The 288,358-nt window shown below is 42.6% G+C and overlaps 1 protein-coding gene and 1 pseudogene across 1 annotated transcript; one reads left to right on the top strand and one right to left on the bottom strand.

Annotated features, from left to right (window-relative positions):
• Positions 1-145,841: 145,841 nt before the first annotated feature.
• Positions 145,842-255,744, bottom strand: snx19b (sorting nexin 19b). Its single transcript, XM_034169070.1, has 14 exons — positions 255,554-255,744; positions 239,112-239,393; positions 235,756-235,950; positions 234,447-235,673; positions 234,110-234,308; positions 231,251-231,351; positions 230,895-231,014; positions 230,464-230,588; positions 227,869-227,962; positions 227,468-227,627; positions 221,780-221,909; positions 159,435-159,619; positions 152,096-152,183; positions 145,842-148,777 (listed from the first exon to the last, which is right to left on the bottom strand). The coding sequence occupies exons 2-14, from the start codon at positions 239,313-239,315 to the stop codon at positions 148,654-148,656; spliced, it is 2,952 nt and encodes a 983-aa protein (XP_034024961.1). The 5' UTR covers positions 239,316-239,393; positions 255,554-255,744; the 3' UTR covers positions 145,842-148,653.
• Positions 255,745-267,310: 11,566 nt separating this feature from the next.
• On the top strand, positions 267,311-287,200 carry LOC117509317 (annotated as a pseudogene).
• Positions 287,201-288,358: the final 1,158 nt, after the last annotated feature.

Raw genomic sequence — 288,358 nt, 5'->3', positions numbered from 1 at the left:
CTTGGATTTGAAGGTGTTGATTTTCATCCCGGACGCTTCATACTCGGCTGCAAACCTCCCCAGAGCATACTGAAGGTCCTGATTTGACGAAGCCAACAGAACCACATCGTCCGCAAACAGCAGAGATGAGATTCTGTGGTTCTACACCCTGGCTGCGCCTAGAAATTCTGTCCATAAAGGTAATGAACAGAACAAGTGACAAAGGGCAGCCCTGGCGGAGGCCAACGTGCACTGGAAACAGGCTTGAGTTACTACTGGAATTCGAACCAAGCTCCTGCTGCGGTCGTACAGGGATCGGATATCCATCCATCCATCCATGCACTTTCTTCTGCTTTATCCAGAGTCGGGTCACGGGGCCAGCAGCTCAAGCAAAGCCGCCCAGACCTCCCGATCCACACACACCTCCCCCAGCTCCCCTGGGAGAACCCCAAGGTGTTCAAAAGCCAGCCGAGAGATGTAGTCCCTCCAATGTGTTCTGGGTCTTCCCCGGGGCCTCCTCCCAATGGGAAAGGCCCGGAACACCTCTCCAGCGAGGCGTCCAGGGGGCGAAAAGATGCCTGAGCCACCTCAACTGACTCCTTTCAACGTGGAGGAGCAGTGGCTCGACTCCGAGCTCCTCCCGAGTGACTGAGCTCCTCACCCTATCTCTAAGGGAGCGCCCAGGCAACCTGCGGACGAAACTCATCTTGGCCGCTTGTACTCGCGATCTCATTCTTTCGGTCATGAGCCAAATCTCACGACCATAGGTGAGGATCGGAACGTAGATTGATCGGTAAATTGAGAGCTTGCCCCCCTACTCAGCTCTCTCTTCACCACGACGGTCTGATACAGCGACCGCATCACTGCAGACACTGCACCAATCCGTCTATCGATCTCACGCTCCATCTGTCCCTCACTCATGAACAAGACCCCGAGATACTTAAACTCCTCCACTTGAGGCAAGGACACTCCACCGACCTGAAGAGGGCAAAGCACCTTTTTCCGGTCGAGAACCATGGCCTCGGATTTGGAGGTGCTGATCTTCATCCCGGACGCTTCATACTCAGCTGCAAACCGCCCCAGTGCACACTGAAGGTCCTGATTTGACGAAGCCAACAGAACCACATCGTCCACAAACAGCAGAGACGAGATTCTGTGGTTCCCAAACCAGACCCCCTCTACACCCAGGCTGCGCCTAGAAATTCTGTCCATAAAAATAATGAACACAACCGGTGACAAAGGGCAGCCCTAGCGGAGGCCAATGTGCACTGGAAACAGGTTTGACTTACTACCGGCAATGCGAACCAAGCTCCTGCTGTGGTCATACAGGGACAGGATAGCCCTTAGCAAAGGACCCCGGACCCCATACTCACGAAGCACCCCCCACAGGGTGCCCCGAGGGACACAGCCGAACGCCTTCTCCAGATCAACAAAACACATGTGGACTGGTTTGGGTGAACGCCCATGAACCCTCGAGCACCCGATGGAGCGTGTAGAGCTGGTCCAGTTTGCTGCGACCAGGACAAAAACCACACTGCTCCTCCTGAATCCGAGGTTCGACTATTGGTCAAATTCTCCTCTCTAGTACTCTGGAATAGACCTTACCGGCGAGGCTGAGGAGTGTGATCCCCCTGTAATTGAAGCACACCCTCCAGTCCCCCTTCTTAAACAGAGGGACCACCACCCCGGTCTGCCAATCCAGAGGCACTGTCCGTGATTGCCACACGATGTTGCAGAGGCGTGTCAATCTAGACAATCCCACAACATCCAGAGACTTAAGGTACTGAGGATGGATTTCATCCACCCCAGGAGCCTTGCCACTGAGGAGCTTTCTGACCACCTTGGAGGAGATCCGTGAAGTATTCCTTCCACCGCCCGACAACATTCCCAGTCAGGGTCAACAGCTCCCCACCCGCACTGAAGACAGTGCCTGTGGAGAACTGCTTCCGCCCACTGAGACGTCAGACGATTTGCCAGAATTTGTTCGAGGCCAACCGATAGTCCTCCTCCATGGCCTCCCTGAACTACTCCCAGACCCATTTTTTTGCCTCTGCGACCGCACAGGCTGTAGCATGCTTGGCCTGCCAGTACCTGTCAGCTGCCTTCAGGGTCCCACTTACCAACAAAGACAAGTAGAACTCCTTCTTCAGCTTGACGGCATCCCTTACTTCCGGCGTCCACCACCGGGTTCGGGGATTGCCGCCGCGACAGGCACCAGAGACCGTGCGACCACAGCTGCATCGACAATGGAGGTAGAGAACATGGTCCACTCGGACTCCATGTCTCCAACCTCCCCCGGGATCTGGGAGAAGCTCTCCTGGAGGTGGGAGTTGAAGACCTCGCTGACAGAGGGTTCCGCCAGTCATTCCCAGCAGACACTCACGATGTGTTTGGGCCTGCCAGGTCTGACCGGCTTCCTCCCCTCACAGCAGATCCAACTCACCACTAGGTGGTGATTGGTCGACAGCTCAGCCCCTCTCTTCACCCGAGTGTCCGAGACACATGGCCAAAGGTCAGATGATACGACTACAAAGTCGACTTTGAGATTTATTTAAATGTAAAGTGAATTCTAAATAAAATGTATTATTATTATTGCTATTTTTAGCAGATCTCAGAAGTGTGTCCTGGTTAGTACTTGGATGGGAGACCACTTCGGAACACTGGGGGCTGTTTGTTTCTCCAGGGAAACCTGGAGTTACATCAGGAAGGGCATCCGCTGTAAAACCTGTGCCAAATGCCAATGCAGATCTGACTGTATCCACTGTGATGACCCCAAACACATGGGAGCAACCGAACGAACGACAACAACTATTGTTGTTTTTCCATCTGCCAAGGACGTAATAAAATCATCAGTGTTTATTTGTCTCTCTGTCTGTCTGTTAGCAGGATTACATTTCAGCACAGATACATATTAGGCCAATGCTACTATCTCACTGGGCTGCAAGTGTTAGGGTTAGAGTTTTCTTTCACCAAAACATCAAATGTAGGCGTGCATCTCAGATATACCTTCTCCAAATTGTAGCTGAACTTTCAGGTCTTCTTTTTAGGAAAATCCTCCTCTGTACCACTTCATCATGAAGCTGTATAACTGATGATACAAAATGCAAAACATGCACTGTGCACAATTTCTCCAATCACAGCCACAGAAGCCTATAACTTCTTCTGCATTGTCTGGGTGTCTTGGTGGCTTTCCTCGCTCTTCTGCTTCTTGCACAGTCACTGAGTTTTTGAGAACTGTCTACTCCTCACAGATTTACCATAGAGTGCCATACTGTTTGTATTTCTTTGTAACTGATGTAAATAAAGTCCAAGACTTGAAAATGTTCATGTATCCATCCCCTGATGTGTCTGAAGAAAACTGGCAGTAATTCTGATTATTTACAGGTATTATACCAAAGTGGCCCATTACCTATGCACCGCATCATCTATGTTTTTATATTGTTAATTTATATTAATATATTACAAGTTGTAGAGATTTGCATTGAGTTTGAGTTTAAGGATGATAATTTTAGAAATTTTTATTTTTTTGTAATTGTTGTATTTCTTGTATTTGAAATGGCAGAAACAAATTAAAATACATGAAAAGTACAGGAAATTTGTTGTGTCAACTGTGTCTGTAGCATGGCCTAAGCAGAGGCTCGCCCCTTTGAGTCTGGTCTGCTTGAGGTTTCTTCCTCAAATCATCAGATGGAGTTTTTCCTTACCACTGTCGCCTGTGTGCTTGCTCTAGGGGTTGGTAAGATTAGACCTTAGTTCTGTGACGTGCCTTGATGCAATTTTGTTATGATTTGGCGCTATGTAAATGAAATGAAATACCAAGGAGCCAAATACTTTTGGGCTGAACTGTACATCTGCGTATCATCAGCATAACAGTCCAACAGTGAAATTACTTAATTTGGTCCTCCGTTCCGCACTTTTAAACAACCTTGAAGTGAGCACCCTCACATTTGAACAACCTAATGATCTTAAACTGGGAATATACAGCAGGTGAACATTAGAATGGGCACAGATGACCTCAGGGTCAAAAGAATCCACCTTGTTGCTTGGGAGGAAAGCCAGACCTGATGCGTTATTTGTTCTGTGTGAAGTAAAGCTGCAGAAATGCCTGTGCTGATGCCATGCTAAACATCTGCTGCAGCCTGCTTTCATGATATCATCCCGTAGTCATCCATATATTAACTTTTTATGGAGAACAGCTTCATGTCACAAAAGGTGGGCAACCATATTTGGTCATGTGGAGCAGTTAAAGTGCAGAAAGGACACTGTATTATCATGGCGGAGATTCTGACTGAGGTCACTGTGCATGTGAGGCTTTTTCCCCTCAGAGAGAAGAAGCATGTGCACGCTACTTTTGAGTTCCTATTATGGTCCATTTGGATGTAGAACAGAGTTTTTTTTTTTACCTTTTCTAAAAGGTCTGGATTGTTGCAGTTTGTACTTTCAGGATAAAAACAAAAACATTTATACTGCTTGTAGTTCTGCAGTTACATGCACATCCACATGACAGTTCTCAAAGTTATTAGCGTGCACTAGCAACCAGTAGGCAGTGTGATGCAAAGTGCTAAAGGTGCAGTAAATATGTCCCTGTTGGGCTACTACTTGAGGTGACCCACAGTAGGTCTCATTCTAAGAGAAAAACAAACAAAACACATTGATTGATCTTGGCCTGGTTAAGGGTTAGTGTTGCAGTTATGGTTAGAGGTAGAGTAGGGTTATGGTTAGGGGTGGGGCGGGGTAGCCTTGGACCTAGTTCACACCAGGGGCTGCCTTCTCCTGTGTCCTACAGACTTGGACCTTCATTTTTTTTTTTTTTTTTGCACAGGTGCCGGTATCGCCGCACGTCTGTTTATCGACCTCATGACTCCATTGAGGCTTTTCAGGTTTCAAATCCCGCAAAACTTCAGAGAGGTCGCTGCGCTGCGAGATCTCAGTAACATTGAGAACTGCATTGAGATGCTCTGATCACGCTGCACTTTAACAGCGGCACACGGACAACACCATTAACATCGCAACATAAAACTATTTTTATATTGTGCCTAAAACTCTTGTGAATATATTCTCTGGGTTTTTAGATGTTGTTATTGCGTTCATTTTATGTAAACATGCGAGAATCACAGGCTGTCTCTCCGTTATTTTCAATGGGAGCTGCTGTGAGCTACTCTCGCTTCCTGATCATGTCGTTCTGGGGGAAAGTGAAGTTTGCTCTTTAATGTCTTGATTATTGTTCTTTACAACACTGTTTGTCCTCTTTGTTCCAGACCAATATATATAATATGTCTGATATTCGGTTTTCGTTTATTAAATTCCACGCAGATTAAATGTAACAGACACAGATTATTTGTTGTAATTGTTTTAGCAAGTTTTCAGGGTATCATGCAGCAGTCTCTTATTAATGTGATGAAAAGCATAAAAAAATACATTTTTGTAGTATAATATTCATTTACAATTGTCATCATGTGGATTCTCTATGTTGTTTTGACTGCAGCAACTCTCTGGCGCGCAAGGGATTATGGGATACGTGAAAACCCTGAATGTCTTTCCAAGATATCTGTGAACCTCAAAGGCCGAGGTTACAGAGACCTGAACGTCACTGCAGAGATACATGAAGACTACAGCATCAACTTAATGCAAGATCTCATCATGATTAGCTCCAGAGTTACTTAAAGGATTATTTTCCCAGATGGCAGGTGTGAAAACCACCTGTTTATCTTTTAAGAATCAGTATTATAATGGGTAACGACTTGTGGTAAATGGGTTTTGACGCTTCACCAGTCATTACTGATTACAGGTCAATGCTGTAGAGGCTAATCCATCGCGCTCATTGGCTGCATGTGGAAAAAGCTCCATGAAGGCCACTTGGGTCCAGTTCATCAGACTCGTCTTCGACAGTGGAGACATGAACAATGACTTAATCCTGCAGAAGGACATCCTGGATAATGCTAACTTTAATACCAATATAGTATGAGCTGTCAAAAAGCAGTATGGGATAACATGAATGAACATACAACCCCAATTCCAGTGAAGTTGGGATGTTGTGTGAAATGTAAATAAAAACAGAATACAATGATTTGCAAATCCTCTTCGACCTATATTCAACTGAATACACCACAAAGACAAGATATTTAATGTTCAAACTGATAAACTTTGTTTTTGTGCAAATATTTGCTCATTTTGAAATGGATGCCTCCAACACATTTCAAAAAAGCTGGGACAGTGGTATGTTTACCACTGTGTTACATCACCTTTCCTTCTAACAACACTCAGTAAGTGTTTGAGAACTGAGGACACTAAATGTTGAAGCTTTGTAGGTGGAATTTTTCCCCATTCTTGCTTGATGTACGACTTCAGTTGTTGAACAGTCCGGGGTCTCCGTTGTCGTATTTTGTGCTTTATAATGCGCCACACATTTTTAATAGGTGACAGGTCTGGACTGCAGGCAGGTCAGTCTAGTACCTGCACTCTTTTACTACGAAGCCACGCTGTTGTAACACGTGCAGAATGTGGTTTGGCATCGTCTTGCTGAAATAAGCAGGGACGTCTATGATTGATTCATCAGACCACAGCACACTTTTCCACTTTGCGTCTGTCCATTTCAAATGAGCAGAGAAGGCGGCGGCATTTCTGGATGTTGTTGATGTTTGGCTTTCATTTTGCATGGTAGAGTTTTAACTTGCACTTGTAGATGTAGCGAAGAACTATGTTAACTGACAATGGTTTTCTGAAGTGTTCCTGAGCCCACGCGGTAAGATCCTTTACACAATGATGTCGGTTTTTAATGCAGTGCTGCCTGAGGGATCGAAGGTCACGGGTATTCAATGTTGGTTTTCGGCCTTGTTTATATGCATAAAGTTCTCCAGATTCTCTGAATCTTCTGATTATATTGTGGACTGTAGATGATGGAATTCCTGAATTCCTTGCAATTGAACATTGAGAAACATTGTTCTTAAACTGTTGGGCTATTTTTTCATGCAGTTGTTCACAAAGTGGTGATCCTCACCCCATCTTTGCTTGTGAATGGCTGAGTTTTTGCAGATGCTCCTTTTATACCCAATCATGACACTCACAATCAGTGTCCTCAGTTCCCAAATGCTTATTGAGTGTTGTTAGAAGGAAAGGTGATGTAACACAATGGTAAACATACCACTGTCCCAGCTTTTTTGAAACGTGTTGCAGGCATCCATTTCAAAATGAGCAAATATTTGCACAAAAACAATAAAGTTTATCAGTTTGAACTTTAAATATCTTGCCTTTGTGGTGTATTCAATTGAATATAGGTTGAAGAGGATTTGCAAATCATTGTATTCTGTTTTTATTTACATTTCACAAAAACTCCTAACTTTACTGGAATTGGGGTTGTAATACAATGTACTAGCCACAATATTTATTTTTCTTTAATGGGTGAATGTTGTGATTTAGTGGAAACATTGTGGATGCTATTTAAGGTGATGACTTACAATAGAAGAGAATCTTCGTCTTTCTTGAAATCTTTTTCCCTCCATTCATGTGCTGTTCTTTTGTGAATGACTGCTATGGATTTTTTACTGACTGATGGCGATGGCACTTTTTAGAGAACAGCGATGGTGACATATAATGCAGATATGGGTGTGTGTCTGTGTGTGAAACACAATGAAACAAAGTAATACATGAAACACAAAATAGACATACGAAAATTAACATTGTTTCTGTTTGTATGTTTTCTGTTACTTTTCCCACTGTTTCAAAACACCCATTTCAGATAAATTACAAATTGACACAAGGGGGAGTCGTAGCTACTTTCGACGGAAGCTACTGTGGCAAGTCCATTTGTCAAATGTGAAAGAAGAGTCATTCATTCAATGATTTATCTGGACCTGGGTCGCAATGGCAGGAGATCAAGCAGCTCATCCCACACTTCCCTATCCTCAGCCAAGTCCTCTAACTCTTCAGGCGTTGCCAAGCCAGCTGGGAAATATAATCCCTCCAGAGTGTACTGGGTTTTTCCCAGGGCCTCCTCTCAGTTGGATGTGGCTGGAAGACCTCCCTAGAGAGACAACCAGGAGAGTTCCTCACCAGATCCCTGAACCATCAGCTAGCTCCTTTCGATGCAACGAAACAGCGGCTCTACTCTGAATCCCTCCCAGATAGTCGAGCTTCTCGCCCTGTCCAGGAGTGTAAGCCCAGAAATCAAACCTGGAGGAATCTCAATTCCACCATTTGTGTTTGAGATGTTATTTGATCAGTCATTACCCAAAATCAGGATATGAAAGAAGATGTTTGTTAAAAAGCAGTGCCACGAGCGCAAACATTAGCCAAAGCTAATCATCTCAAATACATTAAATCTGTGAAATTGCTGCCTGAGTATTAAACCAGTCTGCCATTAAGGTTGATGTCTGTGTGGGAAATGTGGCCTAATTTTGGGTGTTTTAATGATAAAAAGGAGCACATTCAGTGTACAGCACATGAAATATGTACTGTACACTGATATATATATATATATATATATATATATATATATATACACACACACACACACACACACACACACACACACACACACACACGGGGGAGGTGATGGTCTAGTGGTTAAGCGTTGGGCTTGAGACCAGAGGATCCTCAGTTCAAATTCCAGCCTGACTGGAAAATCAGTAAGGGCCCTTGGTCCTTAATTCCCTAGTTTTTTGCATAGTACCTTGCATGGCAGCAGCCTGACATCGGAGTGAATGAGAGGCATTATTGTAAAGTGCTTTGAGTGTCTGATGCACATGGAAAAAAGCGTGATATAAATGCAGTCCATTTACCATTCCTGCATCGGAAAACGGCGGCTCCCTGGTTCCACCGCTGTGTGGGTCGCGTCTTTGCTCTTCAGGCCTCCTTACCAATATTTATTCTGTTGCACATTCTCCAGCTGTTTGTACAATAAATCCTGTCCTTTTGGACATTTTCTGTTCAACTCCTGTCTCCTGCATTTGAGTCCAGCCATCCATTCGGGTTCAGACCGTAACAGGAGTTTCTGACCATAATGACCTGGATCCAGTGGGAGCAGACTGTATTCAGCAAGCCCTCTGGATTCAGGGAGAGTTCCTCAGCCAACTCCGACAAGTCGTGGACACTTTTGTGGACAGAGTCGACTCTCTCACCACTCATGACACATGCCTCTCAAACATTCAGACACAAGACTCTCAGATCTCTCCGCTCAGCTTCACCAGCTCTCTGTCACTCCCATGCCGGCTCCGTTTATCTGTAATCCTGAACCCTATTCAGGTTGTGTCGATACCTGTGCATCATTTATCATGCAATGTTCATTGTTTTGGCAGGGATGGCATAAAAGGTACCAGAAGAACAGAGGTCAGGGCTGAAGAACCAAACCCAAATTACTGAGTGGTGAATCAGTGTCATTTAGACATTTTTACCTACTCACACATAGCTTTCCAAGGCTTTATCTTTCTTAGTGTTAAAGACTTTTTTGTTTTCCTATTACAGGCAATGAGTTCACAAAAAATGTAATGTTGCAGCTGTGATATTGAAATTTTGTGTGTGACCTCAAAATGGGTGAGACAGAATCCACCAACAAATGTAGAAGAAGTAATTCACTCATGCGCCTGCTGAACGTTATCGACGGTGTAATGGAGCAAACCTTTGCAGATGTTGTGGGCTGCCTGCTCTGTTTCCAAGCTGCTGCTGGTTTCTCCCTCTTCTCTGCACAGGTGGCACGCCTCAAACTGATTGACACACCTGTTCCACATTCCATCAGCATCTGTATATGAACCCTGGCTTTACACTCCATCCTCGCCAGAAACTCGATTGTATATCTTTGTCTCTCGGTGTTTCCACACACCAGCCTGAAGAAGTGCAGCTTATCACTGAAGCAACCTGATTGCTATCAAGACTCTTCTGCAGCCTGTTGTGGAGCTCCCAGGCTCACATCAGCCAAGCTAAGTGTTCGCTCTCCTTTTTGCTCATATGAGCTGCTGCTCACTGAACACTGCCTGGAATAATCATATGAACTGAACTGTGAACTTTTCCTGATAAGAACCACTAGAAGAAACTGAACTGAACCGTTCTAATTACCTGCATATCTGGACCAGCTGTGAAAACCACTTCAGTGACTGGCTCAGCACTCACCTGTCTGTGTATCTTCCTCAGCCTCGTCGACAGCTTGCAGGCGGCCACCTGGCTCCGGATTCAACCACTGGGACTGAAGTCATCTGGATTGCGGACTCCTTGGTTCCACCGTTCAGCGGGCCAGTCTCCACTCGGCTTGGCAGCCTTGTTTATTTTGCACCTTCTGTACTGTCATATTCCGAGCAATAAATCCGTGTTAACTGTTAAAAGCAGAAGGTGTTTGCTGTAGGGAGCAGGAGATCACTTTACATACTTCACAAGATTGCAAATTAAATCTGATCAAGCAGATAAAGTAGAGCTTTACCTACTTTTCAAAGCAGCTTGACACGTTGTAGTCTGGATCTGTGTGTTTGTGCGTGGGTGGGTGGGGGGGGGATTGTGCTCCCAGACTTACATAAACAAATAAATTGCTGAATAAATAAATGCAGTTGTGATGGTTACCTCCGCCAAGGAGGTTATGTTTTCAGTCGCGTTTGTCAGCAGGATAACTCAAAAAGTTTAGAACAGATTTTGATGACATTTTGTGGAGTGGTTGGAAATGACAAGAGGAACAAGTGATTAAATTTGTGGTGATCTGGATCCAGGAATTTTTTAAAGGATTCTTCACCATTGTGGGATAGGGGGAATTTTGACATTCTAGTTTCTAACTCCACAAAAACAAGGCAGAAAGGCTTGGAAAAAAATTAGGGTGTAACATAGTCAAATGTTCTATCAAACAACAGAGTTTGGAGATGATCGGATTCTGGATCTGGTGATCCAGAGTATGCAAAAATATAGGGAAAATAGAAAATGTGTCAGTGTGAGGTGACAAATGAAGCTATAGATGCACAACTAACACCAAATTGTAGCTGAATCTGTACTGTTTCAGTAAGGTGTCATCAGATTTGATGTAGATTCAAATGTTATGGAGCTAGATCCAGAAGAAAACCGCCATTACCGAAAAATCGTTTTTATACAATACCTTTTGAACTAATAGACATAAAAGTGATTCCAAGTTTTAGTGGTATGTTTTCATGGTCAAGGATGTCAAATATAACGGAAAGAAAAGTGTATGTATCATAGTTTTGGTTGTAACACTGAATTGTTGAATAGATCACTGTGCCAAGGAGGGAATCTCTTTAGGGTCAGTGACCCTATGGCCTTGTTTAGAAAAGTGTTTCGTAAATGTTAAATTCATATATTTATTTATGCTGCTATAGACGTAGACTGCTGGGGGGTTCCCATGATGCACTGTTTCTTTCTCTTTTTGCTCTGTATGCACCACTCTGCATTTAATCATTAGTGATCGATCTCTGCTCCCCTCCACAGCATGTCTTTTTCCTGGTTCTCTCCCTCAGCCCCAACCAGTCCCAGCAGAAGACTGCCCCTCCCTGAGCCTGGTTCTGCTGGAGGTTTCTTCCTGTTAAAAGGGAGTTTTTCCTTCCCACTGTAGCCAAGTGCTTGCTCACAGGGGGTCGTTTTGACCGTTGGGGTTTTACAAAATTATTGTATGGCCTTGCCTTACAATATAAAGCGCCTTGGGGCAACTGTTTGTTGTGATTTGGCGCTATATAAAAAAAATTGATTGATTGATATATTTGCAGTTTAGTCGAACAATAAATTGAATTTTGTCTCTTATTTGTTTTTGTCTATAAGCACATGCAATATCAATATCAGTGCTCAGATGACAGTAGCTTCTGGGAAAGGTTCAAGTTGCAATAAACTGTGATGCCAAGCACTAAGGATACATGCTATCCAGTCACAGCAGATGAAACTTTTTTTTACTACTGAGCAAACATCGTTGTTAGACTTTTTTTAGGTTCAATGATTCCACGGCGTGTAGATGTTATGGCGTCAGTGACCCCATGGCCTTGGTGGAGGTTTGCACTCTCCGAGTGCTACTAGTTTTATTTATGTATTTATTTGCAAACAGCACTTTCTCAAAAAGCCTTAAATTTTTTGTAAAGGATTCCTTAGAAGATTGCCTTGCATCAGTGAGAAGCTGGATGTCTAGCAACTTCCTAATTTTAATCTCTGATAAGACTGAAATGATGGTTCTTGGTCCAGTGAGACATCGGCATCAATTTGACCAGGTAACCCTTACCCTAGGCTTGTGTATCATACATCACACTGACAAAGTGAGGAACCTTGGGGTAATTTTTGATCCTACGTTGTCCTTTGACCTCCACATTAGAGATATTACGAGGACTGCTTTCATACACCTGCGAAATACAGCGAAGATTCATCCCATCCTGTCTATGGCTGATGCTGAGACCCTGATCCATGCATTTGTTTCTTCTAGATTGGACTACTGCAATGTTCTATTTTCTGGTTTACCACTGTCCAGCATTAGGGCTCTCCAACTGGTTCAAAATGCTGCAGCCAGACATTTGACACGAAGCAGAAAGTCTGACCACATTACACCCATTTTGGCGTCTCTTCACTGGCTTCCTGTCCCAGTGAGATCAGATTTTAAGGTTCTGCTACTAACCTATAAAAATGTTCATGGACTGGCACCTGCCTACTTCGATGAACTAATTAAACCCTATGTACCGGCCCAGGCTTTGCGTTCTCAGGGTGCAGGACTACTTTGTGTTTCTAGGGTGAATAAGAAGTCTGCAGGTCACAGACCTTCCTCTTATTGTGCCCCTGTTCTATGGAATGATCTCCCTGCATCAATAAAACAGTCAGATTCTGTGGAGACTTTCAAGTCCAGAGAGACGCACTTATTTTCCGTTTCATATGGCTAGCATACTGGCATAGTATGTTACTATGCTTTTTACTATTTTAAATTAATTTTAGTGGAAACAGAGCGTGCCACGGCCTCAACTTTATCTAAATTCTGGGTTTTTTAGTGAAGTTTAGGGCTAGTGGCCGGCGACCTTAGTATTGTGATTATTGTATGTTCTTGCTTAATGCTCACAAATTATGTGGTATTTGTTGTCTTTCTGCTGCCTGATTCTGTTTTGTTTGAGGTGCAGCTCCATCCAGAGATGGGAGTGGGTGTCTTCTTCTGCAAGCCTCCTGTCCTGTGCACCAGCATGGACTCCCAAAATTTCCTGTATATTTGTATTGTCAAGTGTGTCTGTAGCATGGCCCAAGCAGAGAGTCACCCCTTTGAGTCTGGTCTGCTTGAGGTTTCTTCCTCAAATCATCAGAGGGTTTTTTTCCTTATCACTGTCACCTGTGTTCTTGCTCTAGGGGTTAGTAAGGTTAGACCTTACTTGTGTGAAGCGCTTTGAGGCAACTTTGTTGTGATTTGGCACTATATAAATGAAAATGAATTGAATTGAATTTTAGGAGTATGCCTGCAAACATCCCATTTTGGGATAACAGGCGACACCTCTTTTTTGCAGAGCCACCTCATAATGTAACGGTGCTCATTACAGGTTCAATTAAACCTTTTCACAGTGTTTTGTAAAAATGGGTTGTAATAATGTGCCCAATTAGGCAATTTAAAAAAAAAAAATTGTGGCTCCACCCCTTTTAGTGATTGAAACAGTTATGGACTCAGCCCAAGGTCTACTTCACAGGTTTATCTACAAGCAGTGGAGGTTGTGGTAGCTACCCTCAGTTGGTTTTGCCAGCCTGTCAAAGCTGTTGCCCGGGGTATTTATGTTGCTACATGCAAACAACTTCTGGGAGCCAACACGTTGGATGCCAGTGGGGACCAGTAGAGGATTACCCACCCCTGGGAGTGTGACAGGTCCTCCATCTAGAAGTACTACCCCTCCCGTAGAACCCCATGCACCCCATCCTTTTAAAGAGGAGAGTTACAAAATTATAGCATTTGTTGTTTATGTTGACTAATGGAGGGGATAGACTCAACTCTCCTTTTGGACTTTTCAGCTTGTCTTTTATACAGGTGACAAGTTCAAACAGGTGCAATTAATACAGGTAAAGAGTGCAGAATAAGAGGGCTTCTTAAAGAAAAAAAACTAACAGGTCTGTGAGAGCCAGAATTCTTGCTGGTTAGTAGGGGATCAAATACTTATTTCATGCAATAAAATGCAAAATAATTATTCCAAAATCATACAATGTGATTTTCTGATTTTTTTTTTTTTTTTTTTTTTTTTTTTATTCTGTCTCTCACAGATGACGTCTACCTATGATAAAAATTACAGACCTCTCCATTCTTTGTAAGTGGGGAAAACTTTCAAAACAGACGGTATGGAGCATTTTGAAACTGAAAATTCAATGTTTGTTCTTGAATTTTATAATAATTTAAAAAGTATTATCAAAATAAAAATAAGTGTAAGATATATTTTTCAGTTTAAATATATTTTTGATTCAGCTCTGTAATTATTTTGATCAAATAATTTATTTTCATTCATATTTCTTTTTTTCACCTTCAGATCTTTTTTCACTTTCAGATCTTATTTTTTCAGTTTCAAACTTATGGCCCCGTTTTGGCGTGGGGGGGGGGGGCGTGGCTTTGATTGAGAGGGGCGTGGAATTGTGAGTGACAGCAGAGCAATCAGTCCTCATATGATGTTGCTTTCAGGAAACGTGGGTACTTTGATAGATAATGACTCTGCTCCCGTCTCTATCATTTATTTACTACACCGCTGGCACGTGAAAGAAAATAGAGAGAATGGAAACTTATTACAAGGCTTTAAACCCTCAAGATAAAGCTGTTTATTGTGAGCGATCTGAAGGTGAAAAAAAGAAATATGAATGAAAATAAATTATTTGATCAAAATAATTACAGAGCTGAATCAAAAATGTATTTAAACTGAAAAATATATATCTTACACTTATTTTGATTTTGATAATACTTTTTAAATGATTATAAAATTCAAGAACAATCATTGAATTTTCAGTTTCAAAATTAATTTTTTCAATCTTTTTTTATTTTCAGCTCCATAAGACAGTGGACCAAATACTTATTTGCCTCACTGTACACTGACAATTTAAAGTTTTCAGTTTACCTAACCAGCATGTCTTTAGGAGCGGGAGGAAACCAGAGCACCCAGAGGGAACCCACGCAAACACGGGGAGAACATGCAAACTTCACACAGAAAGGCCACAGGCGGGAAGTGATCCCATGACCTTCTTGCTGTGAGGCAGTGTTGGGCACAGCTAACCAAAAGGTTAGCTTCGATAACCATTAATCCGATAACTGAAGAATTATCTTTTATGACGCTAAACTGATAAACTGCTAAAAATTTTACAGATAACCAGTAACTTTTCGTATTAATTCGGACACGGCCACATCAGATTACACTGTCGGCTTCTGATAAAACAGTTTCACTTTAGGCGCTGCAGGGGCTGCTGGGTAAATTCAAGGATCACAAACACATTAAGAATGACTGAATAACAGAACAGCCTCAGAATTGACGTTCAATATAGTAGGAAATTATGAACTACTGAGTATGCATGAACAAGAGTTGTCATACTCAACACAACTTTCTTTTTTTAATTTTATGATCAAACTGTGATTTTTTTTTTTCAATTACTTATTTTTACTACCTAACGTTCTTGGCATTTTTTTCCACACAAAGTTAAACAATATTGATTAAGGTGTGTGTGTGTGTGTGTGTGTGTGTGTGTGTGTGTGTGTGTGTGTGTGTGTGTGTGTGTGTGTGTGTGTGTGTGTGTGTGTGAGAGAGAGAGAAGCTGCAGACTAGAGAGACATGTCTGTGTAGGGAGGGGCGGGCGCTGTGTGTGACTGGCCAATCACAGAGCTTGAAGACAGTCAGTTAGCCAATGAGAATTTTCCTTCAGCACAAGCACAGATGTTAATGAGTTTTATTCGGATCATGCTCATGCTCGTCAAAAATGCTTTACCCGTACCAGATACTCATCTGAAACAAGTATCCGGCTCAACCCTATTTTAAAACTTATCTGAAAAGCTAATCCGCTAGGAAAAACATTACCTTCGATAATTATCTGTTATTGGATTTGCTGAACTGTGCCCACCACTGCTGTGAGGTAACAGTGCTAACCACTAATCCACTGTGCCGCCTGGCAATAATATTTGCCTCATAAATTGACATTACGTCTATAAAATATCTCCAACATGTCACCTCACCTTCATGATGACTCTGTATTTATTTTAACCTTCTGAAATTCCTGAGCAGCTCAGAAGAATACACACATGCAGAGAAGAATAAGTGGGAAAACACAATCCTGTGTTGATGTGCTCAGAGCCCGATCCAAACATCTCCATCTGGAGCATGGTGGAGGGTTATGAAGAACTTTGACAAACATGCTGACAAACTACAGTTAACACCACTTCCAGTGTCAATAAAAGCATCAGAGATGTTACGAGTGTGAAGATGTGCTGTAAATTTGACCACTTTACACTCCTGCCCGCTCCCGCTGAATTTCAGACCATTACCGCCTGCAACTACAACGTGTGTGTTACATTCCCACCCGCACCCGCGATGTGTATTTCCACTCATGCCCACACCTTCAAAACTCTGAGAATTTATGCCTACACAACAATAGAGATGCACTGATTTGTGTCTTCTCCTGTCTTGCAGGAGAAAACACTACTACTAATAAAGAGATTCATAGGGTTGTTTGTTTCATTTTTACCTGGCCTGTATATCTTTTGAAGCACTGGTGAGGAATAGCGCTCCTATTTTGTTGTTTTCATTTAGTTTCAAGACGGTTTTATATTCTGTTTGTCATATATGGGTATGCAGTAAAGTAGGACTGTCAGGTAGCTGTGGTAACGCCCGCTGCGTCTGTCTCTGTATGTGTACCTGTTGCTGTCCGCTCTTGTTGTCTGTTGCACCTGTTAAATTAAAGACATTCTATTTAAGCTGAAAGTAGCGTGTGGACACTGCATACTTTTACACTATTCTCTTTTGTTGACTGAGTCATCCTGTCACTCCTGATCCAGAATTTTTTAGCCACCCGCTCCTGCCTGCACCAAAGTTCTAACCGCCTGCTCCTGCGAGATTTGCGCCGGCGTGACCCAATCCCAATGCAGCCCTCTAAATCCTACATGCTGTAGCTTTAAAGAGGAACTATGCAGCATTTTTACCTTCATTTTACAGTTTGGGAGTAACTGTAATCACAAAATGGCTTGTTTTGGGGAGAACAGAGTCTCTCTGACCAGAGCTGCACAGTTCCTCTTTAACAATGACTTTGGTGAGATATTAAAACTAATTTCTCAAAAGCAGAGAAAGTTGACACTTTGGGTTTCTGTCAGAATCGGCATTTGAGTTGGTATGTGTTCTGTTTTATTTATTTTTATTGTATTCTGTTTGTTGTGTGGTCAATCTGTTTGCTTGTTTTATTATTCTGCTTGAGTTTCTCTGTCCTGCTCTTTCTTGTTTCTCACTCTCTTGGCTCTTGGTGATGGGCGTTCCTCTCTGTCTGGCCACGCCCTGATTCTGGGAGCTTCTCCACACACCTGTTCTTGATTTGTAGTTAATCACCTGGGTGCTTTATAAACCTCACAGTTTTCCTTGCTGCCCTGAACTCTGGTATTACTGAACTTGCTAAGCGGCAGGAGTCCTTCATGGCCTCTGTGATCTCTCAGATGGAGCAACTTCTGTCTACCATGAAGCATCAGGCTACGATTAATACGGTTCCCACCGCCTCACCACTTCCGGAACCGTCATCTGCCCTGCCGGCTCCCGTACCTGTCTCTGACGTCTGTAATCAACTCTCCTGGCATGAGCAGTTATCCGGAGAATCGGGGGATGTTAAATCAAATCAAATCAATTTTATTTATATAGCGCCAGTTAGTTGCCCCAAGGCACTTTATATTGCAAGGCAAAAGCCATACAATAATTACAGAAAAACCCCAACGGTCAAAACGACCCCCTATGAGCAAGCACTTGGCGACAGTGGGAAGGAAAAACTCCCTTTTAACAGGAAGAAACCTCCAGCAGAACCAGGCTCAGGGAGGGGCAGTCTTCTGCTGGGACTGGTTGGGGCTGAGGGGAGACAATCAGGAAAAAGACATGCTGTGGAAGACAGCAGAGATCAATCACTAATGATTAAATGCAGAGTGGTGCATACAGAGCAAAAAGAGAAAGAAACACTCAGTGCATCATGGGAACCCCCCAGCAGTCTAAGTCTATAGCAGCATAACTAAGGGATGGTTCAGGGTCACCTGATCCAGCCCTAACTATAAGCTTTAGCAAAAAGGAAAGTTTTAAGCCTAATCTTAAAAGTAGAGAGGGTGTCTGTCTCCCTGATCCGAATCGCCCCAGTCACCCCCCAGGAGCCCCAGGAGCCCGGAGCTGACAGCTGTCATCAATCATCCATCATCACCATCTTCCATAAAAGCCTGGGAGTGACATCACATCCCTGCCGAGAAATCAGCTTACCCTACAGGTAACCTTCTCAGCCTTTCTCTGTGCCATAAGCACGTATTGGATGCTAAACTGTTTGCAGTCGTAACCTGCTGTAACTGACAGATTGGAGCTGGTGTGTTGGAAATTTGGAGGAGTCGGAGATTCCGCTCCTAAATTTCTTAGTGTTTCAGTAGGCACTGCACAAACTTGGTTTTCCTGCTACCTGAGAGTGAAGGACGTGTCACTCCATAAAGAACTGTGAGTTGCTGACTGTTGCTGGGTGTTTCACACACCCACATAATCTGTTTGTGCTTCCTGCCAGCAGTACCCGATCCGACAGCTGGAGGCAGTGGCCACCTGGGGACTCAGGACATGGTGGCTCCCGTGTGTTGTAGGTCTCCGCTGGCAGTGGAAATCGTGTGGGGCCGACTCTTCTCTGGACAGGCGTCTCCTATCCTCGAGCCTGCCCACACGTCACCTATTGTTTAATTGACTGTCACCTAAAGTTGTATCTGTATTCCGTTGTGCACATTTTCACAACATTAAATTGTTATCTTTTGGCATTTTCATTGTCCGTTCATTCACGCCCCCTGTTGTAGGTCCGTGTCACTACACTTTCCCAACAGGATTTCTCGGCCAATCATCATGGATTCCGAGGGGCGTCAACCATCGAGTGAACCCCCAATGGAAACACAAGGTGCACAGGCGCCAGCAGGAGGCGTATTAGGTGAGCTGCAGCAAATCCTAACTGCCTTCACTGCTCGGTTAGATTTGGTAACCGAGCAGAACGTTATACTCAATCGGAGGATGGAGGCTCTCACCGCCCAGGTGGAAGCGCACGCGCAGGGCACTGCTGCAGCACCTCCTCCTGCTGACCGAGTGCCGAATATAGACATTCCAGTGGTCGTTCAACGACCCCCCCCCCCCCCATCCCCTGAAGCATACATAAGCCCTCTGGAGCCGTACGGAGGTTGTGTCGAGACGTGCGCTGACTTCCTGATGCAGTGTTCGCTCGTCTTTACACAGCGTCCCGTCATGTACGCGTCAGACGCCAGCCGGGTGGCTTATGTAATAAACTTGCTTCGAGGAGAGGCACGCGCCTGGGCTACGGCGCTCTGGGAGCAGAATTCACGGCTCCTAACAACATATGCTGGGTTTGTGCGGGAGTTCAAACAAGTGTTTGATCACCCCAATAGAGGCGAGACCGCTTCGAACGTGCTGCTGTCAATGAGACAGGGGCATCGGAGTGCAGCCGAGTATGCAGTCGACTTCCGCATTGCAGCAGCGAGGTCCGGCTGGAATACTGTTGCACTCCGCGCCGCCTTCATAAACGGAGTGTTTCCGGTCCTGAAGGAGCATCTGCTGGCTAAGGACGAGCCGCGGGATTTTGACGGGCTTATCGACCTGGTCATACGGTTAGACAACAGATTGCAAGAACATCGTCGTGAGCGGGGCGAAGGGTGTGGCCGGACATGAGCCATCCCTCTTCCTTCCGGGTCCGAAAGGGTGCCGCCGTCCCCACGCTCCACAGCCAGAGAGCTCCGTGTGGCAACAGCTCCCCCTGCTGATGAAGCTATGGACATGAGCAGGGCCAAAGTAAAATCAAATAACAGACAACGGAGGCTGGCCCGCGGGGAGTGTTTTTTCTGTGGCTCAAGTGAGCACATACAAAAGAACTGCCCCAAGCGGTTAAACTACAACGCCCGCCCTTAGAGACTGGGCTAAGGGTGGGCCATAACACTCACGCAGGGAAACCCCATAAATCCGCACGTATCCCAGTCACGATCCTGAGTGGGGCTCTAACCCTTCACGCCCCAGCACTGGTGGACACGGGGTCAGAAGTGAATCTGCTGGACAGCAGATGGGCAAGGGAGGTTGGGCTCCCTCTAGTGGCCCTACCTTCACCAGTGAAGGTAGGGGCACTAGATGGCACCCTTCTCCCACTAATCACACACCAGACACAGCCCGTGACATTGGTTGCGTCTGGGAATCACAGGGAGGAGATTGTGTTTTATGTAACACCTTCTACCTCCCGAGTGATTTTGGGTTTTCCATGGATGGTAAAGCACAACCCCAGGATAGATTGGCCATCTGGGGTTGTGGCTCAGTGGAGCGAAACCTGCCACCGGGAGTGCTTAGGATCCTAGGTTCCACCCGGTGTGACAGCTAAGGAGGAGGTTCTAGTCCCCCCCAATCTGGCGGCGGTGCCGTCCAAGTACCACGACCTTGCTGACGTCTTCAGCAAGGATCTGGCACTCACGCTGCCCCCGCACTGTCTGTACAATTGTGCCATTGGTTTGATCCCGGGCGCTGAGTACCCGTCCAGCAGGTTGTACAACCTCTCACATCTGGAGCGCGAATCAATGGAGACCTACATCCGGGACTCTTTAGCTGCCGGGTTGATCCGGAACTCCACCTCCCCGATGGGTGCTGGTTTCTTTTTTGTGGGAAAAAAAGACGGCGGACTCCGTCCATGCATTCACTACAGAGAGCTGAACGAAATCACGGTTCGCAACCGATACTAGTGAAGCTGAGGCTGCCAGCTTCACTGCGGATACATCCTGTTTTTCATGTCTCCCAGATCAAGCCTCACCACACCTCATCCCTCTGCACCCCCGGACCGGCGCCGCCTCCTGCCCGGATCATCGACGGGGAGCCCACGTGGACAGTACGCTGGCTCCTGGATGTCCGTTGAAAGGGCCAGGGGTTCCGGTATCTGGTGGACTGGGAGGGTTACGGACACGAAGAGCGCTCCTGGGTGAAGAGGAGCTTCATCCTGGACCTGGCCCTCCTGGCCGATTTCTACAACCGTCATCCCGACAAGCCTGGTCGGGCGCCAGGAGGCACCCGTTGAGGGGGGGGTCCTGTTGTGTGGGCCACCAGAAGAGGAGGTACTGCTGGCCCACCACCAGAGGGCACCCTGCCTGAAGGTGGGCTTCAGGCACCAGAGGGCGCAGTCGTCCCCCAGGAGCCCCAGGGGCCCGGAGCTGACAGCTGTCATCAATCATCCATCATCACCATCTTCCATAAAAGCCTGGCAGTGACATCACATCCCTGCTGAGAAATCAGCTTACCCTACAGGTAACCTTCTCAGCCTTTCTCTGTGCCGTACGCACATATTGAATGCTAAACTGTTTGCAGTCATAACCTGTTGTAACTGACAGCTTGGAGCTGGTGTGTTGGAAATTTGGAAAAGGCGGCGATTCCGCTCCTAAATTTCTTAGTGTTTCAGTAGGCACTGCACAAACTTGGTTTTCCTGCTACCTGAGAGTGAAGGACGTGTCACTCCAGAAAGAACTGTGAGTTGCTGACTGTTGCTGGGTGTTTCACACACCCACATAATCTGTTTGTGCTTCCTGCCAGCAGTACCCGATCCGACAGCTGGAGGCAGTGGCCACCTGGGGACTCAGGACTTGGCGGCTCTGGTGTGTTGCAGGTCTCCGCTGGCAGTGGAAATCGTGTGGGGCCGACTCTTCTCTGGACAGGCGTCTCCTATCCTCGAGCCTGCCACACGTCACCTATTGTTTAATTGACTGTCACCTAAAGTTGTATCTGTATTCCATTGTGCACATTTTCACAACATTAAATTGTTATTATTTGGCATTTTCATTGTCCGTTCATTCACGCTCCCTGTTGTGGGTCCGTGTCACTACACTTTCCCAACAGATATCAGTTTCCATATTTTTCATAAGATGACTCACTCCGTGATCCTGGGGTGCCCCTGGTTACAACACCACAAACCCAGTCTAGATTGGTCCCAGGGAAAAGGAGAGTCATGGGGACCTGCTTGTAACAATTCCTGTCTGTCCAAGCCTGTTGTCTCATCTACTGTGAACTAGTCAGATCTAGAAGGGGTCCCAGTCTGCTACCATGATGTTGCTGACGTCTTCAGCAAAGCTAAGGCTTAGGCGTTACCTCCATACCACGAGTACGATTGTACTGTTGTCTGCACCTGAACGAGTGGCAATGAACACCTACATTCAGGAATCTCTTGCGGCTGGCCTTATTCGTCCCTTGTCTTCGCCCACAGGGGTGGGGTTTTTTGTTGAGAAAAAGGACAAATCCCTTTGCCCTTGCATAGATTACTGAGGTCTCAGTGATGTCACAGTTAAAAATAGGTACCCTCTGCCACTAATCTCCTCCGCCTTTGAGCTCTTAGAGGGGGCCAAGATTTTTATGAAGCTGAATCTACGCAATGCATATCATTTGGTGGGGATTCACTCCGGTGATGAGTGGAAGACTGCTTTGAATACCCCGACCGGCCACTATGAGTACCTAGTAATGCCGTTTGGTCTCACAAATGCACCGGCCGTTTTCCAGAACAATGTTTTTAGGGAGTATCTCAATAAGTGTGTTTCTGTTTATCTGGATGACATACTCATCTTTTCGCCAGATATGGAGACTCACACCCAGCAGGTCCGTGCTGTGCTGGAGATGTTGCTACATAATGACCTTTATGTGAAAGCAGAGAAATGTGAATTTCACCAATCCATGGTGTCCTTTTTGGGTTTTGTAATTTCGGAGAGAGAGATCCACATGGATCCAGCAAAGATTGCTGCAGTCCGAGACTGGGTGGATCCCAGTTGTCGGTGGGATGTTCAGAGGTTCCTCGGTTTTGCTAACGTTTACCATACGTTTATTCGCAACTTTAGTTCCATTGTGGTGCCCTTACATGACATCACCTCCTCACTCCAGTCTTTTGTTTGGACCTCTGAGTGGGAGGACACTTTTCGGAACCTAAAGCATCGTTTCACTACAGCTCCTGTGCTGCTCCTTCTTGACCCAACCGGCAGGTCGTCGTCGAAGTAGATGCTTCTGACATTGGTGTCGGGCCGTAATCTCTCAGATCAAGGCCAGTGACAACAAATTACATTCATGTGCTTTCCTGTCCAAAAAAACTGTCAGCTGCTGAACGTAATTGTAGCATCGGAGACCACGAGCTGCTAGCGGTAAAAGTGGCAATGGATGAGTGGCGCCATTGGTTGGAGGGGGCACAGGTGCCATTCTTTGTCTGGACTGATCATAAGCATGTCCACATGGCTAATCGGCTTAATGTGCAGCAGGTCCAGTGGGCGATATTCTTTAGCCGGTTTAATTTTGTACTCTCATATTATCCCGGGTAGAAGAATGGGAAACCCGATGCACTGTCCCACCAAGGGGACTCTACGGACATTGTCTCCTGCCCTGAAACCATCCTTCTGGAAACCTGTTTTGTGTCAGCTCTAACTTAGGACATTGAATCTAAGATAAAGGCGGTAGTGGGTGATACCCCTAATCCTCTAGAATGCCCGAGGGGCAAATTATTCGTTCTTGCTTCATTGAGGGGAGAAGTTATTTTAAAACTACAGAGCTGTGTTTCTGCGTCCTGCATTTGTGTCCACCCTGCTTTGCCAGTCATACCTGATAGTTTCCTGTTGTCTTACATTTACATTTTTTGCAGCTCTTGTCCACTTTGACGTCTCTTACTGTCTGCTCCACCCAGATGTTTGTCTTTCTTCATCTGCTCTTTCCCTCCTTTCTTTTGTCCCTCCCTCCTGCTGTCATTTCTTTGTTATTTTCTGGTTTATAGCAGTTGAGTCACCCCCATAACATGAAGCAGCATGTTAATGAGAAGGTCAAAACACAGCTGGTGGCAACCTTCTTGTTTTCAGAAAGAAAATAACAAAACGTATTTCTTCAAGTCAAAGAACAACAATAACTTCATCACCAGAATGTTTTCTCTAATCTCTCCTTTTGTTATTTCACTCAACACCTGGGCTCTCAGTTGTTCAGACTGCCATTTAATTTCTTTCCTGTAACTTTGGTTTTATTTCAAAAGCTAACTGAGAGATTTTGACTAATTCTGTGGAGAACTTGTGGTATTGGAGTACTTGATTTTGTTGCAGACCCAAACTGAAATGCGATCGCTGGATCCTTTTCAGTTTCTTGCATGTTCGTTATAATTAAAGAGTCTGTTAGTGGGCAAGTCTCCATTAGCCTCCAAACTGAGCAATTTGATGTTACAAACTGAAAATACTCTTAACAGAAGTGCCTATTTTGGAAAGAAATAGTTTTAATGCTCGCATAATGTTTGGTCATGAACTCTGGGTAATGATCGAATGAATAAGGTTCCATATACAACAGGCGGAAATTAGTTTCCTCCATTGAGTATCTGGTCTTACCCTCCAGGACAGGTTGAGAAGCTGGACTATCTGGGAGGGATTCAGAGTAGAGCCGCTGCTTCTTTGCACTCAAAGGAGCCAGCTGAGGTGGTTTAGGCATCTGGTGATGATGCCACCTGGTCGTCTCCCAAGCAAGGTCTTCCAGGCCTGTCCAATTGGGAGGAGACCTTGGGGAAGACCTAGGACACATTGGAGGTATTATATTTCCCACCTGGTTTGAAAGGTGATGGTCTAGTGCTTAAGCACTGGGTTTGAGACAAGAGGATCCTCAGTTCAAACCCTCATCAGGCCAGAAAATTGTTAAGGGCCCATGGGCAAGGCCCTTAATCGCCAAGATGCTCCCGGTGTGTAGTGAGCACCTTGCATGGCAGTACCCTGACAATGGTGTGTGACTGCATGTGAATGGGTGAATGTGAGGCATCACTGTAAAGCACTTTGAGCTTCTGATTCAGATGGAAATACACTATATAAATGCAGCCAGAACATATTGGAATCCACCAGGAAGAGTTAGAGTACTTGGCTGAGGACAGGGAAGTGTGGGATGAGCTGCTTAGTCAAGCGTCACTGCGACCCAGAAAAGTGGTCGCTAATGAATGAATGATGTAGTTCTTCAGGAGATTTGAAAAAGCCTTACTTCAAAAAAAAAAAATAAATAAATTGCAAAGGAAACATTTTCACTATTATAGGTCACATGACATGCAGAAAGCGTAACATGACATTCTACAATACACAAGACGTATGTGTAGACAGAGGAAGAGACACAGCGCTTGTTCAATGTTATACATGATGAAGTCACAGCAATGCTGGGCAGAAAAACAATGAAATGGAAATATTTAGTGGAACTTAATGATCTGTTGCCATCCATCCATTTTCTTCCGCTTTATCCGGAGTCGGGTCGCGGGGGCAGCAGCTCAAGCAAATCCGCCCAGACCTCCCGATCCACACACACCTCCCCCAGCTCCTCCGGGGGAACCCCAAGGCGTTCCCAAGCCAGCCGAGAGATGTAATCCCTCCAGCGTGTCCTGGGTCTTCCCCGGGGCCTCCTCCCAGTGGGACGTGCCCGGAACACCTCTCCAGCGAGGTGTCCAGGGGGCATCCGGAAAAGATGCCTGAGCCACCTCAACTGACTCCTTTCAACGTGGAGGAGCAGCGGCTAGACTCCGAGCTCCTCCCGAGTGACCGAGCTCCTCACCCTATCTCTAAGGGAGCGCCCAGCCACCCTGCGGAGGAAACTCATCTCGGCCGCTTGTACTCACGATCTCGTTCTTTCGGTCATGAGCCAAATCTCATGACCATAGGTGAGGATTGGAACGTAGATCGATCGGTAAATCGAGAACTTTGCCCCCCTACTCAGCTTTCTCTTCACCATGACGGTCCGATACAGCGACCGTATCACTGCAGATGCTGCACCAATCCATCTATCGATCTCATGCTCCATCCGTCCCTCACTCGTGAACAAGACCCCGAGATACTTAAACTCCTCCACTTGAGGCAAGGACACTCCACTGACCTGAAGAGGGCAAAGCACCTTTTTCCGGTCGAGAACCATGGCCTCGGATTTGGAGGTGCTGATTTTCATCCCGGACGCTTCACACTCGGCTGCAAACTGCCCCAGTGCACGCTGAAGGTCCTGATTTGATGAAGCCAACAGAACCACATCATCCGCAAACAGCAGAGACGAGATTCTGTGGTTCCCAAACCAGACCCCCTCTACACCCGGGCTGCGCCTAGAAATTCTGTCCATAAAAATAATGAACAGAACCGGTGACAAAGGGCAGCCCTGGCAGAGGCCAACGTGCACTGGAAACAGGTTTGACTTACTACCGGCAATGCGAACCAAGCTCCTGCTGCGGTCGTACAGGGACCGGATAGCCCTTAGCAAAGGACCCCAGACCCCGTACTCCCGGAGCACTCCCCACAGGGCGCCCCGAGGGACATGGTCGAACGCCTTCTCCAGATCCACAAAACACATGTGGACTGGTTGGGCGAACTCCCATGAACCCTCGAGCACCCGATGGATCGTGTAGAGCAGGTCCAGTGTAGCGCGACCTGGGCAAAAACCACACTGCTCCTCCTGAATCCGAGGTTCGCCCATCGGTCGAATTCTCCTCTCCAGTACTCTGGAATAGACCTTACCGGGGAGGCTGAGGAGTGTGATCCCGCTATAGTTGGAACACACCCTCCAGTCCCCCTTCTTAAACAGAGGGACCACCACCCCGGTCTGCCAATCCAGAGGCACTGTCCCTAATCGCCACGTGATGTTGCAGAGGCATGTCAGCCAAGACAGCCCCATAACATCCAGAGACTTAAGGTACTCAGGACAGATTTCATCCACCCCAGGGGCCTTGCCACCGAGGAGCTTTCTAACCACCTCGGTGACTTCGGCATGGGTAATGGATGAGGCCGCCTCTGAGCCCCCAGTCTCTGCTTCCTCTTCGGAAGACGTGACGATGGGATTGAGTCTGTTGCCATGACTACTGGAATTCCAGTCCAGCCAAATCCTGGATACAATCACAGTTATCACAAGAGAACAAAACTCAAGTTGAGTAGGTCCATCATTCTTTGGAGACTCTGGCATTTTGCAATTGTTTTTGATGATATTTTGAAAAAAAAAAGCTTAACATTTGCACAAATCTGTAATGGAAGCCCTGTTTGTGTAATTTGTCATTCTGAAATCTACTGTTTATTCAGCTGTAAAATTTAGAATTTCTGATAGATACAGGCGAGGACCAGTGAACCTCTTATTTTGGACCTTGGCGGCATAATTTACAATTACACCTCTGAAGGCTGAGACCAGGATGAAATTGAAAGCCTGGACGTTAGTCTTAATCCAAGACAAACGGAAAACTCAGACACTCAGATTCTTCACTCAGCATCTCAAGTGCCATACATGTCAACCCCTTTGAGGGTCCACCTGTATAACCAAGTGAGAAAATCCATAAAATCAACACAAAATCCTTATAACCTCCAAATCACACCAAAATCAGTTTTATTACAGTACACACAACCACATAGTGGCATCACAAAACTGGGGTTTTGTGCACATACTAATAACTAACACCAGGGATCTCCATGGGCTCTTTATGCTGGAAGTCCTCCACAGTTAAATCCTCTTGCTCCTCAGTAAAATTGCTTACTCTCAGTAAAATCATTGTCTACAAGTACATTGTAGGTATTTTGTACAAACTCAATATATTTCCCGTGAATAGTGTCACACAGCTGTTCTATTTTTACAGAAACAAGAACTCACAGAGTAACAGATTACTGCTCCTAACAATCTTTGGCCCTACCATGTCAGACTGCTCTGCCCTACGATTGGATATTGGAAAACCATGTGACGGTGAACCAATTCCGATTGGACACTCACATTGTATGTCATCACACAGGTTCTATGAGGAGTACAAAGATGGTGGATGGCTGGTCAAAGGTCAGGAGATAGAAGCTTACTTTTTTCAGCAAAAAAAAAGTAAGCTTCTATCTCATATCTTTAAAAATTTATTTATAATATAGTATCAATCAATCAATCAATCAACTTTTTTCTTGTATAGCGCCAAATCACAACAAACAGTTGCCCCAAGGCGCTCCACATTGCAAGGCAAGGCCATACAATAATTATGAAACACAGTCTACGTCTAAAGCAACATAACCAAGGGATGGTCCAGGGTCACCTGATCCAGCCCTAACTATAAGCCTTAGCGAAAAGGAAAGTTTTAAGCCTAATCTTAAAAGTAGAGAGGGTATCTGTCTCCCTGATCTGAATTGGGAGCTGGTTCCACAGGAGAGGAGCCTGAAAGCTGAAGGCTCTGCCTCCCATTCTACTCTTACAAACCCTAGGAACTACAAGTAAGCCCGCAGTCTGAGAGCGAAGCGCTCTAATGGGGTAATATGGTGCTATGAGGTCCCTAAGATAAGATGGGACCTGATTATTCAAAACCTTATAAGTAAGAAGAAGAATTTTAAATTCTATTCTAGCATTAACAGGAAGCCAATGAAGGGAGGCCAACACGGGTGAGATATGCTCTCTCCTGCTAGTCCCCGTCAGTACTCTAGCTGCAGCATTCTGAACCAACTGAAGGCTTTTTAGGGAACTTTTAGGACAACCTGATAATAATGAATTACAATAGTCCAGCCTAGAGGAAACAAATGCATGAATTAGTTTTTCAGCATCACTCTGAGACAAGACCTTTCTGATTTTAGAGATATTGCGTAAATGCAAAAAGGCAGTCCTACATATTTGTTTAATATGCGCTTTGAATGACATATCCTGATCAAAATAACTCCAAGATTTCTCACAGTATTACTAGAGATCAGGGAAATGCCATCCAGAGTAACGATCTGGTTAGACACCATGCTTCTAAGATTTGTGGGGCCAAGTACAATAACTTCAGTTTTATCTGAGTTAAAAGCAGGAAATTAGAGGTCATCCATGTCTTTATGTCTGTAAGACAATCCTGCAGTTTAGCTAATTGGTGCGTATCCTCTGGCTTCATGGATAGATAAAGCTGGGTATCATCTGCGTAACAATGAAAATTTAAGCAATACCGTCTAATAATACTGCCCAAGGGAAGCATGTATAAAGTGAATAAAATTGGTCCTAGCACAGAACCTTGTGGAACTCCATAATTAACTTTAGTCTGTGAAGAAGATTCCCCATTTACATGAACAAACTGTAATCTATTAGACAAATATGATTCAAACCACCGCAGCGCAGTGCCTTTAATACCTATGGCATGCTCTAATCTCTGTAATAAAATTTTATGGTCAACAGTATCAAAAGCAGCACTGAGGTCCAACAGAACAAGCACAGAGATAAGTCCACTGTCCAAAGCCATAAGAAGATCATTTGTAACCTTCACTAATGCTGTTTCTGTACTATGATGAATTCTAAAACCTGACTGAAACTCTTCAAATAGACCATTCCTCTGCAGGTGATCAGTTAGCTGTTTTACAACTACCCTCTCAAGAATCTTTGAGAGAAAAGGAAGGTTGGAGATTGGCCTATAATTAGCTAAGATAGCTGGGTCAAGTGATGGCTTTTTAAGTAATGGTTTAATTACTGCCACCTTAAAGGCCTGTGGTACATAACCAACTAACAAAGATAGATTGATCATATTTAAGATTGAAGCATTAAATAATGGTAGGACTTCCTTGAGCAGCCTGGCAGGAATGGGGTCTAATAAGCATGTTGATGGTTTGGATGAAGTAACTAATGAAAATAACTCAGACAGAACAATCGGAGAGAAAGAGTCTAACCAAATACCGGCATCACTGAAAGCAGCCAAAGATAACGATACATCTTTGGGATGGTTAGTAGTCATAGTACTACTAACTACTTTGGGATAGTAGTAGTCTTCTTACTTATAAGGTTTTGAATAATCAGGTCCCATCTTATCTTAGGTACCTCATAGTACCATATCACCCCAATAGAGCGCTTCGCTCTGACTGCAGGCTTACTTGTACTTCCTAGGGTTTGTAAGAGTAGAATGGGAGGCAGAGCCTTCAGCTTTCAGGCTCCTCTCCTGTGGAACCAGCTCCCAATTCAGATCAGGGAGACAGACACCCTCTCTACTTTTAAGATTAGGCTTAAAACTTTCCTTTTTGAAAAGCTTATAGTTAGGGCTGGATCAGGTGACCCTGAACCATCCCTTAGTTATGCTGCTATAGACTTAGACTGCTGGGGGGTTCCCATGATGCACTGAGTGTTTCTTTCTCTTTTTGCTCTGTATGCACCACTCTGCATTTAATCATTAGTGATTGATCTCTGCTCTCTTCCACAGCATGTCTTTTTCCTGACTCTCTCCCCTCAGCCCCAACCAGTCCCAGCAGAAGACTGCCCCTCCCTGAGCCTGGTTCTGCTGGAGGTTTCTTCCTGCTAAAAGGGACTTTTTCCTTCCCACTGTCGCCAAGTGCTTGCTCACAGGGGGTCGTTTTGACTGTTGGGGTTTTTCTGTAATTATTGTATGGCCTTGCCTTACAATATAAAGCGCCTTGGGGCAACTGTTTGTTGTGATTTGGCGCTATATAAATAAAACTGATTTGATTTAGTAAAACTTGTCCTCAGCCGTCGTATACGGCTGAGGTTTAAGAAAAACAACAGTAAAATAAATTTACTAAAGAAAACCCTGAATATCCGTAAGACTTTATTTGTACATCTGTATGACTCTGAACCTTGGAAAAATCTGTATAATTTATGGGCAATCCGTATAGGTTGACATGTATGAAGTGCTGGAATCAGGTTGTCCATTGATTCCACAAAGATCACAGCATTATCCGTAAAGTCAAAGTCAGTAAGATAAGATAAGATAAGAAAAGCCTTTATTCATCCCTCAGTGGGGAAATTTCAGTGTCACATCACAGCATAGAACAGTAGGAATAGACAGAAGGGCATGCAATAAAACAAGCAAGTATCTCTTTACAAAAAAAAATTAAACCCTTGTCACCAACAGACATCAAAGTTGTGTCACGTACACAACACCCAGTCTGTGCAATTACAGAATGCAGCAGGATCTAGAACACTACCCTGATGAACACCAGAATACACTGGAGAAAAGTCAGACACTCTGATTCCACTTCACTCAGCTATGATGTGCATGGACTTGGATATCATCATATCGTGAAGTTGTTCAGTGCTTCATAGTATTTTTCAGGAGCAGTGATGTAACCTTGACAATGCAACATATTTCTTAACATGGTCAGTTTTACAACATGCAAAGCTGCCGTTCCCCGTTCTTTGTGTTGTGCTCACATGCAGGCGTGCTGCTGTAAAATCCATGTCAGCAGTCCTCCTGCTGAGCTATGTTAAAATAAAAACAGAACCAACATTGGCATTTTACTGAGTGTGTCTCCACAGGTTTTAACTACACTGTGACCCCAGAGACCACCTGATCCGTCTGGCGCTACTTTTTACAGAGCAAGCAAGAAATGTATTTTCACACTGTGTCAAATTAAATCAATTAATTATATTGCTGCTTGTAAATCTGGAACAATTACTGCCTTAGTGTCACTTCCTCGAAACACCGTCCAGACTAGAAGGAGGTCTTTGTGCTTGAATTTCGTCACAGCAGCGTGTGTGTGAGTTTTGTGTCGGCAGTTGTGTGGGCACAGCAGTGGTTCTAAACCATTTCAGATTGAGGCCCGGAGTACCATGCAGCTATCCTGCCCCACAGTCCACAGAGGCAAAATTTAAGTCCCCATGTTCATATAGCATTTTATTTTTCCAGAGCGCATGTAGATGCATGTGACACCTCGGGATGGGGGGGATGACGGCACACCACACCCAGCAGCTTTTTTTTCCAGATCCCTCCGCATATGTGGCTGCTCTGAGGACTTTAAGATGAAAATCTCAAAAATGTCCTTAAAGGTGATGTGATGTCACTGCAGCACCATTTCAGGCAACCAATCAGATGGCCCATCCTCACGCAACAAAGTAAAAGTTGCAGAGTAAAATTTGAATTTTTTTTACTTATTGGAGTAGAAACGTAGATGGTAGAGCTGATTTCACTCTATAATAGTGTACTAGATTTAGACTAGGACCAAATGTCAATCAATCAAACAATCAATCAGCAACTTTATTAATCCCACAAGGGGCAATTTCATTTGAGCAGTCCATAAAAAAAACAATAACATAACAATATATAACAATAAAACTAATAAAAACAAATAAAACAGACTTAAGTTAAAATGAATAGCAAGAATAAATAAATAAATAAAAATATGGCAGACCTACGGAGCATTTAAAAGTCCATTTACAGCATACAAAAGGAAGCAGAGAAAACTCTCCTAAAAGAACATGACCTGACATGGACAAGATGATTTCAACCTTTCTGGAGGATCTGTTGATTACAAAAAGAGTGTGTCTCTTTGTTTCACGCCAATAATCTTTGAACAGATCTTAACAATGTTGATCAGGCTGTTTCTGTCTTTCACTGAGAGACTGCGAAACCAGTAGATAGATGAAAAACACAAAAGACTCTCAATAAAAGACTGACAAAAGCAACAAAGGATTGCAGGCCTGTGACACAAAAGGAATTCAATTTACGGAGAAGATAAATTCTCTGCTGTCCTCGCTTCACAACGGCGTCTGTGTTCACATCAAACTTGTGTTCACATGTTATCCCGGCAGAGTATATTTTACTCAGCAAAATTTACTGTGAAGGAGAGCACTGTTTATTTTTGGCGTTTATGTTAACAGTTACCTGATTTGTCACACAAAATTGATCACAATGATAACAAAAATTTCTGTGATAGCAGACTGGACAGAGATAATGTTCCTACTGAGGGTGAGTACTTTTTATCACCTTCACCAGGACATGGAGTGAAGTGGGAGTGACCACAGAGTGGAGGGGAAGGATTTTAGCTGGAGCGTGGATCACCTTATCTTTAGATTTTTACCACTCGCATTGAAGGCAACACGGGTGCCGTTATACCGAGATAAACTTTGACTATTAATACTATACATACATATAATTTACTGTTATATATATATATATATATATATATATATATATATATATATATATATATACTCGTATAAGCGGTCTTTAACATACAAATATATATAGACATAGATTAAAAAAACAAGATTACAAAATAAAACCTTCACTGTGCTCTGCACATTCTCTGACTAGCTGTTGCTGGCCGATGACGTCAACATTAAGCGCAAGATTGCAGCGCGCTCAGTCACGAGTCTTGTAGCGTGTGTGTCGGACGTGACGAGTGAGCGAGCGTTTTTATTGTTAGGTTATGACGTCTTTTTTTGGACAATGAGTGAAGACATCGTTGTTGTTCTGCAGCCTGAGGATGACGTTGAGGAGGAGCCTGGAGCGAGTGTGGATGTAGTGGACACTGCTCAGGCTGAGGGCCAGGCCTGCCACGAGGTCCAGGAGAACCCATGGCCTCACCTGGAGGACTTCTTTGTCTTCCAGTTAGTGGACAAGAGGAACGCTAATGTCCTTTTTTTTAATGTCCCAGTGTTTCTTATGTCAGCTGAAGGAGACAACAATTAAGGGACACACAGCCAGCCTGTTTAATTTAAAGTCCCATGTGAAGAGGAACCACCCACGCCATGCCATCCAATTTGAGGAAAGGATCAAGACTGGCTCTTCACGTGGGAAACAAAGGCAATCATCTTCTGCTACCAGCAGCAGCAGCCAGTCTTCTTCATTGCAGGCTCAGCCACCTGCCAAAAAAAAAAAAAAAATAGCCAGCTGTCCCAGCCAATACTGTGATTTACCGCTTTTGATAAAGACAATGACAGTGTTTGGGGTCTTATTTATTTATTTTTTGTGCGTTTGTTTTTCTGTATGTGACTTGACCTTTGAATGTACCAGCAGCAGCACCTGCAGCACTGAGATTCAAAACTTTTAAGCCAACAGCGTAATCCAATGTGGTTGTGTGCCCGTGCCACCGAGTCAATACTAAACATTATTGGTAATCGGTTAGTTGTAGCTTCCGATAATTGTTTTTTGTTTGTTTGTTTTTTTTTAGCTGTTTATCAGTTTAGCGTCATAAAAGATAACTTTTCATTTAGCTGATTATCAAAGCTAACTTTTCGGTTAGCTGTGCCCACCGCTGAGCATGTCCAGTGTAGACCCAAAAGACAACATTGATGTTGATTTACACTGTAAGCATCATCACATAGTGTTGTCCAACAAAGGCAGAAGAAATTTTAAAAATTCCAGAAAAAATGTGAATATATGAGCATGTTGAATAAAAATCAGATAGATACTCGTTTAAAAAAAATTGAGGACTCAAATAATCCTGCATTGTTATGTTCACATTATTTCACAGTATGACTACACAGTGTATTTTTACCTCTTTATACATACATGAACAACATTGTTGGTACTGTTATATTTTATGCACACTTTTTAATAACTGTCAGAAATGAATGAAAACAAAGCAGTTTGGTTCAATCAAAATATTTGTTAAAAATGTCCAAAATTATTTTGCAACAAGAGCAAAACAAAATACTTTGATTGAGTGAAACAAGAAATCCTGACATGTATGGTGGACACACCTTTGGATCATACTTTGGATGATTTTTGATTTCACTTGTACAGCCAGTTTTCTTTAGACTAGTTAGGGGATGGATACATGAACATTTTCAAATCACTGAATATGTCTTGGAATTTATTTACAGCAATTATGAACATATATATCAGGTTCCTTTATTCGTACCCGTAGGTAAATTAGCTTTGCAGTTCAGAAGAGAGGGGCATCCCCAAACCATGCACTCATACATACAATACAACATGAATAAATAAACAGTAAAAACAAACCAGGACTTAAAGTGTTCAGAGTCAACTGGTCTTAGTGGCGCTGATTTTTGTTTAGCAAAGATACTGCTGCAGGAACAAAACTATACAAGGTCTATTAGAAAAGTATCCGACCTTATTATTTTTTCAAAAACCATATGGATTTGAATCACGTGTGATTACATCAGACATGCTTGAACCCTCGTGGGCATGCGAGAGTTTTTTCACGCCTGTCGGTTACGTCATTCGCCTGTGGGCAGTCTTTGAGTGAGGAGTCGTCCACCCGCTCGTCGATTTTTTTCATTGTTTAGGAATGGCTCAGAGACTGTTGCTTTGTTTGATAAAAATTTTTTCAAAACTGTAAGGCACAACTGAGTGGACACCATTCAATAAATTCAGCTGGTTTTCGGTAAACTTTTAACGGCTGATGAGAGATTTTGGTCTGGTAGTGTCGCTTTAAGGACGGTCCACGGCGCCTGACGGCGATCTGCGCTTCGAGGCGGCAGCGTCTCGCCGTTTCAAGTTGAAAACTTCCACATTTCAGGCTCTGTTGGCCCAGTAAGTCATCAGAGAACAGAGAACTTTCAGAAGAAGTCGGCATGAGGAGTTTATTCGGACATTCCATTGTTAACGGTCATTTTGTAATGAAAGAACGTGCGGGCAGAGTCGCATGTCGGGCCGGACCCGACCGCGGGGGGGTCGCGGCAGGAAAAACACCTCCGTTGGAAATCTTAACGGGCAAGTTGGAACATGCCCAAGCTGTTAAACAATTTCTCAGTTACTCACTTGTTGAAAGCCATTAAAAGCCGCCTGAATTCTACAAATGGTTTTCAACACGGAGGTGTTTTTCCTGTCGCGGCGCACACAGATTTGCCGAGTCGTCACGGAAACGACTCGGCGAATTTGCGCGTACGTCTTTCATTAAAAAAATGTCCTTAAACAGTGGAATGTCCGCATAAAGTCCTCATGCCGGCCTCTTCTGAATCTTCTCTGTTCTCTCACGATGTCCTGGGTGAATTAAGCCTTAAATTAGGATGTTTTAAGCTCGAAACAGGCCGACGACAGCGCCTGGAAGCGCTGCAGGACGTCCCGCTCCGTGGGAAGTCCTTACACCGACAGAAATACCCCATAATCTCTCATCAGCCGTTAAACTTTTCACAGAAAACCAGCTTAATTTCTCGAATAGTGTCCACTCGGATATTCCTCACAGGTCCAGAAAAAATTTTGATAAAGCAACGCGCGCCGTCTCGAGCAGCGTGTGAAACAAAGGAATTCAGCCGAGAGGGCGGGACCACATCTCACTCAAGGCCTGCCCACAGGGAAATGACGTCACTGACACGTGCACAAGGGTTCAAGCATGATTGGTGTAATCGCATGTCATTCAAATCCATATAGTTAAAAAAAAAATAAAAGGGTCGGTTTATTATCTAAGAGACCTCGTATATATATATATATATATAGAGAGAGAGAGAGAGAGAGAGAGAGTTTGATTCAAGAAAATTACTTTGTTTGCATTTATTTCTGACCATATATTAAAATGTGTACATAAAGTATAGGGGGTACCAACAATTTTGTCCACATGTGTAAAGGTGCCCTGACACTTGCACAACTTTGATCTGCGCACTTGCACGCATATCGTTGTGACAATCCCTGCTGTGTTCCCAGCTGGACGCCGTGCTCTGTTCCACTGGCTGCCACGTGCTGCGCGCTGGATACTGTGTACATAAAATAATTATTTCTTAGGGGATTAATCATTTTGTTTGTGACTTGGCTGTTGAAAACAGCTCTAATCACTTCTGGAATCACAGAGCAGATTCTGGAATTCCAACAGCAGCTTTTTTCTCTCTCGCATGCGCGCACTAAATGAGGTGGACGAAGCATTTGGAGCCATCTAAAAAGGTAATTATTTGTCATGTTTATATTGTAATGTCTTGGTAAAACAGCTGCATGTTCATTCCTTCTTGTGAGCAGCTGTAAAAGTGAGAGATTTAACATCTCGTTCTAGTTGTTCAGACGAGTTGCGCTGTGATGCAGTGCGCTGACGCAATCACTCGCTCTCACACGAAGTGTTTTTGACTTGTTGACAAAGCTGCGCACAGTTTACAACGGTTTACAATGAGTTTGAGACGAGTTTACTCTCCTGCACGGATCAAAGTCGTGCAAGTGTCAAGGGGCCTTAAGAGTTTGGTTTTTCCAGTAATGAAAAATGGATCACAATGATGACAAAACAAGAAAACCTGTCTCCCAGTATCTTCTTGTGACAAGATGCTTCCTGTGAAGGGAGTGTGTGTTTAGGTCCAAGCTAAAGTGTTTCAGTGTGGTCAGAATGTACTCGATAACCTCACTTCGATAAGACGTGCCACAGAAACACTGACTGTCAATTCAGTTTGCCACATTAACTAAATAACATCATTTTTTTATATATATTTTAGGAGATAGTTGATGTGCTTGGGTGCCGACCTCACCAGCTTCCCTCCAGCAACACCGCTGTGTACTGTGCCCGATGGCTCTACTGCGCACTGTACGTATATATGCACAATGACGGCACCTGGTAGATATTACCTGTAGTACTGCTGAGCACTAATGCATACTTAACGCAGGACCCAGTCCTCCTCCTCCTGCTGGGCTAGTAAACAGCAGGGGGGAGTGTAGCTGGTGTTTTTATAACTAACACCTGCCTCTTACTACAACCACACCATTAACCCAAAGAAAGAGAGCTCAGTTGTGGTGCTGCTTTGCCTCCTGGACTCTTTATACGTCTTGTCGGAGTGGTTCATAATCACAGTGACAATCATTTCTACCTTGAGAGATGATGTCATATTCAAGTCAACCATTGTATCCGGGTTTATGTGCCTGGGTAAGGTGTGTTCCGTTGAGTCACACATTTGTGTTCCATTTGGGGGTTATGAATTTCTTATTCATCCAATTGTTTATTCAGGAATTTTACCTACATATTTCTCTGGTGTAGATCAACTGGATATGTTTGGCTGAGAGGTTTTGAGGCCAATCTGTATTTGTGTAGCCGTTACAAAACTGATCAAAATATTAAATAACTAGATAACAGGGTTGAACTGTCTGGGACAAGTACCAAAGTTGTTTAGACAACAATACAGCTCAAATCGGAGAAGCACAAATGTGTACTTTAAAGTGGTTCAATTCTTTATTGTTTTGTATCACTGACACAGAATTCATCTGTATGTGCAACATTATTGTACCCCTCACAACATTACTTCATGTTTAACTTTCTTCAGGAATCTTCACGACACTCATCTAGAAGACAAAGGAGAAAACAAGTAGGAAGGTGGAATTTCTCACAAATATGCAAAGCTGTGCAATGATGAACACAATGATTCAACGCTTCAGTGAGTCTCCCAGCCAATTGCATCACCAAATGCTTCATGACTTGAAGCTTCACTTCACATCACATTAGTGATTCCTGATATCTGCTACTTAAATCATGTAAAGCACCATTACAATGATATTACAAGTTGAAGGCCACATAGCACAATTTCTGGGGACATACTTACTGGTCACAGGAACACAAGGCCTCTCTGACCAGAGCCACCAGAATTTATGGAGTGTTGTAGTACATTCTGTGTAGCGGCTCGCATATTTCTATCATGTCACCTCGGAGTCTGCAGAAGCAAAGAGATGGCAGACTTAACTTTATTGGCTTTGATGACATGGGTGGCTATTAATTCTCTGAATTTCAGGTTTTGATCAAAAATGATGCAGAGATCTTTTTCACTCTGTACTGAGTGAAGGATTCTGTGTGTACTATTAGGCAGGACCAAGAAGTCAAGAAGTCGTGGACCTGACCACTTCAGAAAAGCTCAGAATATTTTTCCCTCTAGATCTCTGATGTCACTGTACGTTTTGGCGTCCACATGAAACATTATCACTATTTCATTCTCCTTGTCTCCAGTGGGTACTTTCCCTTCACCTGACAGTTTTAGCCGACTCCCTATTCTCATTACAGATCACGATGTCATCAGTAAACATCATTGTCCATGGAGAGTACATTGCCTGATATCATCTGATAATCTGTCCATCACCATTATAAAAACAGAAGGGCTCAGACCTGATACTCAGGACGGGTGGCCAGAGCAAGACTGACAGGACAGGTATCTTCAGAGAGAAGGAAGCCACACCACATTCATAAGATCTCAGTATTCAAATTAAAGTGAATAACGAGGACCAAAAGCAGGCAGTGGGGGTGACCGCTCTTTTGTTGTGGCTGGGTCTAGACTGGGTCAGATTCCCCTGGGTCTAGGGGAATTCTTTACCCCTTGAGTTGCGCTCGATCAGTACCTCCTCTCTGTTCAAAGCTAAATTAAAAACTTATTTGTTCAGAATTGCTTTTAGTACCTAGAGTCTTATTATTCTTTAAATTCTTCTTATTCTTTAAGTTTTTTAAATTCAGATAAAACTGAAGTTATTGTACTTGGCCCCACAAATCTTAGAAACATGGTGTCTAACCAGATCCTTACTCTGGATGGCATTACCCTGACCTCCAGTAATATTTTGAGAAATCTTGGAGTCATTTTTGATCAGGATATGTCATTCAATGCGCATATTAAGCAAATATGTAGGACTGCTTTTTTGCATTTGCGCAATATCTCTAAAATTAGAAAGGTCTTGTCTCAGAGTGATGCTGAAAAGCTAATTGATGCATTTATTTCCTCTAGGCTGGACTATTGTAATTCATTATTATCAGGTTGTCCTAAAAGTTCCCTGAAAAGCCTTCAGTTAATTCAAAATGCTGCAGCTAGAGTACTGACAGGGACTAGAAGGAGAGAGCATATCTCACCCATATTGGCCTCTCTTCATTGGCTTCCTGTTAATTCCAGAATAGAATTTAAAATTCTTCTTCTTACTTATAAGGTTTTGAATAATCAGGTCCCATCTTATCTTAGGGACCTCATAGTACCATATCACCCCAATAGAGCGCTTCGCTCTCAGACTGCAGGCTTACTTGTAGTTCCTAGGGTTTGTAAGAGTAGAATGGGAGGCAGAGCCTTCAGCTTTCAGGCTCCTCTCCTCTGGAACCAGCTCCCAATTCAGATCAGGGAGACAGACACCCTCTCTACTTTTAAGATTAAGCTTAAAACTTTCCTTTTTGCTAAAGCTTATAGTTAGGGCTGGATCAGGTGACCCTGAACCATCCCTTAGTTATGCTGCTACAGACTTAGACTGCTGGGGGGTTCCCATGATGTACTGGGTGTTTCTTTCTCTTTTTGCTCTGTATGCACCACTCTGCATTTAATCATTAGTGATTGATCTCTGCTCTCTTCCACTGCATGTCTTTTTCTTGATTCTCTCCCCTCAGCCCCAACCAGTCCCAGCAGAAGACTGCCCCTCCCTGAGCCTGGTTCTGCTGGAGGTTTCTTCCTGTTAAAAGGGAGTTTTTCCTTCCCACTGTCGCCAAGTGCTTGCTCATAGGGGGTCGTTTTGACCGTTGGGGTTTTTCCGTAATTATTGTATGGCCTTGCCTTACAATATAAAGCACCTTGGGGCAACTGTTTGTTGTGATTTGGCGCTATATAAATAAAATTGATTTGATTTGATTTATTATGATGGTTGTTTTGTTGTTTTATTGTTGTTGATTTTATGCATTCATGTAAAGCACTTTGGTTCAGTGGTTACTGTTGTAAAGTGCTATACAAATAAAGTTTGATTGATTGATTGATTGAACTAATCTAGAAACAGCATCTGAATTGAGGTCAACACTAAATTTAAGGAGATTTTTGTTACTGGTCATCAATCAACCAAGACTTGCAATTATCAACATAAAGGATTTTGGAAAATTGGTCAAAAATATGATCAAAAATATGATAGTATTAGTATTAGCAGAGAACTGTTTGAAAAGTTTGAATAATTCTGTGCAAGATCCAAATCTGTGCAGTAAAACGACAAAGCTCTAATCCTGAAAGAGCAAATTAAATAAAACTGATAAAATTTCCTCTGAACTGAAAGAAATGCATTCATCGGTGCAATGTCATATATTCCGCAACAACAACAGTATATTTTGACATTTAAGCAGAGTCACAGTGAATAAAGATTCTTTGTGTATCTGCTTACATGCTATAGTCATTCCACTGTTCTCAGTGGGCGGGGACAGAACTGGGAATAAGTCATAGCTTAAGGCAAAGCAATTATTAAAGTTCACAGAACCGAAAATTAGACAGAAGTGGGAGTGAGATGGATTGATCCCATTGACAGCCCTCGGCATTCCCGTTTTAGTCAACAGTCAGGATTTCATCACTGTCAGCCAAGGACTAAATAGTTTTGAGAAGAATGCAAGCACAGTGTAGACATGATTTTCTCGACAGTCACGAAAGGACAAGTCAGGGTCAGTCAGAGTCACCGTATCTGATATGTAGATCCCTATTGTGATCATGAATCCACATCTGGAACTTCATCTCTAGTATTTTGGATCATTTGACAAGCTTTCAGAGGTGATAGTCCTAAAAAGTCAAAAGTGATATATTGATTTGAATATATATATATAGGATAGTGGTGTTTTATCTTTCTCTCTCTCTCTCTTGTAAATATATGTCAGAAAAATTTGGGTTGTCTTATATTCAGCTTTTTGCCTTTTGCATATCATACATCGGCAACAGTAGGTGTTGCCAAATATACATCGACCAATCTGCTTCACAGGCATGAAGTGACCTGTCCCCTTAGCTTCAGTACTGCATGAGAGACAGACAGAGTGATCATCCTGAAAAGAAGCACGTCAAAAGTCAGTTAACCACAAACCTGAGAAGTTGTGATTCAGACTTTAAAGGGATACTCCAAACTACTTACAGATAAGGTCATTCAGCCATCCTCCAAAAATACTGATCAGGTCACTGGAGCTAGCTGCTACCTTCCTGCATCTAAAAGTCCACCATAAGTCCCATCCCCAATAGACTAACCATCATAGGTGTAAAAAATGAAGACCTTTGAGAGGGTAGTAGTGGTCCACCTAAAAGAATCACAGGGCACCTCCGTGAACTCTTTCAGTTTTGCTGTTGGGCAAGCAGGTCCACTGATTCAGACAACTCAGTTTATCCCAATACAGGCAACGGTGCATGTTGGTGCATGTGGCAATGCTACACATAATTGTTTCTGCTGCAGTCAGGTGAAATGTGGGCGTGTTCTTGGCTTTGCCCACCTGCATCCGGCGTCATGCAGAGAAATGTACCACATGTTCAAAATACTGTTAGCATTCCCTCACTACACAGTGTCATTCCAGTTGTAGCCAAGGATTCACAAAACAGATCTACTGTATTTGCCAGCATATAAAATTGAATTTATTTATTTTTATTTTTTTTACAAGTATGGAGGGTCCAGCAACTTATACTCCAGTGGGACTTATATACCCAAAAAAAATCATGTATTTATCATGACATATATTGTCCTATATACGTATATATAATTTAAGTATCAAATGATCAACTGTCTCACATTTTTGCTGAAAGTGTTTATCCAACACTGTGGGCCAACAATATTTGTTCATCTGCATCAAACAACATGCAATATGTTGTCCATCACGTTTGTTTGTCCATTTGGCTTTTGTTTTCAATTTAACAGTCCTTATTTTATGCACCACCACCAAGTTAAGGGATTGCTGCATAAATCATGTCTCCACCCGTGTGCATCTGATAATTTATTTTGTCAATATTGCTGTTGTGAAAGTGTAGTGACACGGACCCACAACAGGGGGCGCAAATGAACGGCCAATAGATGAGCCAAAAAGTAACAATTTAATGTTGTGAAATGTGCACAACGAATATACAGACAATCTCAGAATATAATTACAGTCAATCCACAAAGGTGACGTGTGGGCAGGCACGAGGATAGAAGACGTCTGTCCTGAGAAGAGCCGGAACCACACGATTTCCGCCGCCACAGAACCTGGTGAATACTGGAGCCGCCAAGTCCCGAATTCCCAGGTGATCACCGTCCCCGACTGTCGGATCTGGTACTGCTGGCGAGAACAAAGACAGTCAAGTGTGGGTGTGTGTACACCCAGTAACAACAACGGTGGGAATGCCACCTCCACCTCTCACTCAGAATGCTGACATATTTACAGTAGTCCCTCAGAGGAAAAGAGTGCCGTCCTGCACTCACTCAGCCTCCACAGGAAGAGGGACCGGTACTCCTGCAAACACTCACAATATACAGCTTAAGATAAACACAAATGGCTGCGGATATTACCTCCAATGAAGTATGATATCTCGGCGATGAGGTGGAGATGACATCTGGGTTTTATGGAGTGAGATGATGAAGAATGAGTGACAGCTGTCAGGAAGTAATGAGTAACAGCTGTCACTCCCGGCTGTGTCCGTGGCGGCAGCGCCCTCTCGTGCCTGAAGCCCGCACTTCAGGCAGGGCGCCCTCTGGTGGTGGGCCAGCAGTACCTCCTCTTCTGGCGGCCCACACAACAATTGCATCAAATAACATCCAGTATTTTGTTCAGTGCACATTTATATGTCCATCTTGCTTAATTTTTATCATTTAAATGTCTTTTTGTTAAGTAACAGTGCATGTTGTGGTATTCACAAGCGCTACAATGAGTTCCTGTCCATTGTTAAACTCACCCCCAGGGAAACACTGTATAAAAAGTGAGTTCTACTGACAGAGAAAAGGTGTGACACTCAGGTGTCACATATATGATATTTTCCCATCTTCAAAAGATATTTTTTACAGGTGTGGCTTACACCCCGGAAATATGCACCAAAGACAGTCATGTTCATGCAGCTTTATTTATTTTATTTCATTTATATAGCGCCAAATCACAACAAAGTTGCCTCAAGGTGCTTCACACAAGTAAGGTCTAACCTTACCAACCCCTAGAGCAAACACGCAGGCGACAGTGGTAAGGAAAAACACCCTCTGATGATTTGAGGAAGAAACCTCAAGCAGACCAGACTCAAAGGGGTGACCCTCTGCTTGGGCCATGCTACAGACACAAATGACAATACAATTTACAAAACAAATATACAGGAAATTTTGCCAGCGCACAGGACGGGAGGGCAGCAGAAACAGACACCACACCCATCTCTGGATGGAGCTGCACCTCAAACAGAGAGAAAAAACAGAATCAGGCATCAGTAAGACAACAAATATAGTATAATTATTAAGCAAACAAGAAGAACAAAAGAAATACTAAGGTGATCGCTAGCCACTAGCCCTAAGCTTCACTAAAAGACCCAGACTTTACATAAAGTTGAGGCCATGGCCTGCTCTCTTTACTAATAAAATTAATTTAAAAGGGTAAAAAGCATAGTAACATACTATGCCAGTATGCTAGCCATACGAAAGGGAAAATAAGTGCGTCTTAAGTCTGGACTTGAAAGTCTCCACAGAATCTGACTGTTTATTGAGAGCAGCGAGATCATTCCACAGAACAGGGGCACGATAAGAGAAAGCTCTGTGACCCGCAGACTTGGACACAAAGTAGTCCTGGATCCTGAGAACACAAAGCCCGGGCTGGTACGTAGGGTTTAATTAGGTCAGCTAGGTAGGGAGGTAACAGTCTGTGAACAATTTTATAGACTAGTAGCAGAACCTTAAAATCTGATGTCACTGGGACAGGAAGCCAGTGAAGCGACGCCAAAATGGGTGTAATGTGGTCGAACTTTCTGCGTCCTGTCAAAACTCTGGCAGCAGCTTACAGAGCTGAAATACAAATCAAACCTACGATGAATCAGACTAGCAAATCTCAGACCCTCTTGTGGCCAAGTGAACCTTAACAACTCTTAACATTATCACAGACTCCATTGTTGACTTTAATAGTTCTAATTATCACTTATTATTAAGTCACTCTCGCCCTCAGGGTAGAATTGTACCGGTGTACTTCGGACTGAAGGACTTGGCTTCAGTGCTGAAACCCTCTGAAGTGATATGAAAATATTTATTTGTGGCAAATAAAAAAAGTGCCTAATCTGAACAGACGTCGTCTATATTATGTCTGTATGAACCATCCCTATGAAGTTACATATTAAAAAGATTCCAGCCTGGAGAGGGTGAAGAGAGGTCATGATGGTCTGTCACTCACAGGAGACACTGAAGTCTTTGTCAAAGAGGAAAAGATAAATTTGCGGCAATAAATGCCCCACACATGAATGTGCTGGCAAACGTCTGCTTGGTCTCTAACGACTCCAAACCACAATACTTAATTTTGTCATTTTTGAAAACCTGCAACTATCTTATCTCTAAATGATAGGTGAGGGTGAGGAATGATGTACCGGAGGGATATGTGGGAGGCGCACTGCGGGTAAGGCAGGTGAAATCTTTCTGCACCTTCAACTATTATGCACTTTGTGGTGTTGAAATTGAGGTGAGATCAGTGCAAACGTGCAGAAAACACTGACGTCAGGTGACCTGGCAGGATCGGCACGTCCAAGAGACGAGCTGAACACTAAGCTTCGTTTCCTTCCTGAACCCGAGGCAACAGTTTAAATCCAAGTGATGTCTTTTCCCTTGAGTGCTGCAGAAGAACTCCACAGGTCTATCAAGATGTCTTCAGCAACACATCAGCAGTTATAAGAGCTGCACGTGTGTGAGTGTTAGTAACACTGTAAACACTCTCATGTGGCGCACAGACGTTATTTGGTGTGCCGCACAGCGAGCGTGTCATCAGTCAGGATATTTGTTCTTTTATATTTCCTACGTGCTTAACAAGCTCAAGAAGACCAAAAAAAAAAAAAAACAACAAACAAACAAAAAAGAAAAATCTCTCTGCTACTGAATCGACATAATGAAAATCACTTGTACTTGCACAAAGTATTTTTGATTTCTATCTAAAAATAAAATGAGTGCAAACATGACTGTAAACTAACATCACTAACGCTTTCTTCAAGTCAGAAAAAAATCTGATTTATGTTCATATCCAGTTTGAATCTGAGCTCATGTTGCAAGTCAGAACAGTCAACAATGGAATGAACATTCTTCCAACTCCAAATAGAATGTGAGTCTTTTGTTACAATAAAATTGTGCAGAGACAACAGGAGTTGATGTGTGCTTGTCAAAATTGCCAAATAATAGCCCTGAGGCGGGCGGGCACGCACGTACACATGCACAGTGATGATTTTGTGGTTAAAGTTGTGAGCTTGTGACAAGAGGATCCTTGGTTCTGTTATTTCTACCCGGTTCTTTTGTGTAAGATTCTGCCCCTTACCAAAAACCAAACCACTCTATTCCTCATTTTGAGTTTATTAAAGGTCACGTTAGAAACCAGGCCTGGGACCCTCACAGACAGTCTCCATCTTGCGAAAAGGCCCCTAAAATAAGTCATACAACACTTTTTATACCTTGTGGGTGTTAACAATGGGTGTGGTTTAGTCTCACATTTCTAATGTTACTGGCTCTCACCAACAGGGGGAGCTCTCCCTGTGTCTGAAACTTGGACACATGATGAAATAAAACTTAACTTATATTTCTTATAACCCCCCCCCCCCCCCCCAAAAAAAAACACAAATACTTGATAGCTAACGTAAAATAAAGAATTAGCACCGATATTATCTAACAGTTCAAAACCCCAATGTCAGACCAGAAAATTACTCAGGGCCTTTGAGCAAAGTCCTTAATGCCCACGTTGCTCCTGGTATGTAGTGAGCACCTTGCATGGCAACACCTTGTGAGGCATCACTGTAAAGTGCTTTGATCATAAACACAACTGTTGCAGATGAATATGACATGTTACAGTGCAAATATGACTAGACCCTGAATATAAGACGACCCTATTTTTCAAATGAATTTCCCCCCATAAAAAGACCACCATCTTCAAAATACTTAGAGACAGCTGTGTGTGTGTGTGTGTGTGTGTGTGTGTGTGTGTGTGTGTGTGTGTGTGTGTGTGTGTGTGTGTGTGTGTGTGTGTGGTGTGTGTGTGTGTGTGTGTCCCTCTCTTGTCCCAACAGCACCTCAGGATTGAGCCAAACTGTCACATATCACATATCTCACATATATTTAGACATATGGGGAGTGACATAGACTATTGAGCACTTTAGCAGTAGTAGTCATAGTGGTAGTTAAGGGAAGAGACACTTTTGTACTCCATCATTATCAAAAGGTTGATGTCATACTTTTTCTATCTCTTCTTTATCCTTTGAACTTTTTACCTCTTCATTTTTGCAAGTAGCAGTAGCATATCAGTAGTAGTAGTAGTAGTCTCTTCTTGAGGCAGTTTTAGTCGCAACCCAACAGTTCTTTGGAATCTGGGATAAGTGGGAGGTGATAGTTTTGTTGGTGAAGATGAAATTTTTATTTCAGTCTCAGAATCAAACCCACCCTGGGGCAAGAACTCTGCTAGTACTGTGCATTTGAACTGATTACGTACTTCTTCATGACAGATATGCTTATATACCGCAGTAAAATGTTATGTCCCTGCTGGATTTGTACTTTTTAAAATCTAATTGTCTAATTGTAACATCCACACAGATGCTGAGAATGACAGCCTCAACACTGCATTTAATCTATTAATCTATTATTAGACTCTATTGGCTTTGCTCAAAAGTAAATGAGTCCACCCACCACTTTAATCATATCTTAGATCTTGTTCTGACTTATGGTATGGAAATAGAAGACTTAACAGTATCCCTGAAAAACTCCCTTCTGTCTGATCATTTCTTAATAACATTTACATTTACTCTGATGGACTACCCAGCAGTGGGGAATAAGTTTCATTACACTAGAAGTCTTTCAGAAAGCGCTGTAACTAGGTTTAAGGATATGATTCCTTCTTTATGTTCTCTAATGCCATATACCAACACAGTGCAGAGTAGCTACCTAAACTCTGTAAGGGAGATAGAGTATCTCGTCAATAGTTTTACATCCTCATTGAAGACAACTTTGGATGCTGTAGCTCCTCTGAAAAAGAGAGCTTTAAATCAGAAGTGCCTGACTCCGTGGTATAACTCACAACATCGCAGCTTAAAGCAGATAACCCGTAAGTTGGAGAGGAAATGGCGTCTCACTAATTTAGAAGATCTTCACTTAGCCTGGAAAAAGAGTCTGTTGCTCTATAAAAAAAGCCCTCCGTAAAGCTAGGACATCTTTCTACTCATCACTAATTGAAGAAAATAAGAACAACCCCAGGTTTCTTTTCAGCACTGTAGCCAGGCTGACAAAGAGTCAGAGCTCTATTGAAGCTGAGTATTTCCATTAACTTTAACTAGTAATGACTTCATGACTTTCTTTGCTAACAAAATTTTAACTATTAGAGAAAAAATACTCATAACCATCCCAAAGACGTATCGTTATCTTTGGCTGCTTTCAGTGATGCCGGTATTTGGTTAGACTCTTTCTCTCCGATTGTTCTGTCTGAGTTATTTTCATTAGTACTTCATCCAAACCATCAACATGTTTATTAGACCCCATTCCTACCAGGCTGCTCAAGGAAGCCCTACCATTATTTAATGCTCGATCTTAATATGATCAATCTATCTTTGTTAGTTGGCTATGTACCACAGGCTTTTAAGGTGGCAGTAATTAAAACCATTACTTAAAAAGCCATCACTTGACCCAGCTATCTTAGCTAATTATAGGCCAATCTCCAACCTTCCTTTCTCCTCAAAAATTCTTGAAAGGGTAGTTGTAAAACAGCTAACTGATCATCTGCAGAGGAATGGTCTATTTGAAGAGTTTCAGTCAGGTTTAGAATTCATCATAGTACAGAAACAGCATTAGTGAAGGTTACAAATGATCTTCTTATGGCCTCGGACAGAGGACTCGTCTCTGTGCTTGTTCTGTTGGACCTCAGTGCTGCCTTTGATACTGTTGACCATAAAATTTTATTACAGAGATTAGAGCATGCCATAGGTATTAAAGGCACTGCGCTGCGGTGGTTTGAATCATATTTGTCTAATAGATTACAATTTGTTCATGTAAATGGGGAAGCTTCTTCACCAGACTTAAGTTAATATGGAGTTCCACAAGTTCTGTGCTAGGACCAATTTTATTCACTTTATACATGCTTCCCTTAGGCAGTATTATTAGACCGGTATTGCTTAAATTTTCATTGTTACGCAGATGATACCCAGCTTTATCTATCCATGAAGCCAGAGGACACACACCAATTAGCTAAACTGCAGGATTGTCTTACAGACATAAGACATGGATGACCTCTAATTTCCTTGCTTTTAAACTCAGATAAAACTGAAGTTATTGTACTTGGCCCCACAAATCTTAGAAACATGGTGTCTAACCAGAATCCTTACTCTGGATGGCATTACCCTGACCTCTAGTAATACTGTGAGAAATCTTGGAGTCATTTTTGATCAGGATATGTCATTCAAAGCGCATATTAACAAATATGTAGGACTGCTTTTTTGCATTTACGCAATATCTCTAAAATCAGAAAGGTCTTGTCTCAGAGTGATGCTGAAAAACTAATTCATGCATTTATTTCCTCTAGGCTGGACTATTGTAATTCATTATTATCAGGTTGTCCTAAAAGTTCCCTAAAAAGCCTTCAGTTAATTCAAAATGCTGCAGCTAGAGTACTGACGGGGACTAGAAGGAGAGAGCATATCTCACCCATATTGGCCTCTCTTCATTGGCTTCCTGTTAATTCTAGAATAGAATTTAAAATTCTTCTTCTTATTATAAGGTTTTTGAATAATCAAGTCCCATCTTATCTTAGGGACCTCGTAGGACCATATCACCCCCAATAGAGCGCTTCGCTCTCAGACTGCAGGCTTACTTGTAGTTCCTAGGGTTTGTAAGAGTAGAATGGGAGGCAGAGCCTTCAGCTTTCAGGCTCCTCTCCTGTGGAACCAGCTCCCAATTCAGATCAGGGAGAACAGACACCCTCTCTACTTTTAAGATTAGGCTTAAAACTTTCCTTTTGCTAAAGCTTATAGTTAGGGCTGGATCAGGTGACCCTGAACCATCCCTTAGTTATGCTGCTATAGACGTAGACTGCTGGGGGGTTCCCATGATGCACTGTTTCTTTCTCTTTTTGCTCTGTATGCACCACTCTGCATTTAATCATTAGTGATCGATCTCTGCTCCCCTCCACAGCATGTCTTTTTCCTGGTTCTCTCCCTCAGCCCCAACCAGTCCCAGCAGAAGACTGCCCCTCCCTGAGCCTGGTTCTGCTGGAGGTTTCTTCCTGTTAAAAGGGAGTTTTTCCTTCCCACTGTAGCCAAGTGCTTGCTCACAGGGGGTCGTCAATCAATCAATCAATCAATTTTATTTATATAGCGCCAAATCACAACAAACAGTTGCCCCAAGGCGCTTTATATTGTAAGGCAAAAGCCATACAATAATTACGTAAAAACCCCAATGGTCAAAACGACCCCCTGTGAGCAAGCACTTGGCGACAGTGGGAAGGAAAAACTCCCTATTAACAGGAAGAAACCTCCAGCAGAACCAGGCTCAGGGAGGGGCAGTCTTCTGCTGGGACTGGTTGGAGCTGAGGGAGAGAACCAGGAAAAAGACATGCTGTGGAGGGGAGCAGAGATCAATCACTAATGATTAAATGCAGAGTGGTGCATACAGAGCAAAAAGAGAAAGAAACACTCAGTGCATCATGGGAACCCCCCAGCAGTCTAAGTCTATAGCAGCATAACTAAGGGATGGTTCAGGGTCACCTGATCCAGCCCTAACTATAAGCTTTAGCAAAAAGGAAAGTTTTAAGCCTAATCTTAAAAGTAGCGTGAATGCACCATTAAGCTTCTGCAGAAAGCCCTTCCATCCTCACTGATGCAGAATCTGTGCTGCATCAAGGATCCTGCAGAGATTCTTTGAGAGAACATCAACAGTGTAGATCGTTCAAAGAGCAGAGACATTTAGACTAAATCTAACCCCAAAGACCAGTCATCAAACACCAGTTGTTTCATGTAAGCATATGTGATGGTTCTGGAAATACCTAGTCCAAGTCCTGATATGAACGCCATGGAGATGCTGTAGCAGCACAACCTTAAACGGCCAGTTGATGCACAAACTCTTCATTGTGGCTGAATTAAAGCAATTCTGCAAACGGGCAAACCAAAAATCCTCCAAAGTCCAACATCAAGCTGTCAGAACCATTTGGCTGAAGTTGCTGAAGCCACCAGCTGAGGTTTCGGGAGCACTTATTTTTTCATATGGGTGATAAACAAATAAATGAGTCCTGTCATTTTTTTGACTGCATTAAAGTAGTTGCTGGCTGATTTGAAGTCTTTTATGTACATCAGGGTCAATGAAGTGTGACAACACTGAAGCTGAGAATATGTTAAGAGAACCTCACAGGGCATCCACATGAATTCTATACCTCCATCCCAGTACTGTTTAGCATTTAGTGTGTTTGGATGAGAAAAGATTCTATGGTCCAGACTGGTGCATGGCCAGCTGTTGGCCCGTGACTACTCCATGAATGATGGATCGCAGAGCCACTGGCAGAGACTTCAACAGCTGCACTACATGATGCCTGAATGCTGCCAAGACAGGCCCTTGACATTCCTGCTTAAATGCGAGAAATTAGGCAAAAGTCAAGTGTAGTGGCTCCACAGATACTGTTCTGTAGGTACATGTAGTGTATCAGCACACTGCAGGTAAACAGATTTAAATATCTGCAGTACTGCATTCATGCATGTATGTACCACTACATTATGCAAGGACCGGATGAGAAGTTTTGAGCCTTAGTATGAATCCAATAGCAGGACACTGAAATTTCACATGCTTTTATGTCAGATGAGTCTCATGGAGTTCAGTATCTAAATATGGATGGGTTGACTCCCGTGCAGGTACATTAGCAGATGGTGCTCCTTATTTTAACAGGAAAGGGAGCACTGAAGATGACCCAACATTCATCTCCCTCTCTTGGTATCTTCCATCAGTGCTGAAGACATTTTCAGAATGTGGAATTACAAAACGTCCTGCATAGCTGGTATCTTGCCTTCCGACTCTTGATTAGACGTGCAGTAGAGTGATGAGGTCAAAGGGGAACCTGGAGTGCTTTGACCAGATCCAACATTTTCGACTGCCCTGTTCTCACTTTCACAGATATCCATCTTGGGAGCTCGCGGTCTGTAACCATGACAAATCGGCATGTGAAGACCACAGTTTCTCCCAACTGCGTGTGGATAAATGACCTAACATCTCAGGCTTGTACCATGTAATGCGTGGAAAAAACAAACAAACAATAGTAGCACAACCATGGTGCTTCCAGAAAACCTCCAGGTGATGTTGTGGCATGTAAAACAATGTTCAGGGCATCCACCAAAATGCAAGGCATTGCCAAAAGTCATGATGGGAAAAAAAGAATATTTTGAACATCTTGAAATTCAGCCACAGTTACAATAAGACCAAAGCACTGTATTCTTCCAGGAGGCATATCCATGAAACTGAGACAGAGCATAACTCAGAAAGACTGTTGGGTAATGGGTTGGAACCACAGACCAAAAAACAGTAAGACAAGATTAGATTAAAGAAGCATGCATTTCCAGTTGCACGAGGGCGGCATCCCAATGGAGTTTACACCTTAGCACAGTGGTGTCCAAACTTATCCCAGAAAGGGCTGAGAGGGTGCAGGTTTTCTTTTCAGCCACTGACTCCAGCAGGTGATTTCACTGATTAACATCACTTTGAGCAGATGGAATGAGTTCATCAGTGACAAAAAATTCATCAGTGATCAAAGAAAACCTGCACCATCTCAGCCCTTTCTGGGATAGTTTGGACACCACTGCAGCACAATTCCATCTTGGTATTGTTTTTTTTTTTAACAGTGATTGGAGTGCCAGTCCTGCAAATAAACCCCGCAGGGATATTACCCTAATGTGCATATTTTGATGGTGGGAGAAAACCGGAGTGCCCAGAAGAGCACAAACACATGGACAGAGCATGCAAACTCCACACAGAGAGGATTTGGTCTTTTGGTGAAACTGAACAGTTCATTCAATGGAAACACCCATTTCCATCCCTTGCAGTGGATAAGCTCATTTCCTGTATTTGGACAGTGATGTCATTTGGATTTTCTCTTTATATATATATATATATATATATATATATATATATATATATATATATATATATATATATATATATATATACACACAGGGTGAGGTAGGACTACTTTGAAATGCAATCCAAAAGTAATCAGATTACAAGTAATCCAAATGTATGTACATACATACATACATGTAATCCACATGTATTCTTTCAAAGTAATCCTACCCAACCTTGTGTGTGTGTATATATATATATATATATATATATATATATATATATATATATATATATATATATATATATATATATATATATATATATATATATATATATACATATACTAGCTGGGGTACCCGGCGCTGCCTGGGTTAACCTGTTTTAGACATAAGCCAAATGCCAATCATTTTAATCAAAACAATTGCCCAACATTTGTTTTTGTTATGCTGATGTCTTATAAATATAATAGTTAATGGACTAAAGTTTGTCCAGCAGAACTATAAGAGGTGGACTCCCCAAACTAAGTGGAAATACTTGGTTAAAAGACAAACACATTTGAAGTCCTTCATGCAGACTCTGTTTTGCAATCAAATTTATAACAAAATTACACTCAAAAGGTAGGTAACAGTAAATGTAAATATCAATGAATCAAAATTGACCGTAGTGGTGTACTTCACTGTTTTTACACTGCAATTTTATAAACATAAAATGAATGTATTCAGACAGGAAGGTAAACTGGGTTGTACAGGGCAGTCAGGTACTTAACAGTTGAGAACATAAAGTAGCTGAAAAAAGGGATTAAATAAACAGAGATGGCCAACACATATACAGGGCTGGAAATTTGAATCTGCCTGGTCATACCCACAGCCGGCTATTTTTGGGGTAATTTTCAGTTCAACTTTTAAAAAAATGGTACCAGTTTGTTCCCCATGTCATGATTCAGAATATATATAGTTTTTAGGGCTACATATTAGGGCTACATATATCCCGGACAAACAGACAGACAGACGTAGCCCTTGTGTGTGTGTGTGTGTGTGTGTGTGTGTATATATATATATATATATATATATATATATATATATATATATATATATATATATATATATATATATATATATATATATATATATATATGCAAAAGGGATCATATTCATCAACTTTCTTCAAAAAGGACAAAATATACAGGCCATAAAGTCCAAAATACTTTGTCCCTCAGACTGTACAACTCGTCATTTTGGGGGGAGGAGGAGTAACAGGAAGACAGAGGACGGGAAGGAGAGGAACAGTAGTAGCCAGTAGTGGGCAGTATTTCTGGTATTTGTATTTGTATTTACATTTTGCAAATTTTTTTTTTTTTTACTTCTACTTTTGATACTCTGTGTGCTTCTTACCCTGTGTGCTGCTATCCAGTGCTGCTGGAACCTCAGTTTCCCTGAGGTAGTCTTCCCAAGGGATTAATAAAATTCTATCTAATCTTATTTAATCTAAACTAATCTATAAAATGTAGGACTATCACAACATGCTGAAACCAACAATCAAGCGATACGGGGTTGGTAAGACTAGACCTTACTTGTGTGAAGTGCCTTGAGGCAACTTTGTTGTGATTTGGCACTATATAATCTAAATAAATTGGAAAACTAAAGTGAAACTGATATTCCCAGGAAACTGTTTTACGTCAGCAGGACAATGCCCTACCTGTTTTGGCTCTATCGACCTTCAATCAGTGCACAGATGAAGAAACTATGCAATTTCAAAATGATACCATATTACCTGTCGTTGAGGGATGTTTTAACAAGCAGGATGTCTTCTATGTGGCGGTGATCCACGTCCGCCTCACCCATGATGATTAAATGCAAATAAACTCACTCCACCCATCACACAGTTGATGGGTTCCAGCATTTCAGCCAACCCTTGTACTGGATGTTTACATGTGCAATCAGATTACAATAAATAAAGTGTTGTGAATTTCCTGTTTAAATTGCATCCAACAGCACTAACATCAGTGCATAATTCATACAAATATTGTACATAAAACGTTGTTGACTGGGGTTTTTTTCCCTCCACCTATTCTATGAGCTCGTGGGATGGATCATTTCCAAATATTCCCCACGAAAACCTGCCAGCACAATGACTTAGTGGAACACTTATGTCTAAGAGATGTTTGACAGCCAGTAACATTCTGGATGATGTGAAAAACCCATTACTGCTTCATCATCTTCAAAAATTACCTTTTTTTTTTCTTTGTTTAAAAGGCACACAGCCCAAGTTTGCAGAGGATTTTCACACGAGTGAGTAACATGACTGGATGTCGGAAGAAATTTGTTTCTGCAAATTCAAATAGAACCTGTAATGAAGACTTTTCACTCGAGGTCGCCGCAGCACATCCAATATGGATCTGCACGTTGATTTGGCACAGGTTTTACCATCACCTTACTTTACCTAAGAAGAATGCATGATTACTATGCGGAGCTATGAGGAATTTAAATTAATGTTAAGGGGGAAATCGAACACATCGTCTGCCAATAAAGCAAGACAGGCTTGTTGGCAACGTATTGCTGATCGGGTAAATGCGTAAGAATAATTCAATTGTTCTCCAAATCTGTTACAGATGATTAACCTGTGGAATGTCTAATATGTGTAAAAAAATGACCTTCTTTCATTAATTACGCCCAGATGTAACATGATTCAGAAGTGGGCATAGGCCTACTAATAAATATTAGGTTAATTTAATGTTTCCTAAATAGGCTACCTTGACTGGATGATTGCTATTCCTAATCCTGTCAATATTTCAGATGCAATAGCAGTGCCAAACGCACCTGGCAGCAGGTGAAGATGAAATATAAAAACATCCTTTAGAACGGTAGGTTTATATTCATAGCTTGATAAGCCCCACTTCGCCTAATTAATGGACATGCATTAGACCTATTTTGATATTAGTAATTACCCGCGATTGCATAAAACCCTTCTTTGATTTGCACTGCGGATAAATGGCCAGGGAAAACGACAAATGCATCCAACAGTTTAGATAGAGCAAGTACTACCTTGCGAATCATACGACATACAGTATTCTTGCTCAGATGTTCAGCATCACCGATGGAATACATAAATTGTCCACTGGCAAAATAGACACAAAGCACATTATCTGCTCGATCGTTGGGGCATTGCTACACTGTAAAAAATGACTTTTTTGTACAGGAAAACGCTGGCAGCTGTGGTTACCAGGGAATTCCTGTAAAACATACAGCAGCACAGTACATAACATTACAGACATAATATGTATATGGATTTACAGTGAATGAACCACGGCTGACTCACATTAAAAGAACTGTTAAATCTACAAACAAGAGCTCTCTTTTGTACATTTAACTGCTGTATTATTTACAGGAATTCCCTGGTAACCACAGCTGCCAGTGTTTTCCTTTTTTTTACAGTGTACGATGGATGATGTTACAGACTTCTGGCCCGATCAGCTGACAAAGATAACGAATTCCCTTGGCTGAGAATCTATATCTTTCATAGAGAATATTGTCCGGGTATGTCAGTGGATACTGGCGGTCTTTAAAAACCCTCGCCCTGCAAAGAGAGTCCCTCACAATTTGTGCCCCAATATCACACGGATCATCCAGGTAAGCCGGCACTGTCTTCGGAGTGATTGACAGTGGATGGACGGTACTTATAAATGGAGTGGTTAAGCGAAAACCTCAAGCTAACCGAGAACATAACCTGCTCGGAGCAGGTTTGGCACACAGCATAAATTGCCATGGCAGCATACCTCGATCAAAACCTATCCACCTATCGTAGTACGGGTTAACCGGGAAGTTACTCCACACGTCATCAACTTATCCCCGAAGTTACCCTGATAAGCCAGTAACCCCGCTTCGTAGTACAGGCCCCAGAACACAGAATGGTACCCATAAAATAAATAAATAATGCAGGCAATTTCAGCATGGGTCAAAGTGATAAACTGTTTTTTTTGTTTGTTTGTTTGTTTGTTTGTTTGTTTGTCAGCTCTAGTGAACTGATAAAAAATAGTTTTACTATCTGTGAAATTAGATGAGGAAGTGTGGATTTTTTTTTATTTGTTTTTTCTTTTCTTAGAAACAATTTAAAATTTGAAAAATGACACAAGGGACTCAAAATATCAGCTATTTTTAAAATAAACATTGTTTTCCTTCTTGAATACATTATCATTAAATATTAAAACCATTCACACAAGAAGTAAATATATAGTCTTACCTGTCGTTTCAGTATAATCATCTTTAAACATCCACTTTTACAAAACCACATCTGAAAATTTTTAATTCCTTCTGTTCTGGTTGGTGCCAGGTTCCAGCGCCAGCTGTAATCAGTTATTGAGGCTGATCGATTCAGTCTGTGATGTTAACGAGCGGCTTTGCACTGCTAGAAAAAGACTCCCAGCACCTCATCGGCTCATAACGTCTCAATCTGCAAGCGACGACATTATCCCATGATCCAGAAAACAATAAAATAATCTGAAGATCCTCAGTTTTGTCTCTGTGTTGAGTGGAGCAGCCAGGGATTCATCAATATAAGTGCTCCACCTGTCATTCTGCTGGCGAAAGGTTGTGACACCGAAAATATGGTGCAGCGCCGATCTGAACCGCAAGGCTGTCAGTAGCCTGTAAAAATACATAAATTAATGGGACAATTAAGATAATGGTTCCGGAGAAGACGCCACTTCCTCCTTCTTCTTGTCCAGTGTCTACAAGCAGGGAAGTTCCTGGTTTTTAGTGGCGCGCAGTTCAAAATCAGAATATTTATCTCTTCAAGAAATGTGCACCAGGAAAGGATAAATTTCAAACTGTTGTTTAATTTTAGTCTTAAATATTCATGGAAACATGGTATTATGTGTCACCTACACTTTAAATTTAACATTGAAAATCCCATTTAGTGTATATTTTATATTATATCTCAATCAAACGTGTCTCAATCACTCTCATATTTACAGGTGAATCCAATCATGAGAAAAGGTATTTAAGGTGGCCATTTGCAAATGTTTCTCCTGTTTGCATCTCTTATAATGAGTGGTAACATGGGAGACTCTAAACAACTCTCGAATGACCTGAAAACAAAGATTGTTAAACATCATGGTTTAGGGGAAGGATACAAAAAGCTATCTCAGAGAGTTCAGCTGTCAGTTTCCACTGTGAGAAACATAGTGAGGAAATGGAAGACTGCAGGCACAGTACTAATTAAGGCCAAAAGTGGCAGGCCAAGAAAAATCTCAGATAAGCTGAAGCGAAGGATGACCTGCTCCAAAGACCTACAACATGATCTTGCTGCAGATAGTGTCTCTGTGCATCGTACAACTACACAGCGCACTTTGCACAAAGAGATGCTGTATGATGTTGTAATGCAGAGGAAGCCTTTTCTGCATACACACCACAAACAGAGTCACTTGAGGTATGTTAAAGCACATTTGGACAAGCCAGCTTCATTTTGGAATAAGGTGCTAAGCACCTTGGGGCAACTGTTTGTTGTGATTTGGCGCTATATAAATAAAATTGATTTGATTTATTTGGACATAACAAGGGGCAGTATGCATGGCTGAAAAAGAACACAGCACTCCAAGGAAAACACTTGCTACCTACAGTAAAATTTGGAGGTGGTTCCATCATGCTGCGTGGCTGTGTGGCCAGTGCAGGTACTGGGAATCTTGTTAAAGTTGAGGGTCACATGGATTCCAGTCAATATCAGCAGATTCGTGAGAACAGTGTTCATGAATCATTGACCGAGGCTGGATCTTTCAACAAGACAACGACCCTAAACACTGCCCAAAATCTACTAAGGCATTCATGCAGAGGAACAACTGCAATGGTCTGGAATGGCCATCTCAGTCCCCAGACCTGAATATTATTAAAAATCTGTGGTGTGATTTTTAAGTGTCCATGCTTGGAAACCAACAAATCTGAGATGTTTTGTAAAGAAGAATGGTCCAAAATACCTTCAACCAGAATCCAGACTCTCATTGGAAGCTATAGGAACCATATAGAGGCTGTTATTTCTGCAAAAGGAAGATCTATTAATCATATAAATATTATAAATATTATAAATATTGATGTATTCTTTTCTGTTGGGGTGCCCAAATTTATGTATCTGCCTAATTTTGTTTAAAGAATTATTGCACACTTTCTGTAAATCCTATGAACTTCATTTCACTTCTCAAATATCACTGTGTTTGTCTGCTATATGACATATTTAACTGAAATTGCTGATCCAAACAACCAATGACTTATAAAGGAAATCAAGGAAATCATCAGGGGTGCCCAAACTTTTACATACAACTGTATACCTTTAAAGCTGTAAATAACAAAAGTTCTTAAAAACTGAAACCTGTTTTTCCTGGTGTCTCATTTGTTGTCTGTGTCAGAGTTTTAGGTAATTTTTTCTAACAGGAACCTAAGCACATTTCAACATCATATCAATGCCATAATCTGACATGAGCCCAACATCTGGAGAATGAAGGAACAACATCGATATACCACTAATTAACATCAGAACATAATACAACAACAAAAAATCACCACATCTCACTGGGGAGCTGATTAATATTACAAATATTTGTTGGTTTTCCCCAATAAATATTTGGAGGCATCAAACAGTCAAACGTCCTTATCCGCATGCTGGAAGTCAAGGTTTTAATGTTTATGACATTCAGTAAAATTTGAGAAGAAATTTCTGACATGCAAAGTTCAGTTCCCAGATTCTGAGTGTTCCAGAACTCAAAGGTATCAATCACACAAAGATGCAAAAGAAAAATGTCATATGTGGTGTTTCCAAGTGATAGCCTGATTGAGAAATAAAGGTTTCTCACTTTCTTTCTGATAACTTTCATTAATTTAGTAGAAAGTTAGTTTGACGTCAGTCTAATTCACGTGTTTTTACATCATTTACAACAGTGTAAGGAAGCGATATTGTCTGATGGCTGGACGAATGTAAACACAGAGAAGCCTCGTGTGATGTCATTCTGTTCCTTCGGTGTTGGTTTTGTTAATTCTGTGCACCTGAGACACAGTCCTGTGTGGAATGTACACACAGATACTGCGTGTGTTTGTCTTCGGTGTATCTCAGTGTCATGGTAACCCGCCGTAGGACAACAGAGGACTCCAGCACCAGCGGAGATCAGGACTGAGTGCGCTGACAGATCCAGTCTGTCTGAGAAGATCGAGGGGCTGTGGGGGATTTCGCAAAACTGCAGGACATCAACTGTTCACACAACCTGCACACACCTGCCCACTTACTCACATGACATCTTCCAAAGACTAACATCCGAGCGAGCGCCTGGCAATGTCATAACAAAGGAAAACATTTTGGTTTTCAGGGTTATTTTATTTCAAATCTTGAAGATGAGTGAGTGAGTGAGTGAGTGAGTGAGTGAGTGAGTGAGTGAGTGAGTGAGTGAGTGAGTGAGTGAGTGAGTGAGTGAGTGATGAGTGAGTGAGTGATCTTTTCAGGAATTGCTAGAAAGTCAGTTTTGCCTGTTCTGGAAATGTGTTATTCCAACTAATCCAGTTTGCTTTGCGTTTTCTTTTCCAAACTTGACACCAGGTGGGGTATATAGTTTTACTTATATTTCAATTGCTGAATATGTAAATACTGTGTCAAAAATGTCTTATTTTCTGAATAATTACTATTATGTTCATTTTCATATGATAAAAAGGTAACCTAAAGCATTTCAACTTATCTTCGCTTTGTTGGATCAGCACAATTTATTCATGTAACTGTACTATTTTAAAAAGTAGTTGCAACTACTCTATTAAATTAAGTTGCTAATAATGATATCAAAGAAGTTTAAATGGCCCAAGAAAATAACGTCTGTGTGTTACCTTTACCCTTACAAATCTAGTTGGCCTGAACCATGGTAATTACAGTGGGGCCAAAAAGTAGTTCTCCTACTTAGAAAGATGAGAGAGGTCTGTAATTTTCATCATGGGTACACTTCAACTACGAGAGACAAAATGAGAAAAACAAATCCAGGAAATCACATTGTAGGATTTTTAAAAAGTTTATTTGTAAATTATGGTGGAAAATAAGTATTTGGTCACCCACAAACAAGCAAGATTTCTGGCTCTCACAGACCTGTAACATCTTCTTTAAGAAGCTCTTCTGTCCTCCACCTGTTACCTGTATTAATGGCATCTGTTTGAACTCATTATCTGTATAAAAGCCACCTATCAACAGCCTCAAACAGTCAGACTCCAAACTCAACCATGACCAAGACCAAAAAGCTGTCGAAGGACACCAGGAAGAAAACTGTAGATGTGCACCAGCCTGGAAAGAGTCAATCTACAACAGTCAAGCAGGTTGGTGTGAATAAATCAGCTGTGGGAGCAATTGTAAGAAAATGGAAGACATACAAGACCATTGATAATCTCCCTCGATCTGGGGCTCCACGCAAGATGTCATCCCGTTGCGTCAAAATGATCATGAGATCGGTGAAAAAAAATCCCAGAACTACACGGAGGGACCTGATGAATGACCTGCAGAGAGCTGGGACCAAAGTAACAAAGGCTACGCACTACGCAGAGAGGGACTCAAATCCTGCAGTGCCAGGCGTGTCCCCCTGCTTAAGCCAGTATGTGTCCAGGCCCGTTTGAAGTTTGCCAGAGAGCATATGGATGATCCAGAAGAGGATTGGGAGAATATCATGTGGTCAAATGAAACCAAAATATAACTTTTTAGTAGAAACTCAACTAGTCATGTTTGGAGGAAGACGAATGCTGAGTTGCATTCCAAGAACACCATATCTACTGTGAAGCATGGCAGTGTAAACATCATGCTTAGGGGCTGTTTTTCTGCAAAGGAGACAGGACGACTGATCCGTGTTAAGAGAAGAATGAACGTGGCCATGTATCATGAGATTTTAAGCCAAAACCTCCTTCCTTCAGTGAGAGCATTGAAGATGCAATGTGGCTGGGTCTTACAGCATAACAATGATCCCAAACACACTGCTCTGGCAACAAAGGAGTGCCTCCATAAAAAGCATTTCAAGGTCCTGGAGTGGCCAAGCCAGTTTCCAGACCTCAACCCCATTGAAAATTTGTTGAGAGAGTGGAAAGTCCATGTTGCTCAGCGACAGCCCCAAAACATCACTGCTCTAAAAGAGATCTGCATGGAGGAATGGGCCAAAATACCAGATACAGTGTGTGCAAACCTGGTGAAGACTTACAGGAAACATTTGACCTCTGTCATTGCCAACAAAGATTATGTTACAAAATACTGAGTTGAACTTTTGTTATTGACCAAATACTTATTTTCCACCATAATTTACAAATAAATTCTTTAAAAATCCTACAATGTGATTTCCTGGATTTTTTTTTTTTTTTTTTTCATTTTGTCTCTCATAGTTGAAGTGTACAAATTACCGACCTCTCTCATCTTTCAAAGTAGGAGAACTTGCACAATTAGGGTCTGACTAAATATGTTTTTACCCCACTGTAACAGTAATCCATCATGGTGACCCAACAAATTTACATTTGCGTCACTCAACAAAATTGTTTCTGGTTAAGTTAATGCATTTTACTTGGGTGGAAATACTTTCCATAATTTTATTATGTTCACTGAGTAAGTTATTTATATTATATTATATTATATATATATATATATATTTTTTTTTTTTTTTTTTTTTCTTTTTTTTTTTGAGTAAAGGTGAACATTTTATATAAACGTTTTGTTTTTCCATTTACTTAAAATCCACAGTGTGTGACCTTAAAACATTTTTTTTGTAGTTTATTTCGTCAGGTGAACTTAATAGGTTTTTTTGTATTAACTGCGATAATTCAATTTTGTGGAATCTGTTGGCAAAATAGATTTTTTTTTAGAGAATGTTGTCAAATACTTTTTTCAACAGTACTTGTCATCCTTTTCATGCCAAAATCTGTTATCTTAAATGGACTGCATTTATATAGCACTTTTCCATCTGCCTTAGAAGCAAGAAGATTATCTTGCTGTATGTTTGATCTTGTGAGGATAGTTCAGAAGCCTTACAATAATAAAATTCAATAGTGTAGTGGTGGTGGTGGTGGGGGGGGGGGGGGGGCACAACACATGTAGAGTTTTAAAGTCATTTTGGAAATCCACAATGATGAAAATCTACACAAACCCGTTTTCCAGACTTGAGTTCTTCTGCATGAATCATACGATAACTGTTGGACTTACAAAACATGTACAATCCGCACTTGAGTCCTTGCTGCATCCCGACCAACCAAAGAAGTTATTTTGTTTGACCACAAAGGTGATTTTTCTCTCCTGTTAATTAAACCACCTCAAAACTCTGCCCACTGCCCGAAGTCAATGTCGGGGGCTGTCAGAACTGATTTGTAGGAGGTGATATTCTATTCTGGGCTTAATGTTTATTTTTTTGGATTATGCTTCTACGTCTGCGGGGGTGAAGCAGACGTGTTGGACTTTTCACGTTCTCCCATCAGACAGTGAAATGAAAGATGTGCCAAAATAAAATGGACTAAAACTTGCTTCCAGGCTCACCATGTCCTCACATAATGTGTTTGCATTTGTAATAGACCAAATCAGGAAATAAATGACTGCATGGAATGAGCTCATATTCTCTGAAATTTGTGAAACAAAGCGTGTCCCTGTTTTAACAAGAAACCCCAGGTCTTAATACTGGACATGGACGCCCCGACGCAGCACTCTAAAAGTTTTTCAGTGAGCTAACGTCAGACAAGTGCAAAAATACATTGTTATTATTATTACTGCTATCAGGGGCATGTTAGCTCAATATGACATGATGATAAGAACATATCAGAACACATTGTCCTGCAATTTTACATTTACTCCCCCGCGTGTGCTCCTGGAGTCATACTGTCAACTTTGTTATGCCACCAGCTGCAATTTATCTTCTGAAAATGGGAGTGTTTTCCACTTAGTTGTTCATTGTTATCTTCTTAGCTGTATTAAGAAGTTAAACTAAACTCTTTGTGAAGCAGAATAACGCTGCATTCAAGACAACGGTAACCCCAGAAACTTCACAGCTCAATGAAAGAGTGCATCAACTCAAAAGCCCATTGTGGATACCTGCAATAAAACATCTATATGTTGTTGTTGTCTTTACAAGGAACTGTCTCGGTGAAGCAAGATTTAAAATGTATCATATGTGAAATCCAACATGTCATTTCATCTCAAAACATGAGTGAAAGGGCTGCTTTAAAATTATAAGTTCAGTGAAAAACAATCTTTTTTTTTTTCTTGCCACATGACTTTATGTTATCTTGACTGAAAATTCAGAGTTGTGCAAAAAAGAAAAACAAACAAGGAATTTTTAATTTTGTAATTTTTTATTTTTGTATTTTGGACTTGAAACAACATGTTCAATTTGTAGTCATGACTTAAAGACATTATAAATTATTACAGGTATTTCTGCAATATCACTAATATTGAATAAATATTTTATATGGAATATTTAATAAATGCATTTAATAAATTTCACTAATATATACAGTAAAAATGGAACCATATTGCATACAAAAGTAAATTATTCATTACTCCTGACTATGATTATAGTTATTAAAATTGTAGAACTTAGATCGTGCGTATCCACATACAAAACTTTGAGGCAGTGGAAGTCAAGTGTTGGGAGAGTGTAGGGACACGGACCCACAACAGGGGGCGTAAATGAACCGGACAATGGATGAGCCAAAGATTCACAATTTACTGTTGTAATGTGCACAACGGAATACAGATGGAAACAGAATTTACAGTACAGTCAATTACACGAAGAGGGGCGTGTGGGCAGGCTTGAGGATAGGAGAGCACCGTCCAGAGAAGAGCCGGGCCCCACACAATTTCCACCGCCACCGGACCAGGAAACACACAGGAAATGCCAAGTCCTGATCTCCCCAGGTGGCCACTGTCTCCAGCTGTCGGATCGGTACTGCTGGCAGGAAGCAAAAACAGTTTATGGTGGGTGCGTGAACACCCAGCAAACAGTCAGAAAAGGGTGGGAAACACCTCCACCTCTCAATCACAGTCACACAGGAACAAAAACGTGCAGCGCCTGAAGGACTACTTATCCAAGGAGCGAAGACGTCGTCTCCTCCCAGCTTCCAGCTGCTGACCAGTCAAACAGGTATGCCTGCAAATGTTCAGAAAGTTGTATGACACAAAACCACGGCTGAGTGTTTACCTTCCAGGTAGACGGATATCTCAGCAGTGAGGTGGAGTTGCTGCCCAGCTTTTATGGAGATGTGGTGATGTGGTGATGAGTGACAGCTGGCGTTGTTGATGAGTGACAGCTGTCACTCCCGGTTGCTCCGGCACCCTCTCGTGGCTGAAGCCCACACTTCGGGCAGGGCGCCCTCTGGTGGTGGTGGGCCACCAGTACCTCCTCTTCAGCGACCCACACAACAGGACCCCCCCCCCCCCAACGGGCACCTCCTGGCGCCCGACCCGGCTTGTCGGGGTGTCGTGAGTAGAAGTCGGCCAGGAGGGCCGGGTCCAGGATGAAGCTCCTCTTCACCCAGGAGCGTTCTTCGGGTCCATACCCCTCCCAGTCTACCAAGTACTGGAACCCCCAGCCCTTCTGACGGACGTCCAGGAGCCGGCGCACCGTGCAAGCCGGCTCCCCATCGATAATCCAGGCAGGAGACAGCGCCGGTCCGGGAGCACAGAGCGGTGAGATGTGGTGTGGTTTCAGTCTGGACACATGGAAAACAGGGTGGATCCACAGTGAAGCTGGGAGTTGGAGCTTCACTGCGGCTGGGTTGATGATCTTGAGGATCTTGAAGGGACCAATGAAGCGTTCCTTCAGTTTTGGGGAGTCCACTTGCAGGGGTATGTCCTTCGTTGATAGCCACACTTCCTGCCCGGGCTGGTATGCAGGGGCCGGGGAACGCCGGCGGTCAGCATGGGCCTTAGCCCTCATCCGGGCCTTCAGTAGGGCAGAACGGGTGGTGCGCCACACCCGACTGCATCTCCGCAGGTGGGCCTGGACCGAGGGCACACTGACCTCTCCCTCCACCACGGGAAACAATGGGGGCTGGAACCCCAGACATACCTCAAACGGGGAGATGCCGGTGGCAGAGGACACATGGCTGTTATGCGCATACTCGATCCAGGCCAGATGTTCACACAAGGCTGTCAGGTGTGCGGATGTCACACAGCGTAATGTCTGTTCCATTTCTTGGTTGACCCGTTCTGCCTGTCGGTTAGTCTGCGGGTGATACCCGGACGAGAGGATCCCAGTGGCCCAAAGTTCTCTGCAGAAACTCCTCCACACTTGAGAGGAGAACTGGGGACCACGATCAGAGACGATGTCTGTAGGTATACCATGCAGACGCACGACGTGGTGGACCAGGAGGTCTGCTGTCTCCTGGGCCGTAGGGAGCTTCGGGAGGGCCACGAAGTGGGCCGCCTTGGAGAACCGGTCCACTATTGTGAGGATGGTAGTCATGCCCTGGGATGGCGGAAGGCCCGTGACGAAGTCCAGGCCGATGTGGGACCAGGGGCGATGGGGCACAGGTAACAGCTGGAGGAGTCCCTGTGCCCGTTGATGGTCAGCTTTACCCCTGGCGCAGGTGGTACAGGCCTGGACATAGTCCCAGACGTCGGCTTCCATGGACGCCCACCAGAAGCGCTGCTGGACCACTGCCATGGTTCTTCGCACCCCTGGGTGACAGGAGAGCTTGGAACCGTGACAGAAGTCCAGGACTGCAGCTCTGGCTTGTGGTGGGACGTAGAGACGGTTCTTTGGTCGATCTCCTGGGTCCGGGTTCCGTGCCAGGGCCTCCCGGATGGTCTTCTCCATGTCCCAGGTGAGGGCGGCCACGATAGTGGACTCAGGAATGATGGATTCCGGCGAATCCAAAAGCTCTGTTTTGACTTCGTCTTCATGGACCCGGGACAGGACATCCGATCTTTGGTTCTTGGTCCCGGGGCGATAGGTGATCCGGAAGTCAAAACGCCCGAAGAACAGTGACCAGTGGGCTTGCCTGGGGTTCAGCCGCTTGACGGTCCTGATGTACTCCAGGTTCCGGTGGTCTGTGAAAACCGTAAATGGCACCGCAGCTCCCTCCAACAAATGTCTCCACTCCTCAAGAGCCTCCTTCACCGCAAGGAGTTCCCGATTGCCCACTTCATAGTTCCGCTCCGCCGGGGTCAACCTGCATGAAAAATAGGCACATGGGTGGAGAACCTTGTTGGACTCTCCGCTCTGGGACAACACAGCTCCTATCCCTGAGTCAGAGGCATCCACTTCAACCACGAACTGGCAGTTAGGATCGGGCTGCACCAGAACCGGTACAGTCGAGAACCGGCGTTTCAACTCCCTGAATGCGGCCTCGCACCGATCCGACCAGGTGAAGGGGACTTTGGAGGAGGTCAGGGCTGTCAGGGGGCTAACCACCTGACTGTACCCCTTGATGAACCTCCTATAGAAGTTTGCAAAGCCGAGGAACTGTTGCAGTTTCCTACGGCTTGTTGGTTGGTTGCCAATCTCTCACCGCCGCAACCTTGGCCGGATCAAGGGCGACGGAGTTGGAGGAGATTATAAACCCCAGGAAGGACAAAGAAGTGCAGTGGAACTCGCACTTCTCGCCCTTCACAAACAGCCGGTTCTCCAACAACCGCTGCAGGACCTGACGTACATGCTGGACATGAGTCTCAGGATCCGGGGAAAAGATGAGTATATTGTCCAGATATACGAAGATGAATCGGTGCAGAAAGTCCCGCAAGACGTCGTTTACCAACGCTTAGAACGTCGCGAGGGCGTTAGTGAGACCGAACGGCATGACCAGGTACTCAAAATGACCCAATGGGGTGTTAAATGCCGTCTTCCATTCGTCTCCCTTCCGGATCCAAACCAGGTGGTACGCATTCCTAAGATCCAACTTTGAGAAGATTTTGGCTCCATGCAGAGGCGTGAACACTGAATCTAACAGGGGCAATGGGTATTGATTGCGAACCGTAATCTCGTTCAGCCCTCTGTAATCAATGCATGGACGGAGTCTGCCGTCTTTCTTGCCCACAAAAAAGAAACCATCACCCATCGGGGAGGTGAAATTTCAGATCAGCCCGGCAGCTAATGAGTCCCGGATGTAGGTCTCCATTGATTCGCACTCTGGACGTGAGAGGTTGTACAGTCTACTGGACGGGTACTCAACGCCCAGGATCAGATCAATGGCGCAATCGTACGGCCGGTGCGGGGGAAGAGTGAGTGCCAGATCTTTGCTGAAGACGTCAGGAAGATCGTGGTACTCCTCAGGCACCGCCGTCAGATTGGGGGGGACTTTTACCTCCTCGTTAGCAGTCAAACCGGGGGGAACCGAGGATCCTAAACACTCCCGGTGGCAGGTTTGGCTCCAATGAGCCACAACCCCAGACGGCCAATCAATCTGGGGATTGTGTTTAATCATCCATGGGAAGCCCAAAATTACGCGGGAGGTAGAAGGAGTTAAATAAAACTCAATCTCCTCCCGATGATTCCCAGACACTACCAGAGTTACTGGCAGTGTCTTGTGTGTGATTAAAGGGAGAAGGGTGCCATCTAGTGCCCGCACCTTCAATGGTGAAGGGAGCGCCACTAGAGGGAGCCCTACTTCCCTTGCCCATCTGCTGTCCAGCAGATTCCCTTCTGACCCCGTGTCCACCAGTGTTGGGGCCTGAAGGGTAAGATCCCCACACAGGATCGTAACTGGGAGACGTGCAGATAGGCGTGTACGTCCCACATGAATGTTATGACCCACCCTTAGCCCAGTCTCTAAAGGCGAGTGTTGTCGTTTTGGCCGTTTGGGGCAGTTTTTCTGTATATGCTCCTTTGAGCTGCAGAAAAAACACTCCCCGCGGGCCAGCCTCCTCATTCTGTCATCTGATCTCATTTTGGCCCTGCTCGTTTCTCTAGCAACGTCAGCAGGGGGAGCTGTCGCCACACGGAGCGCTGAGGCGGTGGAGCATGGGGAGGGCGGAACCTTTTCAGACCCGGAAGGGAGAGGGATGGCGCGTGTCCAGCCACGTCCTTCATCTCGCTCCCGACGGCGTTGTTCTAACCGATTGTCTAATCGTATAACTAGATCAATAAGCCCGTCCAAGTCCCGTGGCTCGTCCTTAGCCACCAGATGCTCCTTTAGGACCAGATACAGTCCGTTTACAATGGCGGCGCGGAGTGCAACAGCATTCCAGCCGGACCTCGCAGCCATGATGCGGAAGTCGACTGCATACTCGGCTGCACCCCGACGCCCCTGTCTCATAGACAGCAGCACCGTTGAAGCGGTCTCGCCTCTATGTGGGTGATCGAACACCAGTCTGAACTCCCTCACAAACTCAGTATACACCGTTAGGAGCCGTGAATTCTGCTCCAAAAGCACCGTAGCCCAGGTGCGTGCCTCACCTCGAAGCAAATTAACCACATAAGCCACCTGGCTCGAGTCTGACGCGTACATGATGGGACGCTGTGCAAAGACGAGCAAACACTGCATTAAAAAGTCAGCGCACATCTCTACACAACCTCCGTACGGTTCCGGGGGACTTATGTATGCTTCAGGGGACGGTGGAGGGGTTAGCTGAACGACCGGTGGAATGTCTGTATGCGGCACCAGGACAGCAGGAGGAGGAGCTGCAGCCGCGCCCTGTGCGCACGCCTCCACCTCCGCGGTGAGAGCCTCCATCTTGCGATTGAGTATATTGCTCTGCTGGGTGACTAAGTCCATCCGAGCAGCGAAGGCGGTTAAGATGCGCTGCAACTCACCTAACACATCTCCTGCTGGCGCCTGTGCACCTTGCTCTTCCATCGGTTGTTCAACGGATGGTTGATGCCCCTCGGGATCCATGACGTTGGCCGAGATATCCTGTTGGGAGAGTGTAGGGACACGGACCCACAACATGGGGCGTAAATGAACCGGTCAATGGTTGAGCCAAAGAGTCACAATTTACTGTTGTAATGTGCACAACGGAATACAGATGGAAACAGAATTTACAGTACATTCAATTACACGAAGGGGGGCGTGTGGGCAGGCTCGAGGATAGGAGAGCACCGTCCAGAGAAGAGCCGGGCCCCACACGATTTCCACCGCCACCGGACCAGGAAACACACAGGAGACGCCAAGTCCTGATCTCCCCAGGTGGCCACCGTCTCCAGCTGTCGGATCGGAACTGCTGGCAGGAAGCAAAAACAGTTTATGGTGGGTGCGTGAACACCCAGCAAACAGTCAGAAAAGGGTGGGAAACACCTCCACCTCTCAATCACAGTCACACAGGAACAAAAACGTGCAGCGCCTGAAGGACTACTTATCCGAGGAGCGAAGACGTCGTCTCCTCCCAGCTTCCAGCTGCTGACCAGTCAAACAGGTATGCCTGCAAATGTTCAGAAAGTTGTACGACACAAAACCACTGCTGAGTGTTTACTTTCCAGGTAGACGGATATCTCGGCAGTGAGGTGGAGTTGCTGCCCAGCTTTTATGGAGATGTGGTGATGTGGTGATGAGTGACAGCTGGCGTTGTTGATGAGTGACAGCTGTCACTCCCGGTTGCTCCGGTGCCCTCTCTCCACACAACATCAAGATTTTAAATTACAGTGACTACAGTTTTAGGAAAAAAAACATATTAGCATACTTTGCAGTCAGGTGTAAGACAACATTAGATTAGAGAATAGAGTACAAATACAGTCCTTTCAAGTGTTTAAAACTTATTATTCAAGTAGCAACCAAGCTAGCTGGCTAGCCAGCTAATAAAGTGGCTTTCCAATCCAGCTAGTTTAGCTTTTTAGCTTAGCATGTAGCTGGTCCTAAAATGGAGATGTTCAGTTTATTTACAAACTAATAGTGTTGTCTGATAATGTGTTTCCACTCAGGCTGTTACGCAGTTAATGATTTTACAACATTATCCTAGCTTATAGCTGTGACATTATGCATTTGAATGATGATTAGATCCACACTGACAGTGCACTAAAAAAAATATACAAATAATGAATGTTTATGAGTTCAGTGGTACAAATATTTCATGGGGTGAAAGCTGGAACGTACCATTCAACAAGGCAAAGTCAAGCTGAATGGAATGTTCCATCTTTCACCGAATTAAATATTTGTACCATTGAACTCATAAACATTCATTATTTGTATAAAAGTCAAGATTAATTCATTCTCCATATACTCCATACTAATTCTGACTGTAATTTCAACATAAAAGGCTTCACACACCTAAATATTGAGACTAAATGACACAGAAATATGTCTATTATAAATATCTACACAGGAGCAAGCGCCCCATGAAGGACACGATGTAGCACCACCATGTTGATACCGTAGCCCAAAAGGGACATACTCTACTTTTTGCATTTTGCAGCATGATGGAAGACTGAAGAGTAAAGAAGGAATCAGTGGTTGTTCTTCTGTACCCAAAACCCCTCCCACACATACCACATGTTTGTGGCGTTTAGAGGCAAGTATAGCACTCACCACCCAACTCGCTACTATTAGCCACAATCATGTCACCACTTTACACAAACATGTCACACAATACCACATGGCTGCCGGCACTTGCCAGGGTGTGACGAGTGTTTTGGTCATTTCCAGGGCACTCGTCACTTGACGTCAGCTGTCGTGCAGTCGGCACTTACACGCCACAAACACGGCATACATACGACAAGGCTGGAAAGCACGAGGTTGTTCAGAAACTCCAAATCCAGCATCCAACTGGGGGAAAGAGAAAACACAAAAAGCTGATACAACACTGACCAAGAAACCGTAGATGGGGCCCACGTTTTACACGCTATGTTAAACGCCACTGAACACAGCACACCCCTTCAGTGGTCACAAGAGAGAAGGCAGGGGAGAATGAATCCCCATCACCAGAGAAGCAAAAATATTAACTGGAACAAAACTGTGTCCAGTGACGGAAGAATGCAATCTCCAATCTCACCACTGGATGGCACTAAATATTACACACTGCAGCTTTAACTTTTAAGCAAATAATAATTCAACACGATTTTTCTTGCATCAAATTTTTCAACAGATTTTGAGTCATTTGGGGGCGCTGAATCTGAATCTGGTGTTAGTTTTTGCCAATCACATCACATTTTTGAGATATGAAAGCATATTTCTCATATCAAGCATTGAAGCAGAAGCTGCAGTCTCGCACATCTTCTGTGCCATAAACAGTATTACAGCTCTTTGTTCACATTTCACAAAAAACTATGGTTTAAAAACTATGCTTTTGAAGCAGCTTTTGAGCCTCATTAGTGGTACCAAACATGTGAGCGAATGAGCAAATTTTGCGTATTCCATCAATACAGAACATGCAGACTGCAAAAAACTGTGATGTGATAGAGGAAATCTGAGCCCAGATTTGTTTTCAGCAACCCAAAATCAGATCTCAAAGTCCATGAAAGAAAAAAAAACTTTTTGTTGTTGTTGTCGACCAGTGAATTTCATGCTTTCTGCCACTGCCACACAAATAGCAATACTCCAACACTACACCGACCAACACACTCACGCCCTTGTAGATGAGATTTAAAGGTCATGGGTGCAAAAACATCAAGCTGTGTTGGTTGTTGTGTCGGTTGCATGCTCCCACGTGCACTGTGCGCTACTTTGCCCCAGGTGGAAGAACTTAATGATCTTAATGTTTTTGTCTTGTTTTCATTCTCAGATTGTTGGCAGGGCGTCTCAACAACACATAAAAGGATTCCAATGGAATTTGGTGCCTAATTAGGCCTGGGGTCAACAGTTAGTTACATTTAACCGAGTCAGATGTGGGTCCTCTAAATCTTCAACTTCGCTGGTGACAGACAGACAGAGGACTGGTGGGACTTGGCAGAGGTACGTGCTCTCCGACTCCCCTCTAGTTTATACGTGTTTTCTCCCAAAAGGATCTTATGTCTGATGGATCGGTTGAACGTTTCAGACCGCGCGTGACAGAACTTTCACTGAAGGTCAGAGGTTAAAGACGCCTTGCTTGAGCAGAACGCTTTTCTGCAAACATGACAAGTTGAGCCAAGAAGAACACGTGCAGCCTTGTGCAGAGAGCCAACGATAATCAGTCACATGATGTCATGTCAGGGTAAGAGAACGACAGCGAGAGGGTGAGGGGAGGTGGACATTATGTCAGCTGTCTCAATACGAGTTAATGGCACGGCCCGTATCTCAGACACGCTACAGGCGAAGAAACATGAACCTTGTGCAGCACTTTCTTCTCAAAACACTTCAGACCAAAGCACACAGTTGTGCACACAACTGTCCACAAAAAGACAATGATTTACCACAATGCACTCTGGGAATGAACCAAGTGTGGCGTTTTACAATATGCTCATTTTGCTTATAACGCCACCATAAAAAAAGAAAAAAAAAGAGGGAATATTTTTTATTCTATTCAAAGATACCACCATTTGTTTATTTTATTTTATTTTTAAAGCGGTCATTCATGGGAGTGGAACTCTCCACCAAGGGCCGAATATGAACAAATGAGTTTCTGAGCTCCGCCTTTTTGTCCAGATCCAGCTCAGAGCTGAACAGGTTGTTTCTGGACGCTGTCCACATTTCTGTACGGCTGTGAAAACCTGCGGCAGCCTCACATCTGGAAACGTCAACAGGCCGACTCAGCTGTGATGTCATCCAGTGTGAGGTCACTGCAACTGTCACCGAAACCCGCCCACCACCCGGCTGTCAATCACAGCCCAGGTGCAGAAATCTGTGAGTGAGAACATATGTGGACTTCACGACAACTAACGTGAGTTCAAAAGCCATAAAAAAGACAGCTGTGCGAATGAGGTAATTTTTTTTTCTTTGGGTCGGTCATCACTTCAGAACATAACATTTGCCAAATTATAAACCAGGTTTAACACTCAACAACAAGCAGCAAACCAAATAAAAACTAGGACTGCAAGCAGTCATATACGGGCCCTCGTTCCGCGCAACCGCCTACCCAGGCCAGTGGGTGCCCTTGTGACCACATGTGGGCATGTGCATGCAGGGGCAACCACTCATCACGCAGTTAAAAGTTTAAACAAATCACACAATGCATGAAGGAGTTATGACATGTTGATTGTTCATCCACTAGGGGGCGCTGAGTGTACAAACAGAGGGGCTGGGTGTGTTCAGGGGCCAACCGTCATCATACATGTGAAGTTTCAAGTCAATCAGGCAAAGCATGAAGGAGTTATCATGACTTGATGTTCCATGGCAAAGGGTCAAAATGGCGGCACCACAGCGGCCACACCCTTCAACATAGAGAACAGCTTTCGATAACTTTTGGTCAGTATCATCTCTGGATGCTGTCAAAGAAATTTGAAGTGCATTGGACAAAATCCCTAGGAGGAGTTCGTTCAAATACAACATGTGGAAATCACGCCAAAATGGGAAGAAAATTCAAAATGGCCGACTTCCTGTTTGGAGTAGACTGATGATGCAAGAGACTTTTTTGTACGTCTATGCAAGTCACACATGTGTACCAATTTTCATCTCCCTACTCCAAAAAAAACCCTATGGGGAGGCGTTTTTGAAATATTCAAGGGGGCGCTATTGAGGCATTTTGCCCAGCCCATGGGCGAGGCCCCTATGAATTGTAAGAGGTTGTCGTGCTTGACCTGTGTATCGATTTTCATGATGATGTGACAAAATTAAAGCCGTCAAAATGAAGAACGTAATTTCATGGCGACATGGGCAATATTCGGCACGCCGCCACACGGAAGTCCTTACCCGTAACTTCACGGCGTTCATCACCTACATTCACCAATTTGTTCTGCATGTTTTAGAAGTGGAATGAAGTTGATTGGGTTAGGTATGTGACATCAGGACCTCTTAAAGTAAAAATATGACATTTCCCACCACCACCGGGGGGCGCTATGGCGCAGGTGGGAACTTAAAATATGTAGACGTTCAGGGTAGAGCCCTCATCATGTCCAGCAAGTTTGAAGGATCTACGATGAAGTATGTGGGCGTGACAGCCGTTCGAAGTGAAATGGCGTGCTCCGAAAAGCTCGCCAAAGTTTGACGACCCCTAGCAGCCACGCCTTTTGACTTAATTAGAATCTTTTGATAACTTTTGATCACCATTGTGTTGTGATGATTTTGACCAAATTTGAAGACGATCGGATGAAATCCCTAGGACGAGTTCGTTCAAATGTAAGCAGTGGAAATGGGCAAAAATGGCAAAAATTTGCTCAAAATCGAAACTTAAAATCAAATGGCCGACTTCCTGTCGATATTTCACCATGACAGTAAGAGACTTTTTCGTGCGTCCTGGCATGGTAAATATGTGTACCGAATTTCGTGGGGCTACGACGAAAAAAGCCCAATGCATAGGGGTTTTCGAAAATTTGTAGGGGGCGCTATTTCGCGATTTTTCTGCAAGCATGTGTGACACCCCCAAAATATCGGATTTCGGATCCGGCCGGACGACTTTGGAAAGTTTGGTGAGTTTTTGAGCATGGGAAGAGGCCGAAATTTCGATTTCAAAACTGGCAAGAATAATAATAATAATAACTAGGACTGCAAGCAGTCATATACGGGCCCTTGTTCCGCGCGACCGCCTACCCAGGCCAGTGGGTGCCCTTGTGAGCACATGTGGGCATATGCATGCAGGGGCAACCACTCATCACACAGTTACAATTTTAAACAAATCACACAATGTATCAAGGAGTTATGACATGTTGATTGTTCATCCACTAGGGGGTGCTCAGTGTACAAACAGAGGGGCTGGGTGTGTTCAGGGGCCAACCTTCATCATACATGTGAAGTTTCAAGTCAATCAGGCAAAGCATGAAGGAGTTATCATGACTTGATGTTCCATGGCAAAGGGTCAAAATGGCGGGCACCATAGCGGCCACACCCTTCAACATAGAGAAAAGCTTTCGATAACTTTTGGTCAGTATCATCTTTGGATGCTGTCAAAGAAATTTGAAGTGCATTGGACTAAATCCCTAGGAGGAGGAGTTTAAATACAACGTGGAAATCACACCAAAATTAGAAGAAAATTCAAAATGGCCGACTTCCTGTTTGGAGTAGACCCATAGTGCAAGAGACTTTTTTGTACGTCTATGCAAGTCACACATGTGTACCAATTTTCATCTCCCTACTCCCAAAAAACCCCTATGGGGAGGGGTTTTTGAAAGTTTCCAGGGGGCGCTATTGAGGCATTTTGCCCCGCCCATGGGCGACGCCTCTATGAATTGTAAGAGGTTGACATGCTCGACCTGTGTATCAATTTTCATGATAATGTGACAAAATTAAAGTCGTCAAAATGAGGAATGTATTTTCATGGCGAATGGGCAATATTCGGCACGCCGCACACCGGACGCCTTTACTCGTAACTTTGCGGCGTTCATCGCCTATGTTCACCAATTTCTTCTGCATGTTTTAGAAGTGGAATGGAGTTGATTGAGTTAAGTATGTGACTTCAGGACCTCTTAAAGTAAAAATAGGACATTTCCCGCCACCACCGGGGGGCGCTATGGCGCAGGTGGGAACTTAAGATATGTAGAAGTTCAGGGCGGAGCCCTCATCATGTCCAGCAAGTTTGAAGGATCTACGATGAAGTATGTGGGCGTGACAGCCGTTCGAAGTGAAATGGCGTGCTCCGAAAAGCTCGCCAAGTTTGACGACACCTAGCAGCCACGCCTTTTGACTTAATTAGAATCTTTTGATAACTTTTGATTACCATTGTGTTGTGATGATTTGACCAAATTTGAAGACAATCGGATGAAATCCCTAGGACGAGTTCGTTCAAATGTAAGTAGTGGAAATGGCCAAAAATGGCAAAAATTTGCTCAAAATCGAAACTTAAAATCAAAATGGCCGACTTCTTGTCGATATTCACCATGACAGTAAGATACTTTTTCGTGCGTCCTGACATGGTAAATATGTGTACCGAATTTCGTGAGGCTACGATGAAAAAAGCCCAATGAGGAGGGGTTTTTGAAAATTTGTAGGGGGTGCTATTTCGTGATTTTTCTGCGACCATGTGCGACACCCCCAAAATATCGAATTTCGGATCCGGCCGGATGACTTTGGAAAGTTTGGTGAGTTTTTGAGCATGGGAAGAGGCCGAAATTTCGATTTCAAGAGTGAGAGGAATAATAATAATAATAATAAATAATAATAATATAATAATAATAATAACAAACAGCGCAATTACAATAGGGTCCTCGTAGGACGCTGCCTACTCGGGCCCTAATAATAATAATAACTAGGACTGCAAGCAGTCATATACGGGCCCTCGTTCCGCGCAACCGCCTACCCAGGCCAGTGGGTGCCCTTGTGACCGCATGTGGGCATGTGCAATGCAGGGGCAACCACTCTTCACACAGTTTAAAATTTTAAACAAATCACACAATGCATCAAGGAGTTACGACATGTTGATTGTTCATCCACTAGGGGGCCGCTGAGTGTACAAACAGAGGGGCTGGGTGTGTTCAGGGGCCAAACCGTCATCATACATGTGAGTTTCAAGTCAATCAGGCAAAGCATGAAGGAGTTATCATGACTTGATGTTCCATGGCAAAGGGTCAAAATGGCGGCACCATAGCGGCCACACCCTTCAACATAGAGAACAGCTTTTGATAACTTTGGTCAGTATCATCTTTGGATGCTGTCAAAGAAATTTGAAGTGCATTGGACAAAATCCCTAGGAGGAGTTCGTTCAAAATACAACATGTGGAAATCATTGCAAAATGAGAAGAAAATGCAAAATGGCCGACTTCCTGTTGTGGAGTAGACTCATGGTGCAAGAGACTTTTTTGTACGTCTATGCAGAGTCACACATGTGTACCAATTTTCATCTCCCTACTCCAAAAAACCCCTCTGGGGAGGTGTGTTGGAAAGATTCAAGGGGGCGCTATTGAGGCATTTTGCCCCGCCCACAGGCGATGCCCCTATGAATTGTAAGAGGGGTTGTCGTGCTTGACCTGTGTTTCAATTTTCATGATGATATGACAAAATTAAAGCCGTCAAAAGGAAGACGTAATTTCAATGGCGAATGGGCATATTCGGCACGTCGCCACACGGATGCCGTTACTCGTAACTTCACGGCGATCATCGCCTACGTTCACCAAGTTGATCTGTATGTTTAGAAGCGGAAGGAAGTTGATGGGGTTAAATATGTGAGCTTCAGTACCTGTTTAAGTATAATGTTCATATGGCGAAGGGTCAAAATGGCGGCACCATAGCGGCCACACCCTTCGACATACAGAAAAGCTTTTCGATAACTTTTGGTCATATCGTCTCTGGGTGATCTGGGAGAAATTGAAGTGCATTGGACAAAATCCCTAGGAAGAGTTCGTTCAAATACAACATGTGGAAATCACACCAAAATGAGAAGAAATTCAAAATGGCCGACTTCCTGTGTGGAGTAGACCCATGGTGCAAGCGACTTTTTTGTACGTCTATGAAAGTCACACATGTGTACCAATTTTCATCTCCCTACTCCAAAAAAAAACCCTATGGGGAGGAGGTTTTGAAAGTTTCAAGAGGGCGCTATTGAGGCATTTTGCCCCGCCCATGGGCGACGCCCCTATGAAGTGTAAGAGGTTGTGCTCGACCTGTGTATCAATTTTCATGATGATGTGCCAAAATTAAAGCCGTCAAAAGGAAGAACGTAATTTCATGGCGAATGGGCAATATTCGGTATGCCGCCACAGGGACAACCCGTTACCCCGTAACTTCACGGTGTTTATCGCCTATGTTCACCAATTTGTTCTGCATGTTTTAAAAGTGGAATGAAGTTGATTGGGTTAAGTATGTGACATCAGGACCTCTTAAAGTAAACATAGGACATTTCCCGCCACCACCGGGGGCGCTATGGCGCAGGTGAGAACGTAGATATGTCGACGTTCAGGGGCGGAGCCCTCATCATGTCCAGCAAGTTTGAAGGATCTACGATGAAGTATGTGGGCGTGACAGCCGTTCGAAGTGAAATGGCGTGCTCCGAAAAGCTTGCCAAAGTTTGACGACCCCTAGCAGCCACGCCTTTTGACTTAATTAGAATCGTTTGATAACTTTTGATCACCATTGTGTTGTGATGATTTTGACCAAATGTGAAGTCGATCGGATGAAATCCCTAGGACGAGTTCGTTCAATGTAAGTAGTGGAAATGGCCAAAATGGCAAAATTTGCTCAAAATCGAAACTTAAAATCAAAATGGCCGACTTCCTGTTGATATTTCACCATGACAGTAAGAGACTTTTTCGTGCGTCCTGGCATGGTAAATATGTGTACCGAATTTCGTGAGGCTACGACGAAAAAGCCCAATGCGGAGGGGTTTTGAAAATTTCTAGGGGGCGCTATTTCGTGATTTTTCTGCGACCATGTGCGACGCCCCCAAAATATTGAATTCCAGATCCAGCCGGACGACTTTGGAAAGTTTGGTGAGTTTTTGAGCATGGGAAGAGGCCGAAATTTCAATTTCAAGAGTGAGAATAATAATAATAATAATAATAAATAATAATAATACAGCGCAATTACAATAGGGTCCTCGTAGGACGTTGCCTACTCAAGCCCTAATAATAATAATAAACTAGGACTGCAAGCAGTCATATACGGGCCCTCGTTCCGCGCGACCACCTACCCAGGCCAGTGGGTGCCCTTGTGACCACATGTGGGCATGTGCATGCATGGGTAACCACTCATCACACAGTTAAAATTTTAAACAAATCACACAATGCATCAAGGAGTTATGACATGTTGATTGTTCATCCACTAGGGGCACTCAGTGTACAAACAGAGGGGCTGGGTGTGTTCAGGGCCAACCGTCATCATACATGTGAAGTTTCAAGTCAATCAGGCAAGCATGAAAGAGTTATCATGACTTCATGTTCTATGGCAAAGGGTCAAAATGGCGGCACCATAACGGCCACACCCTTCAACATAGAGAAAAGCTTTCGATAACTTTTGTTCAGTATCATCTTTGGATGCTGTCAAGAAATTTGAAGTGCATTGGACAAAATCCCTGGGAGGAGTTCGTTCAAATACAACATGTGGAAATCACGCCAAAATGAGAAGAAAATTCAAATGGCTGACTTCCTGTTTGGAGTAGACTCATGGTGCAAGAGACTTTTTGTACGTCTATGAACGTCACACGTGTACCAATTTTCATCTCCCTACTCCAAAAAAACCCCTATGTGGAGGGGTTTTTGAAAGTTTCAAGGGGGCGCTATTGAGGCATTTTGCCCCGCCCATGGGCGACGCCCCTATGAATTGTAAGAGGTTGTCATGCTCGACCTGTGTATCACTTTCATGATGCTGTGACAAAATTAAAGCCGTCAAAATGAAGAACGTAATTTCATGGCGAATGGGCAATATATTGCCTTTTGACTTAATTAGAATCTTTTGATAACTTTTGATCACCATTGCGTTGTGATGATTTTGACCAAATTTTAAGACAATCGATGAAATCCAGGACGAGTTCGTTCAACTGTAAGGTGGAAATGGCCAAAATGGCAAAAATTTGCTCAAAATCGAAACTTAAAATCAAAATGGCCGACTTCCTGTCGATATTTCACCATGACAGTAAGAGACTTTTTCGTGCATCCTGGCATGGTAAATATGTGTACCAAATTTCGTGAGGCTATGACGAAAAAAGCCCAATGCGGAGGGCTTTTTGAAAATTTCTAGGGGGCGCTATTTCGCGATTTTTCTGCAACCATCTGCGACGCACCCAAAATATCGAATTTCGGATCCGGCCGGACGACTTTGGAAAGTTTGGTGAGTTTTTGAGCATGGGAAGAGGCCGAAATTTCGATTTCAAAAGTGCAATAATAATAATAATAATAATAATAATAATAATTAATCAGCGCAATTACAATAGGGTCCTCGTAGGATGTTGCTACTCGGACCCTAATAATAATAATAAACAGCGCAATTACAATAGGGTCCTCGTAGATCCTACTAATAATAATAATATATAATAATAATAATAATAATAATAATAATAATAATAAACAGCATTACAATAGGGTCCTCGTAGATGTTGCCTACTCGGACCCTAATAATAATAATAATAAAATAAATATATAATAATAATAATAATAATAATATAACAGCGCAATTACAATAGGGTTCTTGTGGGACGTTGCCTACTCGGGCCCTAATTATTTGTTACGCGTCAACTCACGAGGTTACAGACACATTTATTTTAAACTTACGACTTGTCCTGCCCCAAACAGCATCGGCAGCACTAGAGTGTGGCATCACTGGGCTGTAGCCCCCCCACCAAAAAAACTGACATTTGTCATTAAAAAGGGAAAATTATATTGTTAGCCACAGTATCCAAACACCACCATTCTCCTATTGATTTGCTCTTATGCTCCTCCCAGTTTCCATAGTAACCATGAAATGTTTTGCTTGTTCTGCTCGTTTTGCTTTTGTTGTGAAGAGTAAATTTACTGAGGTAAAGGGGGAAAGTGGTGTATACAAGCTTTGCTTCTACCTACACTCATGACAGCGCCAAGGGGGTGCTAGAGCTCTACCTGGAGTTGTCATAGCACCCCCAAGAAAAGAATTCCTCGTTTGTTATTTAATTTAATTTCATCCCATGTTTTTTTAGGCCTTGTCTTCAGGGAAACTGAACTTCTGCTATACAATCTTTTTCTGCTGCATTTTCAAAAAGTGTTCCAGAGTGTTCCAAATATCTCCGTTGGTCAATCAATCAACTTTTTTCTTATATAGCGCCAAATCACAACAAACAGTTGCCCCAAGGCGCTCCATATTGCAAGGCAAGGCCATACAATAACCATGAAAAACCCCAACGGTCAAACACCGACCCCCTTGAGCAAACACTTGGCCACAGTGGGAAGGAAAAACTCCCTTTTAACAGGAAGAAACCTCCAGCAGAACCAGGCTCAGGGAGGGGCAGCTTCTGCTAAGACTGGTTGGGGCTGAGGGAAAGAACCAGGAAAAAAAGACATGCCGAGAAGGGGGGCAGAGATCGATCACTAATGATTAAATGCAGAGTGATGCATACGGAGCAAAAAAAGGGAAAGAAACAGTGCATCATGGGAAACCCCCCACAGTCTACGTCTAAAGCAACATAACCAAAGGGATGGTCCAGGGTCCCCGAATCCAGCCCTAACTATAAGCCTTAGCGAAAAGGAAAGTTTTAAGCCTAATCTGTAAAAGTAGAGAGGGTATCTGTCTCCCTGATCTGAATTGGGAGCTGGGGTCCACAGGAGAGGAGCCTGAAAGCTGAAGGCTCTGCCTCCCATTCTACTCTTACAAACCCTAGGAACTACAAGTAAGCCCGCAGTCTGAGAGCGAAGCGCTCTAATGGGGTATATGGTACTACGAGGTCCCTAAGATAAGATGAGGACCTGATTATTCAAAACCTTATAAGTAAGAAGAAGAATTTTAAATTCTATTCTAGAATTAACAGGAAGCCAATGAAGAGAGGCCAATATGGGGTGAGATATGCTCTCTCCTGCTAGTCCCCGTCAGTACTCTAGCTGCAGCATTCTGAACCACTGAAGGCTTTTAGGGAACTTTAGGACAACCTGATAATAATGAATTACAATAGTCCCAGCCTAGAGGAAATAAATGCATGAATTAGTTTTTCAGCATCACTCTGAGACAAGACCTTTCTGATTTTAGAGATATTGCGTAAATGAAAAAAGGCAAGTCCTACATATTTGTTTAATATGCCTTGAATGACATATCCTGATCAAAATAACTCCAAGATTTCTCACCAGTATTACCAGAGATCAGGAAATGCCATCCAGAGTAACGATCTGGTTAGACACCATGCTTCTAAGAGTTGTGGGGCCAAGTACAATAACTTCAGTTTATCTGAGTTTAAAAGCAGGAAATTAGAGGTCATCCATGTCTTTATGTCTGTAAGACAATCCTGCAGTTTAGCTAATTGGTGTGTATCCTCTGGCTTCATGGATAGATAAGCTGGGTATCATCTGCGTAACAATGAAAATTAAGCAATACGTCTAATAATACTGCCCAAGGGAAGCATGTATAAAGTGAATAAAATTGGTCCTAGCACAGAACCTTGTGGAACTCCATAATTAACTTAGTCTGTGAAGAAGATTCCCCATTACATGAACAAACTGTAATCTATTAGACAAATAGATTCAAACCACCGCAGCGCAGTGCCTTTAATACCTATGACATGCTCTAATCTCTGTAATAAATTTTATGGTCAACAGTATCAAAAGCAGCACTGAGGTCCAACAGAACAAGCACAGAGATAAGTCCACTGTCCGAAGCCATAAGAAGATCATTTGTAACCTTCACTAATGCTGTTTCTGTACTATGATGAATTCTAAAACCTGACTGAACTCTTCAATAGACCATTCCTCTGCAGGTGATCAGTTAGCTGTTTTACAACTACCCTTTCAAGAATTTTTGAGAGAAAAGGAAGGTTGGAGATTGGCCTATAATTAGCTAAGATAGCTGGGTCAAGTGATGGCTTTTTAAGTAATGGTTTAATTACTGCCACCTTAAAGGCCTGTGGTACATAACCAACTAACAAAGATAGATTGATCATATTTAAGATTGAAGCATTAAATAATGGTAGGACTTCCTTGAGCAGCCTGGCAGGAATGGGGTCTAATAAGCATGTTGATGGTTTGGATGAAGTAACTAATGAAATAACTCAGACAGAACAATCGGAGAGAAAGAGTCTAACCAAATACCGGCATCACTGAAAGCAGCCAAAGATAACGATACATCTTTGGGATGGTTATGAGTAATTTTTTCTCTAATAGTCAAATTTTGTTAGCAAAGAAAGTCATGAAGTCATCACTAGTTAAAGTTAATGGAATACTCAGCTCAATAGAGCTCTGACTCTTTGTCAGCCTGGCTACAGTGCTGAAAAGAAACCTGGGGTTGTTCTTATTTTCTTCAATTAGTGATCAGTAGAAAGATGTCCTAGCTTCACGGAGGGCTTTCTTATAGAGCAACAACTCTTTTTCCAGGCTAAGTGAAGATCTTCTAAATTAGTGAGGACGCCATTTCCTCTCCAACTTACGGGTTATCTGCTTTAAGCTACGAGTTTGTGAGTTATACCACGGAGTCAGACACTTCTGATTTAAAGCTCTCTTTTTCAGAGGAGCTACAGCATCCAAAGTTGTCTTCAATGAGGATGTAAAACTATTGATGAGATACTCTATCTCCCTTACAGAGTTTAGGTAGCTACTCTGCTCTGTGTTGGGTATATGACATGAGAGAACATAAAGAAGGAATCATATCCTTAACCTAGTTACAGCGCTTTCTGAAAGACTTCTAGTGTAATGAACTTATTCCCACATGCTGGGTAGTCCATAAGAGTAAATGTAAATGTTATAAAAAATGATCAGACAGAAGGGAGTTTTCAGGGAATACGGTTAAGTCTTCTATTTCCATACCATAAGTCAGAACAAGATCTAAAATATGATTAAAGTGGTGGATGGACTCATTTACTTTTTGAAGCAAAGCCAATAGAGTCTAATAATAGATTAAATGCAGTGTTGAGGCTGTCATTCTCAGCTCTGTGTGGATGTTAAAATCGCCCACTATAATTATCTTATCTGAGCTAAGCACTAAGTCAGACAAAAGGTCTGAAAATTCACAGAGAAACTCACAGTAACGACCAGGTGGACGATAGATAATAACAAATAAACTGGTTTTTGGGACTTCCAATTGGATGGACAAGACTAAGAGACAAGCTTTCAAATGAATTAAAGCTCTGTCCTAGGTTTTTGATTAATTAATAAGCTGGAATGGAAGATTGCTGCTAATCCTCCGCCCCGGCCCGTGCTACGAGCATTCTGACAGTTAGTGTGACTCGGGGGTGTTGACTCATTTAAACTAACATATTCATCCTGCTGTAACCAAGTTTCTGTTAGGCAGAATAATCAATACGTTGATCAATTATTATATCATTTACTAACAGGGACTTAGAAGAAAGTGACCTAATGTTTAATAGACCACATTTAACTGTTTTAGTCTGTGGTGCAATTGAAGGTGCTATATTATTTTTCTTTTTGAATTTTTATGCTTAAATAGATTTTGCTAGTTATTGGTGGTCTGGGAGCAGGCACCGTCTCTACGGGGATGGGGTAATGAGGGGATGGCAGGGGGAGAGAAGCTGCAGAGAGGTGTATAAGACCACAGCTCTGCCTCCTGGTCCCAACGCTAGACAGTCACAGTTTGGAGGATCCAAAAAAATTGGCCAGATTTCTAGAAATCTGGCCAATTTTTTGTCATAGATCCAGTCATAGATCCAGTGAAACCATGTGAAATTTTTTTTCTTTGTACCAAAATAAACTTATTGCAGGGGTGGTGGCCAAGTGGTTATGCGCTTGGTTTCATTGCAGAAGGTTCCGGGTTCAAATCCCACCCCTGCCAATTTCTCCATGTAATGTGGAGTTGCATCAGGAAGGGCATCCAGCGTAAAACTTGTGCCAATTCAATATGCAGATCCACCTTGGCTTTACTGTGGAGACCCCGAGTGCAAACAAGGGAGCAGCCGAAGGGACTTACTTATCAAAAATAAACTTTTCATTAACTCATGTTGTTGATACACAGTGATGGGATCAGATGTGTTTAAATTCACACCACTGACATAAATGTATTTTTCCTATTTATTCAGTTTGTGCTGCCACCATGATTAAAAATGGACTACTTCTTTGTCAACAAATCCATCCAGCAACCAGAACTCAGTGAAATTAAGAAGCAGAAAGATGACAACCAAACATTCAGAAAGTACGAGACAGAATAACGCCACCTAAAGGAGAGCAGCCTCGAGACTGAATGTGTTGTTACAGGAGTATTCCACAGGGCGCCATCCTACTACAATCTCCCACGATCCAAAAAACAGGATAAACAACCTAATTCTGCCCCGTACTAGCTGCAGGCTTGTATCCTAACAGGTAGGTTTATAAGTGCAGACCTGGCAACCTGCCCAGGGTCAGAGGCATGTCAGCTGGTCTGAGGAATCAGGCTGGCTTATAAAGTGCAGACCTGGCAACCCGCTCAAGGTCAGCAGCACAATTCATCAACACCACTAAAGATGCCACCGAATGAAAGAAAGGAGCTGCACCCTGGGCCAGACATGATCGAGGTGTTCAACTTTTTTCACATTTTTTAACCCATTGGAGGATGATCAAAAAGTTCCATCCATAGTCACTACGAATACCGCGTTTAAAGGAGTTTGAACATGACGAAAGCTGTTAAGACTACGGATACCCAGAATTTATGTAAAAATATTATGGTGATTTTATTCTTTATTAGTTACATTTCTTTTTCTTGTGCTACCTTGTCTACTCTGGGATACAACCAGAAACAAGACTGCACTGTGCGCAGGACAAGAAGTGGACCAATCAAGAAAGAATACGACATCTTAGCATAGTGATGCAATGGTTAGACACAAACTCAGATAGTATATATGGGTTCAGGAGAGGTAGACGGGGGTTCCAGCTCAGAGCCTGATTGCCAGGACAAACTAAGCGTGAACCCAGAGACTCTCTGTTATTGTTACTTTGGCTCATTCACTGTATTAAAGGCGAGGTTAATCTGAGAACTGGACTGAGTCCTGGTCATCTTTCCCTCTCTCATCAACGGACGTGCGGGGTGTGACCGAGGTAAATTGTTAAACAATTTCATGTTGATGTTTTGGGTTTACAGTTGTGTGATACTGTTATAAAATGTCCGCTCCAACAGTTACCGTACTATCAGCGATTTTCATCCTGATTTAAATCTGGTACCGATGATGGCCGTAAGTTCTGTGTAAACCAACTTTGTTCAAGATTGACAAAGACAGATCAAGAAGTTACTATGATGCTTCAAAATGTGCCCCAATTTACTTGATATTTTACTCTAACCCTGTAACCCTAACCCGGATTAACAGGAAGGAACAGTGCTCAGTGAAAAAGCCCCATTATCTATGTATTTTTGGCATTCTGTCTGTACAATCTTGTCAAATTTTCTAAATTTGTATGTGGATCCTGTCAGAAGGCTAGCTGTTATGATTTTAAACAACATATTTAAATGGTGTCGCTTATCTGGCTGATCTGGTGGAACCTTATGTGCCAGCCCAGGCTTTGCAGTCGCAAGATGCGGACTTCTCTGTGTGCCCAGAGTCAAAGAGCTTTTTTCTCATTGTCCACACCACCCTGTGGACAGTCTTCCTACAACCGTGAGGCAGTCGGAGTCCATGGACATTTTTAAGTCAAGACTTAAAACCCATTTTTATTCTCTTTCTTATGGATAGTTTTTTATTTTTTTTATCTGTTTTATTCTTTACTTCTGTTTTTAATTATGTATTTGAATTTTTATTCATTTTAATTATTTATTTAATTTTATATTGAATTGTTCTGTGTGAGCGCCTGAGACAGCTTTTGTTATGATTGGCGCATTATAAGCTGATTAAATTGAAATTAAATTGAACTGAAATATTTATTGTTGGTTCTGTTTGTTGCTTAATCGACGGCATGTATGAAGTAGGAACCTAAATTTACTTTAAAATACACATTTTCACATTTACTGCAGACTGTAGCCGCTACTGATCTGCAACTTTAATATAAAAAAAATAAGAGTATTTACATTTTACTGTAATGTTTGGAAGCCAGTAGGGAGAAGCTGGAGATCATCTCCTGCTCCAAAAAGCACTGAACACGAAGACAAACAGGACACAGTAGACTCAGCTACAGTTAGAAGCCGTCAGTCAGATTCTACAAAAGCTTTTATGTTCCACTCCTAAAGAGCTGCGGGCACGCGTTCAGGGGTGGTCTCCAAATACACCAAAGCTGTCATCAACGACCAATCACCTCCACAAGCTCGCCTCTGCAGATACACCAACTATCCAAACAGGTAACACACCTGTGGGTGACAAACACATGGAACTCAGACAGGTACAGGAGCCCACGCTGCAGTCTGGACGGGGGAGAGGAGCAACCATCTCAGTAAGGCCTCTTTCAGAGACGCAGGTTTGATGCACATTTGCTGGATTTTGGGCAGCGTCTGGGGACACCTCAGGCGTAAAACACATCTGTCCTCCAGTCTGTCAGGCTAAAGTGTTTTCATATCGCGGAGGCTGTGGCCAAACACAGCGGTGAGGGAGATGGTGGGTGGAGGAGGAAACTCCATATAAGTCGAGATTTGGTGGTGTTCAGTTTCCAATCTCAGTGGTTCCCCAAAGACTACAAGTCCATTAAGGCCCAGTTAATGTCTCACACAGACACAACCGTCCATTTTACAGTCTGCTCCCTCTGGCTTCTACCTGCAACTTTCTGGAACACACGCTGCTGTACGCTGATGGAGTGATGAAAATCTGCCAGAGGCTGGTGTTTGGTCACGGGAGAAGAAGGCGAAGTGGGTGAGAAGGTGCAAAAGTTCAAATCATTAACTTTAGTACATCCAGTGTACTCATAGTGAAAGGTACAATAATATTTACAACATTTTGATTAAATGTATTAATTCCTTTAACTGTTTCTGTGCATTTTACAACAATTATTTGGAAAGTGCTGTCCAAACAACACAAGAAGCATCACACTATAAATGTACAAGGAAAATATCACATGTCTGTCATGGTGTTTTTGACCATGTATGACTTCCATCATGAAGTCGTTCATACCAATCAATCACAAATATATAATTTGATGATCGATATATGCTTTAGATCATCCATCTAGGCCTTTTAGTTGAGCTATACAAAAAGAAAGACTTTTATGGACTGTTTTCCAAGGAACCTTTGGCCAGACTACTTCACAATCTATTCACCTCTAGATATCTATCAAAGTAAAATTCCACCAAGTTTGAAGGAAATCCATCCAGCTGTTTTTGAGTTCTCTTGTTCAGAGACACACACTAGTGAAAAGTGAGTGATCAGGGACAAAGGTCACAATCAAAAAGTCAGTAAACAGGGTCAAAGAATGTTTAAAAACATCAAAGGAACCCTTTCATAATTAAGGCATAAAAGGAAAATGTCAGCAAGTGTCCTTAACAGAGTCATGCACTCTGACATTTTTCTTTATCACCTTCTTTTTCACGCCCTTGGTGTCACAATTTTGGCCGGATCGTGGGCTTTGATTCCAGTTTTCCCTCTTTCTTTTTATCCCTTCACGTGCCTCAGCCTTGATTTACTAGTTATTTATTTTCATCATGTGGTTATTCTCTGTTCTGTTTTGATTTGTCACTTTGTTTCTTTGTTACTTTTCTTACTTTCGGTCAGGTTTAGTTCCGTTCTTGTTTTATTCAGTCAGTCTGTGTTGTCATTGTTTATCATTTGCTTTTCCTTGTCCCATTGCTTATATGATCTTTGTGCGTTAATATCAGGTTTTGTTTATTACTTAGTCTCTGTCTTATTTTCTGGTCTGTTTAGCATTTTTGTTTTCTTAGTTCCTCTTCAGTTTGGTCTTAGTGGTTTATTTTCTTATCAGTTCTCATGTAGTTTTCTTCTAGTTCTTATGCTCATGTTTGATTTTAGCTCCTGTTCATAGTAATATTATATTTGGTTGTAGCTATGTTCCTTGTTTCCTGTTATTCCTCATGTCCAGTTTATTATGTTCACTCCACGCCCTGCACCTGCGATTATGTTTTTTTCCCTCACTTTGACTCAGTCTGTTTTGTGTTTCCATTCACTCACACGCCCTTTGAACCTGCACCACACATCTTTGTCTTACCTCATTCCACCTTGTTGTCCGTCCTCACTATCTTGCAAAATATTTTATCTTGGTCCACTAGCCACACCCCCTTTCTAGACTGCTCCTCATGTGCACCTCATTAACATCACCTGTCCCTTGTTTCACACCAATTACTCCACCATCATTTAAACCCTCACTGTCTCACAGTCCCACGCCAGTTGTTGTTGTTTCAGCACACATTCCAGCCTTCTTGTATTCAGTCCTGATTTGTCTTGCCGTGTACCAGTATCTTGCTCTGTGCTTCTCAACTTCAGCCCTGATGTCAGTGTTTGCACGTGCCTCTGACTCCTGCCTGCATATGACTGCATTTTTGCCTAATACTGTCTGTACCTCTGCTCTGCTGCCTGACAACCTGTGTACCGATCCCAGCCTGGAATAAACATGACAAGTGCTTTTACTCCAAAGCCTGGTCTGGGAGTTTATATTGTGGGTCCCACCCTCTCTGGGTGCCTGGTTCCCCGCCCGACCTGACACTTGGCAGATGTAACAAAATCATCTGTGTTTATTTATTTGTCTGTTTGTTAGCAGGATTATGTCAAACTACTGCACGGACTTTGACTACATTTTCACCACAGATAGATACTAGGCCATGGAAGACTCCATTAAATTTGGAGGTGATCTGGATCCAAATCCGGATTTCTGGATCAATATTTCCCTTTATATAAGCTTTGAAGGATTACGTCAAAGCTATTTCACACAGTCTCCACCAAGTAGAGTTGCATATTGTCGCGTACCTACTACATTGAGTTATGCAGGTCTACACAGCTCAGCGCCAAGTTTTTGCTCCCCAACGCAGCAGTAAACAAAAGAAATTAAATGTTTAATTTTTTCTGCATAGAGCAATGGATGATTAAAGCACACCGTTTTAAGCAAGTCTGAGCTTCTGCATGTAAGTCTGCACTACACTGAGCTACTACATGCAAATCTACACACCTGCACACTGTAGAAACTGAGTCGGTGGCTCTAAATGTTGCGTGGTAGAAACAGAAGCTGGTTTGTGAGCGCTGCTGTGGAAGGAGAGGCTTTGCAGGAGTGCGATCGCCCTCGTTGTCTTGGTGCTGCTGAGGGCCAACACAGTGATCAGAGCGAACTGCACCTCAGTTTGTGCAACCAAGCAGCAGTTTACAGAAGCGTGACTTCAAATATGAACAGGTTTGATCCACACAGTGCGTGTGATCCAATGTGCGCGAGTCTGTAATAAATGAGCCACACAGCCCAGCGTGTGTGCATGAGTCAGCAGGGATCCATCCGCTAAAATGCACATCAGAAAACATGGTTACATTCTTTCAATTCATAAAACTGATTTCTTTCAAATCCAGAGAACACAAACAGCAGGTCTCAAAAAAAAAGAGCAGACAGCGAGACAGTTCGCTCACTCTCTCCTCTCTCTCTCTCTTCTGTCCTCTCTCTCTCTCTCGATACACAGGAAAAACGCTACGTATGTGCGCATTTCAGGTGTACTCTAAACCAACAAACACTACTCTAGGTTTGTGCCGGTGTGAAAGGGGCTTTAGGGCATGGAAGACTCCACTGGATTTGGAGGTGATCTGGATCCGGACTGGCGGATGTCAGAATCTCAGAGTGTTCTTGTTCTTATTGTTTTTTTATTTTGCTCTGGCTACCCCCAACTGTTCAGGGTCACCACACCAGACCTGGCAAAGATCTACATTAGGGTTTGGTGCAAAGATGCTCTTCCAACTCAACTTATACCTGCCCATAGCTCTTGGTGTTCCTAAGCAGACTCCCATCCCAGTGTTCATCAGGACACACTGCTTGACTTCTGGGATCTGACAGGAGGAGGTGTGTTCAGACGGCCCTGGATACTTAGCATCATCATCTCATCAGCTCATGTGGTTATTTCCCATTTCTGAGCTTTGAGGGGGAGTTTGTGTGAGAGATGGACAAAAAACCCCTGGGTAATTTCAGGGTATTTCCGCTTTATGACATCAAATAGACTGAGACTGTAGATATGTGCACACACATAACACTGCATTTGATGTCTTACCGCTGGGAAGTTTTCAACTCAAGATGACATAATTTCTATCTCCATGAGTTTGAAAGTGCAATAAATAATAATATAATAATATTTTCCTCCAACATCACTTTATTGTTTTCTTATGTACAAATAATACATTTTCTAAGAACAAGAAAATGACTGTTTTGGCAACAATATGCTGGATAATGCATCATATAACATTACAGAAATAGCGTGCTTTGTTGAAATGATTTTCATCCACAGCTATCCAACATTGTTAGGGGAATGACGTAACTTGCAGGAGTCAGGCTTGAAGAACCTTTCAGAGTTGCTGAGTAGGAATCTGAGTATGGGTGAGTTTTTCCTTGATTTTTTTTCTTGTTGGAGCTTGGAAATTCTGAAGTCCCAGTTGGCACTGAATTGCAGCATAAGTTTATTATAAATCCTCTTGTGTTCACTGGTGGAGGTGCTGTTTGGTGACAATGAAGCAGCTTGAATGGGCCGAGTTTTCTCGAGTGCTGACTCGGCACGACTCCTCAACAACACTGTGTTCTCAAAGTGGCTCAGCCTAATCAGGAAAGTTGATTTGGAACACATTGAAAATTTTCACAACAATTTACCGTACATTTTGAGCAGGAAAAAAAGTTACTCAGCACTATCCTGAGTTGACTGTGAGTTTGCCTGGAGTGTATACTGAGTTTGCCCAGAGTTCCAAGTTTGCACAGTTGCATATGCGTTTTATCAAGGCATGTCCAACTGATATATCAGTTGGCTGATATGAGCCTTTCACAAACATACCATACCTGCAAAATCTTTCCTGATATGAAAACTTTTATTTTACCAATTAAACAAGCATAAAAACACTTTGGCTGTTAAAATCATGTCATTATCTAGTTTGTCCAACAAATGGCACTCTGACAGCATTATTTACAAGGCTGTCAAGCATTAGTGGGACCCCATCACCCCTTGGTCACATTAGCCGCGAGAGACAGAGGCAAAGCAGTCAGCTGCCATTCATTTTCAATCAGGGTGGGTGTTTTTCAGTGTGCTGTGACATGATACAACATGGTGACTGCCAACCCAAGTGAAGGCAGCGTGGCATACATTGGTTGGTTATTGGTTGGTTATTGGTTATATATATATAACCAATAACCAATATATATATAACGAGGTCTATTAGAAAAGTATCCGAACTTATTACTTTTTTCAAAAACCATATGATTTGAATCATTGTGATTGCGTCAGACAAGCGTGAACCCTCGTGCACATGCGTGAGTTTTTCCACGCCTGTCGGTTTGCGTCAGCTGGAAAACCATTAGAAAAAATTATCTGGCTTTCGGTGAAAATGTTACAGGCTTGGTAGAGAATAAGGAGTGTTACTGTCGCTTTAAGGACGGCCCCCCAGCAAGCTGCGGGGCGCGCCTGCGCTCCGAAGCCGCCATCGACAGGCTGAGCGACCATTTCATTTCTAAACGGATGGCTGTCTGGATCCGTGACCATCATGGTGCCATTCTCTGGTTATCACAAGAGCTGGACATCAACCATTTTCCGGCAGATTTCACTTTTAACAAGAAATTTTGTCATGGAAAGCCAAGCGGAGGCTTTGCGCATCACGATGGATTCGCTACTGGAGCGAGACAAAACCACCTCCGTTTTGGTCTCACAGGACGGCTTTGAGATGGCGTTCAGACAGCTGTCGGTGGTTTTTCCATTGAGTGATTATCCGAGAAATTGTGGATGTGCCCGGATATGCCAGAACATGTCCTGTGAGGCTTCATCACGGCGTTGCTTTGCGCCATGCTGCACTGCCGCGATGCGCGGAATTCCTCCGCACGTCTGTCTCAATGTGCCGAAAAAGTGCTGATGTCCACGTCTTTTCACAATTCCTGTGCTAGTCAGACGACGTCCCAGATAAAACACAGCGTCCAGTTTGGAAATGAACGGCACATTCCACTGTTACAGGAGTTTTTGTCATGGAAAGAGGAGCGGAGGCTTCGCACGTCGCGGCGGTGCCGCATGGCGCAAAGCAACGCCGTGATGAAGCCTACCAAGCCCGTAACATTTTCACCAAAAGCCAGATACATTTTTCTAATGGTTTCCAGCTGCCAGTCTCTAACAGTTTCTGAAAAAATTCTGATGGAAAAAAAAGCCCAAATCATTCCGCCATTTCCTGGCAATGAAACAACGACGAGGGGGCTGGACCACTCGTCACTCAAAGCCTGCTCACAGGCGAATGACGCAACCGACAAGCGTGGAAAAACTCACGCATGGCGCACTGAGGGTTCACGCTGTCTGACGCAATCACACATGATTCAAATCCATATGGTTTTTGAAAAAAATATAAGGTCAGATACTTTTCTAATAGACCTCGTATATATATATAGGTTATATTTCCAGTGATTTATAATAAATTTAATGTTTAAACTGTAAAATATCAAGCCTCTGCGACATTTCTTTGTCATAAGGGTTTGATAATGAAATCAAATTGTATATATATATATATAATATATATATATATATATATATATATATATATATATATATATATATATATATATATATATATAGGGATTTGCAATTTTTTTTTAAAACTCCCTAATATCGGTATTAGTATCAGGCCCCAAAAATCCAATCGGTCAGGCACTAGAATAGCAGTGGGTTTAGGAGAATGTCTGATATTTAAAAAAAACTGCAATGGGTGGTGCGCCTGTTCAGGGGGACTCAAACCTGAATGCGGCCAGTGACAGTCTTAACTTGTCCTGTTATGAGGGTAAAAAACTGCCAAACTTAGCCAGGTGTGAGATTATTTGGGTTATTATCCCAGCGGAAGAATAGTTTTACCATTTTTGTGACACATCCTGATACATTTCAGCATGAAGACCGAGATACAAATTGAAAGGACTTTGGTTTTGTTTTTTTACTGTGAAAGTAAAATATAGAAACTGAATATGGCGAGTTCATTCCACTTCTACGTTTTAGCTAACAGATGAGTGTGTGTGTGTGTGTGTGTGTGGTGTGTGTGTGTGTGTGTGTGGTGTGTGTGTGTGTGTGTGTGTGTGTGTGTGTGTGTGTGTGTGTGTGTGTGTGTGTGTGTGTGTGTGTTTGGGTGGGGGCAGATGTTTGTGTCAGAATGAGCGAGCGATACGTGAGAGCGAAGTGTGCAGTCGAGTCCAGACCCACCACATTAGTTAGAAACCACACAACATGTTGGCCAACACTAACAGCTGAAACGCCTGAGTTAGTTTAACGTTCACTCACACACACACACACACCACGTCCAACCACCACACCCAAAACCAAAGCGGCCCAAAATCCCCCATTCTCTCATTTTCATGTGGTACACTCCAGGTAATTCTCCCCTAACAAGGAACAGATGGATGAAGAGCGCTAGGTTTTGTTTTTTGTTTTTTTTTGTTTTTGCCACATTGTCGCTTAAGACTAACAAACATCATCCTCACTCACCGTGACAGGACTAAGCTCTTTGGCTCTCCAAATATAGATGCAGTACTCACGGGACATTTGACCACTTTTCTTTGGTGAAGTCAGTTACGTCATCATGTTGTTTGGGAGCTAGCAGATGTTCTCCATTAGCATCTCTGCTAGCTAGCTAGCGCTGCACAATGTCGACTGCAGCATATACAAGGTGCTGAAGAGGACAGACGGTCATCCTAACATTTAAAAGACACTATTATAAACCATCTGTCTTCCCACAAAGTACTTTTTTTAATCTGAGAAAATGTTCACATGACAGCAGGAGAAATATGCACTTTGGGCAGGGCACAGATCTACTACTCTAGAACTTTCTGAGGTGCTATACTATATTTTATAAGCTTTTTTCCTTGGCTACAATGCTAAACAGTAGTACTAGCTAGGCTACGAGTACATTAGCTGCTCCTACTACATGGTTTTAAGCATCATTTTGTAAAACTTTGTGTTCTGGCCATGAACTGTATAGCTAACAGTTGCTAACAAAGTGCTAACACCATTAGCATACAACATTAAATCTGACAAGAACTCAGCGCAAATACAGCCACAGCAACGTGCGATCCGTTAGGATATTTCACCACACAAGAAGCCATATTATTCCAGGTGTTTGTAATAAAAACGACACACAGTCTGCACGACCAGCCGCATTGAGCGGACACCGAGCTAAAGACGAGAGGCGTAGACACTCAGCCGCTGTCACTCAAAGTGACCACGCCCCCACATTTGCAGAACTTTATGGCGTAAAACGTCTTAAACTAAGACGTTACAAAAAAAAAAAATCCCCCCACCCCTGTACAGTTGTCATGGAGGAGGAAACTGTCTATGGAGACCAAAACTTTTTTTGTCCCAGGATGTATACATGTTCATCTCTGCTTTAAAGTTGGAAATTTTAACATGGACTCCTATGGGAAAGTGTTCTGGTTTTGAGGCAGCCTCAAGTGGCCAGTCAAAGCTCTACGCTTCTGCCTTGGCCTCAGGTTTAGGGGCCTCAGGTGTCTGTTCAATGCTAGCAGATACTACGAAAATATCCCTACAATTGTGCGTTTTACAGTTGTACTAAAAAGTTTACATACCCTGGCAGAATTTTTTTTTTTTTTTTTCAGAGAATATGAATGATAACAGAAAAACTTTTTTTCACTCATGGTTAGTTGGGTGAAGCCATTTATTGTCAAACAACTGTTTTTATGCTTTTAAAATTATAATGAAACGAACAGAACAGAAACGACCCAAATGACCCTGATCAAAAGTTTACATCCCCCTGTTCTTAATATTGCATGTTGGCCCCTTTAACGTCACTGACAGCGTGGAGTTTTTTGTGGTTGTTGTGGACGAGGCTCTCTGATGGTGAAGCTGAATATGTCTTGGACTTTATTTGCATCAGCTATGAAGAAATACAAGCAGTATGGCACTCTGTGGTAAATCTGCATGGAATAGACAGTTCTCAAAAACTGTGCACGAAGGAGAAGACTGAGGAAAGCCACCAAGTCTCCCAGACAACCCAGAAGAAGCTACAGGCTTCTGTGGCTGTGACTGAAGAAATTGTGCACAGTGCATGTTTTACATGTTGTATCATCAGTTATACAGCTTCATGATGAAGTGATACAGAGGAGGATTTTCTGAAAAAGAAGACCTGAAAGTTCAGCTACAAATTGCCATAAGATACATCTGAGATGCAAGCCTGGATTTGATTCTCCAAGCGGTGATGCAAAATGCAAAGCTTGCACTGGACATTTGTGTCACTGTGAGGAATTTCTTGGCACGTATGGACCAGGACCGTGGTGCCAATCAAATCAAACACAGAAACATGTTAATCTCATCAGAGGAATTCTACAGTAACCAAATGGATTGTTGGATTCAGAAAGCGCAATAAAGCGCTGCCTTACATTCGGCTCTCGGTCTCATCTGTTTGAAGACAACATCATAAACATCATCTGTCTCCTCGGTTGCACCTCATGTGGCTTTGAGCCCAAACAAACCTTCAGCGCATCCAAAACTAAAATCTGGGACCTTGAAATTTCCAAACACAAATAGACTATTAAAATATTCACTTTAGCTATGCGATGCATGTGTTGAAACTGGGCTCTGGTGTGTTTTAAACACTTCCAAATGTGCAGTGACACACTGAACGATGACATCATGAGTGCATGTTGGAACGCTGCGCTGTGGAAAGTCCCTGTGTTTCTGCAGCGATCACAACACGACAAAACGTTGCCCTCTGACCTCAGCTACCTCCAGAGGGGCTGAACAGTCACACAGGCGTGTTGGCACAAACCTCCACAGATCAGCGTGCACACTTGTGTGCACGTGGGAGTGTGCGCATGCATGTGTGGACATACAGTGCATGTGAGTGTGTGCATACATACATACGAGTGCTTGTTCCCACCCAGTGCTTCCAAACTCTGCAACAGGTGCAGCTGATTAACTAACCCCCCCATCCCCCCTCCCTTTTAGAGGAATTTTGCGAGAGGAAAACTGCACTCTCCGCGTCTCCCGCTGGGAACATTTGCTTTTTGTCCATTTGGCTTCGGTCCAGATCCAAAGAAGCGATCTCAGCTGCTCTCTGGACGACAAGCTGCATCCATCAACCTCTAAGACTGCACCGCTCACAACCGCGCAACACAATGTATTCAGAGCCTTCAAGTAGAAACTGGAAGGACTCCGAGCGCACATAGCTACAACAACGCCCCCCTACCCCGCCCCCCAAAACCCTGTTTACATCTGTTTCAATATCCTCCTTCCATCTCTTTCTTTTTGCTTATGAAAAGATTATTCCTTAGACATCTTCTCTAAAATTCTTGCATCCTGATTACTGACCTGTGATTCTGACCTTTGATCATGGTCATGGTCATCTTTGATTGTGTTTGCTGCCATTTGATCCTGACTTTTGACATTTTTTCCTAGCCACTCATCTTTGATTTTGTTTGTTGACCTTTGATCTTTATCATATATATTTATTTTGTTTGCTGACCTGTGATCCTGACTTCTGACCTTTGGTCATAATCAGTCATCTTTGATTTGATTTGGTGGCTGACCTCTGATATGGATGACTCATCTTTAATTTTGTTTTGTTGACCTTTGATCCTGGCATACAATCCTGACTTTGACCTTCAATCCTGGTCACCCATCTTTGATTTGGTTTTCTGACCTTTGATTTTGTTTTCTGACCTTTAACCCCAATTTTGACCTTTGAACCTGGTCACCCATCTTTGATTTTGTTTGCTGACCTTTGATTTAGTTTTCTGACCTTTGACCCCAATTTTGACCTTGATCCTGGTCACTCAACATTGATTTTGTTTGTTGATCTGTGATCCTGACTTCTGACGTTTGGTCATAATCACTCATCTTTGATTTGATTTGTTTGCTGACCTTTGATCCTAGCATATGATCCTGATTTTGACCTTTGCTCCGGGTCACTCATCTTTGATTTTGTTTGTTGACCTTTAGTCCTGATGTTGACCTTTGATCCCAGTCACTCATCTTTGATTTTGTTTACTGACCTTTGATCCTGGTCACCCCTCTTTGATTTTGTTTTCTGATCTTTGATCCTGACCTTTCATCCTGATTTTGACATTTGATCCTGACTTCTGATGTTTTGACCATGATCACTCGTCTTTGATTTTATTTGCCGATCTTTGACTGTGATTTGTGACTTTTGATCCTGTTCACTCATTTTTAATTTGATCACAGATCTTTGATCATCATGACAGACATCATGATCTCTATCTGTCTGTGTGATCAAGGGACATGTCAAGCCTTTGCTCTTTGATTCTGATGATATTTGATCATAAATGTTGTCCGGACGTTGCCCATTTTCAAACACTTGGCTTTGCTGCCTGCTGAAGAGTCTCTGGATGGTTCCTGTTCCGGTTTGTTGCTGATCATCTGTGTAAACAGGTTTTGAAGCATTTGGACAAATAGAAGCAGAAAACATCATTCAGAATTCCTCCTGCTGTTTTATCAGCCGTCACATCATTCCATAAATACACCACGGATAGTTTGTTCCCTCCGTCAGACTCTTTGGATGATTTTGGTGTAAACAGAGCTTCGTCTTGTCTGTTACCGGGACGATACTTGTTTGTAACAAGTCTGAAACTGAATCATAAATAAAGACGAGGTGTAGAAAAAACAAAGGTTTGATATTTTTTTCTGCAGCAGCTGAGCCAAGCTGCAGTTTTGACTGGATTTTTGTTTTTCTTCGTGTTTGGATGTAACTCAGCTGGGAAATGTGAGGACTTAATTGCACTTATTAGGTTGCATCACAAACCCGAATACTCATCTTGATCCAGGACAGTCCGTCCACACTCAACTTTTCAAGAGTCACATTAAGAATCATTGATCGTCTCAGCACTTAAATCACATCACATCATGTCTTTAAGATGTTTTTTATTTGACACCCTGCACACCGGTGAAGCCGGGTACTGTAATCAGTCCTGTGTGTGTGTGTCTGTCTGTGGACAGAAATAAAAACAACATTACCTGGACATTATCTCAAGATGTTTCACTTTTGGAGAGGACTGGACAAAAAAGGTCAAGGTCAACAAAAACAAAGGTGCAAAATAAACATCTTCTGCTGTATCTCTGCAACCAATAGAGCGAGAGAGACGATTTAAAGTTTATACTGATTAGTAAAATATTTGTGATCAAATGGTACAAGTTGGGGTACAATGATGAATTCACGAGTAGGTCATAATGGGAAGTCATGTTTGTTCAGAGCATGCAGGCTTTGCATCAGCCCTAGGGATGGGTATCAAAAATCGGTTCTTTTCGAGTATCGTTAAGAAATGATTCGATCCCTCGACATCAATAGTCTTTTTGCTTAACGATTCCGTTATCGGTCCTTCAGAGCCACTGTTGTTTATGACTGTGTTTATCAGGAAAACAATCATTTCTCTACAGTGATTACAGACCCTGCAACAGCTCTGCTTGAAGCTTGAAACAACAAAGCAGTGCTCGCAACTCTGCATTCTGGGAAAAGCAAGGGGGCTGCCAGGGGGATTATGGGAAACGTAAAAGCACTGAGTACACACAGACGCATCTTGCTTTATAGACAGATGTCTTCCTGACTGATTAAAGATGATCAGATCATTGTCACAGAGTTAGAGTTACTGAATAACTCCACCATTCTGGCTGAAAGTTACTCTTTAGTCGCATCTCAGAGTTGTGCATTTCGGTTTAGTGTACGACACGACAGACTGAAAGTCGACTCTGATGACGATCAAATGTTGGACGCACGTTGAAGTCTGTATTTCTTCAACCTGTTTGTCAGCCAGAAATTATTTATTCAGCCCTGGAGGATCCAGAGGATATATGCTGAATTGGGAAACAGCCAACTTTTCAGAGGGAGTTAATCTGGCAACACCATCCCCCAAACCCTTGGACAAAAAAAGGAGGAAAAGGTCAGTTCTCTGGGTGATAAAGTGCTCGTTTCCAGACTCTGCTGTCATCTGAAGTCAATTATTTGATTTGATTCTAGTCTGAAGTCATCACGAGCTCAAGTGCTTGTTCCCATGTTCCTTGCAATTCACACGGGGATGACTGATGATCTGGAAGAGTGAACCCTCTTCTTATCCATCACCGTAATCTCTGTCAGTCCAACCGTGCAGGTGGGAAAAGGGGAGGAACGACATCTTCCTGCAAAATAATGTTCCGGGTCGTCGCCTGAGGTCAGTCTGTACGAAAATGAGGAGAAACTGTGGAGACAAAAGAAGCTCCATCCTCGTGTGCTTAAGTCTGTAACAGCCCACAAATCACAGAATGGTGTAAGTAAAGAGAGCTGAACCCAATGTCCATCAGGTGACAATCCCTCAAAGTTATTATTCGTATGTTTTTTTTAAAAGAATAAAGTGGGAGGTGATTTTTGTGGTGTACTGATTGTGCTGATAGGCCTGACAAAGGCTGTCAGGATGTATTAACCTGCACGCTCCACACACCACAAAATAAATGGAAAAGTAAATACAGTGAGGCAAATAAGTGTTTGATCCACTGTCAATTTTGCAAGTGTTCCCTGCAAAGAATGGAGAAATCTGTAAGTTTTAACGTAGATACATTTTAACTGTGAGAGACAGAATCTAAAAAAAAAAAAAAAAAAAATCAGACAATCACATTGTATGATTTTTAAAGAATTAATTTGCATTTTATTGCATGAAATAAGTATTTGATCACCTACCAACCAGCAAGAATTCTGGCTCACACAGATAATTTTTCTTTAAGAAGCCCTCTTATTCTGCACTCTTTACCTGTATTAATTGCACCTGTTTGAACTTGTTACCTGTATAAAAGACACCTGTTCACACACTAAATCAATCACACTCCAACCTGTCCACCATAGCTAAGACCAAAGAGCGGTCTAAGGACATCAGGGACAAAACTGTAGACCTGCACAAGGCTGGGATGGACTACAGGATAACAGGCAAACAGCTTGGTAGAAGACAACAACTGTTATGATTATTTATTAGGAAGTGGAAGAAACACAAGATGACTGTCAATCTCCCTTGGTCTGGGATTCCATGCAAGATCTCACTTTGTGGGGTAAGGATGATTCTGAGAAAGCTCAGAACTACACAGGAGGACCTGGTCAATGACCTGAAGAGAGCTGGGACCACAGTCACAAAGATTACATTAGTAACACATGATGCTGTCATGGCTTAAAATCCTGAGGTCAGCAAGGTCCCGCTGCTCAAGCCAGCACATGTCCAGGCCCGTTTGAAGTTCACCAGTGACCATCTGGATGATCCAGAGGAGGCATGGGAGAAGGTCATGTGGTCAGATGAGACCAGAATAGAGCTTTTTGGAATCAACTCCACTTACCATGTTTAGAGAATGAGAACAACCCCAAGAAAACCATCCCAACGTGAAGTATGGGGGTGGAAACATCATACTCTGGGGGTGCTCTTCTGCACCGTATTAAAGGGAGGATGGATGGGGTCATGTATCGTGAGATTTTGTCGAACAACCTCGTTCCCTCAGTAAGAGCATTGAAGATGGGTCATGGCTGGGTCTTCCAGCATGACAATGACCCCAAACACACAGCAAGGGCAACTAAGGAGGGGCTCCGTAAGAAGCATTTCAATGTCCTGGAGTGCCCGAGCCAGTCTCCAGACCTGAACTCAATAGAAAATCTTTGGAGGGCACTGAAACTCCAAACCTGAAAGATCTGGAGAAGATCTGTATGGAGGAGTGGACCAAAATCCCTGCTGCAGTGTGCAAACTTGGTGAAGAATGACAGGGAAGACACTCACTACACACTGGGAGCAACTAGGGGATTAAGGACCTTGCCCAAGCGCCCTTAATGATTTTCCGGTCAGGCTTGGATTTGAACTGAGGATCCTCTGGTCTCAAGCCCAACGCACCTTACTTCTTCAACTTTGTATGTCTCTTTTAGGTATCTAAACCTAAAATGTTTTCGACTTGGGGCTCCAGAAAGGTTAGTTTTAAGGGCCAAAATTGCTATTTTTAAAATCCCCTGTTGAAGTATCTCATTGCACCACTGACTGCTGAGCTTCATTTTGACTGATGCCAATCTGAGTTCAAGATTTTAATTTTAATTTCGTGCAGCCATCACGGAATGAATTAGAATGAATTTGTGCAGCCGTGATGAAAATGAGGTGCTTTTCTTCACAGCATCACAAACCAATAGATTGTGTATTTCGTGCTGCTGAATCACGACTTGCCGTGAGACCAGGTTGGTTTTGGGGGCGTTGCATCTCAATGCACATCTATCTTTAAAAAAAAAAAAAAGTAAAGTTTCTTTAAAAGACTGTTCGCAACCAACTTTGTAGTTGTGATCAACTTTTCATCACTGTCTTTAAGGAAACAGTAAAAATATAGATCAGAATTAGTCTAGTGTGTATCTGACTGCACACCTTGTGAATTAATAATCAGTACAGAAGACTGGAGCAGCTGTTAAAGAGTCTGTTATAAAGTTACGAGGTTTGTCAGGTGCTGCTGTCTCCTCTTGATCACTGAGATGAGGTTTCTCAGCATCTCTCTGACCATCCCATTAGGTTGTTAGATGATGCATCTACTTGTATAAGCAACAGGTTATCAAGGTTCTTGGTCTCAAGGTTCTTGAAATGGAGCAATGTCTCCACCTGGTGGACAATTACTATTAATGCCAATATTACCAGTTACCATTAATTTCACCATAAGCTTCAGTTTTTACACTTTTTCTTCTGCTCTAAGTGCTGAAATAATTACCCAAAACAATCCCAAAACCACTTCCTCCCTGGATGTTAACATGTTCTTAGAAATTTTTTGAAATTTTCTTTGCTCAGTTCTGAAAAATGAAATTTGACATGGTGACATTTATACAGATGAGAAATATCAGAGTCCTCAAATCTGTTTGAAAGTCTTAAAATATTTTTTTCTTGTCACAACAGTTCAGAAAAAATATAGAGTGAAACCCCGTGTGAAACGTATGGTTTAGTCTACTTAGTCATCGTCACTTATCCTTCTGATTAGTCGTAGCATGGCAGAGTGGATGAAGCGGTGTTGTTGGTGGGACCCGCTGTGTTTAAGTGTGTAAAATATTTGAAAATGACCACGTCCTGAACTTTCCCAGAGAAAAATCCTCCACTAAGGCTTCACTGTCAGAGCCGCATCTGTTCAGCAAAATCAGGATCAGCTGTTGCTGCTCGAAGGTGACACACAAAAGGGAATTATTATTTTTAAATGTTCTGTTTCATTTTACTGACACACACACACACACTCACACACTGTTGACCTTCAGGGGTTAAATTGTTGGGGTCACACTTATACAGGAGTCAAATTTCAAAAAGTGCTGAGTACTTTCTGTTCCTTTTGTCATAACGATTCAGAAAAACATGGGGGCTTAAAACCTAAAACTGGCTCGTTTTCATCGACTTGGGCTGTTTATTCATCTTACAAAATAATTTGAAATGTTAAATTGGTCTCAGGGAGAACGTCTCGTTACACCGTGCACAGGATGAAAGAGGTCAGCAGCCGTCTGGCCAAATTAACTGTGATGTATTTTGCGATGTTTCATATCCAACAATCTGCTGCAGATGTCGCACAACATCCCCACCTCAAAATCATTTTTTGCAAGAATTTTAGTAAGTAAGTCCCTTCGGCTGCTCCCTTGTTTGCACTCGGGGTCGCCACAGCAAATCCAAGGTGGATATGCCCTTCCTGTCGCAACTCCACATTACATGGAGAAATGTGGCAGGGGTGAGATTTGAACCCGGAACCTTCTGAACTGAAACCAAGCGCATTAACCACTTGGCCACCACCCCTGCTTTGCAAGAATTTTAGTGTGATTTTATAAAAACTTGAGCATTTTTTACATTTTGACCACCATTGAGACCTTTGACCTTTTAATATAGAAATTGAGAAACATGTTTCACACAGGGTAAACTATAAATATACAGGGTGGGCCAATAAAATGTTACCACTTTTTTAATTCATACAATTTCCAAAATAACAAAGATTTCTTTTTCATTTTCAGGAATATCAATTCCTGAAAATGAAAAAGAAATTCAGAGAATCCCTCTTGAGATGTGTGGCAATGTCTGTTGTGTGTTGGGGGGTTTGGCTGGATGTTTTTGTGTCAGACGGTGCTGGCAGAAGAGTCCTTCACCCTCATCAACATTATTAGCTGCACCTGTGGATGATGCTCACGTGTAAACTTAAAGACTTTCAGCTGAAGCAGATAATGAGATGGCGTTCTGCATTTAAGCCATGAGTGGTTCAAGCAGAATTGCCGGGAACTCGACCTTGTGACGTTCGTTTGTGAGACGCTGAGGACCGCACCAGGGTTTGACACATCGTGCCTGTGAAGGAGGACGGGTGAGGGACACATGCTGTCAGCACACATCAGAGGTGATTATTGTCTGAATGATCGTTAATAGTAATTTGGCATTTTGTTACGCAGTATATTTGAACATTGATGAGAATTGTGCAGTTTGCTTCTCACTGCCGTGGCGTACGGACTGATGATCCTCCACTTGTTGTGAGAAGCTGCTCATTTACATAAAGCTTAAATTCAGACCTGAATGTGTTGCTGATAGTGTGTGCCTCTGAAAGATATTTGCTGTAGCTCTGTTGACTTAACTCACCTTTTCCATCCTTCACAGAGTCAGTTTGTCGTGTCCACCTGGGGGGTGTTTGGCGGTGAGTCTGGGTCCAGAAGTGCAGAGGCTTCGATCCTTTTGGGCGCTGGAGAGCGCGCCGTCCTTCACTCCGCCAGACAAACCACATATTTATGTTGTACACTAATTATTGCACTGGAGGGGAAATAAAATCGTTTTGTTTGTGGAACCGCTTTCTGGTTATTTAGCGCTGGGTTCGGTCAGACGTTGGTCCGCTCCTCAACCTGCGTCTGCACATAACAATGTCATCACAAACGTCAGTGTGCGTGTTGCAGGTGTAATCCAAAGAAGAGGAGCGTGGATTGAACATGTCATCAATTATTGAACTGTGTGGAAAACAAGAGACAAAGTGGGAAACCTTTGGTATCAAATGTTAATTTGATGCTTCTGTGACAAGTCTGTAAATAAAATTTTCGAAAAGGTCTCAAAAACTTGTGTACGATCAAAAAGTGGTAACATTTTATTGGCCCACCTTGTGTATATTTTTTCTGAGTTGTTGTGACAAGAAGAATATTTTATGATTTTCAAACAGATTGAGGAATTTGACATTTCTCACCTGTATAAATGTCACACTGTCAAATTACATTTATCAGAATTGAGCAATGAAAATTTCTTATTGTTGTTAAAAAAAAAGACCATATGCTGTACATGAACCATCCTATACAACATGATGACTGGATTATATCCAGGATCTGATGAGCAGGCAATCAACTGCAGGTGTAACCAGGTGAGGAGTGTGGCATCTGATTGATTGACTGATTGACTGAATCTAGCAAAATTCAGTGTGCGTACATAAAATAAATACATGCAAAAAAAATACAGGGATGACATAGAAAATCGAAAACACTTATTTGCATTGTGATTCATACATAAAATATAAAGTGAAGCAGTAACCAATCAAAAGAAATCAAACCATGTGAGGAGTTCAGGATCCACAGGCTTCTGCAAAAACAGGACAAAAGAAAACAAACAAGCAAACAAACAACAACAGAGTGACAGCTGCAGGAACAACAGACGTGTTTACAGACAACATCAATCCGTACCGTGGTGGTACACAGCAAAAAAAAAAGAGAGTTGTCCAATTACTTATGGACCAGACTATGCTCCCATCAGAGATATGAAGAGTTTTCACTGATTACGTGGCGTCTGATCTTCTCAGTGATGGTCGTTATGCTGATGTTGCCGAGCGACTTTGACTGATTTATTGACACTGACAGTTCATTAATGTTGCTCATTCCCGCTCAGTGTGTGTGTGTGTGTGTGTGTGTGTGTCTGTGTGTGTGCGCGCGCGCGCCTTTAAGGTTGTCCAGCCGATGTTATCAGACAGAACCAAAGCATGTGTGACGTGACGGCTTTATAACACACACACATGCAAGCAATCACACACACACACACACACACACACACACACACACCAGTGGCTGTTGTTTTGTTTGCTAATATTAAAAAGAACTCATCTGCTTCCATCTCAAAGTAGAGGAGGCCTCACAACATGGACGTGTCTCTCCCAGACGAGTAAGATCAGCCAGCGACATGACTGCCGCAAACTGACCGAAGGGAGACGCCATAATTCTACAGACACGACAGATGTTATCTAAACATCTTTCAAAAAAGTTTAGATTATGGTCTTTTATGATGTCACAAGGCAAGGATATTGGAGCAGATCAAAGACAAACAGCACAATAAAAGATAAAACTTGATGATGTCATAATCAATCAATCAATTTTTTTATATAGCGCCAAATCACAACAAACAGTTGCCCCAAGGCGCTTTATATTGTAAGGCAAGGCCATACAATAATTATGTAAAACCCCAACGGTCAAAACGACCCCCTGTGAGCAAGCACTTGGCTACAGTGGGAAGGAAAAACTCCCTTTTAACAGGAAGAAACCTCCAGCAGAACCAGGCTCAGGGAGGGGTAGTCTTCTGCTGGGACTGGTTGGGGCTGAGGGAGAGAACCAGGAAAAAGACATGCTGTGGAGGGGAGCAGAGATCGATCACTAATGATTAAATGCAGAGTGGTGCATACAGAGCAAAAAGAGAAAGAAACAATGCATCATGGGAACCCCCCAGCAGTCTACGTCTATAGCAGCATAACTAAGGGATGGTGATGGGTCACCTGATCCAGCCCTAACTATAAGCTTTAGCAAAAAGGAAAGTTTTAAGCCTAATCTTAAAAGTAGAGAGGGTGTCTGTCTCCCTGATCTGAATTGGGAGCTGGTTCCACAGGAGAGGAGCCTGAAAGCTGAAGGCTCTGCCTCCCATTCTACTCTTACAAACCCTAGGAACTACAAGTAAGCCTGCAGTCTGAGAGCGAAGCGCTCTATTGGGGTGATATGGTACTATGAGGTCCCTAAGATAAGATGGGATCTGATTATTCAAAACCTTATAAGTAAGAAGAACAATTTTAAATTCTATTCTAGAATTAACAGGAAGCCAATGAAGAGAGGCCAATATGGGTGAGATATGCTCTCTCCTTCTAGTCCCCGTCAGTACTCTAGCTGCAGCATTTTGAATTAACTGAAGGCTTTTTAGGGAACTTTTAGGACAACCTGATAATAATGAATTACAATAGTCCAGCCTAGAGGAAATAAATGCATGAATTAGTTTTTCAGCATCACTCTGAGACAAGACCTTTCTAATTTTAGAGATATTGCGTAAATGCAAAAAAGCAGTCCTACATATTTGTTTAATATGCGCTTTGAATGACATATCCTGATCAAAAATGACTCCAAGATTTCTCACAGTATTGCTAGAGCTCAGGGTAATGCCATCCAGAGTAAGGATCTGGTTAGACACCATGTTTCTAAGATTTGTGGGGCCAAGTACAATAACTTCAGTTTTATCTGAGTTTAAAAGCAGGAAATTAGAGGTCATCCATGTCTTTATGTCTGTAAGACATAAAGACATAATGCATGAATGTTAAAGATAGGGCCCTCAAAATTTCACGAAACTGGCAAAATGGTTGTCATGAAGCTGGATTCTCTGGTGACCGTGGCAGAGAAGAGAACACTGGACAAACTGCTAGACATTATGGAAGATGCCAGTCACCCTCTGCACACTGTCATCAGTAACCAGAGGAGCCTCTTCAGCCACAGACTGCTCCTTCCCAAATGCAGGACCAACAGACTGGAAAAACTCCTTTGTCCCTCAGGCAATCAGACTGTACAACTCCTCACTCAGGTGGAGGAGGAGTAACAAGAAGACAGAGGACGGGAAGGAGAGCAACAGTAGTAGCCAGTAAACCAGTAGCAAGCAGTCTTTCTGGTATTTAGATTTCTGTATTTATATTTACATTTGCAATTTTTTTTTAAGATTCACTTTTGATACTATGTGTGCTTCTTACCCCGTGTGCTGCTGGAATCTTCCCAAAGGATTAATAAACTTCAATTTAATCTAATCTAAAATTTACTTTCTCCTGAAATCCAAACAGAATGTTGGTTTATTAGAGAGGCCAGCCAGTGACATCACTGTACCTCTTTACTCTGATTGGCTGTCACAGTGTCTTTCCCAGAATCCCTCATGCAAGTCTGGGGACGGGCCCACATGATCAATGACATCACTGTCATTGACTGTGTTGGTCTGTACCGACACTGTCATAAGTAGATCAAGGCCGCCTTTTGAAAATTTACCTTCAGGGGAACTTTTTATTTTATTTATTTATTTATTTCTAGAAAATGTGAATTTTGATTGTATTGGTGATGTCGTATTATGAATCCTCCATTTAAAGGCTAATACATAAAATTATAGTGTGCCAAAGAAAATTGTTTTCTTGCCTTAAAGCTTAAAAATCTTTGTGGCCCTATACTGTTAAGCCAGTCCTCAGTGGGCCTGACTGGGAGGGAGCAATTGGAGATGCCAGTTAGTGACCAAACACACGAATGAGTGACAGTTTCACAGTTGCTAGTTTAACAACATGTTGCACACAAAGTGCTCAGCTGCTATTATTCTGATATTATCCTGCCATGTGAATAGAGGCTATGGACATTCCCCAGACTGTTACCAGTAAGGAACAGCCCTGTAAATGATAAATAAATAAATAACTCCAATGTGGAGAAAAATAAAACAGGAAGAAAACTGTGGACAGGGCATTCATCAATTTTCAGAATGATTTCCTGCAGAATGAAATATGTAATGTCCAGCAGTTTATGCCATCGAAGAGCTCCTCGCTGGCACCGTCACGCACAGATGGTGCATGATGTCCTCCTGTGGACAGAAGCCTTCCTCAGTTCCCAGGAATGGCGAGTGTTGAAGCCCACCTCTGTGCACATGGGCTGAACACATGTGCACGCGCCTGATGACCACCAGCATGAGACTTTTTCCCCATTGTGGTCCTGATTTAGTTGGAAAATAAAGATAATCCCAGCCACCAAGGACAGGTGCCATCCAACCCACTGGCTATGCATGCACACAGGTCAGCAGTGGAGTCATGGCTGCTGGATTCCCTTGGCCACTTCCAGAAGGGCTGTCTCTCTCCAATCATCTCCGCTGTTTTGGCATGCAGTTCGTGCGTGTCTCCCATGAGGAATGTCAGATCCTCATTTTGTCTCTGATCACTCACAGTGTAGTTTTATTGTCAACCCCTCACAAAGTTCTCTCACGATTCTCACGTTATGAGTCATGGAGACGACAATCAGAGGGCTCTGCAATGCCTCTGTGAGTGTTTGGTGAGGATCTCTGTCGCCTCGCTCAACTTCAAACTGTTCAAAATTCAGGCGACATACGTGTGTCACCCTGCGACTCATGCGAGGGGATGGCGCCACCCAGTGAATGTCTCGCAAAATCACTCACACGTCATTCACAAGCAGTCTTAGCCCAAAAGAGATAAAAGAGATAAAAATGGAGGGGAAAAAAATTATGATGTCATTTAGCAAAAATGTTAGAAAACAGATCAGAGGCAAACCTCACAATAAAAATAGATTTTTCATTCATTTTCTATACCTGTTTAGTCCAATTAAGGGTCACCTGGGAGCTGGAGTCTGCCATTGGGTGAGAGGCAGGGTACACCCTGGACAACATTGGCAGTCAATCACAGAACAAAGTAAAAGAGATTAAAAAATGTAATGATGTTATGAAGCCAGAGATTTAGAGAACAGCTCAGAGGCAAACCTCATACTAAAATCTGATGTCAGAAGTCATTAATTCTTGAGATCAAAAGGAAATTTACAAAGTGAAATAAAATTAAACACTTTTTTCTTTTATTCTATTCTATTCTGTACTGTTCTATTTTATTCTATTCATCTGTATATATCCATCAACATTTAAAAAATTGAGCACTGCACTCTCTTTATAAAAGTGGAGAGGAGCAGCAGTTTTTCAGGGTGGGACTCACATACACTAAATGTGCACACATGGAACTCTCATGCACTAAACCTGCACACGCTGTTGTGTGGGCCGCCAGAAGAGGAGGTACTGCTGGCCCACCACCAGAGGGCGCCCTGCCTGAAGTGCGGGCTTCAGGCACGAGAGGGCGCTGCCGCCACGGACACAGCCGGGAGTGACAGCTGTTACTCATTACTTCCTGACAGCTGTCACTCATTCTTCATCATCTCACTCCATAAAACCCAGACGTCATCTCCACCTCATCGCCGAGATATCATACTTCACTGGAGGTAATATCCTCAGCCGTTCTGTAATTGCAATATTTGTATATTGTGAGTGTTTGCAGGAGTACCAGTTCCTCCGTCGGTGGAAGCTGTGAGAGCGCTGAAGGCACTCTTTTCCCCTGAGGAATCTACAGTACTCAGCAGTGTTTGAGTGAGAGGTGGAGGTGGCATTCCCACCGTTGTTGTTACTGGGTGTACACACACCCACACTTGACTGTCTTTATTCTCGCCAGCAGTACCAGATCCAACAGTCGGGGACGGTGATCACCTGGGAATTCAGGACTTGGCGGCTCCAGTATTCACCAGGTTCTGTGGCGGCGGAAATCGTGTGGTTCCGGCTCTTCTCAGGACAGACGTCTTCTATCCTCGTGCCTGCCCACACGTCACCTTTGTGGATTGACTGTAATTATATTCTGAGATTGTCTGTATATTCGTTGTGCACATTTCACAACATTAAATTGTTACTTTTTGGCTCATCTTTTGGCCATTCATTTGCGCCCCCTGTTGTGGGTCCGTGTCACTACACTTTCACAACACACGCTACCAGTGCGAGAATGTAAACGGGCAGAAAAGCTCTGAGCACAGAGGGAGTGTTGTTTCCTTCTCTGCACAGGATGACATCAAGTATGGTTGGTAGAGCTGGTGGAGTAATGGTCAGATGGGGGAAGCCTGAAGGCATCAGGTTCTTTTCAATCACTGTGCCTGAAAAGGTCTCAAATTTCAGGTCAAAAGCAAAAGTACATGAGTAGGTGAGGTCAGGTAATCACCAAAAAAAAAAAGATCAATTCATTCAGTTAACTGCAGCAAAATTTAAAAACATGAAAATGTTCTGTGACATGAACAAGCAAATGATGAACATTGAAAATTTAGCAGAGGAACCTGGCGTACGTCCGTCTTCACACTAACGTTCACATGTATCAAAAGTGAAATGACCGTGGGAATGTGTGGTGCATCACGCCAAAATCCTGGCTGGCACACACACATTCCTACCGACCCGGTCTCATGGCAAGTCATGATTCAGCAGCATGAAATATACATTAATCTATTGGTTCCTGATATTGTGACAAAAAGCGGCTCATTTTCATCACGGTAGCACAAATTCATTCTAATTCATTCCGTGATGGCTGCACAAAATTAAAAGTGAAGCAGGGGGGTTGGGGGTAGTTAAGGTTAGGGTTGGGGGAAGGAGTAGGGTTAGTAATAGTGAGATTAAAAAAGTCATGAAAATTTGACTCATTCGTGACGGGAGCATTAAAAAAACGTGAGACTGGGCTGTTTCTACAGCTATTGGTCCTCTGCGGACACATAGAGGTGATGCTGGAAAAACATAAAGTCATCAGAGTGATGTTCACATCAGAGACAATTAACACACCCACATATTTGCAGTTATATGGATGGATATAAAACCATGTGCAAACTGATGCAGAAATGGGATTAACAATGGCTGCGTTAGTCTTGTTAGAGCATGTATTCAGGGAATGCAAGGATTTACTTGCAAATGATGACAACTGGCTCATAAACTACTTACTGGAGTTGCACGCATAACTGCGGCCAGCTCAGAGCGCAATACAGTGAGGAGCCAGAGGTTGTCCGTGCCCACACAGGTGCTGACTACGCTGGGCACCTGACATCACGGGCATTCCAGTGGGAACTGGCCGATCAGTCAGGAGTGTGCCAGTCAACCCTGAGTCAAGCCAAGCCAGCTGTGTGGAACGCAATCATTTGAATGTCATCCAGGTACATCACATTCCAACATTAATAAGTCCCTTCGGCTGCTCCCTTGTTTGCACTCAGGGTCGCCACAGCAAATCCAAGTTGGAGCTGTATGTTGAAGATCTGCATGGCACAAGTTTTACGCTGGGTGCTCTTCTTGAAACAACTCCACATTACATGGAGAAATGTGGCAGGGGTGGGATATAAACCGGGAGCCTTCCGCACTGAAACCAAGCGCACTAACCACCACCATTATCATCCCTGCATCACATTACAACATTATAGAGAAATTTGCAGCGAGAGTCAGTTTCCCTAATGTAATCAAAGCTACTGACCGCACACATATTGCTATAAAGGCGGCATCACATGATGAATTTGTTTTTGTTAATAGGAAACATTGTCAATCCATCAATGTTCACATCATATGTGATGCACAACTGCATTGCATTGGGTTGGGAACAGGCAGGCTGGCACCGTGTACGATGGATGGCTGCTTCGTGAGTAAATAGTTTATTCATGTACTCACTCACTCACTCATCTTCAACTGCTTTTCCAGGTTCGGGTCGCGGGGGCAACAGCTCCAGCAGGGGACCTCAGACTTTCCTTTCCTGTGCCACATTGACCACCTCTGACTGGGGGTTCCTGAGGCGTTCCCAGCCCAGTGTGGAGATATAATCTCTCCACCTAGTCCTGGGTCTTCCCCAGGGTCTCCTCCCAGATGGACGTGCCTGGAACACCTCCCTTGGGAGGCGCCCAAGAGGTATCCTTACCAGATGCCCGAACCACCTCAGCTGGCTCCCTTCAACACGAAGGAGCAGCGACTCTCCTCCGAGCCTCTCATGGATGACCGAACTTCTCAACCTATATTAAAGGGAGACAGCAGCCACCCTCCTGAGGAAGCCCATTTCGGCCGCTTGTACCCGCGATGTAGTTCTTCTGGTCATGACCCAACACTCATGACCATAGGTGAGAGTAGGAACGAAGATTGACCAGTAGATCGAGAGCTTCGCCTTTTGGGACAGCTCCATTTTCGTCACAACAGTACAGTAAAGCAAATGCAATACCGCCCCTGCTGCACCGATTCTCTGGCCAATCTCATGCTCCATCATCCCCTCACTCATGAACAAGACCCCAAGGTATTTGAACTCCTTCACTTGGGGCAAGGCCGTATTCCCTACCCAGAGTAGGCAATCCATCAGTTTCCTGCTGAGAACCATGGTCTCAGATTTAGAGGTGCTAATCCTCATCCCAGTCACTTCACACTCGGCTAACCAATCCAGTGAGTCTTGGAGGTCACCGGCCGATGAAGCCAACAGGACCACATCATCTGCAAAAAGCAGTGATGAGACCCTGAGCCCACCAAACTGGAAACCCTCCTCCCCCGACTATGCCTCGATATGATGTCCATGAATATCACAAACAGGATTGGTGACAAGGTGCAGCCCTGACGGAGGCCAACCTCCACCAGAAATGAGTCCGACTTACTGCCGAGCACCCGAACACAGCTCTCGCTTTGCGAGTACAGAGATTGGATGGCCTGAGAAGGGACCCCCTCACTCCATACTCCCGCAGCACCTCCCACAGTATCTCCCACAAAACACATGTAGACTGGGTGGGCATACTCCCAGGCACCCTCCAGGATCCTTGTGAGAGTAAAGAGCTGGTCAGTTGTTCCAGGACCAGGACGGAACCCGCATTGTTCCTCTTCAATCAGAGGTTTGACTATCAGCTGAACCCTCCTTTCCAGCACCCTGGAGTAGACTTTACCAGGGTGGCAGAGTAGTGTGATGCCCCTGTAGTTGGCACACACTCTCTGGTCCCCCTTTTTAAATATACGGACCACCACCCCAGTTTGCCACTCTGTAGGCACTGTCCCAGACCTCAACACAATGTTGAAGAGACGTCTCATGCAAGACAATCCCTCCACACCCAGAGCCTTCAGCATTTCTGGACGGATCTCATCAACCCCCCAGGGCCTTGCCACTGCAGAGTTGTTTGACTACCTCAGTGACTTCCACCAGGGAAATTGATGAAAATCCTCCATCAGCTTCCAGCTCTGCCCCTGCTATAGAGGGCACTCCAGTCTGATGCAGGAGTTCCTCAAAGTGTTCCTTCCAGCGCCAGATTACATCCTCAGTTGAGGTCAACAGAGTCCCATCCTTACTGTAGACAGCTTGGATGGCTCCCCGTTTTCCCCTCCTGAGGTGCCTCTCAGTCCACCAGAAGCACCTTGGTGCTGACCGAAAGTCCTTCTCCATGGTTGCTCCAAACTCCTCCTACACCCACTGCTTTGCCTCCCCCACAACAGAGGTTGCTGCCCTTCGGGCCTGTCGGTACCTTGCAACTTCCTCTGGAGTCTTCCAAGAGAACATATCCCGGAAGAACTCCTTCTTCAGTCGGACGGCTTCCCTGACCACCGGTGTTCACCACGGTGTTCAAGAGTTGTTGCCCCTTAAGGCACCTAAGACCTTCAGGCCACAGCTCCCCACTGCAGCTTCAGTAATGGAAGTTTTGAACATTGCCCATTCTGGTTCAATCAATCAATCAATCAATCAATTTTTTTATATAGCGCCAAATCACAACAAACAGTTGCCCCAAGGCACTTTATATTGTAAGGCAAGGCCATACAATAATTATGTAAAACCCCAACGGTCAAAACGACCCCCTGTGAGCAAGCACTTGGCTACAGTGGGAAGGAAAAACTCCCTTTTAACAGGAAGAAACCTCCAGCAGAACCAGGCTCAGGGAGGGGCAGTCTTCTGCTGGGACTGGTTGGGGCTGAGGGAGAGAACCAGGAAAAAGACATGCTGTGGAGGGGAGCAGAGATCGATCACTAATGATTAAATGCAGAGTGGTGCATACAGAGCAAAAAGAGAAAGAAACAGTGCATCATGGGAACCCCCCAGCAGTCTACGTCTATAGCAGCATAACTAAGGGATGGTTCAGGGTCACCTGATCCAGCCCTAACTATAAGCTTTAGCAAAAAGGAAAGTTTTAAGCCTAATCTTAAAAGTAGAGAGGGTGTCTGTCTCCCTGATCTGAACTGGGAGCTGGTTCCACAGGAGAGGAGCCTGAAAGCTGAAGGCTCTGCCTCCCATTCTACTCTTACAAACCCTAGGAACTACAAGTAAGCCTGCAGTCTGAGAGCGAAGCGCTCTATTGGGGTGATATGGTACTACGAGGTCCCTAAGATAAGATGGGACCTGATTATTCAAAACCTTATAAGTAAGAAGAAGAATTTTAAATTCTATTCTAGAATTAACAGGAAGCCAATGAAGAGAGGCCAATATGGGTGAGATATGCTCTCTCCTTCTAGTCCCCGTCAGTACTCTAGCTGCAGCATTTTGAATTAACTGAAGGCTTTTTAGGGAACTTTTAGGACAACCTGATAATAATGAATTACAATAGTCCAGCCTAGAGGAAATAAATGCATGAATTAGTTTTTCAGCATCACTCTGAGACAAGACCTTTCTGATTTTAGAGATATTGCGTAAATGCAAAAAATCAGTCCTACATATTTGTTTAATATGCGCTTTGAATGACATATCCTGATCAAAAATGACTCCAAGATTTCTCACAGTGTTACTAGAGGTCAGGGTAATGCCATCCAGAGTAAGGATCTGGTTAGACACCATGTTTCTAAGATTTGTGGGGCCAAGTACAATAACTTCAGTTTTATCTGAGTTTAAAAGCAGGAAATTAGAGGTCACCCATGTCTTTATGTCTGTAAGACAATCCTGCAGTTTAGCTAATTGGTGTGTGTCCTCTGGCTTCATGGATAGATAAAGCTGGGTATCATCTGCGTAACAATGAAAATTTAAGCAATACCGTCTAATAATACTGCCTAAGGGAAGCATGTATAAAGTGAATAAAATTGGTCCTAGCACAGAACCTTGTGGAACTCCATAATTAACTTTAGTCTGTGAAGAAGATTCCCCATTTACATCAACAAATTGTAATCTATTAGACAAATATGATTCAAACCACCGCAGCGCAGTGCCTTTAATACCTATGGCATGCTCTAATCTCTGTAATAAAATTTTATGGTCAACAGTATCAAAAGCAGCACTGAGGTCTAACAGAACAAGCACAGAGATGAGTCCACTGTCCGAGGCCATAAGAAGATCATTTGTAACCTTCACTAATGCTGTTTCTGTACTATGATGAATTCTAAAACCTGACTGAAACTCTTCAAATAGACCATTCCTCTGCAGATGATCAGTTAGCTGTTTTACAACTACCCTTTCAAGAATTTTGAGAGAAAAGGAAGGTTGGAAGGAATGCCCCCAACCGCCACAGGGATGCTAGAGAAGCTCTGCTGGAGGTGTAAGTTGAAGATCTGTTGGACAGTGGGCTCCTCCAGACATTCCCAGTTCACCCGCACTATCCGTTTGGGCTTACCAGGTCTGTCCAAAGTCCTCCCCCTCCCTCTGATCTAACTCACCACCAGATGGTGATCAGTTGACAGCTCTGCCCCTCTCTTCACCCGAGTGTCCAGAACAGCCTCAAATTAGATGAGACGATCACAAAATCGATCATCAATCTTTGGCCTAGGGTGCTCTGGTACCATGTACACTTATGAGCATCCTTATGTTCGAACATGGTGTTCGTTATGGACAGTCCGTGACTAGCACAGAAGTCCAAAAACAAACAACCATTCGAGTTTAGATCATGGAGGCCATTCCTCCCAATCACACCTCTCCAGGTGTCTCTGTCATTGCCCACATGTGTGTTGAAGTCCCCCAGTAAACTCCAACTTAGCGGCGCTCAGCCGGGGACTCGTGAGTATCCCCACACCCGCCCAGTGCCTCACCCCCAGGGCAACTCCAGAGAAGAATAAGGTCCAACCCTTATCAAGGAAAGTGGTTCTGGAGCTGAGGCTGTGCGTGGAGGTGAGACCCATCAGATCTAACTGGTAACACTCCACCTCCCGCACAAGCTCCGGCTCCTTTGTGTAATTGTTCCGAAAACCACCGCGAGCACATTTGGGCATGTGCACATTAAAATGTCTTTTGTTATTATTATTAATGTTACTTTTTTCTTGATGGTGAAACTGTAGCTTCAGATTCTTAACAGGCCCCTGATTGTCTCCCTGTGTTCAGTATTTGTCAATAAATGTTGCGTAAAGTTGTGAATGTCACACACTGTCAGCCGCGGCGCACCTCACTTTTTTTAAATTTCCGTGTGTGCTCTGCTCTGAGCCCACAGCACACACACACACGCTTCCACTAACATTTTTTTCTGTTTCATGTTCATTCCGTTTGAAAGGGAACCAAATAAACTATCCCTGCATGTCTCCAAGTCATGTCCAGTCATCTGTAGCTCATACTCTGTATAATTTATTTTCTGTGTTCATTTTGTTTGATCTGACGGAGCAAGAATCCCAGTTCCCAGGGCCTATTTACATGAATTTTTGGGATCTGTGTGTGCCGAATAAATGAATCCATTCATTCATTCAATTTGCATATTGAAATAGCAGTGTGGAAAGGGAAGAGTTTGGTACATCTGCCTCGGCACTCAATTCCATATTCAGTGGGATGTACAAACTCAATGTGCTTGGATCCATGCGTACGCACACTTGGATACATCTGGACACCAGTTTCTGGGTTTTAGCGTACGCCATTTTTCAGTAGGAAATCCATGCAGGTTTTTGTACATGGGGCCCCCGGTGACTGGATTAAATCCAGTATCTGATGAGGAGCTGATCAGAAACAGGTGTGAGCAGGTGATGTGTTCAGGAATCACAGGATTTTGCAAAGCCAAAACCTGAAACTGTCTTCTTTCACTTTCAGTATTATACATCATACTTATTTAAATAACAGTGTGTCATATGGCACAGTGACAAAGTGTGAAACCTTGCAGTGATTTTTGATCCTATTGTCCTTTGACCTCCACATTAGAGATATTACGAGGGCTGCTTTCTTCCACCTGCGAAATATAGGGAAGATTCATCCCATCCTGTCTATGGCTGATGCTGAGACCCTGATTCATGCATTTGTGTCTTCTTGATTGGACTACTGCAATGTTCTATTTTCTGGTTTACCACAGTCCAGCATTAGAGCTCTCCAATTGGTTCAAAATGATGCTACCAGACTTTTGATAGGAAGCAGAAAGTTTGACATTACTCCCATTTTGGCATCTCTTCACTGGCTTCCTGTCTTTGTGAGATCACATTCACGGACTAACACCTCCCTCCTTAGCTGACCTACTTAAACCCTACGTACCGGCCTGGGCTGTGCACCCTCTGTTGTGGGGGAGGCAAAGCAGTGGGTGTAGGAGGAGTTTGGAGCAACCATGGAGAAGGACTTTCGGTCACATTTATTCTCCCTCTCTTATGGTTAGCATACTGGTATAGTATATTACTATGCTTCTTATACCTTTAATTCATCTTATTAGTAGTGGAACAGGTCTCGGTCTCACTTTATCTAAATTTGGGGTGTGTTAGTGAAGCTTAGGGCGAGCAGCCAGCGATCTCCTTAGTATTCTCTGTGCTTTCTGGTCAATTTACTGTTGGTGAATTATACCTTAGCTAGTTTTTCCGACTGACTGATTCTGCTCTTTTTCTCTCTGTCCGAGGTACTGATGATGTCTCATAAGGCTGACAGCTGCACACCGCAGGGCGCTGGACTGACCACGAGATGCTCTGGCTGAAGCTGATGCGGCACACTGCAGTCTGGAATAAACTTTGCCGCGGTGACAGGTCCACTGACAGCGTGACGTAGGATCACTTGCCCTGCACCCCAGGGCACTGAATGACCCCCTGCCTACCTGTTTTCGTGGTCATCTCAACAATTGCACTTTGTTTTTCAAGTTGTTTTGATTTCCTGTTTTCTGTTTCTTCAGCTTTGTAAAACTTTGTAAAAAAAAACAACAGAGAGTCACCTCTCTGAGTCTGGTCTGCTTGAGGTTTCTTCCTCAAATCATCAGAGGGAGTTTTTCCTTACCACTGTGTGCTTGCTCTAGGGGTTGGTAAGGTTCGATCTTACTCGTGTGAGGCGCCTTGAGGCAACTTTGCTGTGATTTGGTGCCATATAAAATTAAACAAATTGAAATTGAAGGTTTAATTTTCCATCACATCATAATGATGTCAACGCAAATAATGTTGAAGAGTAAAAATTAAAACGACACTGGATAGAATTCACAATGTAAGAGTTTCTTTCTTTGCTCAGTTTTTATGTCATCCTGCTGACAAACAAACAGGAATATTAACTGAACCTTGTCAGAGGTAAATAGAGGTCATCAGCACAGCAGAAATAATCAGACTAAACGTTTAACTCAAATTTCTGTCCAAAACGTGGCCACTTGAGTGTATGACATCAGTTTTTGGTTCAGCTCCCGTTTCACTGCAACCCACCGGAGCCTCGCCCGCATACTGCTCATTCTTCAACCACACACACGCACACACGCACACACACACACACACACACACACACACACACACACACACACACACACACACACACACACACACACACACACACACACACACACACACACATAAACAGAGACTCCTGAAACAAACCGAGCAGCAAATTAAATCTTTTTTTGTTGTTTATTTACATCTGCAGATGATGACTTTCACTTGGCTGTAAAATGTTTTAGTGCATCAAAATGAAATATGACAGTTTAATCTTTCAGTCGTCGTCTCTGTGAGCTGCTGCAGCACAAATTCCAGCCGTGCACATTCTCTTTTCCATAAGATTATTACAGCAGCTGCAACAGCTCTCTCAGAGGATGAGATGAGATTCCGCTTCAGCTTTTCTGGTTTGCAGAAAGACACAGATGTTTTTTTTTTTTGTTTTGTTTTGGGTTTTTTTTTTGGTTTTTTTAGGAGAAGGAGGTGGTGGTACATAAATTACATCCAGTGATCACACTGACCGGAGAGAAAGTTGACAAAGTGTCGCTGTGTTTCTGGCGATCGTAATCAGCGCGAGCATGAAAACAGCTGCTTCCCCTGCTGTGACCTCAGCTGTGTGGATGGATGGAGGGTCAAAGGTCAACCTGCATCATCTAATCTACACATTTCAAATATACAGCCTAAAAAATTAATAAAAAATAAGATCAGACCTCAGAGACCAGCTGAGGTCTGGAGGGCAGCTCCTCACAATCAGAAAGAGCTTCACTGCCAAGTGTGTTCGCTCGCACGCAGGCACGCACACACACACACACACACAATAGCAATATGAATAATAATAAAACTGCAGAATAATAAAATGTATGAGGACACATTCAGTCTACATCAGGATTTCATGTGATGTGCTGGAGGTAGTTCTGTGGCACAGAAGTTCCAGGACTTCAAACCAGGTGTCTGTGTCCTTGGACAAGACACTTCATCTGCATCCTCTCAGTCCACCCGCCGGTAAACGGGTACTGGCCTTGACTGGGGGAAGCGACTTGTGAGGGACTCCTGTCCCATCCAAGGGGAATCAGACTCCAATCCGGAATCTGGGATAGGAGCACCGACACAGGTGGTCCTCAGGGCCTGTACAGGAACTACTCACCTGTGCCAGAGGTAATGCAAAGTGCTCCAGAGGCGCCGATGTGCACCGATAATAATGTGTGACTGATCGTAGCTGGTGCGGCTGAGAATCTGGGCCTGTATGCATGAAGCATCCTAAGGCTAAAAATAGCTTCTAGTGAGAAAAATCTTAGAATTTCTCAAATTCTTAGACATTTCTTAGAATTTTCCCTTGGTAAAATGAAAGTTGACCGCAAAGCTCCTTAGGCCTTAAGAAGGCTCCTAAGGTGCCAAACTAGTAAGAGCAGTGAGGAGGACTTTTAAGAAGCCTAAGAGTGTCTCAAGCAGACAGGATGGTGGGAAAGACAGAGAGGAAGCAGAGATATTCTCCGTATGTAGGATGACAGTGAGTCAGTAACACACTACCAGCTTCATTTTATGTTAATTTACTGTCTTAATGTATTTATAAATTGTTTAGGTTGTTGTCATATACACACATTAATATTATCATTATTTTTATTATTATTATCAGTATTATTGATATTTTATTTTATTATTACTTCTATTTTGTCATTTGGAAATAAGTATTTTCACTTTCTTGTGTCATGCATGCAATTTTAATGTATTTACAATTATATTATGTACTTACACTGAACTTATAATAAAGTCACACACACTTTTAATATGTAGATAATCGGAATGTGAATGAGATATGTTCAAATATCTTCAAGCTGTGTAACAATTCATTTTGTTGTGAACCGCATGGAATGAAAGACGGGAGAGAGCTTTTATCTTTTTGGCACTCTGCCACTAGGAGGAACTTTTATTTTTCATATAAAACAACACAGGGACGCCATCAAACATGATACACTTTTCACTTACAGTGACAACATGGTGACACTTAACTCAGTAAACCAATTGAACTACAAAAACACAATAAATCAGCAACACTAACAACATTTATAACCTAACATGAACCACAATAGCAACATTTAAAACCCCAAAACCCAGAACTCCCATAATGCATTGCAGCACAAGAATTTACAGGTTTAGCGACCGGTGATCGCTCCAATTTAATTTTGCTGAGTATCATCATCATGACATTAAATTATTTTAATGATTGTGCATTTCTTAATACAGTTAAAGGATCGGTTGATTTTACTGTTCATTCATATGTAGGAGCACAGAGCACATTTATTTTTTTATTTCACCATCCCTTTATCCGTGACAACCAATCACAGCTCTTACAGGACCACATCATACCTAGCAACGAGGCCAACCCCGCCTCCTCACTAAGATAGGAGTTTTAGTCTCCTTCTTGCTCAGACTCGCTGTCAGACACCTTCTGGCTCACTCTTAGGCTAAGATTCCTTGCCAGGAAATTTTAGGCTAAGTTAGGAGCTCTTTGAGAGGACTTTGAGATGCTTCGTACATATGGGCCCTGGTCTTTGACTCCAGGTTGTCTTTTCAGGCCATTGTTATGAATACTGGATGATAAACAGTTGCTTAGCTGCAACAATTTATCACTGCATTTCTGAAAATTTTGTATTTTGTTTTGCATTATGTTGTCATTGTGGTCAAACAGATGGTCACCCCGCTGAGTCTGGTCTGCTGGAGGTTTCTTGCCACAAGCTAACAATATTGCTTTGTCATTATGGTCAAAGCATATGGTCACCCTGCTGAGTCTGGTCTGCTGGAGGGTTCTTCCTGAAAGCTTAAAATATTACGTTGTGATTATAGTCAAAGCAGATGGTCACCCTGCTGAGTCTGGTCTGCTGGAGGGTTCTTCCTGAAAGTGTGACATGAGATCAGAGATGTGACGATCCTGAGGTTAACTGACTGTCAGAGAATGTCCCATGCACAAAGATGCTCCCGTGGTAAACGGACTTTGCATATGACTCTGACGTGGCGTGCACACTGAACCTGAAAAGATCGGTCCTTTGAGTTGTTCAGTCTTCAGCCTTGTCTTAGAACAAAAACACAACATATTTCTTTGTCATTTCCAATATGAGCCATTGGTGCATCAAAGAGTAGTGTTGACTTTCAGTGAAGGCAAACAGAGTCAGCTGCACATTTGACCTTTAATAAAAATAGAAGATGAGCAGGAGGACTAACACAGGACCTGCTGACTCAGGAGTATGATTTGTGTTTTGAGGAAACATTAACTCCAACATTTTGGTTTCTTGGAGGGAGATCCACCATGCAGGTGCTTCATGGTCGAAGGCCAAGGACACACCCACTTTTCACCAGGCTGTGGAGTGCAGGGTCTGGGACAGTTCCATGGTGTGGTGAATGTGGCAATCTGCTCTGAGTCTGTTGTTCTGTTGTTTCTGGGTTCGTTTGTGTATTTTCCTGGTTGATGTCTGGAGGTCAGTGTTGTTTCACTCTTTTATATATGTGACATCAGCGTCTGCGACTAAAACTGAAAGCACAAGCAGCACTATTAAAGGTGTCTGTGCCAAGATGTTTGTGGTTCGTCTCCTCCTCAGTGGTGAAACGACAACACAGAACAGGAAATAATTACAGCAACAAAGCTGAAAACCAGTAACCAGAAAACAAAGAACCGAATCCTCGCACGTCACTTAAAACCAAGGAAGCAAAACAGACTTTAAATGTGGAGGTATTTTAAGAGCCACCACTAGATGGCGGTGTGGTAACATTATTGCAGCATCCATAAATTTTCACTCAAACAAGTGGATTCTTCAAATTAGATTAGATTAGATAGAACTTTATTAATCAATTCAATTTCAATTTTTTTATATAGCGCCAAATCACAACAAACAGTTGCCCCAAGGCGCCTTATATTGTAAGGCAAGGCCATACAATAATTACGGAAAAACCCCAACGGTCAAAACGACCCCCTGTGAGCAAGCACTTGGCGACAGTGGGAAGGAAAAACTCCCTTTTAACAGGAAGAAACCTCCAGCAGAACCAGGCTCAGGGAGGGGCAGTCTTCTGCTGGGACTGGTTGGGGCTGAGGGAGAGAACCAGGAAAAAGACATGCTGTGGAGGGGAGCAGAGATCGATCACTAATGATTAAATGCAGAGTGGTGCATACAGAGCAAAAAGAGAAAGAAACACTCAATGCATCATGGGAACCCCCCAGCAGTCTAAGTCTATAGCAGCATAACTAAGGGATGGTTCAGGGTCACCTGATCCAGCCCTAACTATAAGCTTTAGCAAAAAGGAAAGTTTTAAGCCTAATCTTAAAAGTAGAGAGGGTGTCTGTCTCCCTGATCTGAACTGGGAGCTGGTTCCACAGGAGAGGAGCCTGAAAGCTGAAGGCTCTGCCTCCCATTCTACTCTTACAAACCCTAGGAACTACAAGTAAGCCTGCAGTCTGAGAGTGAAGCGCTCTATTGGGGTGATATGGTACTATGAGGTCCCTAAGATAAGATGGGACCTGATTATTCAAAACCTTAAAAGTAAGAAGAAGAATATGAAATTCTATTCTAGAATTAACAGGAAGCCAATGAAGAGAGAACAATATGGGTGAGATATGCTCTCTCCTTCTAGTCCCCGTCAGTACTCTAGCTGCAGCATTTTGAATTAACTGAAAGCTTTTCATGGAACTTTTAGGACAACCTGATAATAATGAATTACAATAGTCCAGCCTAGAGGAAATAAATGCATGAATTAGTTTTTCAGCATCACTCTGAGACAAGACCTTTCTAATTTTAGAGATATTGCGCAAATGCAAAAAAGCAATCCTACATATTTGTTTAATATGCGCATTGAATGACATATCCTGATCAAAAATGACTCCAAGATTTCTCACAGTATTACTAGAGGTCAGGGTAATGCCATCCAGAGTAAGGCTCTGGTTAGACACCATGTTTCTAAGATTTGTGGGGCCAAGTGCAATAACTTCAGTTTTATCTGAGTTTAAAAGCAGGAAATTAGAGGTCATCCATGTCTTTATGTCTGTAAGACAATTCTACAGTTTAGCTAATTGGTGTGTGTCCTCTGGCTTCATGGATAGATAAAGCTGGGTATCATCTGCGTAACAATGGAAATTTAAGCAATGCTGTCTGATAATACTGCCTAAGGGAAACATGTATAAAGTGAATAAAATTGGTCCTAGCACAGAACCTTGTGGAACTACATAATTAACCTTAGTCTGTGAAGAAGATTCCCCATTTACATGAACAAATTGTAATCTATTAGATAAATATGATTCAAACCACCGCAGCGCAGTGCCTTTAATACCTATGGCATGCTCTAATCTCTGTAACAAAATTTTATGGTCAACAGTATCAAAAGCAGCACTGAAGTCTAACAGAACAAGCACAGAGATGAGTCCACTGTCTGAGGCCATAAGAAGATCATTTGTAACCTTCACTAATGCTGTTTCTGTATTATGATGAATTCTAAAACCTGACTGAAACTCTTCAAATAGACCATTCCTCTGCAGATGATCAGTTAGCTGTTTTACAACTACCCTTTCAAGAATTTTTGAGAGAAAAGGAAGGTTGGAGATTGGCCTATAATTAGTTAAGATAGCTGGGTCAAGTGATGGCTTTTTAAGTAATGGTTTAATTACTGCCACCTTAAAAGCCTGTGGTACATAGCCAACTAATAAAGATAGATTGATCATATTTAAGATCGAAGCATTAAATAATGGTAGGGCTTCCTTGAGCAGCCTGGTAGGAATGGGGTCTAATAGACATGTTGATGGTTTGGAGGAAGTAACTAATGAAAATAACTCAGACAGAACAATGGGAGAGAAAGAGTCTAACCAAATACCGGCATCACTGAAAGCAGCCAAAGATAACGATACGTCTTTGGGATGGTTATGAGTAATTTTTTCTCTAATAGTTAAAATTTTATTAGCAAAGAAAGTCATGAAGTCATTACTAGTTAAAGTTAAAGTAATACTCGGGTCAATAGAGCTCTGACTCTTTGTCAGCCTGGCTACAGTGCTGAAAAGAAACCTGGGGTTGTTCTTATTTTCCTCAATTAATGATGAGTAGTAAGATGTCCTAGCTTTACGGAGGGCTTTTTTTATAGAGCAACAGACTCTTTTTCCAGGCTAAGTGAAGATCTTCTAAATTAGTGAGACGCCATTTCCTCGCCAACTTACGGGTTATCTGCTTTAAGCTGCGAGTTTGTGAGTTATACCACGGAGTCAGGCACTTCTGATTTAAAGCTCTCTTTTTCAGAGTAGCTACAGCATCCAAAGTTGTCTTCAATGAGGATGTAAAACTATTGACGAGATACTCTATCTCCCTTACAGAGTTTAGGTAGCTACTCTGCACTGTGTTGGTATATGGCATTAGAGAACATAAAGAAGGAATCATATCCTTAAACCTAGTTACAGCGCTTTCTGAAAGACTTCTAGTGTAATGAAACTTATTCCCCACTGCTGGGTAGTCCATCAGAGTAAATGTAAATGTTATTAAGAAATGATCAGACAAAAGGGAGTTTTCAGGGAATACTGTTAAGTCTTCAATTTCCATACCATAAGTCAGAACAAGATCTAAGATATGATTAAAGTGGTGGGTGGACTCATTTACATTTTGAGCAAAGCCAATTCAGTCTAATAATAGATTAAATGCAGTGTTGAGACTGTCATTCTCAGCATCTGTGTGGATGTTAAAATCACCCACTATAATTATCTTATCTGAGCTAAGCACTAAGTCAGACAAAAGGTCTGAAAATTCACAGAGAAACTCACAGTAACGACCAGGTGGACGATAGATAATAACAAATAAAACTGGTTTTTGGGACTTCCAATTTGGATGGACAAGACTAAGTCAAGCTTTCAAATGAATTAAAGCCCTGTCTGGGTTTTTGATTAATTAATTAGCTGGAATGGAAGATTGCTGCTAATCCTCCGCCTCGGCCCGTGCTACGAGCATTCTGGCAGTTAGTGTGACTCGGGGGTGTTGACTCATTTAAACTAACATATTCATCCTGCTGTAACCAGGTTTCTGTAAGGCAGAATAAATCAATATGTTGATCAATTATTATATCATTTACTAACAGGGACTTAGAAGAGAGAGACCTAATGTTTAATAGACCACATTTAACTGTTTTAGTCTGTGGTGCAATTGAAGGTGCTACATTATTTTTTCTTTTTGAATTTTTATGCTTAAATAAATTTTTCTCTCCTAACAAGACCAGGTTTTCCCCAGAAGCTTTGCCAATTATCTATGAAGCCCACCTCATTTTTTGGACACCACTCAGACAGCCAGCAATTCAAGGAGAACATGTGGCTAAACATGTCACTCCCGGTCCGATTGGGGAGGGGCCCAGAGAAAACTACATAGTCCGACATTGTTTTTGCAAAGTTACACACCGATTCAATGTTAATTTTAGTGACCTCCGATTGGCGTAACCGGGTGTCATTACTGCCGACGTGAATTACAATCTTACCAAATTTACGCTTAGCCTTAGCCAGCAGTTTCAAATTTCCTTCAATGTCGCCTGCTCTGGCCCCCGGAAGACAATTGACTATGGTTGCTGGTGTCGCTAACTTCACATTTCTCAAAACAGAGTCACCAATAACCAGAGTTTGATCATCGGCGGGTGTGTCGCCGAGTGGGGAAAAATGGTTAGAAATGTGAACAGGTTGGCGGTGTACACGGGGCTTCTGTTTAGAACTACGCTTCTTCCTCACAGTCACCCAGTCGGCCTGCTTTCCCGGCTGCTTGGGATCTGCTGGAAGGGAACTAACGGCGGCTAAGCTACCTTGGTCTGCACCGACTACAGGGGCCTGGCTAGCTGTAGAATTTTCCACGGTGCGGAGCCGAGTCTCCAATTCGCCCAGCCTGGCCTCCAAAGCTACGAATAAGCTACACTTATTACAAGTACCATTACTGCTAAAGGAGGCCGAGGAATAACTAAATATTTCACACCCAGAGCAGAAAAGTGCAGGAGAGACAGGAGAAGCCGCCATGCTAAACCGGCTAAGAGCTAGTAGCTGCGCTAAGCTAGCGGATTCCTAAAAACACACAAAGTGAATAATGTGTAAATAATTTAGAGGTGATTCAGCAGAGGGAGTGCTTTAGTTAAGGCATGTGAAGATTACACTGTGAAACAAATCGTTATCTAGTTAACTAGATCAATCTAACTGCGCAGATTAAACAGCTAACAGATACAGCAAAACACTGCTGTGCTCCGGAACAGGAAGTGATACAATACCGCAGTGAGAGCCAACCACCAGTAGAGGCAAGCAAGAGGTGATGACATATATGTCATATTAATCCCTTGGGAAGACTCTATAACTCATCACTTATATATATGTGAAGACTCATTCAGGTGAAATTGAGGTTCCAGCAGCATTGTCTAGCATCACACAGGGTAAGAAGCACACAGAGTATCAAAAGTAAAAGTAAAAAGCAATTTGCAAAGTGTAAATACAAATATAAATACCAGAAATACTGCTCACTACTGGCTCAATGGCTACTACTGTTCCTCTCATTCCTGTCCCCTGTCTTCCTGTTACTCCTCCTTCCCCTGAGTGAGAAGTTGTCTGATGAGTTGTCTGCAATCTGATGGTCTGAGGGACAAAGGCTTTTTTTTCAGTCTGTTGGTCCTGCACTTGGGAAGGACCTCTCAGCATCTCTAATCTCCATGACCAATGGGAAAGTGAGAATTCTGAGAGCAAGGATTCCAAGTGGACGTAAAAGAAAAGCACCTTTTCCAAGGAGATTTTCCTGAAACTTACCCCATTTTTTCACCAAATCAAAGAGGTTTGTATAGGTAATTCCACTTAAATCCCCAAAGTGTTGAATATTTTGAAATTTGAGGTATTTCAGGGGTTTCTTTACCCATTTTCATGGTCCAGCAGTATCTTAGTGAAGTATATTTCTACTGAAATTAAACCACAGCAGGTCATATTTTCACACACAACTGGAAAATTATTAAGAGGTATGTATAAATATAACATTCATTCATTCATATACTACCGCTTAGTCCATTTAAGGGTTGCAGGGAGCAGGAGCCTATCCCAGCAACCATAGAGCGCGAGGCGGGGTACACCCAGGACAGGACGCCAGTCTGTCGCAGGGCCACAAACAGACAAACAAACACAGACACACCCACACACACCTATGGACAATTTAAAGATCCCAATCCACCTAACCCGCATGTCTTTGGATGTGGGAGGAAACCGGAGCACCCGGAGGAAACCCATGCAAACACGGGGAGAACATGCAAACTCCACACAGAAAGGCCACGGGAATTGAACCCATGACCCTCTCACTGTGAGGCAACAGTGCTAACCACTAAGCCACGGTGCTGCCCATAAATATAACAAACCTGAATAAATATGCCGTAAATATTCCCTGCATAGGCACTTTTGAAAAAAAAAAAGACAAAATAGCTCCATCTGATTATCTGGTAGCCATATTATCACTTAATTACAAAAATCACAGAGCACCAGTATTAAAAATGTCATTTTTAATAGTGTGCCTTCAAAAGTGAAAGCACTAGGATTCATTTCTAGAAACACGCTCCACTTTGTTTCATCTAAATGAATTTTATTTAAAATTTGACGTCAAAGTTTTGGTATATTTTGACAGAAAACAAATTGATCTGAATATATTTATGTAAAATATTCTTTCAAAAGTGAAAATATCAACCACTGTGTATTTAGGTGAGAACACTGTGAATCAGGAATAAACCTGTGTAGACAGACTGTATTAGAATCAGACTTAGTGTTTGGGACACCATGAATTTGAACATCTAAACACATCGGACCGGGAGTGACATGTTTAGCCGCATGTTCTCCTTGAATTGCTGGCTGTCTGAGTGGTGTCCAAAAAATGAGGTGGGCTTCATAGATAATTGGCAAAGCTTCTGGGGAAAACCTGGTCTTGTTAGGAGAGACGGCATCCATCCCACTTTGGATGGAGCAGCTCTCATTTCTAGAAATCTGGCCAATTTTCTTAAATCCTCCAAACCGTGACTATCCAGGGTTGGGACCAGGAAGCAGAGTTGTAGTCTTACACACCTCTCTGCAGCTTCTCTCCCCCTGCCATCCCCTCATTACCCCATCCCCGTAGAGACGGTGCCTGCTCCCAGACCACCAATAACCAGCAAAAATCTATTTAAGCATAAAAATTCAAAAAGAAAAAATAATATAGCACCTTCAACTGCACCACAGACTAAAACAGTTAAATGTGGTCTATTAAACATTAGGTCTCTCTCTTCTAAGTCCCTGTTAGTAAATGATATAATAATTGATCAACATATTGATTTATTCTGCCTTACAGAAACCTGGTTACAGCAGGATGAATATGTTAGTTTAAATGAGTCAACACCCCCGAGTCACACTAACTGCCAGAATGCTCGTAGCACGGGCTGAGGCGGAGGATTAGCAGCAATCTTCCATTCCAGCTTATTAATTAATCAAAAACCCAGACAGAGCTTTAATTCATTTGAAAGCTTGACTCTTAGTCTTGTGCATCCAAATTGGAAGTCCCAAAAACCAGTTTTATTTGTTATTATCTATCGTCCACCTGGTCGTTACTGTGAGATTCTCTGTGAATTTTCAGACTATTTGTCGGACTTAGTGCTTAGCTCAGATAAGATAATTATAGTGGGCGATTTTAACATCCACACAGATGCTGAGAATGACAGCCTCAACACTGCATTTAATCTATTATTAGACTCAATTGGCTTTGCTCAAAATATAAATGAGTCCACCCACCACTTTAATCATATCTTAGATCTTGTTCTGACTTATGTTATGGAAATTGAAGGCTTAACAGTATTCCCTGAAAACTCCCTTCTGTCTGATCATTTCTTAATAACATTTACATTTACTCTGATGGACTACCCAGCAGTGGGGAATAAGTTTCATTACACTAGAAGTCTTTCAGAAAGCGCTGTAACTAGGTTTAAGGATATGATTCCTTCTTTATGTTCTCTAATGCCATATACCAACACAGTGCAGAGTAGCTACCTAAACTCTGTAAGTGAGATAGAGTATCTCGTCAGTAGTTTTACATCCTCATTGAAGACAACTTTGGATGCTGTAGCTCCTCTGAGAAAGAGAGCTTTAAATCAGAAGTGCCTGACTCCGTGGTATAACTCACAAACTCGCAGCTTAAAGCAGATAACCCGTAAGTTGGAGAGGAAATGGCGTCTCACTAATTTAGAAGATCTTCACTTAGCCTGGAAAAAGAGTCTGTTGCTCTATAAAAAAGCCCTCCGTAAAGCTAGGACATCTTACTACTCATCACTAATTGAAGAAAATAAGAACAACCCCAGGTTTCTTTTCAGCACTGTAGCCAGGCTGACAAACAGTCAGAGCTCTATTGAGCCGAGTATTCCTTTAACTTTAACTAGTAATGACTTCATGACTTTCTTTGCTAATAAAATTTTAACTATTAGAGAAAAAATTACTCATAACCATCCCAAAGACGTATCGTTATCTTTGGCTGCTTTCAGTGATGCCGGTATTTGGTTAGACTCTTTCTCTCAGATTGTTCTGTCTGAGTTATTTTCATTAGTTACTTCATCCAAACCATCAACATGTCTATTAGACCCCATTCCTACCAGGCTGCTCAAGGAAGCCCTACCATTATTTAATGCTTCGATCTTAAATATGATCAATCTATCTTTATTAGTTGGCTATGTACCACAGGCTTTTAAGGTGGCAGTAATTAAACCATTACTTAAAAAGCCATCACTTGACCCAGCTATCTTAGCTAATTATAGGCCAATCTCCAACCTTCCTTTTCTCTCAAAAATTCTTGAAAGGGTAGTTGTAAAACAGCTAACTGATCATCTGCAGAGGAATGGTCTATTTGAAGAGTTTTCGTCAGGTTTTAGAATTCATCATAGTACAGAAACAGCATTAGTGAAGGTTACAAATGATCTTCTTATGGCATCAGACAGTGGACTCATCTCTGTGCTTGTTCTGTTAGACCTCAGTGCTGCTTTTGATACTGTTGACTATAAAATTTTATTACAGAGATTAGAGCATGCCATAGGTATTAAAGGCACTGCGCTGCGGTGGTTGGAATCATATTTATCTAATAGATTACAATTTGTTCATGTAAATGGGGAATCTTCTTCACAGACTAAGGTTAATTATGGAGTTCCACAAGGTTCTGTGCTAGGACCAATTTTATTCACTTTATACATGCTTCCCTTAGGCAGTATTATTAGACGGCATTGCTTAAATTTTCATTGTTACGCAGATGATACCCAGCTTTATCTATCCATGAAGCCAGAGGACACACACCAATTAGCTAAACTGCAGGATTGTCTTACAGACATAAAGACATGGATGACCTGGATGATAATTTCCTGCTTTTAAACTCTGATAAAACTGAAGTTATTGTACTTGGCCCCACAAATCTTAGAAACATGGTGTCTAACCAGATCCTTACTCTGGATGGCATTACCCTGACCTCTAGTAATACTGTGAGAAATCTTGGAGTCATTTTTGATCAGGATATGTCATTCAAAGCGCATATTAAACAAATATGTAGGACTGCTTTTTTGCATTTGCGCAATATCTGTAAAATCAGAAAGGTCTTGTCTCAGAGTGATGCTGAAAAACTAATTCATGCATTTATTTCCTCTAGGCTGGACTATTGTAATTCATTATTATCAGGTTGTCCTAAAAGTTCCCTAAAAAGCCTTCAGTTAATTCAAAATGCTGCAGCTAGAGTACTGACGGGGACTAGAAGGAGAGAGCATATCTCACCCATATTGGCCTCTCTTCATTGGCTTCCTGTTAATTCTAGAATAGAATTTAAAATTCTTCTTCTTACTTATAAGGTTTTGAATAATCAGGTCCCATCTTATCTTAGGGACCTCGTAGTACCATATCACCCCAATAGAGCGCTTCGCTCTCAGACTGCAGGCTTACTTGTAGTTCCTAGGGTTTGTAAGAGTAGAATGGGAGGCAGAGCCTTCAGCTTTCAGGCTCCTCTCCTGTGGAACCAGCTCCCAATTCAGATCAGGGAGACAGACACCCTCTCTACTTTTAAGATTAGGCTTAAAACTTTCCTTTTTGCTAAAGCTTATAGTTAGGGCTGGATCAGGTGACCCTGAACCATCCCTTAGTTATGCTGCTATAGACGTAGACTGCTGGGGGGTTCCCATGATGCACTGTTTCTTTCTCTTTTTGCTCTGTATGCACCACTCTGCATTTAATCATTAGTGATCGATCTCTGCTCCCCTCCACAGCATGTCTTTTTCCTGGTTCTCTCCCTCAGCCCCAACCAGTCCCAGCAGAAGACTGCCCCTCCCTGAGCCTGGTTCTGCTGGAGGTTTCTTCCTGTTAAAAGGGAGTTTTTCCTTCCCACTGTAGCCAAGTGCTTGCTCACAGGGGGTCGTTTTGACCGTTGGGGTTTTACATAATTATTGTATGGCCTTGCCTTACAATATAAAGCGCCTTGGGGCAACTGTTTGTTGTGATTTGGCGCTATATAAAAAATTGATTGATTGATTGATTGATATTAAACAAATATGTAGGACTGCTTTTTTGCATTTACGCAATATCTCTAAAATTAGAAAGGTCTTGTCTCAGAGTGATAGTGAAAAACTAATTCATGCATTTATTTCCTCTAGGCTGGACTATTGTAATTCATTATTATCAGGTTGTCCTAAAAGTTCCCTGAAAAGCCTTCAGTTAATTCAAAATGCTGCAGCTAGAGTACTAACGGGGACTAGAAGGAGAGAGCATATCTCACCCATATTGGCCTCTCTTCATTGGCTTCCTGTTAATTCTAGAATAGAATTTAAAATTCTTCTTCTTACTTATAAGGTTTTGAATAATCAGGTCCCATCTTATCTTAGGGACCTCATAGTACCATATCACCCCAATAGAGCACTTCGCTCTCAGACTGCAGGCTTACTTGTAGTTCCTAGGGTTTGTAAGAGTAGAATGGGAGGCAGAGCCTTCAGCTTTCAGGCTCCTCTCCTGTGGAACCAGCTCCCAATTCGGATCAGGGAGACAGACACCCTCTCTACTTTTAAGATTAGGCTTAAAACTTTCCTTTTTGCTAAAGCTTATAGTTAGGGCTGGATCAGGTGACCCTGAACCATCCCTTAGTTATGCTGCTATAGATCTAGACTGCTGGGGGGTTCCCATGATGCACTGAGTGTTTCTTTCTCTTTTTGCTCTGTATGCACCACTCTGCATTTAATCATTAGTGATTGATCTCTGCTCCCCTCCACAGCATGTCTTTTTCCTGGTTCTCTCCCTCAGCCCCAACCAGTCCCAGCAGAAGACTGCCCCTCCCTGAGCCTGGTTCTGCTGGAGGTTTCTTCCTGTTAAAAGGGAGTTTTTCCTTCACACTGTCGCCAAGTGCTTGCTCACAGGGGGTCGTTTTGACCGTTGGGTTTTTTCTGTAATTATTGTATGACCTTGCCTTACAATATAAAGCGCCTTGGGGCAACTGTTTGTTGTGATTTGGCGCTATATAAATAAAATTGATTTGATTTGATTTGATGATTTGATCATTTTTGTTGTTTTATAAATACAATTTTGAATTACAGTCATAGGTAAAATTGTAAGCATAGTTATAACATTTTTCCAGTGGGTGGTCATGACAAAAGAATAGAAAAAATTGTTATTTTATAAAGTGATGAGTTATAGAGATTCAGTTCTTACTGAATCCAACATGGCGCAGCTTCGACCTGTGACGACCTGTGACGTCTTCACTGCCACAAAGAGGAAACACTTTGGTAAAAGTAATAAAGCAGATCCCTTCATACTGTATGAACTATGAGCATCGTTATTTTATTATTATTATATGCCTGTTTGTTTTTGTCACGTCATCTTCTCACAACAGGTGGATTTCCTTTGATAATTTATCAAGTATCGCCCCCGTGTGGTCACTATGCGGACCTGCTTTAATTTAACAGTTAGCTTCTACTGCCCTCTGCAGGTTGATGATTGAAGGCGCAGGAAGGGTTTCTGTCACAAATAAAGCCATTCAATAATATAATTATATTTTTAATGATAAAAATTTGAATTATAATCATTAATGCTGATGTGTCACTTGAATTGTCCACATGTCATAAATAAAATGAAATACTGCAGGGAAATAAAAAATAAACTATGGTAAATAAGATGTAAATGATATTCTTTAATGACGTCAGGGTATATTTGCAGCCATAAGAGGGCGCTATAGAGAAGCACAGTGATTTATGTGCTATTAATGGCGGTTTTGAAGTGATGTTGACAAAATAGGACAAATAGGTTTATGCTTTTTCTTCTTCTTTTTTCCAAGTGTAATTTGATGTCACTTTAAGATGATCTGTAACTCTAAATGCAGCAGATTACAGGTAAAAAAAATAAAATAAAAAAAAATCATTCTTAGGAACATCTGTGAAAAGACCAGAACCATGTGGGGGGAATAATAATAACTTACATAAAGTGTTTTCTGGTTTGTAAAAAGTTCTGCCAAACTGAGCTGTTGACTCTGCTGACTCGGGAGGATTTTGAGCCTAATTTTGTTTGGGAGAGTTCAGAGTCTGATGGATTTCGGCCCATTTCTGATACGTATTTTTGAACCTGATTTGATGATATTATGAAAATCAAATCTCCAGGGATCATTAAAGGCAACTTTTGTTTAAAATTCTGCTTTCAATAAACAGTCAATCAGGGTCCCTGAAGAAGATTTTTAGACATCCCTGTTTGAGGTCGTGTCTGAGCTTTTGTCCTTTAAAGGGCTGGGGTTTTTGTGGGGGGCGGTTGAGGTGCAGTTGCAGGCCTGTTTGTCTTTATGTAAGAAAGGAAAGATCACAGTGACCAGAGACAATGCTCACTGACAGTGGGTTGCATAACATGCTGAAGACTAAGCACATGTGGTTTCCGTGTCGATGAGCGTGATGCTCACACGGTCATGAACTGAGGATCTGATTTCACATTCTTAACCTGCATGAACGGCCCGGAAGGCTGCAGAGGAAATGTTACTGCAGCCACAGTAGACATGTTTCTAGGCACTGGCCAAAGCCTTGATGCATGCACACTGCAAAGCACAGTGAGGGGAATGAAAAGACAAACAGACAAATGAGTCCATCCCCCCCAGGCTGTGAACACGATAACTCAAAAAGTATAAATGCTATCATCTTTTCCGCCTGTAGATCAAAAGGGCATATAATGAGGATAAACTGATTAAAATGTAGTTAACACTGATGGTGCTATTGACATGAAAATTTAACTAGATGTTCGTAACCCAAGTAATCCATACATGCAAAGAAATCAAACCATAGCTGTCCATAAATTAACTTATGGGTAATATTGTGAAATCACAATGAAAAGTATAGAACTTATTTAATACTTCATACAAAAAAAAACCTTTGTTGGTAGTGAAGCTTCAAGACGCCTCCTGCATGGAGATAACCACATGCATTGCTCCTTCAGGATTTGAATACAGTCAAATATTGAAGGTTGCGTAGACCTCTTCTATGAACCGTGATCTTTAGTTCTTTCCACAGATTTTCTGTTGAATTCTGTTTTGATCATTCTTTTCACTCCTCCATCAGAAATATTGTGAGGAGCACCTGGTTGTGGTCAGTTTATGTTGAAGTGATGTTCTTTCCACTTCTAGATTATGGCCACAGCAGTGCTTACTGGAATATTCTGAAGTTTAGAAATCCTTCTGTAACCAATGCCATCAGTATATTTTGCAACAATAAGGTTGTGAAGATGCTTTCACCCATCGTGAAATGTTTTTTGTGTGACACCTTGGTAATGAGACACCTTTTTATAGGCCATTAGTTGGGACTGAACCAGCTGATATTAATTTGCACTGAGAAGGGGCAGGATTGCTTTCTAATTACTGATTTCCAGGCCTTTTTGCATCTCCCTTTCTTCGGGTGTTCAATACTTTTTCCCCTGTGTCATTTCACATTATTACACATAACCTAATTCATGGACATATATGGTTTGATTTCTTTGTATGTATAGACTGCTTTCATTGTTACGACATCTGGTGAAAATTTCATGTAAGTAGCACTTTTAGAAATATATTTACTGAGAAAAATAGTGACGTGTTAAATACTTATTTTACCTGCTGTCACAACAACATGTGTTGCTGACATGTCCAGCAAGTGGCAGATACTGATGTGATTGTATTTTTTTGTTGACAGATGCACAGGACCACAAACACTACCACTACATGTGGGTTCAATAACTTAATTTACTGCAAATGTAACTAAACATCACGATTTACTGTCATTAGATGTTGGACTAAACCACCAGAATCTCAGACCAAACACCAAACTTTTAGTGTCCCTCTACCATCTTAAAGACACAGTGCGATGTGGGTGGTCACGAGTGGATCTTCACTCACATGCACTGAATGTGCACATGCTGCTGATTCAGCAAATTCCACAACAAACAGAAAATTTTTGGATGACACACACACACACAGAGGGAGTGTTGCTTCCTTCTCTGCACAGAGTGCCGTTATGCCAATCTTTACACAGGAAATAGTTGTCGGCTGGTACGATGTGTTAATGTTTAAAATGGCGTTCATTGGAGCTTAGAAGCAGAACGTCCCATCATGCTCTGCTGGTTTGGGTTCTCTGGGTCACTCAGACACCAATTTTTTTTCCATTTGTTTGTTTGAACAGATGTTGGCATGTGGTTTTATAACTAAATTCTGCAAATAACAGGTTAAAACATTTAAAACATCAGCTCAAAAGGTAGATCAAACTCTGAGATGTTCTTTTGAAACTCACGTTGTTCCAACATATTAATGGGTGATTCTTAGACTACGGGCACTTATTATGTCCTTTGATCATATTGTATGAAAAACAGAAAAAAGGGGAAATTTCACACTTTGTTATCAATGAAAGTGTGTTAAGAAATTTGTTCTAGTAGTCTATGATGACTTTTTCACCTTTTTTCAGCATCATTATATGCAAATATTGCCGTTTTGTGCTTGTCCCACACCCAGACTTTTGATCTTCAATGATAAAAAGGAATGGTAAAGAAACGTTTTTTCTAATGTTTTAAAATATCTCTGAATAAAATATCAGTAAAATAATCAAAACATAATTGGGGTATTCAATGTCATACAACTGTTGTGATTTTTTTTAAACAAAATGTAGTTGTCCTGTTGTATGTCTGGCGTGCCTGGCTGGCTTTTGTTTGTCTTCTGTTTTCTGTCGTTTGTTTTTCCTTCCAGGTGGCATGCGATCAGGACTGAGTGGCTGTGTGGCTGAGTTATCAGGACCTCACCCTGATCACCTGAAGCTTGTCATGTGCAGCTCGTCAGGACTCACAGCTGTGGTGCATCTTTATGGATTGGGGCATGGTTGCATTTAAGTCTGGAGTACACAGTGTGTATTTGCCAGAGACTCGACCTTGTGACCAGACAGGTGAGATCGTCGTCTAGAGAGCCATCTCATCATCATGGATGCAGAGACCGTACCAGGTTTGATGCCATGGTCTGTGAAAGAGGAGGGGGTGAGGTCTCACGCTCGTCAGCACACTTCCTGATGTACTTTAGGTTTTGTGACTAACATGAGTACAGTCAGTAAATGTGGTGTCCCTCACACCTTATTATATTGAGCTGTTATGTTAGTCGTTTAATCAGCTTCCACTGCAGTGGAGAATTGAACTGGGTGTTCCATGCCTGCAGGGTGGGAAGCTGATTGGTAATTAAGCCAGGAAGTGTTTGCTGTTTATGTACACCTTTGAGTGGTCTCTCTGTGTGTGGAGTGGTGGACTCACATGATGGTTTCTTCTTTCACAGACTCGGTTGGTCGCGGCCACCTGGGGGGTGTCGGCGGGGTCCTTGGGTCCGAACTATTCTGGCTCCGGACCGTTTGTGCTGCTGGGAGCGCACCGTAATTCCACCTCGCCAGACCGCGCACTTATTTGTTATTGTTCTGCACGTCACTGTTATGTTATTAAATTCTGTTATCCTTTGTACCGTGCTGTGCTTATTTTATGCTTGGGTCCTTCAAACGCTGGCCGGTCCTCCGCCCGCGTCCGACACATAACATGTCCCACACTATTGCCATAATTTCCACCACAACACTGTAATGTCCCTAAACAGTTTGTATGAAAGATTGTTTGGGTAGTTTCTATGGAGATAAACAGTGACATCAGAGCACATGTATATAGCGCCAAATCACAACAAACAGTTGCCCCAAGGCGCTTTATATTGTAAGGCAATGGTGTGGTGGAAATTACATTTACAAGGCCAATAGTGCCCGTAGTTAAAGAATTACCCTAAAACTGTTTGGATTTAGGCCGATTTCTGTTTTTGAATTTGAGTTGATGTTGGGAAAATCAAATATTTGGTAAGAATTTATTTTTTTAAATTCTGCTTATATTAAACAGTCCACTTTTTTGTGTGCATAGAAATCATTTTGGATTTGATACTTGTATATATTGCAATATGTAAAATTATAATTTAACAGTTAGCAAATGAGATTTTAAATAATTTAATCTGACATTATTGCTGTATACGGTATTTCAGTTATTGAAGTTCCTATGATCATAAATGTGTCATTTTTGCTTTCAGTTTCCTAAAAATATGTCTTCCAAGATCAATTTTTCTAACAATTCAAGTTAATTTAGTTAGTTTAACTTAGTGTTTTTGCTTTTAACTAACCTAATGCAATTTTGTGGAACCTGTTGACAAAATAAATTTAATTAAAGTCAGTGTGTGTTGGTGGCGAGGACGAGGAGCAGGGAGGCGTATTGTGAGGATGAAGCTGGAGGACAGGGATGGATCATCTCCACGGCAACCAGTGATTTTCTTCAGACTATTCCAGTAATGGGTCAAAGCCCATCCTTCATTTCAGCGAGACTCCGGGAACAGTTGCTACAGCGACACAGTCTGTCAGTCTGGTCATGTGTGTGAGACGGCGGTATCGTCCTGCCCTCAACCCAAACACAAAGCGCTCCCGTCAGCACCACAGCTGGCAAACACAATCCAACGCAATCCAGCAACAATGCACATCTTCCTTCCACTCATGTTGTGTAAAAATCTCAGGCATCTCCTGAACTACGACCGCTTTAAAACTTTAATGCAGTTTCACCAAGAAAGAAAAGAGAATTTAAATCAATGGCTGTATGATGTCATCACAGAAAGGCTTTGAAGTAAGCTGAATAAAGAGTCCCCCTCTTTTTGTTTTTTATTTTGGTTTTTATTTGGTTTATTATTTTAGGAGCTTCCCTTCATCACACCAGTCTATGACAGCAGCATGACAAACGCACATAATCAGAATATTTACTCAAAAACGATTTAAAATTCAAAACTACAAGTAGCTCCACGCTTGGTGAGTAAAAGGAAAACCCTTCAGCTGCTCCCTTGTTTTAACTCGGGGTTGCCACAGCATATCTGAGATGGATCTGCATGCTGAATTGGCACAAGTTTTACACCTGATGCCCTTCCTGATGCAACTCCACATTACATGGAGAAATGTGGCAGGAGTGGGGTTTGAACCACAGACCTTCTGCACTGAAACCAAGTGCACTGTCTTGGTGAGTCATTATACTAAATGGGCTCAGTTGCTACATGAATTATCAATTTATCATTTCTTCTTCCAACGATGGAGAGTAAAATCACTCTGTCATACCATATGTGCCCCCCCGCTTGATTTAACCTCACACAGTCTATGAATTTAACAGGCTAACGGGGCTTGATTTTGCTATTTTGAATGATCCAAATGGGTCATACAGATGTTTTTGCATGCAAACAAAGGTCTTAAGGGTCCTGGTGCTGCCTGTGACATTTGGACACAAACCGGTGACCTAAGACAATGACTAGATGTCTTTGGTACTCTGTCTCTTCAGTCTTCCGGGGATTCTTGGGTACCACTAGAATGACTGACTTTGTATCACACAAGAGGTTACCTAGAGAGACTAGGATGAGGAGTATCACTTGCATTATGACGGAACGTCGGCTGCGACATTTTGGCCATGTGGCACATTTTTCTGTGCGCGATCCAGCACGCAGGTGTCTGAGCCCAGAGGACCCTAGGAGCTGGAGAAGGGCAAGGGGACATTCGAAAGATGGATAATGGCTACTATAGAGATGTGGGATTGGACCAGTTGTCTGCCTGGGTGGTTGCCATCCAGGACCTGAGGTGTTTCTGTGAAGGTGTAGCACCAGCGCACGCTTCCAGACTCAACATCATACTGAGATAGAGTGGGCAGCCCAGTGGATAAGTTGCTGGTCTGCCTGGGTTCAAATCCTAATCATGCTACCTGTGTCCTTGGATAAGACACTTAATCTGTATCATCCCAGTCCACCCAGCGGTACCCGGGTACTGAGCCTGGCCGAAGTATCCTGCACTGGACTGGTATCTATCCAGCAGGAATCACAGACACTCGACGTATTGGATTATGAGCGCTACAACAACCCAAACTCACACTAAGATCCTGATGGCGTCACAAGTGAGTTAATCTATTAGTTCATGATGATATCACTAAATTTGGTATGACCCGGGGCGACGGGGGCTAGGGTTAAAACACAGACCCGTACGGCTCGGTGGGTTAAAATGAGTGAGAAAAGGGTGAGCGTATCGGGGGGCGGGGGGGGGGGGGGGGGTGCTGTTATCAAGAAATAACAAAACCAGTTTTCAAGCCATGAAAATGTTGGTGCTGCTGAGTAAGAATACGCACCACTAGATTTTTAGGTGGATCTGGAAAAGCCATTTTTAGAATTTATTTATTTAGTTTGATTGGATATGTTTTTGACAGATATGGCATCTTATACAACCAATCCTTATAAAACCGACTGGAACTAGGAGCTTGGTTTCATTGAATTCTCAAAAACTGACATCTTTAAACAACAGGTTTTAACATTCAAACAGCATATTATAACACAAACCAATATTTAGAAAAGACAATGAAATGTTAAATTTCTATCCCAAAAACCTGCCAGTGTGAAGGCTTGATTCAGATGCAGATATACTCACATCTGTTCCTAAAACACACACACACACACACACACACACACACACACACAGGTTCTTCTTGTACTGAGCAACATTTCGGCCGCAGCGACTGTAACTTGCTCACAGATGTCCTTAAAGACTCCAGAGTCACTTTATGACATGACTAAAGAGTTCCGTAGACTTTTATCTGGAAAATCTGCGTAAGAGGTTTTCTTAGGCAGTGAAAGGCCACGTGCCAATCTCATCTCTAAGAACTCAAACAAATGGTTCCAAGAGTTGGTTCTGATATTGATTATGGGTATTTTAAAGGCTGTAATCCACACATTCTTTTGTTGTTGTTGTTGTTGTTGGACACGCCTGCAGGCGATGGCAAATTGTTGGAAAGCTGCAAGAGCATTTAGAGCCACGGCCAAAACATCCGTAGAAAGCAGCAAGAGAGTCGGAATGTCTGGATTCAAATCAGTATCCCTGTTTGAAACTAATGAGGCCAAGTACATTACTGCGAGTTTCCAGCGAGTAAAATGTGATAAACAAAAGTCTCAAAGGTAACTGCAGCCTGACTTCTCTTGTAAAAGGTATCACCTGTTTCATGGCCAAAACAGTAATGAACGCAAAAGGGCATTTGGCATGTTGGGGGGTCTTCAGGAGCCACACTGTAAAGACTTAGGGTTTTTATATGTAAATCTCTTTTTATTTACAGTCCATCTGGAAAGTATTCACAGCGCTTCACTTTTTCCACATTTTGTTAAGTTACAGCCTTACTCCAAAATGGATAAAATTCATTTTTTTCCCTCAAAATTCCACACACAATACCCCATAATGACAATGTGAAATACTTTTTTTTGATTTTTGCAAATTCATATTTTATATATATATATATATATATATATATATATATATATATATATATATATAAACTAAGAAAACACATGTACATAAGTATTCACAGCCTTTGCCATTTTATTATTATTCTATATATATATATATATATATATATATATATATATATATATATATATATAAACTAAGAAAACACGTGTACATAAGTATTCACAGCCTTTGCCATGAAGCTCAAAATTGAGCTCAGGTGCATCCTTTTTCCATTGGTCATCCTTGATATGTTTATACAGCTTAATTGGAGTCCACCTGGGATAAATTCAGTTGATTGGACAAGATTTGGAAAGACACAAACCTGTCTACATATAAGGTCCCACAGTTGACAGTGCATGTCAGAGCACAAACCAAGCATGAAATCAAAGGAATTGTCTGTAGACCTCCAAGACAGGATTGTCTCAATCACAAATCCGAAGAAGGGTATAGAAACATTTCTGCTGCTTTGAAGGTCCCAGTGAGCACAATGGCCTCTATCATCTATAAATGAAAGAAGTTCAGATCCACCAGGACTCTTCCTGGAGCTGGCCGCCCATCTGAACTGAACAATTGGGGAGAAGGACCTTAATCAGGGGGGTGACCAAGAACCCGATGGTCGCTCTGTCAGAGCTCCAGCATTCTTCTGTGGAGAGAAGAGAACCTTCCAGAAGGACAACCATCTCTGCAGCAATCCACCAATCAGGCCTGTATGGTAGAGTGACCAGACGGAAGCCACTCCTTAGTAAAAGGCACATGGCAGGCCACCTGGAGTTTGACAAAATTCACCTGAAGGAATCTCAGACCATGGGAAACAAAATTCTCTGGTCTGATGAGACAAAGATTGAAATTTTTGGTGTGAATGCCAAGCATCATGTTCCAGCAGGAACTGGGAGACTAGTCAGGATTGAGGGAAAGATGAATGCAGTAATGTACAGAGATATCCTGGATGAAAACCTATTCCAGAGCGTTCTTGACCTCAGACTGGGGCGATGGTTCATCTTTCAGCAGGACAATGACCCTAAACATACAGCCAAGATATCAAAGGAGTGGCTTCAGAACAACTCTGTGAATGTCCTTGAGTGGCCCAGCCACAGCAGACCTGAATCTGACTGAACATCTCTGGAGAGATTTGAAAATGTCTGTGCACCAACTCTCCCCATCCAACCTGGTGGAGCTTGAGAGGTGCTGCAGCGGAATGGACAAAACTGCCCAAAGATAGGTGCATCAAGCTTGTGGCATCATATTCAAGAAGACTTGAGGCTGTAATTGCTGCCAAAGGTGCATCACAAAGTATTGATTCAAGGATGTGAATACTTATGCACACGCGATTTCTTTTTTAATAAATGTGCAAAAATTTCAAAAACTTTTTTCATGTCATTATGTGTTTGAGTAGAATTTTGAGGGAAATAAGAATTTATTCCATTTTGGAATATGGCTGTAATATTACAAAATGTGGAAAAAGTGCATCGCTGTGAATACTTTCTGAATGCACCGTAACTATGGTTGGCGCAACTAATGAAGAAATGTGTACGTTTGAGCACAATTCCCCTTCTCAGCCTTCCTTTGCTGGCTTACCGTTTATGTGAGGTCAGATTTTAAGGTTTTGCTATTGATATACAAAATCCTCCATGGACTACTAGCGCCTCCCTATCTGTCACATCTAATTAAACCTTAGCGACCGGCCACTGCGCTGCATTCTCGCAATGCAGGATTACTGTGTTCCAAAAGTAAAGAAGTGGTTAGCAAGTCACAGATCTATTTTTTTTTTTTTAAATCATGCACATTTTCTGAGGAATAGTCTGCCTGCTGAGATAAAACAATCTGTTTCTGTGGAGCCATTTAAATCCAGATTAAAGACTCTTCTGTTCTCTATCTTATAAATCATATAGACTTGGTTGTACTGAATTGTGGTTTTCCACTCCAATGTTAATTGCTGCCATTATTGGATAAAGGCTCAGTTTCATCACATCCATATTCAATTTCAATGTATTAATTTATATAGCGCCAACTCACGACAAAGTCGCCCCAAGGCGCTTCACATAATTCACAACACAAATTAATCTAAAATCAAAATTAAAAGCAAGAAAAGCACAAGAAAAAGATAAAACACAGTAGAATAAAAATAAATTACAAAGCAAACACAAACATTAAAAAATTAATGATAAGACAGTCTAAAAAAGTGGGTCTTCAGTCTTGATTTAAAAATCTCCACCGTCTCAGACTGCCGAATAACATACTCTGGGGAATTGTTCTTGAAGCTTTGGACTTTATTGCTGGTGAACATGTAAGAACTTTATTGTAGCAACTTTGTTATTTTGCTGTCTGAGGTTAAGTTGCTGAGAAAGAGGTGGACCAGCAACAACCAGGACCTGGGCACTGCCGACGCAGTGTGGAGCTTCACAGATCCTTCTGGTCAATGGACATCCGATACTCCAGATCATTCCAGGATCGATGGATTCTTGGTATAGATGGAAATCCAAAAGCGTGCAGAGAAGTTATGGAAGCATCTCTAGGCAATAATGGATAATAATGCTCCTCTAGCTTTGGTCTATTATACATTTTCTGAGACTCTGCTCTTTGCAATTTGAATGTCTTTTCAACCTTTAGTCTTTGCTACCATTGGACCCTATACAGTTGTGGTCAGATGTTTACATACACTCATCATGGGCATCAATGTGGTACATTTGGGCTTTTGATGATGTTGTTGAACTGTTCTTTTGTCGGGGTGAAATGATTGTCCAACAAACATCAATAGTAAGTCCTTCTGGCTGCTCCCTTGTTTGCTCTCGGGTCGCCACAGCAAATCCTAAGTGGATCTGCACAGTCCACCAGCCACATATTTGTTCCATCTTCCTAATAAACCAGCTGATTGTAATTAGGTGGATGAGCTAATTATTGAGATCACCTATTTTAGGTGCAAAGGTAGAAGCAATACATGGTAGGGCTTTTACATTCTGAAGCCGGAGTTTTCCACCACTGCCAGGAACATTCCGCACTGAAACCAAGTGCACTAACCACTTGGACGCCACCACAGCAAACATCATTAATGACTTTAAAAAAAAAGAAAGAATTGGGCACACAAGTTTGGATTTATTTTGAATCTTCTCTAATCTGCACAGGGTCCAAATTGTACATTCAGGCTCAAATATACTATACATACACCCCCACTAATATTTGGTTAAATGTCACTGAGCAAGCTGCACCTCGACCAGACGCTTGTGGTAATCAACAAGCTATGCCATGGAAACATTCCAGCAGCACCTTTGATCCATACAAACATGAGCCATTGCTCTTCCCAAAAAAATAAATGGGCAGTATGTCCATCCATTCAGATCACTAATATCTTCTTTAGTGTACAGTATCTTGGGTAGTTAGCAGCTGAAGGAGCCTCATGCGTCCCAAAACAAAGTCAGCGGAAAAAAGTAAATCTGCATCACAATGGCAAAATCCATTAACATTCAACTTAACATTTTGGAGTTTTCAAACTTTTTTCAGAATAAATTCCATCTGTGGAAATTAAAGCAAAATGCACAATTCTTTTCAATCTTGTATGGTTCTTTTATTATTTTTTGCAAATATATACAGGAACTTTCAGGAAATGTATTAAAGACTGATGACAACATAATCTGTGCAATTTATATTCACAGCACAACACAACATGTTCACAAGTGTGGAAAATTCAACCTGGGGTCTAATCGGAAATAAGACAGAAACTGTGCAAGTCTGGTTTCAAAACACGGTGCATTAAAAAAAGACGGACATGGACGGATGCTAATGTTCATTTCCAGTGTGACTTTTCTAAAACACAAAACACAGCGATCATGTCAGACAGAGCACACTTACTACAGCGTTTGGAAACAATATGTACAGCTGTGAAGGCACAATACACAAGTAACACACATTTTTCAAGAGAAACAAACAAAAAATCCTGTGAACTCGTAACATCTGAAAGCAAACAGTGAAAAGCTGCATGTTTTTCATGTTTTTCTTCTTCAGAGAGGCGTCACATTAAAACATCACACAACAGTAACAGCATGAGCATCGCGCGCAGTCTAACAAAACAAAAACAAACAAAAACAAAACGTACACGTAGCTGCAGGCTAACATCTGTGAGCGAGCGCATTACGCTGCATGTGGAAATCTTCAATAAACTCAGCTCTAAGGCAAAATCCTGGAAAGAAAAAAAGCACTTCATTTATTTATCAGTCAGTGGACGACGCTGGCACACAATCGCTGACATTCATCAACGGAACAACAAATAATTTAAAGATTAAAAAAGTAATACTGGAATGGCTGCAAATTTTCTCCTACAGACACAAATGCAACACTGACTTCAGAGTTTCTCAACCTTGGCCCCGTGGCCCCACAGGGTACATGGACCAGCGGTGCACAAACAGAAGGCAGATAAAAAAATTTTCTTTGTGGAATTTTTGAGGATAAGCATAAAAACTGTATTTTATAATTAAGATACATTTGGACTTGAAAATAAAAATTTATTTTAAATGTTGCTAACGCAGCTGAAATGATTCGGTGATATCACTGAATAAGTTCATAAATTAATATAGCAAGCACAAATTCCTCATTTTGACTGGTTCCAACAAGTCAACCAAGAGGATTGAATCTTTTTCTGTGGTTTTTATGAATTTACACGTGACACCGCCATCTTTCTTTCTGCCAAACTGACAATCACATATTCGACATTTCATCAGCATTTCACAGTGAGATTTTTTTTCTAATTTCCTTTTCCGGAGTGGGCGTGACTTGGCTATGACGGACGCCATGGATGAACAGCAGCGTTCACCTTTTCAGATCATAATCCTTTATCAGCACCGCCCGTCAACATGAATAAATTCAGTGACATTTAATCGCTTCAGGCTCGCCGGTTAACAAGGGATGGGACCGGTTAGTCGGTTATTTCAGAGATTTAAGAGATTTTGAAATATGTGATAATAGGTTATTTAAAGACATACCTGACAGCTTGCAGTAATCACACATAAATATCTCTTCTATAGATTTTGTTCCAGTGTGTCTATAAAGTCAAGATTTTTGCCTTTTTTTTGCAAAAAATATTAGGTTACCAAAAATGTGTAGAAATTTCAGACGAAAATTTTCAGACAAAGAACATTAAGGCAAAACAATAAGACACTATGACATAACCAATTTTCAGTTTTACGAACACAAAAAGACCCATTTTTCAAAGTGCAACAACTTTCAACAAGAATAAAGTGACCATATCGTGGACGAATGCAGCAACAATTAACTCTGACAATTTAATGTTTAACTGTACCACGGAGGCTGTGGCTTTGTTTTTCCTGTTAGGGAAACATTTTAATGAAATTTGATGAATTTTAACAAATAGTCGACTTAATTTTGGAGAGAATCTGAAATTGGAAGCCGGAACATTTTATTATAAATCTCTCATGGATTAAGAGGTTATTTTTAGTTTGATGACACAGCGCCCCCCGCTGGCACCGCAGCATAGTTAAGGACAGAAAAACAAAACAAAACTGATGCCTGGTGGATTTTCTGATTTAAATAACTGACTCAAGCTTAAATGCGCAGAATTTTACAGTATAACCTTAATTTAGAAATAAATCTCATGAACGTACCTCCACAAACAGTTTTTAACTTCCTTCATGTTGCGCGCTTTGTGCAGTTCTTACATTACTTCATGATTAACTACAAGAAACCATGTGGTTAAAACAACTGTGACAGTCTTGAGCTGGTAAATCTTTTCAACTATTCCATTCTTTTTATCTCCACCTGGACACTTAAATAAAATTTTTTAATTCACGACATGATGATCCCTCAGAAAGGCTCAGATTTAGGAAGTGTGCAGCTCCACATGGAGCCGGCGGAATAGCGAGGAATGAGTCAAACAAGAAGAGAAATGGCGACGGTAACGGCGAGGCTTAAGGAAGAAAAAAATTCCTCCTTTTCTTTAATAGCCCAGAGACTGCCGACCATCTGCTGTGAGTTTAGACAAAGCTGGACATTTCAGCCAGCAGGAAGAAGCCGCACGTAGAGACTTTGGGGATAGGCTTTGAGACGCTGATCGCTTCAGACGCATTCTGAGTTCAAACACAAACCAGACACTCTTATGTAAGTGAAGCTGGTGCACATGTAGCGTCTTGTGCACACAGCAAGCAACGCGCCGTGCTCAAGAGCCTCGTGTGTCACCGCATGAACACAAAGTGGACACCACAACGGTTCACTCAGCTGATGAATGTTATAAGCAGTCCAGCTGTGGAGCCAAATTTCAGCAACTGATTATTGGTAAATGATCAGTTTAAAGAAAGGAAAAAAAGCTTAGTTGGACTTGGTGTCCCTGTGCATGAGCGGGTTTCTGACTGGTCTTGTTAAGATGGAATTCTATCTGGACTCTTAGAGATGCTCTGCAGGAGTGTCCTCTGGAAACCCTCGTCAGGTAATTCAGGAACCAAGAACTCCAAGAGAAGGTCACATATACAGTAGAGGAGGTGTCTGAAGGAGAAGAGGAGCAACAGTCATTTCAATACAACGAGGTGGAATCACTGAGCGTGAAGGTCATGATGTTCACAGCGTGTCTACTCAGTCACACCCAGCTGAAGTTGACTAACTATGGTCTCCAAGCTATTTTTGGCCAACCATGAACTAACATGGTTAGCCATTCAATACCATGACTCTGACCATGGTCAGACCATGATCATAGTATAACTGAAACAGACCGTGGTCAATCACAGTCACATGGTCAAAACCACGGTTGGTCACACTGGATACGATAATTACACAAATATTTATGGTCATTATGTGTCAAACCCCTGGTGGCACAACGACACATGGCTAATCACATCAGTCCAACCAGGTCAGTGCAAATTTATTCAACCACAACGTTACATCACCATCTGGATTTGCACTGGAAAAAGGTATCAAGTCAGGATGTGGATCCATGACTAATCAGGGCCCGGTTTCATACAGCGGTCTCATCTTTTAGTCTGTTAAACTTACTTAGTCGACTATGGTTAGTTGCCCAATGGCTAAACTTGAAGATTAGCCGTCTTACGTTAGTGGACAATTTTCACAGGCATCATGGCCTCACAGGCGCCGTTGCAGAGTAATGCCTCCAATGCGCGACAGTTTTGTTTACTTCCCGGTTGGTTGTTGTCATGAACTATCTCGGCTTTGTTTCGTTAATTGGCTTTATTAACATTTATGGACAATCAATCAATCAATTTTATTTATATAGCGCCAAATCACAACAAACAGTTGCCCCAAGGCGCTTTATATTGTGAGGCAAGGCCATACAATAATTACGTAAAAACCCCAACGGTCAAAACGACCCCCTGTGAGCAAGCACTTGGCGACAGTGGGAAGGAAAAACTCCCTTTTAACAGGAAGAAACCTCCAGCAGAACCAGGCTCAGGGAGGGGCAGTCTTCTGCTGGGACTGGTTGGGGCTGAGGGAGAGAACCAGGAAAAAGACATGTTGTGGAGGGGAGCAGAGATCAATCACTAATGATTAAATGCAGAGTGGTGCATACAGAGCAAAAAGAGAAAGAAACACTCAGTGCATCATGGGAACCCCCCAGCAGTCTAAGTCTATAGCAGCATAACTAAGGGATGGTTCAGGGTCACCTGATCCAGCCCTAACTATAAGCTTTAGCAAAAAGGAAAGTTTTAAGCCTAATCTTAAAAGTAGAGAGGGTGTCTGTCTCCCTGATCTGAATTGGGAGCTGGTTCCACAGGAGAGGAGCCTGAAAGCTGAAGGCTCTGCCTCCCATTCTACTCTTACAAACCCTAGGAACTACAAGTAAGCCTAAAGTCTGAGAGCGAAGCACTCTATTGGGGTGATATGGTACTATGAGGTCCCTAACATAAGATGGGACCTGATTATTCAAAACCTTATAAGTAAGAAGAAGAATTTTAAATTCTATTCTAGAATTAACAGGAAGCCAATGAAGAGAGGCCAATATGGGTGAGATATGCTCTCTCCTTCTAGTCCCCGTCAGTACTCTAGCTGCAGCATTTTGAATTAACTGAAGGCTTTTTAGGGAACTTTTAGGACAACCTGATAATAATGAATTACAATAGTCCAGCCTAGAGGAAATAAATGCATGAATTAGTTTTTCAGCATCACTCTGAGACAAGACCTTTCTGATTTTAGAGATATTGCATAAATGCAAAAAAGCAGTCCTACATATTTGTTTAATATGCGCTTTGAATGACATATCCTGATCAAAAATGACTCCAAGATTTCTCACAGTATTACTAGAGGTCAGGGTAATGCCATCCAGAGTAAGGATCTGGTTAGACACCATGTTTCTAAGATTTGTGGGGCCAAGTACAATACCTTCAGTTTTATCTGAGTTTAAAAGCAGGAAATTAGAGGTCATCCATGTCTTTATGTCTGTAAGACAATCCTGCAGTTTAGCTAATTGGTGTGTGTCCTCTGGCTTCATGGATAGATAAAGCTGGGTATCATCTGCGTAACAATGAAAATTTAAGCAATGCCGTCTAATAATACTGCCTAAGGGAAGCATGTATAAAGTGAATTAAATTGGTCCTAGCACAGAACCTTGTGGAACTCCATAATTAACCTTAGTCTGTTAAGAAGACACACATGACCTGCAGAACAATGTGCTTAGCTCTTAGCCTAGCAGTTCTTCTTCTACACTTCCGTCCAGACCTTTTGTGCACACAACATTGCTCAGCGTAACCGCGACACCCGGTGGCTAATGTGAGAACTGTCACAGACACATCATGACAGTCCGGAATTGGTGCAACCACAGCCAAAAGTGGAGGAAGCTCTCCTTTTGGAGGAATACAAGTGACATTGGGAAGCTGGTACACGATAGCCGCCATTTTTTGAGGTAAGACACATTTTGTCGATTAAAATAAGATTAGCCTCCTCTGTACCAGGCTAAAAATTTTAGTCGGGTAACACAAACCTTTAGCTGACTAGCTGATTTAGTCAACTAAGTGAGTCTAGTTGACTAAGCAAGATTAGACTGTTTTATGAAACCGACACCAGGAGTCTGTCATCTGGCAAAGGGCAGGTCACCCGAAACATTACGTTTTTCTAAATAAAGCTTTTTCTGTATTGGAGCACTGTGGCTGTGCGGATCATTCGGTCTCTATCTTTGGTACAATTTTCATGGTCCTGCACGCCTTTTTATGTGTTTTGGATGTGCGTGTCTTTACTGCAACCCTGTTTTTGGACCATGACTGACCATGAATAATGCAGACGCTGGCTGACCATGGTTTTGCTCTTTGGTTGACCATGGTTCACTATTCTCTTTGGCCGTGGTCATGGTGGCCATGGTGCTTCATAGTTATGTGTTGCTTTGTTCACCTGTGTGGTTACTTTCGAGACCAATACTGTTTTATACATAAAGTCGGGAAGTAACCTGTTTCTAATCAGCAGCTGATATGAGCCATCTGGTCATCACGCTAATAATGCGTCAACACATTACATTTCCAACACAGTGTAATCTTAGAAAATGTTCAAACTCGGGCAGTGCGAGGAAGCCCTAAACAGCATTTATGATGAAAGGTTTTTACAATGACAAGCCAAGTTCTAACAGTGTGTGTGGCCTTCTGCAACATCCAGAAGGTGCTAAACATGTGATTTATTGGATTGTTGTAAAAAAAAAAGTTTTGCCATGAACACCTAAGGATTGTTGCCAAGCTTCAGAACAAATGAGGGAAGTATCTCCAGAATGTTCAAGAACATGATGTGAACTTTCCATGTTTTTCCTTCAGGGCAAAGGCAGCTCTAGCTGTACCTAATCAAGTGGTCACTGAGTGTTTCCTGTTCACGCACCTGTTAATGTTCGGGTCCTGGAGTGAGTCCAAAGCTGTCTGCCAGCTGAGTTTGTATTTGTCAGAACCCAACATATCCGAGACCAGATCTGGCAATGCAAAGCACAAACATAATTACTGTAGATTCATATAACACAGTTACAGTATGAAACTTGTTCACCAAATGTAGAGTTATTTAAAGAAAAGGCATAAAATCATAGTTTCCCCACACAAATACAGGAAAAAGATGAGGAAGAAGGCAAACTGATGGAACACTGCCACCTTCTGGCTGTGCTGCAGCAACTGACTCTGCTGTACATAAATAATTAACGATATACTAGCTTCATGGTACATATCAAGATACACCTATTGTGAACTGATACATATCACGATTCATAACTGTATCACTGTTCACACTAATTATGTAGAAAGTAATCTGTGGAGAATGTTTTAACTTTAAAGAAACAAATGATTGTGAGGTATAATTTGTAAGGATGCAACGATACACTCGCTCCACGATACTATACACATCACGACACATAATTACATCACTCTTCACAGTACTTATGTAGAATGTAACCTGTGGTGATTATTTAGAGTGCATCTTACCAGTAAATAAAATGTGAAATGAGCTGACTATTATAAATAAATAAAGAATAATGAAACTATTGATGTATTTCATTTTATTTTTGGTGCTGTATACCCAGAGAAATTAAGTCATAAACATGTTGAAATTAGCTTGATTTCACCTGCCGCTGATAAACGCTCAGAAACCTCAAGCTGTCAGACGTATGAACTTTGGTGACATCTCAGGCCACGCCTCTTGAATCACTCTACTGAACTGAATGTGGAAAAACTGAATTATTACAAAGAGACGGAGACGGACATTTGTTGATCGCAAAATACAAGAATTTGATTTGAAAACCAAATGAAAACCATATTAGTTTTGGAGACAGAAAACAGCCCAGACTGACTGTGTGTCCTGGAGCAAGTCATGAAATGGACACAGGTGGACTGACCTTCAGACAGCATCTGAGGTTACGTCACTTCTATGGCTAAAAACAGCTCTGAGTCTGTGCATTTTTTCAGATGCTGTATGGCTAATTTTATTTTTATCAGCGACATCAGGACTCAGACAAGTTAAAGGACACGTCACATGTGTTTTAACGTCCAAGTTAGCAACACAACAAAGTACTCATGATTATAAGTCTCCCTGCGCACGTGCTCATAATTAGTGGTTTCTGATGTTTTATATTCCTCTCCCTAAGGGAGGTAACAGGTGCTTTTCCGGAAAACGTCTCACCCGGCAATTCTCAGCATTTCTCTGCGTGTGACGTAGTTAAAAGCAAACCAGAAACATCCCAGACAGAGACAGACAGAAAGAAACAAACGCGGTTCTGTCCAATAACAAAGCTTCGGAGCTTTTCTTTGAAAGCAGTGGCTCAGATTTACAGAGGAGACGACACACTTCATCCCACAACTCAACTTTTTCAGAGTCTGTCGGATTTTGGAACTTAAATTGTCGTTTGTGTCACAGGATGCTGGTTTACTGCTGCTGTGATCATGGACGTGCCTGGACATGCAGATGTACAGTAGTGTTCAGAATAATAGTAGTGCTATGTGACTAAAAAGATTAATCCAGGTTTTGAGTATATTTCTTATTGTTACATGGGAAACAAGGTACCAGTAGATTCAGTAGATTCTCACAAATCCAACAAGACCAAGCATTCATGATACGCACACTCTTAAAGCTATGAAATTGGGCTATTAGTAAAAAAAAGTAGAAAAGGGGGTGTTCACAATAATAGTAGTGTGGCATTCAGTCAGTGAGTTCGTCAATTTTGTGGAACAAACAGGTGTGAATCAGGTGTCCCCTATTTAAGGATGAAGCCAGCACCTGTTGAACATGCTTTTCTCTTTGAAAGCCTGAGGAAAATGGGACGTTCAAGACATTGTTCAGAAGAACAGCATAGTTTGATTAAAAAGTTGATTGGAGAGGGAAAACTTATACACAGGTGCAAAAAATTATAGGCTGGTCATCTACAATGATCTCCAATGCTTTAAAATGGACAAAAAAAAAAAAAACAGAGACGTGAGGAAGAAAACAGAAAACAACCATCAAAATGGATAGAAGAATAACCAGAATGGCAAAGGCTCACCTCCAGGATGATCAAAGACTGTCTAGAGTTAGCTGTAAGTGCTGTGACAGTTAGAAGACGCCTGTGTGAAGCTAATTTATTTGCAAGAATCCCCCACAAAGTCCCTCTGTTAAATAAAAGACATGTGCAGAAGAGGTTACAACTGGCCAAAGAACACATCAACTGGCCTAAAGAGAAATGGAGGAATATTTTGTGGACTGATGAGAGTAAAATTGTTCTTTTTGGGTCCAAGGGCCGCAGAGAGTTTGTGAGACGACCCCCAAACTCTGAATTCAAGCCACAGTTCACAGTGAAGACAGTGAAGCATGGTGGTGCAAGCATCATGATATGGGCATGTGGTGTTGGGCCTATATATTGCATACCAGGTATCATGGATCAGTCTGGATATGTCAAAATACTTGAAGAGGTCATGTTGCCTTATGCTGAAGAGGACATGCCCTTGAAATAGGTGTTTCAACAAGAAAATGATCCCAAGCACACTAGTAAACAAGCAAAATCTTGGTTCCAAACCAACAAAATTAATGCCTCGCAGATGTGAAGAAATCATGTAAAGCTGTGGTTATACAACTAAATACTAGTTTAGTGATTCACAGGATTGCTAAAAAAAAAAGCAGTTTTGTAGCAGAGTTTGTAGCGTCAACAGCAGATGCTACTATTATTATGAACACCCGCATTTCTACTTTTTTTTACTAATAGCCCAATTTCATAGCCTTAAGAGTGTGCGTATCATGAATGCTTGGTCTTGTTGGATTTGTGAGAATCTACTGAATCTACTGGTACCTTGTTTCCTATGTAACAATAAGAAATATACTCAAAACCTGCATTAATCTTTTCACATAGCACTACTATTATTCTGAACACTACTGTATGTCTCCTATTGGAAAAACTCAGATGATGCTATTTTCAGGATATAACAGACTCTCTAATGTGCCACGATCCTGATAGAAGTTGAGTTGAAAGCAGAGCTGCGATTGGACATTATGTGCATGCGGGGGCGCGCGAACAGAACCCGAGAAAGAGTGGACCTGGACATTATTCTCTGGCCGAGTGGAACTTGAAAATGATCTCTGGCTGTGGATCCGTGAGGACGAGTGGACCGTTCAATGGCCGGCGATTGCAATTGTGATTGCGTGCACGTAACGCGTGTGTGGGGACTTCTTTTTGTTGTGGTCTATTTTGGAAATCTTTACACTGTGTGAGTGGAATGTTAATTTTTGTTCATCTTTTGCTTTGTTTTCTTTTCAATGGAACCTTCAATGAAGGTACTTTTTTTTTACTTTGAGAATATCTGTGTGTGTGTGTGTGTGTGTGTGTAGCAGTTGTTTTAACCCCCAATTTAGATGGACCTTTGGCTGAATTTGAACAATATATAATCAGTATTAAGCTTGTAGATTCTCTCAAATGTCATAAAACTGTCAATCTCTATAAGGAATGTTTTAAAAGAGAATTAATGTTGAATCCCTTAAAAAAAACAGCTGTTTATTGCTCCTTAATGGACGTGGAATGTCTCTGTGATGACACAGATATATATATTTATTACATTTTTCACACTTATATACAACACTTAGTGTTTTTAACAGGCTGTGTTTATGACTACTTGGCGCAGGTGCACAAAACCTTCTCACAGCTGCTGCTTTTACCATGACTGCATCAAAAATGAACAGTTATCACTTAAAAACGAGTCGTCATAACACAACATCACCCTTGTGTAAACTTTGGAATTAATGTGTTCCTCAGCTCACTGACGCGCACACTGAGACACTTCTAGTAACTACGTCACCTGTCGGAAACACTTGAGTACTGACGAGTACTCTGTTTTCAGACGTCTCCGTAACGTTTGCTGCGAATGCCGTATACTTTGAAACCGGTCACGGAAGTGCACAAAGTAATCCCGGTGGATCATAGGATGGCCACTAACAGCCTAAATCTAAATTGTTATGATTTCAGTGCGACATCTCCTTAAAAGAGTTGTAAGCAATGTTTCATAATCTGGTGTAGAATTTCTTAAAAGACAGTGTTGACAGGAGTGAGATATGCCCTTTAATTTTAAATCATTGCAATCATTGATGTGATCACATTTTTTGTGTATTTTATAAATCATTTATGATTTATTTTTTTTTGCAAGAGACCATTATTTATTCCTTGCAGTAGTTGACTTTTCATTGTATCGCAATACAATAAAAAAAAAAAGATTCCACACAGGCTTCATGACAGGCTTATCACGATTCTCAATGGTTTCTTTACACCCCTAATAATTTATAATCCTTGGTATTATCTGTTTCTTATTTGTATATTTTATAAATCATTTATGATTTTTCTCCAACAAATGATTATTTTTCTCTTTCAGTAGTTGACTTTATATTGTATCACAATATTCCAAAAAGAAAAGTATATATATATATATATATACATACAACCCCTGGCAAAAATTATGGAATCACCGGCCTCAGAGGATGTTCATTCAGTTGTTTAATTTTGTAGAAAAAAAGCAGATCACAGACATGACACAAAACTAAAGTCATTTCAAATGGCAACTTTCTGGCTTTAAGAAACACTACAAGAAATCAAGAAAAAAAGATTGTGGCAGTCAGTAACTGTTACTTTTTTAGACCAAGCAGAGGAAAAAATATGGAATCACTCAATTCTGAGGAAAAAATTATGGAATCACCCTGTAAATTTTCATCCCCCAAATTAACACCTGCATCAAATCAGATCTGCTCATTGACATTGACCCTATGCCATGACATTGACCCTATGTGTCTTTTTGCAAGGAATGTTTTTGCAGTTTTTGCTCTATGGCAAGATGCATTATCATCTTGAAAAACGATTTCATCATCCCCAAACATCCTTTCAATTGTCCAAAATATCAACATAAACTTGTGCATTTATTGATGATGTAATGACAGCCATCTCCCCAGTGCCTTTACCTGACATGCAGCCCCATATCATCAATGACTGTGGAAATTTACATGTTCTCTTCAGGCAGTCATCTTTATAAATCTCATTGGAAAGGCACCAAACAAAAGTTCATCATCACCTTGCCCAATGCAGATTCGAGATTCATCACTGAATATGACTTTCATCCAGTCATCCACAGTCCATGATTGCTTTTCCTTAGCCCATTGTAACCTTGTTTTTTTCTGTTTAGGTGTTAATGATGCCTTTCGTTTAGCTTTTCTGTATGTAAATCCCATTTCCTTTAGGTGGTTTCTTACAGTTCGGTCACAGACGTTGACTCCAGTTTCCTCCCATTCGTTCCTGATTTGTTTTGTTGTACATTTTTCGATTTTTGAGACATATTGCTTTAAGTTTTCTGTCTTGACGCTTTGTCTTCCTAGGTCTACCAGTATGTTTGCCTTTAACAACCTTCCCATGTTGTTTGTATTTGGTCCACAGTTTAGTCACAGCTGAATGTGAACAACCAACATCTTTTGCAACATTGCGTGATGATTTACTCTCTTTTAAGAGTTTGATAATCCTCTCCTTTGTTTTAATTGACATCTCTCGTGTTGGAGCCATGATTCATGTCAGTCCACTTGGTGCAACAGCTCTCCAAGGTGTGTTCACTCCTTTTTAGATGCAGACTAACGAGCAGATCCTATATGATGCAGGTGTTAGTTTTGGGGATGAAAATTTACAGGGTGATTCCATAATTTTTTCCTCAGAATTGAGTGATTTCATATTTTTTTCCTCTGCTTGGTCTAAAAAAGTAACCGTTACTGACTGCCACAATCTTTTTTTCTTGATTTCTTATAGTGTTTCATAAAGCCAGAAAGTTGCCATTTGAAATGACTTTAGTTTTGTGTCATGTCTGTGATCTGCTTTTTTTCTACAAAATTAAACAACTGAATGAACATCCTCCGAGGCCGGTGACTCCATAATTTTTGCCAAGGGTTGTACACAGCCTGATTGATACAGTCTCCAAGATACGATTATCATGATACATGATGTATTGTTCTACCCCTATAAAGAAGATGGATACTTGTTTTTACAGTAAGTGCTATATTTTATGGATCAGTGTGTTGATAATCTTTATGATTATCAACACACTGGTCCAATTTATGATTATTTAGTCTGCAAAATATCAGAAAGCAAAATGCTCATTTTGCTGCAACACTGAATCATCTATAAATTCAATCAATCAATCAATCAATTTTATTCATATAGCGCCAAATCACAACAAACAGTTGCCCCAAGGCGCTTTATATTGTAAGGCAAGGCCATACAATAATTACGTAAAAACCCCAACGGTCAAAACAACCCCCTGTGAGCAAGCACTTGGCGACAGTGGGAAGGAAAAACTCCCTTTTAACAGGAAGAAACCTCCAGCAGAACCAGGCTCAGGGAGGGGCAGTCCTCTGCTGGGACTGGTTGGGGCTGAGGGAGAGAACCAGGAAAAAGACATGCTGTGGAGGGGAGCAGAGATCAATCACTAATGATTAAATGCAGAGTGGTGCATAAAGAGCAAAAAGAGAAAGAAACACTCAGTGCATCATGGGAACCCCCCAGCAGTCTAAGTCTATAGCAGAATAACTAAGGGATGGTTCAGGGTCACCTGATCCAGCCCTAACTATAAGCTTTAGCAAAAAGGAAAGTTTTAAGCCTAATCTTAAAAGTAGAGAGGGTGTCTGTCTCCCTGATCTGAATTGGGAGCTGGTTCCACAGGAGAGGAGCCTGAAAGCTGAAGGCTCTGCCTCCCATTCTACTCTTACAAACCCTAGGAACTACAAGTAAGCCTGCAGTCTGAGAGCGAAGCGCTCTATTGGGGTGATATGGTACTATGAGGTCCCTAAGATAAGATGGGACCTGATTATTCAAAACCTTATAAGTAAGAAGAAGAATTTTAAATTCTATTCTAGAATTAACAGGAAGCCAATGAAGAGAGGCCAATATGGGTGAGATATGCTCTCTCCTTTAATTTAATGTAAATTAAAGCAACCATATTCATCATTCACAAAGGTTTAGAATCAGTCTACATTTGGTATGTTTTCTTGAAAAATGATGTACCATATGTTTTTGGAGTACAAGTTTTTTTTTTACTGGTTTGGGAGATTTTATGAATTTTACCCTGGTGCGAGTTATATATTGAGTTTTCATCTTTGACAGTCATTTTTGAACAGGTGCAACTCATTCTCCAGAAAACACGGCAATAGATTATCAGTGGAAAAATGACGTTTTCTGTGGATTAATGGTTCAGCGTACCTGGCAGGAGTGTGATCAGACACTGTAAAGCTTGCTGCTTGGTGACATCCTTCTGCTGATGACTGCGTTCAGGTCGAGGGCTCGTGGGCAGAGCGCCCCCTGGCCATATGGCCTCCTGGAGGACCTGCAGGTACAGCACCCAGTACCGTGTACACGTCAGGTTGGCTACACCCACATCTAGCCATCTGCAATTTGCAAGAGACACAACAGTGTTGTGAGAAGATGTGTAGAGTCAAACTGAACACGGGTTCAGGGGCCTGGAAACGCCCACCCAGGCCGACGCTTTTGACAAAGTCCCACTCAGGTCAACGCTTTGATGTCGTTAAGAAGCTTAAAGCTAATCTTTAGCCACACAGACAGATGGAGGAGACGTGCTTCACTCATGTTTGAGCAAAAGTCACCATTTTAGTTTACAAATTATTTTGAGATAGCACAAATAAAATCAAACTACAACGCCAACACCACCAGGGAAAATGACAAAATCTGGAGATTTGGATTAATCAGGAGAAAGACCATGTCTTCTGGAAACTGTTCCTTAAAGTCCCGACATTATGGTGCCAAAAGATGGTGAACAGGTTCAACGTGCTCTGACCTCATCATCACGCCTGACCAGACTGGTATTGACTGATCCAGTGCTTAGATCGGACCATGTACACCGCCTTAATCTGACGTAAAGTGAGCAGAGGGTGGGGTCTGTCACAGCGTCGTGAAGTCAAATCTGGCTCATTTCACCGAAGCTTTCCACATAACGTTTGGGTTTAAAGTCTTGTGATGTGAAGAGTCCATTTAATAGGCTACGTGCAGCTTGGAAACTCTGACCCCTCCATACTGACCTGACCTTTTTCACACCAAGATTTACCATCAGAGGGGTGGAAACTCAGCCAGCTGCCACCCAGACTCGAAGAGGAGGTTATTTAAAGCCTAAAGTCAGACTCAGACATCACATCAATGCGGCTCAAGCATGCGAGCACAGCGTGGGTCAAAGCCCCAGTAGCTGCTGCGGGTGCTACGAGCATTTGTCTATAAAAGTGCTGAAATCAAAGAATGAATAAGACATTATAGTGCACACTAGCTGCTTTGACTTGAGGGAAATCTAGGCTTGAGTGTTGCCAGAATGCCTGTAGGAGGCTCGAGCCTGGATGTGGTTTCCTTTTGAATAATGCCTTTCTCTGATTGCGTGTCTGGGTTCTCGGCCATTGAGATGATGATGGTGAGACACCTGAAACAGTCTTATGGAGTCATCAGGTTGATGAACAGAGGTCTTTGTTGATGCCGATATCGTTGGTCTCAGTCAAAGTCCTGTGTTAAGCAGATCTCCCAGTGCCAGTTTCTGACACTTGAGTGTGCAAGTTCATAGCAGGAAAAAAAAAAGATACCCAATTAGGGCACGAAAGCGTGTGTAACCGGGGATAATAGTGGCATCGCAGAACGTAGTGACCAATCAAGAAAATTTACAATAAGTTAAAAAAAAAAGTGACATTATGATACATTGTGATTCAAAGTGTAATTCGAATGTAATTTGTGCAGATAGGGGCTAATATGTGTCTTTATCTTTACAGGCTACTTTGTTTTCTATTTTGTTGCTGTATCTTGAAATAAATCCTTTCTGTCTGATGTGGATTTGGCTGCAAAAACACTTCAAAATCATGTTACAATTAAATGCGAAAATTAAAATACAATGCAGACTGCAGTTTTTTTTTTTAAATGAAGCGAGTGGTGGCCGATTTCTTTGCAGTGGGGTGAAAATGACCGTAGCAGTCAGTCTGTAAGCAGGGTGGTGCATTAAAGAATTCACTGTTTGCTGACATCTTTAAAGCTGGAAATATACATTTACAACCCCTGGCAAAAATTATGGAATCATCGGCCTCGGAGGATGTTCATTCAGTTGTTTAATTTTGTAGAAAAAAAATCAGATCACAGACATGACACAAAACTAAAGTCATTTCAAATGGCAACTTTGTGGCTTTAAGAAACACTATAAGAAATCAGGAAAAATGATTGTGGCAGTCAGTAATGGTTACTTTTTTAGACCAAGCAGAGGGAAAAAATAAGGAATCACTCAGTTCTGAGGAACAAATTATGGAATCATGAAAAACAAAAGAATGCTCCAACACATCACTAGTATTTTGTTGCACCACCTCTGGCTTTTATAACAGCTTGCAGTCTCTGAGGCATGGACTTAATGAGTGACAAACAGTATTCTTCATCAATCTGGCTCCAACTTTCTCTGATTGCTGTTGCCAGATCAGCTTTGCAGGTTGGAGCCTTGTCATGGACCATTTTCTTCAACTTCCACCAAAGATTTTCAATTGGATTAAGATCCGGACTATTTGCAGGCCATGACATTGACCCTATGTGTCTTTTGCAAGGAATGTTTTCACAGTTTTTGCTCTATGGCAAGATGCATTATCATCTTGAAAAATGATTTCATCATCCCCAAACATCCTTTCAATTGATGGGATAAGAAAAGTGTCCAAAATATCAACATAAACTTGTGCATTTATTGATGATGTAATGACAGCCATCTCCCCAGTGCCTTTACCTGACATGCAGCCCCATATCATCAATGACTGTGGAAATTTACATGTTCTCTTCAGGCAGTCATCTTTACAAATCTCATCGGAACGGCACCAAACAAAAGTTCCAGCATCATCACCTTGCTCAATTCAGATTCAAGATTCATCACTGAATATGACTTTCATCCAGTCATCCACAGTCCACGATTGCTTTTCCTTAGCCCATTGTAACCTTGTTTTTTTTCTGTTTAGGTGTTAATGATGGCTTTCGTTTAGCTTTTCTGTATGTAAATCCCATTTCCTTTAGGCGGTTTCTTACAGTTCGGTCACAGACGTTGACTCCAGTTTCCTCCCATTCGTTCCTCATTTGTTTTGTTGTGCATTTTCGATTTTTGAGACATATTGCTTTAAGTTTTCTGTCTTGACGCTTTGATGTCTTCTTTGGTCTACCAGTATGTTTGCCTTTAACAACCTTCCCATGTTGTTTGTATTTGGTCCAGAGTTTAGACACAGCTGACTGTGAACAACCAACATCTTTTGCAACATTGCGTGATGATTTACCCTCTTTTAAGAGTTTGATAATCCTCTCCTTTGTTTCAATTGACATCTCTCGTGTTGGAGCCATGATTCATGTCAGTCCACTTGGTGCAACAGCTCTCCAAGGTGTGATCACTCCTTTTTAGATGCAGACTAACAAGCAGATCTGATTTGATGCAGGTGTTAGTTTGGGGGATGAAAATTTACAGGGTGATTCCATAATTTATTCCTCAGAATTGAGTGAGTCCATATTTTTTTCCCTCTGCTTGGTCTAAAAAAGTAACCGTTACTGACTGCCACAATTATTTTTCCTGATTTCTTATAGTGTTTCTTAAAGCCAGAAAGTTGCCATTTGAAATGACTTTAATTTTGTGTCATGTCTGTGATCTGATTTTTTTCTACCAAATTAAACAACTGAATGAACATCCTCCAAGGCCGGTGATTCCATACTTTTTGCCAGGGGTTGTATAATCCTATGAAACTCACGCTGCACTCTTCAGCAGAAGACAGTTCTCAGATGTTAATAGATTCACTGTAGCTTTGTACCAATGTCTTATAACCACAGACATTAGCACAGACGCCACACAGGACCGCTGTGAGCGTGCCCCTGCAGGCCCATATCATGGGGCTGCATTCAGTGTTGCTTGTAATTGGCAATAACCTGATGTAGAATCATGCATAATACACCAGACACACAACTTCTGATAATCATTGTGGAAAAATGGGCCATATTTCCTAATTTTTGGAATTGGGACAGCAATCAAGGCCAGAAATTAACAATGGGAGACCAGCTTTACACGACAGTTGTGAGACTTCATTGAGAGATGTTATGCAGTGACTTAAGGTGAGGACAGCATGTCTGGCACAAGGGCGTTTTGGAGGATTCTTGGGTATCCCTGGAATGACTTTGTGTCAAATGAGCAGTTACTTAGGTACATTCAAATAACAGGTATCATTTGCATGATGACCGATCGTCATGTGCAACAGTTCAGCCATGTGGCACGTTCCTCTGGGCATGATCCAGCACAGAGGTGCCTCAGTGTCGGCTGGAGAAGGCCAAGGCCACACCCATGTGCCACCTGGCAGCAGCAGATAGATGGTCACTTTTAAGAAGTGGAGATTGACCTGTTGTTCACCTGGGTGGTTGCCATCCAATACCCAAGGCAGTTCCATGGTGTGGTGTATGTGGTAATGCAACATCACATGCTCTCAGACCTGGCCTGACCTTCCTGAGTTCTATGGCCAGTGAAACAATAAGCAAAAGCTGTAGTATGCACAGTCTACCCATCACAGTTTCTATAGGTTGCAACTGGTACTCTGTCCAAAGCAGATGACCACCCCTCTAAGTCTGGTCTGCAGGAGGTTTCTTACTCATCATTACAGTACAGTGTGCTTGCTCCTGGGAACGGTAAGACGTAGGCACACTGTGACAACTCCTGCTGTCACTGTTGTAATACATACAAACCCAAACTGTATATGATGATATGATGGGACAGAGACAACATTACACAGCAAAATAAATCAATTTTAACTTATTTTCCAGTTTGTTTTGCTAATTGGTGAACAAAGGTGCTTAACAAAAAGTCTTACTTTCCAAACATTTGCAAAAACCTCACATTTTTTTTTAACAACACACGTGCCATTATGCAACGGTGCTGAAAGCTTTGGGCAGTGTTAAAGAGAAACGCGGACGTCCCTCTGGCTCGATGGCACTGCGCCGTCTTCACGTGGCCCCTAATAAAGTTATTTCATTAGCTTGTTCTGGCCGCTCACCACATAGCTGAACTGCACTCCACAGACGCTCAGACTGATGGATCTGCGGGCCACATTTTCAAGCTTTCCACTGTTTTACATGTTTTTATCCCTTTGGTATTTCATGACAATAAAAGAGAAGCCAAATCATGATATCGACGACATTTTCTGTTTAAATTATACAACGGCAGAAAGAAGTAGAGACACTCAGAACTCGAGAAAATTAACTTCCATCTCTCTGACAAACAAAAACACTGCCTGTAAGATTTGCTTCTTTGTTTGTTCATTGATCTACTCCTCCCAGGTCCACTGGGCAATTGACGCCAAACTTGGAACTAATTTTGAAAGCATAATTTAGGCAAAGGCCATTATGGTCAAAGGTTAATTTTTTAAAGTCGAATTTGAATCAAACCTGGCACATGTATTTAGGCAGATTCTGGAGTTGCCCAGATGAGGTCAATTTAGCCAAAAATCAATCATTGCCATGAAGGTTACATCTGCCTGTTGGCCTACACCTCCCAGTTCCAGTGGCAGATTCTACCAAACGTGGAATGTGGATACAGGTTGACCCCACATGTGACAAAGTGTTCATTTTAGCAAAGATCAAGGCCACTGGAGCCAAGAAATTTGATTTTCATCCTGATTTTTAACCAAACTTGGCACACATCTGAAGGTAGACTCAGGAGTTGCCCGTGGCAAGTTAAGCGAAAAATCAAGTGTTTGATTGAAGATCGAGGTCTTTGTGGCCAAAGATCAGATTTCCACCAAGCAATGAATTGAGTTGTTTTAAAGGAAATTCTCTCCTCAACAAGGTGACCACACCCTTATTGATGCTGTACTTACCCCTTATACCACAGTCCTAGGTACTGTCTTGACAGTAATTCATGGGTACAACTGCCTAGTTTATTCAAAACAAGGGTTTTGACTTCCCACGGAGCGGGACGTCACGCAGCGCTCCCAGGCGCCGTCGTCCGCCTGTTTCAAGCTGAAAACCTCCACATTTCAGGCTCTATTGATCCAGGACGTCGTGAAAGAACAGAGAAGTTTCAGAAGAAGTCGGTTTCAGCATTTTATCCGGATAGTCCACTGTTAAAGGAGATTTTTTTAATGAAAGAGGTGCGGACGGATTGCAGCGTCGGCTCGCAGCCGCCGCCGCGCTCCGCCACAGGAAAAACACCTCTGTTGGAAGCCTTAAGGACAAGTTGGTACATGCTCAACTGTTAAACAATTTCTCAGATACTCACTCCACTGAAAGCCATCAGAAGCCGCCTAGATTTTACAAATGGTTATCAACACGGAGGTGTTTTTCCTGTGCCGCCGCACCACGCCGGCTGCGTCCCGACGCGCGGACCCATCCACGCGGACCCGTCCACGCGAATTTGTAGCGTCTGATCGCGCCCGGTGTGAACGCGGCATTATACTCACTCGACTGGTAAGCACTGAAAGCCGAGATAGGCATGTCCCGACTTGTCCTCTGCCACTCTGAAACGGAAGTGTTCCTTTGTCTCGCTTCATCAGCGAATCGGTCGTGACGCGCGAAGCCTCTGCGCGGCTTTCCATGACAAAATCTCTTGTTAAAAGTGAAATCTGCCGGAAAATGGCTGATGTCCAGCTCTTGTGATAACCAGAGAAATTGCACATGATGGTCCTGGCTCCACACAGCCATCTGTTTAGAAATGATGTGGTGGTTTCTGTCTCTCGATGGCGGCTCGGCGCGTGGCGCGCCGTGCGCCATTGTGGGCCGTCCTTAAAGCTGTAGTAACACTCCTTATTCTTTGTGAAGCCCGTAAAATTTTCACAGAAAGCCAGATAAATTTTTCGAATGGTTTCCAGCTGCCTGTCTCTAACAGTTTCTGAAAAAATTCTGATGGAAAAAAAGCCCAAATCATTCCGCCATTTCCTCGCAATGAAACAACGATGAGAGGGGTGGAGCAGTGCTCACTCAAAGCCTGCCCACAGGCAAATGACGCAACCGACAGGCGTGGAAAAACTCACACATGCGAACGAAGGTTCAAGCTTAGCTGACGTAAAAACATATGAATCATGCGTGCGGACGGATTGGCGCGTCAGCTCGCAGCCGGTGCAGTGCGCCTGCCACAGGAAAAACACCCCCGTGTTGATAACCATTTGTAAAATCCAGGCGGCTTTTGGTGGCTTTCAGTTGAGTGAGTATCTGAGAAATTGTTTAACAGCAGGGCATGTTCCAATTTGTCCTTAATGCTTCCAACGGAGGTGTTTTTCCTGTGGCGGGCGCGCTGCACCGGCTGCGAGCCGACGCGCCAATCCGTCCGCACGTCTTTCATTAAAAAATCTCCTTTAACAGTGGAATGTCCGGATAAACTGCTGATCACGACTTCTGAAAGTTCTCTGTTCTCTCACGACGTCTTGGGTCAACAGAGGCTTAAATTTGGAGGTTTTCAGCTTGAAACAGGATGACGACGTCGCCTCGGAGCGCTGCGCGACGTCCCGCTCCGTGGGAAGTCCTTACAGCGATAGAAACAATCCAAAATCTCTCATCAGCCATTAAAATTTTCACCGAAAACCAGCTTAATTTGTCGAATGGTATCCACTCGGATGTGCCTCACAGTTTTGGAAAAAATTTTGATGAAGCACAGCGCCAGTCTCTCAGCAACTTCTCAGACAAAGGAATTCCGACGAGGGGGCTGGACCACTCCTCCCACAAGGCGCGCTCACAGGTGAATGACGTCACCGACAGGCGTGAAAAAAACTCTCGCATGCCCACGAGGGTTCAAGCTTGGCTGATGTAATCACACGTGATTCAAATCCATATGGTTTTTTAAAAAAAATAATAATGTTGGATACTTTTGTAATAGACCTCATATATACATACATATACACATACATATATATATACATATACACATACACTCAACAAAAATATAAACGCAACACTTTTGGTTTTGCTCCCATTTTGTATGAGATGAACTCAAAGATCTAAAACTTTTTCCATATACACAATATCACCATTTCTCTCAAATATTGTTCACAAACCAGTCTAAATCTGTAATAGTGAGCACTTCTCCTTTGCTGAGATAATCCATCCCACCTCACAGGTGTGCCATACCAAGATGCTGATTAGACACCATGATTAGTGCACAGGTGTGCCTTAGACTGCCCACAATAAAAGGCCACTCTGAAAGGTGCAGTTTTATCACACAGCACAATGCCACAGATGTCGCAAGATTTGAGAGAGCGTGCAATTGGCATGCTGACAGCAGGAATGTCAACCAGAGCTGTTGCTCGTGTATTGAATGTTCATGTCTCTACCATAAGCCGTCTCCAAAGTCGTTTCAGAGAATTTGGCAGTACATCCAACCAGCCTCACAACCGCAGACCACGTGTAACCACACCAGCCCAGGACCTCCACATCCAGCATGTTCACCTCCAAGATCATCTGAGACCAGCCAGTCGGACAGCTGCTGGAACAATCGGTTTGCATAACCAAAGAATTTCTGCAAAACTCTCAGAAACCGTCTCTGGGAAGCTCATCTGCATGCTCGTCGTCCTCATTGGGGTCTTGACCTGACTCCAGTTCGTCGTCGTAATCAACTTGAGTGGGCAAATGCTCACATTCGCTGGCGTTTGGCACGTTGGAGAGGTGTTCTCTTCACGGATGATGCGAAGGAGATGTGTTGCACTGCATGAGGCAAATGGTGGTCACACCAGATACTGACTGGTATCCCCCCCCAATAAAACAAAACTGCACCTTTCAGAGTGGCCTTTTATTGTGGGCAGTCTAAGGCACACCTGTGCACTAATCATGGTGTCTAATCAGCATCTTGGTATGGCACACCTGTGAGGTGGGATGGATTATCTTAGCAAAGGAGAAGTGCTCACTATCACAGATTTCGACTGGTTTGTGAACAATATTTGAGGGAAATGGTGATATTGTGTATGTGGAAAAAGTTTTAGATGTTTGAGTTCATCTCATACAAAATGGGAGCAAAACCAAAAGTGTTGCGTTTATATTTTGTTGAGTATATATATATAGACACACACACACCCCTACTGACTGAAGAATGTAACAGCACTCCATGTGCGGCTTGCAGTACAAATGGGTGAACTAGAACAGCAGGTACTCACCCAGACTGGCTAACACAGGACAATAGTCATCATAAAGGACCCCAACAAGGGTAGGACTTGAAGATCAAGCAGGCCAACCTGAGCACTGCCTGGTTTGACTACAGGAAGGCCCATGACTCAATGACTCACACATGGATACTGGAGTGCTTGGCATTATACAAGGCTAACACTGCACTGATAACAAGCACAGCAACGCCTCCACTTCCTACGCAGGATGAGGAGAGTCAGTCTCCCTCCTTCAGCACTCACCACCTTCTACAGGAGTGCCATTGAGAGCATCCTCACCAGCAGTCTCTCAGTCTGTTATGGCAGCTGCCATGTTGCTGACCAGAAAGCGCTACAGAGAGTGGTGAGAACAGCAGAGAAGATAACAAGGTCAGCCCAACCATCCATACAGGACCTGTACCTATCCCGCTGCCACAGAAGAGCCATCAACATCATCAAAGACCCTACCCACCACTCAAACAAACTGTTTACCCTCCTACCATCTGGCAAGCGCTACAGCAGTATGCTCTGCAAGACCACCAGACTCATCAACAGCTTTTTCCCCAAAGGCCATCAGACTACAAACTCACTCCTGAAAGCAAGAGCATACACTCCCCCCCCCCCCCCCCCCCCCACACACACACACAGAGTAAAGACCAAACTCCTTTTTTGCACATTCCTTTGCACAAAAAAGTTTACAAACTTATTCATCTCCATGCTGCTACTATGCACTCTACACTTTTGCCACATTGCACCTATATTGTTGTACTCTATACTATTGCACTCCAGTAACCTCAACTGACTACAATCTGAAACACTGTGACAGTCTTGGAAATGTATGCTCACTGTTGTCTATATGTTGTGTTGATTATTGTTCTGTTACTGATATTTATTTGCACTTTATGTCCTAGTGATGTCTCATGTCCAGTTTATGTTTAGTTGTATGTCTAATTTAGCCTCTGTTACTGCACATTTGGAGTTTGGGGAAACGCAATATCAGTCTTCTGTGTAACGTACTGTTACATGGCTTGATTGACAATAAAGTTCACTTTGACTTTGACTTTGATAACCTTCATCAGGAACTCAATGGAACTGTGGACAACATCACTGGAGGCCAACTCCAAGGCAATTGCACAAGTCACCATCAAGTGCAGAATATACTAAGGTGATGCACTGTCCCCACTGCTGTTCCACAGAGGCCTCAACCCCCTCAGCCAGCTCATCACAAAGAGCGGCTATAGATTTTGATTCAGGAGTGGAGTAACCATCAGCCACCTCCTGTACATGGATGACATCAAGCTGTATGTGAGCGAGACACTGACTCACTGATCCACAGTGAGGATATTGGAATATCATTCGGATTGGATAAGTGTGGCCAAATGAGGCCAAGAGAGGGAAGGTGATCTGGACTGAGGGGGTGGAGTTTCCACAAGACAGGATAGGGGGCATACAGGATAGCTACAAGTACCTGGGAATTCCACAAGCCAGTTGTTACTATGATGAAGATACAAGAAGGTAAGCCATAGCCAAATACCTCCACAAGATAAGACAGGTGCTGAGAAGCCAGCTGTATGGTAGGAATAAGATCCAAGCCATCAATATATGCACCCTACCAGTCACTCGATACCCAGCTGGGATAATAAATTAGCCACAGGAGGAGATAAATGCCACCGATGTCAAGACATGAAAACTCCTCACAATGCATGGAGGTTTCCACCCAAAGTCCAGTACCCTGAGGCTCCATGAGCAATGCAAGGAAGGAGGGCGAGGATTAGTGAGTGTTAGAGCCACAATCCAGGATGAGACGAGAAGCATTCATGAATACATCAGAAAGATGGCCCCCAAGATCAGCTGCTACAAGGATGCCTCTGGCAGCTGAAGACACACAGTGATAAGGAACAGGAGGAAGAGATAACATGAAAGACCAAGCCCCTCCGTGGGATGTATCACTGACATACAGAGGAAGTGGCTGACATCAAGAAGACGTAACAGTGGCAAGTAAAAGCCAGCATATAGGACAGCACAGAGGCTCTGATCATGGCAGTACAAGAACAGGCCCAAAGCACCAGATCCATAGAATGAAAGAATGAATGAATGATGATTTGAATGAATATGATTTATTGTCATTACAACAAGTGCAACAAAATTATCTTGTATCATGTATGCTAAAGTTTGAAGCAGTCCGTCATCCGAACTGAGGCAAAGTCAGGCAAAGGCAGCAGAGTCCCACACAGCCGAGCTTGGGGGGGGGGGGGGGGGGGGGGGGCAGCTGTGCCACGCGGCCTCCTGGAGTGGCAGAGCGGAGGCCAAGGTGGGGCGGGTGTGGGGACAGAAACACAAAGGAGGGGTAGGGTTGGGGGGGTGCATCATGTGTGCAAATGAGTTCATATCAGTCTCTGTCCGTGTGTGCACAGAGTCTGTAGGGGAGAGCAGATGAAGAGAGAGCCAAATCCTTCACCAAGGACACTGAAATGCTTCTAGAGGAAAACAGCAGGGCATTTTGACCTTTGGTAGCTGATAAGGCTGCCATGTTTGGGTTAGGCAGAGAGACACAGAATTCCAATACGGCCTCTATTTTAACCACTCAGAGACAACTGTGAATATTCACTGGTCTCCAACATCAATTCCTTTGCAGGGCAGACAATTGCTCCAAGATGGTTTCCAACTTGCGTTTAAGTTCAAAAGTTAACGCAGTCTGAGATTGTACCACCTTGCCCACGTCGTTAATCATGACGGACAGATGTGGGGTTGTGGTTTTAGTAGCAGCCGACTTGCCAATTTTACAGTAGGTCAGGGCAGCGCCTAATCCAAGCAACTGTCCAGAACATAGTAGCAGGATGGAAGCTGGGACAGCGTACACTGAGAGGCACAACCAACTGTCGGGTACAGGAACATCTGTGTCATATACGGATTGGAAGTACCCAAGTCCTGATGGGAGAAGCCACCAAAGGTGGTTGAGAATGACAAGGCTAAGGTCCTGTGGGACTTCAAATTCTAGACAGACAAGCAACTGCTGGCCAACCAACCAGACAGTGGTGGTTGACAGGGGAAAGAAAACCACAGTTGTTACTGATGTGGCAATCCCAACTGACAGCATATATATATATATATATATATATATATATATATATATATATATATACATATATAAATGATACGCCAATATGATTGGATAAAACACTAAATAAATAGCAATACACCCTGTGATATTTTTGCGGACCGGTAATATTTTTCATACCACCCGAGTAAAACCCACAAAATGAATGTCACCTTGGTAATCAGTCAATCCATACATATGTTGACACACCATTTGATAATATATAGCATACAAATAATGAATGTTAATGAGTTCAATGGTACGAACATTTCATGAGGTGAAAGCTGGAACATGTTCCACCTTAAAGCAACGGCATAAAGATGTAACATCGGATGAACTGGACAAGATTGAAGACGGGAAAGAAGAAGAGAACACAAAAAAAGTTAACTTAAATAAATATCTGTGTGTTAGCTCACTGTGTGGGACCGTGATATAAGTGGATTAAACAACTCGTGGAGTAACACCACTCCGCTTCGCGTTGTGGTGTTTTAGACCCCACATCGTGCATTCAAACCGTATAATGCACAGCTTCAAGTTGTTTAATCCTTACATATAACAGCTAAAATAGATCCTTGTCATTTGACATTTTATTAATTCATAAACAACAGAAAAGGGACTTACATTTTGGTGTTCCACTGTAACGTGTAGTCCAGTGATGCAGTGCACAGACTTTGGACTTCCATAAAAAAAAATAAATAAAAAAAAAATTTTGTGTAGGTCCTCAGTCCAGCCAAAAATCACGTTAACTTTTTATCTGTACAGTTCTTCATGCATCCAGACAGCTTACAGCGTGGTGGATTTGGTGTATGTGTGTGTTACAAGAATTAGCAGCGTCAGTTAGCTCAATCAAATCGCCATTTCGGTAGAGTCGTTGTCCCCTGCGCACCAGGTCGGTGCTTGTGCAAGTGTGGACTATCAAAAAAAAAAAAAAAAAAGACTGTGTACATCCTCAGTGCAACGAAAAAAAAAATCACGTTAGAAATTAGTCCAGCCTTTCATTCCAACTTCCTGCTAACAGCCTCCAGACAGTGCAACGGATTTGTTTTGTGTGTGCGCGCGCGCATGTGTGTGTGTGTGTGTGTACAGAGTGCAATGGTACCAAACGTATGTAGTTCCTCAGTCCAGCCAAAAATCACATCAGCGTTTCATGTGAACAGCTTGGAGTGGATTTTGTGTGTATGTTATAAGCAGCATCAGTTAGCTCAATCAAATCATCGTGTTGTTGTACCCCGCGCGTGCGGATGCACACACACGCAACCGGCTCGGGCAACTGTGTACGTCCTCAGTGCAGCGAAAAAAAAAAAATCATGTTAGAAATTAGTCCAACTTTTTTCTCTCTTCCTGCTAACAGGCAGCACAATGGATTTGTTGTGTGTGTGTGTGTGTGTGTGTGTGTATCTTACAAGAATTAGCAGCGTCAGCTAGCTCAATCAAATTATGTCTTGGGAGAGTCGTTGTCCTGCGCGTGCACACGCACACTGGCAACCTGGTCGGCACTTGTGCATGCGTGTAGTACCAAAAAAAGACTGTGTATGTCCTCAGTACTGCGAAAAAAAAAGTCACGTCAGAAATGAGTTCAGCTTTTTCTTCTCTCTTCCTGCTAACAGCCTCCAGGCAGCACAGTGGATTTGTTTTGTGTGTGCGTGCATGTGTGGGTGTGCACGTGCACGCACATGCATGAGGACATGCGCGTGTGTGCAGAGTACAATGGTACCAAATGTATGGAACCAAATTTGCACTCTAAATGCAATGCAACACAAATGGGATGAATTAATCCATGTCATATGACATATAAAGCACCAATCAAATGACAAGGATCCACTCAGCTGTTTCATATACATACATATATATATATATATATATATACTCAACAAAAATATAAACGCAACACTTTTGGTTTTGCTCCCATTTTGTATGAGATGAACTCAAAGATCTAAAACTTTTTCCACATACACAATATCACCATTTCCCTCAAATATTGTTCACAAACCAGTCTAAATCTGTGATAATGAGCACTTCTCCTTTGCTGAGATAATCCATCCCACCTCACAGGTGTGCCATACCAAGATGCTGATTAGACACCATGATTAGTGCACAGGTGTGCCTTAGACTGCCCACAATAAAAGGCCACTCTGAAAGGTGCAGTTTTGTTTTATTGGGGGGGGGGGATACCAGTCAGTATCTGGTGTGAACACCATTTGCCTCATGCAGTGCAACACATCTCCTTCGCATAGAGTTGATCAGGTTGTCAATTGTGGCCTGTGGAATGTTGGTCCACTCCTCTTCAATGGCTGTGCGAAGTTGCTGGATATTGGCAGGAACTGGTACACGCCTGTCGTATACGCCGGTCCAGAGCATCCCAAACATGCTCAATGGGTGACATGTCCGGTGAGTATGCCGGCCATGCAAGAACTGGGACATTTTCAGCTTACAAGAATTGCGTACAGCTCCTTGCAACATGGGGCCGTGCATTATCCTGCTGCAACATGAGGTGATGTTCTTGGATGTATGGCACAACAATGGGCCTCAGGATCTCGTCACGGTATCTCTGTGCATTCAAAATGCCATCAATAAAATGCACCTGTGTTCTTCGTCCATAACAGACGCCTGCCCATACCATAACCCCACCGCCACCATGGGCCACTCGATCCACAACATTGACATCAGAAAACCGCTCACCCACACAACGCCACACACGCTGTCTGCCATCTGCACTGAACAGTGTGAACCGGGATTCATCCGTGAAGAGAACACCTCTCCAACGTGCCAAACGCCAGCGAGTGTGAGCATTTGCCCACTCAAGTCGGTTACGACGACGAACTGGAGTCAGGTCGAGAGCCCGATGAGGACGACGAGCATGCAGATGAGCTTCCCTGAGACGGTTTCTGACAGTTTGTGCAGAAATTCTTTAGTTATGCAAACCGATTGTTTCAGCAGCTGCCCGAGTGGCTGGTCTCAGACAATCTTGGAGGTGAACATGCTGGATGTGGAGGTCCTGGGCTGGTGTGGTTACACGTGGTCTGCGGTTGTGAGGCTGGTTGGATGTACTGCCAAATTCTCTGAAACGCCTTTGGAGATGGCTTATGGTAGAGAAATGAACAATCAATACACGAGCAACAGCTCTGGTTGACATTCCTGCTGTCAGCATGCCAGCTGCATGCGCCCTCAAATCTTGCGACATCTGTGGCATTGTGCTGTGTGATAAAACTGCACCTTTCAGAGTGGCCTTTTATTGTGGGCAATCTAAGGCACACCTGTGCACTAATCATGGTGTCTAATCAGCATCTTGATATGGCACACCTGTGAGGTGGGATGGATTATCTCAGCAAAGGAGAAGTGCTCACTATCACAGATTTAGACTGGTTTGTGAACAGTATTTGAGGGAAATGGTGATACTGTGTATGTGGAAAAGTTTTAGATCTTTGAGTTCATCTCATACAAAATGGGAGCAAAACCAAAAGTGTTGCGTTTAAATTTTTGTTGAGTGTGTGTGTGTATATATATATATATATATATATATATATATATATATATATATATACAAACACACACACACACATATAAATGTTTAAAAGCAGACATGACAAATATTTCCGATAATTTTGGACCAAAAACAGGAATACGTGACACTATACGTGACGTTTTGGGCCAACTGCCTTAAGGGCAGTTTCATTTAAATGCCATTCCATTTCTATTTTTGGTACAATTTTTCTTGATGCAGCACGCCTTTTATGCGTTTTGGATGTGCGTGTCCTTGCTGCATCAGATAATTTTGGAGCCTCATCTGACTATAAAGCAGCTCAACGCTGTAAATTACCTCCAAATAATCAAACTGAGCACTTTAATGTCTTCACATTCTGGTGGTAGAACAAACACAAACTTTATGAGATTACATGAAAAACTAATGAGGAAATTCTATCAACACAAACACGGCTAATGACAAAGAAGTAAGATTATCCTGTAGCAATGATGATTCATGAGCTGGAACCGTGCACACGTTAAGTAAAAACATCATGATGAGTTCAGGTTAGTGTGAGCACGCTCACTGAGGCCTGTTAATCCACTGAACATCTGCTGAGGGAAACTTTGGACCACAGATTCAATGTAAAGAAAGACACAGAGAGGAGGAGTTTGAACATTTAGTGACTCTTAGCTGGAGTGCGGCAGAATGTTTTCACATAACGAAGGAAAGCCAATCGTAATCTCAAACATAATTAAGGTACAGTCTTTAACTTGGCAGAAAAGGTTTGAAAATTGATGAGCAAATAGTTTTCAGACCTCAGTGCTCTTTTCCCCGATGGAGTGGTTTAAAACTTGGACTGGCATTTAATGAATACTAATGGTCTACTCACACGGCACAAAACGATTCCTGAACGAAGGGAAAAAAAGGAAAAAAAAAGTCACAATTCATTGAGAAAAGGTGGACGAACAAGCTTTATCACTGAACAGCCTGCGACTCAAGAGCGCAAAAGAGACGAAAGAGGAACTAAACAAAACCGAAGCTAACGCTGATCTCGAAGCTTTAAAAGAAATGCGCCTGGAGCCACAGCTGGAGCAGTGTGTGTGTCTGCATCTCTGAGTTCCAGGACTCGGCGCTGGGACGGAGCTCATAGCGCCTGAATCCTGGAGATACTGCAAACAGAAGCTGTGGAGATCTGTGTGCACGTCGGTGGACCCACCTGCTCTGGTTCCTTGTCCAGAACAAAGGAGGGATCATCTCATCATCAGAATCCTCACTGTCTGACAACACACTGCGCGCTCCATCTTGCTCCAATTAAAATAAATAAATAAATAATAATAATAAATAAAAAATAAAAAAAATTTCTGGTGTGCCGTGGTGCTGCTCTGTCACTGTATTACATTACTAAGGCATATATATTGATTTAAAACAGAAAACTGTCAAAAGAGGGGAAAAAGAGGTGGTCTGACTTCTGTCTTGACTCTTGTAGAGAAGAATAATCAAGAAGTCACAAAAGCTGTAGTTTTAAACCTAACCAGACCCCTCCTACAGAGAGGCAGACTGCTATAGGCTGGTGACTAAACAATAGCTCTAATTAGCACCTATTGTGCTCTAGTTAGCACCCTCCTAATGACAGTGCAGCTGTCCCTCTCCTGAAGGCTCCCTTGACGACTCTGCTGATGACGTGAATGACTCATTACCATGAACAAAAGACTGAAACTGCTTTGACCTGAGTACCCCATTGTAAACAGGGGATAAAGTGTGTCTCAGACCCCCTCCCCGGTTAAGGCTGGGTTTCAAACGTTTCACAAAGAATGCCTCCTTGACCCCTCTCTCAAACCATTTCTTCTCTCTGGCTAATATTTATAAGAGCTGGATTGTCATTCCTACACTCATATTGTTATATTTAATAAAAATAATGAGCGCACGCAGGAGCTGCTGCTGCTGTCGCTGCATTCAAGCACCGTCGGAAATTACACAACTTTTTTGTTGTTTCAAATTCAGCAGTTGCTTGTGGCAAAATAATTAATTGTATCCACACAAAAGATTAATTCTGGCCTATATAAGGTGCCTGAGCCCAGTGAAGCTGACCCCCCACCCAGATAAAAAAATTCAAGCAAACAGGCTGACTTTGCCCTGTAATTTCTGATGGTACATGAACGCAGTGTCAGCAGCAGCACTCACAAAAAGGCTTCTGCACTGTGTGAAAACATTCAGCCGGTCAAACAAAGTAAAAATAAGCGCTAACGTTACAAAAACTAAGCAAACGATAAAAAACGTCAAGAACGACAGCAAAATGAAATACTGACGAATTGAGGTTTTTGTTGCCCTTCGTTCAAGTTTTGCAACAGTTAAATTTATTTTCATTTACATAGCGTAAAATCACAAGAGAGTTGCCTCAAAGCGCTTCACACAGGTAAGGTCTAACCTTACCAACCCCCACAGCAACAGTGGTAAGGAAAAACTCCCTCTGAGGAAGAAACCTCAAGCAGACCAGACTCAAAGGGGTGACCGTCTGCTTGGGCCATGCTACAAACATAAATTACAGAACAATTCACAGAACAATTCACGGACGAATATACAAGAAATGCTATTGGCGCACAGGACAGGAGGATCGCTAACACGAATACAACTCCCACCTCTGGATGGAGCTGCACCTTAAACAGAGAGAAAAAACAGAATCAGGTATCAGAAAGACAAAAAATACTGTATAATTTGCCAACATTAAACAACAAGAAAAACTGAGAAATACTAAGGTGATTGCCAGCCACTAGCCCTAAACTTCACTAAAAGACCCAGAATCTAGGTAAAGTTGAGGCTGCGGCCTGCTCCAATTACTAATAAATGAATTATAAGAGTAAAAAGCATAAAAACAAAACTGTACCAGTATGCTAGCCATATGAAAGGGAAAATAAGTGTGTCTTAAGTCTGGACTTGAAAGTCTCCACAGAATCTGACTGTTTTATTGACACAGGGAGATCATTCCACAGAACAGGCGCACGATAAGAGAAAGCTCTGTGACCCGCAGAGTTCTTATTCACCTTAGGGAAAAAATCCTGATGAAGCACCAGCTGCAGGAACGAAGCTGAGCGAAGGTTAAACGATGCCAACGAAAGTCAACAGAAGTCCAGATTTTTTGTTTTGTTCAGGCTTCGTTGCCCTTCATTAAGTGCCGTGTGACCGGGCCATTACATGTTGCCCGTGGGGATCCACGGGCTGTAGATTGGGTAATGTTTATAAAATAGGTAGCTGACATTTTTCAAGGGTGGTAATAAATTATGCAAAGTTTCTCTAATGATTTGGAAAGGGGTGTGAGTCCAGAATGTAATTATCAACACCCACTGTTCACTGCTGCTACATAACATCTGTAATTTCTCCAAAAATATTTGTCCTATCAACATTACATTTTGGCGGCATTCATCCTTGACTTAAAATACACAAGCATACCAATCAGAAAATGTCAGCTCTCCGTGATCAAAGTTACATACACACATGCACGTACACACATGCACAGAGGCCACTTGGCTTTTAATATATTGATGTGTTGGTGCCACTGATTTTAATTTTTTGCATTATTCCTACAGTGTAGAACAGGTGGTGCTGTGGGATAGTAATGACTTTACTAGGGTTCGATGACAGGTCTTCATGTCCCCACTACCTGTATGTGTCCTTGGACACTTCATCTATGTCATCACAGTGCACCCAGCCAGGTGAAATGTGGGAGTGGCTTTGGTCTTCTCCACCTGCTGTAATCCTTAAAGCTGAGGCACCTGTGTGCTGGATTATGCCCGGATAAACCCGCCACACGGCCAAAATGTCATAGGTGACGCTCTTTCCCAATGTTCGTGATGCTCATCGCCTGAGTCTCTTTAAGTAGCTGTTTATTGGACACAAAGTCATTCCAATAGTATCGAATGATCCTACAAAGAGATCGAGTACCAAAGAGATCCAGTCATCACCTCAGGTCAATGGTTAGTGTCCAAGTCTCACAGCCATACAGTAAGACAGGAAGCACCAGGATCCGAAAGACCTTCACGTTCCAACAAAGATATGGGCATAGCCAAACATGCCTGTCCAGTGACCTCGTGACTCTATAAGCTCTTCCGAGGCATCTCTCCTGCTCAAAAGCTGAGGACGAGGCTCAAAATACCAAGAAAATAATAATATTCTTTAGGAAAAGAAAATTCTCTCATATAACACAGGTGTCCTTCCTTAGCAGAAGATCAGAGGCTTGACTGCTAACAGTGTGTGAATACGACCACAATTGGAAAAACATGAAATTGTCTTCCAAACTTTATTTTCAGATCAGTTCTGAAGCAGGCAGGAAAAATTAAAACATGTTTTTTTTTTTATACCACACAAATACTAATAACGAAGTTTGGTAAATGGGCTACATTTGTACGTGTAACGGCTTTTCATCAGAGGACAGATGCTGAAAGTGCTTTACAGCGATGCCTCACATTCTTAAGTACACACACACACACACACATACAAACACACACATAATTACACCTACAGACAGAAGCTGCTGGGACACAGACCACACTCCCTTCACTTACTGAAGAACATGCTCTACTGCCATTTGTCCAAAATTTGGTGTTGAACGTTCATTAGTTCACATATTTCATTATGAAGACTTCATCTTCTGAAACCATTAAACTGGTGAAAGATGACTTTTTCGCAGGAAAATGCAGATTTTTTTCCCACTGCTGTAGTGGAAACCAAAAACCATGTTGACCCGGTCGTGAGGTATCCACGGAACCGTAACATCTGTTTACCTCTGTTCCTATTAGTCATCGCAGTCCCTTTGTCACTAACTGGAATAGCGACAGGAAAAGAATATGGCCAAAACGGTTGACCACACATGAGATCATCTACCTTAGATTTGTAAGCACTGATCATCATTCCTGGCTCTGGCAGTGCATTCAGGAGACCTGTGGACCTGAACTCAGTAAAGCCACAGCGTGCACAAATCCAATAGAAAACCACCGAATGTCTGAATCTGAACAAGACCACCAAACTGTAAGAAACCGAGAGAAGAATCTTCAATGTTCTTGAATGAATTCAGTGTCTACAAAGAAAACCTTTGTACTGTTTGGGGAAAACAATAATTTAGCAACAAACTAAACGTATTGAGGCCACATCTGGATGGAGTTTATGCCAGAGGGAGCTTTGAAAAAGTAGGTAGGAAGGAAGCAAGAAAGAAAGAAAACGCTAGTTGCAGTTTGGAACGGACAGCATTATGCACTTATGTAGAAGTAAGTCCTCGTACATCAGGCCAGAAGCCTGTTGGTTCCACTGCTTAGCGCCGGATTCTGCAGTGACAAGGTGATGAGAGTGTATATCTCTCACAACCCTGGACATGAAGCTGACACAGGTTACTTATCCCGCCGAGGCCAGTGTCACCGACCAAACGGTCCCCCCCTAAAAATCTGTCCACCTGCCTTCACTGCACTTGCGTCATTTTGGACCACAGCAGCACGTCTGAGTCTGACTCTCTACACCCAAATGAATCAAAGGGAATAATGTGATTATTAACCATCAGATGACAAAGTAAAACCTCTTAAATCATTCTAAGGAGCTGCTACGCTACCGCCAGCTTCCATGTTGGATTGGGACACCAGCAATTCGGGTTTGCTTCCCGATTGCAGCCACACTCCCAACTGGCACTAACAACAGCGCTGGGGAGGAGTAAGAGACATGTGCCGTGGGCCCTTCCGGAAATAAGTCCTTCATTGAGATGTTCGTTGGTTACCCACATTAAATAAGAGAACCTCAACCTCTAATAGTGCAGCAGATAAAATATTTACAGAGGAATCCTTCAAATGGTGATACAAGCACCAAATTTGGCCAAAGTATACCTTAGATATTACTCTTTTGAAAAAACGACGGGCCACTTGAATTTTTCAATAGGCAGCCACATACTGAAAAATTCAAGTGGCCCGTTTTTTTTTTCTTTTCTCAAAAGAGCAATGTCTAAGGAGAATTTGTGCTGGTTTTGGTGCTTGCATCACCATGTGAAGTATTGTTTCAGTTATCTGCTGCACTGTATGGTCAGTTTTAAGCAGAAACGAGGCCGTTTTAAGCAGAAACAAGGCAATAATCAGTGAGTCGTTACTGACGTAGGTGCAGAAGCAGCACGTCAGATATACATTTGTTTTATTTAATTTTTTTTATACACACACAGTGACATTTGGCACCTTCTAGCAAAATAAATCTCCCTAAACAAGAAGGAAGATTTATGCATTTTGTGTGTAACTATTGAGAATTTATATTTCTGTACTGAGAAACACTCGGCACTTGAGAATGCAAGTTCAATTCCTACGTCCACTAAGGAGACAATATATGAATTCATTGAATAATAATAGAGTAAATCCCTTCGACCTCTCCCTTTTTGGTCAGGTTCGCCACTGATTTGGCACAAGTTTTACACTGGATGTCGTTACATGGAGAATGGGCAGGGGTGGTCTTGGACTGGGAACCTTCTGTTTTGAAAGCACTGAACTGAATATAGACCTGGAACTAATGATTATAGTTAATGAGAGAAATGGTGAAAAATGTCCTTGAATGTTTTATTCAGGGACAAAGATGAAGCCTTCAGATGGTTTAAAAGATACTCAGTTTGCTGACAGAGAAGAGTTTCTATGTAATTTGTGGTTTAGTGAGACTTTGTCCTGACCAGGACAGTTAATAAGATTTCCAAACCACTGCTGGAGTTCGGTGGAGGAATGCGTTGTCTGAGGTCAGGGGAGAAATATCGCCCATATGCTCTCCAGACAGGCCTGAATTCGCTAATCAGTGCATGTAAAATGGCCTAAGCTTTCCTAGAGGAATAAACCCTGTCTGAATTAAGTTATCACCTCTAAACCATGAGTCCCACGTGGCATTCTCAAGCACCAGAAGCATGAGGAGAAATCTTTGCGAATGCATCACCTGCCGTGACTTTATTTTGTTGAAAACACCACAACAAAGATGATATCCAGGCATTACAAAATCATTTCCCCCCATCTGTCTAAATCTACATGATCAATGTCCATAATGAGTTCTAAAAATTCTTACAAGTCTCATAGTTTCCTGTTCCATGAACTCTGTCATGGTTAAAAAAGTAAACTAAAATAAAATAAACCCAGCGCCAGGTGTTTCCCAAAATCAACTCTATTGAAAGTGACAAGCTGGGATAAATTTGGATGTTGGTTGATATTATGAAGTGTTAATTTGCCAGTATTAACAGCCAACCTTTTCTCAGAACAGTCACGGCTATAACCAGCTACACACAACAACACCACCACACACGAATCGCCTGACGGACAAATTAAAGCTGAAAGTCACCGCTCTAAATTTATATTCAGTTTAGCTTTTAGCTTCAATACGCTGTGAATGTCACTGAAGGTAAAACATCAAACAATATTATTCTCAAAAAAAAAAAAAATTCAGGGATCCATACCACCCAAAGAAGAAAACGATACCTTTAAAACAAATGTTACATTTATGGAACTAAATGTGACTTTGATCCAGATATCTTGTATAATCTCCACATGTAAACAAACAAACAGACAGACAGATGCGCACATGCACACGTGCACACACACTCACGAGTTAAGCTATTCCTACGCCTGCTCTGCCTTTGTCAACATAAGTACAAACAAAATATTTATGGTGTTTCTAAAAAGGTACACAACCAAATGAAAGTAATCAACTGCAATGGAAGGCAGCGCAGTGCCACAAGCAGTGAGCTTGTCTGCCTCTGGTTCAAGGCCCCCCATGTCCCATTCACCATGTATGCCAGGAAGGGAACCAATCATAAAACCTATGCTAAATCAAGAAGCTGTGGTGATCTTGAGGGTGTCAAAATCCAACCCCACACCCACGTCATGACACCTGGGTAAAGGATCAAGTACAGGACTGCTTGTTTGAGTATAATATGGCGGGACTTTGTTTGCCCCGTGACTGCTACGGTAACCACAAAGGCTCAACAGAAACCCTGAACATGAGATGAGCTCTGGTGAAACAAGAAGCCCTCAACAGCAGATCAGGGGGAGGAGGTGATGGCTTATAACCCAACGGTTGAGAAGGCAGATGAGAGCTGTAGCAGGTCGTCAGACCCCGATCATTTGGGATTTCCTACCCATTGGACCAAGCTACGGATCTGCCAGGGACTGTGTGTTTGTCGGTGTGCAATGATATTCCCACATTAAACAAACACACACAGGAATCTCTAGATTGACCCTGGATGTAGATTTTCTCTGCATCCACCACCCCGTCTGAGAATCACTTAAGAGATGATCTTCCTCGCCACCGAGAGATTGCCATGACAATGGAGATCCTGGACGCAAATGAAGGCAACCAAAATTATATTTGTTTCTAATGAAAGACCATACAGGTGTCAATGACGTGATGAAGGATCAGACCTTGGGTCACAGAAAATTTTACTAGATTTTCAGGTGAATGTGAACTGCAAACATACCAGGGATCCTTTTTCAATCATTCTGAAATGTCTCCCATTTGGTTTTCATAATAGTTTTGCTTTGTTGAAACAACAGTCCAATAAAACAGTTGCAGGCTGGATTGTTGTACCACACTAAAAGGTTACATGGAACTGTGGAGGTACTACAACACCACATCTGTGTAGTTAATCCATTTCACACTAGTGGAAAATGGGAAAATTCCCGCACCGCTTAAACAGTGGAACTAGATTCTGTGCCTCACACTGTGTCAGACGTGATTCTTCTGTGTCACCCACACGTCTTCTGATCCCATAAAACCCTTTAATGGAAGACTCTGACGTGATTACTGACGACTTTTAGTGGAAGTGGAAAAGGTGCTAAAGTGTGCTCGGTGCACCCAGGCGCTCTTAATGATGTGCAGGGGTCAGCCCTGAAAGCCTAGTCACGTCAGCACCTCTATTCATATCACAGTGCCGCATTGCAGCCATCTGCCCTGATGTGGAAGGTCAGGTCTGTCTGTCTGTCTCTATTAAACCTTTGACAGCGTGCACGTGCACTGAAGCTCTGGTTTTATTGCGCACATGCTGGGAAGGGAGATCAATGGTTGAGGAATTTCACTGCTGACCTTAGGGGTGGCGAGTCAATTCCAGGAATGACCACTAAATGTTGCTTGCGTCTGTGTCCTTATGCAGGGCACTCTATCTGCAGTGTCTCAGAGCAACCTAAGTCAGATGAGCACTGCACCCTGTTGGGCAAAACCTCTGAGCCAGTCTTCAACTATATGACTTAAGCTTCTACATTCACACAGTCTTGGTACTGTATGTGTCAGATCACTATGTGACATGCTTGGTAGCGGCACAGAGAAAAAACACCAAGATCAAACCAAGTCGAGGCAAATGACCGCATCGATCAAACTCTGCGGTGGGCAGGATGGGAGTCTTACAGCAGGCTACACGTTTGCATGGTACCACATACAAATCCCAAGTTATTGTCTGTGACACACTGTGATGCCAAAGAGTCTTAAGCTTGTTTCATGCTGACTGCTGATGGGAGGGCACAGGTCCCACAAATGCATTTTTGTGGCCACAGACCGTGCTTTGGACCTTGGATTTGGCATGTTGTGTGCACTTCCTAGATTTTGCACCGATGCCATTGTCAGGTGAAACATGGGCATCCATTTGGCCTTTTCCAATTTCTGTGATCCTCAGCACTGAGGCACCTATACACTTGATAATGCCCAGACAGGCACGCCACATGACCCTGAAGTGATAGGTTACATTGCCCCACAATGTAAGGAATACTCATTTTGGTCTCCTGAAGCAACAGTTCGTTTGATACGAAGTCATTCCAAGAAAGCTCTAAAGACCTACTACTATATGGTAAATGGACAGCATTCATATAGAGCTTTTCCATCTGCATCAGACGCTCAAAGCACTTTACAAAAGTGGGGTACAAAAGCCCCGATGTGAGGGTGCTGCCATACAAGGCACTCGCTACACAGCAGGACCAATAGGGGATTAAAGACCTTGCCCAAGGGCCCTTGGTGATTTTCCAGTCAGGCTGGGCTTTGAACCGAGGATCTTCTGGTCTCAAGCCCAATGCCTTAACCACTAGACCATCACTTCCCCAAAAGTAGGTGACATCCAGTTTAAGACATCCAGTCACTAGTTAGCATCCAAGTCTCAATAACCAGACAACCGTACAGTAAAACCAGAAACCCCAGGGCCTTAATGACTTGGATCTTTCTTTCTTTCTCCTGCAAAGGTATGGGCATCAGCTCTGTCCAGAGGACTCATTGGAGGTGATGGTCTTGAGGTTAAAGAGAATCCTTGGTTCAATTCACCATCAGGCCAGAAAAATCACTAAGGTCCGCTGGGCAAGGACTTTAATCCCTACGTTACTGCCGGTGTGCAATTGAACTTTGTGCATGGCAGTATGCTGACAAAAATCAATAAAGTACAACAGAGTTGTGCCTAATATACCAAACAGAAGTGGCGAAATCAAGCATCCAAGCACATCTCAGTATTAATGGTCAAAGTGACCAATGTCCTTTGTGGAGAGGTAGCAAAAGTTCTGGACCCATGAGGCGTGCCATAACAGACATTTTTGAAAGTCTCCCAGGATCCACAAGGGGACCGAGTACATGCCCCCATAGTTGTTCAATAAATGTAAGCGAAATCTTGATTCAAATCCAATCAGCACTTAGGTAGAGGATATTGGTGGTGGAAAAACTTGATGTAGTTATAGTAGTCATAGTAGTAGTAGTAATACTCCTCCAGTTCTGCCATCAGTAATCATCCAGTCCACACAAGCATTGAGCTGAGTAGGAGCCAGAACACATCCCTGTTGAACACCAGAATTCACTGGGAAGACAACAGAGACTCTGCCCCCACAATGTAAAGCACTGACAGTGTCTGTATTGGCCAGCTATGATGTCCAGCAACTTTTTTGGATCCGACAGATTCTCATGATGCCCCACAGAGCAGCACCATCAACTAAATAAAACATTTTGCCAAAATCAACATAGGCTGCATCGACGCACTCCAGACATTCATGCCTGCATTCAATGACCCCAGAGCTCGGATGCAGACGACGATTTACATCTTAGAGGTGAACCTACACTGCTCTGAGTTGCTCAGTGGCAAGTAACTGGGACTGTTCTGTTAAGAATGATTACTGCAGGCACACTGCCTGGGCCCATGTGAGAGCAAAACAGCATGCTGCCACAGGAAGAAAGGGCATGTTTACACTGAAGCAAATAGAGTAACAGGCAAACAAGAAATCCACCAGAATCTGCAGCACAGATCATAACGAGTGGCAGGCAGCACATGCACACACAATAAACTGCATGAGTGAAAAACACGCTGCTCACGTGACGTGCAGACTGATCCAGCCTGTTCTCTGTAATAGTGCAGCAGGTAACAGAATATTTGCAGAGGAATCCTTCAAATCCAGTTACAAGCACCAAAGTTTGACTGTGTATACCTTTTGGTACATATTTTAGAAAAATAACGTTAGCCATTTGAATTTTCAATAGGGGGCCAAGTAGGGGTCAATTGAAGAACTGCATAGGGGTAAAAAAAAAATAAATGTTCCAATCATATTGAAAGCTATACCACATTATGTGTGATCACAAAGATTCCAAAAAGGTATAGTGTGGAGTATCTGTGACTGAATGTTCTGGGGTTATGGGGTAAAAACAGCAAGCATGGTGACAAAGGTCACTTTGTCTGTACAGGGGTCAAAAGTTAAAGTTGCTCCAATTATGGTAAAACATGATGCAAATTATTGGTTGAGTTATTAGGATTTTAAAAAAGGAATAGTTTGCACCATGTGTCATGCTGAGTTATCATGTTACGGAGTAACATATGTCACATGTCATAGAAACCAGTGGACGTCGACATTGTTTGACCTTTACTTTGGAGACCAAACATTCAACACAGTCAGAACTATTCCATTTGTTAATCCTATTAGTTCAACCAATAATCTGCACCACGTTTTACCAAAACTGGAGCAACTTTAACTTTTGACCGCTGTACAAACTGAAACTGACCTTTGTCACCATTCTTGCTGTTTTTACCCCATAACTCCAGAACATTCAGTTACAGATAGTCCAAACTATACCTTTTTGGAATCTCTGTCATCAGATACCTAATGTGGTATTACTTTCAATATGACTGGAACATTTTTTTTTATTTTGACCCTGTGCAATTCTTCAATTGACCCCTACTTGGCCCCCTATTGAAAATTCAAATGGCTAAAGTTATTTTTCTACAATATGTACCAAAAGGTATACACAGTCAAATTTTGGTGCTTGTAACCGGATTTGAACGATTCTTACAGTTACCTGCTGTACTATAAGTGATTATTCCCTGTCCTCCCTGTGTGTATGTGCATCAGTGGGCATTCCAGGAAAGATGCAGTGCAGGTGACAGACCATAATCCTTCAAGGAAAATCCACCAGAGCCCTGCGCTGCAACATTCCAGAGATATCAATGCCAACAATACAGTCTAGATTCAGTGGAGGATGGATACAGACAGAATACAGCCTCATAATTCATCATTTAAACAGCTGCCGTGTTCCTGTAGGTAATTCAGGCAGCTGCCGCCCAACTCTCTCATTTACTGGATTTGCTGCCATCTGATTACAGTCTCTGGAACTTAGAACTATATTGTTGGTGCCCTTTTCTTCCCGCAATGAAATAACAGCTGTGGTATGAAATGCTTCCTCCAAAGTTTTTTTATAATAAAATTCTGCAAAGCAATTTCAGGATTCCACAAGTACTATAGGACACTGTGGTGGCAGAATTCCAACTCTATACTGGTCCTTAGACCCACCAGGTCAGTGCTTATCACCAGATAATGCAGAGTGAAATAGATGATAGCCTATGACTCCCCCGGAAAGGACGCCAGTTCATCACGGGTTACTTCACCGTAAAACAAGTCTTGTCTAAGGACACAGTTGGTATTCAAATATATATTCTGCACTTTTAAGAGTTTTTAATGACTTAATTTTAACTGTTGATTCTGGTCATTCTATTGGTTTAATTCTTTTAGATTTAATGGCAGCGTTTGACACAGTTGACCATAAAATTCTGTTGTCATGCCTTGAAAACCATGTTGGCATTAAAGGTACTGCCTTACATTGGTTTACATCCTATTTGGAAAATCGGTTGTTTGCTGTGGACCTTGGCCCTTATTCATCTGATGTTGCCCCACTAAAATGCGGAGTACCACAGGGTTCCATTTTGGGCCCTTTATTGTTTTCTCTGTATATGCTACCACTTGGTTCAGTTTTTAGAAAATATGATATTTCTTTTCACTGCTTTGCAGATGATCTGCAAATTGATCTTCCACTGTAGCCGGGCAGAGACAATTTTAAACTTTTAAATAATTGTTTGAAGGAAGTGAAGGACTGGTTCACCCATAATTGTCTTAATCTGAATGACTCTAAAACCGAGATTGTGGTATTTGGGAACTCATTTGATGCCACTGCTCTGGGCTCGCTGAGTAACCACTGCCACCCGTCTGTTAGGAATCTTGGTGTCATCTTTGACAGTTCTTTTAAATTTGAAAAGCAAATTAACTCTGTAATCAAGTCTAGCTTTTTTCAGCTTCATCTCCTGGGTAAAGTTAAACTTTATTTGCCCCGGGCTGACTTGGATAGAGTGATTCATGCTTTTGTCACCTGTCGTTTGGACTATTGTAACTCCCTGTATTGTGGGATAGATCAAATGTCCATTCACCATCTGCAATTGGTCCAAAATGCCAAAGCACCGTTGCTTATGGGCACCAGAAAGCGGGACCACATAACTCCTGTACTGGCCTCTCTGCACTGGCTTCCAGTCAGTTACAGGATTCATTTCAAGTTGTTGTTGTTGGTTTTTAAATGTTTAAATGGACTGGCTCCCTCCTACCTCTCCGAGCTTCTGTCGGTTCATGCTCCAGGTCGAAATATGAGATCGGCCAATCAACTGACTCTGGAAGTGCCGAGATCCCGGCTGAAAACTAGGGGAGACCGTGCATTTTCAGTGGCGGCACCGAGACTCTTGAACAGGCTTCCTTTGAATGTCCGTATGGCCCCGTCTTTAAACATCTTCAAGTCTTGGTTAAAAACTCATTTGTTTGCTCTGGCTTTCGACTCTAGCTAGCCGATTCCTGATTTGGTTATGATTACCATTTTAGCCATTTTGTTCCTGTTATGTTTTTCATTATTACTATTATTATTTTTTGGGTGTGTGCAGCACTTTGGGCAGTTTTTCTGTATTAAATGTGCTATATAAATAAATTTGACACTGACATATATATTGGCAGTCCAATTCTTAACATCAAAATGGTAAATGCACTGTATTTATAAGATGTTTCATGATCAAAGCACTTCACAGCAATGCTTCACAGCCACACTCACACTGCCATGCTAGACACTCAGCTGCACACCAGGAGCAACTATGGGATTAAGGACCTTACCCAAGGGCCCTTAGTGATTTTCCAGTCTGACGGGGATTTGAACCAAGGATCCTCTGGTCCCATCCCATCGCTTCAACTCTTCAGCCCCTCTGCAGATAAAACATCAAGATTCCTAACTGTTTGAAAATTTAATTTAAGACGTACTGTAGATGTTCATTTACATGGAATTTCTTTCCCTGTCAGTCATCAGTGGAATGAATGAATCATTGTTTAAGCAATCACTTGAGGAAAAATGCAGAATAAAGCGATGTGTTCTCTCTTTCATAAGTAAAAGAAAAATGTGCACAAGACCAGTGACCACATTAGGGCAGAGTGAGCAGTGATCCAAGCCTGTCTTTGGAATGTATTTATGATCTATGTTCACTCACTTGTGGTTAGGAACTCCACAAATACCTGCACACTGAGATCCAACAAATGTACATAGGAGATGAGAACAGAGATGGGCTATGGATGCTTTTGGGTTTGTGGACAAAGAAATAGATGTATACATGTTGGAGTTATTCTGTAGATACACTGTTTTATTTTATCATGCATGTTTTGTGTTCTCTGCTCTGGTAGAATGTAGTTCTCTCTGCTCTGATAAAGTGTATTGTACTGATGTGATGGGTGAAGGTTACTTAAGATATGTGACATGACGTGTTTCTGCAAGTTGTGGTATCTCTGTGTGCACGCTAAGCTCTTTTTAGGACATGTGAAGATGACTCATGCAGGACGCAGCCGAAGCTGAGCAGTAAGATAAAGAATAGAGAATTGAATGTTCCAACCACAGTGTGATTGTGATACATCAGTCCTTTTGTCAGAAGAAGTGTGATTAATCGTTAGATGTCTTAAACACATCTTAACCGAGCCCAAGATTAAAAAGGTTCTGAACATCCTGAATGTATTGTGCAATCAGCAGTTCTGCGGCAACAGCTCACGCGCTATCACTCTTCCCCTCAGGAGCTGTACCGCCCATGTATGTAGGGAAGTCCTAAATAAAAAGAGCGGGAGCGCAGGCCAGACTTTAGTGTAGCTTTGGTGTACAGCCTGACTGCACTCCTCGCGAGCTTAAATTGAATTCTATCTCTCACTTGTTTTATTGCCTGGTTGTCTCTTCCTCTTATCAAAGGTACAGTATTCTAAACCCGACAAAGACTGGGGGCTCGTCCGGGATCCCAACAGACCTGACGGATCCAGAGAGCGTGATCGACACCAGAGAAATCCTTGGCCAAGGTAACTCAGACCCTTTGACGGGACTGGCTCAATCCGTTGGCTGGGATCTGAAAGGTTGACGGGATCACCGAGAGGGAAAGAGACCGACGGAGTGTGAGTATAGAATTTGATTCTGATAAAATTGTTGTTGTGAATGGTGGCATAAAATAGAAATGTTGAAATAGTGAAATAGTGACAGAAAGTCACGGTTAAACAGGGAAATAAGTGCACAGTGAAAAGGCAGTTAAACCTCGCAGGGATGGTGGAGTCCCCTAATGCAGGACATTAGTTAAATTCCACGGGAGGGCGAGCTCCCCTGACCTAAGAATACGCGTACAGTTATTAAAAGTGTTTCTATGTATTTGTGTAAATAAAATAACTGTGTGTGAGTGTAATAAAAGTGACTGAGTGAGAGTGTGGAGTCACTTCGACTCCCCTCTATGAAAATCTCACAGGAAAGTAAGTAGTAAGTTTTGAGAAGAAGCAAAGGCAAGGCCTTCCCGTGCCCTCCGGGGTGGCGAAAGGGAACGCACTTCTCAGAATAGTTGATTACTACCCTGTGATTGTAACAACACCAGTGGATTAGGACCCTGTAGGGGCAAAACCATCACTGGTCTAAAACGTTCTGAAAACACAAATTGGGAAAATCTAACAGTAAAAATGAGAGACCTAAGTCCCGGGACGATCTAAAAACAAAAGATTGGATCTGCATTCTTGCATCCCCTCTTGCTTGCCTCTACTGGTGGTTGGCTCTCACTGCGGTATTGTATCACTTCCTGTTCCGGAGCACAGCGGTGTTTTTCTGTATCTGTTAGCTGTTTAATCTGCGCAGTTAGATTGATCTAGTTATCTAGATTACGATTTGTTTCCCAGTGTAATCTTTACGTGCCTTAACTAAAGCACTCCTTCTGCTGAATCACCTCTAAATTATTCACACATTATTCACTTTGCGTGTTTTTAGGAATCCGCTAGCTTAGCGTAGCTACTAGCTCTTAGCCGATTTAGCATGGCGGCTTCTCCTGTCTCTCCCGCACTTTTCTGCTCTGGGTGTGAAATGTTTAGTTATTCCTCGGCCTCCTTTAGCAGTAACGGTACTTGTAATAAGTGTAGCTTATTCGTAGCTTTGGAGGCCAGGCTGGGCGAATTGGAGACTCGGCTCCGCACCGTGGAAAATTCTACAGCTAGCCAGGCCCCTGTAGTCGGTGCGGATCAAGGTAGCTTAGCCACCATTAGTTACCCCCTGGCAGATCCCGAGCAGCCGGGAAAGCAGGCTGACTGGGTGACTGTGAGGAGGAAGCGTAGCCCTAAACAGAAGCCCCGTGTACACCGCCAACCCGTTCACATCTCTAACCGTTTTTCCCCACTCGACGACACACCCGCCGAGGATCAAACTCTGGTTATTGGCGACTCTGTTTTGCGAAATGTTAGCGACACCAGCAACCATAGTCAATTGTCTTCCGGGGGCCAGAGCAGGCGACATTGAAGGAAATTTGAAACTGCTGGCTAAGGCTAAGCGTAAATTTGGTAAGATTGTAATTCACGTCGGCAGTAATGACACCCGGTTACGCCAATCGGAGTTCACTAAAATTAACATTAAATCGGTGTGTAACTTTGCAAAAACAATGTCGGACTCTGTAGTTTTCTCTGGGCCCCTCCCCAATCAGACCGGGAGTGACATGTTTAGCCGCATGTTCTCCTTGAATTGCTGGCTGTCTGAGTGGTGTCCAAAAAATGAGGTGGGCTTCATAGATAATTGGCAAAGCTTCTAGGGAAAACCTGGTCTTGTTAGGAGAGACGGCATCCATCCCACTTTGGATGGAGCAGCTCTCATTTCTAGAAATCTGGCCAATTTTCTTAAATCCTCCAAACCGTGACTATCCAGGGTTGGGACCAGGAAGCAGAGTTGTAGTCTTACACACCTCTCTGCAGCTTCTCTCCCCCTGCCATCCCCTCATTACCCCATCCCTGTAGAGACGGTGCCTGCTCCCAGACTACCAATAACCAGCAAAAATCTATTTAAGCATAAAAATTCAAAAAGAAAAAATAATATAGCACCTTCAACTGCACCACAGACTAAAACAGTTAAATGTGGTCTATTAAACATTAGGTCTCTCTCTTCTAAGTCCCTGTTGGTAAATGATATAATAATTGATCAACATATTGATTTATTCTGCCTTACAGAAACCTGGTTACAGCAGGATGAATATGTTAGTTTAAATGAGTCAACACCCCCGAGTCACACTAACTGTCAGAATGCTCGTAGCACGGGCCGGGGCAGAGGATTAGCAGCAATCTTCCATTCCAGCTTATTAATTAATCAAAAACCCAGACAGAGCTTTAATTCATTTGAAAGCTTGACTCTTAGTCTTGTCCATCCAAATTGGAAGTCCCAAAAACCAGTTTTATTTGTTATTATCTATCGTCCACCTGGTCGTTACTGTGAGTTTCTCTGTGAATTTTCAGACCTTTTGTCTGACTTAGTGCTTAGCTCAGATAAGATAATTATAGTGGGCGATTTTAACATCCACACAGATGCTGAGAATGACAGTCTCAACACTGCATTTAATCTATTATTAGACTCTATTGGCTTTGCTCAAAAAGTAAATGAGTCCACCCACCACTTTAATCATATCTTAGATCCTGTTCTGACTTATAGTATGGAAATAGAAGACTTAACAGTATTCCCTGAAAACTCCCTTCTGTCTGATCATTTCTTAATAACATTTACATTTACTCTGATGGACTACCCAGCAGTGGGGCATAAGTTTCATTACACTAGAAGTCTTTCAGAAAGCGCTGTAACTAGGTTTAAGGATATGATTCCTTCTTTATGTTCTCTAATGCCATATACCAACACAGTGCAGAGTAGCTACCTAAACTCTGTAAGTGAGATAGAGTATCTCATCAATAGTTTTACATCCTCATTGAAGACAACTTTGGATGCTGTAGCTCCTCTAAAAAAGAGAGCTTTAAATCAGAAGTGCCTGACTCCGTGGTATAACTCACAAACTCGTAGCTTAAAGCAGATAATCCGTAAGTTGGAGAGGAAATGGCGTCTCACTAATTTAGAAGATCTTCACTTAGCCTGGAAAAAGAGTCTGTTGCTCTATAAAAAAGCCCTCCGTAAAGCTAGGACATCTTTCTACTCATCACTAATTGAAGAAAATAAGAACAACCCCAGGTTTCTTTTCAGCACTGTAGCCAGGCTGACAAAGAGTCAGAGCTCTATTGAGCTGAGTATTCCATTAACTTTAACTAGTAATGACTTCATGACTTTCTTTGCTAACAAAATTTTAACTATTAGAGAAAAAATTACTCATAACCATCCCAAAGACGTATCGTTATCTTTGGCTGCTTTCAGTGATGCCGGTATTTGGTTAGACTCTTTCTCTCCGATTGTTCTGTCTGAGTTATTTTCATTAGTTACTTCATCCAAACCATCAACATGTTTATTAGACCCCATTCCTACCAGGCTGCTCAAGGAAGCCCTACCATTATTTAAGGCTTCGATCTTAAATATGATCAATCTATCTTTGTTAGTTGGCTATGTACCACAGGCTTTTAAGGTGGCAGTAATTAAACCATTACTTAAAAAGCCATCACTTAACCCAGCTATCTTAGCTAATTATAGGCCAATCTCCAATCTTCCTTTTCTCTCAAAAATTCTTGAAAGGGTAGTTGTAAAACAGCTAACTGATCATCTGCAGAGGAATGGTCTATTTGAAGAGTTTCAGTCAGGTTTTAGAATTCATCATAGTACAGAAACAGCATTAGTGAAGGTTACAAATGATCTTCTTATGGCCTCTGACAGTGGACTCATCTCTGTGCTTGTTCTGTTAGACCTCAGTGCTGCTTTTGATACTGTTGACCATAAAATTTTATTACAGAGATTAGAGCATGCCATAGGTATTAAAGGCACTGCGCTGCGGTGGTTTGAATCATATTTGTCTAATAGATTACAATTTGTTCATGTAAATGGGGAATCTTCTTCACAGACTAAAGTTAATTATGGAGTTCCACAAGGTTCTGTGCTAGGATCAATTTTATTCACTTTATACATGCTTCCCTTAGGCAGTATTATTAGACGGTATTGCTTAAATTTTCATTGTTACGCAGATGATACCCAGCTTTATCTATCCATGAAGCCAGAGGACACACACCAATTAGCTAAACTGCAGGATTGTCTTACAGACATAAAGACATGGATGACCTCTAATTTCCTGCTTTTAAACTCAGATAAAACTGAAGTTATTGTACTTGGCCCCACAAATCTTAGAAACATGGTGTCTAACCAGATCCTTACTCTGGATGGCATTACCCTGACCTCTAGTAATACTGTGAGAAATCCTGGAGTCATTTTTGATCAGGATATGTCATTCAAAGTGCATATTAAACAAATATGTAGGACTGCTTTTTTGCATTTACGCAATATCTCTAAAATCAGAAAGGTCTTGTCTCAGAGTGATGCTGAAAAACTAATTCATGCATTTATTTCCTCTAGGCTGGACTATTGTAATTCATTATTATCAGGTTGTCCTAAAAGTTCCCTAAAAAGCCTTCAGATAATTCAAAATGCTGCAGCTAGAGTACTGACGGGGACTAGAAGGAGAGAGCATATCTCACCCATATTGGCCTCTCTTCATTGGCTTCCTGTTAATTCTAGAATAGAATTTAAAATTCTTCTTCTTACTTATAAGGTTTTGAATAATCAGGTCCCATCTTATCTTAGGGACCTCGTAGTACCATATCACCCCAATAGAGCGCTTCGCTCTCAGACTGCAGGCTTACTTGTAGTTCCTAGGGTTTGTAAGAGTAGAATGGGAGGCAGAGCCTTCAGCTTTCAGGCTCCTCTCCTGTGGAACCAGCTCCCAATTCAGATCAGGGAGACAGACACCCTCTCTACTTTTAAGATTAGGCTTAAAACTTTCCTTTTTGCTAAAGCTTATAGTTAGGGCTGGATCAGGTGACCCTGAACCATCCCTTAGTTATGCTGCTATAGACGTAGACTGCTGGGGGGTTCCCACGATGCAATGTTTCTTTCTCTTTTTGCTATGTATGCACCACTCTGCATTTAATCATTAGTGATCGATCTCTGCTCCCCTCCACAGCATGTCTTTTTCCTGGTTCTCTCCCTCAGCCCCAACCAGTCCCAGCAGAAGACTGCCCCTCCCTGAGCCTGGTTCTGCTGGAGGTTTCTTCCTGTTAAAAGGGAGTTTTTCCTTCCCACTGTAGCCAAGTGCTTGCTCACAGGGGGTCGTTTTGACCGTTGGGGTTTTACATAATTATTGTATGGCCTTGCCTTACAATATAAAGCGCCTTGGGGCAACTGTTTGTTGTGATTTGGCGCTATATAAAAAAATTGATTGATTGATTGATTGATTGATTGATATACATGAATAAAATTGATCCAAATTCAACAAAACACTTAGATAAGTGGATAAAAGATCATGGATTTGATGGACGCCTGCAGAAAGAGTCATTAACTAAACTAAAGAACAGTATTGAGAAAAAGTGTGGAACAAGTGAGAAAAAGAAAGAAAAAGAAGGTCAAGGTGAAATTGTAGCATGGGAAAGAGAAGTTGAGAAACGAAAGAAGGGCCTTAGAGAAGCAAAGGAAAGACTGAAAGAAACAGTAAATGATAAGAAGGAGCAGGGGAACGTGATGTTTCACAGACAAGATAATGAGACAGGGCCTGCGGCTCCAAAAGTAGAAATGGTAGTAAAATTGGATACTACAAAACACAGTCAGCCAGAAGCTGAAATAAAGGAGAATAAACTCTATCCAGATTTACCGCAGGGACAATCCCCATCATATGTAGACCCTACACAACACGTCATGAGAACACGATCCAAAACACTAAAAGATGAAGAAAATCAACCTGGACCATCAGCCCCACCAGCTGATCAGGAACCAGGTGGATCAGGAGTCTATCCAATGATTCATGTGGCAAATCCACATACGTCAGGACCAAGAACTATTCTTGTGTACCGAACTTGGACACAAGCAGACGTTAAGGCAGCTGTGGAAGGTGTAACTCCCCCACGAGAAGATGTAGCCCAGTACATTATTGACATAACTGCTTTGGTTAAATCCTACAATCTTAGAGGGGATGAAGTTCAACAAGTCATAATGGCAACTGTGACAAAGGATTGGGCTGATGTAAAAGGAGATTGGGATCCTGCAGAGGCAGACCACACTCCATTAGCCCATGATAGTCAGGAATTGGAAGATCGATTGGCCGCACTACTGCTGAGAATTAAGCAGAAATACCAGCAGAAGTCAAATTACACAGAAATAAATCGCACAAAACAGAAAGATGATGAACCATTCGAAGACTATCGACATCGAATGGAAAAAGTTTTTAAAGTGCACAGTGGTCTTCTACCACTGAAAAATGATAGCGTGTATGAACAACAATTGAAAAATGCACTCCATGCCAACTCCAGATCAGATATCCGAGCATGGGTAGACAAACACATGATAACGCTCCCAACAGCTGGGTTACAAGAGTATGCAGACCACGCCATACACGCAGAAAGAAATCTGAAAACAAAAAAGGCAGCCCCAAAAAGGAAACAGGTGACTACCTTCTATTCTGATGAGTCTGAATGGCAGGAAGGCCAAGTCTTTTTTCAAGGCAGAAAATTCGGACCACCTCGTGGGCGGGGCCGTTTTAGAGGCCCACCCCGAGGACGTTTTCAATCAAAGCCCTGGGCTGGAAGGTCAAATGAGTGTTGGGTTTGCGGCAAATTAGGACATTTCACCAAGGACTGCCCACAAAGAACACAGAATCCGCAATGACTAACCGCCCGACAAGCAACATCAACGGGACCTTTAGTCCCTGAGGCAGATCTAAACCTTCAAGATCTGCTGATGAGTGATGTACCTAAACCGGAAGTGACTTTAATGATGAATGGGAAGCATGTTGTTTTCCTATGCGATTCGGGCGCATGTAAAACAACATGTTGCTCATGGCCGGTAGGGTTACAGCCCAGTGATGAAACATTTTGGGTAAGAGCAGCCAATGGGAAGACATGTGCTGTCCCTGTGTCCCAACCCGTGTGGATTTGGGACCCAGAAGGGAAGTCATGTTGCATCTCTGTATTGATGATGCCCCAATGTCCGGTTAATCTTCTCGGACGAGATGGTCTAACTGCATTGGGACTGTTTCTAGTGTCGGACAATGGACTGTTGCGAGTAAAACGACAACATCAGCTGCAGGTCTTTACTTTAGGCTCAAATTACGCCCTAAACTGCTACTATTATTATTTTCTGAAACTACGAGATGCTAGCCCCACCTCTTTTGGTGCATCTGTTCTGTCATTTGCTAAAACATTGTTGTCTCATCCTGAACAAACACATGAACCGGAAGATCTCCATGTCACATTGTGGTTCAAGGGTACTCCAGGACCGGACGGTAACTATGAGAGCCTCTTGGAGGAAGTAACCCCAACATCTGCAGTAGCAGACTGTATTTACCATGATGGGAAAAATAGAGCTGCAATTGCGGTCTCTCATGTTCCTCCAGAAATTCAGAGATTACATAGGACTGGGACTCCCTTCCATGTGTCCCTCTTCAAACCATATCTCGTGACTTGGCAAAGCCTAGGGTTTATGGTCAAAGAGAGCATAAATGCAACTGATTGGGTTGAATCCCATCCAGGGAGTGGAGAATTTTTCAGTCCTTCCACCGGTCTATTCCGTGTACTCCTTCTCCATAGAACGGATTTGGAAGCAGGGAGTAGTGTTGACCATTGCGATAATCCTCAACAGACAGCATGATCATATTTATTGAATCCAGAGGATGAGCAGAGGTTGGTGGAAGTTCCACCTACCCTCTGGTCCCAAGGACCCTCTGATGTAGGGCTAGTAAAAGGAGCCCTACCAGTGCAAATTAGACCAAAAACGGAATATCGCCCATGTGTCCGGCAGCACCCTTTGAGACCCGATGCGACGGAAGGGATCCGACCGGTAATACAAGATCTATTGAAGGCAGGAGTCTTGATCCCCTGCCCCGATTCACCATGTAACACACCTATCTTTCCGGTAAAAAAGGCTCCTCCCTCCGTAGGTTGGAGAATGGTGCAAGACCTACAAGCTGTCAACAATGCTGTTGTTCAAAGAGCTCCTTGTGTCCCGGATCCGTACACGTTGTTAAATTCGTTGCGACCAGATGCTAAAGTATTTACTGTCGTTGATATTAGTAATGCTTTCTTTTCTGTCCCGGTTGATCCAGACAGCCAGTTCTGGTTCGCTTTCACATACGCAGGACAAAGGTATACATACACACAATTGCCACAAGGATATGCTGAAAGCCCAACCATTTATTTGCAAGTAATGTCAGCTAGTATGGCCAAATTTGTACCACCAGGTGGTAGCCAGATTTTCTTGTACGTAGACGACATTCTGATAGCCTCTCATGACAAAGATACCTGCATCACAGACACTTTGGCCACCTTACATCACCTAGCCAGGGAAGGACATAAGGTCAGCAAGAACAAATTACAGTTGTGGTCCCTGACAGTAAAGTATTTGGGACATGAATTGAATGCACAAGGACGCACCATTGTTCAAGACAGGAAGACGGCTATTCTCCAGGCACCCAAGCCATTGACAAAAAAGCAGATGATGTCCGTTTTAGGCATCACTGGCTACTGCCGTAGCTGGATTCCAGATTATGTGCAAATTACGTCTCCTCTCTTGAAATTAATGTATGACGAAAGTATATCCATGTCAACAGCATTGAAGTGGACCCCAGAGGCGGAAGCGGCATTTGTGCAAATCAAACAAAGTCTGGTGTCTAGCTCGGCTCTAGCCCTACCAAATTATGACAAACCATTTGTTCAAACTGTCGATTGCAAAGGTCATTTTATGACTTCTGTATTGACGCAGCAATATGGAGAAAGGCTTCGCCCGGTTGCCTACTATTCTTCCAGATTAGACAGTGTTGCTTGTGCACTTCCTCCGTGCGTACGTGCAGTAATAGCAGCCTCTATGGCTATAGAGAGTTCTGCCGGAGTTGTGCTTTTCCATTCATTAATACTAAAAGTACCCCATGCAGTGTCAGCATTGCTTTCGAGCTTTTCGCCCGGTTGCCTACTATTCTTCCAGATTAGACAGTGTTGCTTGTGCACTTCCTCCGTGCGTACGTGCAGTAATAGCAGCCTCTATGGCTATAGAGAGTTCTGCCGGAGTTGTGCTTTTCCATTCATTAATACTAAAAGTACCCCATGCAGTGTCAGCATTGCTGCTACAAACAAATATGACATTTCTGTCTCCAGCACATCATCTTTCTTGTATGGCTACGCTCCTATCTCAACCCCATTTGACTATTGAACGCTGCACAACATTAAATCCTGCTACACTCTTGCCCATCCGAGTGGATGGAGAACCACATGACTGTGTGGAGGAAGCCCAACGAGTATCTAAATGTAGACCCGATTTAAAAGATACATCTCTTTCAGAGGGCACAGTGGTATTTGTGGACGGCTCCTCAAAGAAAAATCATCTAGGAGAAACGATGACTGGGTACGCGGTAGTGACACATGATAGTGTCCTACAAGCTGTCAAGCTACCTGCTAACATGTCGGCACAAGCGGCCGAACTGGTAGCTCTCACCGTAGCCTGCCAAATTTTCAGAGATCAATCTGTCACAATCTATACTGATAGATTTGTTTAATCATCCCCCCTGTCGATTATGCTTGCGTCTGTCAACATAGAACAAAAGATCAAGTGGTGTGCTCAGACAAATAAGTATTTCAGATATTTTTTGAAAGAAATATATGCAGTGTGCTCTCGATCAAAGACAGAAAGTACCATCCAGACTGTTATCAGCAACAACTCCAAAAGGTAATTTATATTTCTATGATGGCAGCATTAATGCAGAAAAGTACACAGATGAGCAACATATGCTGCCTTCAACATGACATCTTTTCCCAAGGATACATTTTTTAGCAAGACAAAAAAAACAACCACATTCTGCACACATTACAAAGGCAGGACTGCAGAAGATGAGGGTACAGATACTGGACTGGTCTGGCTGCAGTCCTGACCCATCACCGACAGAGTGTGTGGAGAAGTTTAAAATCAAAAATCATAAATGTAAGAATGACTGTTCCGCATTTTCCATAGCAGCCAAACTTCTTCCTGATTCGGGCTGTAAGCAGAAAAAGGAACAAGTTGGCCCTTTTGGGTCCCAGCATGACGACTGACCCCAGCACTGAACTAAGCAATGCACGTTGACACAAGAAGTGCAAAAATGATAAAATTGTACAATTCTATAATTGTAGAAACACTCTAGAGATAATAAATTTAGACATTTTTGAAAAAAAAAACATTATTTTGCTGTACTAGTAATAATAATAATAATAATAATAAAACATTAATGTTTGCATTAAATTTCATTTAGCTCCTCACCCAAAGTCCTTTCCACCACCTTTTATTTAAAAGAAAAAAACGCCAAAAAACAAAAAGTTTGGTTCTGAACACACAAGCACAGTGAGTGATTTCTGTACTGCACACATTTTCTCTACACATTTACCTGAACAAATATACATTAGGATTTGTAAAATTAAGGCCAACTCCAGTCACAAGCTCAAGAGTCCAGGACTGAAAGCAACTGGAACTACACCTGACACAATCAATGACTGACGCGACTCGGAGGGAAATCAACGTTCAATGGTGCAAGAGAAACCGAACTCATGTAAAACATCAGCTGACCAGCAACTATGTATGTGATGGACTCTAGAGGGATTTATTTTAGTTACGCATAACCATTTATGGCAGACAGACGCAAGCATAATCGAGTCCCGTTTGAGCTAAAATAAGCCGACAGCAAGTTTTCAACAGACGAGATGTCACTGTACAAGTATGTCTCTGGAGAGCGAAGATGAACCATTACTTTGGTAACAGCCACATGACAGATCCCAGGCTCAGGTGAGCCCTGAAAACAGATACCAGCCAATGTTATTAAATGACTTCATCCCAACAGTAGCAGGATGAAGTCATGGTTGTTACTTATCAAGTTCATTTTGCAAACATCCTGAAACTATTTCGGCATGCAGTAATCAGCGGCCAACTAACCAGCTGGAGTGTGCGGACAATAATGAAGTGAGGCCTCCTCTGGTGCCACCTTCCGACTTCACTCTTCAAATTGGTTGATCACAAATGCTACAACACACTTAATGTGAATTTTTATTAACCAGTTCATGCTTTTTATCTATTTTGTGGACAACAACATGTACAAGTGTTTTATATGATGTGCTGTTTGTTAGTTGCACTTTAGTCTGCACCTCATAGTGGAAATGAGCTGTTTTTGTTTTTGTTTTTTACTTTGTAATATTTGCACACAGTATTATGTTTTACTGCAAAAAAAATCTGTAATGCCCTAAAATCACACATGTACAATTTATCTTTGCACATGCACGATTGTAGGGCGCTGAGGATGTGCATTCTCATTTCATATAAGATAGAGTACTTTTGTGTTTGTGTATGAATGTCCGAATGCATAAGAATTCAATTTATTTATGCAATGCCAAATCATAACGCAAGCCACCTCAAAAGTGCTACACACGAGTAAAGTCTAGACCTTACCCACCACGTGAGCAACAACAACTAAAATTTGTGGTGAGTCTTTTATTTATTTTTCCCAGTGAGCCGACGGCATTACAGGACATGATTAAATAAGAAAAAAAGGGGGGTACATGGAGTACATAACTGATGGCACGCTGGGGGTGGGAGCAAAACTGTGTTTCATAACCTTGATGAGAACTGATCTACATACTGGCACGCTGGGGGTGGGAGCAAAACTGTGTTTCATAACCTTGATGAGAACTGATCTACATACGTGACCTATAGTATACCCCTGAGAGCATTACATAGGCCTGTAAGAATATCAAAGCAACTGCAGACTACTATTAGCCTGTAACAGAATCCAATGTTTATATTTTACACAAGACGTCTGATGCAAGAAAGGAACAAAGCCCAGGCCAAATGAGACCGCATCATGACAAAGCGCAAACATCCACAAGAAACACGGAGAGATACACATTTTTCATGGTTTTTCTTTTTGAAATTGGATTCAAATGTTTCATTCTTAGGCTTTAATGAAAACACATTAAAAAAAATTGTTGTTGAAACAATTCTGTTGTGCGTTTTCCATCAAATTTTGGAATACAAAATTTAATACGAGTGTTGGCAGACACAAAATAGGTCATGCATAGGTAACCTCCCCCTAAATGACACAATTTAAAACGTGATTGAAAAACACAAGCGATGGGACGGACACAAGAACATTTCAAAGTCACTGAATATCCTTTGAAACAGAATCCTCCAGAAATGGCAAGATACGTGCAGGCAGAGTGTATGTGCATTGTGAATCCACTTATGTATGGTGCATCAAACTGTTGAGCTCTTTGTACAGCGATAAACAGCGTTTTCGATGGTATGAACATGCCAATTCTGCACTTGACCACAGCTCATTTTTAGACCAACATGCCCACAAGCGTGGTGTTGTTATTTAAGGGACACGGGCACTGAGTGTAAAAATGACAACTGTGTCAGGTGCAAAATTAGCAAAGGCACGTGCGAAAGAACCGCACTACAAATCAACATCACTGCATATGGAAGTGTTCAGCATGTTCCACCAGCGCAGCACTAGTTTGAGTTCCAACTCCAGTTCTGCAGACGCTGCACTGGTCGAGGACAGCAGCAGAAGCCCAAATGTAATGTGCATGATTTGCCGCTGAGAGAAGAGCACTATCCACTGCTGCAGCATGGTGACCACTAGATTCTGCTTTAGAACACAAACCAAGTGTTCTGAAAAAAAATATAGTATTGGTTGAAGTGTTCTGACTGTAAGTTTGCAATTCAAATTCCACACTGGTGGAAATGTCTCTCAATGGTATTTGAAGTCAACTGACATTTCATTTGATAAAGAGAAACTGCAAACACTACACAGCCACCTGCCCACAATAATAGCTGGACATCATCACTCTGAAGGTAAGTACAATCTCTACGAGGGGAACCTCCAGTTTTCAAGTCAACTGAAGTAATTTTTTATTTATTTATGTGTGACAAAGACGTGGACAAAAAGGACACAAGGGACCAGTCACAATAACAATATTTCGCCCCAGATGTTATTCTCGATGAGGAACTTGGATAACAATGTGACCAGCTCATGGTGGTTCTAGAAGCTCTAGTTAGATCCATGCACTGGAACCAAACAATACAACATGTATCCCTTTTGTGGTAGTCAGAAGTTATTCCATGCCATGAGATTTCAGAGCACATCAAAAGTAGTCATCATTTACAGATGTTCAGAAGGCGCACAACTGGACAGGATAGGCTAAAGATTGTTGTTTGGGGGTCAGGAATGTCAAGAATCAGATCAGAAAAATGAAGCACAAATCTAACACCAAGAAAAGGCTAAAACAAAACAAAAAAATTAAACGCGTTTCTCTTAAGACGTTCTAGACATCTAGTATGAGGCACTACAAGTGACAAAATCACCAACTTGTCATTCCTCCATTTGCATTCCCAGCAATCCACATTAGTCAGGTTTTGGTCAGCTGTAGTTTCTACAAAGATGAAACAAGCTATTTGCTTAAATCCCACACATTCAACTGCTACCATGTTTAATGTCAGGTCAGGTCTGAGAGCACCTGCTAATGCCACTAATTCCCACATCCACTATACAACGGAAGCAGACTAGGTCCTGGGTGGCAGAAAAAGATATGAATGTGGTGAAATCTCCATACTGGAAAGGCGAGGCCAAAACACACTGCTGAATGACTGACCTCTACACCAACACAGAGACCTGCTTGCTTAGAAAAAATCTGCTTCTCTGTCAGATACCAGGAAAAGGACCTGTTCCAGTTGGTGGGGTCCACAACACTGAGGCACCTGTGTGCTGGATCATGTCTTGAGAAACATGCCACGTGGCCAAAATGTAGCAGCAAAATGCAGTAGATGTCGTCTCATAATACAAGTGACAATCGTTAATTGAGTCTCCCTTAAGAAGAATTAATTTGAAAAAAGTTGTTCTTGCAGCATCCAAGGATTCTCCAGAGAAACCTACCGTGCCTACTGGTTTTGGGCGCATGCGCACGCAGCGACCGGCAGCGAGAGTTTGGCGTTCCGGCTTATTGTCTAAAATCTTTTTTCTTTGTTTTCTCTTGGAGTGTTTTATGTTCTCACTGTATGGTTATTGCTGTGTGAAGGACTATTCTGCTGCCAACGGAAATGGATCCGCTTTATTTTGTTGCATTGTGGCTTTTATTGTGTACCGTTTGTGAGGGATCTCACCGGAGCTGTCAATCCGACAGGGACACGTCATACTTATTCCAGAGATGTGTTAATGCAGTTGAACTGTGTCAGTCTGAACCGCGTTACGGATGTTATATTACCAGAATTTATTCCGAGGGATTTTAATTATCTGGTTTTTAACAAAGGTGATTCGATAAAGAAGAAGAGGAGAAAGCGGGGGAGACGAGGTGGTGTGAGGCTGCGTGTGCGTAAACAGCAGCTTACCAGGATCCCCTTGCCTGTCGTGATTATGGGAAATGTTCAGTCCCTGAGAAATAAAGTGGATGAACTTCAAGGAAATGTCCACTTTCAAAAGGACTTCAGGAACACTTGTGTCATGGCCTTTACGGAGACATGGCTTACTGAGGAAGACCGAGACGCCGATCTGCTCATCGATGGTTTTGGAGCTCCGCTTCGTCTTGATCGTCAGACTGAAGTGACGGGAAAAACGCAAGGAGGTGGGGTATGTTTGTATGTCAACAAACAATACTGCACCTCTGTGACTGTCAGAGAGAAAATCTGCACACCAGATGCTGAACTTTTATCTGTGTCATCGCGTCCTTTTTATCTGCCTCGTGAATTCCCACAACATTTTATAACAGTACTATACATTCACCCAAAGGCAAATGCTGCCTGTGCTTCTAGTACTGTTTTTAATGTTGTTCAAAAATTGCAGTCCATTTCACCTGATGCCCCGAATTTTATTTTGGGAGATTTTAATGGAATAAACCCTAACAAACTTCTATCAATATGTTACCTGTCCAACCAGGCGTGGCAAGACTTTGGATTTATGCTATGGGTCAATTAAAGACGCTTTTAAATCACTCCCTCTTCCTCCGTTGGGTTTTGCAGATCATAATTGTGTGCATCTTCTGCCAACCTACAAGACTGTTTTAAAGAGGGGAAAAGTACAAACCAAGGAGGTTAAAGTTTGGACTGCTGATTCTGAGCATTGTTTGCAGGAATGTTTTGACTGTACTGACTGGGACATGTGGATGAACTCACTGATGTTATATGTTCTTATGTCACTTTTTGTAGAGACATGATTGTTCCCTGTAAGAAAGTTAAAATTTATCCTAATAATAGACCATGGGTCACTAAATCAGTGAAATCTTGTATAAAGAAAAAGAAGGAGGTCTTCAAAAAGGGAGTAGACTCGGACCTTCTTTTAGTTACCAAAGAGCTTAAAATAGAGATTCTTAAAGCAAAACAGACCTATAAGTCTGAGTTGGAGAAGAGGATGGCTGCTCATAATCTTGGGTCAGCTTGGTCTAGTATGAAGGCCATTGCAGGCCTCCAAAATATGGAAAGCAGCACAAATATTACTTTAAATGGCTTCAACTCAGATATTTAACTAGCTAATGCTCTTAATTGTTTTTTTAATCGTTTTAACATATCTGATTTTAGTAAGGAAACTCAGGAACTTGGTCTCAGGCTCCGTGACTCTCAACACTTCTCCCTTCACCAATGGGATATAGAAAAAGCTTTTCTTAGCACAAAGGTAAATAAGAGTCATGGTCCAGATAATATCTGTGGCCATTTACTTAAATCTTGTGCAAAAGAGCTGAGTCCAGTTTTTTATTAGATTTTTAACTGGTCCCTGGAAACACAGCATGTCCCCAAAGTGTGGAAAGATGCTGTTGTGGTCCCAGTTCCTAAATCTAGTAATCCTACATCCTTGAATGATTTTAGGCCTGTTGCTCTAACATCAATTTTGATGAAGATTTTTGAGAAATTGGTACGGTCGGTAATGCTAAAAAATACTATGCATGCACTCGATCCGTTACAATTTGCTTACAGGCCTAATAGAGGAGTGGAGGACGCCACACTCACTTTGCTTAATCTGCTTCTCAGGCATTTGGAGGGCAGCGGGTGTCATGCCCGGCTTTTATTTGTTCACTTCTCTTCAGCTTTTAATACAATTCAACCCTGTATTTTAACCCAAAGGCTTTTAGAACATTTTAAATTAAGTAATAATCTCGTGGGTTGGATTTTAGACTTTTTAACAAACAGAACACAGAAAGTTAGAGTGAACGGGATTTTAGCAAACACAGTGTGTTCTTCTACTGGCTCGCCACAAGGGTGTGTGCTCTCACCTCTCTTATTTATTCTCTATACCAGTATGTGTCAGAGCACTTTTAAAAACAGGTTTATTTTAAAATACGCGGATGATACAGTGATTGTCAGTCTGCTGCGGGATAACGAGAGTAGCCACGGTCCTGTAGTTGACCATTTTGTTAAATGGTGTGAGGACTCATATCTTCAGATTAATATATCTAAAACTAAAGATATGGTCATTGATTTTAAGAAGAATGGTAGCACACCTGGCAACACAACAATGAATGGTCAACCAGTTGGAATTGTGAAAACTTATAAATACCTTGGGACTATTATTGATGACTCGCTGACGTTTCAGGCAAACTGTGAGGCGGTGTGTAGGAAGGGACATCAGCGCTTGTTCTGTCTCAGGAAACTGTCGTATTTTCATATTGGCCGAACCATGTTAACACTATTTTATCATGCTTTTATTGAATCTGTTTTAGCTTTTTCTTTGGTGGCATGGTTTGGCAGTTTGACATTGAAGGATAGGAACAGACTGAGTCAGATCATTAAATGGTCCAGTCGGTTGAATGGTGAATCGCAGCTGAGTTTAGAGTCCCTGTACACTAAACAATTACAGCGGATAACCAACTGCATTATAGTTGATGACTCCCACCACCTGGCTAATGAATTTCACCTTTTACCTTCTGGCCGTAGGTTTAGAGTCCCAAGGTGTAGAACAAAACGCTACAGAAGTAGTTTTGTCCCAGCAGCAATTGTGCAACTGAACAAATCTTAGTAGGTTTGCATATGGTTATATTTAGATATTTATATGCTTATTTATTTATTTGCCCTTTGCACACTAGTTTTAAGCTGACCATCTTTTTAGTGGTTTTAAGGTTGTGAGTCCTTGGTGGTGTTTGTTAACTTGTTTTGTGTATGTTTGTTTTATCTTTGTTAGTATTTTTAGTGTTTTTATTGTTGTTGTTGTTGTGTTGACTAACATGGACGCCTTTTTTCTGTTTTCTGTTTGCTGCAAGCCAAATCTACCTACGGGTACAAATAAAGTTACCTGAACCTGAACCTGAACCAGTGGTACCAAAGACATCCATGCATTGCTTTAGGATACCTCTTTAGCATCCAAATCTTACAACTATTCAGTAAACCCTGAAGACTTGGACTTTTGCTCTCTTGCAAAGACTTTGGCATCGACAAATACCCATGTCCAGAGATCTCATTAATCAGTCAGGTCTTTCCAGGCATCTCTCTCCAAGGCCAAGGAACCGGAGACATGAATGTCACTGCTGGGAGATAAGTGAATCTTTCTGCAAGTTTGACTCTTTTGCATTTATATACATTGTGGATACACATCCAAAAAGTTCCTAAAAGCCTGGATCTTAGTCTTTATCCAATCAATTGTAAAACCTAGAAAATCTGATTCCTCACACAACTTCTCAAAGGATTCAATCAGGACGCCATTGATTCAGCAAATATCACAACATTGCCTGTGAAGTCAATGTTCAATAAGCTGGTCAGGAAGTCCAGCTCTGTCCTGGGCTGTCCTCTGGACTCTCTGGAGGAGGTGGCTGAGAGGAGGGTGTTAGCCAAGTTCAAATCCATCATGGACAACTCTCACCTTCTGCACCGGACTGTAGTGGAGCTGAGCAGCTCCTTCAGTGACAGACTGAGGCGCCCTCAGTGCAAGAAGGAACGATACTGCAGGTCGTTCCTCCCTGCTGCTGTCAGACTGTACAATAACACTGTGAAATAACCACATGCAATAATATGTCCACAAATCACGTGCAATATTATTATGTCCATAAATCATGTGCAATAAAAACTAGTTTACAAATTCTTGCACTAATGTCACCTTACCACATCTAAATTCCACTTCACATATTGTAAATAAGATGCACCTTTTTTTTCCAATTCCAATCATGTTTATATATGCATGTGTACATATATATATATATATATATATATATATATATACACATATATATACATATATATATATATATATATACACATATACACATATACATACATATATACACATATACATATATATATACACATATACATATATATATACACACATATACATATATATATACACATATATACACATATATATACATATATACACATATATATACATATATACACATATATATACATATATACACATATATATACGAGGGCTGTCAATAAAGTAACGGTCCTTTTTATTTTTTTCAAAAACTATATGGATTTCATTCATATGTTTTTACGTCAGACATGCTTGAACCCTCGTGCGCATGCGTGAGTTTTTCCACGCCTGTCGGTGACGTCATTCGCCTGTGAGCACTCCTTGTGGGAGGAGTCGTCCAGCCCCTCGTCGGAATTCCTTTGTCTGAGAAGTTGCTGAGAGACTGGCGCGTTGTTTGATCAAAATTTTTTCTAAACCTGTGAGACACATCGAAGTGGACACGGTTCGAAAAATTAAGCTGGTTTTCAGTGAAAATTTTAACGGCTGATGAGAGATTTTGAGGTGATTCTGTCGCTTTAAGGACTTCCCACAGTGCGAGAAGTCGGTTTCAGCATTTTATCCGGATATTCCACTGTTAAAGGAGATTTTTTTTAATGAAAGACGTGCGGACGGATCCGCGCGTCGGGACGCAGCCGACGCGGTGCGGCGGCACAGGAAAAACACCTCCGTGTTGATAACCATTTGTAAAATCCAGGCGGCTTTTGATGGCTTTCAGTGGAGTGAGTATATGAGAAATTGTTTAACAGGCAGGACATGTTCCAACTTGTCCTTAAGGCTTTCAACAGAGGTGTTTTTCCTGTGGCGGAGCGTCGCGGCGGCTGCGTCCCGACGCGCGGACCCGTCCGCACGTCTTTCATTAAAAAAATCTCCTTTAACAGTGGAATATCCGGATAAAATGCTGAAACCGACTTCTTCTGAAACTTCTCTGTTCTCTCACGACGTCCTGGATCAATAGAACCTGAAATGTGGAGGTTTTCAGCTTGAACAGGCTGACGACGGCGGCTGAGAGCGCTGAGCGACGTCTCGCACCGTGGGAAGTCCTTAAAGTGACAGAATCACCTCAAAATCTCTCATCAGCCATTAAAATTTTCACTGAAAACCAGCTTAATTTTTCGAACCGTGTCCACTTCGATGTGTCTCACAGGTTTAGAAAAAATTTTGATCAAACAAAGCGCCAGTCTCTCAGCAACTTCTCAGACAAAGGAATTCCGACGAGGGGCTGGACGACTCCTCCCACAAGGAGTGCTCACAGGCGAATGACGTCACCGACAGGCGTGGAAAAACTCACGCATGCGCACGAGGGTTCAAGCATGTCTGACGTAAAAACATATGAATGAAATCCATATAGTTTTTGAAAAAAATAAAAAGGACCGTTACTTTATTGACAGCCCTCGTATATATATATATATATATATATATATATATATATGTATTCTATTTCTACCTCATTTTCTTATTTTATTGTATTGTTACAAGTATTATTATTGCTTATCCTTGCACACACTGTTGATGCACATTTTCCTCTACTCGCACCCATCTTGTGTGTTCTTTAAGAGCTGACGTAACATGTGAATTTCTCCACTGTGAGATCAATAAAGTCCTATCTTAATTTAATGCAAATATGTAGGACTGCTTTTTTGCATTTGCGCAATATCTCTAAAATTAGAAAGGTCTTGTCTCAGAGTGATGCTGAAAAACTAATTCATGCATTTATTTCCTCTAGGCTGGACTATTGTAATTCATTATTATCAGGTTGTCCTAAAAGTTCCCTGAAAAGCCTTCAGTTAATTCAAAATGCTGCAGCTAGAGTACTGACAGGGACTAGAAGGAGAAAGCATATCTCACCCATATTGGCTTCTCTTCATTGGCTCCCTGTTAATTCCAGAATAGAATTTAAAATTCTTCTTCTTACTTATAAGGTTTTGAATAATCAGGTCCCATCTTATCTTAGGGACCTCTTAGTACCATATCACCCCAATAGAGCGCTTCGCTCTCAGACTGCAGGCTTACTTGTAGTTCCTAGGGTTTGTAAGAGTAGAATGGGAGGCAGAGCCTTCAGCTTTCAGGCTCCTCTCCTGTGGAACCAGCTCCCAATTCGGATCAGGGAGACAGACACCTTCTCTACTTTTAAGATTAGGCTTAAAACTTTCCTTTTTGCTAAAGCTTATAGTTAGGGCTGGATCAGGTGACCCTGAACCATCCCTTAGTTATGCTGCTATAGATTTAGAGTATAGCTTAGCTATAGAGTGTTTCTTTTTGTTCACCTCTTTTTGCTCTGTATGCACCACTCTGCATTTAATCATTAGTGATTGATCTCTGCTGTCTTCCACAGCATGTCTTTTTCCTGATTCTCTCCCTCAGCCCCAACCAGTCCCAGCAGAAGACTGCCCCTCCCTGAGCCTGGTTCTGCTGGAGGTTTCTTCCTGTTAAAAGGGAGTTTTTCCTTCCCACTGTCGCCAAGTGCTTGCTCATAGGGGGTTGTTTTGACCGTTGGGGTTTTTCTGTAATTATTGTATGGCCTTGCCTTACAATATAAAGCGCCTCGGGGCAACTGTTTGTTGTGATTTGGCACTATATAAATAAAATTGATTTGATTTGATTTAATGTTTGTCAACATTTCCTCACCGATAATGTCGCCTAGGCTGCTAGACTTTACAAAACTATGGAACACCAAAGCTGTGCAAGCACTGAAAAGAGTAGCAGCCAGAACACAGCCTTGATGAACACCAGAATTCACTGGGAAGAAGCCAGAGGCTCTGTTTCCACTCTGCATGGCTCTGACACCACCTGCGTACTAAGCAACGAGCCTTTAAAACCAATTTTGGTGACATAAAAATGTAGGAAATCTCCACTAAATTGCAATTAATAACAAATTATTCCCTTTCATCAACAACTAAATACGTTTCACCAGATTCACGATAATTAAAGTTTAACATTTGTGCAGGGCGCCGGGAAAAATCCACCTGCACCAACGTGAACTCAAATGCAAGCTCCAAACCCAGAAGACTGAAAAACAAATTATGAGATGGCATGCAAGTGGCCTTGTGGTTTATAAAATATAGTACTTAGAAAACCCAGTGCCACATATTTTGTTAGTGTTGGAGTTCTGACCACAGTTTCAGACTTCTGTCCAAATGCCACAATGTGGTCACTGGATAAACAGTGCAGCAGACAGACAGAAACCACTTTCACTGCAGCCAAACAACTTGTTGTTCACTGCCCGTGAAACCTAAGCAGCCCCACTTGATGTCAGCGAGTAATCCCAGATCATTAATTAACAGTTTGGTGAGAAACGAGGGAGAGAGAGAAAGAAAGAGCGTGTGCGCAAGTAGAAAAAGGAATAAGTGAGAGAGCTGCCTGTGACAACTGCTGACAAGTTTTAAATCCACCTTACTCCTGTTTATCTTCACCTCTATCATCAAGCTGTCATCACAGACTAGTGGTAGCGGTGGATTTGTTTATGAGTGTATTAATATGCACTTTTAGGGAGTAAAAATAAAGAATCCTGTCATTGGATGACAGGTGCAGCGGAGGAGTGAAGGAGCAAAGACGCTACACTGAACCGAAACGTGCTACAATCCACACAAGGACACGCCAAGCATCAGGTGGTGAACACGACACGTGAAATCTCCAAACAGCCACTTCAGTCTCTGCTGTAATCTGCAAAAAAAAAAAAAACTGCCTTTGTGTGACATGTCGCCTGGACGCAAAGACGGAATGTTCCATTCTGCAGTCTGAAAAAACTGGAACTACACTCAACAAAAATATAAACACAACACTTTTGGTTTTGCTCCCATTTTGTATGAGATGAACTCAAAGATCTAAAACTTTTTCCACATACACAATATCACCATTTCCCTCAAATATTGTTCACAAACCAGTCTAAATCTGTGATAGTGAGCACTTCTCCTTTGCTGAGATAATCCATCCCACCTTACAGGTGTGCCATATCAAGATGCTGATTAGACACCATGATTAGTGCACAGGTGTGCCTTAGACTGCCCACAATAAAAGGCCACTCTGAAAGGTGCAGTTTTATCACACAGCACAATGCCACAGATGTCGCAAGATTTGAGGGAGCGTGCAATTGGCATGCTGACAGCAGGAATGTCAACCAGAGCTGTTGCTCGTGTATTGAATGTTCATTTCTCTACCGTTAGCCGTCTCTAAAGGCGTTTCAGAGAATTCGGCAGTACATCCAACCAGCCTCACAACCGCAGACCACGTGTAACCACACCAGCCCAGGACCTCCACATCCAGCATGTTCACCTCCAAGATCGTCTGAGACCAGCCACTCAGACAGCTGCTGAAACAGTCGGTTTGCATAACCAAAGAATTTCTGCACAAACTGTCAGAAACCATCTCAGGGAAGCTCATCTGCATGCTCGTCGTCCTCATCGGGGTCTCGACCTGACTCCAGTTCATCGTCGTAACCGACTTGAGTGGGCAAATGCTCACATTCGCTGGCGTTTGGCACGTTGGAGAGGTGTTCTCTTCACGGATGAATCCCGGTTCACACTGTTCAGGGCAGATGGCAGACAGCGTGTGTGGTGTCGTGTGGGTGAGCGGTTTTCTGATGTCAATGTTGTGGATCGAGTGGCCCATGGTGGCGGTGGGGTTATGGTATGGGCAGGCGTCTGTTATGGACGAAGAACACAGGTGCATTTTATTGATGGCATTTTGAATGCACAGAGATACCGTGACAAGATCCTGAGGCCCACTGTTGTGCCATACATCCAAGAACATCACCTCATGTTGCAGCAGGATAATGCACGGCCCCATGTTGCAAGGATCTGTACACAATTCTTGGAAGCTGAAAATGTCCCAGTTCTTGCATGGTCGGCATACTCACCGGACATGTCACCCATTGAGCATGTTTGGGATGCTCTGGACCGGCGTATACGACAGCGTGTACCAGTTCCTGCCAATATCCAGCAACTTCGCACAGCCATTGAAGAGGAGTGGATCAACATTCCACAGGCCACAATTGACAACCTGATTAACTCTATGCGAAGAAGATGTGTTGCACTGCATGAGGCAAATGGTGGTCACACCAGATACTGACTGGTATCCCCCCCCAATAAAACAAAACTGCACCTTTCAGAGTGGCCTTTTATTGTGGGCAGTCTAAGGCACACCTGTGCACTAATCATGGTGTCTAATCAGCATCTTGATATGGCACACCTGTGAGGTGGGATGGATTATCTCAGCAAAGGAGAAGTGTTCACTATCACAGATTTAGACTGGTTTGTGAACAATATTTGAGGGAAATGGTGATATTGTGTATGTGGAAAAAGTTTTAGATCTTTGAGTTCATCTCATACAAAATGGGAGCAAAACCAAAAGTGTTGCGTTTATATTTTTGTTGAGTGTACTTGATTCATTTTGATTAACTGCAATAATTAGTATCTTTGACCCAGTTTCTCCACTACAAAAAATACATAAATAAATATTGCAGCCCATGTTAATCACAGCACATAAATACATTTTAAAAAGCAGATTTCATTATCTTACTGTGACATGTCAAAGTCTGGGAACCACTGGACTTTTTTTTTTTTTTCTCTATGTTCATATTTCTAAAATATACTCACAGTGAAAACAAATCTGCAACATGTTATTAATTTAATAAAAATACAAAACATGGAATACATAAGTATTCCATGTATAACAATTTCTGTAATTTCTGAAGTATTTTACTAGTTTGGTGTAACTTATATAACTAAAAATCAAGTATTTGTTATTCATAATAATAATTATAGTAACAATTTATGTAGGAATAAACAAAATAAACTCCAATAATAAAAGAATAAATGCCAATAATAAGAAGTGCACTACAAGAATGCAGAAAAATCCCAAATTCATGGGCTGATAATACAGAAAAAAATGCCTCTTCTTGAGGTATTTTTTTAACAGGTGCAACTCCAGAAAATACGATAAATCATGACTTTTACAAGCAGTTTTCTTCCGACTAGTCAATGTAAACTTTTCCAAATCACTGAATATTTCTTAGAGCTAATTTATGTTTCAGTCATAAGAAATTCAAACAGTATGGCACTGGATTTTTTTTAACCATGTATTCTTATGTGCCTGCCAAATTGTTGCTGCTCTTCCTTCAGTGGGTATATTTTTTTGATTTAAAGAACGAGGCGTCATGCACTTGTTTTATACAAAATTAACTAAAACACAAATGTTACATAGCTCACTGTTTCAGAAATGCCACATTAACTTACTGAAATAAGAACATATTACTCTTTCATAAATCTATTCAAAATAGCGAAAATAAATATCTTTTGTTGAAGTTAGCCAATATCATTGTCAAAAAGTAGGGGCCGACCGATTATCAATAATTGGCCTGGCCGATTTATTATGTTGCAAATCTTTCAGTCCAACTTTCAACATTCACACTCTCTGAATATGATGTGTAATGTTGAAACTTGCTTTGACATCTTTTTGATGGGGGTCAACCAAATAACAGCCAGGCCAACGATATATACTTGGGATCGACGATTATCAACCTGGGGTCGACCGATTATCGACCTGGCCAATTATCTGTGCCGATAAGCAGTCGACCCTTATCAAAAAGATGTCAAAGAAAGTTTCAAAGTTACACGTCATATTAAAGGACAACAAATGTCGAAAGTTGGACTGAAAGAACAAACTTCAAGCTAAACTGCTGTTGTTTCAAAACTATTAGAGCTACAGACTGAATATTTGTACTTATTCCACGTTTGGTGTAGGACCTAGTGTGATTTTTTTTCTGTGACATTGTGTAATTGTTGCAGCTCATTCGACATGTTCACAGCTCAGATAAATTGTTGATTATTAGAAAAATCACTGCAATATTTCCTTCTTATTTTCTGCGACACAAACCTACACAAGCTGCTGGTTCCTGCTCGTGATGTCACAGATTTTATTAACGCTAACACATTGTGTGCTCTGAACCCTCAAGTCAGTTAGACACACACACACACACACAGGTCCAAGACCTGAGGGAACAAAATGAGATCCAAATCAGACCTGACGACCCTGTTGAATACTTGGACCTCATCTGCCTCCGATCTCAAATCAGGTCTTAGGCCATCAGATCCAAGAGGACCCACGAAGGGCTCTAGTTCATATGAACACTTAGAAGAGAACTTGTTGAGCCTGATCTTGTACTGTGGAGCAGGTTCAGAGTACAGCCCGACCGAGGCTCCACCCAGATTTCTTTACTGAGTGGGCGCAGGGAGGGGATATGATACAAATATTAGAGTAAAACATTCATGATGCCAGTATATCTGTCAATATACGAGTGTGTTCATTCGTTATTAACAATTATGAAATATAGTAAGAGAAAAATGCATACAAACAGATTTATAAAGAAAGACAGCTGTCTGGCAGCGTATTCTGCTATCTTATATTATTTTATTCGCGCTACCAACCAATGTCCTCACATTCCCTTCACTCTAACTGGCAGATGCTTTTTCGCACTGCTCAGCATTTGCATAAATTAACTTCTGATTTATTTTGAGGAGCGCCCTCCACTGGACAAACAGCCAAAGGAGTTTTTTCTGCATTGCTTATTCTGTTAAAAAAAAGTTTTAATTTCAGCAAAAATAGCACTAATACCGATTTGTTTGTGAAAGGCTCATATCAGCCGAATTAGCGACAATCAGACATAGCTCAGAGGAGGACATTTCAAAATTAATTTCATTAACGAGATGGCAGTGACTTCCTGGTCACTTGCTGACATCATTGTGGATCAGATCGGTAAACCGGCCTGCCTCTGTGGATCACTTCAGGTCATATTAATGTGGCGCTTCTTTGAACGAGCCCATTTTCCAGCTGAAGAAAGCGTCAAAGCTTGTACATTTAGACAAACGGCCTGTTTCTACCTATGATCTGTGACATCCTTATAAACTCCCTCCCCTATTGGCAGCCGAACCTACTGCATTTACACCTCATTTAGACCCTGAAAACAAACTGGCTCCAACTGGATTTTCCATTTAGTCTGCTGTCTACAAGAAACAGAGTATATTCATCTTAAATTGTCCCACTTTCCAGTCCATAAAAATCAGACATCTCCCAAACCAGAGTCTTGTCTTGGACCCCATTTATGGGAGCAGCGAGCCGGCGATTCCAGCCAGACCTGTCACAAACACAGACACACATTTGGCTTCTTGGGTCTTGGTTTCATCTCACACAGTCTCCGTCCTCCGTCTATTTCCAAATTAAATTCAGACATTCACTGCAGATGTAGACTAATGGATAATGTTTCTGCCTGCCTGCAGCATCTGTTAACCTCCCACCAAACAGCCGTCACATTATATAAAAACTTTCACAGCGTATGACATAAGTATCCTGTCAACCCCACAGAAATAAGCAAAGAGGGATTTAAAGGGCAAATTACGTGGCAATTTATTTAAAAGATGCTAAAATCAACCTTTATACGAGTATATACTTGCATAATAAAATACAAAAGGACTGTTTCTAAGTACTAGAGGTGTTATTCACAGTGACACCTTATACTCATGCACCAACAGGAGGCGCAACCGTTCTTAATACAGAACTCAAGACAGTAATGGGAGAAATATTACCGTCTGAGCTACTGCAGTGAAATATATGTAGAAGAGTGATACTGATGAAGCTGCAATATGGCAACAAAACAGGTCTACAAATACACAAAAATGCTGCTGACCACAATAAAAAATTCCAGGATTTTACATTCTTGGGAGAAATTGTGTTTTAGCTTTTGCTTTTTAGAAACACTGTACACTTATCGCATAAGTGTACAGTGCCCCAAGGGGCATAAGCGCCTTGAAGCAACTGTTTGTTGTGATTTGGCGCTATACAAATAAAATTGATTTGATTTGATAACAAAGACAGGCTGAGGGAGCTTTTCTTTACCGTTGTCGTGAGTGTGTTTGATCATGGGGTGGGTAAAATCTAAACCTCAACCTTGTGACGTGACTTGGGGGGACTTATGCTGTGATTTGGTGTATATAAATAAATTGAATTTGCATCCTTTACTAAATATTGCTAACATTAGCTATGTTATGGCCTAATTTTTGATCAGTCTGTCCTTTAATAAGCATGTCACACAAGTGACTCCAGGCAAATCTTTTACATCTGCAAAATACTGCAAAGACTAGACCAGTGTTGTTGATGGCTGGTGGTGAGCTTTTAATTCTTGCTGTTGTGTTGTCTAAAACTTATGAAGGATTCATTTTTGGGGCTGCACGTCTTTCCAGCAGTATCCAAGGAATATCCAAAGACACCTTGCACTAAGGACATCCAGTCTTAACCTGCCGCTGGCTATCATCCAAATCTCACAACCATAGAGGACGGCAGGAAGCACGGGACGCTAAAGACCTTTGTTCTTCTAATGAAGATGTCTAAGAGTAATGCAGAAAATGTGCAAAATAAAGTTTAAATGAAAATATGAACACAGCTTTAGGGATGACATAGTGATGATACCCACCATATATTTCACGGGTCCACTTTATTTACTGTTTGACTGTATGGATGAACAATTCCTCCAGCCACAGAAGCCTACCACTTCTTCAGAGTTGTCAGGGGTGTCTTGGTGGCTTTCCTCACTTGCACGGTCACTCAGTTTTTGAGAACTGCCTCCTCCAGACAGATTTACCATAGAGTGCCATACTGTTTGTATTTCTTAAAGATTGATGTAAATGACATACAAGACATAAACACTGAGTGGGAAATGTTCAGGTGCTCATCCCCTGACTTGTCTAAAGAAAAGTGGTTGTAAAAGTGATGAGTTACTGTAAATTCATCAAAGTGTGTCACAGCATTTTATTTTAGTGCTTTTTGTTTTACCATATGAAAGCATTTTGTTTTGTTCTTGTTGCCAAATAACTTTGGAGTTTTTTAATAAATATTTTGATTTAACAAAATTCCTTTGCTTGCATTTATTTATGACCATATATTCTAATGTCCACATAAAGTGTAGGGACACCAACAGTTTTGTCCACGTGTGTATGCGTTAATATGACAATATGTCATCAGACAGCCCTGATTATCATTAAGACTCACCGGTCTTGTTTCCTTGCCATGAAGGGAACACAGATCACATGACCCTGTGCCTTCTTCAGTACAAGCGAACATAAACTTACAATATCTTCAATCAACAGAGGATGAGACTATTGTTGAATTGAGGGTGGTGGTGGTGGCTGGTCGCTGAGGTCAGTTTATGCCCACGTGGCTCGGTGCTAATATCAGAAATACTGCGAAATGAAACTTTGAAGCTCAGTTTGGAACGGCCACTTGGACAGCTACATCTTTGCCTTTTGTATCTCAATCTGACCTGGAGCACAGCCTGAAATTCACAGACTTGGTTTGAGTAAACATCAGTAAATCCTGACTAAAGCCTGCCGGCTGTGGCCCAAACACTTTTAAAATGCCCTGACACAATGAACATCACTTTTTGGTCACATCTTTGAACAAAAATACTTACAGAAACACTTTGTCATAAGGTGTATTCCCATTAACAACTCTCAGATAATCAGGTCTGTCCACAAACCTGAAATCACTGGGGTGAAGTGTCCGACGAATGAAGACACGATACCTGCCACACAGAGAGCGGTCTCTGCAATGCTGACAGACGGACACCTAATATAGACAAGGCCAGACAAAAGCACCAGGCCTATCATTCTTGGCTGACAGTACGCCTTAAAATAGACAGTCCAATGTCAATATGAAGCAGTGATATTCTTGTGCCAACACCCCAAGGAATGTGAGGTCAGAACATCAAGCAGGACAAACACTAGAACCTGAGAACACTGACTGCGTGTTCGGTTTACTGGCAGCAGGAGCTATACCGATCTGGGACAAATGTTCAGGGAGCTGATGCCAGGAATTCTCCAAAGGGAGAAGTGCTGCAGGCACTTGTGTTTCCACATGCTCGTCTACATTTTAACCACGAAAAGGTGCACACAGACATCTCCACTAAAAGTACGTAAGTGCACGGATACCTCACTTTGGATTTTAAATGAGTCAAACTGTAAAAAGTCAAGTGATGCCTGATTTTCTTTCGAAATCAAACTCTTCAACTACTGCTTGTGAATACGTCCGAGTCCCATCTGGAGCTCATAAACAGCTCCAGGTGTGCAATCTACTCTCAGAAATGTATCTTCATGTCCCGATCTGGCTGTGTTTACAGACCCAACAGTAGACCTTTCCATCTCCTCTCTGCAGCAGAAAACCTCATAAAAGCACTTTAAGGAGGCAGCGTCATCCAAAGACAACAGTTCTTAAACAAAGAGGAAAATGATTTGCGTTGTTGCATCAACTACAAGTACTAAAACATAATCTGAATTTTCTGGAGGATGGGACAATACTTCGTACAGTGGCTTTGACTTAGACACCTAAAAGTGCAACCACATTGAGACGTGGCAACCAGTGGGATTTCTTGTAGTAGGCGCTGAAGCTACAGTGCTACAATAACAATAACATTATTTATAGCATATATTCATCTCAGATGATTGACTCCAGGTTGTCTAATCAAAGCTTCACATGGGTCCACCAAACTGAATAACCCAGATTGGAATGACCAGGATCACAGCATCCTGGATCACAGCATCCTTGGAGCTTTTAAGTGAGATACAAAAGTGTCAAGTTAGGATGTTTCTCTTGCTACAAATATATCAAAGAAAATTAAGACAGAAAAACAAACTTCTGGGTCTCTTATTAATATTGTGAGAATCTTGTGTGTTTCAAATTAATAATTAAAGCCCATTTGTTATGTGTGAAATAAAATAAAACATTTATCTCATAATGCACCACAATCAAATTAAACACAGGACTTGTTTACCAGCATACCTAATTTATTGACGGCAAAGGCTATACGCCCAACCGTTGGGCACATAAATATAATGTCCTACCTTATTCGCCCAACCGTTGGGCAGATAAGTCACACATTGAACATTACATGCACAAGTGTTGGGCAGATAAATATAATGTCTTATCTTATTCACCCAACTGTGATCATGTATTTGACATTTTGTGCATCTAAATTACATTTTTACACCACTTTTTAAGGCTCTATTGAGGCGTATGTTTGACACATTTAATGGCGCCGTCTTTAATTACTGTGAAAACACCGCAATGGATGAAAACAGACAAACTTCATAAGCATTTTGAATGGAAGCCTGTTAACAACGACAAAACGGATTTTTGAACAAAATGCTACTTGTTGGCTGTAAGATGATGTTACTTTGACACAGTTCCCTGGGTGTGATGAGCCAAACAGAACTGCTTTAGAGCTCACAGCTCTGCGGGCTGCGAACCCTCCCACAGCCGGCGAAAAAATATCCACCTTTTTTCCCTCCCGCATTGAAACCGAAAGTGAGCTTACAAGCGAGCTCATTAGTCGGTTGTGGTTGAGCGTATATGCTCGTGAATTTACTTTATTGACCCAACGGTTGGGCGTATAGCCACTCTCTTTATGGACGGGTGATAGATTAAAAAAAAACAAACAAAAAAGATCACCGAGAACATTTGTGAATTTTTTTTTTCTGTTCTGAAACAGAGCGTTGATGGGAAACCAGTGGCACAGGCGTCAATGTAAAGCAGAAGATTTTGCATCACAAGGTCTGGGAAACATCCTGCCGACAGATAATAAACAGCAAACTCCGCACCATCTTTTAGATCATGTTTACACATTCTGGGTTACCTAACTCAGCTCCATGCAGGCCAATGTTTTCATCAAGGAACATCATCTTTTCATTAGGAGCTGCTTTAATTTGATTTAAATATGCACCCGATTTGTATCTTTTTTCCATCAATATTTTGGTGTCTTCCTGGAAAGAACTTTATAAACTCTACTTTTAGAAAAGGGTCAACAGAAATACAGCGGGAGGACCAGAATACATGTGGCTGAGGGGAGAATGCGTTCTGCTAAAATGGAGACGGTACCTGTTTATCAGGGTCCCAAACAGAAGCTTGATGGTCCTCTGAATGTTTTCAGTGCACAACCAGCTCCACTGCTCCTTCATCAGCAGACACAAAATGTTCAGGGCCACCTCAGCCAGCGCCGTCTCAGACACTGAACAGCACAACCAAAACACACAGAAACACATCACATACCATTACAGATTGTACCCCACCCAGACAATGGCTCATCAAATCACATCATCACATGATCTGCATATACTACTGTTCAATTTGTATGCAAATCATTATGCATTTAATGTCTTCACACTGGGTGCACCAGCCCAATTCAGTTCAATTTTTATACCACATTTTCTTGCTTTTTTTTAAACTTGTTTGGCTGTACCTATGATGTAGATTTCAAAGCATCTTCTAAGTAAATAAATAAATAAATAAAAATACTGAACTACCTACGGCCACAACACGGCACCATTTACATGGCAAGCAGCTCCTGTATACTGATCTGACTGTGGTACTGTCAGATCCACACTCCACAACAGAAGGTGGCGGTAATGCATCATTAAGGTGGATGCCAATTGCCGCAAAAAAAGAAGCAGCAGAAGAATATCTGAATGATGGAGGATGTGCTGGGTATAAATGATTGAGTGAAATTAATAAATCATGCTCTCAAACTGAAATAAACTGAAATAATAAAGAGACTGAATAACCTTCACACTAATTGGCAGCTGAAACCACAAGGAGGAAGGCTAGGCTAACATAAAGCTAATTATAATGTTTTAAAAATCTATAAATCAATTAAAATTTTTATTTACATTCAGTGAGATAACCATGCAGATGTTTAGCTCCATAACATCTGTGTCTGTTCATTAGGAACAGGAAGTAGGTTTCTCTCGTTACTTACTAGTCTTTTGTGCTTTGTACAGTAACATTAATCAGCCCGTTAGCTTCTGCTAGCTAGGGTTTTGTATTATAAATGAATCACGTGCCAATTAAATTAATTTTGCATCTTGTTGCATTAAGCAGTTGCACCACATTATAAAAACGAATGTCACTTATACACTGATCTGAGTAAAATATGTTATATACTCTGCTGCCACTTATAGTCCAGAAAATACTGTGTACAGAACCAAATCTCAATGGAAGTTGTCCCAAGATGTTATACCCAAGAAAGGTTTAAATCTTATTCACCCCATGAGCAAGCACACTGTAGAGAGCGGTACGGAAAACTCCCTCCAGGATTTTTTTTTTATTATAGAAAGAAACCTAAAGCAGACCAGGCTCAGTAGAGTGACCATCTGGTTTGTCCATTAAACTCACAAAACAAAAACACAATTGTGGGAACATGCAATGACAGAATATAGTGTGTTCACAATGACAGATGGCTGAAAGGAAAACCACAAGGTGGAGACCAGGAATTGAGATTTTAAAAAAAAATCCGGAACAAAGATAGCATCCAAAGTAAACCCCAAAATATTTTTGTTTGTTTGTTTGCTTTTTTGTTTATTTGTTTTTTTTTTTGGCATATATGTGCATTATTGCTGTTAGTATCAGAGTATTCCTCACTCCCTCCTGTGTTTGAGTCACTTATTCAGCTCCAAAACTAAAACACAAATGTTCCAATATCTAATTTTCTCTTTCCCCAAAAAATGTGTTTTTGATGATTTTTGTGATATAACCTTTTGTAAGTCAACAATTCTTTTACATAAGATTGATAATGTCATCCATATGTAAATAGCCACGCTTTATTTCCGTTTGATAATCGGTGCACGGCCCTCAGCATGATAGAGTTTGACATGCCTGCAATGTTCTCAATGAGCAAGGCACAGCAGTTCCAAATTTTTTGATAAAAACAGCTTCGGATTGACATTATGAGCATGTAGAGCCGTACTGAAAACATATCTGAAATTAAATTATATCATGTGTTTCAGTTAAGCATTTCATAAGGACTACACAGGTCAGGAAGGCACAACTTCAACCACTATTCATTTATGAATACTGCCCTCAACTGGTCAGAGGACGGGAGGGCAGTGCCTCCTGCAGCACTCCTAAATGAATTAAAATTAATTTATTAAATTTAAAATTTAAGTTAACAATTAAAAAATTAAAAAATAATTCAACAACAAATTAAAAACAATTAAAGCTCTGAACCTGAGGCAGTTTCCAGATTTTAATTTTTTTTTTTGCTCCCGTCACATATTTACTCACTGTCTGCTTATTCTTCACTGCTCCTGCAAGTTGTGCACCTCTGTGTAAAATGCACAATCATGACCAAAAGTAGGTAGAATGCAAAAACGTCATGGAGTATAACAGTCACAATGTCATAAATCATAAAAGAGTACTAAACTTTAAATGAGACATTTAGAAAAAAAAAATGATTTTGACGCATATGATGAGCTGAAGGACTACAGAAAATGTGAGTGCCTGAGAATATCTATATTCAGCTAATCTGTTGTGATAAATTTGTAGTGTTTCTGGGATTTTTTTTGTTGTTGCTGTTTTATTTCAGGTTCTGGAGTTAAAAACGGCTACAAATGTTTTCCTGCGACTTTATGCTGCACTAGCACCAGCATCTCAGGACCAAAACATGACTTCCCTCCTCAGCCTCTCCTCTCCAACTCTCCTTTCTTCATATTGAACAGAATGAACATCAGTTGTAGCCCTTAACAGGCCACACAACTCTGTGTGGGGGGAAAAAAAACAACAGATTTTTGTTGAATTCTGCTAAGCTGCTACTTATCTGTAAAAGCACAGTACTATGCAGCGAATACTACTGCCTCTTTATAAGGACTGGGAGGGATGAGGGTTTCACAGTGTGGGTCTCATATTCAAATAATATCCATGTACAGCCAGTCCAGGAATGTAAAGGAAAAAAAAGCTCAAAATAAAACACACACACACAACAGAGGGAGGTTCCTTCATTCTATGACACTTGATCTTAGCATATGAAATAGTTGTTGGGTACTGATGGCCTAACATGACATTTAGAGCACCTTAAAAGGCCTAAAATGTGAAACCACTCAAAATGTTTTGATATCTGACACTTACCATCAAGACAATTATAAAACCTCTCTAACTTTATTCTTTGTGAGTTTTTCCAACCATGGAAAATGGACAGAATGAGAGTCAATATGAGCGACATCCATTTAAGACGATCACATAATGTCATTCAAAATACAGCAGGTGGTCTGAAAGTAACCTGATTACTGATCTGCTGCGATTAAAATGCTGGTTTTGAATGAACAACAAAAAATGATTTCTCATGTTAACCTCTTTTACTGAGTACAATACAAGTGGACGGCACTAATTTAATCTGGTTACTATGAATATGTGGGTGTGACTCTACTTGTAAACAAAGTCAGCTGTCAGGGATTCTGGCCTCTACAGTATCTGCTCTGAAGGGAGGAGATCCACCACTCTGTCAAGGAACACTTCAGATCTGTCTGGTGAGAAGCAGCTGCTTCTTTCAACCGTCATTCACCCCAAATGGGAAAAAAATAATTAAAAAAAAGTCTTTACAAAGACAATGGCCAGATGCCTAACAAAGGAGAAATGAAATTTGGATCCAATTAAAGAAGGAATGTCTCATTGAATCATCCAGTAAAGACAGAGACAGTTCCCATATGATGCTCATGAGATCATTTTCCTGTACTGAGAGTCCCGGTGATGAAGAAAGATGACGCTGTGGTACTGAACCAAATATCTAAATTATAAGGGCACACAGGTTGCAATGAGATCTGTGTGATCTGTGTTTTTCTCAACATTCAGAAAAAGAAACAAAACAAACCATCTCGTTTTCAGTCTTCAGAAGAATGGCCTGAATCATCTCATGTGTTTGTTGCTGTACTCCAACCAGGTCCTCTGTCCGAATTCCACCAAACTTGGTATGTGGATGAAGGTTGAGCCTGGAGTTTCCCTTAAGCTCAAAGTCTATTTTAGTCCCACCTCCACCAATATGCACCAAACTTGGAATACATATGGAGGTGGGCTGAGGAGCAGTCCAGGTGAGAATAAATTTACCAAAGGTCAATTACTGGGTAAAGATCATTGGGGGCAAAACTCAAAACATTTTTTTAATTGCAGCCAAGGTCATGACTGAAGATTCCTTTGAATATGTTACTGTGCACAAGGTGCACATTCAGCCGTAACACAGCCAGTGCCTTCTTCCACACAGGCACTGAACCGGTTTCCATTCTTTGTGCTTGCTGAGTGGAAATGGCAAGTTGAGAAAGGAGACGTTAAAGCAAAGTCACCAGCTCTTATTCCTGTAACCTCAGTTCAGCATTAAATTTCTGCCAGATTTGGAATCTGCTCTGACCACGAGCCGGTCGTCTGGGATGTGCAACAAGCTGGTTTTGATCAGATGATCCGACTCCGATCAAGTTAAAATGGAAACTGGCTCAAACAGAGAAGACAACATGATGTCAACACAGGCCACGTTCACACATGTTTAAATTACAAATTGATTTTATCACCTTTAAAATCCTTGCAAAAACATTTTTGTCTGAAATCTTACCATTAGCTTCAGTCTCGCTTCTTTGTTTTTTTGGGGGGGTTTTTTGTAAATCAGACATTGCTTTGACTCACTGATGTGTTTCTTCATTTTGTTTGTGTCAAAGTGGCACCTTTTTTATGAATTAAAAATCCAAAGTTCTGCATGTTACACTTCAACTAAAAAATAAACAAGTGTGATTTTAAAGGTGTTGTTCCTTTGGACTGTTTTCACAGTTCAGGATTTTCTGTCCCTTAGTGTTCCAATCATGGTTTCACAATGTGCGGAAAGGTCACCTCATCTGGAAACTATTTGGAATTGTGACCCACATGGGATAAAGTACAAGGACAAGTTTCCAACACACACTTTCTGTGTCAATGTCAGATAATGGGGTGGGTGGGGGGAGCGTTTTGCTTTTTTCCAATCCTTCAAGGGCAGACTTGGCCAAAAAAAAAAAAAAAAAAAAAAAAAATATATATATATATATATGTATATATATATATATATATATATATATATATATATATATATATATATATATATATGTATATATATATATATATATATATATATATATACATATATATATATATATGTATATATATATATATATATATATATATATATACATATATATATATATATATATATACACACAAATTGAAGCAACTGACACAGCAAGTAAACACAGGTAGCCAGAGATCGACTTGGGTTAACATACAGAAAATCTCCACGTATTTCACACAAACGTTTGCAAGATCTCTGCTGGACAAGTAAGATTAAAAAATTCCACAGGTCGAGTGTGTCAGTTACTGCAACATTTTTACTGGGGTTGACAAAACGAGTCAGTGAGGAGACTTCACAGCTCTACTGGACTCTACATTTGTATTCTTCCTGGTTGCAAATTCTGAGTTCCTGGTGTCCACTGAATGCAGCACGAGCTTCAAGAGTTTCCTGCTTCATGTCTCAAAAATTTCACAGAGCGAAATTAACATCAATCCCTTCCCAAAAATAAGTACTTTACCAGAAATTTCATGAAATTTGTGAAAAATCAAAAGGGACTACACCTTTAAATGTGATTTCTTTTTTACTTTGTGTGGTCTTGACTTCTTTTCTCCTGAACAAACCTAACATGCTATGACGACCATGAACTCGTGATAAGCAGAGTGGAAACAATCTTACAATATTCTGTGCTACGTATTTCTACAGTTCACGATTCTTACTTGACTCCGGACTCTGCTGTTGTTTCACGTGCTCGTTTCGACAGCTTCTGAGTTCTTCGATTGCTGGACTGTTGCCTTTCTCCGTTTCCACTCTGATGGAAAGTGTCTCCTGTTTGCTAATCAAGACTTCAAACTCCACAAGGGACATCCCGTTGAACACCTTCATGAACAGAGATAATAAGGCTTCATCTTTTGTTTAATCTGCAGAAAAGAACCTTGAATTGATTTTTTTGATGAACGTAATGCTGCAGATCCTGTTGCAGGTGCTCTGCAGATCCATGCACAGACACATTATCTTGAAGGTTATGGCTGAATGGATTAACTTCAATTGAATTTTTCTGATGAAAAACATGGACACGATGCCTCAGACTGTGTCGATCAGCTCTGAGAACGTCACTTACTGTGTTACTTTGTTCCGAACTGAACAAAACGGCTGGCCTCATGTCTGCTCCGTTCATGAAGGGAATGTTTTTACTGGGAAACCTCAGACGAGACCTGAGGGTGAAGAAACACAAAACCATGTTTGTTATTGTCACCGGCAGCCATCAGAAGAAAGTCATTCAGCACGGCAAAGTCGATCATCGTGCACTCTTTTTGGCCATTCTTTATTACCGTAGACGGTAGCAGGGTACTGACAGTACTGTATGTTTTTACAAAACTGAGCATCGCAACTGTGGATGCTCATGGATAACTCTACGGTAACAGAATTACAATTTTTTTAATTTGTCATTTTTAATGGTAATGGTAATCTAAAATATGGCTGGTGGCACAGTGGCTTAGTGGCTAGTGTGGGTTCCCTCTGGGTGCTCCAGCTTCCTAACGCCTCCAAAGACATGCAGATTAGGTGAATTGGTGACTCTAAATTTAGTGCAGCGGATAACTGAAAAAAATGCTTCACATGGTGATGCAAGCACCAAATTTGGCACACGTACTCCTTAGACATTACTCTTTTAAAAATGCCGGGGTACCTACGTGAACTTTCAATAGGCAGCCAAGAAGGGGTCAATTGAAGTATTACACAGGGGTCAAAATTTAAAAATGCTCCAATCATACTGAAAGGTATTCCATATTATTTGTCTGATAATAAAGATTCCAAAAAGGTATAGTTTGGACTATCTGTGAATGAATGGTCTGGAGTTATGGGGTAAAAACAGCAAGAACACTAAGAAAGGTCAATTTCAGTTTGTACAGGGGTCAAAAGTTAAAGTTGCTCCAATTTTGGTAAAAAGTGGTGCAAATTACTGGTTGAGCTAATAGAATTAATAAATGGAATAGTTCTGACCGTGTTGCATGCTTGGTTTGAAAAGTAAAGGTTAAACAATATCAGCATCCATTGGACTCTATGACATGTGACATATGCTACCCTGTAACATGATAACTACCATATTTTCCGGACTATAAGTCGCACTTTTTTACATGTTTTGGCAGGGGGTGCGACCTATACTCCAGTGCGACTTATAAATGAAAAATATACCGGTAGATTCTCAATTAATTTACCGTAATAAAACAATTTTACGTGACAGAGTCGCTCTAAGATTTAAAATGGCCGGAAATGCAATGCATCATGGGCACTGTAGTATGGCAGCCGTCCTATAGGTCACGCTGGTCGCGATAACCAATCAGAGAACAGAACATTGGACGCGTATTCCTCACTTCACCCAGACAATGATTGTGAAACAGCGTGTGAAGCAGACGAACACGGTGCTTATTCCGGGAGGGCTAACAAAACAGCTTCAACCCTTGGATATCAGTGTGAGCAGAGTTGATGCTCAGAGCTGTGTGGGAGCACTGGGTGAGCGACGGCGGAGGATTAGCATCTGCACTTGGAAGGAGCTGGCTTCGACACCACAGGGAGGTCATGAGCTGCGCAGGTAGGTGCTGCATGGTTCGGCTCGCAATGTGGTCCGCAAAATGCAAACATATCCATAGGTAAAATGCAGCTCACGAGAGGGTGCTCAAGGCTTGTGTGACTGTTCCTGCGACTTCTGACTACCATAGAAAAATAGAAATTTCAACATTACTGATAACTTAATAAGACAATGGAGAAGGCCAGAAAAAAATGCCACCAAAAAGAAAAGGATACTCTGCAGATTACAAGTTGCGACTGGTGAAATATGCATCCGAAAACGGTAATTGATCAGCAGAGAGAGAGTTTGGAGTGAGTGAGAAACTTGTGAGGGACTGGAGGAAAGCAGAGGTTACTCTAACCACCATGAAAAAAAACAAAAAAAGCTAATCGCGGGCTAAAAGCTAGACGGCCACAGCTAGAGGAACGAGTCCGCACATGGGTGCTCGAACAATGTGCAGATATTATCATCATAATATCATAATATTATCATCTGAACTTTCATGTTAAGTTAACATACCTGTATGTCCATGCGACTTATACTCCAGTGCGACTTATCTATGGTTTATTTTTCTTTATAATGGATAAAGTGGCTGGTGCGACTTATACTCCGGTGCGACTTATAGTCCGGAAAATACGGTAAGCATGATACATGATGCAAACTATTCCTTTGAAAAACCGTATTCACCCAACTAATTGGAGCAACTTTAACTTTTGAATCTTTATGATCAGACAAATAATATGGAATACCTTTCAATATGATTGGAGCATTTTTAAATTTTGACCCCTGTGTAATACTTCAATTGACCCCTTCTTGGCCACCTATTGAAAGTTCACGTGGGTACCCGGCATTTTTAAAAGAGTAATGTCTAAGGAGTATGTGTGCCAAATTTGGTGCTTGCATCACCATTTGAAGGATCCCTCAGTAAATATTCACTTATCTGCTGCACGAATTAGCCTGCAGGTGTTTGTGTGGGTGTAAATGTGTTTGTCTGTATGTGGCTCTGTGAAAGACGGGCCCCGCCTCTCGCCCTATGACTACCGAGATACGTTCCAGCCCCCCCAAATAAACATGACCCTTGATTGGAGTAAGTGGGTACAGAAAATGAATGAATAAAACATGGCCAGATTCCATGTGTGTGTTTCGTACTTGCTCTTCTTGTCGGTGGTTATTTTGCTCGCGTCCACCTCTGTTTCGTTGTCCTCCGTGGGGCTCTGAGGTTCTGAACGAGGAAATGCTGTCTTCAGAGTGTCCACAATGGCACTGACGACAATCTGAAGCACACGTGCACATTTTACATCACAGTGTCACCGAGAACTCCACCACGCCTCAGACACACTTTTCAAACAGTCACACTATTCAAGTTCCTCTTTGCACACCATCAACGTGCCAACTTTTCCAACTGACAGTCTGAATGTTTTACATGCTGAGCCTGAAGTCAAGGATTCATCACATGTATGAATCAGGATTGTTTAAAGGTTATTTTGGTAGAATTCTTGGCTAAGTATCAAAAACCTCCCAAAGCTCACAGTGTAGGGTACATAAAAAAATACTCAATAATAAAACACGGAGGTCCAAACCTTGTCTATGCGCGACACCAAGAACGGCTTCTTGACAAAAGCGATCCTGGCGTCTGTGTTGAGAGCCAGAAACTCCTGCATTTCTTCACTGTTGGCTATTTCAGGGATTGCACACAGGTGCTGGAAACGAGGACAGAATGATGGTCACATGTTAAATCTGTGTTTTTCTGTTGGTCTTTACATGATCCTCTAAAACCAATGAACCAGTTTGTCCATGACCAGGTGGGTCAAATCGAGAATTACGTTACATTTTGCTGCAAACCTGCAAAACAGGCCAAAACAGGAAGTGTCAAAGTTTGTTTACACTTCCTAGTGGAGGGAGAGAGTTATGGTACTGGTGCTGTAAATCCACCGACCTTTAGAAAGGTCTCCAGAAGTCCTTTCCTGGCTTCGATCTTGTCACTGTCCATGTTTCCAAATGGCATGTCTGGAAATATCTTCTTTGGACCTTTCACACCTAAACCAGAGTCAGACTAGATCAAAACACAATTAAAAACCTGGAGGCCAACCATAGAGAAATCACAGATGATGTCGAACAACATCTGGAATCCCAAGAAAAGATACACGTCTAATCTATAAACTGCTGCCTCCAACTAAACTTCAAACTTTATACTTCAAGCACCCACAAATTCAGCTAAACGCCTCAAAAACATCTAACAATCAGTCTTGTGGAGTAAATAGTTCGCTGCTCCTTCGCGGTGAAAGGAGCCAGCTGAGGTGGTTCAGCCATCTGGTAAGGATGCCTCCTGTGCACCTCCCGAAGGAGGTGTTCCAGGCATGTCCATCTGGGAGGAGACCCCGGGGAAGACCCAGGACTAGGTGGAGAGATTATATCTCCACACTGGCCTGGGAACGCCTCGGGGCCCCCTACTCAGAGGTGGTCAATGTGGCATGGAAGAGGGAAGTCTGGGGTGACCCGCTGGAGCTGTTGCCCTCGCGACCCAAACCCGGAAAAGCGGTTGAAGATGAGTGATGAGTGAGAGTGTTACAAGTTAAAATATTGGGGGTTGGTAAAGTTAGACCCTACATGTGTGAAGCGCCTTCAGGCAGCTTTGTTGTGATTTGGTGCTATATAAATGAAAATAAAATGAAATTGGTGATTATAAATAGATTACCTTTAGATAAAAAATGTTATAAACCTAATGTGTAAAATACGAAAGGCCAAATTACATCTTTGCTGGGTGGGAACGGCATATTTCAGAACAATTTCATAGGTCCTTATTTTGTCCTGCACGTCCTGCAACATGTAACAACTTTTTGATCTTCCCTCGACATGAGAAATCATATTGAGTGATTATCGACAAATCTGGCAATTGTTATTGCGCACAAAGCGGTCACAGTCAGACTGTTTGTAATGTTGTTAAACTGGGATAAATGGGAGAGGGGCAGATGGTCTCTGCAGGCGACCATGAAATCTGAACTAAAAATCTATTTAAGAATTTTCAACAGTGATTATTGTTGTGAGGTCTACACTTCCATCTTTAAATTCACATTTTTACGTTCACTGTGCAGTTTAAAATACTGGTTAGAAAAGTAATGACACATAAGTTGCATTACATGAAACTGAAACCGTTGTATTACCGTATTTTCCTGAGTACAATTCACACCGGAGTACCCCTTTTTCTGTATTTTGGGCTCCTTAAATTGTGATTTTTGTGCATTGTTGGAGTGTACTTTTTATTATTGGCCTTTATTAGTGTATTACTAGAGTTTATTTCTTTAAGTGGGAAAGTCCTATATAATAAAGTAAGCCCCTTCGGCCGCTCTCTTGTTTTCACTCAGGGTCACCACAGCAAATCTGAGGTGGATCTGCATGTTGAATTGGCACACATTTTATGCCGGATGCCCTTCCTGATGCAAATCCACATTACATTAGGAAAAGTGGCAGGGATGGGGTTTGAACAGGGAACCTCCTGCACTGAAAACAAGAGCACTGACCACTTGTCCACCACCCTTCCCGTGGGAAAGTCCTAAATAAATAGTCATTATGATTCCCATTATTAATTACAAATATGTGATTTTTTTGGTATACAAGTAACACCCCAGTGCAAAAAAAAAAAAAAAAAAAAAAAAAAAAAAAAAAAAATCACATACGAGGTCTGTGAGAAAAGTAACGGACCTTTTTATTTTTTTCAAAAACTATATGGATTTGATTCATATGTTTTTACGTCAGCCAAGCTTGAACCTTCGTGCGCATACGTGAGTTTTTCCACGCCTGTCGGTTGCGTCATTTGCCTGTGGGCAGGCTTTGAGTGAGCACTGGTCCACCCCTCTCATCGTTGTTTCATTGCGAGGAAATGGCGGAATGATTTGGGCTTTTTTTCCCATCAGAATTTTTTTCAGAAACTGTTAGAGACATACAGCTGGAAACCATTAGAAAAATTTATCTGGCTTTCGGTGAAAATTTTACGGGCTTCACAGAGAATAAGGAGTGTTACTACAGCTTTAAGGACGGCCCACAATGGCGCTCGGCGCGCCGCGCTCCGAGCCACCATCGAGAGGCAGAAACCACCACATCATTTCTAAACGGATCGCTGTGTGGAGCCAGGACCGTCGTGTGCATTTTCTCTGGTTATCACAAGAGCTGGACATCAGCCATTTTCCGGCAGATTTCACTTTTAACAAGAGATTTTGTCATGGAAAGCCGCGCGGAGGCTTTGCGCGTCACAACCGATTCGCTGATGGAGCGAGACAAAGGAACACCTCCATTTCAGAGAGTTAAAAGACAAGTTGGGACATGCCTATCTCGGCTTTCAGTGCTTACCAGTCGAGTGAGTATAAGAGAAATTGTGGAGAGCTGGGCATGTCCCAACTTGTCGTCTAACACTCCGAAACATTATTATTATGTTATTAATAATGACTTCTGTGTGAGTTCATAAGTCGTAAGACCTCCCAAATGAGTAAAAAAGTGATTTATACACCAGAAAATACAGTACTTATTATATTTTTAACAGCAACTAGCAATCTTCAACCCATTACAATTCAAAAGTAACCTTCCCAACACTTCCAACATTACACGCACTCTGTACTTGTTAGTTCCATTCCAACAGAAACAGCTGAAATGAGAAACTGAACAAGATAATACATTTTTCAAAAAACTGTTTCAACCTACTTCTTTAATAAAGACATTCCTTCTCTTCTCTCTGTGACACTGCCCCCCTCCCCCCCACAAAGCTCTCTGTAGCACCAAAAGATGAAAAATCCATCCCTCTGACCTTTGCTGAGTTTACGTAGTTCTGGTCTGTCTTCCAGCCGTGTTTGCAGGTTGAGAAACTCGCTGTATCGCCGGTTGACCATGTGGTAAGCTACCGGCTGAATGGATGGCAAATTCTCACAAACGGTCTGTACAGATTCTACATCCCCAGAGACCGGCTGAATGCTCCCTGGGTTCTCACAACCCACTGCAGTCTCATACTGAAAACAACAAAATCAACACAACAGTCACCGTATCGCACAAAGCTCACCGCAAATTTCATACAAAAATATTAACAATATTCTCAACTGAAATACTATACACAAAATATATACACATCAAGATTTTCATGTCCTTACTTTGATGGTGTAGAGAGTGTAAGGGTGTGAGCCGGTCCCACGATGTTCCTTAGCTGTGATGGTGCCGGTAATGCGGAGGTTCTGAATAATGACCGGTCCCTCTGGGCTGCTGAGTGGCTCAAAACTGAAGGACGACATGGGGGAAGAGCCCTGCAATGGACTGACTACAGTAAGCTCTTGAGAACTACCCAGAACATTCTGCCCTACTCCCAGAAGGAGCTCTCTGGTTTGATGTGGTGACATTCCTTCCCTCTCCAGGTCCTGGAGGCTTGTCGAACTAAGAGTCCTTAATGATGAGGAGCCAAAGCCATCAGCAGGGTCTGCTGACTCTGAATTCACCAAGACCTTAGGGCAAGAGCCATCCACTAGGCCACCGTAACCGTCCTCCAAGTATATAACATTCTCAATCGATGTGGTGCTGTTTTTCTGGATATCATATAGGCCATCCTCTTGGGTAATCATGAGCAAAGAATCAATTGGACTCCGTTTATAGTCAGTCAGTGGAGAATCTAGGTCAAAGTCATTTTCCTGGTAAAAGGGATTTGACTTGCCTGGTCTAAGGTAATTCCTTAAGAAGGGTCCAGTGGGCTCTCCTTCTTCAGGGTTGTTCTGTGAACATTCTTCTGAGTCCATTATGTCAAAGCCAGGAAACTTGGGTGTGGCCATCTGTGCATCACTGATCACTTCAGTCTCTGACCTTAAGGCTGACATGCAGTATGGAGGAACTTCACTACTGTTTTGAAGTACAAGTGCTATATCTGGTTGTGGAGTTCGCTCTGAGTCAGCACATGAAGCTTGCAGTGGTGGCGGTGGCGGGAGGGATGAAGTCAGCGGATCTCCTGTAACTGTGGCACGACACTCTCTCGACTTAGTAAATACTTCAACCATGAGAAGATTTAACCAGTCGGGATCGGACAGCTTGGCAACAAGAGGAAGTAGGACATTGCAGGTGATAAGCTCTCCGACTACAAATCTACCAGAGCAAGTTTCCAAGTGAGGAGATGGCACCAAAATGTGCAGCAGCAAATTGACCACTGCTCTGGTGTAGTTGACTTCCACCGTATCACTGCCCATGATGGGATGAGGTGTGCTAACTCTGGAATACGCCTTCCACAGCCGCTCTCCGTCATTGCTCCTCTGTCCAATCTGCTCACTCACCAGCTCTTTGGCTCTCAGATAATCCTGCAGGTGGCAGCCAAACAAGTCCAGGATCCTCTGGGTCAGTTCCTGCAGCAAACACATAAAGTTCAGACATCAGATGTAAAGAGTGTTCACCCAACACTGACACTGACTTCCCTCCCAATAATACCTTCCTGTCCACCCGTCTCGCACGTGTTTTCAGCTCCATTGCCATGGAGATCATGGCGTCTTGAACTTCCATTTCAAAACCACTCCTAGAGGACACGGTGCAATACCAGGAGGAGACAAAGTCCCTGATGATTTTCCTCACTGTGTTGTGGATCTCCTGGTCTAGGTGATGCTCATCATCAACAGATGGTGGAACCTGGAATATTTGTTTGAATGATTTAAGTGTGATTTAACAGAACAAACCTGTTACACTCCATCCTTCTGCTTCATAGATTTTCGTTTTGAATGAATGTGTTTGAGAGAGCTGGTCTCTGAGTAACGAAGAAACAGTCACTATGCTGATAATACACTGGTGTACATGTATTTCTCCTCTATGTCCCATAAACAAGCTGGTAACCTGTGTTGATGATCATTTCAGAGCTCTACAACATTGAGACTGAAATAAAACTCATCTTTGGTGTGCTTCACCATTTCGTGACTAAAATATTTTAATTTGACTTTGATGACAGACATTACCAATGTAAAAAAAAAAAAAAAAAAATCGTTCAACATGTTCCAAAAACTTAAATGTAGTATTTATTGTTGCCTTGTATTAAGATTCTTCTTTCAGCTGTAATTTCAATTAATTTCACAGTGTTAGCAAGTTCCAAAAATGATTTATACTTCAGTGTCGGGGTGACCAATGTACTTTACCTATAAAATGAATGCAAGAATGTCAGGTTTGGGTGTGTGCATTAGTGCCGTGAGTTGTCAAATCTGCCACATTACAAAGACACCCTGGGTGCCAATTATTAACTACGAATGCAGACCACTGGTCTATCCCAACCTCAATAATGTGACATACAACCCCAATTCCAATAAAGTTGGGACGTTGTGTAAAATGTAAATAAAAACAGAATACAATGATTTGCAAATTCTCTTCAACCTATATTCATTTGAATACACCACAAAGACAAGATATTTAATGTTCAAACTGATAGACTTTACTGTTTTTGTGCAAATATTTGCTCATTTTGAAATGGATGCCTGCAATACGTTTCAAAAAAGCTGCAACAGTGATATGTTTACCACTGTGTTACATCACCTTTCCTTCTAACAACACTCAATAAGCGTTTGGGAACTGAGGACATTAATTGTTGAAGCTTTGTAGGTGGAATTCTTTCCCATTCTTGCTTGATGTACGACTTCAGTTGTTCAACAGTCCGGCGTCTCCGTTGTCATATTTTGTGCTTCATAATATGTCACACATTTTCAATGGGCGACAGGTCTGGACTGCAGGCAGGCCAGTCTAGTACCTGCACTCTTTTACTATGAAGCCACGCTGTTGTAACACGTGCAGAATGTGGCTTGGCATTGTCTTGCTGAAAAAGCAGGGACGTCCCTGAAAGAAAAATGTTGCTTGGATGGCAGCATGTGTTGCTCCAAAACCTGGATGTACCTTTCAGCATTGATGGTGCCATCACAGATGTGTAAGTTGTCCATGCCATGGGCACGAACACACCCCCATACTATCACAGATGCTGGCTTTTGAACTTTGTGCTGGTAATAATCTGGATGGCCCATAATTTCCAAAAACAATTTGAAATGTGGACTCATCAGACCACAGCACACTTTTACACTTTATGTCTGTCCATTTCAAATGAGCTCGGGCCCAGAGAAGGCAGCAGTGTTTCTGGATGTTGATGCAGGTCTTTCGCTTTGCATGGTAGAGTTTTAACTTGCACTTGTAGATGTAGCGAAGATCCTTTACACAATGATGTCTGTTTTTAATGCAATGCTGCCTGAGGGATCGAAGGTCACGGGCATTCAATGTTGGTTTTCGGCCTTGCCACTTACATATAGAAAGTTCTCCAGATTCTCTGAATCTTCTGATTATACTATGCTCTGTAGATGATGGAATCACCAAATTCCTTGCAACTGAACATTGAGAAACATTGTTCTTAAACTGTTGGACTATTTTTTCACACAGTTGTTCACAAAGTGGTAATTCTCACCCCATCTTTGCTTGTAAATAACTGAGCCTTCTGGGGATGCTCCTTTTATACCCAATCATGACACTCACAATTAGTGTCCTCATTTCCCAAACTCTTATTGAGTGTTGTTAGAAGGAAAGGTGATATAACACAGTGGTAAACATACCACTGTCCCAGCTTTTTTGAAATGTGTTGCAGGCATCCATTTCAGAATGAGCAAATATCTGCACAAAAACAATAAAGTTTATCAGTTTGAACATTAAATATCTTGTCTTTGTGGTGTATTCAATTGAATATAGGTTGAAGAGGATTTGAAAATCATTGTATTCTGTTTTTACTTACATTTCACATGATGTCCTAACTTCACTGGAATTGGGGTTGTACATTTCCTCCAGTCAGGTGATATAGTACATGGGTGTCCCCTAATCCCCTTGGCCTTTTCCATTTGCTGGGATCCTCAGCACTGAGGCACCAACTTTCTGGATTACGCTCATTTACACAAAGTCATTCCAGTGGTACCCACTTACCAAAGACATCCCAGTCATCACTTCAGGTCACTGAACTCACACTTACACTGGTCTTACAACCATACACCAGGACCTTAAAGACTTTGATCTTCATACTTCTGCAGACATCGGCATCAGCAAATAGCACTGTTAAGCAACCTCATGACTCCATAAGCTCTTCACAGGCATCGCTCAACCTCAAAGGGAGTTCTCAGAGACATGAATGTCAGTGCAATAATTCGTTAATCTCTCTACATGTTCAACGTGGTGGCCAAGTGGTTAGTGAAAGAGAGGGTTCCCGGTTCAATACCACCCGTGCCCGTTCGTCACGTAATGTGGAGTTGCGCCAGGAAGTTCACCCAGCATAAAACCTGTGCTAAATCAACATACAGATCCATATCATATCCATTGTGGCAACCTTGAGCAAAAAGGGACAAGAAAGAACTTATTTCAAGGAAGGAACTGAAAGCCTGGATCTTAGCCCTGAACTAGGATAATCGGAAGCTCAGATACTGCAGTTCCTTGCTCAGCTTCTCAAGTGCTGCCATCAGGGCATTCACTGATTCACATCCAGCATAGTCCATTAAGTCAAAGTCTGTAAGTTCTGGCATGCCGGAGGACCACCTACAGTCCCAGATGCAGTTTAGCATTGTGTCCGGAACACATAAACAACATTGCCAGGATGAAGCCTAATCAAATCAACTGCATCACTGTAAACAACAGTCACAGCCCAATATATTCTTTTCCAATATTTACAAAAGTATAATCTTTAGTGATGGTTTATATGGTTGTAAAAGTCGATACTTCCACTAGAACGTTTATTACACTTTCCAAAAATAACTCAATCAACACGGGGATTGAAAACAGAGTTCATTTACCTGTTCCAAGGTGATAAACCTCTCCAAGTGAACCAAAGTGTTGGACTCCAGCATAGCCTGGGAGCTGAGCCACCCGCCGAACACCACCAGCAGGCTGGTGAACACACAGAGCAGCCAGATGTTCATGAAGAGGTGGAACAGCACCAGCCACGCCAGGACAACACCAAAGCCGAACAGGATCCTCTGCCCCAGCACCTCAGCCATGGAGCCACAGCAAGCCACGTCTGGTTTACACCTTCAGCAACAGATGTCATTAATGCTCGAGCCGGAATGATGTCACACCTCGAGAAACAAAACCAGTGCAGACTACTGATTAGTTCAAACTTCAAAGACACCTGGACTACCTTTAACTGAAATATGACAAGACTGTTTTAGGGCAAAATACGCACTTCAAAGACATTTTATGCTTGGAGAAATTGTAAGTGTAATTTCATCTTTTAACATTTTATTAACCAAGCTAACAACTAAGAATGTTAGAAGCCAGTAAACCGGACGTTCAACACATTTGTGTGGCATTTTCTCTTCAATACTTTAAACGGTTAGAGCAGGGGTAGGCAACCTGTTCCAGAAAGAGCCATGAGGGTGCAGGTTTTCTTTGCAGCCACTGACTCCACCAGGTGATTTTACTGATTAATATCACTTTGAGCAGATGGAATCAGTCACAATAGGTGCTAATTAAAGCAATTGTTTAATCACTAGCCAATAGCAGTCTGCCTCTCAGTAGGAAGCGTCAGGTTAGGTTTAAAACTCAAGCTTTTGTGGCTTCTGTTTGTTCTTCTCGACAAGGTTCAGACAGAAGTCAGACTACCAGACCAAGAATTTTAGCTGAGGAAGCTTCTGCGATTTGAAGCGAAACGTCCTCGTGTCAAGCAACCCAGTCCAGTTGAAGATTCAAGCTTCTCTACTATGGAAACCACATGGACAACTGAGAGCCTACACAGAAACATGTACTGTCGTACTGCAGCCCAGTGTGGTCTGCCAGCTGGACAGTTCAGGAAAAGACAGCGCTCCAGAAGGTCATCAACACAGCCCAGAACATCATGGGCTGTGGTCTCCTCTCCTTATGGAGCTGTACAGGCCCTGCTGCAATATAAAAGCCTGCAGCATCCTGAAGGATCCAGCATCCTACTCAGCACATCACCTGTTTCAGCTACTACCCTGAGGCACGTGGTACACGACAATAAAAGCTAAGACAAAGACTCTCGACAAGAAAAAGGGGAGACAAGGTTTAGGACAATCAGAAGGATTTTATTGTAAATAATAATTCACTTTAAACAAAGATGAAGACAATGAGGTGTGATGTTTCAATATGTAAGATGTATGCAGTGCATGGGTGCGTGCGCATGTATGTGTAAATATGACTGAGTGTAAAACCAAACCAACTGAAGAACTGAACAAAAAGGTGATACTAGTAGGAGCCAGCAGAGAGAGAGAGAGAGAGAGAGAGAGAGAGAGAGAGACTACTGCAGGGCAGAAGAGAGGCCATGACAAGACTGGAAAAACAGCACATATCAAAGTGCTGTTGCAATAATAAATATGCACATAATGAAGGTTTATGAGTTCAATGGTACAAATATTTCATAAGTGAAATATTTGTTCCATTGAAAGAATGTAAACACACTCATCATTTGTTTTATATAACGGCTAAAATAGATCCTTGTCATTTGATATTTTATTAATTTATAAACATCAGTAAACGGACTTACATTTTGGTGTTCCACTGGTGCTGAACAGTCCAACACAAACTTTAAATAGGAGTCCAAAACTGTGACATAGTCCTTGATACTGTGCCCTGACTTTGTGTACTTCCAAATATATATATAACACATATCTTTTAACTTCAAAATAATGCACTAATTCTGACGTTTTGAACATTTAGCACACACAGATGCCCAAAGGGATTATGGGTAAACTGGGCCTCCACTCACAGTGATTGGTTGTCTCATTAATTCTATGTAAAAACCAACACAAGTTAATGTAACATGTGTTGGTGTTTACAAATAAATGTTGTTTTATAAAATATGTAAATTTTTTTATTAAAAATAAAAAAGAAATTTGCAAAACCGAAACAACTGTTAAGTTGTGATTCCACAACCGTGAGATATAACCAGGCACCAGAAGATGGCAGTGTTCTGTGCATTTTGACCATCTACTGGATGGCAGTGGGAAACAACTCAGGTTTTCCATAATCCCTTTGGGCATCTGTGTGTGCTAAATGTTCAAAACTTCAGAATTAGTGCAATATTTTAAAATTAAAAGGTATGCATTATATTTTCACTTTCTACAAATGACAGAGTTGACATTAATGTAGTTATTCTATCCAGATTTGTTTGATTTTTAAATCAAAACCATAAGTGAAACCTGCTTTCCTTTTCAAGACATCTGCTTCACGGCTGGACCACTGTATGCTGTCAAGGGAAATGACTTTTTGTGGCAGCCAGACTCCTTCTGCTAGGGTCAAGTTGAGCTCAGCTCCTCTCAGCTGCCTCGCTGCTGCAAAATACATAGCAGACAGGTGCCAACAGGGTTTATAAATGTTTTTCATTGTTACTAACTATGTAAAAAAAATGTTAGCGGTCTAAACATATCAGAACTAAATTTATTGGAAGCCAATTGGTCCGCTGATGGTTTCTGAAGTTAGCTGAAAAGGTAATCCGCTAACAAAAAAGTTAGCTTTGCTAATTAGCGGAACTGTGCCCACCATACGTGACATACAAAACACCAATCAAATGACAAGGATCCACTCAGGCGTTATATAATGAACACTGAAGAGTATACCCCCTTCTCCAACTTGTGCAATATCCCACCCTGTACATAACTGGATTTTAAAGATAAAGTCTGGTTTAATGACAAGGTGGAAATGACCAATAAAGTTTAGTTTGTCATACATGAAAATTCAGTAAGGTATATTGTATATATTATATTCCAATTCTAAGGTGGAACTATGCCAGTATACAAAGGTATATCTAAATATCTAAAAAGGAGGAGTAAAATAGGAGAGTAGAAAAGAGTAGAGTAGAGCCACTTAGGTGCCTGGTCTTGAGAACCAGGGATGGTAGGTTAAAAAGCTTTTTTATCCCATGGGAACTCTCCCTACCCACCCAAGCAGCTCAAGAAAAAGGTATATATAACATAATAAGTAATACGACATAAGAAGGATAAGACATCACAGGAGAAGATTGTTATCAAACACAAAGGAACCAACTATTTTGTAAGCTACGATGAACGTTGCTAAGGCCAGCTAGATAAGCTAACGTTAGCTGTTGAGTATAACTAATTGTACCCTACTCCTCCGATATTTGCTTAAATATAATAATATTCAAAAGGGGGGAACAAGAAAAAGTAAAGCATGTAGAAATGTATATGGAGACATAAGTACATATATTTGCAGAAAAGAGAAAAACGGCGGCCGTTTTAATCACTGACCCTGCAGCTGCCAGCGTTACACATCATTATATATATATATATATATATATATATATATATATATATATATATAAGGTGAATGAGGGTGAGGCAGCCTATTAGATAATTAATAGCTAATAGGCTAAGCTATAATTGTAGCAGTATAACTGTATAAACAAAGGCTCAGATATAATATAGGTTTTATCTACCCTATTTGTTAGGTTATGGTTAGCTAATCTATGTAGAAGAAATTCCATCTTCTACATGTTTTTTAATGGGAACCCCAAACTTAGATATTATTTCTTGATGTCTGTTAGAAAAAAAGGAAAAGGTTAGCTAAAAGTGGAGCACAATCTGTTCCCATAGGTATCCCTATTGTTTGTTTGAAAATTCTGTTGCCAACCTCTATATAGATATTGTCTAGAAGGAATTCTATATGCTCAATCATATTTTCATCAGTTATATTATGATGCCGTGTTGATGTAGTGTTAGACCAATATGCTGTGCTATCATTTTTAATAACGATATATTTAGAACCTCTAATTCTAAAAGCTTCCCTGACTAGTTCACTGATACTATATATAAGTTGGTCATGTCGGATGTTAGTATATAGGGTGGAAAAATCAAAACTATCAAAATGTGTAGCTACTTTAGTTTTGTTTAACTTTTTTAGTTTATTTAAAACCTCTGTAGCATTATCGATAATCCAAAAGCAATTAACTCCAGTGTTACAAGCTATGGTCTTCGCAGTATTGTTTGAAATGTTTTGTAATTAATTTAAGGCTAGAGGTTAGTAGTTGGGATAATGGTTTAGTAGTACATGCATTAGAGGCCGCTATAAATATACTACCTATTGGATTTTTATGCATTTTTGGAAGCCAGTACAAAAATGGTAATGGTTTCATGTCGTTAGTAATGTTAATGTTATATTTAGTCAGAAATTCTTGGTGTTTTGTAACAATATCTTCTGTGTGACTATAATAAGATATGTTTGTGGGTTAGTCCCATCACTAGTGTTGAGTTCCTTTAAAACTACATCTAAGTAATATTTTTAGCAAACTATTAGGATATTGTTGCTGGCTTTATCTGCTGGTAAGCAAGTCCCTTCGGCTGCTCCCTTGTTCGCACTCGGGGTCGCCACAGCAAATCCAAGGTGGATCTGCATGTTGATTTGGCACAGGTTTTACGCCGGATGCCCTTCCTGACGCAACTCCAAATTACATGGAGAAATGTGGCACGGGTGAGATTTGAACCCAGAACCTTCTGAACTGAAACCAAGCGCATTAACCACTTGGCCACCACCTAAAACAAAATGTCTTTGAAAGTTATTTAGGTATTCTAGGCAAACCTTGTCTGACAGTACATGTTTTTTTAATATGGATTTTTCCTTTTTTCCTAAGTCTATCTATCTTAATTGAACTGTTTCTAATACTCAACCTTCCCATTCGTCCAATGTTCTAGTATATACTTTTTCTTTTTTAGCCCAACATTTTTTGTAATCCTTAATGGCTTTTTTAACTATTATGAGGTTTGTGTCCCAGTTAATATTTTGTTCTCTAAATGATGGTCCTTTACTAAGTAATTTTCTAAGCTTCCTGTTCTCAATTATTCTGAGATTACCTGTTATTATATGTCCTGTTGGCTCGTATTTGAAATTAGACAAGTCGCAATCACATCTAAGGTTTGTAGTACCTAATTCAAAGTCTAAATTTTTTATGATTTGTTTGAAATTAAAAACTTTACCAGCTATAGATTTAGTATATGAATAGCTAATAACGGGGGGGGGGGGGGGGGGGGGGGGGGGGGGGGTTATCATTGATAAATTTGGTATCGTTTTTTGGATTGGTTTGCTATGTAGAATCTGTGATAGTTTGATCATTTCAATGCCTTTGTTGTGAAAAGGAATTTTCAAGAAAGAGATTATCATCTTTGGTTATTGTAGTTTTTTCCATTTTTTGTAAACCTAACCTAAAGTTAGCTAAATCTTTTATGACAAGTAGAATATAGTTAGGTCATCTTTGTTCTGAAAGTATAATATTAGCTAAAGCTGTTAGGATGCCAAGTTTTCGTTCGAACCAAAAAAATTAATGTGATAAGTTCATGTACTAACCCAGGTCTATTGTAATTGTTGTTAATTAGTTCTTTTAATCTAAGTTCTAAATCTATCTTTGTAGTTGCATGTTGTCTATTGTGCTTACCTGATATATTTTCCATATCTTTTTTAGAAACATTACCTAGTTTTTTGACATTGTCATTAAGCCCATACGGATAAAATGTGGCTAGTTTTCTGTACTAGTATTCCTCCCTTTGTAATCGTTTAGAGGCTAAACTAAAGCATTCACCCTCTTCCAAAAATACTTCCTCTATAGGCATAACCTCTATGTCATCTACATTATGACCATATGAGCAAAAGTGTTGGTATAAAAATAAATTACACATTTTATTAAGCCTCTGTCTATGGTTGTTCATTCTGCTCCTAAGGGTTTGGCTAGTTTCTCCAACGTATTGGATACCACATTTTTTGCAGCTAATCAAGTAAATTATATTTTTTGTGTTGCATGTCATTTTTGTTTCACGTGAGCTAACCTTGTATTTTTTACCTGTGGTGTTACTCCTGAAGTTATTTCCTTCTACTATGTATTTGCAAGTTTTACATTTACTACTACCACATTTACCAACTCTAGTGTCCTGTATAGCATCGGTCACATCCCTTCCTACCAAGGTAGGGTTTGGGGATGTAACATCATAAGGACAGGACGAGTTGGAAATAAGAGGTATACCCTTCTTTAAGGGACTAGGGTATGAGTCCATCACCTTGGTTTGCCGGGCAAGTGACCGCCCCCTCTTATACGTAGCCATCATGATATTTAAACCCTTGTTTAAGGGACTAGGGTAAGAGTCCATCACCTTGGTGTTTAGGGCTAGTGACCGCCCTATATTAAAAGTAGCTATCATATATAGTAACTTATGTATGAGGGACAGGGTAAAAATATTATATTATAGGACTATTATTATACGTAGTATCATAATATCAGAAAAGTATAGAAAATTATTAATTACTGGATAACTACTGATGGTCTATCAGCAGCAATGGTCATTTGGTTTGATATCCTCATTTGTTTACCAGCAGAACTCTAATTATACCAGTTTTTATCAAAATATCTGTCTTATTTCTATGATACCTAATTTCAATGGGCTGCCAAAACTATTATTTATTTAGTAGGTAACCATTAAATGAACTAATTTCCCTATCTAAGTGTTCTGTATAATATTTTTGGTTTGAAAGAGGTAATCACCATCTGTGATGCCACAAAAGGATGTGTACCTGATTGGCTCAAATGTCTTTAATATTTGGGTGTAACTCTCCTTCTGTCAAAAACTGTCCTCTCCAGAAATGCTTATAGCCCATCAGGGGAATTCCATGCCAAGTGGGAAAATGGTGTATTTTTTTGTTGTAACTGAGACTCTATTGATTGTGCATTTTTTGACAGAATATAAGTTTTAATTGCAGGAAACAGCTGCAGTTGATTGCCACAGTAGACATTTATGAAAATCACATCATTCAAGCTTCATATGTAGAAAGCTCCTTTGCCACTTGTCCAGACAGCAATTAGTTCCTTTTACTCCTACAACTTAATTTGCACACATTTCATCATTCCAGCATAAATATAAATTCACTAGTCCTTCATGTCAACATTTTTTTTCACATAATATGTGGCTATAACGTCACAATTCGTTGAGAAAAGGTGGACGAAAGAGCTTTTATCACCGAACAGTCTGCGAAGCAAGAGCGCAAAAGGGACGAAAGAGGAAATTAACAAAACCGAAGCTCACGATCTCGACGAAATGCACCTGGAGCTACAGCTGGAGCAGTGTGTGTCTGCGTCTCTGCGTTCCAGGACTCGGCACTGGGACGGAGCTCATAGCACCTGAGTCCTAGAGAAACTGCAAACAGAATCTGTGGAGATCTGTGTGCACGTCGGTGGACCACCTGCTCTGGTTCCTCGTCCAGAACAAAAGAGGGATCATGTCCATCATTATCAGAATCCACACTGTCTGTTGACATGCTGCGCGCTCCGTCTTCCTCCAATTAAAAAAAAAAAAAAAAAAAAGTGTGCCATGGTCACTGCTGTATCATAGTATTATGTTCTAAGCCATATATATTTATTTATAACAGAAAACTGTTAAAAGGGAGAATAAATATAAATATAAGTGTAAAGATGTCTGAATATATCAGAACAGTAAATTAATCAGTGCGTGTGAACGCGCGCACTGACTCACGTGTGGTTATTCCACCAGCTGATCACTGATCCACAACGTGAATTCTTCCTTCCAGAACAGCTCTTTATATCATCATTTTGATTCATCTACCTGTTACCACATGTACAGAAGGACTGGATTATCATTCCTACACTCATATTGTTATATTTAATAAAAATAACAAGCGCACGCAGGAGCTCCTGCTGCCGCTGATACTGCATTCAAGTACCGTCGGAAATTATACAACTTTTTTGTTGTTTCAAATTCAACAGTTGCTTGAAGCAAAATAATTAATTATATCCACACAAAATATTAATTTTGGCCTATGTAAGGTGCCTGAGCCCATTGAAGCTGCCCCCCCCCCCCCCCACACACACACACAGAGATCAAAAAAATCCAAGCAAGCAGGCTGAGTTTGCCCTGTAATTTCCGATGTACATGAACGCAGCAGCAGCCTCAGCGCTCACAAACTGGCTTCTGCGCTGTGTGAAAACGTTCAGCTGCTCCAACAAAGTCAAATTAAACAATAACGTTACAAAAAACTACACAAACGATTAAAAAACATCACGAACGACAGCAAAACGAGACACAGATGAATTTAGGTTTTCGTTGCCCTTCATTCAAAATTTTCAACAGTTTAAAAATCCTGATGAAGCGCCCGCTGCAGGAACGAGGCTGCGCCAAGGTTAAACGATGCCAACAACAGTCAACGAAGGTCCAGATTTCTTGTCAGGGCTTCGTCACCCTTCGTTAAGTGCCGTGTGACTGGGCCATTACTTTTTCCCTTCGTTCAGGAATCGTCGTGTGCCGTGTGACTGGGCCATAAGTCCCGGTCACACAGCACTAACGAAGGACACCAAAGCCAAAACAAAACAAGAAATCTGGACTGACGTTGACTTTCAGAGACATCGTTTAACCATCGTCCAGCTTCGTTCCTGTAGCTGGCACTTCCTCAGAATTTTCAAACTGTTGAAAAATGCAAACGAATTCTGATGACACCCTCAATTCTTCTGTATTCTGTTTTGCTTTCTGTCTTGACGGTTTCTCATCATTTGTGTAGTTCCTGTACCATCAGTGTTCTGTTTGATTATAGTCCAACTTTGTCCAACCTCCCAAGTCCGACATCTTGCACGAACATTGACGATGTCCGAACAGATCAATGACTAAAGATCCGATGAGTTGAACGTGACTCGTCCATGTGTGGGACGAAAAGCGACGTTTTCGTACCGAAACAATAGCGGTAAGAACGTTTTATCAACTACTTTAACTATTTACGCACGTTGCAGCTGTCTCTAGATAGAACATACATGTGCACATGCACGTTGCAGCCGTGAAGACAAACATGTTGTTAAGACAACCAGTTCTCGCAGCTGCAGGTGCTGTGGAGGGCACAGGCTGGCTGCAGACTTGATCACAGGCTAGCGCTCGGTCTGATACCCGCTGTCAAGTCACGTCATCATGAATGTTTAGTTTTGATTTTGTTTAAAGCGTCAAGGTCTCCGTATGCTTTGTTTTTCTTTTGTTAGTTTCGGTTTTGTTTCGTTCTTTTATGCGCTTTGCACTCACGGGCTTTACAGTGATGGGGTAAGTGCCGGCTCATTCGTCCACTTTTTCTCGACGATTTGGGACTTCGTGATTTTTATCCTTCATTCAGCATTCGCCGTGTGAGCGGGACTTTACACAATAAAACTGCTACTGATAAATCTGCTTCCCTTGACTTTACCAAAGACAATCATACCAAAAACAGGTCAGTCCTGTGTTACTCTGGTGCAAAATAAGGCAATGAATGTCTGTAACGCAAGTCACACATAACACGAGACAAAAATGGGATAGGGTAACGTGAGTCACATTGTCACGTGAGTCACGTGAGTCACATTATTTTTTACTGTAGCGTATTGGTTTACTTCTGTCATTTCTAATGTGGGCAGCCTTCAAATTAGTTCCAGTGACTTATAAAAGAAACCAGTGCTGTTGTTTTTCCCATAATCCATTTCACTTCCTGTATGTTTGTGAAACCACATGCTCATCAGGCAAAAACAAAAGATTTCATATCCACCATCATCCACGACAATAAGGTAAGTTCTATTAAATTTTCACAGGGGAAACTTCATCTAATACCTTAAAGGATACGTGAACAAAGATTAAATAAAAAAGAAAGGAAATCCGGAGAAACAAAGGGCTATTTAGTACAATGCCAATGTGTGTGAACTGAATTTCTAGACACTTCCTGCTGCATGGGGTCATACTAAATACCGTCCCGCGTTGAGAAACACTGTCCAGCACAGACCAGCAATGTTTTTTCATTCTTTTTTGTGCAAAGGAGGGTGACACAAACTTTTCTCCTCAATTATAATCATGAAACCTGCTGTGATGGTAAAGGATTTACGAACTCGTGTGACTTCCAGGAAACTACTCAAGTGACTTGGACAGTGTGGAAAAATGACTGTGATGGAAAAAAAGCAAACTGATTGAGGAAGGTACCCCTGATGACCTGAGGGACCACATTTGCAGCATGATTCCAAAGTTCATGGAGCACTGTTTTGCCAGACATAAACAGGCTGAATTTTACAACCAAGAAAGGGATACTGAGCACTCTACTGAGCACTCTGAATCTGAAGCCCTGCTGCAGGTGGATTTCTCTGAGAATTATACCTGCCTCTTTCAAAATAAGATTCAGGGTGCCCATTGGCAGCAGGCGCAAGTCAGCCTGAAATATCCTCCACCCTATTGTATTGGCATTGGATAATCTGACTCATTCCAAAGATACTGTGGTGGCAGACACTGATTGCATTCTGGAAAAAGTTCCAAAAACTGTGAAAAATGTATCAATTTGGTCAGATGGCCCCACCTCACAGTTTAAAAACAGATTCATTCTTGCTGCTTTGGCACCACTGCAAGAAAAGCATGGCATTGAAATTACATGGAATTTTTTTTCGCCACATCACACGGTAAAGGCCCTGTCGATGGTATAGGTGGTGCAGTGACCAGCTGTGCAACTGATTGGGATTGTATTCATCTGAAGTAGGGCTTCCTGAAATACTACAATTACTATTTTGCAAGGAACAGGTTTTATATTATCAAATCCTATGGTAGTATTGAATTGAAGGAAAAGGGATAATGTGTGAACTGATATGATCATTTTTGGTTGAAAACATGTCATCAGCTTGTGTGATTGGTCAAACTACTCACACTCATTACAGACAATTACATACAGAGCTTTTGTATAAATAAAATAACCAATGTAGCAAGTACTCACGTTACACTGGAAAAACGTAACTCAAGTCACACAAATTATGTAACACCCTGCCTATCTATCTATGTTAAAAAAAAAATCTAATCACTTTCTATGCATTTTTGCAACCATTTTATCTGTCAACAAATGGCACGTATTGATCCACTCCCATCATTTATAGTTTGAGGAGAATTTGACGTGTTAAAGTAAGGTTTCTTCATTTTCCTTTTTGTGTAACGCGAGTCACATGTTAATTAAATACAATTAAAATCCTAGTTGTTGAGTATTTTCAGCTTTGGTGATATCATTCAATACCTTGCAGGAATGGGTTCTTGCGTGCAACATTTGGATTCTTAAAACCTCCAAGTGTACCGGATACTAAGAGACAAACCATGGAAAGTAGCCTAAAAACATAACGCGAGTCACATGGAACTGCCTATCACAATTTGAGAATGCAGAAACATGATAGCAGTTGTATACTCTGAGTACATCCTTACCATCAACTGTTTTTAGGAGACAGTATATGGATAGATTGCACTAATCTTAGTCTGTATAATTTACACAACAATTACATTAGTCAAAAAAAGTCCTCTCCGGAAAGTATAGCAGATCTGTGAGCTCATACATGCAAACATCTGACAGGTCTGAAACTTTGAGCATTTAAGTACCCAGTACCCAAAGCAACCACTTTGATTTTTTTGGTGCCAGTGACACATACTTGTGCACCCTGACTGTGAAAAAGCCCAGCTGTGAATCTGTGCAATCAAAATGTCATACACACACAAACACACACATATCCAGTGAAGCAAATAAGTATTTGATCCACTGTTGATTTTGCAAGTTTTCCCTCCTACAAAGAATGGAGAGGTCTGTAATTTTTATCATAGCTACAGTTAAGGATGCAGTCAACATGGGTCTGCATTACATCCTGCAGCACCTGGACACAGCAGAGACGTACGTGAGGATCCTGTTTGTGGACTTCAGCTTGTTCAGCATCGTCATCATTCTCCACAAAAAGCTCTCCAACCTCTCTGTGCTGAGTCCAACCTGTCAGTGGATCTCCAACTTCCCGACGGACAGGACACAGCAAGTGAGGCTGGGGAGCATCACATCCAGCACACTTACAATCAGCACTGGCACCCCTCAGGCGTGTGTGCACTCCCCACTGCTCTTCTCCCTCTACACAACAATTGCACCTCAGGGAACCACTGTTAAACCCTGTTAAAAGTTTGTGGATGATACCACCATCATTGGACTCATCCAGGATGATGATGAGGCTGCAAACAGACAGGAGGTGGAATAGCTGGTCCTCTGGTGTGGTCAAGAACGACCTGGAACTGAACCCACTTAAGACTGTGGAGATGATAGTAGACTTCACAAAGAACTCACCATCACTCCCCCCCTCCATCCTTAACAGCACTGTGCCTACTGTGGAGACTTTCCAGTTCCTGGGATCCACCATCTCCTGGGAGTGGAGCTCCCACATAGACTCCATCAGGAAAAAGGCACAGCAGAGGATGTACTTCCTCAGACAGCTCAGGTAGTTCAACCTGCCCCAGGAACTTCTCATCACCTTTTACACATCCATCATCCAGTCTGTCCCATGCATCTCTGTTTAGTTTCCCTCTGCCTCCAAACATGACAGGCACAGACTTCAACCAACTGTCAGGTCTGCAGACAAAAGTCATCGGAGCCAGCCTGCCCTCCATCCAGGACCTCGCTTCCTGCTCCTGACATCTCTGCAGACCCCTCACACCCTGGACACACACTGTTTAAACTCCTCCCCTCTGGTTGATGACACAGAGCTCTGTACATCAGAACAACCAGACACAGGAACAGTTTCTTTCCACAGGCCATCCGACTGATGAACTTAACCTGACTAAAACTCACTCATTCATATACCTCATGTACAACTTAACTTCAGACTGTTTTTCTGTTTCACACATCCTTTTTTCTTTTCTCTTGTTGCACATTTCATTTGCACATTTTTTATTGTTAATTATTCAGTGTTTAGTGTATATTTATACATGTCGTACAGAGAGAGTGCAGCTCAAACTGAAGTCAAATTCCTTGTATTCTGTGGATACTTGGCAAATAAAATATATTCTGATTCTGATTTAAAGCTCTTAATGGTCTCACCCCACCTTACCTCCCTGAGATACTCCACCCTTACGCTCCTGGAGGTGCCTCAGGTCAGCTGATCAGCTGCTCCTGTAGGTGCCGAGGCTGAAGCAGAAGCTCAGAGAGGACCAAGCCTTCTCTGTTGCTGTCCCCATTATTTGGAATGAGCTTCTACGCCACAACAGAGAAGCTCACTCACTGTCCACTTTTAAAACTTATCTTTAAACCCATTTCTACTCCTTGACTTTTAACCCAGCATGATAAGACACTATTCTTCTTCTTACTGTGGACCAGGTAATAGGACAGCTGAGGATGCTTCATCCCAGGAAAGCTGCAGGCCCAGACAAGGTGTGTCCCCTACTACTGAAGACCTGCGCGATTGAACATGGCGAACCGCAACAACGTATCTTCAACCTTAGCCTACAGAGTGCCCACCATCATGCATCGTTCCAGTTCCTAAGAAGAACCGGCCCAGCAAGCTGAATGACTTCTGACCAGTGGCACTCACTTCACACCTGATGAAGAGGTTGGAGCGGCTCTTCCTCTGCTTCCTCACACCCCAGGACTGTCTGCAGTTTGCATATTGGGCAAGTGCTGGTGTGGAGGATACCATCCTCTACCTATTGATGTTGGTTGTAGTAGTTTTGGCATCATACAGTGCTCCAAAAAATGCTTCCACTTACTGACCTTCTTATTAAATGGTACACAACTAAACAAGTTTGTTTGTGAGATTTTAATGTTTATAACCACCAGAAGGCAGACAATACCCAAACTATTTCGCAGTTCAAATAATTTTTCTACCTTTAATAGAAAAAAGTTATGAAGAAAAACTTGAATGGCTATGTCTCAACAATGTAAAAAATGAAAGCAAAATACAGCAATACCTTCTCTGTGAAAATGAGAACAGTGAAACAATGTAACATTTATTAGTCTAAAACATTGAACTTGGTCATACAGTTCCATTTGGAACCATTTGAGTTTTGATATATGGAATATTTGTCATTCTGTAGCAGTGAATTTGAGTTTCTGTCCACTGTCAGACAGAATATTTTAAACTGTAACATGGTTTTTAATAGCCTTTACACTCTACCTGAACCATCTGCTGTTTTAATAGTTTTGAGCCGGTTACTCTGACACTTCTCACTGAGGTTGTCCAGAGCATTAAACCTAGTTACTGCTCATTGGACACTATTCCAGGAAAGGTCTGTCCCAGCAGGTTGGCCTCCGGGGGACTGTCCTGGAGTGGTTTCAGTCTTATTTGTCCAACAGGACTTTCAGGGTGATGGTTAATGACCTCTCCTCCGCCACAGTTCCTCTGACCACTGGTGTGCCCCAGGGCAGTATCCTTGGACCGCTTTTGTTCTCTTTGTACATGCTTCCACTGAGTTCAGTCATCACTAAATGCAATCTTCAGTTTCATTTTTATGATGATGACCTTCAGATTTATATGCCAGTTGTGCCTAATAATACAAGTGCTTTGGACTCCATACATAACTCTTTTAAGGATATTAAGGACTGGCTGGCTCAGAATTTTCTGCACCTTAATGAAGCCAAAACAGAGTGTATTCTGTTTGGAGCTAAAACTAACTCTGACCCAGATCTAGGCTCCCAGGCTCCTTATTGTAGGGCTGTGGTAAGGAACCTTGGTGTGCTGTTTGACGACTGTTTAAAATTTGAGAAACAAATTGACAGTGTGGTAAGAGCCAGTTTTTTTCCAGCTGAAACTCTTGGCAAAAGACAAACCCTTTCTAAGCCAAAAGGACCTTGAAAGGCTATGCATACTTTTATCAGCTCCCGGATTGACTATTGCAATGCACTCTATGTTGGTATCACTCTAGGCTCCCTAAACCGACTCCAACTGGTCCAGAATGCTGCTGCTCGCCTGTTGACCAACACCAGGAAGCACAGCCACATCACTCCTGTACTTTACTGGCTTCCAGTCCATTTTAGAGTTGATTTTAAACTGTTAATGTTTGTTTTTAAAGCTGTAAATGGCATTGCACCTTCTTATTTATGTGACCTGTTAAAAACACACAACCCTGTCAGAGCACTTCGGTTTGCTGACCAAAACTTTCTGGAGGTTCCCAGGTCCAGGTTCAAACAATGGGGTGACCGTTCTTTTGCAGTAGCAGGTCCTAAGTTGTGGAATGCATTACCTCCTGAACTGAGGTCCATTAATAGTTTGCCTCTGTTAGCTAAGTTAAAAACATACTTGTTCAGGGCAGCTTTTTGCACATAATTGCTTGACATTTTTTTTTTTTTTTTGTCTATTTTTATTCTATTTGGATGCTCTTATTATGCTTTTATGTGTGTTTTTTGTACTGTTCTTTTTATTTTATCTTTAGTTGGGTAAAGGCTTGGGCACCCCAAAAAGTAAAACTAAATCTACTCAAAAGTGTGCATAGAAGTCATCTTTCAGGAATTGTCCCTTCAACTAGACCAGGTCTGAGGAAAACCTGGGACCTTCTAGCTGTGAGGCATCAGGGCAAACTATAAATCCACCGTGTCTCCTCCATTCATGAAGTCACAAGAGAAGTTGTGTCATTTCATACTTTTGCTGCATTTTAGCACATGTGGGTCAAAATATTAAACTGTTTCCAGAGAAGCAAAATTTCATATTGCAGATACAAGATTGTGAACTCATTGTTTGAACTCTAAGGATCAAAACCATTGTGGCACCAAAAAAAAACCTCCTTCAAATGAATTAAATGTTTTTAGAAATTGAAACGACATTACACCTTTAAGTGAATTTCATTATCTGGATCTCTTTTAGACATATTCTATCATTGTTCATCTTTGACATACGCACTCTCTGTTCTCCTCAGGTTGATCACAAGAATGACTTTAAAATACCAGCTCTATTGATTCACATGCATGAACTGGTGACATATGGGCAGATGTTTTAATCAAACTGTGCTCACTGCCTGGCGAGGTCTGACTACCAACGTTCGAATCAAATAATCACATTATTATGGTTATTTATTCGCCTGCGCTCATGTCAACATGCTAACCGTCACAGCGAGAGAAAAACACCAAACACCGTTCAGAAATGTCACACTTTACGAGCCAGTTCACTCTAAATTTCACGGGTCCATGAACAGATTTAAGATTTAAGCATCATTTCGGAACATTTGGCTTAGCACGACAGATGAACCGCGTATTTTATACAAAATATGAGCCTTTATGATTCGGCTCACACTGCTATCTCCGCATTCACGAGCTAAATTTCTAATCTTTTAAGTCGACATATTGGCGAAATAAATGGCATTCAGTGTATCAAACATGAGCCGAAATGGGTAGAATATATTGTTGATTTGGGAAAATCGTCGGTTGTGTTCTGCAACCTCTGGTCTTCTGCTAATAAGCGTATTAATCAAACACTGGACAGGTTTTAGCGAGAGTTTGGTAGTGATCGGCGACTAACCTCAGATCGATCATATATCGTCAGCATCGTGTAAAATGTCCTGCCGTGGAACCATTTCGCTGATTTAACTCTACATTTATGGAGACAATGTATATATTTAAACTTCACAAAGTGTTAGGAAATTAAAAAAAAAAAAAACTCGTGAATCCGGTTGTGCTGATGACTGATATGTTTACTTCCTACGTGGTGACGTCATCTCAAAAACGGCGTTTTATACATATAAAAAAACGTAAAATATGTGCGAAAAAAAATGGGTAAAGTATATTAAAAAAACATAAGTGTAACTGACAATCAAGGGCCATTAAAGCCCAAAAATCATAATATAAAAATACTAGCAAATTAAAAAAAAAAAGAATTAAATTAAAAATTAAAATTTTAAAAATAAAAATTTAATTTTGATTGTAGTTGGGTTTTAATGGATTTGTGTTAATTCATTCTTAATTTTTGTATGAATACACACACACACACACACACGTTTTATTTAATATATTTTAAATGATAAAATTTACCAGTTGCAGAAATAGTTGAATTAAATTTATTATCTAAATATATAATCTTACAGTGAATATCATCTGTCGTGATTCAGACTAATGTTCTCAGTTTCCAAGGCTTTTTTAATACTTAAAAACAAACCAAAAAAAAAAAAGCTTTCACGTCAGATGCATAATGGACATTGAGAGAAATGAGGTGTGCTGAAGACTAATCTGATTTGTTCAGTGTGGGTGACTCTGGAGCTGGTGTGGGAAAATATTTCTGCAAAGCCTGAGGAAGCACATGCACTTCCAGAATCCAGATCTGCTGAGAGGACACCTGCAGGGAGGGTTCACTTCTCCTCAGTCATGTACAGCTTTGGCACAAATTATGAGACTTTCTCTTCAGGAAAGGTGAGTGAGTGAATTTAATCTGAAAATACTCAGTGTGTGTTCTTACATTTAAAAAAAACATGTTTACTGCAGTATTTATTCACACTGAACCTGCGAAAATATCATTTACTTGTCTTCAGGTTTCCTTTGACACTCGTAGTTTCAGCAGAAGCAAGAAGACAAGGACGTGGACTTTCATTCAGAAATTCATGCCTCGTGTGGCTCTGTGCAAGCTCTGTAAGTACAAAAACTCAAACTTAAACAGAAAAGGAGATATTGATTTAATTTTACCTTTATTTAACCAAGTTAGTTCCATTGAGATGATCTCTTTTTCAAGGGAGCCCTGAGCAATTATAAAGTTTCCAATTCACCAAACCTTCTTGGGGTGAGGCAACAGTGCTAACCACTGAGCCACCGTGCTGCCATTGATACATATTGATAACTGCTGAGTTGGGACAGGAAGGGTGTGAATACAAAGATGTTCAGCAGTACTTCAGGTTAAATGGGTCCTCAAAAGCCCTTTGGGTTCTGCCTGGTGAACTACAATAAAATAAAAAGATAAGAAGATAGAAGAAAGAAAAGATACAATAAAAGATACAAGACACGAGACACTATGGAAAAAGAGATATGAGTCACCTTACCACATGAGACACTCAACAGTAAAACATACAACACAAGAGATACGACAAGATAAGATGTTATTAGTCCTGCATGAGAAAATGTGCCGTGACAACACCAGTAGCAATATTGATTTTGCAAAACGTGCAAGTGTGCAAACTGTAAGCCAGAGCAGACAGACAAACAGAAGGCAGGGTAAATACTGTACGCCGGCACTGGCAAAGCAATAGGTATGGTCGGGCCTACGTCACTTACGCTGCCATTTTGGATCGCCGCTGAAAACAAACTGTACGCGCACTCACGACCATTGTTGATATAGGAGGGCTGTCAATAAAGTATAGGTCCTTTTTATTTTTTTCAAAAACTATATGGATTTCATTCATATGTTTTTACGTCAGACATGCTTGAACCCTCGTGCACATGCGTGAGTTTTTCCACGCCTGTCGGTGACGTCATTCGCCTGTGAGCACTCCTTGTGGGAGGAGTCGTCCAGCCCCTCGTCGGAATTCCATTGTCTGAGAAGTTGCTGAGAGACTGGGGCTTTGTTTGATCAAAATTTTTTCTAAACCTGTGAGACACATCGAAGTGGACACGGTTCGAAAAATTAAGCTGGTTTTCAGTGAAAATTTTAACGGCTGATGAGAGATTTTGAGGTGATACTGTCGCTTTAAGGACTTCCCACGGTGCGAGATGTCGCGCAGCGCTCTCAGGCGCCGTCGTCAGCCTGTTTCAAGCTGAAAACCTCCACATTTCAGGCTCTGTTGATCCAGGACGTCGTGAGAGAACAGAGAAGTTTCAGAAGAAGTCGGTTTCAGCATTTTATCCGGATATTCCACTGTTAAAGGAGATTTTTTTAATGAAAGACGTGCAGACGGATTGCAGCATCGGCTCGCAGCCGCCGCAACGCTCCGCCACAGGAAAAACACCTCCGTTGGCAGCCTTAAGGACAAGTTGGAACATGTCCAGCTGTTAAACAATTTCTCATATACTCACTCCACTGAAAGCCATCAAAAGCCGCCTGGATTTTACAAATGGTTATCAACACGGAGGTGTTCTTCCTGTGCTGCCGCACCGCGGCGGCTGCGTCCCGACGCGCGGACCCGTCCGCACGTCTTTCATAAAAAAATCTCCTTTAACAGTGGAATATCCGGATAAAATGCTGAAACCGACTTCTTCTGAAACTTCTCTGTTCTCTCACGACGTCCTGGATCAATAGAGCCTGAAATGTGGAGGTTTTCAGCTTGAAACAGGCTGACGACAGCGCCTGAGAGCGCTGCGCGATGTCTCGCACCGTGGGAAGTCCTTAAAGCGACAGTATCACCTCAAAATCTCTCATCAGCCGTTAAAATTTTCACTGAAAACCAGCTTAATTTTTCGAACCGTGTCCACTTCAATGTGTCTCACAGGTTTAGAAAAAATTTTGATCAAACAACGTGCCAGTGTCTCAGCAACTTCTCAGACAAAGGAATTCCGACGAGGGGCTGGACGACTCCTCCCACAAGGAGTGCTCACAGGCGAATGACGTCACCGACAGGCGTGGAAAAACTCACGCATGCGCACAAGGGTTCAAGCATGTCTGACGTAAAAACATATGAATGAAATCCATATAGTTTTTGAAAAAAATTAAAAGGACCTATACTTTATTGACAGCCCTCGTAGTCGTCTTTACCGCTGTTTATTTGCAAAGGCCTGTGGAGAGCCTTGATAGCTGTGCAAAAGTTGCTGCAGTTAAAGTTAAAGCTGCTGCAGTTAAAAAGCCTATCGGCACCCCGTCAATGCTGAGTGTCCTGCGGGGTCCGACGCGTTTACTTTGAAAAAATTAGAATGTTGAAAGCAGGCCCGGTTGCCTGAATACCCCGGATAGGAATAATGGAATAGGACTTGTGGGTTTTCTTTCTCTGAACTGGGGTGATGATTAAGATGGACGGCCGGGGGCATTGGTATTGTGCCACTAGAGGTGAAATTCTTGGACCGGCGCAAGAATGACGAAAGCGAAAACATTTGCCAAGAATGTTTTCATTAATCAAGAACAAAAGTCAGAGGTTCAAAGATGATCAGACACCGTAGTAGTTCTGACCAGAAACGATGCCAACTAGCAATTCCCATGACCATCCATTACTTGGCTGATAGCAGCCAGCCATTTATCCCTTCTGTCTGGACTTTTGTGGTGCTTTGCGAGGTCGAAAAAACGCATTTTACAATCTTTTAAGCACAGTACTAAGTGCAACATTACAGAACATGCAAGAAAGCTCCAGAACAGTCTAGCCTAATCAAGAAATAAGCATGTTCTAGCTTATCTGTAAACAGATCAGGGTTCTCCCCAGAAATGTTTAGTATAGTAGTGCTCTTGGCAGTTATCACCCGAGGCGCCGTGCGTTACGAGTCAGTTTGACTGGTTTTAGATGCATTGAAAGCAAGAATAATAGACAAAAAAAATGACACATATGCTATAACATCATATTTCTTTTTGCATGTTTCTGTCTAAGTTAATAAAATAAATAACATTGAAAAGTTTAAAAACACATTAATGTTTGATGGACATAACATTTGCTCCTCTTCAAAAAATGACACACTGTACCGTTAATCCAGTCAGACAGGCAGAGTTTTACTGTCATGTTGACAGTTTATATTTTTCTTTTTAACATTTTTGAGTGGGATTGCATGAATATATATATATACAGTAGTGTTCAGAATAATAGTAGTGCAATGTGACTAAAAAGATTAATCCCGGTTTTGAGTATATTTCTTATTGTTACATGGGAAACAAGGTACATAGCGCTTGACTATGGTGATGACTGGCTCTTTCTCCAACGCTTTGACGATGAGATTGCTGTCGAGTGGCCTAATTTGCAGACTTAGTGTTCTTATTGCACACACCATGTCGGTGTCATCATCACTCTCCTCCCCATCGAAGATCTTGTCCTCACCTGCAGGCAGATGACTGAGTGCGCCAGCATTTCTATGGTCTGACATCTGGCGATACTGGATGGTGTAGTCAAACTGGTGTAGCCAGAGAGCTCATCTCAAGAGACGATTGGCTGCCAGCAATGGTGTACCTTTCTTTGGTCCAAACAGTGCGATTAGAGGATTGTGATCCGTAGCAAGCGTGAAGTGTTGACCATAAAGGTACTGATAGAATTTGCACAAGCCAAACATGGTAGACATGGTAGACAGAGTTTCCTTGTGGATTTGACCGTAGTTCCTCTGTTGTTGAGCCGGGCAAGTAAACCACAGAGGTTGTTGAGATGATCAACCACGTCTTTTCCACTCACCAGTATGTCATCCAGATAGACCACAATGCCTGGCAGATCTAGTGTGAGTTTCTCCATGATCTCCTGGAAGTAACCAGGTGCTGACTTAATACCGAACAGGAGTCTTTGCTGCAGTAGTACTCCACTGTGTGTACTGAGAGCTAGTCTTCTTTGACTCTGGGGTGTCAGCTTGATCTGGTTGTAAGCATCCACTAGGTCTATCTTTGTGTAGCCATATCCTCCACCCAGCTTCTGCATGAGTACCTCTGGGAGAGGAATAGGTTGCCGATGCATTTCTAACTGGTCAATGACACCAGTAGAGTAGTCCCCACAGACTCGAATCTTAGCTGGCCTGGTAGACTTGCCTTGCGATATGGAACCACAGGTGTGCCGTAGTCGTTGAACTGTATCGGCTTCCTGACTCCTTTGGCAATGCCTTCATTGCAAATGGAACTGGGTGTGGTTTGCAAAAGATTGGCGTTGCATTGGGCTTGAATTTCACCTCCAGTTTGAAATCCTTACGGTATCCCAGTTCTGGTTTGAAGAGATCTGGAAATTCATCGCATAGCTTCTGGCACTCCTGTTGAAGTGCCGTGTCTGAATCAGCAGATGAGACCTGCAACATATCTGGAACTTGCGATGTTCCCCAAACTGGCTTCAATTTGACAGATTTAATAACCAGGGCTGATTGCAGAGCTGAATCCAGACTGATTCCTAGCATATAGATAGCATGTTTTCCCAGAATGTTGAGATCTGATATCTTGGTAGCTGTATAATCGATGTCTGCATTGATTCCAGTTACTGGATTTTCTGTAACTGCAGTGAACGTCCCAATCACTGGTAGCTCATGATTAGTTGTTGACTTGTAGCGGTATGTAACATCAGTCAGTTTTGGCTTTCCAAGTTGCTGCCAGACTGGCACAGAGATGAAATTCCCTGGGCTGCCAGTGTTGAGTTCCATACTGAACTGCTGCTTCTGGATAGTGACGGGTACTTCTAACTTGGATGTAACCAAATGGATGTTAAGTTCTGGGTTGATTGCCACTGGTCAGATGATCTTGGTGCTTGATGTCTTTTTGTTCTGGTAAAGCTTCTTGCGACAGACACTCTCAAAATGTCTGATGATATTGCAAAAATTGCACTTAGTGCCTTTGTTTAGATACTCTGAAGCCTTGTGATCCTTGCCACAGCGATAGCACATTGGCCTTGTTGGTGAATCTGTACCGGAGTTCTTGAATGTGTCTGGAGACTTCCTAGATGATCCTTTGGATGAGTCCTTCCTGATTTTGTGGACTGGTTTGGACTTTGTCCCGTAGACAGTCTCTTTGGCCACTTTAGCTGCGTCTTCTGTCTTGACAGCGACCTCGACAGCCTTGGTGAAGATGAGCTCATTATCCTTGAGCTTGAACAAGGCTTTGAGCATTGCTTCATTGTTCACGGAGCAAATGAAGCGTTGACGTAGAGCTTCATCCAGTGGATCTTTGATGCTTTTGAAATCACAGGTAGCTGCATCATGGCGACTGCAGGCCTCTAATTTGTGTAGCGTTTCTCCTGGTTTTAACTGCACGTCACTCCAGAATTTGAACCTTTCTCGCATGGTGAACCTGGTTGGATCATACTGATCATCCATGAACTTTTCGATTTGATCCATGGTCAATTCGTTCGTTGATCTTCCTGGGCACCTTCATCTGTTCGTCAAGGTTCAAGAGCTGCTTGTATAAGGCAGGACATTGGTTGGTCAGGAAGACTTGTCTTTGACGTCATCAGCGATGGAATTAGCGACGCAGAATGTACCAGATCTTGCACAGTAGTCTTTCCACAATTCTGTTGTGTGATTGAATCCAACAAACAACGATGTTGCTTTGGCCGTGGTGGCTCCTCTGCTGAGCACCATTTTTAGAACGTCCAGTTCTTCCTTATGCCGCCTTGCATGAAGCTCGAGCTGTCGATTCGCTTCCTTCTGCTGATTTTCCATCTCCTCCTTGTGCAGTTTACGCTGTATTTGCAACTGCTCCTGTAGCACCTTAATTAGATCAGTTATAGCTGTCTCCATGATGATGCATCTAAATTCACTGTATCCTCAAATGAAAATGGAGAGCCTGCTGACAACGCCAGAAATGCTCTGTTGTATTCCACAGGGAAAGATGGTCTTCAATAACAAATGCTTTATTAACAAATCCTTAGCTATTTACAAGAAAGGTTCAAATTACAAGTACTGGGATAACCATTGCCAGAGGCCTGCCTGTCTGCCTTATATACTGCTGAAGTTGTTTACTTTGAATACCATGGAATATTCTCTAACTTTGTGGAAAAGCACAGTACTAAGTGCAACATTACAGAACATGCAGGAAAGCTCCAGAAGGCCACAGAACAGTCTAGACTAATCAAGAAATAAGCATGTTTTAGCTTATCTGTAAACAGATGAATCATTCTAGGCTGTTCCACAACAATTAGCATCTTAGCGCAATAGCTTCCAGGTCATGTGATCAATTGACTCAAAAATCTGTTCCTATTTTAAATTAATTTTTATATGTAAATATTAGCATCTTAGCTCAACAGCTTCTCAATACCGTTAAACACAATATCTCTGGTTTGAATATCCCACCTTTTTATTTTGAAAACAAGAAATCGGTACACGCCGTTGCCCATACACTAGCTTAGCCTATGGCAAGCTAAAAGTGGACTCTCTCGTTTTGGCCGAAGAACTATCCAGTTTTTGGATATTCTGTGTTAGTAGTATGCGACCAACATGCTTGATGAATTCCTGTGCGGAAAGTAGTTCCCAGATAATTGTGATATATTCCTGTGAGATAATGAGTATATCTCATCTGAATTAATTCCAAAATTTACCAGTAATAAAATTATAAAGATAACTGAAGTTTTAAGAGTGGCTGCAATAAATATTTAAGAAACTTAAGTTTATGAGCGACTTCACCTGTTATCGCTCAAGCACATTGTAAACATCAACACGGTGGAGTTTGATGTGGAAGACTTCAGAAAGATACGATTGGAATGTTTTGATTACCATTTACAGTTGGCGATGAAAGACTTGGGTGTTAACTTCGTGTTAAAGTCAGTACTTTTTCTCCACTCCTCGGGCATCCTCTCACTTTCCAAGATTTTATTAAACAATCTGGTTAGAAACTCCACTACCATCTTTCCTAGACATTTCCATACCTCCACTGGAATGTCATCTGGACCAGTGGTGGGCACAGATAACCAAAAAATTAACTTCAATAACAGATAATCAGATAACTGAAAAGTTATCTTTGATGAACCATCCAAAAATGGATCGGAAGTTACAGATAACCGATAAATTCCAGTATTGTCTCTGGTACATTTGCAACTGCTAACAAGCTGAATTTGAGTTTTAACACCACGAACACTTTTCGAAGTACAAAAAGCGACAAAAGACCCAAACAATGAGTGGGCACTGCTATGTTTGAACATGCTGCCCCTTCTGGCCGCTACACGGCTGCAGCACCTTGAGAGCAACCACAAAGCCAGCTCTCAACCAATTAGAACGCTCCGGTCAGGCGGAGGTCTTGAAAAATAAAGGCATCCTGACTTATGGTTTTGTGTGAATACTGATAGAATAACTCCAGTAATGTCAATTCTGTCATTTGTACAAAGTTAAAATATAACATATATCTTTTAATGTTGAATAATGCACTAATTCTGAGGTTCTGTAACAAACACAGACAGATTGCAAAGGATTTTGGGTAAAAGTGCCTCTGCTAAACACTGATTGGTTCAGTCATTCATTATGTAAACCAACACGTTAATGTGACATGTGTCGTGTGTTGGTGTTTACAGATAAATGTGCTTTTGTAAAATATTCCATTTTTTATTTGTAAAAACAGGCATTTTTTATGGAGCCCTGGAAGTGTCATCGCAAAATGTTTTGCATGTGGAAAGAATGTGCCCACGTTTTATGATGTTGTAAAATGTGCACTCAATATTGTGTTGACACATAAATGTTGGCTTTACACTGTGCGAGTTTTGGCCCTTTTTCAGTTGATTTTTCATTCGTGCGAGAATTTGTTTGGACCGAGTTTCAGGTTAATCGTGTGTCCTGCATCATGCAGTGTACATGGAGTAACAAGCTGCGTTCAACATCTCACAACCACCTCCTGATCGCAGATCGTATGGTCAGATGAAAATCAAACCTGTTTGATATTATTCTGGTTGGCCTGCTCCTGAAGAGCTACAAGCATCCAACCGCTCGCACTGTGCATGTGCAAACACTGCAGAACTGTCTTGTAATGTTTTTTGCTGTTGTTGTTGTTTTTAAACTTAATTTGTAAAAAAAAAAAAAAAAAGAAAAAAAAAAGCCATTTGCAAAGCCAAAAGGTTGATTTGACAACCATCTGATATAACCGGGGTCCAAATAAATAGAACACTGCCATCTACTGGTGCCCAGATGCTTATTACTTAGGGCGAATACTGCCATGAACACTACTGGCCAGTAGATGGCAGTAGAGGCCTTGAAAATTTGCCAAAACAAAATTCCAGATAATCCATGTCTGCTACATTGATTTAAGATGCGTGGAATTTAACAAACGCAAATACAATAACGTCTATAAACCCAGAGAATATATTCACGAGAGTTTTAGGCACTAGAGTTTAATGCTGCTGTCCGTGGAGCCTGAACAGTGTCTGAAATGCATTTGTCCTGTCGTGAACGTACTGAGATTACCCATAATGCACTGCTGGGGACAGCATGTGCTCACAAAATCTTAAAAATTAGCACATTACTTTAAAACAAAAACATATATCTGATGTTTTCACTTTATAAAACTTCAGGCATGACAGTAATTTTAAATAACTTGTCCAAAATTAGTTTGGTTAAAATGTGAACCATAAGTTAAAAATGTATGCCTATGGATGACTTGGGTGATATTGGCAGCGTATCAATATGGTGTTAATGGAAATTGTGTGTGTGTGTGTGTGTGTGTGGGTGGGTGGGGGGAGGGAGGGAGGGAGGGAGGGACTAGTTCTTCTTTACCTGCAGAGGGTAGAGTGGTTTCTCCTGAAACTAGCTCGCTTCTGTTTGCAGAGGGTAGAACTATACAGCTCTTAGGAAACTTTCAACAGGTAGGTATCATCTGATTTTAAGTTTTAAAAATGTTTGCTGCTGTTCAGCTTGGTTTACTACGTTATCGGTCGACCATTCATTGGAAGATAATTAGTCCGATAATGGTTTTTAAAGTTATCTAAAAAGATAATCCGATACGGAAGTGTGCCCACCACTGATCTGGACCAACTGCCTTTCCATTCTTCATTCTCTCCATAGCTTGCAGTCCCTGATTTATTCTGTCCACATCATACAGTCTTTTCTCTCTCTCTCTCTCTCTCTCTCTCTCTCTCTCTCTCTCTCTGTCTCATTTTCTTCATTCATCAGTTCCTCAAAATATTCCCTCCACCTTCTCAACACACTCTCCGCGCTTGTGAGGGCATTACCACCTGCATCTTTTACCACCCTAACCTGCTGAACATCCTTTTCAGCTCTGTCCCTTTGTCTGGCCAATCGGTACAAGTCCTTTTCTCCTTCCTTACTATTCAACTTCTTGTACAACTCGCTATATGCCTTTCCCTTCGCTTTTGCCACTACTCTTTTCCCCTCAAAACATATCTTCTTGTACTCATGTCTACTTTCTTCATCTATCCAACTATCCCAATTCTTTTTTGCCAACTTCTTTGACCATATACTTTTGCTGAATATCTTAGTTCCACAACAAAGTCTCCTTGTCTTCCTTCCACCGTCCAGATGCAGTGGTGGGCACAGTTCCATTAATCCGCTAACCACTAATTACCGAAGCTAACTTTTTCGTTAGCAGCTTAGCTTTTCAGCTAACTTTGAAAACCAATTACCTTCTGCTAAATTTAGTTCCGCTAACTTTCAGTCCGCTGTGTGGAGCTCAGCCCTCCCCCTTCTGCTTCCTGTTCTGAGAGTGCTCAGAAGCAGAAGGGCACTCTCTTCACTGTGCCTTCACTGCATGGTGGTAGAGGAGATCAAACGCAAGGCAACATTAACGGAACTGCATTCACAAACACAAAACAAATGCACGAAAAATAAAAAACAAAATACCAAACATGATCATCATTTAAAGATTTGCATATCTTTAAAGCAGACACACTGTCGATTCACCACACAAAAAATTAAAACAACAAATAAGTATTGCAATTGAATATACTGGAAAATTATGCAATAGCTATTGAGCTCTTTTGATGTTGATAATTGTTATTATAATTTTTAATTCATGTGTATACTTATTCATGACTGAGTCAAGTTCAAGTATAACTGTTTTTAAGTCTGAGACCAGGTGGAATAAGTGAAAACATGTCTCGGGTCTGGGTCCTGGTGGCAGTAGACCAAGCAGCTCATCCCACACTTTCCTATCCTCAGCCAAGTCTTCCAACTCTTCCTGGGTAATCCCAAGGTGTTCCAAAATTGTCTGGGAAATATACTCCCTCCACCATGTTCTGAGGCTTCACCAGGTCCTCCTCCCAGTTGGGCATTCCTGGAAGACCTCCCTAGGGAGACAACCAAGTGTCATCTTCACCAGATGCTTGGATCACCTTAACTGGCTCCTTTCAATGCGAAGAAGCAGCGGCTCTACTCAGAGTCCATCCCAGATAGTAAAGCTTCTCATAGTGTCCAGGAGTGCTATCCCAGTTACCTGATGGAGGAATCTCATTTCCGCCGCTTGTGTCCATGACCTCATTCTTTCAGTCATGACCCAATGCTCATGACCACAGGTGAGGATAGGAACATAAATTAACTGTTAAATCAAGAGTTTCACCTTCTGGCTCAGCTTTCTTCACCACTCCACTCTGGTACAGCATCATTAAAGTGTCAAGCACATGTTGTGTGCACCAAAGCAACCCAACCTGCTTTACCCACTTTGCTTTACCCATTTTCAAGCCTGAAATCACCATGATCTTGAAGAATTGCACCATTTCTTAGAAATTGCGCAGGCACTGGACTAAATATCCATGTGATGTTTTAACATATATGTTGTCTTCCTCCTTTAGTTCCTCTGGTTCTGGTTGGAGTTGTGGTTTTTGCCATCAGTGGGATCACTGGAGACCCTCTGGCTGATTGCCTCCAGGACTCGGACTATAGCGAGCTTCTTCGTATTGTGGACAAAGGCCTTGCAGCCACAAAGACGCCTCGTCATATAGCAATCATCGGTGGAGGCATTGCTGGACTGACAGCTGCAATGCTTTTAGAAGATGCCGGTCATAAGGTACTGTCCAGCTGAGTCAGGAAGAACCAGAAGGGCACTCAGAGAGCGTGTTCCTCTACCATAGCTGAATATCTGTAAAGTTTTTCAACCGGTACAAACTATCTCATTGCATGTTTGAAGTATTTCTTAATTAATTTCATGAACATAATCAGAGACAGGATGACTACATCACTGTAACATTATCTGTCATTGAGTTCTGAACTTCTGACAGTGTTCTTACTATCCAAAAGAAAAGCTTCACAATCAACATATGGATCCTGACAAAGTTGAAAATAATCATGTGTTCTTCTTAGTCTTGATCAGAAGAAAAACAAACAGATAACAACAGCAATGATGTGATTCTTGTTCTGTGCTAGTACATGTATGCCGTCATCATCCCTGTTGCTTGTGCATCTTTTCCTACCATACTTCATGTGACAACAAGGTGACCATTCTGGAAGCCAGTGATCATATTGGGGGGCGTGTGCAGACCTTCAGGAACAGAAAGGTAGGCTGGTATGCAGAACTGGGTGCCATGAGGATCCCCAGTTTTCATAGGTGAGTATAAATATGACAATAAAATGTCATAAATGTGCTCAATTAATATTTTGAAAACAACTAAAAGTTTACAGCTCTACCAAGGAGGCACAGTGATCCAGACTGAGATCACTGTGCCTCAGCTCATGGTTTGTAGATCAGCCCAGGACCTCATTAAGCCTTTTACAGAATCGATCCATCCCAATTAAAGTGTTTTGTGAAAATGTGATTGTGAGGTTTTGAGAGATCCACGACAAAAACCCACAAATAAACAAACACTGGTAAAATTCAACTGTTCATGTCAAGGTTGTAAAGCAAATTTAAAAAAAAAGCCAACAATACCCATGAACATAAAGATTCCAAAGATGATGACAGATACGTACAGTAGGTATGGACTTCAGTAACTGTGGTCAACGTCTTTAGGATCAAACTTCCCACAACAACAAAAATGATTGCATTGTGGAAATTTGACCCTTGACCCCAGTGACCTTGATCTTCATCAGAACCAATGACCTTTAGCTGGCCTTGCCAGGGCAGTTCCAGAAACCATCTACATACATGATCCAAGTTTGGTCCAACTCAGGTTGAAAAGCTTGACCTCCACCCCAATGACCTTAACAAAAAAAAAAAAAAGAAAATGATCCCTTCAGGGTAATTCTGGAGTTGACATTCATCAATATACCAATTTTGATAGAAAACAGGAAAAGCATCTGGGGTAAGTAGGCCAACAAACAGACATATTTGACCTTGACTCCAGTGATTGATCTTTGGCAAATTTGACTTGGCAATTCAAGACCCCCCCCCCCCCCCCACACACACACACACACACACACACACACACACACACACATATACAGTATGTTCACGACCCATGAGATACAATAGATTAGATTGAACTTTATTAATCCCTTGGGAAGACTCCCTCAGGGCAATTGAGGTTCCAGCAGCATTGTATAGCTGCACACAGGGGAAAAAGCACACAAAGTATCAAAAGTAGAAGTAAAAAACAATTTGCAAATGTCAATACAAATATAAATACCTGAAATACTGCTTGCTCTTGGCTTACTGGCTACTAATGTTCCTCTCCTTCCCATCCCGTCTTTGTTGTGAAAGTGTAGTGACACGGACCCACAACAGGGGGCGCAAATGAACGGCCAATAGATGAGCCAAAAGGTAACAATTTAATGTTGTGAAATGTGCACAACGAACATACAGACAATCTCAGAATATAATTACAGTCAATCCACAAAGGTGACGTGTGGGCAGGCTTGAGGATAGAAGACGTCTGTCCTGAGAAGAGCTGGAACCACACGATTTCCGCCGCCACAGAACCTGGTGAATACTGGAGCCGCCAAGTCCCGAATTCCCAGGTGATCACCGTCCCCGACTGTCGGATCTGGTACTGCTGGCGAGAACAAAGACAGTCAAGTGTGGGTGTGTGTACACCCAGTAACAACAGCAGTGGGAATGCCACCTCCACCTCTCACTCAATAACTGCAGAGTACTGTAGATTCCTCAGGGGAAAAGAGTGCCTTCAACGCTCTCTCAGCTTTCACCGACAGAGGTACCAGTACTCCTGCAAACACTCACAATATACAAATATTGCAATCACAAATGGCTGAGGATATTACCTCCAATGAAGTATGATATCTCGGCAACGAGGTGGAGATGACGTCTGGTCTTTATGGAGTGAGAGGACGTTGAGTAGATGGGTGACAGCTGTCAAGAGGTAATGAGTGACAGCTGTCACCCCCGGCTGTGTCCATGGCGGCAGCGCCCTCTCGTGCCTGAAGCCCGCACTTCAGGCAGGGCGCCCTCTGGTAGTGGGCCAGCAGTACCTCCTCTTCTGGCGGCCCACACACAACAGGACCCCCCCCTCAACGGGCGCCTCCTGGCGCCCGACCCGGCTTGTTGGGGTGTCGAAGGTAGAAGTCGGCCAGGAAGGCCGGATCCAGGATGAAGCTCCTCTTCACCCAGGAGCGTTCTTCGGGTCCATACCCCTCCCAGTCCACCAAGTACTGGAACCCCCGGCCCATCCGACGGACGTCCAGGAGCCGGCGCACCGTCCAAGCCGGCTCCCCGTCGATGATCCGAGCAGGAGGCGGCGCCGGTCCGGGAGCACAGAGGGGTGAGGTGTGGTGAGGTTTGATGCGTGACACGTGGAAAACCGGATGGATCCGCAGTGAAGCCGGGAGTTGGAGCTTCACTGCGGCAGGACTGAGGACTTTGAGGATCCTGAAGGGGCCAATGTACCTGTCCTGAAGTTTCGGGGAGTCCACCTGGAGGGGGATGTCCTTCGTGGAAAGCCACACCTCCTGCCCGGGCTGGTAAGCAGGGGCCGGGGATCGCCGGCGGTCTGCATGGGTCTTCGCCCTCGTCCGGGCCTTCAACAAGGCAGAACGGGCGGAGTGCCACACCCGACGGCACTTCCGCAAGTGGGCCTGGACCGAGGGCACACCGACCTCTCCCTCCACCACGGGAAACAACGGGGGCTGATACCCCAAACACACCTCAAATGGGGAGAGGCCGGTGGCAGAAGACACCTGGCTGTTATGCGCATACTCGATCCAGGCCAGATGGTTACTCCAGGCTGTCGGGTGCGCAGATGTGACGCAGCGGAGGGTCTGTTCCAGTTCCTGGTTGGCCCGCTCTGCCTGTCCGTTCATCTGTGGATGGTACCCGGACGAGAGGCTCACGGTGGCCCCCAGTTCCCTGCAGTGCTCCTCCATACGTGTGAGGAGAACTGGGGACCACGATCAGAGACAATGTCGGAGGGTATCCCATGCAAACGGACGACGTGGTGGACCAGGAGGTCTGCTGTCTCCTGGGCTGTCGGGAGCTTCGGGAGGGCCACGAAGTGGGCCGCCTTGGAGAATCGGTCCACTATCGTGAAGATGGTGGTGTTGCCCTGGGACGGCGGGAGGCCCGTGACGAAATCCAGGCCGATGAGGCACCGGCAGCGGCTGGAGGAGTCCTTGGGCCTTCTTATGTACTGCCTTGCCCCTGGCACAGGTGGTGCAGGCCTGGATATATTCCCGGACGTCGGCCTCCATAGACGCCCACCAGAAGCGCTGCCGGACAACTGCCACGGTCCTTCGCACCCCTGGATGACAGGAGAGCTTGGAACCGTGACAGCTCTGGCCTCTGGTGGGACGTACAGACGGTTCTTCGGACCGGTTCCGGGGTCCGGGCTCTGTGCCAGGGCCTCCCGGATGGTCTTCTCCACGTCCCAGGTGAGGGTGGCCATGATAGTGGACTCCGGAATGATGGGCACCGGTGGATCCGACAGCACCGTCTTGACTTCGTCTTCGTGTACCCGGGACAAGGCATCCGACCTCTGGTTCTTGGTCCCGGGGCGATAGGTGATCCGGAAGTCAAAACGTCCGAAGAACAGTGACCAGCGGGCTTGCCTGGGGTTCAGCCGCTTGGCGGTCCTGATATACTCCAGGTTCCGATGGTCAGTGAAAACTGTGAATGGCACAGACGCTCCCTCCAACAGGTATCTCCACTCCTCAAGAGCCTCTTTCACTGCAAGGAGTTCTCGATTGCCGACGTCATAGTTCCGTTCAGCCGGGGTCAACCTGCGTGAAAAGTAGGCACACGGGTGAAGAACCTTATCGGTCTCTCCGCTCTGGGATAGCATGGCTCCTATCCCTGAGTCAGAGGCGTCCACTTCAACCACGAACTGGCGGCTAGGGTCGGGCTGCACCAAAACTGGCGCAGTAGAGAACCGTCGTTTCAACTCCTTGAACGCGGCTTCGCACCAATCCGACCAGGTGAAGGGGACTTTTGGAGAGGTCAGGGGGCTAACTACCTGACTGTAGCCCTTAATGAACCTCCTATAGAAATTAGCAAAGCCGAGGAACTGTTGCAGCTTCCTACGGCTTGTTGGTTGGGGCCAATCTCTCACCGCCGCAACCTTGGCCAGATCAGGGGCGACGGAGTTAGAGGAGATGATAAACCCCAGGAAGGACAAAGACGTGCGGTGAAACTCGCACTTCTCGCCCTTCACAAACAGTCGGTTCTCTAATAACCGCTGCAGAACCTGATGCACATGCTGGACATGGGTCTCAGGATCCAGAGAAAAGATGAGAATATCGTCCAGATATACGAAGACGAATCGGTGCAGGAAGTCCCGCAAGACGTCGTTAACCAAGGCTTGGAACGTCGCGGGGGCGTTGGTGAGGCCGAACGGCATGACCAGGTACTCAAAGTGACCTAACGGGGTGTTAAATGCCGTCTTCCATTCGTCTCCCTTCCGGATCCGAACCAGGTGATACGCATTTCTAAGATCCAGCTTAGTAAAGATTTTGGCTCCATGCAGGGGGGTGAACACGGAATCCAACAATGGCAACGGGTATCGGTTGCAAACCGTAATCTCATTCAGCCCCCTGTAATCAATGCATGGACGGAGTCCGCCATCTTTCTTGCCCACAAAAAAGAAACCTGCCCCCATCGGGGAGGTGGAGTTCCGGATCAGCCCGGCAGCTAATGAGTCCCGGATGTAGGTCTCCATTGATTCGCGCTCAGGTCGTGAGAGGTTGTACAGCCTGCTGGACGGGAACTCAGTGCCTGGAACCAAATCAATGGCACAATCGTACGGACGGTGCGGGGGAAGGGTGAGTGCCAGATCCTTGCTGAAGACGTCAGCAAGATCGTGGTACTCAACCGGCACTGCCGTCAGATTGGGAGGGACTTTGACCTCCTCCTTAGCCTGTAAACCGGGAGGAACCGAGGATCCTAAACACACCCGATGGCAGGTCTCGCTCCACTGAACCACCACCCCAGACGGCCAATCAATCCGGGGATTGTGCTTCAACATCCATGGGAAGCCCAAAATCATGCGGGAGGTAGAAGGAGTTACAAAAAACTCAATCTCCTCACGATGGTTTCCAGACACCACCAGAGTTACTGGTTGTGTCTTGTGTGTGATTAAAGGGAGGAGGGTGCCATCTAGTGCCCGCAGCTGCAATGGCGAAGGAAGCGCCACCAGAGGGAGCCCTACCTCCCTTGCCCATCTGCTGTCTAGCAGATTCCCTTCTGACCCCGTGTCCACCAGTGCTGGGGCTTGAAGTGTTAAATCCCCGCTCAGGATTGTAACTGGGAGTCGTGTGGCAATCTGTGTGTGTCTCACATGAATGTTTTGACCCCCCCCTTAGCCCAGTCTCTGAGGGCGGTTGTTGTTTTGGCCGTTTGGGGCAGTTTTTCTGTGTGTGCTCCTTTGAGCTGCAGAGAAAACACTCCCCGCGGATCAGCCTCCTCATTTTGGCCCTGTGCGTTTCCCTAACAACGTCAGCAGGGGGAGCTGTTGCCCCACAGAGCGCTGCGGCTGTGGAGCGTGGGGAGGACAGCCCCTTTTCGAACCCGGAAGGGAGAGGGGCGGCGCGTATCCGGTCATGTCCTTCGCCTCGCTCCCGACGGCGTTCCTCCAACCGATTGTCTAACCGTATAACGAGATCGATAAGCCCATCTAAATCCCGCGGTTCCTTCTTAGCTACCAGCTGCTCCTTCAGGACCAACGACAGTCCGTTTATGAAGGCGGCGCGGAGCGCAGCGTTATTCCAGCCGGACCTCGCAGCCGCGATGCGGAAGTTGACTGCATAAGCGGCTGCGCTCTCGCGTCCCTGTCTCATTGACAGCAGCACAGTTGAAGCGGTCTCTCAAACACTGTTCTGAACTCCCCCACAAACCCAGTGTATGCTGATAACAACCGTGAGTTCTGTTCCCAGAGCGCCGTAGCCCAGGCGCGTGCCTTACCCCGAAGCAGAGCAATCACATAAGCTATTTTACTAGCATCTGACGCGTACACGAAGGGACGTTGTGCGAAGACGAGCGAACACTGCATGAGAAAGTCCGCGCACGTCTCCACACAACCTCCGTACGGCTCAGGAGGGCTTATGTATGCTTCAGGGGATGGTGGGAGGGGTTGTTGAACCACCACTGGAACGTTCATATCCCGCACAGGGTCGGCAGGAGGAGGAGCTGCAGCAGCGCCCTGAGCGCTCGCCGCCATCTGTGCGGAGAGAGCCTCCACCCTGCGGTTCAGGAGGATGTTTTGCTCGGTCATCTGATCCAACCGAGCCGTAAAGGCGGTGAGAATGTGCTGCAGCTCACCAATCACGCCTCCTGTAGACGCCTGTGCTCCCTGCTCTCCCATTGGTCGTTCAACAGCCGGGTGACGCCCCTCGGAGTCCATGACGCTGGCCGAGATATCCTGTTGTGAAAGTGTAGTGACCCGGACCCACAACAGGGGGCGCAAATGAACGGCCAATAGATGAGCCAAAAGGTAACAATGTAATGTTGTGAAATGTGCACAACGAACATACAGACAATCTCAGAATATAATTACAGTCAATCCACAAAGGTGACGTGTGGGCAGGCTCGAGGATAGAAGACGTCTGTCCTGAGAAGAGCCGGAACCACACGATTTCCGCCGCCACAGAACCTGGTGAATACTGGAGCCGCCAAGTCCCGAATTCCCAGGTGATCACCGTCCACGACTGTCGGATCTGGTACTGCTGGCGAGAACAAAGACAGTCAAGTGTCAAAGATACGGCGTGTGTGGGTGATGTTAATTGTCATATTCACATCTTCTGTGTGTTTTCACAGGGAACTTCTGCAAACAGAACACATTTATATCTTTAACCACATTAACAACTGTTTGAGGTTTATAATTACGCTCTGAACAAATGAACAGATTCTACATGACACACTCTCCTCTCATCATACTGACACCAGTGTGGCGGCTCCGGGGCTTTTTATATATACTTTGGAGAGGTGTCTCCTATCTTCGAGCCTGCCCACACGACACCTGTGTGAATTTGACTTTGTCCCTTTATTGTGATCTGTTGTCCTTGTTGTGCGTATTCACAACAGTAAAGTGTGTTATTTGACCTATTCCATTGTCCGTTCATTTGCGCCCCCTGTTGTGGGTCCGTGTACTTACACTTTCCCAACAGGATATCTCGGCCAACGTCATGGATCCCGAGGGGCGTCAACCGGCTGTTGAACAGCCAATGGAAGAACAGGGCGCACAGGCGTCCGCAGGAGGAATGGTCGGTGAGTTGCAGCGGATCCTCACCGCTTTCACGGCTCGGTTGGATCTAATAACCGAGCAGAACGTCCTCCTTAACCGCAGGGTGGAGGCTCTCGCTGCACAGGTGGAAGCACACCCTCAGGGCGCCACTGCGGCTCTCCCTCCTGTCGACCCTGTGCGTAACAGTGACGTTCCACAGGTCGTTCAACGACCCCTCCCACCTTCCCCGGAAGCATACATAAGCCCTCCAGAGCCGTACGGAGGTTGTGTGGAGACGTGCGCGGACTTCCTGATGCAGTGTTCGCTCGTCTTCGCACAACGTCCTGTCATGTACGCGACCGACGCTAGCAAGATAGCTTATGTAATAAACCTGCTTCGCGGTGAGGCACGCGCTTGGGCTACAGCGCTCTGGGAGCAGAATTCACAGCTCCTTCTGACATATGATGGGTTTGTGAGGGAGTTCAGAACAGTGTTCGATCACCCAAATAGAGGAGAGACCGCTTCAGCCGTGCTGCTGTCAATGAGACAGGGGCGCCGGAGCGCAGCTGCCTATTCAGTCGACTTCCGCATCGCGGCTGCGAGGTCCGGCTGGAATAGCACTGCCCTCCGCGCCGCCTTTGTAAACGGACTGTCGTTGGTCCTCAAGGAGCACCTGGTGGCAAAGGACGAACCGCGGGATTTAGATGGGCTTATTGATCTCGTTATTCGATTAGACAATCGGATAGAAGAACGCCGTCGGGAACGAGACGAAGGGCACGCGCCGTCCCTCTCCCTTCCGGTTCCGACCGCGTCCCGCCCTCCCCACGCTCCACGGCCCCTACGCTCCGTGTGGTTACAGCTCCCCCTGCTGACGAAGCTATGGACACGAGCAGGGCCCCCTTCAGGGCGCCAGATAGACAGAGGAGGCTGGCCCGCGGAGCGTGTTTTGTTTGTGGCTCGATTGAGCATCAGGTAAGAGACTGCCCCGAGCGGTTAAACACCAACGCCCGCCCCTAGAGACTGGGCTAGGGGTGGGCCGAGACATTCACGTGGGGACACACCCACATTGCCACACGACTCCCAGTTACAATCCTTTATGAGGATTTAACCCTGAAGGCCCCAGCACTGGTGGACACGGGCTCTGAAGGGAATCTGTTAGACAGCAGATGGGCCCGGGAGATAGGGCTCCCTCTGGTGGTGCTTACCTCGCCTGTGCAGGTGCGGGCACTAGATGGCTCCCTACTCCCTCCAATCACACATAAGACACCACCTGTAACTCTGGTGGTGTCAGGAAATCACCGGGAGGAGATCGAGTTTTTCGTGACTCCTGCTACCTCCCGTGTGATTTTAGGGTTTCCCCTGGATGTTAAAACACAATCCCCGGATCGATTGGCCGTCCGGGGTAGTGGTTCAGTGGAGCGAGACCTGCCATCGGGTATGTTTAGGTTCCTTGGTTCCTCCCGGTTCCCAGGCTAAGGAGGAGGTCAGAGTCCCGCCCAAGCTTTGCTAATTTTTACAGGAGGTTCATTAAGGGCTACAGTCAGGTAGTTAGCCCCCTGACAGCCCTGACATCACCAAAGTCCCCTTCACCTGGTCGGATCGTTGCGATGCCGTGTTCAAGGAGTTGAAACGGCGCTTCTCGTCTGCACCCGTTCTGGTGCAGCCCGATCCTAGTCGCCAGTTAGTGGTTGAAGTGGACGCCTCGGACTCAGGGATAGGGGCTGTGCTTTCCCAGAGCGGGAAGACCGATAAGGTCCTCACCCGTGTGCCTATTTTTCCCGCAGGTTGACCCCGGGCCGAACGGAATTATGACGTCGGCAATCGAGAGCTCCTTGCGGTGAAAGAGGCTCTTGAAGAGTGGAGACATCTGTTGGAGGGAACGTCCGTGCCATTCACGGTTGTCACTGACCACCGGAACCTGGAGTATATCAGGACCGCCAAGCGGCTGAACCCCAGGCAAGCCCGCTGGTCACTGTTCTTCGGCCGCTTTGACTTCTGGATCACCTACCCGTCCCGGGACCAAGAACCAGAAATCGGATGCATTGTCCCGGGTACATGAAGATGAAGTCAAGGCGGAGTTGTCGGATCCACCGGAACCCATCATCGGTGGCCACCCTCACCTGGGAGTAGAGAGAACCGTCCGGGAGGCCCTGGCACGAAGCCCGGACCCCGGAAATGGGCCGAAGAACAAACTATACGTCCACCAGAGGCTAGGGCTGCAGTCTGGACTTCTGTCACGGCTCTAAGCTCTCCTGTCCTCCAGGGGTGCGCAGGACCGTGGCGTTGTTCCGGGCAGCGTTCTTGGTGGGCGTCCCTAGAAGCCGACGTACGGGATATATCAGGCCTGCACCACCCTGTGCCAGGGGCAAGGCTGACCATCGCAGGGCTTCGGGACGTGCTCCAGCCGCTGCCCGTGCCCCATCGCCCCTGGTCCCACATCGGCCTGGATTTTGTCACGGGCCTCCCGCCGTCCCAAGGGCAACACCCACATCCTCACGATAGTGGACCGTTTCTCCAAGGCGGCCCACTTCGTGGCCCTCCCGAAGCTCCCGACGGCCCAGGAGACAGCGGACCTCCTGGTCCACCACGTCTGTCCGGCTGCATGGGATCCCACCAGACATCGTCTCCGATTGTGGTCCCCAGTTTCCCTAGCAAGTCTGGAGGAGCTTCTGCCGGGACACTGGGGGCCACGGTAAGTCTCTCATCGGGGTACCATCCCCAGACCAACGGGGCAGGCGGAACGGGCCAATCGGGACGTGGAGCAGGCCCTGCGTTGCGTGACAGCCGCGCACCCGGCAGCCTGGAGTACCCAATCTGGCCTGGATCACGTATTACCATAACAGCCAGGTGTCGTCAGCCACCGGCCTCTCCCCTTTCGAGGGTGTGTTTGGGGTACCAGCCTCTTTGTTTCCGGTTGGTTGAGGGAGAGGTCGGTGTGCCCTCGGTCCAGGCTCACCTACGGAAGTGCCGTCGGGTGTGGCGTGCCGCCCGTTCTGCCTTGCTGCGGGCCCGGATGAGGACAAAGGCCCATGCAGACCGTCGGCGGACCCCGGCCCTACGTACCGGCCAGGGCAGGCAGTGTGGTTGTCTACAAAAGACATACCCCTTCAAGTGGACTCCCCCAAACTGCAGGAACGGTACATCGGTCCGTTCAAGATCACCAAGGTCATCAGTCCAGCCGCAGTGCGGCTTCAGCTTCCGGCCTCACTGCGGATCCATCCCGTTTTCCACGTGTCCCGGATTAAGCCCCATCACACCCTCAACCCCTCTGTACTCCCGGTCCGGCACCACCCTCTGCCGGATCACTCGATGGCGAGCAGGCTTGGACTGTGCGCCGGCTCTTGGGATGTCCGTAGGATGGGCCGGGGCTCCCAGTATTTGGTGGACTGGGAGGGGTACGGACCTGAAGAACGCTCCTGAGTGAAGAGGAGCTTCATCCTGGACCCGGCCCCTCCTGGCGATTTCTACCGCCGCCACCCAGACAAGCCCTGGTCGGGCACCAGGAGGCGCCCGTTGAGGGGGGGGTCCTGTTGTGTGGGCCGCAACAGAAGAGGAGGTACTGCTGGCCCACCACAGAGGGCGCCCTGTCTGGAGTGCGGCTCCAGGCACCAGAGGGCGCAGCGCCTCACAGGAGCAGCAGGGTGGACAGCTGTCACGCATCACCTGCAACAGCTGTTACCAATCATCCAATCGGCAGGAGTATATCAGCGGGACGACGTCTCCACCTCTTTGCCGAGATACGTTCTACGAGAAGGTAACTACTCATGCTAGCTGATAACAGTGATCTTTGTAACTTGCTGCATTACTCTGAGAGAGCTTCCCAACGAGAGGTGGAGGTAGCTTACTCTGTTCGTTCGGCTTCCTGGGTGCGAACAGCGCCCTCCTTTAACTGTTCTTTATTCCTCGCCAAGCAGTACCAGGTCCGACACGCGAGGCAGTGGCCACCTGGGAGTTCGGGACTTGGCGGCTCCAGTATTCCCGGGGTCTGGTGGCGGAGGAACCGTTGTCAGATTCTACTTGGAGAGGTGTCTCCTATACTTCGAGCCTGCCCACACGCACCTGTGTGAATTTGACTTTGTCCCTTATTGTGATCTTGTTGTCCCTGTTGTGCGTATTCACAACAGTAAAGTGTGTTATTGACCTATTCCATTGTCCGTTCATTTGCGCCCCTGTTGTGGGTCCGTGACTTACACTTTCCCACATATATATAGTTATATATTATAATATAATATATATATAATATATATAATATATATATATATATATATATATATATGTATATATAATCTTGCTGATGACCTCCACAAAACTTGTATAAACTTGATTAAAAATGACAATTTTTAGAATTATTTGTCCCAGTTAGATATGAGTAAGTGAAAAATACAAGGCAAGAAAGTGTCAAAGTAATGAACAGAAGAAAGAAAATAAATCAATAGCTAATCATGGTATGCATAGATTAGGAGGGATCAATCTTACATTATCTGAAGAACAAAACTGAGAGAATCAGCTCAGTTATTATTTGAAATTGTTGACGTTCTATAAGCTGTCTACTGTGCGGTCTGCATAAGTTGGCAGTGGCAAGATGGCCGCCAGTTTGCTTTAGCGGTGTTGTTATATAGGAGATCAGTGGGTGGGACAATGCGCTAATTCAGGGTGGTGATTTTCATGATGCTACTTACCATATTGGTTGACTGGTCACTTGAAAATTAACATGGTGGTATTTCCAAGATAGCCACCAAAATTACTACCAATAATCAGTTTTTTGTATAGAATGCTCCTATTTGATTGACTAAAATGATATTAATGTCAAATTCCATTTTGTTGTATTATATTTATCTATCTTGGATTATCCATCCAAGATAGATAAATAATTGAAATCACTATCTTGGATTTCAGTGATGCTATAGAACAGGTCCATTGTTATAACATCCAATCAAGTATGAGAATTTCTATTTAAAAAAAAATCAGAAGGCTATTTTGGGATCATCTTGGAAATGCCATCACTTGGACTTTCAAGTATCCAGTCAGCTAGATTGGTTAGTAATACCTTGGGAATCATCACATTTGCTGCTTGTATCAACGTTTGCATGATTTCTCCACTAACATGTCCATTTAGATTTTTCTCGTCAACCTTTCAGGGGACATGACCTGCAGGTTGGGAACAGAAGATGTGGACAAGAAAAACTCTTATTTTGAACTGAATGAACTGTTATTCATCTTTATTTCACAGGATTCTGCTCTCATTTGCCTCCAAATTGGAAATTTCTCTGAATCGCTTCATCCAAAATGATATCAACACTTATTATTTGGTAAATGGAGTTCTACACAAAACCTCCGAAGTGCAGCGGAACCCTGACGTGCTGAACTACACCCTGAAGGACACAGAGAGGGGGAGGTCACCTGCTGAGATCTTCAGTCGAGCTCTGGGGAAGGTTTGTGCACCTCACAAGTGTTTTTGCACAAAAATCAAACGTCACTGTGTACACACACTGAAGCAGGTTTTTTTTAAGCCATCTGACCTGTGGACAGGTGAGGGAGGACTTGAAGACACTCGGCTGCCAAGCGCCACGCTGGAAAAATATGATTCCTACTCAGTAAAGGTTAAAGAAACATTAAACTTAACAGTTTTAACTCATAATGCAAATGTAATTTGACACCAACATCAGACATATCAGCACTGGAGACAAACTTCAATTACGTAAGTCATTGTTTTATTTTGTTTGTCTGTCTGTGGACACGTCCCTCAAAATGTTTGGAAAGTACATTTTGTGAGCAGACAGGCTTTCGATCTGCGACCAAGTGATTAGATGTGGAGTATATTCAGATTTTATGGCCAAAAAAAAAATATTGAACATCCCTTGGTTGGTGTCTTGTTCAGAATGTTGGAGCATTTCTTCATAAATTAGGTTGCTGCTGTCATCACACTATGTAACTGCTCTGGGCAACCAAACTTTGCAGACAGCTGGTCCATCCTGCACCTGAAAGCAGCCATCTACCTGCTGCAGACAGGTGAAATGTAGGCATATCCTTGGCATTTCTCAGTTGTTGGGGTCCTCAACACTGAGGGACTGCGCACAGGGTCACGCCCAGACAAACGCCCCACATGTCCAAAATGCTGCATGATAGTCATTCCAAAGGCACCTAAGATCCTCTGAAGAGACCTAGTACCAAAGGCATCTTGTCGTCACCTTAGTGTTACGGTTGGGGACCGGGTTTGGACGTTTGACCCAAATGCAGGGAGCAGGTAAGGCAGGCAAGGTGAAAATAACAAAATTGAACAAAAGACTGAGCAGCGGGAAGACACAACAGGATGGACCAAGGGGACCTGACCGACGGGAGAGACAGGACAACAGGACTGTGACTGAACCAGGGAATGCGAGCCTGACAAACTGCTGGGACTGGATTAACTGCTGGAGGAGAATGAAAGGGCGGGTGAGATTGTACAGGTGCATTTGGGCACACATCTAGAAATGAAAAGTCAAAATTAACTCTAGTTCCTTCAGAGTTTCAGTTCAGGATCAAAGTTCACTCAGGAGTTCAGATCAAAGTCAGGATCAAAGTCTCTGTTCCTTCAGGATTCAGTTCAGATCAAGTTCAGGGATTAAAGTCTCAGTTCTACACGACACACCCCAAAGGCGTGCATCTGCGGCAGACTGATGAAGTCCGAAGACTGCTCCTACTGCCCAGGCTCGCGACGTGCACAGAGCGCACTGCAAACTGCAATACAGCTGAGTCAGAATTCTCTGGATGGTTACACCCTGAGACAGAACCACAGCTACATTCACAGAGAACTTTGGCAGCTACGTACAGACCCACATAGACTGTTGGTAGATCTGCCTCACTGAAGACACAAAATAACTTAACAGTTCAGCCAGCTGAGATGGTAGATTACTGCCACCATCGTTCCTGAACAGCGCAGATGCACACGAACTGTGATAACTGAATACAGGGGTGGCCAAGTTCGGTCCCCGAGAGCCACCTTCTGACACTCTTAGGTGGTCTCCCTGCTCCACACACCTGAATCCAATGAAAGACTCGTTAGCTGACTTTTAATGAGCCTTTCATTGGATTCAGGTGTGTTGGAGCAGGGAGGACACCTAAGAGTGTCAGGAAGGTGGCTCTTGAGGACCGAACTTGGCCACCCCTGGAATAACAGTTGATATAGCTGGACAACACGGAGTAGAACGATTCCAAGGACTGAATTACTGCTGGAATTGCTGCACAGCGCGGAGCAGAACAGACTCTGAAGATAACAGCAGATAATGCTAAACGTTGCGTGTGAAGGACCACCAGGCGTCTGCAGAATATGTCTGGGTTGAAGAAAAAGGCATGAAGGCACGACTGTGGAAAAACACAAATGATCCACTTTAAATAACTGAAGTAATATTAAGAGCTGGAGCTCACACTGCAGGAAAAACACGATCAATAACTTTAACATTACGAACCTAACAGCTCACTGAGGAATATACGGTCGGTTGTGTCTGAACCAGAAAACTCGCAGAGGAAATAACATACAGCAGATTAAGCCTGGAAGCTTGTAACAGAAAAAACATCTGATTACGTTCAGCGCATGGGAGCTCAACTCGACAGGTTACATTTCTGCACTTCAAAACATCCACACACCACAGAACCAACATGGATCCTGGATGACTACCACCCATGCAGACAACCTCTTGATAAAAATCCAGCTATGTGCTGCAGCCAGGTGAGTGTGGGTCTCCACTTGGTGTTCGATAGCCACTGGGTCCTTCAACCCCCTGTCACCTATGTGTTGGATCTTGCATAGAGAAACCAGCCACATTGTCAAAATGTGAACGCTGATGTCCCCTCACAATCCAAGTGATTCACCAACAAAAGGTTGCCTAAATGACTCTTCAACACCCTTCCCATCAGCCAGTCCATGTATTTGCTGAACAAACAGAAGCCAGAACAAGACTCTGATGCCAGAACTGACTGGGAAGAAATTGGAGAACTCTGCCTTCAGCCTGCACAGCTCTCACAGTACCTGGTATAGGCTGGCTATGATGTCCAGTAATTTGTTGGGGATCCCATGTATTTTCAGGATGTCTCCCACAGCAGGTGAAATTGAATCAAAGGCTGCTAAGTAGCCCTGTTTTCCAGTGAGTACTTGCAGAGTTAGAATGAAATCGAGGTTGACTTCTTGGGTGTAAAACCAGAGGTAAACAACCTTTTAATGGTACAAGACACATTATAGCAATCCAGATGATACAAATCAGGGGTCTACTGGGTGATGTTGGCTGTATTGCAAGAAATAGAGTCATCAAATGTGCAACATTTTTATTCCCATGCAAAATTTCAGGATTGTTCAACTTTGGTGGAGGGATCAACATTATGATACTGTTGCCCACCAACAGGAATATCTAGGGAAGGAGGGCAACCTGAGCCGTGGTGCTTTAAGGATGATCGGGGACATCCTCAACGAAAACAGCCTCTTATACCTCTCACTGATCGAGATCCTGTACATTCAGTCAGGACATCGACGACAACATCGAGTAAGCTCCATCAATTCAACTTCAAATCCTGGGCAGCCTGTTAGCTCTGATGTGGGATTTGAAATGAGGATCCAGATGCAAACAGAAAAGGATGGTAGAAAAAAAATATTCTGGATTATAATCTGTAAGTTAGATGTTATCTGTTGCATATCTTTAATCAACATTTGTTATTTAGAAACTCAGCAGTTGTTTATGTTTTTAAATAATATCATGATACTCATTTCAAAATACAGTTTCATATGATTATTGTAATACAGTGTATTGCTACACCTCTGCCTTCAGTGGGTTAACAAAAACAATGAGGATCATCTGAAAGCCTGAGCTCACACTCACTATTAGCAATGTAGCCAATGCTATTGAAATGCCATTACACTAAAAGACGTTGGCTGCTTTTAGTCACAATGGCTAAAAACATTTTTCACTGGTGTGTCCATTTGTACTTTAGATCAAATTTCCCCAATTACACCCCACCCCTCCAAAGAACATTCCCTGAAGTTGTAATTCCAACAGGAACAGATCTTATTCTAAAGATCCATTGGTTCAAAAGTCCCTAAAGAAGACGAGTCAGTTAGTTAGCTGGCAGGCTAACAGCATGCAGCAGCGGTGCTACCAAAAATTGTTTGCAACACCAGTAACACCTTTCCATTCTCTAATCTTCCTTGGGATTTGAAAGTTTCTCCATGGCACATCCTTGTTTGGCTCCTGGCCTGGCAGCAGGGAAGTGCTAAATTTTCGGGTGCCCACTAGCATGCTCCTCCACGATCAGGGGCGTTTCTGTAAGACATTACACAGGTTCCATGTCTAGCCTGATTGACCTTCAGACCAATGGGACTTTGGAATATTGAAGTCACCTTTCCAACAACTGGTTCATACCCCAAGTTTACAATCCAAGATGGCTACTCCAAACATCAACAGTAGTGAAAGCTGTAGTTTTTTTAAGCATTTCGTGTGTGTTCACTTTGATAAATCCAGCACATAACACTATCCTTCTGTTGTCTGTGGACATGGTACTATGATGTTTTTATGTGTGAAGTAACGCACAATGTACTATTTGTGTAAGGGTGCCACTAATACTGGCTTGTGAGCCAGGAGAAAGAAAGAAATTTCTACATTTTAACAACGCATAGTGTATCACTTTATTTGCTGAAAAGCACACTGGAAAAACATTCACATACATATAGGCTTTATAGAGGGTTTTCAATCACGTGCCCGATTTGCTGCAGGACAGATGCCGTCTCCATTCTGGATTACAAGGAGGCTGGCGTGTGATAGAAAAATGGAGAGAATGTACGGTTATTATGATGCTTTAAGTCCTCGAGGTAAAGCTGTTTATCGTGATAGATGTGTAGCAGTTGGTTCAGTGGATCCGTATCTTATACCAGATAGTGAATTTAGTGGTGATGTAACGAACTGGCGACAGTGTCATACTGCGATATTGTGAACTAGGAAGCTGCCGACCAGGTCAGCCTCGCCGGCCTCCTGCAGAGCATCACAGCAGAGCTCTGAAAGCGGAGGTCGTCTTGAAGTCCTGAGCGATTTCTCTCACCAGGCGCTAGAAGGGCAGCTTGCGGAGCATTAGCTCGGTGCTCGAGGACCACAATGCAAATAAGCATCCATATTGGAAGTGTTCTTGTGTTATCCTCGGCAGTATTTTTATGTATCTTATATAATTTTATTGCCGAATAAAATAAGATAAAATTCTGGGAACAGTGGATTTCTGGTAGCGGCGGATCTCTCTCAGCGCCACGGCGCCGTGAGGCTTCTTCACACTGACGTTGAAGCTTCTGCAAGTGTTTGCCAAATGCACGTAGCGTATCAGTGGCCACCGCGTCGTAATCCAGATTGGCCGCGGGACACAAAATGACGTGACCGATACGTCACATGAAAACCCTCTATATGGCTTGGCCCAACTCGTTGAGGCCCCCTGACACAAGCATGTCTTTGATTCACGCACTTGTGTCAGGGGACCTTTATTCCACTGGGGTCCTGACAGTAAAACATCAAAGGACAAGCCCGCTGTTTACACAAACAGCATGGGGCAGAGCTTTGTCTGCTCCTGCCACAGTGCGGTGAGTGGACAGACCGAATACATGTTATCCAGACAGCTTTGAGAACAATCACTCAGACATCGCACGGCAGGGGTCCTGCCGGGATAGCAGATGTGCACATCTTGGCTTCTTAACAAGTGTAAACCAGGGAACACAGTCTAATCACCAGTGGTGGACATTTATATGTGAAACAGGTTTGCATATAGAGCCGGACACACATTGCAACCACAGGTGGTGATGCGACTTGCTGAATTCTATCTGAATAGTACATTGCGTGTGCGCCACAGGCTAACCTCTTAAATGTTGCTGACAATGATGGGCTACACCACACTACAAACCCCTAAATTATGAAGTCTTTGATAGACTGAATATATTTGATGCATTCCAGTCTCCAAATTTTCCAACTTGTGGCAGTGTGCGGAAACCGGAACCCATGTACCTTGGGTGTGATGTCATTCCCACTCGTGATTTATGACATTTGAGGTAAATAGAATGCAGCAATAGTTCATCCAAATTACACACCAGTTGCAGCTATCGGGGTAACTGACTATTGGTCAGATATCTGATTAAACATTGATGTACGAATTTGGGTGCTAATGGCATTGGCATCATTTACAGATGCATCATGTGGTTTCAGGAAACCAGTTGACTACATCATTTAACTGCAGTGGCTAAGAATTAAATGTCATAGACCTAGCCCAGGAAAACTTGCAGTGTTTGTTGCTTATTTGTACTTTTTCCTATTCTGATAATGGACCCAGCCAGAAGCCATAATCTTTTTGAGGCATTTACTTTTATTTATTGTCTTTTACCAGGTACTTTGAAGTGGCCGATGGTTTTGAACACCTCCCGAGAGCTTTCTACCAGGTATTAAATGCCACCATCTTTTTCAACGCTAGGGTTAACTCATCAACCAATCAGGTGGCAGCAATGTGACTGTATCATACACAGACCGGCATAATTTAAGCTCCACGACCAACCTAACTGTTGACTATGCCTTGGTGACCACCACAGCCAAGGCCACATGTTCATCAAATTTGCCACCATCTCTAGTGAAAAGATGGAGGCCCTGCGCTCCATCCATTACACCAGCGCACCAAGGTGATACTCAATTTCAGGGAGCGCGCTGGGAGAAAGAGGGCATCAGAGGAGGGAAGAGCATCACAGATCGGGCCTCGCGCTTCATCTACTATCCCAGTCACAGCTTCCCAGGCACGAAACAAGGGGTGCTTGGCATCCTACACGTGTCTGATGATTCAACTCTCTTCCAAGGATTGAGTGACCAAGACCTGATGGCAGTGGTCCTGGAGGACCTGGTGAAGATCCATGGAGAAAAACATCAGGTCTCTGTGGACAGGTGGACTGGTGAAGAAATGGGGCTTGGATCCTTACAGTCTGGGAGCCTTCGCCTCTTACACCCTACCAGAGGGGCAGTACACCCAAGAACTGTTCAAAGTGAAGGCAGGGTCCATTTTGCAGGAGAACATACGGCTACACCCACGGCTGGATTGAAACTTCCATCAAATCTGCACTCAGAGCAGTTCAAAACATCAACAGCCTCACAATTTAGTTGGAAATGTTCTTAAATTGCACAACCTCTCAGCCAAGATAATTCAAAGGGGATTCTATTCACTGGTTTTAACTTGAAGCGTGCCGACCCAGGCAAATCAAAGACTTGGAAAGTCCTGTTGATATCATGGACTTCACTGTGGTACATCGTGAGCTCAACCCGTGATGACGCACCATGATTTTCTTTGAAATGTCAAAAAATGATCCACTATCTTGCCGTGTCAACGTACTGGTGCATCTTGTTGTAAACGGCCATGAACAAATAAGATGATGTCATGACTGCAACACCAAGTCCTCCAGATACCTCCAAGAAACCAACAAGAAACATTCAAGAGCCTGTGACTGCGATACTCTTCCACCTCTTCAGCATCATTCATAATCATTGTCCCCATTTCAGTGATGAAAATACGCAACAAACCCGGTATCTCTAACTGAATTTGGGACGCTAGGTCTTGTTGACATATTAAATGTGGTGGCGTGTCATACTGGCCTTGTAACATTTCATACTGGCTGCCACAATTCTAAGTGACTGATGAAGTTGTAGCAGTGTCTTGTGTTAATTCTGCGTTTAGTAACAGTGTTGCAGCGGTGTCGTGACTACGTGATGGGTGGGGATACTGTGAGCCAAATTCAAGTGAACTGTCAAGTATAGCTTGCAGAGATCTTTTTGACAAGATGTGAACATGGAAAACCTCCTCAATTCATGATACATTCAAAAATTGAAAACAAAATTATGTACGACATATTCCAACTTTCCCTCTAGATATTAAATTAAATCTCATAACCTGTTGGCTGTACACTGCAATTTTGGTGTCAATACTCAAATTTCCACAGGCTTAAATACAAACGCCGTTTGAAACGGAATCTTTGCTGCACTCAAAATTCAGCCACTACTCCGTAACCACAAAAAAAAAAAAAAAGGGGGGGGGGGGGTGCAGGTTGTGCTCTGCAGAAAACAACTTTGCCAAATATCTGGTGGATAGAGTCCTGACCTGTTGCCATCACATATAATCTGTATGTCATCCTAATTTCTTCATCATAACAGACCTTCCACTAATATGCAGAACACTTTTTACAACCTCAATTCCAATTAAGTTGGGACGTTGTGTAAAATGTAAATAAAAACAGAATACAATGATTTGCAAATCCTCTTCAACCT

This window comes from Thalassophryne amazonica, chromosome 4, assembly GCF_902500255.1.
Source record: "Thalassophryne amazonica chromosome 4, fThaAma1.1, whole genome shotgun sequence".
NCBI lineage: Eukaryota > Metazoa > Chordata > Actinopteri > Batrachoidiformes > Batrachoididae > Thalassophryne > Thalassophryne amazonica.
This window is presented reverse-complemented; position numbering and strand designations above follow the sequence as displayed.

What these genes read in the sequence shown, in the direction of transcription:
- snx19b (XM_034169070.1), bottom strand. Translation starts at nt 239,315, where the DNA reads ATGGCTGAGGTGCTGGGGCAGAGGATCCTGTTCGGCTTTGGTGTTGTC. An exon ending in TCTGATCACACTCCTGCCAG is followed by an intron (nt 152,184 to 159,434) that starts GTACGCTGAACC and finishes TTGCATTGCCAG; the next exon opens with ATCTGGTCTCGGATATGTTG. An exon ending in CAGGACCCGAACATTAACAG is followed by an intron (nt 148,778 to 152,095) that starts GTGCGTGAACAG and finishes CTTCTCCTTCAG; the next exon opens with ACACCTCCTCTACTGTATAT.